Source organism: Rhamphochromis sp. 'chilingali', assembly GCF_963969265.1.
Source record: "Rhamphochromis sp. 'chilingali' genome assembly, chromosome: 4".
NCBI lineage: Eukaryota > Metazoa > Chordata > Actinopteri > Cichliformes > Cichlidae > Rhamphochromis > Rhamphochromis sp. 'chilingali'.
This window is the reverse complement of record NC_137948.1, coordinates 33,454,333-33,711,103: the sequence shown is the minus strand read 5'-3', so window position 1 is coordinate 33,711,103 and position 256,771 is coordinate 33,454,333. Positions and strand designations below refer to the sequence as shown.

Below are 256,771 nucleotides of genomic sequence, written 5' to 3'. Positions count from 1 at the left end.
CTGTTGCATTATTATAAAGGCATTGGTCTTATAGTTGCACCAAGCTGCCTCTCTAGGTTTGTGCTTTCATAGTTTTCATTTATGACTCATAGGGTGTATAAGTCAAGCTGATCCCAGGTCTGTTCCTATGGGTAATTTACCTACAGTAAAACTGCAGTGAAATATTCATCTCACTGATGCAACTGTACACTGTAAACAGGTGATGCAAGGTAAGCATCAATGAGAAATCTAATGCAAGGTGTTACTGAACTGCCTGTACGAAGTTTAAAAAGGGTAACGCTGTTAGGGAATATGAGCCTGCAAAGCCATGAAAAACACTCGTTTATACTAATTATCCTATATGTTTGTTAATGTTTACATATTCGACTAATATATGACATATATGCGAATCGTTTACCTTTATGTAATACCAACATAAAATTATTAGACAACCTCTGTACAAACTGTACAGTTGACACATTTTTTGCACATTATCCTTCGACTCCTAATGACAGAGAAGCTAACGTCATATCTGACTGTTATGTTGAAACACTAGTGTGAATAGAAGTGAATGTTCAGTATCGGAAAGACAGTTACTGATGCTCGCCAGTGTAAAATAAGGTTAACAGAACCGTCTCTGAAGAGGCTGGCCCTCAACATCTACAGTCTGACAGTCAGTGTACAATCCACTCAAGACCACTGCTACCTCTCCCAGTAGTGATTGACCAAAAGAGATCACACCAATAGGGAGGCTGGGAGGCCACAAAGGATCGATCGATCGATCTATCTATCTATGAGTGTGAAAAATTTCCCTCACCATGTGAAAAATGGTATTTTAAGAATGTTTGCACACAGTCCAAAACTAGTAGTTTTAGTTTATGTGAGTTCATTCATACCAAATATTGACAAGGTTGTTATAATTGTACAAATTCTATTTTTTTCTTACATACTGCTTGTTGCAGTTCTTTGCACATATATCTATAAATTACTGCACCAATATCACATTTTCATAGCACAATATAAACAACACTTTGCACAGTTCTGTATAAGACTGTTAAAAGTCTAGATTCTACTAATTAATCAGGATTATTTGTTAATAGATTTCAGCAAACGGTGGGTTAAATCAAACTGTGTTGTTGTTCAGCTCACAGGAGACCACATCACCTAAACAAATGAGAAGCTGAAAACAGAACTATGATAACAATAGAGCTGGTAAATACGTGACAGATAGAGTGAATTTGCATCATTTCTTTAAACGAAACAAAGTGTGCAAAACAGCACCTGGCATAAGATGTGACATGCAAAATAAAGAAGCAGTGTTTGTTTAGATGAGTCGAAGTAATTATCTGTCTAGAGTAGAAAGATTTGTTTTTTGGAATTGAAGCAAGTGCCCAGTGTATTTCACGCTGTTAAGACTTTGTAAGGTAATAATGTATCAGTGTTGTGTTTTAGTTATTTTTAGTATTTCGTTGAAATTTCAATTTGTAAAATATCTTCTGTTTTTGACAGAGCTCAACGCAGACACATGGGAAACTCCACGGCAGCGACTGAAATATTTTTGTGGTACTTCTTGCCCACAGTAGTGACTGTGCCACCACTAGGACTACCAACTAATGCTTGGGTCATTTACCTCCTGTTGCGCAAACCTGGTATTTGCTCTACCTCAGAGATCTTCACACTGAACCTGGCAGTAATCGATATGCTGTTCTGTATCACAGTCGTGGGTGAATGCATTAATCTTTGGTTTAATCAGTCAATGGAGGCCACTAGCTTCCTGGCGTGGGGTTTAAACCAGGGAGGGGGACCGCTTTTTCTTTGCTTTTTGAGTTTGGACAGCTACGTAGCAGTCTGCCATCCTCTGTTCTTTCTGCGGCTCAAGGATCCCAAACTGCGGCTGTCGTTATGCTTGATGGGGAGTGCCATCACTGCTGCTTGCTGCCTTCTGGTCAAAGTCTCTGCAGGGTATAAGTGGAATGTGATACTAGCAATCATAAGCTTTTCCACTGTGGTCGTAACAACCTGCAGCACCCTGATTCTAAAGTCTCTCCGCCAGTCAGGGCCCAGCAGAAAAGAGGTCCACCCAGTTAAAAAGCGAGCATTCAAAATAGTGCTGTCTGCGCTGGTCATAATCAACGTCCACTACCTCCCCCCCATTGGAGAATACCTGCTGAGGCAGCTTGGTCCCACTTCTTTCAAGCCCTATTCAGTTGTCACCTGTGTGGCCTACTGGATTCTCTCCATGAGCAGCTTTGTTCAGCCTCTGACTTTTCTCATCCGGACGAAGCAGCTGCCCAAAATCAGCTGAGACTAAAACTGATGCAAGAGTGCAGAGCGGCTGATAACGTGATGGAAAAGCTGAGCTGCAACCTGCACAGTGATCAGCAATATTTAAAAATTCATTTTTAACCATAATACTAAGTTGTTGGTATTTTCTGCAGTTTAATAAAAATCTACTGGTAGCTGCTTTATGCCTTTAAATGCTTGAATGCAAACCTGACATTTTTCTCTCTCATGTCTTTGACTCAGGAACAGGAAGTAAATTTGTCAATAACCACGATGAGCGTCACTGGATGTACAACAAGTACAACAAAGACATATTGCATTGTTTTATTTTAGAACTCAAATATCCAAATTTGGCTTACAGACAAAAATGTAGTCATATACTCTGCAGAACACTTTAGGGCTCCGTGTGAGACGAGATTTCTAAAATCCAAATAGAAAACAAACGTTTTTTATTGTCAATCAATCGATCAATTTAACATTTGAGGATAGAGAAAATGAACCTGATTGATCTACCTAAACCTTAACACTGTTCAAATAAGAGGAATGATACACTCTGAGGTGTAGGCTCTAGGCTCCCATCAATACTTACATTTTTAAACAATGCTTCAGCAAATGTGAGTCTATTAGACACATGTTGGAATGTTTAGTTATGCAAAATCAAGCTATTTAAGGATTAAAGTGAAAACTGTAAGTGAACATGTTAAACACATTTAACAACATTAGCGTGTATTATTGCGTGTATTGTATTGTCTACAATGTTCAGTTTATCTATAGCCTGCAGTACACCAGGAGAGTGGTTATTAAGCTTTTTAGGAATGTAAACAATCATTTATAAAACAGCCATCAATGCAAAAATATATCTTCATTTCACTTTAACATTACTTTTTGAAAACATGTGTTAATGACACTGTGTCTCCTTTGTTTAACAACTTGTATATATCAGCATCTATTAAATAGACAAAACACAAACAATAATAATACTTCTGAAAACCTGACCCTTTGTTAAGTTATCCAAATCTGAACTGCTTGAAATCAGGAAGAACATTTCATGTCATTCTGTAAATGATACTTTCTCTCATCTTCTGTCAAAATGTACAACAAATAAAAACAAAAATTCTGTCATTGTGTGAAATTGTGTTTTCTGGGTTTTGAATGACACAATCCAAAGATCTGACATAATAATTGACAATAATTCAAAATGATTCTCGAGCTGGTCCTACAAAATGGACGGAGCAAAAAGAATTTGTAAAAGAATTTCTGTTTTATGCATAAATAGCACTTTTTTCTATCCTGGTTAAACATTTCATACAAATGTAAGCATTATGTACAGAGTAAAAAACAAAGCTGTCATGGCTTCAACACGACGTCTGTCAAAGAGGTTAGAAAAACAGCTTTTCAAGTATTCAAGTACCAGAAGGAAAATCCACACTGATGTGTCAAAACGTGCTGAAAGGAAATGTTACCAAGCTGCATATTTTACCTTTCATAGTGATATGAAATTACATTTTCCTTTAAGAACATCAAGCACTGCTGATTAGAAAACATTCACTGCTGCCCTCTGTGTATTTCCACCAAATAACAAAAACAAAACAAAACAAAACAAAACAAAACAAAACAAAACAAAACAAAACAAAACAGTGTTTTCAACCTGTTCAGGTATCAGGCAACATATGTGACTGAGCGCTAGACAAACTAGATTATTTTCTGTTTTAATTGTAAAAACATAAAATACTGAGACTCATTTGGTCTAAGATGGAAAGATGAATAAAGCTGATAACCAGCTATAGAAACCAGGACAAGTAAATAAAATAAGAGACTGTTTCTATGACTTGTCACTGTGCCACTGAGCAAGGTGTTGAACACTCAACTCCTCTGTGGCTTCCCAGCAACAAAACGGAAAGAGATGTTATTTTACCAGAGAACTCTCAGGTGGGATGGAGCGCTGTACACATGCAAAGTAGGAAAAAAAGATTGTTAATAATAATAGTTTGTAATAAGAAAAGCTTTAAAAGGATCTTGTGGCACAGTCATATAATTGAAAGCAAGTTGCCAGAACCTTAAACTTCCATGTAGACTTTTGTCAAAGCAAAAGCAAATGTGCACTGCACAACAAGGATCGTGCACGTTTTTATCCTTTAATATTAAGAGGTTAGAAAAACCCCAGTAAAACACAGCTGAAACAAAGAGTTGTGCGTGTGAACACTAAAACACTTTTCAGTAGCATTTGGCCACTCAAGTCACTCCGAGTGAGTCTGAAGCCTCACGTGGTGGCGATCTTTCCGTGCACACGGAAACGGTAAAGACACGTATACTCGACGTGACCCCAGTTACTGAGAACTCTCAGCTCCACGACTCTGTAAACCATGTCGCTCGGATTCTGTGTGAGGCGGAGAAGAAAAGAAAAGATAGGAAAGAAAGTTAAACAACAAAATCTAAGTGTAAGGGAGAGCATGCAACAAACACTTATGATTACTACACTTTATACAGAAGCAGAAGTAGTCTGCTCGTGCTCTGTAAATATAATGAGCGGTAAATATTAAGATGGACTCATTTGAACTCACAGGAATCTTAAACGTCTGCGTTGGCTCTCCATACTCATCGTAAGTGAACGTCCCCAGCAGTGTTCCTTCTTCTGTGTCGTTTTCCATCCCCTGGAAAGAGACAAATGGCACCTGGGTCAGATTTCAATATTAAAATTGGCTTTATGTCACTCTCAAAGGTTTTCTTTGAGACTTAATTCCATACAGTACTCCTATATTAGGTCCTACGGTTGATAAATGGCAGATTTAGATCATCCACATTTAAAAAATGACAAGTGAAATAATAAACAAGTCAAATTCATGAACTACAAATATCAGAAAAGTTACAATTTGTAGCTATCACATTGTGCCGAGGCTTTTTAATAGGAAGTGGAAGAAAATGAATGTAATAACTGGCAGGTATGCGTGTCTGTCAAGCAGAAAACTCTGCTGTGGGAAATTCAGTAAAAAACTGCAGCTGCTCAAGGTTACACTTGAAGCTGGCTCCTGTGCTAAAAAGCGCAAATTTACAGCACAATGGTACAAAGGTAGTTTTGCCCTGCAGCTACTTTCGGCCTTTACAACAAGTGTATGGAGTGTATTAACCTTTAACTGTAAAGGCTTAAACTTAGAGATGTGTGTGCTCTTTTGGTGCCTTTGGTGGATTTTTCATGGAATTATCTAAGCTGCACGGTTACTTTTACAAACAGCTGTGGTCCAGTTAAGGTGAGTAAAACAGTCTTAACAGTGTTAATCTCTACATGATCAATGGAATTTTTGTCTTCAAACACCTGAATAAATTTCCAGACAAAGCAAAACTGATACATATGAAAACTCGTATATGCAAACTGATATTTCTCTACTGTTTCAATTCATATTTCAGAAGATTTAATATCCATTTAAAAATAGATAAATAGATAAATAAAAAATATTTTTATGTCATGGTTCAGGCTGTACAAGGTTAAGATCCAGCTTGCAAACCATGCTTGCTAGCTTTCATCCATATACATTTAGTTCTGACACCAATAATGGAACATGGCAGAGGCAAAAATGCTAAAGCTTTAAAATCCAGTGTGTGCTGTCACCGTGGACAAATGCAGAGCGTGTGTTGTTACTTGAGTTATTGCTGGAAATGTGATCACATGTGTACTGTGTGCAGTTCAATCTGATGTTTTGGTTAATTTGTGTAAGCATGTGTACTTGAGAACCAGCATGACTTAGCAGCAGCTTTAAATGTCTCAACCACAAATGCTGCCTCTGAGGTATAATTTCACATCTTTACGTCTGACAGATATTGTAGTACATCTGTATATCCTAAAAAGTACGTGATGCTCTGGCTGAGGACAAACAGACCTGGTGGGTTCGCTCTTTCCTTACCACGAGTACCCTCCCTGCTCCCTCCATGTATCTATGTTTGAGCTGAGTCATTAAGACCCACGAGCTCACAAACTCTCATTAATGATGAACTGACTGCTGGCTACTGGTTATTTTCCTGCTTCATGTTGACTTGCAGGCAGCTTTTTCTTTTCTTTTTTTTTAAGCAAGCGCAGGCAGTCATGTGTCCCCACACTGTTTCTACACTGGAAGCACTCACATGGACTTCAAAGTCTTTGGGTGCTGAGTCAATTTGGCCAGTGGGAGAGTTGTAGCGTGGTAGGTGGTCCAGTGTCACATGAGTTATCCGTATGGGGTGGGACAAAGAGATCACAAGTGTTCCCTGGACACCATGAAACGCCCAGCATTTCCCTGGAAGCAGCACTGGGTAACCCTGGGGAGGAAGACAGCGGGAGATGTAGTTAGTAAAAATGAAAGGGCTAACAGTCTAAAGTGAAAAGCCCTGAGGGTAAAATGACAATGAGGGAACAGATAAGCAAACTGATGGTCATTGTACCTGAATGACAGTGCGCGGGCTTTCAGATGGATACCAAAGAGGGAAACCAAACAGGGTCACACATGCTGAACGAATACGGTACGTCTCTGAACACCTGGTACTGATCACACTGGCACCTATACACACACACACACACACACACACACACACACACACACACACACACACACACACACACACACACACACACACAGGGCAATAAGAGTTCTGAAATGTTTTTTTTAATCTTCTATATGTTATAGAGTGTAAGAATAAATGACAACAATCTTTGCTGATGACTGATGACAAGATGCATGAATGTCATTTAGAATAATTACAGAAGACAAATCAACAGGCAAATAAATTAAACAACCAATAACTCAATATTTAAAAAGTGTTTTTTTGGGTGCAAAAACAGCAAACACACACATGCACACACTGAATTTTAGCAAAAACAATTTGATCTTTATCCAAACATTCCTGACCTTGAGTCTCCAGGGCAAAGTCAGCCACTTTATCAGCCATGGGACGTCCACAGTCTGCGCAGCTTCCACTGCTGCTGAGCCTGATTGCATCCTGCTCCTTATTCACATTCACAAACAGAGTATACTATTAAGTATTGACAGGTGTAACAACTCATATCTAGCAGCATAAGCGCACACACACACACAGTTACTACTAGTTACCTTGATGCGGTCAGTGAGCCACTTCTCCATGGCATGTTGGAGCTCAGGTGTGAGGTGATTGTGTATAGGTGTGTTGGTAGGATCAGGGCAGGGGGCTGGAGGAGGCATCACCTGGATGGATGACAACTCCTGGGCCAACTGCAAGAGAAAAGACTATGCATAAAACCCAGGCAAAGTTCCAGACTGCATTCATTAAGCTTCGGTTGCTTTAAATATAGATAAGTTGAACCTATCAGGACTTTTACCTTATTATTCTGATCCTCTAAAGCTTGGATTCTGAGGGTGAGGCTGGCAGCAGCAGTGCTGCTGTCTGACTGATAATCTGCCATCCGGCTGCTCAACCTTGTGACCTGCTGCTCCAGATGCTGCCGACTGTCGGAGTCTGTGGTCTCAAGCTTGGCCTTCATATCGCGCATTTCCAGCTGGAGCCTCTCCTTCATCTGTTAGAAAAAACAAGTGAAGGAAAACATGACATGCTCATAGGTGAAGTGAGCTCATAGATACCAGGCTGTCTCTTTCATAAATTTTAGATCTCATGTTTTAAAGCCAGGTTTTTAAGTCATATATGTTCATCCTAAAAGCTAACCATGGTTACCCGTTTATCAGAAAGCCTTTTTGTTGTTTCTAAACCTTAAATCAAATTAAAATTTCTTTAAAATAAATTCTCTTCAAATCAGAAATTATGCCTTTGGGGAATTATTCAGCAACTGTACTTCCTGAGTGCTTGTAGGTTAGTAAACAAACCTCTGCATTTGCTCTAGATGTCAACCACTAGATGTCACTCTAGCATACCTGAGTTTTGACCCTGTTACTATTAGCCTGTGTTCCTTTCTGACATCCGTGGGCAGAAGCTCTACCACCCACAGGGTTAACCAGAAAGAGATTCTCTCACCTGGGAGAGAAGCAGCTCCTGCTTCATCTGCAGCTCCACCTGTAACAGATGCAACACATCACTTTCACCTCAAAATAGATCAACATGCAAGGTCTCAAAGTAACACCAATGCATTTCTTTTAGTTTTCCTTTGTTTTATTCTGATATGGTTAGACAGCTTAATTTTTGTTTGTGCATGTGCGTGTGTGGAGGGAGGGTGCAGACTTTTTTACTCCTGACTGCAAGGAAATGGTTTGTTACCAGAAGACGTTGCATCTTTTCATCTACTACAGCAGACACAATGGTAGGATCCTGTTTGAAAATACAAAAACAACAAACTATTACTGCAACAAAAAAGAACCCAAATTTTCATACAAACATATTAAGAGTCTCATAACAGCAAGCTTAATCAGAACAGCTATTACATTAAATATATTTTTGACCTTTAAAAATGCTTCAGAATTGACTGAGAGGTCCCTGAACCGGTGAACTTCTTGAAGGACTTACAACTAAGTCTCAACGTTTTGATCATAAACATCATAAATCCCATCCCTTGTTGACTCTGTTTAGCTGGTTAGAGAACAGTGGGGCTCCAAAGTGTAGCGCTTTACACATTTGCAGGTGGCTGCATTTGGGTTTGTGTCAGGACGGGTAACTGGTGCAAAATATCCTGTGAATCAAACATGTGGTGCTGCCTGCTGTCGCAACCCCTTGTGAATAAGAGAACAACCAAAGGTAGCTTGGTAAGAGAGAAATGACATTGATGAGAGTGTCGTTGTTCTCAAACTGTAACTCTTTTAACTGAGAATGTGATGCACTTATAAAGATTTATAAAGAAAATACAGTAAAAAGCACCTTTCAGCAGCTCTCTTATTTCCAATTCATCACCACCACAGCAGGTAGCTTTGCTGGCTGATTTTTGATCCGTCATGATCCCCCAAGGGATTTGTGTCTCCTCTCAGGATCAAACTGCTGATCTTTCACTTTCAATTTGTAAACCACCCACAGTGGAGAAAACAGACTCTGTGAACCTTTAAAAATCCACAAATGTGTGCTGGGAAAATACTACACTAGCAAATCTCAAGCTTGGGCCGCCATGATACCAGGTTACACTGAAGAAAACAACAATGATTGCTAACAGTCAAATTCATCTTTAACTCATTGTCTGCTTTTTTTTGGATAAATGAATAAAATTTAAAATACAAGTGCACGGATATAGTGAGACAGGACTATCAATTGCATATAAACAAACAACTACACAATGATTTATATCATTATTACCATTACTTAAACAATATCAAGATTTCATTTAAAAATATGTATTGTATTGGGAGCAAATGGCTGCCTCTGCCATCTGTTGGAGTTCTCTCGGTATTATTGGATTTGAACTTTACACCTTGAGACGACTGCTGCTGTGGTTTGGCATTGTTAAATAACCCCTCGTGCAGGCCTTGAAGATTTGAGCTTGAGCACTATTATAAAAGTTTGTCATTTATAATTAATCAATCTACTTAGTCACTCAGACAGTTAGATTGATCCAGCACCCATCAATCTAACCAGCAAGAAAAACAGTCAGTTGCAGAGCCCTACCACCACAGGTTTGGAATAGATGTTGTTGGGTTGGGCAGGAGGAGGAGTAGCAGGCACAACAGGCTGTGTCTGTGATGGGCTCTTTGTGACATTCATGCGGGTGATGAAAGAGGTGAGCAAGGGAAGGAACAACCAAAGACCTGGAGAAAACAGAAGGGATAGTTCCTGAACAACAGCACTCAGAAGCACACAAAGCAAGATCACCCAACTCTAATATTCAACAGTGAAAGCCTCTTGTAGTGACTGACATTTACAGTGACTCATACAGTCACAATGAGGTGGAGAAGGGAGTAAAACCCCACCACATGATGCAGGGAGCAGACTAAGCAGTGCTGCTTTGCAAGTCTAAGAACCCTCTGCGGCAGAACCTACCACGCCTACTTTTGAGGGGAAACCCCAAGCTCATAGAAGATTACTGTACTGTCTTCAGGAAAGTAGATCAAGCAGAAAATACAGCGGCTTTCTGAAAACACAGAATATATTCGATTTCGTTTATGTTACTTACATAAAAGTAAGATGAGGAGGAGGAGGAGGAGAGCCACACCACAAGCCTTCTTCATGCGACTGCTGATTAGAGAATTAGCTGCGGGGAAGAGAAGGAACGTTGATTTGCAGGGATTTTGATAAGCTAGAGCCAAATCACATGCAGCAACTAAGAAAAAGTATGTAGGATCTGTATATAATGCACAGGCACATGTAGATCCATACTGAGCTTCAGCTACAAGAAGTAACAATGATCATATACAAACACCATACCTAACGCTGCCACGTCATGTGTTTTTGCACATACTGTCGCACCGAGCATCAGGGCTGAGTCTGCCAAAAGAACAAACACGAACAAAGAGATTATTACATGGCAGCGCAAAGACACGCAAACACAAGCAAACTTCAACACTCACCGCTAAGGCTGTTGAAGGCACTTTTGATTCTGCTTCTGTATCCGGTATTGGGATCCCCAGTGTTAATGCTGACTCTACCAGTGCTGCAGGGGGCGGTCATGGGCTTCCTGTAAGTACCCTCAGAGGACGAGTACCCTGAGCTGTCCACGCCACTCTGACTCAGCTCCTTATGGCTGGGTCTAAACTGTAATCCTGGCCTGCTAGAGCTGCAGTGCCCTGCAGGAGAGCTGTTTCCTGGAGATGCTGGGTGGCAATGAGGGGGTGTCTGCCTCGGGGTTGATGATGATGATGGGGTCAGGGCAGGCCGCGGGGTGGCTGTGGATGGGGTGAAAGATACGGTCCTCATGACAGGTTGGCTCTCAATGGTTAATGGAGATGGGACTAAGAGCCAGATGAGAGAAAGAAGCAGAAAATGAGATAAATAAATTAGGTTCCTTACACCAATACTCCATCTGTGTCCATTATTACAAAGAGTAACTAAATAATTGACAGTCAGTAAAATACCGATAAGGGGTTAGAAGTAATCCAAAGCTTTGTTATAGGCAACAGTTTGGAAACTTTCTCTTTAACCTACTCTGAAAACGTTCAGATTGTGATATTATGTCATTACCACTTATGCACCGTCGCAGCATACTGACCTGGAGTGACAGGTGTGTCAGGGGCAGCGGAGCTAGTATTGCTGTTGGCTCTGCTGGAGGTACGGGAGGCGGGCTTGCGGGTCCCGGCCTTCTTCTTGAAAACCCTGAAGAAGAAAAAGTTGGTAAGAGAGAAAGGCAGGGTTACATTACAGACTGACAATCAGAATGTAGAAAAAAAGCTTCAAGCACAAGGGCACAGAAACCAGTAACTTACTTAACAGGGTTTTCACGGTAGGATATAGATATGTTGGTCACGCTGCTTGAGTCAGATTCTTCATCTGAATTATAGTAGCCACCAGAAACCAGGCGAGAACTTCTGCGAGACATGACTGAAACACACAGACAGGGAAAGATAGTAAGTCTCAATTTACTCAATATACATAACAGAGTTACTGAAATTGGATAATCCCTGTAATCAGCAGACCTAGTCAGAGCAGTGGAATAGGATTTTAGTGTGGTGTTTTGAAGTCCACAGCAAACACTGCTGCATTGTGTTTAGATTGCTTTCAGCTACTCTTAATACATAATCCTTAGGCCTACATAAAACTGCAGTTTTCACCTACAGTAACCTCATTTGCCAGCTTAATTTAGATAGAGTGAATACACCATCGCTAACCAAGAAATTGCCCACAATATAATTAGTAATATAATTAGTGATTGTGCCTCTTCTATATAACTTAATATGCTTGGCTTAAAAGTTAGAAATCATCTGCAAGAAAAAGATGAGAAAAGATAAACTGTGACTGTCAATGTACAGATACTGTGGAAGACTTTCAGTGTTATATGTGAAGGTGTAGAGTAAAGCACAATCAAACAGTTTCAAGAATTAAAGACAGTTTTAAATATGAAAGACATATAGAACAGTGATGTAGTAGGGGGCTAGTAGCTTTCCGCTAGGAGTCAGGTCCAATTCTGAGCCACTGAATTGGACCTCCCACAGAAGTCTGTGGTGTTGTTGCCCTTTGGAGCATTTTTAATTCAACTTTCTGACAAACAACTTGCTGCGTGGTAACCATCAAATAATCTTTACTCCAATACGCCTCTGGGCACAGCTTACTAATGAAGCTTGCTGATAAACTCACCCTCTTATTCAAATACACCCAATTCTAGCTCCAGAACACACAGAGACTGAATAGTAAGGCTGGGCCATATCATACCGTTCACAGTAATACCGGTATAATGTTGGGCAATGATAAGAAAATGAAATATCGCCATAGAATATGGGTAAAACGCATATGCGCAGTGCCTTTGTTTTCATACGCACATGGCGGAAAAAGCGTGCCGGTGACAGAGAATGAGAAGAGCAAAAGCGGATCGTTGAATAAAACGGATGAATCAGAATTGGTTTGTAAAAATGCTGCAACTTCACTGGTGTGGAACTGGTTTAGCTTTCGTCCATCAGATACACAACAAAGTACTATTTTTGGTAGCGCATGCTAGCGGGCCGCCGTTATTACCGTGGTGTTTGGAAAATACAGCACACTTAAAATCAATCCTTTGATTTTTCTGAAAATCGACAGAGCCCCTTATAATCCCGTGTGCCTTATGTATGAATTCTGGTTGTGTTTACTGACCTTGAAACGATTTTATGTGGTACACGGCGCTCGAAAATCTGTCAGACGTTTTAGTACGACTTTGCTAAGCTACGAACCCGCACCGCTTGATGGATTGTTGGAGCATTACGGCTATCGTAGGCAGGAGCCTCGCGGAGTGATATGTACTGTGCTTCAACATAATATTACCATATTGTGTGTGTATAACCTCTTTTTAAGTTTTGTGGATATTATACATGGTTATGCTGAGGATATGCCGGCCAATTTCCACTGGAAATGCCTTTTGGTTAAACTGTCAGCAAGGCATTTGCATTTGCACTGTTAAATTTTTATATAACTTTAATGCACATAAAAAACAGCTGCTTGTTTAAGTGAAAATACATTGATGGGTTTTTTTTTCACTAATAAAGTTGTGGAGTTGTAAAGTGTTTTGTCTAGTGTCAATTATATCGTCAGTTAGGGCTGCTCAATTAATCGAATTTTAATCACGATTACGATCTGGGCTTTCAACGATCATTAAAAATGACTGAGCCGATTATTAGCCCCTCCCTCATTTATCCGCGACACCTTAAAGGCCGGTCCGTGAAAATATTGTCGGGCATAAACCGGTCCGTGGCGCAAAAAAGGTTGGAGACCGCTGATTAAGAGGACCCGAGGGAAGCTCGGAAAGCTAAGCAGAAGTTATTTGGAGAGTGACTGCCGTTGGTTGAAAAGAGAGTTTAAAAAAAAACTTCAGTGGTGTTGCACACTATTTTATATTATTTTTTTAAAGTCATTGTTAACCCTTTAAAGCCGGTCAGAGCAGCATGCTCCGTTTTGCGTAACTATTTTTAAATCCCTGTAGAACCTGAACCGTGTAAGCTAGCGCAATAATTTGTTTTGCATATGAAACCGGAGGAGTTGTACTTACATCTTATGACATCAGCTTGTCCTCGGTCACGGTTTCGTTCCACATATAGCTTTGCAAAAATTGCATAAAAAGCGCTTGCAGCAACAAAAACATAATATTCCAGAAACACGCTTTGCCGTTCCTATCAGCTGTTCGTAACACTTCCCACAGTGAAATGATGCACATGCTGTTTTCTTTGCAAATTTGCATCATAGGATTGTTTTTTGTTTTTCCTGCAGTATATAAAAATTGCTGTATCTCCAAAATAAAACTATGAAGACACTCAAAATAAATTTCCTGTTGTTGTAAACTATTTTTGCAACTTTATTGTATTTAAAGTTTTGAGGGATAAACCTCTTAAATTTCTCCAAGTAGAAATATATGTAAACAAAACAAAAGCGATTTTCAATTTTTTTTGTAGTTTATTGCACTTTTTTGCAATTAATGTAGTTACTATGGACTTAATGCATACATATTAGTAAAATATGGGCTATAACAGTTGTATAGCAACTTGAAATGCTCCCACAAATGGCACTACAGCATGTAAAAAAAATAATATAAGCTCTGGTGGACTTGGTTCTATAGTAGGTCTTAAAGGGTTAAATAAATATCGTCAAATAATCGTGATCTCAATTTCAGTGAAAATAATCGTGATTATCATTTTTGCCATAATCGAGCAGCCCTATCGTCAGTTATATCGTTACCGCAAATTTTCAAATGTATATCGTGATAAATATTTTTGGTCATATCGCCCTGCTCTACTGAATACTATAATGCCAATTCAAATTCAAAATGGGACTTCACAAACCAGTGAATGACTGCAGTGGCTATTTCCATCTGCTATGTCTGAGCAATGTTTTCTTTCTTTTTTTTGCCTCGGTCACATTTTTTCATTTTCACATCAACTTTTCTCTCGTTCATTTCATAAATATCTCTACGGGGAGTCAAGAACTGGTGACCCCAGTAAGTCAAACTGGCAGCTCAATGCATCTTTTAGGACTTGCATGTTTCAGTAATGATATTTCCTGTAATCACATTAAATAAATAAGACCATATGTTCACCTTTAAGAATGTGGCATTATTATTACAATAAAACAGTAAAGCAGCAGCACAGTGAAACGCACAGTAGCAGTAATAGTGATGCGGTAGTTGTGGTAGAAGTAATATTAGTAGTATGTCACTGACAGATGCTCTTTTGGTTAATCTTGGTTGCCTGTAATCCAGCTAATCGGTCCTGCTGCACAAACACTCAACAGCACCAAGATTTACAGAGTAAATATAAACCCCCCAAAACACCATGAAGGCATTTGTACATGCAAAGCTTAAAAAACAAGGACATACACTTTCATTACGCTACAGTGCAGACACATTTACAGTATAGAATACATGATAGACAGACACACATGCACACACAGATGCATACCTTAACAGACCCCGCATACTTAAAGTTCAGAAAATCTTCAGAGACTATCACAGGTAGCGAGAAGGATCTGAACAGCTCTATGTTGTTACAAAACATCTATGAGGTTAACTTTCAGCACGGCAGGCATCGTAAAGATTATGTAACAAGCATCTTAAGCTAAGTGATCCCATTGGTCCACGATGTGCTCTTACAGTGCGGATAATTAGCAGCAGCTTTACCGCCTGACAGCTCCTGCAGCAAGTTTATTGTTACACATTCAATTCATTACAGAAACACAAAACACGAGCAGTGCTCTGACGATGGGGTCAAAACATTCAACTCCACATTAACCCTCTTTCCTGCTGCACATCACTGATAAGACCAAAAGAAGAGCACCAGTACATACCTGCAGCTACAGTTCCAGACAATCAGACAAAACGAGGCGTTCGACAGTAACAGGACGCTGAAAGTTAGAAATGCTAGCTGCACGGGGCGTTTCTCAGCTCAGTGACAAGTAGAGGCCCCCAGGAAATCCACCAGCCTTTAGATTCTCTCTGCGATCCTTTCTTTTAGCTTCTGACTGTTCTCATGAAAGCAGCCTTCCTGTCTTGGAAGTTTTAACGCAATCAGAGCTGACATCCAATAAAAGCCTTGATGTCATTAGCCGGGGATGCGATCACTGCAGACTTGTGCAACTGAAATGAGCGGCAGAAGATGACAAAAAGGGAAGCTGCGTCTGTGCATCTAACAGACAGGAAGCTGATGCACGAGGACACATGCGCGCCGAAACCCTCACTTTAAAAAAATGGGCGATTGCCTTGTTGTTGTTGTTTAATATAATTACTTACAAATCATGACCTTGCTTTACAAACAAACTTTGTCCAGCAAACATGCTCAACAACACCACACAAACTCTTTACATACTTTTTCTCTAGTTTTGTCACCCTCTGCTCGTCTGTTGATTCAAGACTCGAGGGGGTGAAAGACTGAAAGAGAGAAAAGAGTAAATATCAGCAGCCACACCGTTTTGATGTAAACAGCCAATAACAGCAACACTGTACTTGACGACGCCCTGCAGCCCCTGTGGTGGTTGCTACAGCCAGCCTGTTCTGTTTACTGTGAATAAGGAAAACACACCATCATACTGAAACTGCTCTGTTGCAGAGACAGCTACGTTTCCAATACATCTTTCCTATGAAGATGCATATTAAATCTGTTTATTTTTTGTAACTTGCACCTTCTTCTCTCTATCAAACAACCAGGCTGTTTAAATTTAAATTAGATGGAGGGGCTCTTGTAGCATGTGACAGGTAAGAGCTCTTTTTAAATCCCATCATGTCTAACAATCTAATCTGCAGATCCCATCATAAGAACAAAACAGAAAAACAAGGGTCATGTTTATTTAGACTAAACAGTGCAAGCAGCCTGGACCTGCTGCTGAGGAAACACACATTTACATTTCTTTCTTCTTAATACGTCAAGAGGCTTAAGCTAAGAGCGTAGAGAGGGGGAGTATTTTGAACTTAATTCCCCTAAAGCCTCCCGTACACTTTAAGTGGCATCTCAGTGGAGCCTAGCTCAGCACAATTCTCCTCCTGAACATCACCGACCCCCACCCCACACAGAGGACACTGCTGCACCAAGATGTCCCTCCTCTTTTGCTCATTCCACTGAAACACTGCAGCCGTGTTTGACTGCGTCCCACATTCTTGTGTAGGTTTACTTTCCTTATTTGGGGCTTGTCGTCCAGTCCGCTTGATCTAAAACCCAATTACATCTTACAATAGTCTGTTCATGCTGTAAACTGAGAGAGCTGTTTTTGTCCTGGAATGCCCGCGTGACTGATTTGAGGCCTTTCATTTAATTTCTAAGCATCTCACTTCTAAAGAGCTGCTGAGAAAACATGTTCTGCCTTGGTCACCCTTGCACTGCTCACAGGATCTGTCATTGAGGTCTGATTCCTCCATGAGAATGTGCAGTATGGAAAGCCAATAATGTACAAATGTGAGGATGACAACATCCCCCCCCCCCCCCCGTCAGAGACAGAGAAGCCTGATTCAGGTCCTGTGGGAATCAGGTGCAGAAAGACACAAAAGCGGCTTTTCATCAAGAATAGGCAGCACAAACTGCACAGCTCCCACAGAAATAAATCTGCCTCAATCATGAAGAAGGACAACAGTGACAAGTGCATCACATTCAGCCATTTAGTCCAAATGAAAGATGAAAAAGTGAAATGACAGAGTCTCCCAAACAGTGTGGAAATCCACCAGTTATCCATTTGTACTGTACTGGAATCATTTATAAACAGCTGTATAAAGAATTTGTTTTGGATGATTCGACACCAACAAAAATAATTCAAAAATGTCAGAATGTCAGAGTAAGAAATTCCCATATAAATATACTGACTCATATAATTAGTATAGTCTCTTAGAGTGTAAAACAAGTCAAAAGAAGCAGAAGAAGAAGAAAATTTACTGGAACAAAGCTCACACATCGCCTCGCCACAACATCGCCCTGCTCGGCTATGATGCCTGCTGTGCTACATGTAGTGGAGACAGTGGCGGTGGCATGAAGGGTTTGATATCAGTAAAGTCTGAATTACTTATATTTTTATAGTGTTCCTCGGGTCAACAGTGTTGTGGAAAACATAACACAGGATTTGATGATAGTAAGCAGGGCTCAACAATATGAGCATTTTTGCTTTCACAGTTTTATCTAAAAGAGACATCTGAGCAGTAAATTGAATTAAGCTCTGGGCTGTAAAAATATACCAGGGTCACCAAACATCTGGTTCAATAGATGAAAATGTGGTTTCCTGGATACGGCAAAACTATTACATCTGTGATAGGCCAGTATGTTGATTAAGCTGTAATAATCACACAAGCAAAAAACAAACAAAAAAACACTTTTGGTATGTGCTTCAGTTTTGGGATCATGGCACTGCATTTTCACTGCAGTTGGCTATTCCAGTTCTTCCTGTAAGATTAAGGCCAAAAAAAGCTGCTACTTTCCATTAAAACAGGTTCAGATACTATTCAAAACTAAGAATTATTATCAGGTTAGACACCCATTTGCGACAGCAATGATAGCAGCAGACTTGACACGGTACTACTGCAGACACACAGCCCCTCCCTCACTAACAGTTGAACCAGCTGACGTTCACAACACTAAACAACTCTTAAAGAGGAATTGAAGAGGCCAGTAAATCTCCTGTTACATCAACACAGAAGTATTAAACAGTTATTGTAAATGTTAACACACCCAGTGCCATACTTTTGGCATGACCTAGGAGAAATAATTACCCCTTTATAAAATATCAGTAACCTTTCACTTCACTAAGCCAATGTTTTAACCACTACGCTATGGAGACACTAATGACCCTTTTTTAAAATATCAAGTATTGTCTTGGGTGCAGGTATTTAGTTTGTCATAACAAGCCTACTGTTTATAAGAGAGAACTCTAAGCTAGTTAGTGGTTCATAATCAATAATCAGTGTGTTGCTTGAACTTTTTTTAGCTTCTGAAGAGGGCCAGGTCCAAAAAATTTTGAGAACCAAGTACACACACACACACACACACACACACACACACACACACACACACACACACACACACACACACACACACCAAACTTGTTTGTGTGTAAATGAAGGCATAAATGTTCAGTAAAAGTGGAAGTACTGTCCATCTTTCACAACCACTCCTGTTAGCATGCTAAGGCTGTCTATCAGCAGCTGATAACAGATGATTACAGATAAAGCCTCAAATGTCTGTTCCAGAAACCCAAGTATGCCGGCAAAAATAGACTTCTATATTTCAGTAACAGTATGACTCACAGGCTGTATAAAAGCGAGGAAATGTCATACCAAACTGAACTGTGCAAGCCAAATGGTTCAGGACCATTACAGCCCAAGCACAAGCACATGTAAAAACACATGTGAGCCCGTAAAGCTGACGGCAGGAATCTCTATTGGACAAAATCAAAGAGTGGAGATTGAGATGTAGCAGCATTATTTGCTCAGGGCTGGGCAAAGAGGGGCACTGTTTCACTGTCAGGACAGCGACAAAGAAGGAACGCTGACACGGCCTGTAACAACAAAGATGTAGAGGGTGAAAGGAAGAGTAAGAGCTGATGCAGACTGAGACAAAGACACTGAGACACAGGAGAGAAAAGAAGAGACAGAACAGGCAGAACAACAAAGATGAAAGCTTGGCTGGTGATGGAGAAGGTGTGAAATCACTTTTATGATTTCACACTTTTATGAATGACTGAAACAATTCAGAAAAAAGAAGAAGAAGAAGAAGAAGAAGAAGAAGAAAGTGTAGAAATGAAGGGAAAATGGTACGGTAAGAAGGAGTGGGGGAAGAAAGGAATGCCGAGAATTAGTCTTCATCAAACCAAACCAGCCTGGCACATGGTTTGTGGCTAACATTAGTACCGTGCCAGTGAAATATGACTCACTCACAGAGAGCGGATGAGTCATCAGTGTGCACTGCCTTCTAACAAAAGGACCACAATCTCTTTGTAAAGTTTAAGGGGAGAAAATAATTAAGCACAGTTTTTTAGCTAAGTTGCTACCTAACCAGGTCTGTTTACAACAATGTGACCCAGTTAATTAATGTTTATTCTCTCAGTGTCTCTCTAAATAGTCTGATGCATGAAAGAAACTTTATTGTCAGGGCTGCGAAGCTGTTTTACCATCCCTGCCCGAGACTCTCAGGCAGGCCCATCTGCTTTCTTCCAGCCTCACACAAAACTCATATATTTCAAGTAATGTGTTGAAACAATCTTTATTTTAAAGATCTTCTGAATTAATCTCCTTCCATTTCCATACTAATAATTCCAAATCAAGCCCTTGATTGCATAAAAAAAAAATCCCAATTTTAATTTTAACTGTAAAAAAAGTCTAACTTCCCTTACACTGAACAACAGCTGGATTACATGAACTGCGCTGATCCAAATTTGTCGAAATTAGGCTGCAGCCGTTTACAGAGTTTTCCTGCTGCCCTGTTTTTACTCGTGTCCAGTGCTGGATGACTTTTTTGGTTAAGCCGAATTATTGTTATCTCAGGATGGTGAGATGACCCCTGTTGTTCATAGTATTCCCAGAGTATTTAAATTTATTTAATAAAATATTAATATCTGGTGTCCCTGTATTAATTATTGATACAATGTTGCCAAAATCTCCCCCCATTTAATAGTAGCATTTATCTGTAATATAGACCGCTGCAGGAATGATGTGTTTTTCTAGCCCACCCTGATTTTTAACACATAATTGCAATCCCTAAAGTAAAAGACCAATGTTAGGTTAGAAAATTACTACATGACAGTTGTATGACTTCACTACGACCCTGTGCTCAATGTCTCCATGGTCCTTTGTTAGTGAACGCCTTTACAAAAACACTTAAGGCTTCAATATTCATGATTGTGTATTTATTGAAATACATCCTATAGATCAAGATATTGTATGTTTTGATCACAAAAGTTAAAAGCCTCTAAAAAAATTAAAATGTTAACTTCAGGCTAAGGAAACCAGAAGTAGAAAATGCTAACTCATTTTGAAGCATTCTTCTTAAACTCCAGCAGGAGACAACAGCTCTGAGAGTAAAAAGAAATAAGACTGTGGAAAAGTCTATGGTAAACATATCTCAAAGATGCAACCACAGTAAACACTACACGCATATACTAATGATCTCAATCTGCAGTTTGGGGGCTTTTTGAATACAACACGATATTCATTTTGTAAACTACACTCTAGTTAAAAGCGATTGAGGATGATGAAGCAGGGTGTGCTTTAAAGATTGAGGGGTTGCTACCCTAGCAGAGTGAATGGTCCCTTGATTGCTCTGTCGGATCAAGCCCTCACTAGTCACGTCTAACTTAATAGTGTTTACATCTACTTTTTTACATACAGTCTATGATCCTTACATGAAATAAACAAAAACAAAAAGAAAATTCCGCAGGGATGATTTATGCACTTCATTAGATTTTGCAATACCTAAACATACCTTTACAAAAATGAATAAATGAATGAATGAATAAATAAATAAATAAATAAACTGTGGTTACATATTGAAAGACAATAGTATGATACCGTAACGACAGACAAGCCCAGTAGTTTTTTTTCTTTCTGGTGTTGTGATGTGGTTGATGTGAGACAAAAGATAAACACCTGTTTAGCCAGTACATGTAACAATGCTTCCCTACACAACACACTTAATATGGCAATAAGGTTAAAACATGTTATTTACAGCAAAACAGTTATCGCCAGTTTGGCCAATTTTGCACTTGCCTTTCTTAGACACACCCTCTGAGGGCCTTAAATATTCCCTGCATGCCCTCCGTTGATCGAAGTACAGAAAAATAATTGCTTTTTGTGAAATTTAACCTTTTGTGCACCTGCACCAAGCTCAGTATGGCTAAAGTAGCCCTCAATGCCCAAGCTCATGTTATGTATTGCTGTGGACAAATAAGACTAAATGCTACGCAAGTAATATATGGCAACTAATAATAATAATAATAATAATAATAATAATAATAATAATAATAATAATAATAACAAAATGGTAATAAGACATAAACACTCCCACATAAAGTTGTTAAGTAGTGGTCTTATGGGGACTAGCAGAGCAGCCTATGCAGAAAAGTATGGCAGGTTAGTTAATCACCCATTACAACAAACCAGTTCCGCCTACATATGACACGCTGACATTTAACTTCGCTGTTTAACTACATTCATCGCTAAATTAACACACATTTCCAGCAGACAGCTAACCCCACATGCTTTCAGAGTGAGCAGGAGCTGCAGGCAGCTAATGTTGACAATAAACTGTAGTCGCTAAACTCAACGGGCAGCCAACGGACAAAAGCATCCTGAAGCGCAGCTGAGATGCAGGGAGACACGAAAAGTCCAAAATTCAACCTTAAGAAACTGAAAAAACACGAATTACCACTTGGATTCCTTAACCCCGTGCCCGTAACTTACCTCGTTAAACTGTTTAGTCCGTCGCAGATAAATAATAATAGTACAAAAAAAAAAAAAAACACGCCAACGAACAGCAAAGACGGTTAACCAGAAATATTAATCCGCACGGAGACTGAACTTAAACAAACATGCCCGTTTTGTTCAACTCTGTTCAGTTAGTCCCAAAATAGCAGCCTGGTTCATGACGAATTCCACAAGTAAAGTCTAAACCTAGATGGCATGACTGGGCTCAACAGACGCTTGCTGTGACAGCTCGGAGGTTTCACCGCAACAAATGTTGACAGCAGCGGAGTCAAGCTAGAGCGAAGAAGAGAAGCACTTCCGGTAAGGGTTTGCAAAATAGCGGTCGCCCAACGAAACAACGAAAATAAATGTAAATTCATTTTTTTTCTGCATATCTAACTTCCGAAAGAGAATATAAGTTTGACAGTGGGCTAAACATTAAAATCCATTTAAAGTGTGCTTTGAATAATAGACACCACATCCGTCTAGTTCTCTCAGAGTTGAGAGACATATTATTCTATGCATCCAGATTATCATTTGTTCTAAAATTAATAATAATTAACCCAAACTCGTGTTTCTTCCTTTTGTTGTTTCAATTATTTTTTAAAAAGAAAAATGGCAAGATTAAAGAGATATTTTGACCGGAAATTTGTTCAGAGAGTGCCTTTTTAAAGCTGTTTATTTATTTATTTTATTTTCTGTACACGACCGCAGCTATGATGCGGCACACTTTGAAACCGTTTCCGGTTTCGTTCCAGCGGTAGCAAACAACAGATACACGAATGGCTCCATCTAGCGGCGACAAGTGTGCTCCTTCGGGATTATTTTTCCATAAGCTGCTATTCAGAAATGCTGCCACACGGTGGCGCCAGTTCTCCGCGAGTAATTTACGTGCTGAGCAAGCCTGCCGCAAGTTAATGTCTCTGTTGCACCATCATCTTGCAGTTTGCAGCGTTTAGAACAGCATTTAAATCTATACTGTATCATGCATTATGCGTTTGAATTGAATATCAGACTGAAGACTGAAAGCTGAGTTTAAAGGAAAAGGACACATTGAATCCAGATTTCCACTTAAATGAGAACGTCAGACAAACTACTCATAAGCACACATGACTCTCTGTGAAATCTTTAATCTCCAAAATATTCTTTCATGTTTTATTACAGGTTATTTAAAAGCACACTAAACTCTTTGATTGCCTATCACAGTCAATTTATTTGTTTTGGTTAGGTGTGAGGGCAATTCAAACATTTGATAACACTTATCTATTATCCTATGTGTAATCTTGTATCACTGCATCTATTTCCCCTGCCTTAGTTAGAATAATACATTCCGCTTTATACCAATTCAGGTTAGAATGGCTGCTGGTATAGTTAGAAATGCTTACTGGATATGTGACACTAATTGGTACTAGTGCTCTTGATTTAATGATGCAACTTCTATTTTGTTCATTTCTTTTAAAATGTACACACAGAAGACTAAAAGACAATATGAGAGAAAAACTGCAGCTCCAGGAACAGGTAATGCAACCAGATCAAGGTCAAACTACTCAAAAAAATAGGCCATTTTTTGGATTTTTCTTTTTCTTTTTTCCCCCTCTGAGTGCAGTCTTCATCACACGTGACAGGCAAAAAGTCCCAAAAAACACAACAAAATGCTTTTAAGCGAAACCCTCAGGGCTCTGGTACTCTTTGCAATACTGCAAGGAGCCCAAAAATAAATCTAATCTGACCTTATCACTGGGCAGACCAGGTCCAGGCAGGGGAGGGAAGGTGGGAGAGGGATAATTCTTTATTCCAACAGTCACCTAAGGAAAAGTGACCAAAAAAAACCAACCTCTGAAATGCTACTGGTATGTCCGGATTGTTCCATATTTGATAAATAATTTCAGAAGGTCTGAAGACTATCAGGAGCACAGGCCCGACCCCTGACCCTTGAGCTCTGGCAGTTATGGCGCATGTTTACGCGTCTTGCATGGGTGCGCACGCGCGCGTGTATTTATGCCAGTTGAACCCATTGTCTCAGAGTGTGTTCTCATTATGCAGCAGTTTCCTTTGGCCGGGGTGAGAGAGCAGGAGAGACAGAGACATTGGAATACACTCAATCATCAGTCGCTCAACAATGAAGAGTCCATAAAAGTTGACAAGCCCATCACTCCTGAGGCCAGCCCCACTGACTTTAAACAAAACCTTTTTTATGCGCACGTTCATGTCTGGCATTTCCCTCTTTCCCTCAATACCCTACCCTACCACACACACACACACACACACACACACACACACACACTGCTTATCTACCAAGCTGGTGCCCCAGACACAACCACAGTACGCAAACAAACAGCTGACGTCATTGGCACACACACACACACACGCACGCACACACACACGCACACACACACACACATTTCACTCACTCTATTTCTGATTGCATTCCAACTCAGTGACTTCAGCCAGAAGTGTGTGTGTGTGTGTGTGTGTGTGTGTGTGTAGGGTGGGTTTGTTTTTGAGAGCACGAGAGTGATAGAGGGATGCCTATGAGAGAAAAGGGGGACATGATGGAGGGAAGATCTGGGAGGGGGTGTCACATGGGCAGAGCCAAAAAGGGAAAGAGAGAGTGAAATCTTTAAACAGACTTGGGGCCAGGTCCGGCCCTAACCAATCTGGCGCCCTAGGCAAGATTTTAGGTGGCGCACCCCTAAATCGGGAGTGTAGTGTATGTACTCACAAGAAACTGAATAGCTTTGTCTTTGACCTTTTTATTTTTATTAAAGAAAGCAAATTCACTATCAGAATAGTTAACAAGATAAAAAAATATATGAATAAATAAATGAATACAAAAAATAAAAAATGAATATATGAAATACAATAAATTTTACATACATAAACACAATAAAACGTGTCAACAAGTTGGATAAAATAAATTAAAAATACAATATAAATAAGGCAACAGGAACACCGCTTGATGCTGCTGCATCATGGCTGGGTTGTGCTGCTGATGCTGCATCACTGGTGGGTTGTGCTGCTGAAGTGGAGGCAGCAGCGGTAGATGTGGTAGATGGCCCAGGGGTGGGATTTAGAAACTTCAACAGTGCATCTGAAGAGAGGAGTATGTGACACCACTGAGTATTAAAGTCTAATAATAAAAACATATGATTCCAGGAATAAAATGAAATGATATAATATAAATGAAAAACCAAAGAGATATATGTATGATGTTAACTGATATGCAAATTAGATTAGATTCAATGTATTGTCATCATTACAGTGAAATGCTGAATAGCAGAATGCAAAGTAACAGTATAATATCATATGAGAATGTTATGTTATGATTATCTTTGACCGAATCACAGCAGTGCTCATATTAAAAAACAGCATTCCCTCTCATGTGATATTGCTTAATTAACATTAATGATGTGCACTTTAACAACTAGGCTTACAACTATAATATATACAGGGGTGGAAAAGTGACTATTACCTGCAGGGTAAACGTTAGCTAACCAGAAGGCAATAACAATGTAAACAAAAAACACCTGCTTAAAAGATGAATACAAATGAGGAATGGTGGGAAAGGTGGGAGTACTGTAATTACCTAACGTTACATTATTATTTTACATAACAATTTAGCCCCCTCCACAATATTAACTGACGTTAAAACAGTTAACTAGCTATTTATTGATTAGCAATTAGCGAATCATGTAACATTAGCTTAATGCTAAAAATTTAGGTTACTATCACATTCAGACAAATAATTTCATGTAGGCTAACGTTACCCACCTCTGTCTTTTTCTCGTTTCTCCTCCTCTTCTTTTCTCTTTTTTCTTCCCTGGGCACCTGACAGTTTTGGCCGTTTTGACATCTTGTGTTGATCTTTTGATGTGGTGACGTCCAAAAGGAACCATGATACGGGAAGGGAGGGGGCGCACCGTGCGGGGGGGGGGGGGGGGGGGGGGGGCGTAATGTTGTAACAAATAATATTTCTATTAAATAAGCTTTACTTTGCATTTTAATTAACGTGGGATTATTTTTTGTATTTAGAAATAATAGTACCAACTTTTTTTTTTTCTTCAACATTTGTGGCACTGGCGTGGCGCCCCCTGATGGACGGCGCCCTTAGCATTTGCCTATACGGCCTATGCCACGGGCCGGCCCTGCTTGGGGCACACCTATAGATGGTGACACACACACACACACACACACACACACACACACACACACACACACACACACACACACATACACACAGTCTGAGTCATCACCACAACTTCTTATCTAGATCCGGGCATTAAATCCATTACAGGGCATTGGATGCACAGACTGTACTCTCATGATGCTGATTACATGTTGCGTGTGAAAACTGCTATTTTTACCAAAACATGAAATTTACTACACACGTTTGTGGACTTGTTATACCTTCAATCCAGGGCAAAATATCTATTTCTGCAATGCGTTTGATATCCATCTCTTCTGGCACTTATACAGTGATGTCCAGACCTCCCTCTCTCCTTGCACTTCCTCCTGGTCTTTCAGGGGCATTTACCAAAATAATCATGAACTCTCCAGCATGTCCTAGGTCTGTGCTGAGGCCTCTTCCCAGCTGGACTCACCTGAAACACCTCACTTGAGGCACCTATAGGAAGGATCTTAGCACCCTGAACAATCTCTGATGCCTATTTGCAGTTTGGCACAGTACAGCACACCTACAAATCAAGAGGATTTAGAAACCTGCCTATACGCAGTAAGGGAGTGGGGCATCATTTTGAAACTGAAGGCAAACTGAAGAGGAACTGCAGCTTGTACCCAGCAGTGTCTAAGCACAGCTGATTGAGGACACCTTTGCTGAAAATGTGCTTTGGACGTACGTTGCAGTGGAACAGTCATGTGAGTGTCTGCAGCTCACTGTCTGCCTGAACTGGCTCACTGGCTTTGCTCCATTTATTCTGGGTCACATTCAGTAAATATTTCATGGCACAGAGTCTGGTGAGACACTTAAATTTAGATGGTTAGATTTGGACCCCACCTGTGTGGCAGCGTTTGCAATGCTGGAGTAAGAATTTGCAGCACTGACTGCACACATATGATTAAGAGAATATAAACATCCCAACAGACTCGTTTTTGGCTGTTTTATTTCCTTTTTTGTAGCATATATATAAAAAAAGCCCAATTTAGAAAGATTATCCAGAATTCAGCCAAACACTGATGTTCTCTTTGAAGTTATGTTTACTTCATTATCAGAGGAATTAAAAGCAGCTGATTACTGCACTTGCATGGAATGCTATCAGAAATAAACACAATGATAAATTAACATGATTGCAATATTTTTTCCTGTCCTGTCCCATGACTTGCCGAAACTGCTTCATCTCCTGTGTCCGCGATGATGACCATGAAACATCGGTGGAGTTTCCCCTGATGGATCAAACAATGAAACATAAAAAGAAAATTCCGATGCATTGTTACTAGTGTTGCCATGTTAGCATCTGCTATTTTCTTCTTTTTTTTCCCTTGTATGGTCTTTCCTGAGAAAACCAAGGGGCATTTCCATCTCCCGATCTGTTTTTCTGTCAGCCTAATGACCAAGTATGACCTTTGGAATTTTTGGAATGTGCAAAAACAGGATGGATTTTCTTTTCATAGCGGCCTTACACATAGTGGGTGTTTTCATTTGAAGTTGTTCAAATTAAAAGTGTTGACAGCACATTATGTAATGGGGACACACAGTAATGCAAAACTGCAAAATAACATTGCAACTATTTTCATATGGAAGACTTTAACTAAGATGTTTTCTTAAAAATCAGTTTTTTGTTGTTGCTTTTTTTTTTAAACAGATGACTTTGGAAACTGTGCAAAAAGTAAAGAAAAAGGATGTTAGGTGGTGTGGGTCAGGTGCAGGGCTCAAATTCATGACATCACCAGCAGTGTGGCACACATTTTAATCTGCTGAGCCTCACAGAGTGACCGCATGTAGTCACACTTAAGCTACCCTGAGACCTGTGCAACAACCGCCACAGGCCACCGATTTAATCCGCTCCCAGCCAAGCAGGACACTGACCTCACTGCGGTGATGTCATCAAGGTGAGTCAGACAAGTCTGAGAGTAATGACGGCCAGGGAGGAGGAGGAGCAGTGTTAAGGTAAAGGACTTACTTTCCATCTGGGGACAGATGGATGATACAGGATTAACAAGTTCTCTTGTTTCTGGTTGACCTGAAATAATCTGTGCTTTTGTATCAAAATTGGATCAAATAAGGTCTTCAGAGTTGGTTTTACAGAGCATCTTTACTTTATTTGTATAGTTTTTCTTTAGCGGACTATTCGAAATCTAAAAATCAATTTTGGCCATTTCTGTAGCCAAAAATGAGAAGTCAAGGAGCTCTACTGAATAACAAGAAGAAGAAGCACACAATGGGTAGAACAAAGCCTAATATGAGTTAAAAAACCAAACTGAGGCCTAAAAAAGCAAACACAGAAAAAGCGGTAAATAAGGGGGAATGAATAAGTTGAGCTTATTATGGTACTTCTGTATTTTTTCTAACCAGCTCTTTCTCTCGCCTGTACTTTCTTTAAAGATATAACGCATTTTGGGGTCAACTTGAAAAACAGGCAGATGAGAAATGTAAAGTGAGCTCAAAGATTAATAAAATCCCTGTACAACACTATCATTTCCTAAATGTTGCCAAGACAAAAACAGTAGAATTTTAAACACAGTTTTAAATATAAAAGACATGTTATGAAAGTTTGGCCTTATTTGACCTTGAAGAAGAGGAAAAAGGTCAAAAACATGATATTAACATGATATTTAGAGTTTTCATATATACCTCTGTGCTATCAATGCAATCAGTGGCAGAAAGAAACAGATAGCGAATAGCTGCTTTAATAGATCAATCTAATGGCCTCTAAGGAGAGGTCAAAGGTCAAATGTGTTATTTTAAATCATCATACGGTTCTTTCTAAATGTTCCCAAGACACTGCACTTGTAAGAATCATAGTTTCTATTTGATCAATTGATCAAATTTCTGTGGATTGTTAACATGACCCCTACAAAGTTTGACCAGATTTGAACTTTTCAAGCTATCGCTATGCAAGCGCTATTAAAAACAAAGGTCCCTTAGAAGAGGTAAAAAACAACATAAAACCCTAGGACCATGGTACATGTAGACCAGCAGTTCCCAACCCCCGGGCCATGGACCGGTAGGTCCGTGAGTCATTTGGTACCAGGCCTCGAGAGTTGAGGCTCGGGTGTGTTTATGGTTTTCAGGGATTTTATCGTTAACTCGGTTTCCCTGGGTCTTTTCCCATGTTGTAGTTGTGTGTCTTATTTTGAAAGAAATATTTACACGTTACCAAAGCAACCAGAGAGCATTAAGGGGAGGAAGGAGGATGTTGCTAATAAAGTTACTCCGCGACACCTTAAAGGCTTGTCCGTGAAAATATTGTCTGACATTAAAGCGGTCCATGGTGCAAAAAGGTTTTGGGACCGCTGATGTAGACAGTGTTGGATTCAATAATTCTGGTAGGCTTTTAATGTGGTTAACATAGTGAAAAGCTCTATGCTAGCCCAAACTAGGACCTTCCTGTTCACCCAGCTAAGTGATTTTAGTTCCTAAAAAAAGCAGCAAATGAAGTAAATACAGAGTGAAAATACAATGTTTGAAATCAGGAGGTAAAACAAAAAGCAATGGTTCCATAAGGGAGTCTAACCCCAGTCTGCTGAGTGAAACTTCTATGACACACAACTTTATGAGGTCTTTATGAATGTGTCAGTGTTACCTTTACTTGCCTACTGGTGTTGGCCAGAGGGGCCGATGGCGCGATATGGCAGCCTGGCTTCTGTCAGTCTGCCCCAGGGCAGCTGTGGCTACAACGGTAGCTTGCCTCCACCAGTGTATGAATGTGAGAGTGAATGAATAGTGGAATTGTAAAGCGCTTTGAGGGTCTCGAAAAGCGCTATATAAATGCAACCCATTATTATTACTGCTTTAAAAAGGTCTAATGAGCAATGAGGAAAGACATTACTCACTGTTATGTGTGTGATTTCATGTGTCTAAGTAAGACAGACTTCAGCGAATGAGAAAAACGAGACACTGTCTGTTTGTGTGTTTTTGTGTTACAGGAGACCAGTAAGTCCTTTCCACATACTGTCACTTATTAACCAGAGCCTCCCTGCTATCTCACCAGTGGGGAATTTTCTTTATCACCGACACCACAGGTAGTGGACAGACCGTGACAGAAAAGCGGCACAAAGGGTTTCACGCAATAAGAGGAAAGAATCCTTAAAAGGAGATCAGTGTTGTTATTTGTTTGGACCTACCCCCATTAAGAAACACCATCTCCGCTTCCTCAGATTGTCCTCAGGATGAGTATACCGGAAGAAAAGTACAGGTCACCTCAGTGTTATTTCAAAGTCACTGACTGTGAAAATAATTTGCTTCATTTTTTTTTAAACTGAGGGAGAAGGTGTAAGCATTTCCTCTCAGTTTGACTTATTTTACAAGTCGCTACACGTATGTATCTGCAAGCTACGCCGTCAAGAATGGCTTAAACATTTAAGTAATTGCACCATCAATGTCACAGTAAATCATCATTTAGAGCTAATGAATTTTTTTCAATGTTTTGCTCACAAAAAAAGACGCTGAAAAATGGAAAATACAGAGAAAGGTGACAGGAAACGACAGTTACATGTAAAACTCATAAACCCGTATTTTATTCACAATATCAAGTTTGTAAACTGAGAAAATGTACCATGTTAAAGCCATTATTGGCTCACTGCCTCAGCCTATTTGGAATAGGTTTGCATTGCTTCTCTTGTTTCGTGGGGTATCATTAGTTTCTTTCACAGCTCTTCTTCTGCAAGATTGACTTTTAGATAAAAGAGGAAAAAGAAAACTGCACGCTGCATAAGCCTGTCACTCACCTCCTGTATACAGAAGGTAAAAGTCATCTTCAGACTCATACTTGCACAACTCCATGAATCACTGCAAATAAAGACGGGGTGTGAACAAGAAACACGGGGTGCATCACAATAAGCCTCTTCTAATCTATGAATAGCTGGAGTAAGATGTACCCTAATGACAGACACAACCGCATCAGTAAACATACACAGAGACGGCAATTTAGAAACATCAAGGGGAAGAGTGGGTTGTAAAATGTGTTGAGACAATACCCAGGGAAAATTTGACATATGTCTGATGATTGCATGAGAGAGTGTGTGACTAAAAGGAGACAATTTATTATTATTTTTTAACCATACTGACTCGAGGGAGTATAAATAGGATTCTACCTGGAATTTACCTACGAACACCACAAGCTTGCTGTTGGAAACTGGGCAGCTGCAGGTTTTTGGGGCTTTTGCCGAATGTGTGTTTGGGAAAGTGGAAAATATTGTCTATTCACGACACACATTCCTTTACAACGGTCAGCATTCAGGTCACCAAACTTTCCTCCACTTTTCCACTGTGTTTGAGTTACCTTTGCACACATGAAGTACTAGTCTATGGATGAATGCAGATGTGCAAGTGTATGCACGCATAGACCCCGGTGGGTGTGTTTCTGAGCGTCACGATGGTATACAAGTTATTAAACTGTGCATCTCCACCTGGGTGCTGCAGACATCACAAATCTTCACCTCTCACCTCCCCACCACAACAAAGGGAGTCTCCTTATGAGCTCATGTCTGGAGTTCTGCCACAGCCTGCCCGATAAAGGGATAGAACAGCAACACTGTTTGTATTTAGAGGGATCATTTGCAACAAAAACAAAAATAAATCGAATGACTCATCGTAAAGAATCATAAACATATGCATTCATTGTTTGCGATTCTTGTAACAATGTTTGCAGTTTTTCTAACTGCTCAACTGTATCAAAAAAATTCAGTTATTAACTGTTTATAAAGGATGAAAGTAACCACCATGATGTCATTACCCATTGCTTTGTGGACTGAGGTTTAGTATTTTGTCTATTAACATTTTAGTTTTTTGGAGGCAGAAATGACCATATATGAATGAAGGTGGAGTATTAAATTATCAGTAAATGCTAGCTAACTTGGTTAGCCAAACACATTAATAAACTGTGTGGATTTACATAGAGATAGCTAGTAATTAGTGCAAAATAATGTAAAAGCAAAATACGACAATTTCACTTCCCAAACTGCAGCAAAGATTTCATGCAATTCATGCTATATTTGTGTATAACTATTAATATTTACATTTGTCAGGAAATGTGTTCATTTCTACTGTAGAGTTTGTCATTATCAAAGGAGTCCAAAGGGACTCAAACCTCGTGTGGCCGTTTATGGAACTGCAGGTTCTATGACTTGGTTTTATCTTTTGGACATAAAAAGTGTGCACTTGCATTAAACCCAGTGACTGCAAAGAAGAATCGTTGGTAGATGAGCAGAGGGACAGCGTGTGTCTGTGTGTGGAAACATTAGGTAAGGATGTCTAACAGAGGACTAAAATCCCAAAAGCAGGATCCACCCAGACAGACTCATGCAAGCCTATCAATGGAGCCATTGATACATGAAAGGCCACGACTGATGGAGGGAGACTATGAGAGGACGCGAGTGTCTGAGTATGTGAGGGGGAAAGATTTACAAGAACAAATCCACCAGATGTGGAGTGCGAAGCAAAGGCCAGACATTCATGTTTGCCTGGGTCACGACCTCAGAGAGAGTTTGATTTTTTAAATGACCTCCAAACATTGTTCACATGTTTTGCTGCTACTTAAAATATTTGGCTGACTTTCATTATCTTGACACCACTTTTAACAGTTCCTTCATTTAGTCTCTTTAAATTACAACTTTAAATGGCATAAAAACCACACAGTCAAAGCCATGGAAACAGCCCTCAGTGTTTTGATTCATTATCACAAACCTTAGACTGTCAGCATTTTCTGAAGCATTCATGTTGCTCATTACAGGAATCACTCTGTGAGAAGCCCATTGCACATTGCACTAACTTGAATGTAGAACATGGCTTACATGTTTTCCTTATAAAAGAAAATGTCAGCTATTATCCTGTCTTCCCTCTCATACGTCTGATCTGAAGAAGTGCATCTCAGCATGACATGTTGAAGGATGTCTCACTTTAAATCTAGAGCACAGGACAGAGAAGGTTGGTTGGAGGAGCAATGAGGCAGAACACATTAGCGTAGCTGGTCTATCATCCACATTAGTGATCATAAACGTTATTTCTGCTCGTCTGACAAAGATCGCAAAGCACAGCTGTAGCAGCTGGAACAGAATGATGTAGCAGTGCCCCACCCCCGAATTTGCCTCTTTAAAATGACAGCTCACAAGAAGACGAGCCTTATTTTGTTAAATGTCTGTTGCCATGACTCCTTCACGCCCCCCGTCTTAAGTGGGAAAGACTGAGCTGCAGACAGTAAAAGCTGTATTGATCCCAATGCTGGTATTGGGATCAGATATGAGCATAATAGGATTGATACTTTAGTTTGTTTCTGTCATCTTAGTCTTAAGTGTGTGGAAACACAGCCCCTCTCATGCAGTCACACTTTAACATTAATTATTGATAAGGATAAAGTATCATAGTTTACTTTGGCAGATGTATTACCTATAGGCTATATTCATTCAAATAACATATTCAGACCATTGAATTGTGCTAAATAAGTTATTTTACTGTGAATGAAAGAAATCTACCTGAAGTATAAACATGAAGTATAAAAATGTCTAAATCGTTGTGTGTTGACTGTCAGCTCTTTTTATAGCACATTTAAAAAACATCAGTAGACCCAAAGTGCTTTAGAGAAAAGTTCAAAACTTTCAAAATACATGAAAATCTGAGAGGTTTTATAAGCTGATGACTCATCTCATAAGTGATTCCACTCTGCCCGGCCCTACATAAGCTGCCTTTGTAAGTTCAAAAGTATCAGTACTGGCCCTGTATTTACTTGGCATAGGATCGATACTGACATTTGCAGTATCGCACAGCAGTAGCAGAGAGACGAATAGGTGCAATTAGTAACTGAACTCTTTTTGTACTTCCTGTTTGTTCCTGTCCAGTGTGTCACCTCCACAAATCTATCTGCACTGCTTTGCAGTTTCCAATTGTCCTTGCTAACTGTTCCACAGTAAACTGCCTGCTCTGTGTGTGGGACCACCTGCCAGTGTTTTGATTTTCCCTTGTTGCTCTCTTCTTCAGTGTTACCTGAACTGTGGCTGACACTCTTTTATCTCACACCTCAAGGACAGCACATGCACACTCACACAGTAACCCTTACCCTAACGTTAAACCCTTTTGTTCGTAGAAAGCGCTGTCTAATATGTGGCACAAAATCTCTCATGTGTTTTCCGTTGGGTTGAGATCTTGTGACTGTTAAGATGATAGCATATTTACCCAGTGACCCCTTTTTGCCCTACGGATGGGGACATCCTCGATCAGACCGCTCCCATCCCGAAGGAACATTTCATCAGAAGAGAATGGTGGTCATTCAGATCGACTTGCAGTGACCCCTTCTCTAACTTTGAGCTCGCTGAGCTCACTCTAGAAGTAAGGTGTTTTTTTTAATAAAAATAAATTGAATTTGACACTTATGTGTATCTCAACCCCGAGGAATGATTAGAGGAAAACTTCAAATATTACTACTTTAAGCATAACAACTCAGTCGATGTTAAATCTTAACCCCTAGATCATCAGCTGTAGCTAATTCCAACCCCTAACCCCAGCAATGTCACATAACCAGGACCATCACTGTTTTGCTAATTTTCCTTAGAAAATAGGTGGAACAGAAAGGTAACAGTGTGAAGGCAGGAGATGCAGGCGATGGTGTTGTAGGAAATGGCCTTGATGTGAAAAATGCAAGATCAAAACAGACATCATAACATCAAACTCAACATTTCAGAAATATTTTCAGGGGCTTACCTGATTAAAACCCCCCCAATCTTTGTTATTTTAGGAATATAGTTCATGTGCACTCCTGCTACGTTTCATGCTCTTCCTTGAAATCGATAGTAATCAGATATTGCTCCCTCCAAACTTGGCGTTGTGTGACTAATGATAAAAGAATGGCCTGTATTTGTATAGCGCTTTTTACTTAGTCCCTATGGAGCCCAAAGTGCTTTACACTGCATTCAGTCATCCACACATTCACACACTGGTGATGGCAAGCTACATTGTAGCCACAGCTGCCCTGGGGCGCACTGACAGAGGCGAGGCTGCCGGACACTGGCGACACCGGGCCCTCTGACCACAAAAAGTAGGCAACAGGTGAAGTGTCTTGCCCAAGGACACAACATCCAAGACGGTCGGAGCCGGCAACCTTCTGATCACAAGACAAACTGCCAACTCTTGAGCCACGATCACCCACAGAGTTTCACTCCACATCAAACAGAGGAGTCAGCAAACTACAAAAAGCTTTTATTTGTGACATCAGAGGTAAGATAACACTTTAATGATCCCCACAATGAAACTAAGCTGTTGCAAAAGAAAACAAAAGAAAAGAGGCTACATCAAAGTTCTTTTGAATATTGCACTACAAGATGACAGCTGTGAGTTAACACCTTGCTGAACAAATAGTTTGTGTCAGGTTAGTTATTCTGAGCTGGATGAGCATGGGAATGGACTGAGAAGGCATGGATACGTGGATGGATGGTGTAATGTAAGTACAGGTCAGGGATTAGGGAAAAAGAGAGAAGGATTTTCAGACGAGCGAGTAATCTAGACGTGTCGATAGTCATCCTCTGGGGGGAAAAAATACCAGGCCACAGAGATTATCCTGATGGCGATTGCATAATCTCGTTGTGTGTGCATGTATGTGTGTTATGCTAAGCAGACGGCACAATTAGTCACTCTCCCAGTCATGCCTTCGGGCTGTGACTAAATACACGTAACATCAGGCATGCAGCTACAGAGATATGCACACGTTTACACACGGAAGCACACACCAAAGCACTGCTGAAAGAGGTGCGGTGTTACTTTCTCTGCCTTCACTTAACCCTCTCAGGCTCAAATTAAGTTTTTGTTGCTAATGCACAAAAGAATACCTGCAGTGGTACTTCTGAGTAAAAAAACCTCATAAAATCTGTATGTGGGGTAATCAAGTATTTAGCTTTTAACTGTTGCAAATCTGCAACGCCTTCCTTGAGAGGGTTAATGAGCAGCTTGTTTTTCCCACTTTTTCGCTCCCTCCATTTAATTGGATTCTTTTTTCCCTCCCTACATCCTTTATGGCCTGCTTCCTTTCCTCTCTTTTCTTTGCTCTTCTTTCCTTTCACCAACTTTTCCATCTTTGAGAAGCAGCTGTGCTTGCTGAGACATCTCTGCAAAGCTATGCAGAGGAGGCTGCTAAGAGTTGCAGAGAAGTCATTGTAGATAACTATGGAGGGACTGACAGTCTGGTAGAGTGGGACTGTGCCTTTTGGACTGGCATCACTATTTGGTGATGGTTAAGTTGGATTTTAATAACAAGACAGATGAGGGTGAGAGTAAAGAGAGTGTAGACCCTCCTGTTTCAAGTGTTATCAGCACACGGAGTGGCCATTATTAGTTTTTATCAGTACATATTACCAGTACATTGCTTCCTCCTTCTATCACTAGCAAGTAATCTCTTCATTGAATTCTGCCCACTGAGAGCTGCTGAGCAGAAGAAATGGGTGGTGTGTTCAAACATTTGGAAACCAAAGCTCAGCTGTGACATTTCAGCACCCATCCTTTGTGCTGAACTGTGATTAGAACTCAACCTTTGGCTCCATTTGCTAGCTTACCTTGACAATTACTACTAGAGTTTCACTCCCACTTATTCCCACAACCCTAGTGTCTCATGTATCATATATTCTTGGATAATAATAACCTACTGCGCTGGTTAGATGTTAGAACAGTGTTCTTAATGATTATATGTACAGGACATATAGAACAGAACAATCATATAAGAACTTGGCTGCTGACTACCAGGACAGAGACATGGTGATGATGATAGAATATGCAACTCGTATTGTTAAGAAATCCATTAAAAAACGTTGATAGCATTGTAATAAAACAAATTATCCATGCTTTGCTGAACTTAATTTGCTAAGTTGCTCCTTTTTTGTAAGTTGTCAAGTAGTTGAGAAGCTTCAAAAACTCTAACCCCAAAAAGAGATGTGCGCATGTTTCTGCTGACCTTTTCTCTGACTCTGATTTCCTGTGAAGAATTGTTCTCAAAGCATAAATTCAATATGAAAGCAGACTTAGAGGCAGGATGTCGATAAACAGACTGGAGTAGTTTGAGTTGATGACCACACTGGCAAACATCTACAAGGCACTGCACTGCTGTAAGGTTCGCTGATCAGATCACGAAGACCAGCACGTTATTGTAAAAGCTGCTCTTGTACTCGAATAGGTTGAGATGATGTTTGATTCACAGATGTAAAAAGATGGATTGCTAAACATTGTTCTGCTTCCACTACACACTATACACTGGATATACACACTATTTTTATGCATTTTAATGCATCATTTATCATCATCACTTTGATCTCTCTTTTCCTTTAGTAATTTCCACCTTCCTTTATTTCTTCTAATTGTAGGGTCTTGACCATAGTAGTAATATAGTAATATAACACACCTGTTGTTGTGATTTAGTGCTAAATAATATTTAACTGATTTTACTGACTTCTTTTTCATCTTTTTATCATCTCTCCATCACATCTACTGTCTTCTGTTTAACCATTCTCTTGTCCTATCCTGGTTTAATCAGCACTATTTTGTCACTCTGTACATTGTGATGTCACTCAGTTGTTTTGCTCATATTCTTATCACTGTCCTCCCAGTTTCCATGATTTTCACTTTATAATAAATGTATTATTATATTTTTCCTTTGAGATGTATGATATCATTCTTCTTTGTTTCATCTTCCCTCTTTCTTTCACACGTTGAAATATTTATGAGGTTTAGCAAGTGATGTCACTGCCTCCGATTCTCACCTTTTCTTCCATTGTCTCAGTGCTGTAATTCCCCCCCATCTATTATGAACAAATAGTCCTTTCCATACAGTGGGCCATTGCAATTGTGTGTGCGTGTGTGTGTTCTGGTAATCATGACATTATGGGGACAAAAGGCTTCTAGAGAAAGGGTGGTCCTCAAAAGTGATGATTAAAAAGTTCACCAGATGGAAACCTGTGTGTGTGTGTGTGTGTGTGTTTTCTGAAATATGCATAATAGGTGTACAGCATAAATGTCCTTGTTGTGTTGCTTGCGACTTTATAGAACAGCAATGATACTGATGGCGTAAGAGGCTGTTTTTTATTTCACCTTGTTCGTATTTTTTGCAGATCTCACCTTCATAGAGAATTATTCACATAAAAATGATCCAGTTTCTTGTGAAGCAGCGTGGGTTATCTGCTGGAAGCGTTTTAGATCTAAAAATACAGCTAAAGATGACCTTCAGTCTTGGGAGGGGATTCTAGTTTAATTCAAGCTTTACAAAACTTTAGTTTATTCTACTGGTCAGTCAGAATAAACAACTGCACATTAACTGATGATATTATTGCTATTAGTATAATACTATCACATTATTAAAAAAGGAGTCTTCTGTTAATGTGAGACAGTTTAATGAAACACTAAAAAGCCTGTAATATATATATGTTCCAGTATAAAAGGAGCTAAATTGTCTTACAATTAACGGATTATGAAGACAAAAAAGGCCCCACCTCTCTTTCTAACATACTCTTTCTAAGATGGAGCGCACACATATAAAGTACTGTATTACAGTACTTTATATGTGTGTGTTTTTATACCTTTGTGTGCCTATTAATGTGTAAACACATACTGTACAGCTGCTCCACTGATCCCGATCGGCTCATATGAAGATCAGGACTGCCATTATTATTGGATTTAGAAGATTAACACACACCTGCATGGCAGGACATTAGAAGGCTCTCATAATAGCGTGTGTGTGTGTTTATGCGCATTACGCACTTAACCATTATGAAAGGAAGCTAGATGAAAGAAAATTTGGCCATTTGAGCTGCTTTAACTTTCAACTTCCTGCTCATTGATCAATTCTCTCAGGGGGACAAAAGAGCCAGAAAATAGCCTTCTTACTGTAATCAACCTTCATTATTATTAAGGGACTTATCTGGATCTAAAGAGAAAGAGAGAAGAGAGGTTCTACCGATGTTCAGGCGGAAGTCGCCTCATGTAAACAGGAAAGAGTGAGGGCAGTGGATATGACAGGAACAGAGGAAGTGGAAGTCAATCCAACTTTAAACACACACTTACACAGAACTACATCCAGCCTGAAAATACAACCTGACTGAAATTTGAACTCTTCACATGCTATTTCTTATGATGCTATTCCACCACCATTATAGACAAATAGTATATAGTTGTATAGAGCACATTCTTAAGGAAGAGAGACAGGGATTGGACTGAAAATCAGTGGCAACAGGTCTGATTTAGTGGTTCCAGTTGTATATATGTATGAAAGTGGTCAGGAAGCACGCACAACCATGAGTGTGACTCTATGTGTTAAACACGGCAGAGGATATGTCATGGTTTGTGCTTGCATTTCAGCCAGTGGGGAGGTGGTGTTGGGGATTGTGACAAGACTGATGGAAATATGAATCCAGAAATGTTTCTATCAGATTCCACCAAAAGTGTGCGGTTTGCAATGGCTGCATTTTTCAGCACAACAATAATTACGACAAACTCACAAACACACTGGCAGAGCGGTAAAAACATACCTGGATAGATAAAGAACTAACAACAAAGCTTCAGGGTGTGTTGAAGAATAAAGCGTCATACTAATATTCCTTCCAAGCTTGTTTGAATTGTACAGGCTCTGTTTTTGCCCTGTGTTTGATTAAGTCGCAGCACCTATTTGCCATTTTCCTAGGAAAATATAAAGAAATGCGGAGTGTCTAAAGAACTTTGCACAATAAATTCTCTAGATTACTTTACAGTTTTTTACAGACGCTAGGACACATTTCTCAATACTTAGGTCACTTTTGCAAAACTCCTCACACAGTGAGCACAACAGAAGTCTATGTGGGCCAAACTGAGGATCAGTTATCATTGTTTTGGCACAAAATGCATTCAGTGACTACATCTCTCAAATTTCATGAATTATCTTCTCACTCAGACACAACAACTGCCAAAAATCTTTGTACGTACAGGACATTTTGCATGTGCTTACATACTGTTTTCAAAACTGTTAAACTTATGGCCAAAACAATAACATAATGCAAAACTTAAAAAGACAGCAAAATCCAACAGCAATATTTTATTGAAACATATTTTAAATCTAAAAATGCAGTTTAACCAGCCACAGCTGATTCTCATTGTAGATGAACATCTACACAGGTGTTACTCCTTCAATTTTTCAACTCCTTCAATTCTGGCATGCCAGAAGATTCTTTCCTAGGTGTATTGCCCTAGATGACATAAGATGTGATGTGGATGAGAACCTGTGGCCAAATGGAGGAGACCGAGTAGATTAGCATTACTATTGTATGTGTATCAGTGGATGGTGTGTATACAAATTCTTGTATTTTGGGATTACTTACAGTTTTTTCTGAATGCTTAAACCCTAACTGTGATTCCTGTAGCACTATCTCTAAAACTATTCAGACTTATAGCAAAACCACTCACTGAGTTTGCAAAACTAAAAGCACAAAAACTGCTTTGCACTCAGTTTGCAATTTTGTAACACACACTTTGCAAAACTGTAGGCACAATTCACTGCACAACACTCAATTACCAAATTTCCAACACACTCCTAGCAAAAGTATACACATGTATGGCTATCATTAACACTAATTTGCCAACTGTCTGGCACACTTTCACATGTCAAAACTTTCTTAGATAATTAGTTCACTTTGCAATCAGCCTAAGCACTATAATACAGGTAAGCTCTGTGTGTGGAGTACAATGGAGGGAGCAGAAAGAGTGAAAAGTAGAGGAGGCCGAGGAAGAGGACGTGGAGGTGAAGAAGTAGGATGAAGAGGACGACAAGGACAAGGAGGAGCAAGAGGAAGACGAGGAGGGGGGAGAGGAAGGGTAGGAAGAGTAAGAAATAGAATTGCTGATGACATCAGAGCTACAATAGTGGACCATGTAATCAACCGTGGAATGACCCTGAGGGTAGCTGGCCAACGGGTCCAGCCTAACTCGAGCCGCTACACTGTAGCAAGCACCATAAGGACATCTTGAAATGAGAATCGGTTAGTACAGTCACTTCGCACAAAGATTTGTAGCACTGCCATATGCCAATGAGAAACACACCAATACCATTGATGTAAAAATACTGAAATTGTTACTTTACAGAATTGCTAGATGACCAGATGCTGGGGCAGAGGAAGCATGTTCACTGCAGACCAAGTAACCCATATAGTCATTATGGCGGTTGCAAATAATCCTATACTTGGAAATAAACACTTGTGTTTGTTTTGATGTGTTTCAAGTACACCAGTACTTGAAGTTTGGATCCCTCTATGCTTATGGATCTATGACAGAAGTATGAGCTCAAACTGACATAGCCTACCTTGTGCACAGAGAAAGCAAAAGCCAGATGTGTTTTGTATTCATACCATCAGTGTGCAGTTGGCGCATTGTGTGCTTAGTAGATGATGGCTTGTGTGTACTGTTTGATACGGAAACACCATTTTTACGAAGGTGTGAAGAGTTAATCTAGCTGTGTTTGCTTTTGCAAGAGAACTACAATGTTTTGATGATTGGGTGACAGGTTTTCTTATTTGTGTGAAGAGTTTTGCAAAATTAGCCAATGGTTACAAAAAATGTGCTTACAGTTTTTTACAGTCGCTAACAAGCGTTTGTCCAAACAGTTGTCACATTTGCAAAACTCTAAACACAATTAGCACAGGATCGGTCTGTTGTGGCCATACCATTCACACATTTCATGTCGTGTTCACCCAATATGCAGTCAGTGAACACATTTCCACAATGCTTACATTTTCTTAACAGACAAGTTATACCTCCCAACAAAACTATGGACTGTTCTTGTAGTATCTACGAATGTTAACACACAACATCCCACAATAGCAAAAACAATATTCCAAACCGTAGATACAGTATAAAAACCTCTGCCCCTGCAATGATATCAGTACAAAAACAATATCAATATCAAAAATATATCTCAGCTGTAAACAAACAAACAATTGAATAATTGACACACAGCTGATTTATGTTGGGTAAATTGGGCCAACCACACCTTCTTCCATTCTGGCTTAGACTCAGTGGGGTTCATAAGGCAAGACCTTGAGGAGTGATGTTTTTGGAAACAAAAAAAAGACAAACACTGTAATGTCTGGTCGAGGAAGAGTAAGAGCAAGGGGCCCAGGGAGAAGAGCAGGCCCAAGGAGAGGGCAAGGTAGAGGTGTAAGAATGCGTGGTGGTGGCATTCCAAGGGCTGCAAGAACAGTAGTCAGTGATGAAATCCGTGCCACTATCATTGACCATGTAATCAACCATGGTCTTTCACTAAGAGAGGCTGGTGAAAGAGTGCAGCCCAATTTGAGGCGGTCAACGGTTGCCTCCATTATACGCATCTTTCAACAAACCAACAGGTAAGTATTGCATTTTACATGGATTGTTCCTATTCTCACTTGACATGTCAATATGGTCATACAGTAATGCATATGTTGAATTGTCTGTCTTTCTAAAGAATGCAACGTCTTCCACCCTCTGGGGGAAGAGGAAAGCTCCTCAGTAATGATCAGGAGCTTGCCATTGTAGAAATGGTTACTGCAAATAATGCAATAAAACTGCGTGAAATTCAAACTAGAATTGTGGCGGACCATGAGATATTTGACAATATCGATAGAATCAGCCTCACAACCATTTCGCGGACATTGTCCAAACACAGAGTGCGGATGAAGCAGCTCTACGCTGTTCCCTTTGAGAGGAACAGTGAGAGGGTCAAGGAGCTACGACGACAATATGTCCAGGTACAGTGTATATTCAATCCAATGTCCAGTTCTATAAGCTTTGCACTTTGCAAGTAGGTAACCTACACAATACTAGGTTACAGTACAGTATGGTATACAGTACTAACATGACTTACATAAACTTTGTTTCAGAGAGTTATGGAATTGGAGGCCAACCAGGCCCCTCATGAATTCATATACATCGATGAGGCAGGATTCAATCTGGCCAAAAGGCGTCGACGTGGACGGAATGTAATTGGAAAAAGGGCCACAGTTGATGTGCCAGGACAGAGAGGGGCAAACATTACCATGTGTGCAGCAATTGCAAATGCAGGATTACTCCTTCACAAATGTCAGGTTGGACCCTATAATACAGAGCGCTTGCTTGCCTTTCTCAATGATCTCCACCAGCGCCTGGTTCCAGAGCAGGGTCAGGAGGGTGAAAACATGAGGACCTTTGTAATTACCTGGGACAATGTGGCTTTCCATCACTCGCAAGCAATAACAACATGGTTTGAAGTCCACCCAAGACTGGTGAGTCTCTTCCTTCCACCCTATTCACCTTTCCTCAACCCCATAGAGGAGTTCTTTTCTGCATGGCGGTGGAAGGTTTATGACCATCAGCCACATGACCAGATGTCCCTCCTTGAAGCCATGGATGCTGGCTCCAGGGACATCACAGTTGACGATTGCCAAGGGTGGATCCGACATACCAGGCGGTTTTATCCCAGGTGCATCGACTTGGCTGACATCAGATGTGATGTTGATGAAAACATGTGGCCTAACCCTGAAGATCGCAGAGATTAGATGCAACTTTTTTGCCTTTTTTTTAGCCCCCCTCCCCCCCTTTTTATCTTGGCTTTTTGCTGTTGTTTTTTTGTTCAGAATGCTCTTGTGTGTTTCATGGATATTTTGTTCACTGTAAGCAATACTGTAAAACTTTCTCTGTCCTATCATACCGTGTTTCTACTGTACCTCCTGTGGTAAACAGTAAAGAAACAAAAACTTGTTTGCTTTTTACTGGAATGCTTTTGAATGTGAACATTACTGTACATGTGGACATACAGTTACCAACCAAGACATTTCTGGTGTCAATATGGTGGATTGCATGTTTCGCATGCAAATACCTGTAAAACTGAAACATAAAAGTCTATGCAGTTTTTGTAATGTCAATAATAGCCAGTATTTTGAAACCTGGTGTACTTTGATTGACTGCATGTACCTTGTGAAGTGAAAACAAGTGTTATTCTTTGACAGACTAATTTCATTTTGAGTCAGATTTATAGTGTTTTTGTACAGTTAGTGTGTGCAGAGAAAGATGTGTTCTAATTTTGAAATGAGGAGTTAGTATATATTTAACAAAGTGTATTTTTGGGAAGGATATTATCCATTTGGCCAATTGTGTTTTGTAGGTGTGGGTCTGTGTTAAGAGTTTAGAAAAAGTATCTGAAGTATGGGTAGGCGCTTGTTAGCGACTGTAAAAAACTGTAAGCAATCAGAAAAAACTGTAATGCAAAAAAATAAAAAATACATAAACAAATATTAACGAATTCTGCATGATGTCTGATTCATTCCAGTAACATATATTGAAATTATAAACAGAGATGTGTCCTTGTTTTACACAAGAAAACACTGTGTAATGCTACATGTTGTTAGTGTTTTTTAGGTCATTGTTTTGTGGGTGACAAAGTGTGTTTGTCGGTGGTCAACCTTTGCTAGTGTTCTGGAAGAATGAGTTTATTTGAGACCTGAATAAAGTGTTTTGGTAGTTGTAGTGCATTTTGAATGTGAAATGAACTGCTTTGCCAAGCTGAAGGTCAGTTAGGAGAATTGTGTGAAGAGTTTTGCAAAAGTGGCCTAAGTATTGAGACATGTGTCCTAGCGGCTGTAAAAAACTGTAATGCTCCTATTACCTTATCATATACTGCAGAAATAAGCTAGGTTGTGTGTGTGTGTGTGTGTGTGTGTGTGTGTGTGTGTGTGTGTGTGTGTGTGTGTTTTGTCTGGTTAGACTTTAGGTGAAGATGCATACCGGAGATACTTTCATCTCACAATCTCACAGTCATTTTCTCCTTTAGTTTCTCTATCTCTGTTTCTTCCTACCTCTGCATCTTTCATCATCCACATCACCTGCTTCCACTTCCAACTTTTGATTCTCTTCTGGGAACCATAAGACTTCTAACTATTGTAAGGCTGTATGAAAGCGAAAACCATGCTAACCTGTTGAATTATTGAGGATTACAATAGTCTTTTTTACCTTTGAAAACAGTTTTGCACATTTGGATTTTGGAAGTGTCCTGCACGGGACAAGGCATGTTAATCAAGCTATGACTGATACACGCCTATATATGGAAAAATAAATCAAGCTATGACTGATACACGCCTATATATGGAAAAATAAATCAAGCTATGACTGATACACGCCTATATATGGAAAAATAAATCAAGCTATGACTGATACACGCCTATATATGGAAAAATAAATCAAATTGGGGTTAAGTGAATGAATCCATGCAATGCACATGGAAAAAGAGACTGCACTTACCCTATACTGGGTTTTCAAAATCAGTCAAATACACTCCCAAGTCCATTCTCAATTCCTTTAGGTCATCTTTGAATTGCATTAAAATAAGCCAGGGAGCAGCTCTTCAGCTCTAAAACTACATTTACTTTCTTCTTTATGACAGTGTTTTTAAGATCTTACATTATGTCCTTTCCAAGTCTTGATAATTCAATATGCAAGACCTGCCTGAACCTGAGTTTATTTGATTTTGTGTCTTAAATCAAGTAGTGTGGTGCAGATGCCTGGGGCAGCAGGTTACTGCTTGTGTTTGCCTTCTTGGCTTAACACTGAAATCTATCATAGATCTTTACTTTGACCAAATCAAACAAATCTTTTTAAAAAATGCTCTAAATAAACAGAACAAAAAAGTGGCTTAGCACAGCCTTAACCTAAAAAAAGTTGCATAACAGCTTTTATAGCATTCACTTGTTTGACCAGATGAGAGTCAGCCTGTTAAGACAATGACCCTAACTATACAGGGTCGTACACACCCTTACACACACAGGCCCCATATGCAAGTGCGTGAATGGATGAGCTTGTACTGAGAGGTTAGCATTTCTCCTGTGCTGACGCATTTCCTCTGCTCCACATCTCAGTTCAGATTTTTTTTTAGCAACTCTGTAAAAGCCACAACTGTGTAAATTTACACAGAAAAACCACGAGAACTTCCCCAGATGGCAACTTTCAGGGAAGTGGCTTCCCTTCGAGGTGTGTGTCATATTTATTTGCATCTTGTGTGCGCACTTTTCATACACTGTGTGTTCATCTTTCGCACCATCTTGTGCTATTTCTCTGGCACTCATGACCCTTTCCTTAAAAACTGACAACTTGAGTCAGAGGTTTTTTTTTGTTGTTTTTTTGAGCTCGCGATGGCAAAATAACTCCTAGCTGGAAAGAACTGCGGTCGCGCCTCACTGAGAGTCGTTCATCATAAGAAAAAAAAAGAAAAAGAATCAAAAGGTTAACTGCTGGAAACATGGGAAATGCAGGTGCAGGAAAATCTTGAGATATTTCAGATGTCGGTGCAGTCTGCTTCTCATTTTTAACTATGTTTCAATGAATGAAGAATAAGGAGAGGAAAGAAAGTGACTCTGCTGCAGGAGCTTTTATCAGAACAGTTGGTTCTGCGTGGCTGCTGCACAGATTGCACCTGTGACATTTCAGTTATACAACAGTCTCTTTAACCACAACCTTAGCAACCTTAACTTAAACCCGACTCTTGCTATGTAAGGGATGATGTTTCACACCACAGCCATTTAATAATCAAATAGTACAGGTTTAAATTTCTTCATGCATCTTTGCACAAACGCTGTCTTTGTTAAGTGAGTTAGTGCAAATGTGATTTTGAAAGCTGGATACTAGTTAAGTATTTATTTTAATTTGAAAAGACGGGAGGCCACTGCAGCTAGAGCAGGTGAATTCTTTGCTAAATCTAATTTTGTTGTTCTCAAGTTCACATTTTGGCCTTCGGGGAGGAAATTCTCCACCTGAGGGGAGAAGGGGGGAAGAATGGCGCCCTCTTTCAAGACCATCATTTTGTCTTTACAACAAAAAAATCATGTCAAATTGTCACAGGGCTAATTTGTAGACGAGGTGTTGCAAGCACTGCTCGAATGAAAACTTCACATTCATTACTCTGGTGAAAGACAGTGAGCCTCATTCACTGCTGGCAGCTCCACTTCATCCTATAAGCACTTGTCAGCAACAAAGTGTCGTGGAAGTGCTTAAAGGGGCTGCTTGAAGTGTGACACCAAGACCTTATAGGAGACCTATGGAAAACACTCGGCTTCACTGAGAAAGGATCACAGGACTACGGACAACGACTGGATTGAGCGTGTCTGCAAAAGGGAGGAGAAGAAGAAGAAGGAGAAAAAAAATTGAACATGCAGTGTGAAAGGCTTCCAACCCCAAAGGGCAATCTCACCGAGCTTCAGAAGAGCTGGAAGAAGAAAGCAAGAATAGAAGATGTTTTACTTTCTTGGAAGGTAAAGGAAGAAGAGCCTCCTACAGCGATATAAGGGGAAATTCCCACCAATTGAACATCCACCGCTCAGATCAAAGTGTCTACGTATGTGTGTGTTTCTGTGTGTCTGTGTGCATGAAGCCACTTCTGCACCTGCGTCTGGAGCATCAGCACCTTAGAAGGTTATTAGAAAAAAAGCTTAAAGGTGTGGAATAATAAGGGTCGTATAAACTGTGGGAAACAGACACCATCATGTTGCACCTTTGACAAGCAGACCCAAAACAATGTGATGCAAAATTTTATTTATATAGCACCAATTATAAACAGCAGTTACCTCAAGGTGCTTTGTACTGTAAGGTAAAGACCCTAAAACAATACAGAGAAAACCCCAGAACCAGGCTCAGGGGCGGGGCCTCCATCTGCCATGATCAGAATTCAGCTCCACCCTGTTCTTGTAAAAACAAAGCTGCTCATCTGGCTGATTTATTTTCAAGATGTCTTTTAAACTAGATTATAGTATATGTGAGAATGATGGTCATTTGTCAAATAACATTCCCTAATTCCCCAACCTTAACCAAGATGCTTTTAATACAAAAACCTAGCACAGGGAGAAAAAAAACTTAAACTCAAAAGGGATTGAGTTTTTTTCCCTCCCCATTCTCCCTCCCTACACCTCCAACCTGTCAGATGCTATAAAAATAAAACTGAACTGAACGTAATTATCCGTGAGTGGTCAAACAATTTGAAATGTGAATTTCTTTTTATATTGTATCGCATTCTATCACAGCAGGTCCTATATAAGAAACCTGAAAGTTGTTGCTGGTAACATTTTCCAGCTTCTTCTTCTGTTCCATTTGTACAACTGCACCAACTGCAATAGCAGACACACATTACAGCTAAATCTTGGCATTTTTGACATTAGTGACTCAGTCAGTGTACCGGCAAATGTTGGGTGGGCTAAATGCTGACCACTCGTCAGTACTCACAAGATATCTTGGGTATATAAGGTGGGGCTGTGACTAGATTTGGGCAGGTGGACTCCACCTGACCAATGCCATCATACTGTGTAAAATAGAGCCCATAAGAACATTGCATTAGTGCACTACTGTTTATGTTCAGTGTGAGCACCACACTGTAGTCAGTGGAACTCTGCAGAAGTAGCATAAAAATCTCATAAAAGAGCTCAGAAAATGTGAAGTCAACAGATTGTAACAGATTAATTACAATTGAACTTTCTGTTGAAACCTTTTTCATAACAATTAACAGCCAACTTCAGTTCATTGTAACCAGACTAATGAGTGTTATCACCACTTTCCACTCCCCGATGAGCACCTTAACAGAACAGTTTGTTATAGTTTACCCTGCTGATCTTCACACACTCTGCTTCTGTTTTATTTTGCTCAGTATATTTAAATGCCACTGGTGGCGTGAGAGGCAACAAGGGTGCGGTGCTGCAGTGGTTAGCACTGTTCCCTGTTGGGGTGACCATGGCTCAGGGGGTTGGGAAGTGTATCCGGAAGGTTGCCAGTTCGATCCCCGGGCTCTCTGTCCTGGTCGTTGTGTCCTTGGGCAAGACACTTTACCCTACTGGTGTTGGCCAGAGGGGCCGATGGCGCGATATGGCAGCCTCGCTTCTGTCAGTCTGCCCCAGGGCAGCTGTGGCTACAACTGTAGCTTGCCTCCACCAGTGTGTGAATGTGAGAGTGAATGAATAGTGGCATTGTAAAGCGCTTTGGGTGCCTTGAAAAGCGCTATATAAATCCAATCCATTATTCTTATTATTATTCCCTCACAGCAAAAAGGTCGTGAATTTGACTCCATCATCGAAACGTTTTTTTAAATGTTCAGACGGCATTAAGATGACCACACAGCAGCCAGCAGATGCAGTCAGTGGCTAATGCCACAGAACAATGCGTTTAGAGATTCACTCACTCAAATCACGAGGTAGATGGTTTTACTCAGAAGTAGAAGAGAAAAATATCTGTTTTAACATTAGTCAGATGGCACTTCTCTGAGCAGCCTTATAGTTCGTCTAAGATCAGTGGTTGCTCAGCCATTGCAGATTCATCAATATAACAAAGATTCCCCTGTGAAGAGATATTTAACTACAGCACAACATGAGAACAGTTAATTTTTCTTAAAATGAGAATATTTCTTCCCTCTTAATTGAAGCAGAGGTCCTATGTGGTGAAACAACAGTTGTTACTTTTTCCTGAGCAATAAAACCACAACCCATCACCCATGTAGAGGTTATAAACATTTGATACTCAAATAATTGTACACACTCAAGTCATTGGAGAAAAGTCTTATGAGGAGCTGTTTCTAAGTATTCTGAATGATTATTTGCCCTTCACTGAGATGGCTTAGGGGGCACCCAGATTTGAACTGGGGACCTCTTGATCTGCAGTCAATTGCTCTACCACTGAGCTATACCCCCAACCATGATCAGCAAGTACATTAACTCTGCCGAACAACTCATATTTTCTCTTCAAGTCACTTTATCACTTTGTATATACCCCCCCCCCCCCACTATAGCCGCAATACAATATAGGATAAGCAGTAAAACCTTCTGCCACTGAACTAAACCTCATCATACTTAGTGACTGTCAGCAGGTAGCCCAGTGGTTCCATCAGCATGTGAGTGTGTGTGAATGCTAGATGAGATGCTCAGGTATAGAAGAAAACACTGCGATGAATGTGTGTGACCTGTTTAGAGTTAAAAAAAAGAACATGAGGAGAGCTCAGTTAGAGTACAAGAGTGTTGTGTAAGCACCATGTTTAATATAATACCTGACTGATATGAAGGAACTGCAGTCAGCAGATTTCAGATCATTATTTTGCAAAGGATGCAATTAAAAAGTCAACTTTTTAATCCTATGTTTTCATATACTGTTGGGATCAGAGTGGCAACATGCAATTAAGAGTAAAAGAAAGTTGCCACATTTGTAGTTTTGGAGCAGTAAAAATGTAGTCCAAGGTCACTGAGTTATACTTAATTGATTTATTCAGAAATTTACCTCAAACAAACAAACAAACAAAACGAGCTCCAATTTAAATCTGTTCATTACTATACTTTTATTTATTAATTTATTTACTTTTCATTTGTTGTTGTAATACTGTTTATAATAGTAGAGAAAAGAAGTTTTTTCTTGGTTTGCAAGCCGAGCCAAGAAAAAGAGTATGACCTTCTTAAACCATATGTATACTATTTACTGTTCTTTTTTTCTTTGCCCGAGAAAGATAACTGTGATAAAAACACAAAGCAAACACACGACGCTATTAAATATTGAAAGCACACTCTCGTACGTTTAACCTGCCTAATTCTATTTAACCGGCACGCCTTGGAGAAAACCGGCACAGCTGGTGAAGCAGGACCAGCACAGCACTTCATTAACCAGAAACATCAGCAGTGATGAGTAAACTGAGCACTGGCGTCTGATCATCTTGCTGAGAGTCGTTCACTCGGCAGGCAGCTGTGCTTGGGAACACAGCGAGTGTTTTTACTCATAAAAATCAGGGAGAGGACTGAAGCAGCACATTTGATCGGACCTTTCTAGCAATTCAGATGGCCTCAGATGATTACATGGCAAACACGAGGTTTTCACTGCTATTATGGGATTAGGAAGAGAGACTGAGGTGGAACATATGGATAAGCAGGAAACTGTTGGTGGAAACTATTGTTTTATAATAACGCTGCAAAGAGGAGGAGGAGAAGGAAAGAGGAACATAATGAAAAGTTGGTATGGAGGATGTAGGTTAAAAAAAACAACAATGACAACAATAAGGATAGCAGTGATGATGGTGGTGACATGGACCATTTCTGAAGGAAATCACACATTGCTGCCGTCAGGCACTGCAAATAAAAGCAAGTGGCACATATGTGTCAATAGATATGTCACAAGTTTATCACTTATCAGGTAACACAACAAGTCTAAAAATAAACACTAAGAAAAAACTCCCTTAAAAAACGCTGCATCTGTTGTTGCTAAGGTAATAAGGAAAAATATCTACTGCGTGGCTTCCTTTTGTTTTGTTTTGCATTAGCCAAGACGACCAATTATCACATGAAGAGTCTTTCCTTTCACCCCAACAGCTCTCATGCAGTCAGCAATCAAATCCTCCATTCATCCTTGAGTACTTGATCACCTCTAAATGTCACTGTTAAGTTTATTTATTTATCAAGAGACACACAAACACACACACACATAATGTATTATGTACTAGTGTTATGTAATTACGTGTTAGATTAAGTACACAACATGTGATAAATCACATTCACCAGCTTACTCATATACTAATGGTGGCAAGCAATCTAAGGTAGGAGTATAAATGGTAAATGGCCTGCATTTGTATAGCGCTTTACTAGTCCCTATAGACCCCAAAGCTCTTTACACAACCCATCATCCACCCATTAACACACACATTCACACACTGGTGACAGCAAGCTACATTGTAGCCACAGCCACCCTGGGGGGCACTGACAGAGGCAAGGCTGCCGGACACTGTCGCCACCGGGCCCTCTGACCACCACCAGGCAACGGGTGAAGTGTCTTGCCCAAGGACACAACGACCGAGACTGTCCAAGCCGGGGCTCGAACCAGCAACCTTCCGATTACAAGGCGAACTCCCAACTCTTGAGCCACAATCGCCCCATTAATGTACTGTTGTTACTGTTGCTGCTGTTTTTATATGGGACATTTGGCAGAGATTAAATGTCACGTATCACACAAGGCCATAGCCTGTCAGGGGGCACCCAGATTTGAACTGGGGACCTCTTGATCTGCAGTCAAATGCTCTACCATCAAGCTATACGTCCTCGCATGTGCCAGTCTGCAGGAAGGAACAATCTAGAGCAGAGGTGTCAAACTCAAATACACAGTGGGCCAAAATTCAAAACTGGAACAAGGTCGCGGGCTAAAGTTAATATTTATTGAAAAAAAAATCTTCCTCTAGATATAAGAATGAATCTCTTCTTATGGACTCAAACAAGTTTTGCTGAAAAACTGAATATGGAACAAGAAAAGCTTAATACTAAACAATATATATATTAGCTGTATAATACCAGTAGGCCAGCTCTAATAATAATTTGGTATGGCTTCGCGGGCCAAATGTAACTAGGCTGCGGGCCAAATTTGGCCCGCGGGCCAGAGTTTGACACCTATGATCTAGAGTAAATTTCCCCAACATTCAACTATTTAGGCTCATCTTTAAATGCCACTGAGCCAAATATGAGTTTTGTTGGTTTTGGTTTTGTCAGTGTTACCCGAACAGGGAAACACGTGTTGTTTCTTGGCTGTACAAAGACCAAAAGATTCACAAAGTCTCATTAACACAATATTCTCTCAGTAAAAGAGATGCTCAGATTAGCAACAATGTTATCTATGTGGGGTTGTTGTCTGAAAAGCAGTGTGTACGCTCTGTCAGCTCTTCCTGTACAAAGCGAAGGCGGTCCTCAGCATTTCATACTCATGGACCTGGCGACGGCTGTGCTCTACAGCTGCTTCACACTCGCTGCCTCATTGTGCCGTTTGCATATTTAGCTGCTCTGTTCCACTTCCCCTGCTGTTGATGTTGGGAAAACACACACAACAATACAGCTGTGAGGCAGCTGCCCGCCCTCTCTTTTCCTCTCCTCTCAGCATCCCCCTGCCTTTTCCTTCTTCCCTTGCTTTGACTCAGCGGTCGCTCATTCACTTTCGATCTCATTAAAGCTTGGTTTGAGAAAAAAAAATTGTAAATTGATTCACAGAGCTGTGACAATGTCAATGGGTACGCTTTTTTTTCCCCAGAGCACACTTAGTATTTGATTAACACCAATTCTAATACAAAGTAGGGACCCAAAATAAAATATTTTCCTTTTCTTCTTCATGAAAACCTTGAAAAAAATACCAGATGTGACTCATACTTACCGCACAAGAGAGGGTGAGGTAGATGTAACACTAGCTAGCTTAGTTCTCTGGGAAGTTTAGTGTTAGCAATGCTAACACTTCCGACTTACAATCACTCACTGCTAATTGCTCACACAATGATAATGACTTGCTATATTATTGGAAAGATAATGGAATTAAAAATGCTTCACAAGGAACAAATACCACTTTTATGTTTTATGGCTAGCTTCAAAAGCTAGCCATTCGCTGAAGTCCACTTTGTGACATTTCCAGTTTTCTTCCATTTTCATCCTATAACGCAGTCCTCTGGCTAATGAAACACCATCTGAATGCATCAGTTCATCATAACAATAATTATAACATTTTATTTACTAGAATGGAAATACATCAGAATATTTCACTGTGCAGGATGAGTTTATGGAGTTAAAAATAGAGCAGATATTAGAGCAGATGAAAATAAAGTATAAGTCTTCAGTGATCCTTAAATGCCTACTTCAGAGTTTATCTTTGCCCATTTTTCTTCATTGTGACCCCACTTGGCTTTAAACAAAGGAGAGATTTTTAACGATAACTCATGTATCCCAACAAAACTTCTCAACTTTTGATCCTATAGGATATAACAGGAAAATAACATTCAATAGCCCTAAATGAGACAGCCCACCAAGATAGCAGCAGGACAAGCTTCCAATGTTGTGTGTTAAATCTTTGACACGAGCTTGAACTTTGGTAGGAGCGCAGCATTTGGTTTCTTCATTCTACAACTGGCTGTGGTGAAAGAGGAAGTCAGCAAGAGGAGAGAGGGGATGAAATTTCCCCTTTTAATTAGATAAGGATATTAGACAGGAAGTTAATTAACGCTCTTACACAGACTCACATGTGCAGCAAGGTTTAAAAAAAGAAAGAGAGTGTGAGAGTGAAAGCAAAAGAATGGTACGATAACCTTCATGTGGTACAAGCCAGATATGCTGTTTGAATTAAACCAACTTCAGCTTCAGAAATTTGAGGCTTAAACCTTCTTTTGATTACTTGTTTGTTGCCGCTGGTCAAAGGAAATGAATTAGTCTTTTTTGTCCGTATTCAGTTTTTGAGGGGTTTTCTTTAGTCTGATCTTATTTTTGCAACCACGCGAATGTGGATCCTCCAGTAAACATATTTATTTCCAATTCATAATGAACACACAAAATGCTAAAATGTCAAAAAGCTGCAGTACCTTGAATGTCCACTTGAGACTTCTTTCGGAGATTTTGAGGTGACTGTCGTAATTTGGCACTATATTAAAAAAAACTGAATAAATAGAATTGAATTGAGTATATTTTCAGTGCAGCTCTGTTGCTTTTGTTTCACAGTCTTATCAAAATGACTTTGCAGGTGAGTTTGTGCCTCCCCTGGCTTTGACATGCCACAAACAACAGAGGCTGTATTCGCACATCTGTGTCCCCCAGTGTCACGGACAGCTGTGCAAGCTGTTCTGCTCTGTCTGGTTCTGCAGTAGTTCACCTGCTCAAACACATGTGCGTGTGTGTGGTTTCTATCCTTCCTGTCTGACATACCAGGAATTTTATGCTGAACCTTCAGAACTGACAGCAAGCAGCGCTGTAAACGTGATACGCTTTCAAGTTGATACATGCACACAAACTGTATATGCACCATGCTTTCATTATTACATTTGAGAGGTCACACTTCATCCTGTCATTGACAGCAGAGTGATCCCAAGGTCTGCCAATTTGCTAGTGTGTAAGTATACGTGCATGTGTGTGCATGCGGTCTAAGAATAGCTAAAGAGGGATGCCTGCTTCCTCTGTCTTCCCTCAGCAGTGAGGAAGAATCTAACGTGACTCCCGGCTTCCATAGTGGTCCATCAAGCCATGACCCCAAAATGAGCTTCCTGGAAAACATTCACTGTCTACAGCGAGAGTGCATTTATCTTCAAGTCACCAAGCTTCTCAGTTCAAAGCAAAAATAGTTTTTTCTCCCCAATAGAGCAGGATGACTTTCTAAAGGCCAGTAAAATAAAGCCCTTTGATGCTCTTTTTTAAAAAGAAAAAGAGAAACATGCCATAATAGTCCATCTTTAAAGCCTTGTAGGTAAAGTTCTGTACCAGAGGATAATGTAAATCTTACTAGTACTTTTAGATATTCAAAGTGCTGACGGCTTATCTCAGCAGGATGAAAAATAATTTGCCTGCAGTCCTTTTGAAAACATGTGAAACAAACGTGATAAGAATCAGCTTGTCGTGATGCTGCGGCAGTGTGTGAGGACAAACCAAGGTATTTTGCATATTTTGCACATTCTGACATTCTCGGTAGAGCAAGAAATCGGAATTTGTCGTTTTTTTAATGTGTCTGACAGACAGTCCATCTCTATCTTGGTAACAGGTGGAGTTCACCTTGTCTAAACAACTGAAGCAGCGCAGCCAGTGAAGTGCTTTCAAAATGCAATCAAAGGATTGTCTGGACTTTCTGCTTCTGTTTGGTTTGTGCTGTTTGCTAACCCCCACCCCCAGTCGTTCAATCTAAACTATAATCCAACCAGCAAATGCTTAGACTTTTTAGTGAAACTGTTTGTTTGAGCTCTGACTCTTAACTTTATAAAGCGGGCTGAATTTGCTGAACACATCTCTTTTCTCATTCTCATATTCTAAAAGTGCCGCAGTGGATTATCACTGAGATGAAAGGAAAAATTCCCCAGCTGAACCACACAGCTGCATTTTAATATATGGCGTAAAGACTTTGTCACCAAATATGACAGTTTGACATTATGAACACAGACTGAGACTGAGATTTATTCAGATGGAAATAATATTCGATCTATTATAGTACAGACTTTCCCTTTAAGAGCACCCACAGGCTCTTGGGTTTCCTTGCGACTAATAAGAAGGTGGCAAAAAGAGAAAACCGAACCCACGGAGAAAATTTTACGACTTTTACGTCAATTGCAACTTGGCAACATAAAGATACAGACTTCCGCAGGAAAACCTTCAAAATAAAATTTTCCCACGCCGTATATATTAATAAATGAAACGCTGTGTCTTAGAATTTAGTGGAAATTCGTGATTTGAGTGGATTTCCACGTAGAATATCGCTATATCATGATAAATACGAGGCTGAATGACTATCAAAACACGAATAGTTTCTTTTTTAAATTTCAAATAAGATGCTTTCCGGTACGAGTTCATTCCATCAGTCGAGCTTGATTATTAAACTTCAAGCTGTTTCGATTCGGAAAAGCGACTCGCCGCTCGAGTCGCAATCAGAGAGGAGAGAGGCACGACGGGAGAGAACAACCTGATCCAGCGGATGAACGAGCGTGCGAGCGCCCGGAGGAGGAACAGACACGCAGCCAAGCACGAGACATAAAAGAGCCGCTATTAACGAGAAACGCGCTCGGGTTTTGCAGTGAGATAAACGCGCTGGGATAAGAATATTCTGACTTTTATTTCACAGCAGAGTCCAGAGAATTACGCGCGACGCGCAAGTCCAAGGTGAACCAACTTTTACGCATGGACCTTTGGAGATGTGGGGCTCAAAATGTTACCATGAAGTTGCATCATTGTTACATTTAACTGCAGTTTTGGAGCGAGAACTTGCGATTTAATCAGTTTTACTGGATTTTTTTTTCTTATCCAGAAAGTGGACGAATCGAACACCTTGGCACACGCGCACGAATCTTTTTATTTGCATATTTGGAGGACGTTATTTGGACTGTCTTTTGCATTACATGCTGATATAACAGAAACTGTGTAGCTGCATTTTTTGTTGTTTCCCAACACCCGGCGTTACGCACTTAGCGCACTGTAAGGTACCCTTGACGTCTCCCGAGTTTTCTAAAAAAGCGGTATGGACAGAGTCAGACGTCTAGCCTGCGCGTGAGTCACCGTGAGCAAACATTTGGACAAGCGTCGCTTGTAGGCAGTGACACATTTTGGGATATTTAACAGTGCGTGCTTTGCACCAGAGGTCAGCACACAACACCGGGAGGACGCTCGGTGCAGCCGGGGGATTGGACACCGAAGTGCTAAATGCCCAGCCGGTCGCTTGCGGCTCCTCTGGCTGGGCGGAAACATGAGGTCCTGGGTCCTGGTGCTGCTGCTGGCTGCGCTTTTGGCGGCCCGTCTCCGGCTCGGCAGCGCTGAGGTAAGACTGTGGGACTTGCTGGTAAATATTTACGAGAGGACACAGGTTAAGAATCAATATAGTCGCACTGTTGATTTAAGGATGATGGAGGTAGTAAGACCGAGGTGATCTGTCTTGAAAAGCAACCACAACAAAATTAATTTTGATTTAAGATTGGTATTTTATATTTGTAGCAAAACTTTTGTCCGCTTTTTTTTTAATTTAAAGGCTTAAACATTATGTCTGCGTGGGAAAAATGGTTGGCTTTAGGGTCACCCGTGAGACATCCAGGACACACTGAGAAGCCTGCAAAAGGTCATGAGTTTGAAACCATTAGCACGTAGATGTTTTGGATGGGACTGGCAGGGATATCTTTCTTATTCTGATCGTTACTAACCTGAGAATACAGTTTTCCAAAGGTAGGATTTAATATCAGTGAAATAACAGTCAACACGGTTGTGAGTTCATGTTCAGACTCTGATATGTCACATAGTGAGCCAACGTGAATTCTTGACTTGTGAGTAAGTGTTTGACATATATTACTCCCTGAGGTGATTCTGCGAACGGTTGGTGGATGTTTCCTGTTACACATTATGGGCCAAGTAAAAGAGAAAATGTAAAGTTTGTGTGTTTATATGGGTGAACCTGTGCACGAGTCTGTTCAATAATCTCTGTGTGCCTCTGCAGCTTGTGCATTATCTGCTTCTCTCTCTGTCACGTTTTGAGAAGGTCATATTCCCGATGTATTGAGCGTAACAGTGCCACAGAGAGAGCGGGGAAGCCAGGTTGAGGGTGGGCCTTGGCTAGTGGCCCAGCATCAGGAGTTATACCAGTCTAAAGAGCTGGAGCCAAAATCCATCCATCAACATAGCTGTTGTTTTTGTTGTCATGACAAATACACCAAGGACCTCTGTCGCCACACCTTTAAAATCATCTTTCTATGGAATTGATTCTTTAAGGATTCCCATTTTTCCAGCTGCTATGTATATCTCTGCGAACAGAAATGCATAGTTGGCCAAATAAAGACTGTACATGTATAATTACAGTAAAAAAAAACCCCAAACATAATGTGTAAATACCTTATACATATGTAGTAGTTGTTTGGACTTGGTGTGGACCACTTTAGCACATAATCATGATCACAAGAATATTTAACCAGCTGGGACTTCCCCTTACGAGATGGTGCACAAGTGTTTCGCAGTGTCAAAAAATAATTCACATCTAAATCACAAAAAAATGTTGGCACCTTCTAAACACCCCCGTGAGTGTTATTTGAGTAAGGTCAAGCTACATTTTTAGCTCTGCTTAAACTCAACGATTAAGTTGATACAAGAAATATAGTGTCACAGTTAACATGCCAAAAGATCTAGCCCAGTGTTGCATGAATGTCACACTTAGTCGTGTTAACACTTCTATTCAGGATAGCCTCCTACATGGTTAGCTCTGTCCAAGGCAACTCAGTACATGCATATATGCAGTATATACATTGTTTGCGTTGTAACACCGTCGAGGTGAATGAAAGTGTGACTAGACCTTAGTTGACCTGAAATTTTGTGTGATCTCCTTTTTACCAATCTTAGGTTCTCTTCCTCAAAACCACATCATCCTGTAAGGGTTGGAACTAACAAATGGAGTCTTCCTTTATACACTTAGAACATTTACTCTGAATAAACGAAGGCTTCAGTGTTGCACAGTTCACCTTTGACAGTGTGCTACTGCTTCAGAGGTTCAGTAACTTCACTGTGTTGAACCCAAGTATGGTGTGAGTTAGATTTGTGGCCCCTAGATTGTAGGCCAGCACACTTGGGTTAATTAGCATTATGAATTTACTTGTTAAGTCAGTGTATCTCTCAGTGTTTGGCCCACTCGTTGCAAAATGAAGTCTTTGGCTGTCTTAGTTTGGTCACATCTATTGGTGGAAAACACTTCAATCACACGGAGGTAATCCAGCTACATCGTGACATTGCAGGTTGATGTTATCAGTTAAACCCCAAATCTTTATTTTAATTTATGTGGCAAGAACTGTTTTTTCTGCCTGCTGTTAAAGGGTAATGCAGTCAAACTGTCACTTCTTTTGCATCATCATGCATCAAACAGGTACAAGTGTGAATGCACACACAGAGTTGTAACATTTCATTTTTAAAAAATCCATTTAAATGGAACTGGAGTCAAATACACAAAAGCCCCCACGCATCAGGTCAGACCTTAATTCTTTCATCTTCTGCTGTTCAAATCACAGATGCTGATTGGTGGCTGCTGAACAGGTTGTTGTCTGACTATTGTCTCTGCGGGCGAGCGGGGATGATTTGCTGCTGCTGCCTGTCGGCTTGATCCATTTTACATAAGAACAACAACTAATCTGCCAGGGATTTCATGGACTTTGTGTCCCGTGTAGCGGTGTGTGTATTTCTGTGGTGTGTGTGCACATCTGGATACGTGACCGGGCGTAGCTGTGTATGTGTTAGCGGACATATGTGCTTGTGTTTTTTTGTATTTGTGTGTACTGCAGAGGGGTTATGCCTCTGAGTGAGTGCATGTGTGTCAAATAGAAAAAGTGCAGTGGCACATAAGAGTATTTGTTTGTAAGCCTGTGCAGTTCCTTTTTAGAGAAAAGTCAGTCTTATGTAATGCAGAATGAAAATGAAAAACAATGGAAATATTGTAGACTGTATATAAAAGATGGCAGTAGCCACTGCGATACCGCCGTTGTTTTGTGGGCTACCATTGGAGGGTCCAGCTCTAATATAGTTTAGTTTACTTTTGCAGTATTTTTTAATTTGGTGATGCTTTCTTAAGTTACAGTGTTTTGACCTCTCAGGGCCACCGTAATAATAATAATATATTGATCCCTGTGGGGAAATGCCTCTCTGCATTTCACACAGTGAAGCAATGGGCAGCCACCAATCTAGCACCCAGGGAGCAATGTGCAGGGACAGTACCTTACTCAGGGATAACTCAGGGTAGCCGTGCAGTGGATTTGAATCCCTGACCTTCTGATCATGAGGCCACTGCTCTACCTACTGAGCAATCCCATAAAGATAATAAAGAAGTTAATAAAATAGCAGTCAGGCTTTTACTTTGAAACAGGTTACTAGCCCCTTACATAGTGAAGACTTATCCTGAGTGGTTGAAGTCTATTATTATTTTTATTATTTTTTATCATTAATTCAACTCTATTTGGAGTGAAATGTTTGAAATTGCTTGGGCAAAACTGTCAGGCCAAAATCCAAACAAGACTGCTGAGACAAAGAGAAGCAGCAGCTCACAAGTGAGGAGCTGAGAGGAAAGACGATCTCTCAATTTTGTTTGACAAGTGACTAAATGGCTAATTAAGTTATTATTTCCACCTTTTGGTTACTGTGCAAATAATGTGTGTGTAGAACTCCCTTGAGTTTTCAGTGCGGTTTGATTAATTTATTACGCAACGTGCAAACACAAGATTCACTTAAAAGCCGCCAAATTATAGAAGTGGCACTTGCTGTAATGATCAGACTTGTGTAGCTGCAGCCACTTTGTTCACATCTCCTCCTCCTTCTTATTCTTCCCATCTCAGCTCATCTCTTCTCCCGCCCGTCCGCTCCCCCTTGTCCTCATGTTGGCTCCCCATCCATCATCCGTACCCTCATCTCTGCAGTCATGGTTGGATTGTGTGTGTGTGGGTGTGTGTGTGTGTGTGTTGGGTGGCGGTCATGATCTTTGTATTCAGCTTGTTTGTATATTTGTGCATAAGTGAGAGAGTTCCCACTGTTGTCTTCAAGTCTATCAGTTTATTTAGTAGTAAGTTGGCAGTCTGCCTCATCTTTGATAAAAGGAGGCATGTGTTGTGATACCACGGTGTGATTATGAGTCAGTAGTGACAGATATAGATTTGCTGTTATTTTGTGTTTATTTTTTTCCAGGGTCTGTGCTTCTGATTCCGTGTGTGTGTGTGTGTGTGTGTGTGTGTGTGTGTGTGTGTGTGTGTGTGTGTGTGTGAGAGAGAGAGCAGTCAGCTGGCCCCATAATTACATTCCATTACACTTCGCCTTTCTCCTCAAACATTCCATGCAAGCTCTTTGCCTTCCAGGCTTCCTCACAGGCCCCATGCAGTGTGTTATCACGAATGTGTGTATGACCTCCTCGCAGACCGTGACATCCTATATACGCTTATTTTAACCCATAAGCTCAGCCACACACACTCAGCAGAAAATAGATTTGTATAAGCCAGGATATTTAATTTATTGTGCTGAGCGATTTGAGCGATTTTCTGCTCAAACCACTGTTTTTAACTTGTCCTCTCATTCGTGTTCCTTATTTTTATAACCAGGGGGTTGTTGCATGTCCAAGTGAGAAACTATTCCCTGTCTCACTGCTCAGCTCTCTAATTTCTCTGTGAGTGTTTGTGCCTGCATGTGTTTGTGTGCATTTGCAATTAGCACTAGGGCTGTAATGAGAGCTTCTTGCATAGTGGAAACAGCCTGTGTGAGTGCAAGTTTGTGGCAGTGCTCGCTGGACAAATTTGGCAGACAGTTAAGTGGTTAAGCATCTGTACATAAACGGGAAAAGAGGGGGCGAGGTTGTGTGTGTAAGAGACTGTGAGTATGTGTATGTGTGTTTGCTTAACTAGGTCAGCCAGTGGCTCGTGAAAGTCATCCAGGTGTCCTGAGCCATCAACGCCCACAAAGCAGACAGAAGGAGACAAAAGAACAGAAAGCTAGTCGGGGAAATGAACGTATAGGAGGCTATGAAATGATGATAAAAGAAATCATTCTGGATCAGACAGCGGATAGACTTTAAACAGGTGATCATCCTAAGGAAAACATTGATTTTAATTTTAATTCAGTTGTATTTATATAATGCCAAATCACAACATTAGTCACCTCAGGGAGCTTTATATTGTAAAGACCCTACAATAATACAGACAAAGCCCCCTTTTATGAAGCACTTGGTGACAGTGGGAAGGAAAAACTCCTTTTTAACAGGAAGAAGCATGTTGCAGATCCCAGCTCAGAGAGGGGAAGGGGTGAGGAGAAGGAGATGTTACACTGACTAATTTATTTATTCTTAGAGTGTATACAGTCATATCTGTCAGCTCATCTGAGAGACAGTGTTGGTATATTCATGACAAACGGGGAGTCTGTTTGGCAACAAAGAAGCAAACAAATAAAAACCACAGTGATCACTGAGCCTACTGTCATCAGGTAGTTTGAGAGGGAGCTAGGCCACTACACTGCCTCTTAGCTTTGTTTTGAAGCTTTAGAAAATCTTGTCCACTGATGGTAGGCTTGGATTTGGCTAATTGCAGGTTCAGCAGTCCAGCACGGCCTTACCTGGGAGGGTAGGGTTTCAATTGCTTGTTAAGTCTGTACTGACTTATATTTAGCCTGCATGAAGCACATGTAAAACATGTAACGGCTAAGAAGGTGGAAGATGGAGATGGAAGGTTCTTTATTGTGATGGTAGATATGGACTGATTCTTGTGTGGTGCTCTTCTACTCTTTTATACAACGTCTCTCATAAACACACACAATCATATAAGGATTGCTTGTCTGTGTCCAAGTGCTTTCTATCAAACGTTCACACTCCGGTGAACAACTCAGGATTCAGTATCTTGCGTAAGGATACTTTAGCACGTTGACTGGAGGAGCCAGTCGAGCCACCAACCTTCTAATTAACAGATGAGCTGCTCTGCCTCTTCTAGATGTCTGCAGCATTAACATAGCTTTTCCAGACTTACAGCTTGCAAATCAAATATAATCAGAGTGAAGATCTGAATCTTTGCACTTGTGTGTGTGGAAAAACCTAACACGGGTGCTCCTAACAACATTAATGATGCTTCTGCTCAATTTAGGTGCAGAATTGTAACTGAAAACGGCTGCTTTGAAATATAGAAAGGAATAAAGCAGAGAGGGTGCACACTGATGATGCCCCTCGAGTGCACCTCATCAGAAAGATCGGTTTACTGTTAAAATCACAAGAAACATCTCAAGTTTGGCGACCTTTGCATTTGCGAATAAGCTTCACAAAACCATAGGAGACACGTTGAGCAATTGGACAGTAAATCTGTAAAGACACAAGTCTGGTTTTACATAAAACTCATCTGACTAGCTGTGTCAGGAGAGATCCTGATCGTGATGACTGCTGCAGTTGAAGTGTTCACGGGAGATAAAACGGATAATATAAACACGTTTACGGCCACACATTTTTTCATCATCATTAAAGAGACCGTATCTACTTCGCTGCTTTCATTTTCCCGTCTCTCTCTGAGAGTTATCCACATGATCGTAACACTGCCTGATTTGTTTTGGCATTTTTCTGGCATGTGACACTATGAAGTGTTATTCCAACTGCTTGGAGATAGCGCGAACTTAGAGCCAACCACAGCAAAATGTGCCAATGACTTTTGAGTCATCCGCCTTTGATCTCGATAAAGAAACCACAAGGGTCTGCCCTTAAAAACAGCGACGCTGAATCCATAATGAAATCGTGCAGTACTTTTCATTAAAACTTCATTCATTAATACATGACTTCTCTCTCTCTCTCTATTTTTTTTATTTTTTTCGAGTAATAATGAGATTTCTTGCATAACTTAAAGGACATTTTTCATTCCTTTTTGTGTTGTTTTACAACACAAACTTCATGGTTTAGGCTGGTGGACTGCAACTGAACTAAAAGAACAAAAATGGTCAGGATTGATTCAGAGAAAAGGGGAAAAAGTCCTTGTGGGTAAACGGCCAAGGAGGGAGCAACAAACACCAATCACAACCATCATTTCCTTTGATGGAGGAAGCGAAAGTGGAGCAAATTTCAACTGGAGATCAAGGACTGAGATATTGTACGCCAGCCCTCGTGTCTCTCTCAATCCGCCAGCGCACAATTCTGTCTAGTTGTGTAACTGTTGTGATACATTTGCAACTGTCTTCTGCTGTTTCATGCACGTCGATCCTCTTCCTCATTTCGCATTGTGAAAAATAATCACCCAAATTAATCGAAGATCCGAACTCTTTAAAACACAGCGAGCCCGTGTATTCATGGTGTATATGTGTGGTGCTGTTTTCCCATGAATGCATTCTTTCCTCTACAAAGAGGACACTCCCTGCCTCCTGTGTAAAATAATAACTGTGCCACAGTTCAGGGTCAGGCTCTTGGACTTGAAACCCAGACTAGACCTGCATTTCCTTCCCAAACAAGACATGCAGCTAATTGCAATTCAAGATTGACCTTAGCCCTCAAACAGCCAATATAGTTCTTGTGCTGGTGTTGGAGTCGTGCAGGTTTTGTGACAAGGCATTTGACACCAGCTTTGTTTCACTAGCAAAATATCCACGCTGCTAATTGAGAAGGAAAAAAAGGGCAGTTTAGGTTTGACTTGCAGAGCTATCTCCTGATAGGCAAACATGCAAAGTGAGAAAAAACTGCCTTAAAGCAGATATCATAGTTTGTTTACAGATCCTGGGGAGTACTTCTTTATATAACTTTATATGAACATATGAAGCACCATTTCCCTTACTTAAACATGCCTCAACCTTTAGCAAAGTATGTGACAAGAAGGACGATGTATTTGGTGTGGAAGTCCTGATTTGGGACACACATCAGTTAAGTTTCCCATGATGCACTGAGTGTTTCTTCTTGACTCACCTCTTTTCATTCTCCGTGAGTTTATACACTACTCTGCATTTAGTCATTAGTTTTTTATCATTCATTTCTGGCTCTCTTCCACATGGTTCTGCCAGAGGTTTCTTCCTGTTAAAAGAGATTTTTTCCTTCCCACTGTCACAAGGTGCCTGCTCACTCTGGGGTTATCTGTTGTTGGGGTTTCGTCTCTGTTTTGGGTATTGAATTGAACAGGATGCAATGTCACTTTGATTAGCGGCTTGGTAATCTTGCGTATCAAAGTCACTTTGAGAAAGATGCTGAAATTCAAAAACCTCCATGTATCCATGTGTGTTCTATTTGCCGTAGGGCTTACCTCACAATAGAAGTTGTTTCCAAGCAAATTATTATGATTTACTACAAATGCTTGTGTTTGTCTCAACAGGGCGATCCACTCCCTTCATCTCTGGTCGACCTGGTGAGGAACTCTCCCATCTCCTCTGTGGAAGACCTGAAGCTACTTCTGCAGGAGGAGACCGATGCAATAGGTACTAATGACCACAACGCACACATGCACACACGCACACACGCACATATACAGAAAGTAATAAGACTGACGTGGAGGAGGTAAGCATTTGGGTGTACCCACAGAACAGTTTGATGACAAGAGGAAAGATGGGAGGAGAGAGTAGCAGTGACCTTGTGTGTTTGACAAACTGAAAAGGAGAGAGAGAGAGAGAGAGAGAGAGAGAGAGAGAGAGAGAGAAAGAAAAGCCTTCAACACAAGGTCACTACATTGTTCTCCTGCTCTGGATTCCTCTCTTGGTTTTGAGTTATGGATGTTTGTATAACAGGCACAGACCTCCCCCCGCTATGCCTGCACCCTCAAACAGAGTCCAAACTAAGTTGTCCACAAATGCGCACCAGCGGGTGATTAAAAAATTAATTATAGTCTTACCCTTTAGAGGACTCAAGTCACAGATACAATATTAATAGACAGACTTTTGATCATAATGCATAAATAAAACAGTGACATAACGTCAACCACAGAGAGGCACCAGCAATGGGAAGGATGCTCAGAAACAGGACACGAGGAAGTGACTCAAAGTTTGTTTTTATGGCAGATCAAACTATTTTTTCCCTTTTTTGGCTGAAGCCAGTTATTTTTTGAGTTTTAGTTTTATCAAGATTCTGAGATGACAAAGTACGAATGACTCATTTTACTGCCTTTTTTTCTTCTTTTTTTAAGCAATGCCAATGTTCAAATTTAATTGTTCAGCATCTTAAATTCTATCATGACTCAGTGGATGTTTGCTTTGTTCCAAACTTGAATCACTGAATTTTTCTCTGGTACTACTGAATGGTTAACGTTTGGGCTTTTCCCTGCACAAATAGGTTACAAAAGTTGTTTGACATCTTCAAAATGAGTGACGTAAGCCTGAGCTGTACTTTGTATTTAGTGCAAATTATCCATTAAACTTTTATTGTGTATTGATAAATACAATACACAATAATAAACAATAATGCTGTGTTTAAAATCAATGAGGCAAAGAGTTGAACAGTTGAAGAGTTGACTGCTTTATGATGTGAAACTGGTGTAAACACCATCATGTGAAATGCTATTGTTACCATTCTTTTTGTTAGCTAAAATGCTAGCAAAGCTAGTACTGTTACTGTTAGCATTTAGGCACATGTTCATTAGCATTATGCTATGCTCAGAAATATATTTTTCTCAGTTTTGCATTTTCCATTTTCTCTGCAGAGGAGTTTCTTGTTATCGCTGTGTAAATATATGTACTCACTTTAATAAAAACATGAAAGTCTTGGCCCTCAGAAAGAGATTTAACATGAAATAAAATGCTATCAGAATTAGCAGAATGAGCTACACAGCCTGCTGATTAGCCGGCTAGCAAAAATTAAATGAGTCAGATATTAATATATGAATGAGGACGACAAGATTCAGCTCTCCAATCCAATTAGAAACAGACAAATATTCAGATAAAATGAGAAATTAGCCTCTGAGAACCTAACGATCTGCTCTCTGTCTGAACCAGGCAATTAATTTGTGCTGCCAAATAGCACTTCATACATTAATGTACTGCACGTAGACACACGGAGTAGCCACATGCAATCTATACCCAGGGATATAATTAGGGCTTAGAGGGTAGAGTGTGAAATGACGACATATGTGAGAGTGCAAACATACGCTCACAGTTCCATGCATGAGCTATATTTAACTGCTCATATCTCGCCTCAACAGTATTCTTGACAGCAGCGAGACAAATTGTAGCAGAAAATAGCCTAATTGTTTTAGTGGAGGAAAAAAATGGCTTCCTTTGTGTAGTGAACAATGAGTTTAGCTAAAAACTGCCCTAACGGACTTGCATGTTACAGGGTTTCTGTTGCCTGTGAAAGTGCTTGCTTAATTTTACCCAAGACTGCTATTAAGTTCACTGCTAACTTTCATCCTTTGATCCCCTCTCCTTTCTTCTTTTGCAGAAGAGGAAGAGGACGTGCATGATATTATCCCAAAAGGCACCCATGGTCGCTACATTAGAAGTCTTGGTAAGTTTCTGCATCTACCTTTTATCCCTCAAAATCATTTATTTATTTATTTATTTTTTTTTAACCTCGTATGCTAGTTCTACTATAACTCACAAATTCATCCATGCCTTTGCCTCTCTTCTCTCCTAACAGTGGAGGCGCAGCCAGCCCAGCAGGCGGCCTGTAAAGTGCGAACAGAGGTGATGGAAGTAACGAGGTCTATGCTAGATCGCCGCAATGCCAACTTCTTATTGTGGCCGCCATGTGTGGAGGTGCAGCGGTGTTCAGGTTGCTGCAACAGTCCACGGATGGAGTGTGTCCCTATAGTCACCTCCACCAGATACCTACAGGTATGCAGATCATGCAGCTCCCATTAATGACTTCAGGGAGTAACTGAGAGTCACAAGTGGTTAATATTGTCTAATATATGGTTTTGGATGCACATTTACAGAATTATATAACATATTAGCCAGTTTAAAGGAGTACAAAGGCTAAAAGCTAGCCTAAGGTCTGAGTTGTGATTTTTATTTGATTGCCTGAAGTGACTTAGACTGACATTGTTAATTTATTTGCAACCTGAGTCTATGCATGACGCTTAAAGAACAGGTAAATCAACATTTTTTTCTTTTTAAAAAGAGAAAACAAGTCTTGACTAGGATCCATCAAATAGCCTGGAAATGCTAACGTGTCTGAAAGTGTCAACAGCAATTAGAGCTCTTTGCTACTCATTCAAAAACTTCCTCATTAAAAATACAGAGATAATTTCACAGTTTAGTTCTGTATTTCTGATTTTTTTAAAATCACAATCAGTTGTGCTAATTTTGTGATCTTTTTCCACCTTTTTTATGCCAGGTGATAAAGATTCAGTACATTAACAAGAAGCCCCATTATGAAAAACCCATCATCCCAGTGGAAGATCACGTCAGCTGCAGGTGCCAGAGCCTGTCCTCCTTTTCCTCCTCATCTGTTCCCTCTAACCCCATTCCTCCTCCACCTCCCCCACAACAGCCGCCACTGTCCTCCCACGTTCCCCGGCTCGTTCAGCCCCCTTCACCCAAGACTCAGACCTCCAAGGCTGACCTCCATCGCCACGATGACCTAAAGTACAACCAGCAGCATTACGGTCCTGAAGAGCGTGAGCCGGCGGTGAGGCAGTGGCAGCATGGCAGTTACACCCAGCTTGTACACTGGACCCAGCCCAGGGTGCATCAGATACCCCAGCCTGGGTTGCCCAGGCCGGTCAGCAGCTGGCCATCTGAAGCGAGGGCGGAGCACAGTGTCATGGGAAGTACACAGCAAGTGGGGCACGGTAGTGGGTTTGAAGGGAGCAGGGAGGAAAGTGGTGTGCATACATCACACAGTGGGGGCCAAGTGCATCATCCCGATCACGCAAAGAGGCAGCAACAGTTATTAGAGCATCAGCAAAGGCATCAGCATCATCAGCATCATCATCATCATCATCATCATCAGTCACTTTATCCACAGCAGTACAACCACGGAGCAACGGAGGACCGAGAGCTGAGAACGCAGTATCGCCTCGACACTCCCCAGTCAGACAGTGCCTCACCCCCTGCCAGCCAAACCGAGCCACCCAAATTTGAAGAAACCTCCACCCTTCCATTAACAACCATTCAGAAAGACTTTGTGACCAGCCAAAAAAGTATAGAGGTCACAAATCACAAACAGGCTGAGACTGAAACAGCCAGTCAAAAAGAAGGGAACGAGAGGGAGGAAAGTGGCTCAGCTAACAGCGGGGACTCGGCCACCACAGAGCTGGCCAATCAGGGGAAGAAAAAAGACTCTAATGTGACCGGTGAGGACGGTCGCTTAACAGAGGCAGAAAGGAGGCAGAAACTTCTGGAGCTGGTACAGAGAGAACCGAGTGAGCAGACTCATCTACATCCGCTTCATCCTCACCAGAGACCAAAGCCAACTACATTTAAAACAGGTACTGTTCAAATATGTGTGTGTGTGTGTCTGTGTGTGTGTGTGTGTGTCTGTGTGTGTGTGTCTGTGTGTGTGTGTCTGTGTGTGTGTGTGTGTGTCTGTGTGTGTGTGTCTGTGTGTGTGTGTCTGTGTGTGTGTGTCTGTGTGTGTCTGTGTGTGTGTGTGTGTGTGTGTGTGTGTGTGTGTGTATAAACAGCATTTTTGAAAACTGAATTAAAAAACCAAATTGTTTTTTTTAATACATTTTTAAGTGGAAGGTGTGAAAAGCAAACTCACTGCTGGACAGATTTTTGGATACACACCACCACCCTGGATGTGTGGATTGTACTCAGTGTTAACAATCATTTTAGTTTTTACTGGAAAGACATATCTTGGTGGCCAGTGCTCTGTTTTTTCATATTTCGCACTTTTAAGGAACGTGGTCAGGATCCACATTAAAATCTAGCCGGCTCTTTCTTTACTCGTGTTCCACTGCTCCAGCAAGTTGCATGCAATTTGACAGTCAAGCAAACAAATGCCACCTGTCACACAACTCCACTGTAAGTTTTACCTCGTGCGCGTTCCCAGGCAGGAAGCAGCTCAGAGTACATGTATGACTGAACAACATGGCCACATGTGTCCTGCCATTCTTCCTCAATCCCCTGAGAGCTCTGCAGTCAGAAGGCTGAACTTCTGACTGTGGGAAAACCTGCAGGCAGCCACAGGCTTTGTTACACAGGCTTCAAAGTTATCTGGTGCCCTGCAGGGTACAATTGGAGCCACTGCACAATTTCTATACCATGTGTTAATTCTTTGCTTCACTTACTTGTGCAAGAAAAGGTTCTGTGTTCAAACTTGGCCAAACAACTGCAGAAAAAAGTTGACTCATTCTGTTTCTACTGCCTGTTTTATCTCTTCCAGCTTCCTCTACGGCGGCTCCCATTTCGCCTTCAGCCCGTAAAGCTCCGTTTCGTCCCGCTTCACCACGCCGCAGGAGGAAGAACCGCAAACGCATCAGCAAAGCAGCCATTAGAGCTATGATCATGTAAACCTGCGAGGTAAGATCAAGGAGACAGACAGGGTTAAGGGTTAAGAGAGAGGTGAATATAAAGCTTTGTAGAAGGGACAATATTGTTTAACGTGAGGGTGGTAATCTGTGCACTGGTACTTGGAAGTCTTAAATGGAAGCTGAATGGATGCTGGGATCGCTGATAAAATAATTGAGCCATTGTCTGTGAAGGTTCTCAGTCATCCAGGTCATCGTAGTCTAAGGAGCTTGGAAAGAAAAGCGTCTGGACTTCTTTAAATGGCTTGAAGACATTTCACCTCTCATCCGAGAAGCTTCTTCGGTTCTAGGGTCAAATGGTGGAGAGACCCAGATTTAACCCCTGTGGGAGTATCCCCCCTTAGCTCATGTGATTAGGTAGAGGATCATTAGGGGGTCCTATTCCCCCTCCTGGGGGAATACTCCCACAGGGGTTAAATCTGGGTCTCTCCACCATTTGACCCTAGAACTGAAGAAGCTTCTCGGATGAAACGTGAAACGTCTTCAAGACTAATTGAGCCATTATTTTAATTACTAGTGTTAATATTTTGTTCGATAAAACGCTAAATGTAAAAATTCTGAAATCCATCTGCCACTGCTGGGTTCTGTCAGTAATTAGTAATACAGGAATTTGTCCATATTTAGTCTTCAGAGTTTTGTGGCAGCCAGCATTTAAATTCAAGATTCAAGATTCAAGTATTACATTTCGCTGCGTGTTATACTTGTATAACTATGCATGTGACGAATAAAGAATCTTGAATCAGCAGCAGGCTTCAAAAGCTAATACGCAGAAACAACAAAACATAAATTTGGTAAAAGTAAGGGCAAACCTATTATGTAGGGATATGCAGCATACCCTGTAACCCAAGGGTTATTAGGTAAATATTATATCAGTGTAGACAAAAAGCTGACAGTGAACGTATGTGACTTATCCGACTTTTCTTTTGCCTTTCTAACAGGAAGATTTCAGCCAGAAACATTGCTCCAAAGGAATGTGGAAACACCAGAAGAATGGGTTTCTTAAACGTTGGACAGTCCGGACTGTGTGGACAGAGCTGAGGGTGCAAACAGTGCTGCTGTTTTCAATGGACGGCTTCACACGGAGTCACCTGCTCCAGAGATGCCGCGGCCCATCCAGCGTTAAGGATTTTATAAAAGTGCAATCATATGAACTCTGTGGACCAGAGGGTGTTTGACACACTGGATTTTATTTGGTTGAACCACAAGTCCAGCTGATCTGGACTGATGAGTGGAAGTGTGTGAGGTGCTGAAACAGAGTCGACTCTTTTTGCAGTTTGCAGCCATTGATTGGCGACTGTAACACCTTTCACTTCAACTTTGTGGTTCATCAGATGGAGAACCCGACTTGGACTTGGAAGTTAAGTGTTTGGGTCTCGATTTGAGACTGGAGACGTGGAGAACTGGATTTTTACACTGGGGTGATAACTGGAAACTGCAGAGTGCAGCTCAGGCCTCAATGCCAAACCTTACTCTTATCCTAAAATGTCTAAAGTTATCTAACACTGGAGTAGCCGTACACTGACCATACAACACTGACTTTAGAGAAGTGCTCTACCGTGTACTGTAGCTAAATATACTGGAAAATATCGATAACCTGCTCATTTTGTACTACTGCCAGATCAAAATGGAATGGAATAACAGCTAAATGCCTGCTTAGATAACCTGCTATGAATATCCACATTAAAGCAAGTCTTAAAGACCTGGCCTGTTAGAGATCGCTGTGAGCCAGTTATAGCCAACACTGTATTGTATAAATGCTTTTAGAAAATGATCTCCACGGGGAAAAAAAGAAAAACTTTATTTCTTAACTTATTTAAAAAAAGGGGGGATGTGAAATCCTCTGGTTCTCAAGTGTAATTATTGTTGTTTCAGATTATAATTATTGGTTGTACAACTGTTACTGTAATGAATGTTATTTTTAATATAAAATAAAAATATTGAATGAATATTTTGTTTTCACTTGACTGTTCATGCATGCATGAGTCTCTAAATGGAGGTGAACGCATGCCTAATACAAGTGCACGTTCACGTGCATGTTCAGCTGTGTGCATGCGCCAATAAATCAGACCGAACCGATAATCCTCACCCTATGACTGCACGTCCTGCAGCTCTGTCATGCAAAGCAAGGTAGGGGTCAGCAGAAATGTCTGGTTGCTATAGCAACTCATGGACGGCCATGTCAACAGAGGAGTATCGTATGGTGAAAGAGAGACGAGGGAGGGAGGGTGTCAGTGCAGGAATGGCCAGAAGATGAACGACAAGGGAGGGAGCGGGTGAGGGCTCAGCTGGGGGTGGAGTGGAGCAGAAATGGCATCCGAGAAAAAACAAGAAGAGAGAAGGAGCTGGAATGCAAACAGAAAAAAACAATCAACTCATTGAAATATACAGTTGTGAAACTATAGCAAGTAGAGACAGCAACATGGAAACTCGTTATAAAGATGATTTAAGAAAGAGAAGCAGTTTAAATGTCATTCTCTTGTGTAACGGGGGTTTCCCCCTGCAAAGCTAATTTGGTCAGCAGATTCTCTTCTTTAAGGACGATGACTCAGCATGTCCTTTACCAGGACCTGACATGTATAAACACTTCATAATAGCTCACATGTGGCAAATTTGCCTTGGAGATGGGCTGCAAATCTAAGCTTGAAGATTACTGTGCTTAGCTATATTTAGTATAGTAACAAACAAGATATTGCATGTTTTTTTTTTTTGTAAAATCATAGGAGAAAGGCTGAAGAGTCTTTCCACTTTCTCTAGAACATTCCCACATAAACCAGAGGGTGTACCTCGGTCATTGTAACCAGGAAAGTTCTTAATTGAATTCCAACACAAAGGCCCACTTCCAGACTGGCCCCTACATACCTCCCACTCAATCATGTAGTGTAACTCTGTGGTTTCACACTTGTAGCTCTGGAGGGTCTCTTAGGTAAGGAGCAGGGTGAAACAACACAAGACTTCACTTTCTCTGACAGAAACAGAAACTCAGTCAGTGTTTCCTACAGTATTATAAAACTAGAAGATGGATCTTCATTGATCTAAGCGAAAAAACATCTGTTCAGTTTCACTTTCATTCTCACATGTTCTCTTTTCACCTTCCTTACTGTTTCGTAGCAATCCTTATAAGAACAGCAAACATTGCTGTGTGTATTTAAATATATTTCAAATTCAAATTCAAATTTTATTTGTCACACACACACACAACCATACACAGTATGACATGGGGGTGAAATGCTTGTAGCTGTACACTGCCCGACCATTAAATGACAGAAGAAAGTTTTACAATATTTACAATTTACAGTTTACTACAGAATTTACAACTTAACTTAGGAATTTACAGTAAAGAATGTGCAAATAGCAGAAGAGATTATAAAGATAAGGATTATAAATTATAGGAATTATAGGATTATAGGAAATGTGTGGTGGTGCGTGTGGTGACGTGTGTGAGAGTCCAGTCTTATAGTGACGTGTGTGGGGAGTCCAGTCCTACACCTGGTTCAGGGCCCGAATAGCCTGGGGGAAGAAGCTCCTCCTCATTCTCTCTGTTTTGGCCTTAAGGGAGCGGAAGTGCTTCCCAGACCTCAACAGTGAGAAGAGTCCATTGTTGGGATGGGAGAGGTCCATCATAATCTTCCTAGCTTTGGACTTGCACCGCTTGGTGTAGATGGACAGCAGGTCAGGAAGCTCTGATTGAATGATGCGTTCTGCCGAGCGCACCACCCTTTGCAGATCTCGTCTGTCCTGCTTGGTGCTGTTCCCAAACCAGGTGCAGATGTTTGCCGCCAGGACGCTCTCGATGGTGCAGGAGTAGAAGTTCTTGAGCACCTTCAGTGGCAGATGGAAGTCTCTAAGTCTTCTGAGGAAGAAGAGACGCTGACGGGCTTTCTTAACCAGGGTGTTGATGTGGCAGGACCATGACAGGTCCTGAGTGATGTGGACACCCAGGTATCGGAAACTGTCCACTCTCTCCACTGGCGTGCCACTGATGATGAGGGGTTTGTAATTCCTCGCCTGCTTTGTAGTGAAGTCCGCGATCAGCTCCTTAGATGCTGCATTTAATGCAGCATCAAATGTTCCTCCTTACTCCTTTGTGTAATGAGGAACAGAAGCACCATGCCGATCAACTGAGATTTGCCAGAACACCCAACTTTGCTAGTCTGTTACTGGTGCCCTATTCTCTTCACAGAGAGAGAAGAAAGCGCTTGAAGGTGCTGTGGCGAATTTTATGATGGTGCCTGCAAAAGATCTGGAATGACCAGTTATGCAGTGCTATCCAAAGATACCCTGAGCGCTGTTAGTTATGTTGAATCCTGAGACGCTGTGCTGGTGTAGTGGCCTTGGGTTTTTTCTATTGTTTGTGTGTGTGTTTTTTTGTTTTTTTTTTACAATGGGTGGCCTCATGTGACCAGAGTGCTCAAGTAGTTTTAAAGTCCAGTTAAAGGCATTTATTTTCCCCCAGTCTGAATCGTCTGGGACATTATGTGTTGGTGTATCTTGCACCACCCAAATAGCATCCAAGAGCCCCCTGATCACTAGAGTAAAATCAGTCATGTGAGATGAGGAGAGAGCAATGGTCTGTGGTCACCACCTGTACCGCCTCTTGTTTTTGTTAATTGATTGATGGACTTATGCTTCTTAATTGGCCAGGTTCGCTTAAGATTTATAAGCAGTGGACAAAAACCAGGTGTTACACCTTCAAAGAACATCATTAGTAAACAGCCACCAAATCAATAAAGACTCGGGCTTTATAACTCACTCCCATTCAAGGCTAGTAGGTTACTTAATGTGGCAGATATGCCATGTAAATGTGGAGGAGTGAGGAGGTGTAGGGCCTTGTTTGGATGTGGGCCATAGACAGCAAAGGCTGCACTGGCATGTTTGTTCCTCGACTGAGACGAGTAAAATGAAGACAATGGTTTTTCTGAGAAACAGATAAGGAGTTATGGATGCTGATGTTCTCCCATCCACCCTTCATGCTCAAAAACAACCTGTGAGAACAAGCAAACAAAATAACAAAGCAGAAAAAAAATGCGGCTCAAGCACACATAAATAAGAAGGTGCACGGTGCCATTATTTATGTGCTAATACTCCTTCATTCTTACAAATTCAGACAAACATGTTGTGAACTATGGCTTGGCAACAAATAAAGTCTTATAATGCTCAGAAATCAGTCATGTTGGTTACAAAGTTTACTCTTTTCTTGCAGGATAATACTTGCGTTGGGTTGCACTTTGATATTAATTGACATAATGTGGACTCTAACTTTTATCGGCTGTCACTCTACTTTCCAAGGTAATTGCTCTGTTCTCGGAGTACAGTGGCAGAAAATCAATAGTGGGAGCAGCAAAAGCAGTCAGACAGTTAGAAAGGGCACCAAGATGCCATGCTCTCAAAGTTTGTAATTTCACTTGGTGAGTACTATGATATTGTTAGTGACAGGAATGAAAATAAGCCCTGTGCTCTAATAGGCAAGACTCGTCCTTTAGACTCATTGATTACCTCTCATTCTCCTGTCCTGAGGTGATCTTTAATGGACAACAGTTTCTCAGTGATTTTGCTGACAGCACTCTTTCAACACCCGCTGGATGGTGTCAAGAAAAGACATGGTCATCAGGATAAAATTCAGTTTTCTTTTTTTTTTTTCTTAGTTCCTCTAAAGTTCCCATTTTTTAATGACTTTCCCCAAACTACATACATTTACTTCACCTCTTCTTTCTTCTAAAACATGACATTTCCAGTTTTGTTGTAATGATTTAGTTCTGTTCTCTTCTCAAAGTCATGACCCCGTGGTTTGGTCCAGCAGCCAACAGGCATCTAGGTGCGATGTTGTGTGGTGGAGAGAACCAGTGAGGGTGAGCCAAAGTTCAGCCGGGTCACTGGGGCCAGATAGACTCTCTGCTGCCGGTGCGCTCCGATGTGTGTACGCACACGCAGGACCGGGCATGTGCGCGTGGCCGCCTGCCATGCCTGCGGTGTCCCTCTGACGACTGTGTGTGACTATGTTCATGTGTTGTGAAACAAATGGAGAGTGTGTCTCCTCGTACGTTGTCCCCATGCTAGCGGCTTAATGAGCTGGTAGCTGGCAGCCAATCACGGTCACCGGCAACCTCCGAGGTCGCACCAAGGCGTCGTGTGTAAACAGCGCAGCGGTCACTCCCACGTTTGACACACTCCTGACAAGATGCGCGCACGCACACACACACACACACTTTATCTAGAGGTCACGGTGGTTAGGGCACAGTTTTAGCAGAAAAACATGCACAGATGATTACATGCAGACAGTATACACATGAGTAGACACACCTTCCTGACGCACCACTATGTGTGTTTGCGTTGTGTGCGCCATTACTGTATCTGAGGCGAGAAGGGACACAGACAGCAGGTTTCATTGCATGTGACTCAGAGAGAGTCTGTCCCAGCTGACTGCACTTGCTAAAAAGATTTACACACATTTGTTTGTGTATAAATATCTACAGGAAGAGTGTTTAACCTCGAATGCCCACACTCTTTCATGTCATGCATTTTCATTTCTCTTTGCTATTTGGGCTGATTGGGACCTGATGAATGTAAAAACAAAGAATTAGTGATGTTTTTTTTGTTTGTTTTTTTACCTGATTTTGGTTTCTGAGAAAAATTAGATCCACATATGAGGACATTCGCTTTAAGTTTCGATAGAAGAGTGGCAGTATAACCTCCTTGTAAGCGGATATCAGGCCCTTGTAGAGGGCCTGATATCAGTTTCAGTATTTTGGTCTAGACAACACAAAATGTGATGTCCACATACGTGGACGCCAGGTAGGAGTGCATACATATCTGTAGCGCGAGGAGAGGAGAAATTAAAGACACACACACAAAAAATAAAAAATAAAAGAAATCAGAAAGAAATTCACCTGAAATCCACAGGCTGAATGAGGGGAATACACAAACCAGTACATCAGGGACTCTTCTTGCTTGCAGTAAGATTAACAGTAAATATCTGTGGGCTGTGGAAAAGGGTAGCTGTGTGTAATTTTATTCAGAATGTGGAATATAAACAAACAAGTTATGCAACTTTTACACGATGAAAGTAAATACACGATGGTGATTATCTGGGTCACTCTTCTCTGCAATCATCTCTGCCTGACCAAAACTCAGGACAGTAAGAACTACGCTCCCATGATCGCTGAAGTTTCACATGATATTTTCATTCCCATGAAGTCAAAAGTTGCTGTTTTGTCAAAGCTGCTTGCTTAAATATGCACAAGCCAAACCAAGTGTAGTAGATTTTAGCATCTAAACCTAAGTAGTGAAGAGAGTGAAACAGTAGGTGAAACAGTCTCTTGGGTGACATACTTGTGATACCAATTATGTCACGACAATTATCGCTCTGACACAGAGTTTATATTATGCTCTATACTTTATGCTAGCAGACAGCAGTCCAGGGATGTCTGTGTGCAGACAGCTCTGTTGCCAGAGGGGGCAGTGTACAAAACATGTGGTACACTGGTCTGTGGGGCACTCGTGCTTGTGTTGTTGTTGGTCCATCAGCCAGCCACAGAGAAGAGCAAAGTTAGAACATACAAATACATTTCCTGTAAACTCTGCTGTCACTTCATTTCCTTTCCAATCAGCATTTCACAGATGGACATGCCATCTGTGCTGTCAGGATCTTTGATGATGTAAATTGTAAATTGTGCTTGAGACCCCACTTTGTAACCTGACGTGCACCTCCTTGGAAATGTCACTACACATTGCGTGTAGTGATTGGCCTATTCAGTACCATCAGTGCCTCCTAAACTCATCCAGTTAAAATTTTCACAACAGTTTAAAAATAGAAAAAAAATGACCATTGCTCAATACAAGTACTAACACATGCCAGCAAATTCCTGGAGAGAAATTGCTGAAACCACCAGAATGGTTGTGAGGGAAAGAAGTGAAAACATTTGAGAACTTAGTTTGCCACAAAAAGAGAAATAGTGGAGACCCAGGAGGAAAAAAACTCCCAGCATTTTCTTTGATTCTATTATGGCTAGCATTGCATATAAAACACTTGCATAATGCACAAGGTTGACTCCTGGCGAGTGCATTGGCCACTTGCGTAGATTATATCTGGCTCTACAAAGATTTACTGCAGAAGTCTAAATCAGACATAAGCATGGGATTATACTATCTTGTGCACATGCACGTGGACAGCTGTGGACGGCAGATTTCCTAGTCCACTTGGAGGAGGCATGGGTAGCTTTCTGCTGTTGCACTGTGGCATCTTTGTGGTTTCCTTTATCATTATGTGTACTTTGAAGGTAATGTATGAAGGTACCATTACAAAGGTACATCTCCTGTTTGTCTCTGTGATGACAGCATCTGACTGAATAGCAGCGCCTGACCATTGAAATTCATACAGTTTGCCAAATGATCAAGCTTTATTTAAGCTGGCAGCAATAAAATTACGCTTTTAGTCATGTCGGCCTATTGAAAATAAACTCAAACAACTGAAATTAAAATCTAAAATGTCTTGCACAAAACAGGTAAAGGTGCATTTAAGGATTTAAAGCTTAAACAGTTATCCCTAAAGGACCAATAGCAAGAATTACAGGAATGGCAGCAGAAGTAATGTGAAGGAGTGCTTGATACACTGTTTCTCCTACATCCTGGCAGTGATTTGGGTTATTTCGCAGCAGACAGATGTCAGGATTTCAGGGAAGAAGAAGGAGGAGATGTCATCTGCTCACAATGATGTAACAATAGTTAATTGGGTGCTGTTTTGAATTTGCATTGTTTACTTGCAAAACACATCCTGTGAGTGATCATCATAAGAACTCTGATTTAGTTTGTTCGTCAGGCAGACTTTCAGTAAACGGCAGGTCAGAAATTTTTGCTCAGTCTGCCTCTCATTGTGACAGACTGTGTCAATATTATCTGTCTGTCCCAATGGGGAAGTGAATCTCCCTCAATCCATTTGTTTCACTCTCTGGAGGAAATTCAGATGACCACCCCACCCCAGAGTCTGCACACACACACACACACACACACACACACACACACACACACACACACACACACACACACACACACACACACACACACACACACACACACACACACAGTCTCCTTCTTCCCTCTGCCACAATAGTGTTGTCAAGTGGGGAGAGTGAGTTTGTATGGGCTGAGCTGGTAGTTTGGTCTCCTTGTTGTTTGCTGTGAGGGTGTTGTGGCTCCATGTGCGGCCTTGTCTAACACCACCAGCCACCCACCCACCCACACACACACTTTGTCCTCAGTCCACCCTCTGTCTGAGACCACACACATGCACATCAATGTGCGCATTATTTTGAAAATGCATTTTTAAGTTTAACAAGACAACAAAACACGTCCTGGCTTTGCTATGGACACAAACTGAGGAGCTGAATGTGACTGGAGGAAAGCCCCAACACATAATCTTCTCTAGTTTTAATCATTCCAGCTATTTGCATTGTGCCAGGCTTCCTGTTAAGGGGATTTTCGTGTCATTTGAAAGTGAAGTTTCCAGTCTGGCTTTCAGTTGTTAAACTGCAGCCACTAAACAACAATTAGCCCCACACTTTTAAATACTTATTAATTTAGTTCCAAGTCTTACCAGGTAAAATTGAGCTCCTGTGCTTTCAGTGGTGTAAGTTGTAAGACAGTCAGGTTGCACAGACATGCAGCCCAGAACAAGTGTATTAAGTGTGTCATTCTAACTCTTGACATAAACATTCCTGGTTGGGTTCTAAACAGAGCTGAGCAAGGCTGAAACATCCACACAGGACAGAACCAACAGTGTCATGATCCCAACAAAGATCATGACAAGCCTTAGACCTGATCACATAATTTGAACATACTTCTTAAAACTGCCTGCTTGGTAGAGCTGACAATGACCTGGGAGGACGCAGTTGAAGAGGCCCAGGAATACAAGAGCCTGAAGTATGCTGAACTAGTAGCTGATGCAGAGCAAAATGCATGGAAAGCCAGATTTTGTCCATTTCAGGTTGGCGGCAGAGGACTTGAGGGCAAGTCAACTATTAAGCTGATGAAGGACATGGGCGTTCAAGGAAAAGCTCATTGGTAAACCTCCTACTAAATTTGCGAACAGCCTATTAGTTGACTTTGGAGACAGCACCTGGACCCAAATAAGGGGGGGGGGCACACCTGGGACACCAGATGTTGCTAATGAGGACTCTGGAGGTATTGTGGGCCTATCATCGAAACACCTATGAAGCATGGTGCCCACCTAATGACCCAATTAACTCCCGGATAACGTAGGCTATAAGGCACAGGTGTCGAACTCCAGGCCTCGAGGGCCAGTGTCCTGCAGGTTTTAGTTGTGTCTTTGATCCAACACAGCTGATTTAAATGGCTAGATTACCTCCTCAACATCCCTTGAAGTTCTCCAGAAGCCTGGTAATCAACTAATCATTTGATTCAGGTGTGCTGAAACAGGGTGATGTCTGAAACCTGCAGGATCTTACCTAGATCTCACCTTGGGTCAACACACCTGAATCACATGATTAGTTCATTACCACACCTCTGGAGAACTTCAGGACATGTTGAGGAGCTAATTTAGCCATTTAAATCAGCTGTGTTGGTTCAAGGACAATTCTAAAACCTGCAGGGACACCGGCCCTCGTGGACTGAGATTGCCCACCCCTGGGCTAGGCTTATAAGAGAACTACAACATCTTTAGTAATAGCTTACTAATAATGTAGTAAGGTATCCTTGGAAAAACCCATCTTTTCCAAAACAGCAGCTGTAATTCAACTTGGTTTAGGGTCACAATTAAGACCAATTTACCACTATGATGAAAAGCTCAATTCTAACCAATACTTTGGAACAGACTATTAATTGAACAACGTCCTTTTGTAGCAGGAGGCACCCAAATGACCTCACTTTCTAAAAATGTACAAACTCAAAATATCAGGCCCTCCCAAAGACTGCACAAATATGTCCAAAGTCTTGTGCTCCAAATTTGTCATCATTCTAATTCTTTATACAATGGCTTGGTATTCGGTTTTCCCGCACATCCTCTTGCACAGTTTCCTGTTATTATCTTACAAAGAGCTGACGTCATACTTACAGGACTGTACATATCTGTGAGAGAGAAAATCAATAGAGTAAGAGTGTTTTCTCCAAAATTTGTCTGTCCATTTCAAACTAGCTGTTCTCTTATACATCATGTCTGCACAAATCAGTCATTTCAGGGTGGATGTATAAGGTGTCTTTTTTCCCCCTTGGTCCACTGAGAAATTAACTTTCCTGCACAGAGAACTCAGTTCACAGGGTCTGGACAGGGTATCGGCTGTGTCCTCATGCTTGGAGTGAAAATGGTTGTGGAGAGTTTATTTGCTCCGGGACATTAAGTCAGTTGTTCATTAACCCTCTTTTCAGTCCTTGGGAAAAAAAAAAAAACTGGAGTTGTACTGGTGCCAGCAGATCCCCATGATAGCTAGAAGTATTTTAAGAACCAGTTTATTTGTCCCTGGGCTCTTAGTTACAGTAACTAGGCATTATCTCATTTCCAGATATCCAGTGAGGTTTGCAGAAGTGAAACATGAAGTGCTTGCTCTTCCATTTCTTCTCCCTGTCCTGTTTTTCTCTGAGACGTGCTAAAATCCATTTCAATTTGCCTCCATTCCCTCTTTTTTATCGCACCCTTCTCAATATACTGCTGTGCACTTGCCCTTCTCATGAAATTGGAAGGGAAGTAACTTAAAATGAGGAATTGTTCTTTCTAACCAGAACTATATTTGTATCTGGTTTCTTGGGGAAAGGTGTTGTAATGTGGTACCCTCATTGCAAAACGCTGCTTGTATTCACATCCTCAAAACCCACACATACGTTTCCTTATGGCTTATTGTGCAGAAATCTAACCATTGAAAATTTTAAAATCCTGAATATCCGACAGTAACCTCAAAATTATTTTGCTCAATTGCTTCTAAAGAAAACCGGTCAATTTTTGTGACAGTGCATCTTCAAAAAGTCACATGAAGATTACTTAATAGTGAAAAAAAGGAACCAAATCAACTAACGTGAAAAACAACCTTTATGGGAAAATATTGTCACATTTTTTTTTTTGCCAGGTTTCTATATGTACAAGTATTTGTATGTAGTGTTTTAAAAAATAAAGTCTCCACCAAGTAAACATGTTTGAAACTAACATCTATTCTATTGTTTCCTATAAATGCATTAAAAATGATCTTTTACTGCATTGCATCATTTAAAATTTTAAATCCTCATTATGACCACACGATTATTGCACACGTTTGTGCTGATGCCAGCTGGAAAAGTTGCAGAGAGATGGTGGCATTCTTGGTGGTGAAAGTTTTTCACAGCAAAGCAATTCAAAAAATAACTGAATTGCTGTATATTTGTATGATATTATGTAATTATATGCTCTCTTATATGGTCTTTTGTAAAGGGTCATTCTGATCTTTTCAAACTAAGGATAGGATTAAGTAAAACCATGCTTGGCTAATAAAGAAAAATATCTACAAAAATAATAATTATTCTATTTTTGACAGCAGTTCGATTTTCAACTTTGTACAAAGAATTGGGGAAGGACAGTTCTTGCTTTCACATGACAACATTCACGTGCTCGTGTTTGTTTTGGTGCAGTTTTGGGCTGGGTTTCTGGGTTACAGGCAAGTGAAAGAGAAAGTTTTCACCATAAGACTCTTTGCAGTGCTGTGAAAAACTAAGTTCACTCCATAATTCGTAACTTGAGCATTAATATCCAAAACCTTCATGAGAAAGTTGATTTCTGACTGTGGAAAAAACATATTGCTTGATATCAGTCTTCAGCCCCATTAATCATTCAAAGGTAGCCAATTCATTTGGTAATTCTTTTTTTCACATCACCGTACCCTTTTTAGCTTTTCTGACATACTGCATACAGCACACATTGTTTGCTCCCTGGACATGGAAACATGTCCAGGGAGAAGAGGCTTTCTCCTAAAAACTCTTCCAAACAAACCATACTTGTTCAGTCTTTTTCTAATTCTACTGCTTTTATTGTAGATTATACCATTTCTTTTTTTTTAAATGCTTTATCATTTTTATTCTTTACCAGTGTAGGGGAAACTGTGAATCAATCTATCTATCTATCTATCTATCTATCTATCTATCTATCTATCTATCTATCTATCTATCTATCTATCTATCTATCTATCTATCTATCTATCTATCTATCTATCTATCTATCTATCTATCTATCTATCTATCTATCTATCTATCTATCTATCTATCTATCTATCTATCTATCTATCTATCTATCTATCTATATCTGTCTGTCTGTCTGTCTGTCTGTCTGTCTGTCTGTCACCTCTTTTTGCATTTTTTTCTCAGGATTGCTCAGTCTTATCTTGGGATGGATTTGCTGGAATGTCCACTCCTGGGAAGACTGTGACTATACACCTAAATTCTCCAGACTAGTAAAGTGCCAAAATCTAGTCACACTTGATAATGATGAATTAGTCAAGTTTATTTGTTTAGCACCATTTGGCTACTAATTTTCCTCTTAATTCTTTTGGAAGCAGTAAAGGTGCAGTGGGTTTTTCACTGGAAAAGACTGTAAGTCTTTCTACTGACTTAGAAAAGCCATGGTATTCCTTCAGAAGCGCTAGAAGAGATGGCTGGAGACAGAGACTTCTGGACATGTCTGCCTGACTGTCCCTACAACCTGGACCCAGATAGGTGGTAGAAAATGGATGCTTTAAAACAAAAAACTCAAGCTGTTCTGTTAGCTTGAAAGGGAATGACATTATCAAGTACATATGCGTGTGGTTATTGCATGTCCAAATACGAGTAACATATTATCAGTGATGATTACATTCCAAAGAAAAAGCAAACCCTCAGTGTTGCAGTTTTTTGTAACCACCAGCTTCATCATCACTCACTCTTTGGTGTTGTTATCAGCTCTAGCTAACTCTCAGCACTGTCACTCTGTAATGACCCTGATCTCTCTTCTGCACTCTCTGTCACTCTCTAATCCGTCGTTGTCCTCTCTGGCCCAGTGGTTATTATGTCGTAGCTCAGTTGCCCTGTCCTGCCCCTTTCCTTATAGGACGTGTGTGTGCGTGCATGTGATGTCCCATTTTCTGTGTGGGCGTCTGTTTGGGTTCTCTGGATGAATAAAGAGGGCTAACTGCTGATTCAGCATGTGGACTTGGTTAAAACATCAACTATGAAGTCACACATTAATAAGCAAATTCATTTAAATCCACAAGTTGAAAACCAAGAGAACGCGAACAAAACAAAGCAAACACCCACACACACCTCCACCTACTCACAGAGGTAAGTAAGGGTGGATGTGTGTAGAGCACATTTTCAGCTTTACGTTATTGTGTACTGTTGTTACTTTTTTCTTTAATGAACCTTGTACTGAACTTGCACGTGTACGTGTTTGTGTACCCCTGTGTGTACATGCACATGCCTGCATAAACATTGTGAGGCAAGTGCAGTGGAAATTCTGACAGTGGAGGTGTGCCGCAGCCTTGTAGGCTTTAGCTTATGTAAGGAGCCAGGTGTATCTGTTTATAACACACGGCACAAACACACAGGGCATAAAATACGTGATGAAAACCTTGTAAAATTTGACAAATGAGTGCTGCCCTGATTACATATGTACCAAATATCTATTAACAGACAAACCATACTTATTTAGCCTTATAGGTACTTTCGGCTGCCTCCTTATTTCCCAACGGGCTGCCACAATAGATGGATCCACATACCTGATTTGGCAGAGCTTTTGTGCCAGATGCCCAGCACTCCTATTTATCCAGGGGTGGGATCAGCAGTGTGAGTACACAAGCTCGTGACCCCTTGAGGCTGGGCTGCGTCTCCTCCCTGTCTCAAACTGAGGACCTTTAACTTTTAGTGTGAAACATGAGAAAGAAAAGACAAGAAAAAGACTTGGACTTCAAGTTTTGAACTGATCAAGGACAAGTACACACGCTGAATTTTTCATCCCAGTGGTTGCTCAGCTTTCTTTAATATCTGAAGATGGTGCTTTAAAAGCAAAGAAAAGAAACTGGTTGTCAAATGGCAAACGTGATGATGCATGAGGATATATTCTACTGGGAATAACCATTACGATGGATTGGTGAACTCAGTGGTGCACATTAAAATAGACAGTAGCAAAAACAAAGAAAGTAGAGAGGTTGAGTGTAATCATAATGAAACCTTTTAATTTCTTGTGTGTAACACTGCAAATTTCAACTTCTGAGTTTAAATATGCTATGGGCTATAAATAAAACAGACCAGTATTGATCATGCAGTATTGATCTGATACCAGTACCAGCTTTGGTATCAATACTCCCCATTACCTTCCACACCACCTTCCATCCCTCAACCTACCAATCAATCTACTCAGGTGCAGCAAGATGGACAAAAACCCCTTGAAACATGTGTAACTGTGAAAAAATACATCCCAATCTTCTAGTGGCAAAAGGATCAATTGTAAGAGGTCAGACATAAAGCCCAGAGAGAATTTCTTCTCTTTCTTTGTTTTTTCCAGACCATTTATCTTCCAAACGTCATCTCAATTTGACCAGGACCGCACGCTTCACTTCAGACATACTATCAGCTGTTCAGCACTTCACCGCTATACTTGTCAGTCCTTGTCCATTCTCTGCTGATAACTTAAAAACACAAGACCAGGCTTTTCACAAAACCACAAGTCAACACTTGACATCCTCTCTTTCTCTCACCCCCCCAGCAGTCCCACCGCTCCCCCTCTGTCTGTTTCTCTGGATGTTGACAATGACATTTTCTGTGCGCAAGTGACTAAGACACAAAGAATGTGAGTCTGTGTGCGACGGCGATGCACACAGAGTCTACGGACTGTCACAGGCTGTCAGGGCCAGAGAGAGAGAAAGATGAGTCTGACAAAATGAAACCAAGACAATATTTCAGTCTCCCGTTGTGGCCAAATAGGGGGCATGAACCTGGTGTGACAGTCAGAAAAAAAAAAAAGAGTCAGAGAGAAAACAAAGAAAGACATTTTTTTTTTTAAAGATTTAAGTGTGTGAACAGTAATAAGGAAATCTGAGCGAGTAATAATGTGTTATTATAAAGCAAAGAGTAAATATCAGATTTGTAGCTGCTATAATGAACGGCTTCATAATTCAGTGGATTATACATTCGCCTAACAAGCAAAAGATCCTCAGTTAGATCCTGGGAGGAGACACAATTCCCATTTGGGGTTGTGTCAGGAAGGGCTTCTGGTATAAAGATCTGCCAAATCAAATATGCAAAGCTATTTGCTGTGGCTACCCCCTCTGAACCAGGGAGCAGCCAAAAGCAGTATTATTTAGAACTACTGCAATGCAATGCATCATAGACATGTTTTAAAAGTGAATTGCATGGTCCCTTTAAAACTGTACTAATCCATCTCAGTGCTACAGTTCTAGATATAATCCAAAGGTTCAAATGAATTGTACCAAATTAAATCCCCTTCAAGGTTTTCTCCTTTTGCTCTGCTGCTATTTTCAGATTGTGTTCTCGCCTCGATCTGTCTGTGCCATCAGCAACCTGATTTTCATGTCTTTTATTGTCGCTGTGGTGTTTGTGGTGTGCATTTATAGCTATGGAGGCACCGAAAATATAGACTGAACAAAACCACATCAAACAACTGTAAGCAATTTAACATTTATCTTTATTTTGATACCACCGACTCTCGCTTTTTTACTGAAATGCTTAGAACCATATGGAGTCTATGAAATGCAAAAGTGCCGTAAACCTGGTTTCTTTTTGACAATAAAGGATATTTCTTTTCTATTCTTGGAGACAGACATGTGCTGTAAGGTTTAAATGAATGCATATCCTCTATTCTCAGTCACTATTCAAAAGTCTTGTTGAGTAAAACATGATGTTAATTATGTATATCCTGGTCCCTAAAAAAGGAACAGTAAAGCAGGGTGTGCTTTGGTGGAAGCCTGCTTTGTGACTGACAAGCTTCTGTATTAGTGTGATGTCAGCTCCACCCTCACTCGTGGCATCTAGTCTATATGGTGATGGCAAGGATTTATAACAGGAACTCACTAACTAATGAATGATGTCATTCTCTGTGGACATCTTTTCCAGCACGTTGTTAAACATTTGAATGTGTATGAACTTGCATTCTTAAACTGGAAAAATCCAATAATCATAATAATAATCTCTCTCAAGTTCTCACACTGGCAAACTCTAATACGTATGTGCATGCTTGTTTGGGCGCATTTATGTGTTTTGTATCGGAGCAATGTTTTCCAGCTTCCCAGACAGGAAGTGCTACCTTAGCAACACGAAGAAAATACAGGAAGTACAAACTGAGTGCCTCAAATTCCAGCATTTTCTTACGCCAGCATGATGGAGCAAGAGCCAGAAAGACAGAGAACAATGAGCAGCACACACAGCCTCACCAAAAAGACACAAATGTTCAAACTGGAGGGCTCGAGTCACACAGATGACTAAACACAGACAAAAGGTCAATTATGAAGCCGAAGACAGAAAAGGCAAGTATGGCAGATATGGGCGAATACACACATGCTGTATCTGCAGAAACAGTCTCAGCAGGAATGTCACTGCTGTCCTGCAGTAATAATAAATCCAGCGTGCTAATACAATACGTCAACAGAAATGATCCCAGTCCCAGCTCACGTGTATTTTCAGAAAAAGTACAGTTTCATCCTTTAATGGAAACTTTGCCTACATCTCCAATGATCTGAAATGATTATATAAATCATGGTCCTTCATTTGTCCCTGGCTCATAACTTGCTGTGTTTTGTATAAAAAGACATAACCACTAGCGTGTAATCTCTGGGTTGGCATTTTTAATTTCCAGTTAATAGAGACAACTGTAACACATTTGACCAACGACAAATCCTACATCACTGGTTAATGCTGCTAAGTTCAAAGCAAGAAGTTCTTGTGTTAGAACCTAGGCTAAGGTTTTCTGCATGTTTTCATTCAGCATTCCCAGATTTTCTTCAGCAGCACTGATTACGCTTAATATCTAACAACATGTGACATGTGACCTGGTTTTCCTTCAATCAATCCATCCCTTTCAGCTCATCCGTGGGGACAACAAGACGTTTACAACCTACCTAAGCGATATAACCTCTGAGTCCTCAATAGTCCTCAGGGTCTGTCTCGGGGCCTCCTCCTAGTAGGACATGCCAAAACACTTCACCTGGGACACGTCCAGGAGGCATCCTAATACCTGAACCACCTCAACTATCTCCTATCAGTGTGGAGGAGCTCTACTGAAATGGCTGAATCCTCATCCTATTCCTAAGGGAGAGCCCAGCCAGTCCTTGAATGAAACTCATGTCCTCTACTTGTATCTGTAACCTCGAACTTTTGGTCACTATACAGACCCTGTTAAGCTGCATGGGTCCCCTCCCCTGTGGGCCCACCAACCACATGAGGAGCTGTCGGGGTTTGGTGCTTTGAGCTCCTGGCAATAAGATTCTCGGCTAGCTTGTGGTACACAGAAAGTCATGTGCTGTGATAATAATGCCTGTTCTGGTCAGAGCCTTAGCTCCTGGTCAAATAAAAATAAGAATCAGTTATAAGACTATAAGGCTACTAATATAATGAAACTACTGTAGCTACAAACCGGTTATGCATTTCACTTTACATGCACACATGTGGTTTACTTATATAGTGCATCGAACTTACCTGTTGACAAAAGTGTAGTAATTTTAATCCCAGGAGAATGAGATCAGCATGAATGGTCACCTTCATAGTATTTATTAGGACTGGCACATTTGTGTTAAGAAAAGAAGGAAACAAACTTTTAATGAATGTATTCACTGAGTATCAACTGCATTTACTCCTGGCATCAGCTATCTCCTCAAACTCAATATCCCATGACCACTTGTGATTGGATTTTGCTGCCCCGTCAAAACACAATATGTTATACAGACTCGTTTCAAGTCATTAATCCGACTCCATCTCTGCTCTCAGAGAAGGATCCTGCATATTATAGCGTGAGCTATGAAAATGAAGTTTTTTTCAGTATTAAACATGACTGTAATCATCTTGTTTTTACATCAGTGGACAGCGTGCAATCAACAAAAAAAGCTCATTCACTTTCAGCTGGACTCATCCGTGCTCACACACCGTGGTGACGAGCATTTCTGAGCTCATCCATGTGTGTTGTGGCTGATCAGTTTGTCTTTGATGCATTTACACCTGTATATTTTTAGCCACATGTCTGCGCGTGCATTGAGGAAACATTTTTTTGCCAGCAGGTCTTAACAGCAACCGAGTTCTTCTAACATTTAAATCTAATGACATGTTGTTTACCACAAAACCTGCTGTGTTCCTCTGCAGTTCCTCGGTGCTGTGCTCTGACCTCCCTCTGCTTTAATCAAACAGCTTCCCTCCTTCTCCTCTGTGTGCCCTCGCATCACCTCACTCACCCTTTTTTCTTGTCTCCCATCTCTCACTCCACCGCCCTTTCTCTCCTCCCCTCTCTGCACGCTCATCCCCGTTGTTTGTCAGCCCGGCTTGCGGCTGACGTTATTATGTTGGCATAGTTTATGCCAGGCCAAACACCAGCTGGGTTTACTCCTTTGCAGCTGCCCTCCTCCCCTCTCATCTTTCCTCTCTCTCTTTCAGAGCAGTCCCATTTGTTTCTCCACATCCCTTCTCGCTGCTCCACCTCAGTGTTTGTACCTCTCCCACCCTCCTCTTGCATCCAACCCCCCCTCACTTTCACCTTCGCTGTCTCTTCAGCGGCCCTTCTCTTCCATTATCTTACGCTCCATTTCTCGCCGCTTGACTTCATCTCCACCAGTTTTTCTCCTCGTTCCTCCCAGTCTGCCGACTTCCTCCCTGTCCTCATCTTCCATGACTGTTATAACACCTTTTTTCTCCTCCTGCTTCCTCTCCCCCCTTTCTGTTCTTCTTTTCCCCGTCCATGTGTCACTCACTCACAGCACATACATATAGAACGTATGAAATAGTGTGTTTGTGTGGATTTTTGACATCTGCTGCATTATATCCACACACTGGTCAATGCATATTTACAACATATGGCCATTTTTAATAGAGATATTAGTGTATCACACCAGCTACTAATATAAAAGGTGTTACATTAGTGTTGTTTATAGTGTCAGCCGTGCTGGCAGATTTCTGCAAAACTGTTTATACTGTCTTTTTAGGCCCAGAGGTGTTCGATGGAGCCTGGTCTACAAACCAGAAAAGCAAAGAGATATCATTGATCCAGGTGCCCAGAATTAAGACTGAAAGACAAACAGTTAGACTTAATCTGATTTAGAGCCTCATGCACAAGGTTTGTCACAGTAATTTGGAACGTTTTTGATAACAACAGAATGGATTAAGTTGTCCACCAATGGACAACAGGGCTTGGTTTCTGTTTGGCACTTGCATTCAGCCTACAAATCGTAAGTAAAGTTAGGACCCTTTGCAGACTGATCAAGTTCTTCTGCAACAAACAGAGAAAATGGGGTAAAAACACCCAAAAGCCATTGTTTATCTTCTCACGGCTTCCTCTCCACCCTCCTCAGCATCTCCTCCTCTCACAGAGCACTTTAAAAATCTTTTGAAAAGTCATTTTTTTCTCCATTTGGCTTGCCTGCTGTACCTGCATCCCTTTGCTCCTTGCCCTCCCTCACTCTCTTTCTGCTCTGACAGTGTGATCCATGGAGGCATTATCTTTCCATTATCTGTCCATCCCATAATCATTTCCCCCACCTCACCCGACGTCTCTGGGGAATATTAATCAGCTCACGGACAAGTCTAATCTCTGCACTGGGCCTATAACGGGAGCTGCAGTCCATCAGACACAAACCACACACACACACACACACCGGCTTCTAATTAGTCGATCACTTCCTCTCTCCCTCGGTATACTGTGTTCCCATGAATCACATAATAAAAAGTTTAGCTCGTACAGAAATGCTGTTTCATAGAAACTGTGGTACACGAGAGTGTGCAGTTTGTCGGGTACCTCCCACCTTTAACATAAAATGTTCCTCCCAAAGAGCCATGCATCACATTATCACGGTGTGTGTGCTGGAAGTCAGGCAGATGTGCACTCATGGGTAAAATATAAAACAAACAAAAAGTGTGACCTTTGAGAAAAATGAGACCCCATTATCTTCTAAACGGCTCTCATCTCGGGCTTTTAAGAGTATCAAGTGTTTACTAAGAAGGACGTGACTATTAACTACTCAGAGTCAGCTTATAAAAACACTGCTTAGGTTAGAGTTCACATGAGGACGCTAAGTTTCACTCAAGTAGACCGCTGGCAGCTAGGCACATTAGATTATTCAGATTTTACGGCTAAAACAAAAACACCATGGTAACAAATATTACAGTTTCAGGCTCATGTCTTGGTTCAGTCTGCTTTGACAAAAAGGTTTTATTTGTTTGGCATGAACTTTTAAAAAGTGTGATGTGTTGTCGGTTTCTTAAAGTCCAGTGTTTTGCTAAAGGTCAGAAATTTGGACGTATTTAAAATGTTTTTATTTTTGTTCACCTAAATAACAAGAATTACTGTAAAGAAACTATATATTAGACTATATTTAAACAATTAACTATATCTAACTCTTTTATTAGGAAATTGAAAATCACCTACACTGCTTCAATAATGTTGAGGTCCGGGCTCTGGGGAGGCCGGTCCATGTGTTTTTCTACCCAGGTATGCTTTTACTGCATTGAGAGGTTTTTTTTAAAATCATTGGCTTTCTGAAAAATGAAAGTGTTGTCAATCAGATGCTTTCTAGATGGTGGATCCAAATCTGATGGTACTTTTTAAATTTGCATACTTCAGCCTTTTCTCCCTTTTTCTTTGCCTTAAGAATGGCTTCTTGACAGCCACCTTTACACTGAGACCATTTCTGATGTGGCTTTGGTGAACCTTAAATGAACCATGGAGGGCCAGATGCATCTCTTGGATCTTTTCTGGATTTATTTGTTATTTTTAAAAGAGCTTCAGATGCTGTTCATCTGCTGTTGATAGTTTTTCACGCTTGCCACATCTTCTTTCGTCCTCCATTCATCCAGTTTCCTCAAATATATTAAAGACACTGCATATCATGCTGAGATATGCCAAGTTTGTGCCTGACAACTCATCACCTAATTGGTACAAGCACACTGTTATGCCTGTCAAACTGTAACATTTTTCAGAGATTAAAAAGAAATCAGAACAAATAATGTGTTTTTGTATCAGGCTGCTAGTAACAGCAGATCTGCTCGTCAGTCACTACAGTTTAAAATAAATTATTTGCTAAGTTATCTGTTGGTTGGTTCATCCAGTGTTAAGTCAGTCAGGTTAGTGTTGCTCTGAAAATATTCAGACAGAAGGACTGAACGCTATAAATGAGTGAAAAAGCAGCCGATGTCCAACAAAAACTTCGAAGGACCTTCAGAAAGCCTCCAGAATTATTGCACAGGACCACAGAAAGTTATTTCTGTATCTGAGGGTGTGGTGCATATATTACAGAATGCATTTTTATGATGTTTTACAGATTGTAAAGACCACTGTGATTTGGGGTTGTAGTTATAAATGTGTTTTTGAAGCAATCCCACATCAGTTCAAGAGATGTTTGATCTCTATATTGTTCCAGGAACATCAAAATGTTTTTTATTGCTGTTTATTGCACTTCTTTTTTATTGCAGTTTTTATTGGCCAGGAATTGAACTCCATTAAGCATCTGTTGGATGAAGCAGTAAAACTTTGAATAGCATTAGCCATGCTATAAAATTTTCTCATTATTGGTCCACTCATATGAAAAGAATTAGAAGTTAGGGAGGACAGATTTGGAAAGTGGGAAAGGGATAACCTTCCAAGGGGAAGCTTGGTTTGTTTAGCTGGTTCTGGACAGTTTCAAAGTAAAGGAGGAGATGTCAGGGACCGACAGAGCGTGTGCTAATCAGATCAACCTGACTGTGGTTGAGGTGTGGCTGTGTCATTGTTGTTTCTGCCAGATCGTTTCATGGTACTGTGAATGCTGAATGAGGCAGAACAGTTTAGATCCATGTGCACGTGGTCCACGCAGCTACTAACTAACACAACTGAATCAAGATACACATTTTGGGCTTTTGTGATATTCTTTTCCCTATTTCTTTAATCAGACTTATTCTGTTTTGTAGATACTGATATGCACACAATAAATTCATCGTGATATAATGCCAATTTCATCCCATAAATCCTGTAGCAAATTATTGGATCTGATTTTAATCCAAATGGCAGAAAGAGAAAAGGGCAAAAGATGAAAGAATAGTATTTTTCCCCCCAACAGACCTCTTTTCTTCCAAAATGATCTTGATTATGAATGGCTGCCCTGAGGAGAATGAGAAGAGGAGGAGGGAAAGGCAGGGATGAAAGGAGGAGAAGCGAGGAAGATCAGAGGCTGAGGAATGTTTGCCATGGGGGTGCATGAGTGCTGAACACATGAAACTGTGCATGTCCACATGCATGTGCTCGCACATATACACATTTAAAACAGACACAGAAGGAGTTTAGGGTTTTTGTGTCTCTGTGGAAATATTTAAATGCACCGATACAGAGACATGGACTCAGTCCCAGAGACAAACAATCCACATGACGACACAGAACACGTTAAGATATCATATCCAGAGGCATCTTAAAACCCCCAAATACTTTCCTTCAAACAGGCTCAGAGAGTTGGAGGATGGGTTAGGGCGGGGAGTGGCGTGAGGTGGGATGTTGTGGAAAGATAAGGGATGAGGGGTTACGTGAAGAAGTATTTGTGTGTGTGTATAACCAATAAATCCCAAGAGGGACTGCAGCAGACACAGCTGTTTCACACCCATCCAGATGTCATTGGAGAGACAGAGCAGGAGACATGCACAGACCCATTACTGTACACATCAAAGGCAGTACACTAACACGCATGCATACACAAGCACGCACTGGCGTACATGCTGCAGATGGTGTAGGACTCATTGAGAGCATCGTAAAAAGCTTTGAACTGAGTAAACGAGCTCTTCTTCCTCACTTTTGTGGTTTTGTGGGTTTTTTTGGAGAAAGCAGCCAGGAGTACAAATGTGCCCGTGTAATCATGGAATCTGAAAATCTTTCCATCCATGTTTTCTTCCCTTCTTTATAAAGGTTATTGTATTTTGTAATATACAATTACCTTTTAAAAAAAACAAAACAAGGCAAGGCGCCCCATGCTACCCAAGCCTACCTCTGAACAGGAGTGAGAGATACATAACTTTAGCCATACCATCGAGGTTCCTCGACACCACGTGTTGAGCTACACTTACTAAGAAGCACCTTATAGCTTGGTGCAATGACAACAATAGATGGCAGCTACTATCAAAGCTGTAGATCCAGAGACTACACAGTGGCAACAATAATGAGCAATTTGGATATAATGAAGATGAGCCGCTCCAAGAACGCCTCGGGCAGCTGAAGACAGACAACGATGAGGAAGAGGAAGAGGAAAAGAAACTTTCATGCCCCTGCTTGAATAAGCAAGTGCCATCGACATGAAAAAGGACGTGGCTAACATCAAGAAATCCTACCAGTGGCTAGAAAAGGCGGGCTTAAAGAACAGCAGGAGTCAACCACACCTGACAGGACTATCCAAAATATATTAGCAAGCTGGGATGGGATACATTAAGTGGCTGAGATAGTATACAGGAACATCTGTGCCTCATTTGGAGTAAGTTATGGGTATTGATCTCCCAGTTACATTTGTAGAGTAATTATAGGCTAATTATAACCAATAATATTCAGTCAGTGCATTTATTAATTTCACCTCCTTTATTAGACTGTGGGACAGTCAGACACGAACACACTGAGTTATCATGAAATGTCCACACTTTAAAGTTTCAGAGCCAGTCAGAGTAATTTGTAACTGTAACATGCAGCCCACTGAGCAGCAAAATAAGTATAATTACCTCAACACAGCTTTCCTTTTTCCGCTCTATTAAACCATAATATTAACAACTCTGTACAGCATTAGTCTTGTTTTATTCGCACCCAAAGGCTCCATTTTGTTATATCTTGTTATATTTTTTAATAATCTTTATAGCTCTCTATCACCTTTTCTTTTGATAATGTTTCTGATTGTGGGGCGGTGCTCAACTGACCCACTTTATTGTGGAAAACAAGTCAAATAGTCACTTTAATGTGAGGATCCACAGAGCCTGAAGCAGAAAGCAGGGGTTTACTGGAAGGCCTACGTTAAACCTGCTTCATAGTTTATCCCTCAGGTGTTGTTGTTGCAGTTGTTTATTTGTATGGAGCACGATCACGGATGAGATTTAGAGTTCAGGAGAACGTGTTTCCCTTAAAGTTTGAGCATGTACGCTCTATGGATAAGTTATTAGACAACATTTCAGTTACGCGCTAACAAAGAACTCTAGTAGTAATCTAAGTGCTCATAGCATGCTATATCTTGTCTCTACTATGTTTTTCAGTATATTTAAATAAATTAAAAATAAGTCTAATGTTCTTGCCACAAAAGCCATTCTGCTTGGGGCTGAACGGCACAAGGTATGTTTACCTCCTCTTTTACAGAAGCTGTTGTGCTTTATGATTGCATTGGCACAGATAGCTGGTGTAATAGCTCTGTTTCCACTATCATCTTCTATAACAGCAGTCAGATTGCCATTTATTTTAAGGCGCTGTTATCTTTCATCCAATAGAAAACACAATGATACGTACACATGCAAAAGTGAATCAAAATGTCATCACAGTTATTATTTTTCAAGTGTTGGAAAGAGCGCTTTTATGAGGATTGCCTATCTCCATGTGTCAACACAGTTTCATAAGATGACTGCACAGTCTGAAACGCAGGTTTAAAAGCCCAGAGTGGAATTTGTCAAGATTAAGCAGGAACAAAGCCAATATGGTAAATGGCCTGTATTTGTATAGCTCTTTAGGACCCCAAAGCGCTTTACACATTCAGTCATCCACCCATTCACACACTGGTGATGGCAAGCTACAGTTGTAGCCACAGCTGCCCTGGGGCGCACTGACAGAGGCGAGGCTGCCGGACACTGGCGCCACTGGGCCCTCTGACCACCACCAGTAGGCAACGGGTGAAGTGTCTTGCCCAAGGACACAATGACCGAGACGGTCCAAGCCGGGGCTCGAACCGGCAACCTTCCGATTAAATCCCAACTCTTGAGCCACGATCGCCACGATGCAAGGAAAGAAGTGAGCATTTAAGTCTGTTTATTATGATAAGATTTTATAATATGTGCTCACATCCAGAGCTGGAAGAAAAAGGCAGTGAGTTGTATGTTGCTTTACTTGACAGCTGGAAACTTTTGACTTCAGGCTAACTCATCAGACGTCCAAGTGACTTCATGTAACCCATTGTGTTTGAAAAGAAAACCAGTTGTGAGAACTGAAACAGGATATGTATTTAGTGCACTAGAAAAGGGTTTTAATAAACTGTACTTTGAAAGGATTTGACCGTATTAGTCTCATTAGACCAGCCACCCATTTTCTTCTGCTTATCCACTTCAGTTTTGTGGGGCTGCTGGAGTGTATGCCAGCTGCCACAGGGTGAGACGCAGAGTGTACCCTCTGCACATGGCACCAGTTGCAGGGCTGACACAGAGACACAGACAACCTCTGATATTCACATTCACATCCATTGCCACTTTAGAATCGCCAGGTAACCTAACTTGCATGTTTTTGACCTGTAGGAGGAATATAGGACATTGTTGAATCGTACAACAGGGACAAACTCCACATAGCTGGCTGGTAACAATGCTAAAAACTTCACTATTGTATCTCATATCATAAAGCCAATGAATTACAAATCCAGTTAGGCAGCTCTTCCCATTTGTGAACCTATGCCATGAGAAGAAGTGTTATCAGTCTGCCATCCTCGCCACATTGACTTTACCTATACACAGGACCCAGACAGCAGTGCTTGGCCTATATGTGGCCCACATCTGCAGATGTCTTGACTGACATAATTGATTTAGGGTGAGCCTGGCTGCCTCAACTCAATCTCAGCGTCATGCCCTTTCTCTGTCCCTGTGGGAGTCCCGGCCTACTCTTGGCTGATAACTGGTTGACATTGGAGGGTTGTCAGCTGATGCTCACCTGGACCTTTAGGCTATAAAAGCTGACCCAAATGAACACCTCACTCTGTCTTCCACTCCACCTGAGATCAACCTTCTTTACTGTTTGTGGGTTTTTTGTAATAGTTGGGGGGGAGGAGGTTTGATAAAATATATTTTATTTCAATAAATCTCAAGTGTGGAGTCACTCGTCACATCCCCAACATCTTATAGCCCATAATGTCATGTTTTGTGAGAGCTTGACTGTTTGGCCTGTGGTAGGGTGCATCATTATAACCAAACTTTGCATCAGCAAAATGAGAACAGTGTTCAAAATCTGAGTACACCTCTAAATCTGGTCCTTTACCTGACATGCAGCTTTGTATCGTAAATTAATCTTTCTTGTCTTTGAGTGATTTTTAAAAGGAATCACTGAACAGCATCAAACTAAAGTTTCAACATTATCTTCTTGGCCGATGCACAGTCCACGGCTGCCTTTCTTTAGCCCAGTGAAACCTTGTTTTCTTCCATTTAGAAGTTAATACTGGTTAACTTTTAGCTTTCCTCTATGGCTCATAAATCCCGCTCCATCCAGCCTATTTCTTACAGCTCTATAACAAATACAGACTCTTTTAATTTTTGCTCTGCATCTCCTATTTTCAAGGCATCTTGCGTTTAGTTTTCTGTCCTGACACTTGACTTTGTCTTCCACTTACCCGTATGTTTTTCTTTCACAACCGTTCGGATTTTTTATGCTCGTTCCAGATTTTGCACACAGTTGACTGATAACAACCACCATGTTTTGTCATTTTCTGTGTTGGATTTCTTTCTCACTGCAGCTTTACAATCCCCTCCATTGTTTCACCTGACAGTTCTGCCGTTGGGGCCGTGCTTCCTTTCAATCAGCCAGGTGAAACAGCTCATTAAGGACTGCAAAAACTCTTTTTTTTTAAACTGGAAACTATTAAGATATATTCAATTTGTGCTGGTATTTGTTTTAGAAACGCAAATCACAAGCCTTTTCTAAATGTTAACATAGATACAATAATCTATGTCAAATATGTGATTTTTTGTATTTGCTATAAAGCAAAAGAGGTGGTAATTCCTGGGGTTGTATATGCAGGACCTTTATACCAGTGTCTACCATTCAGTGTGTTGAAAGCTGTGGTGGTAGTGGTTTATGAGTGAAAGAGGATCCTCCTCCCATCAAGTTGTTGATAGGGGATAAATGCACTTTGGCTCACTTCTATCCTTCATGCACTCTCTAAGGGCATCACTAAAGAATTAGTGCATGTGTTCCCTCTTCAGGATGTTTTGAAAGTGAAAGTTGATCTCTTTCTGTCTTCGCTCTTGTGTGTATGGGTACATTTTCAGACTGATACCCACAAACACATCGGCATCCTAACCTGCATCTGTTGCTGTTTAAAGTGTAAATGTGCAATTGGTGCAGGCACAGCTGCATGCTGCATGTAGGCAAAGACAAAACACAAAACACACATGAAAGTAGGAGCGGAGACTCCTTTCCTTGAACTGCAACTGACAGTTTTAAAGAGGTTGTAGTGCTTTACACTTTCCAGATAAGGAGAAGAAAATTGACTGTTTTTTGATGACAACCACAGAGCAATATTTATAGCAATAAGGGCCTGTGTTTAGTTCCTTGGGAATACCTTATCAAAGCTTGTAGAAGTATGCATTGACATCTGACTGTTGAATATGTTTTCCATGCAGTTGCTGGTTTCTGTTCACAAATATACACCATAACAAGGAAGACATTTTTCCCACTTACCTCTGTCTGACAGATGCCATTGGACTGATTTGTTTAGAGATCTCCAAGATTTCTAAAGTCACAAAGGGGGTATATAGTATTTTATTAAACACCTTAGATCCAAATCCCAGAAACAGCCTGTAAACCCAGTGTAAAATAATTTCTTCTACAAAATTCAAATAAGAGCAATCAATGAACGCTGAAACATACCATGGGGGTGACCAACCCTTTCTTTCATCAGTAATCCTTGCTGCAGCAACATGATCATAATGAAATAGGACTCAGTCTAAACACAGCCATACAAACAGTGTAAAGTTACACCATGAGCCACTCATGCAGCCTGACTGAGAAGACGTTGGGTTTAAATTAAAGGTCAAGTAGAAGATCAGCAAAGTAAGGCTGTGACTGCAGGAATTTACAGAATCAAATGTACTCGACAAGTGCTGAAGACTGGCTGCAGTACGTTAGCAGCACAAAAGACGCATTTAGGGAAGCATTAAAAAAAACTAAACTAAAAAAACACAATTACATTTAACCTGCTGTATTTTGGGAAATAAAAATAAATTGCTTGTTTGTATATCGTCCATCCCCATATTGACCCCCTCCCCTGTATGAGTTAAAAATGCTTTTACATTACTTTTTTAATCTTTTATCTTATATATGAAGACAGGGGAAAGAGAAAAAAAAATGCAACACCTTAGTTCAAGCTTTGACTTGTGACAGCTTTCTCACTTCAGTGTTCAGTAGTGTTAAACTGCAGAGATGCTAAACCAACTATGCTTTATTCACTAAATCAGTGTTTGTGAGCATCAGAATGTGTTAAACGCAAAACCACAACCTGCTAAAAGTAAATGAAGTTATGAAAACTCATTTAGTCATTAGTTCCCTGGGTGGTTATATAGTAAAGCCCTACATTACTGCAGTAGTATTCAGCTCATTTTCTCTGATGACTATGTATGCGGATGATTTTCATTAGCAGAATGTTGATTTTAACCTGACTCCAGGGAAACACAATCAACATGTGGTTTGTTTGAGGGTCACTCTCCTGCTGAACTTTCTCCTCACTCATGAACAAGTCCCTACAAGACTAGAGAGAGAGCTGAGCCTGAAAGCAGAGCTGTTGATTAACAGGTCGATCTACCCTCACGTTTGGACACAAACTACCGGTAGTGACTGAAAGAATGAGATTACAGATAAAAGTGGCAGTTTGTTTTTTTTTTAGCTTTCTCCAAAGGGCAGCTGGATTCGCCCTGAGAAATCGGATGAGGAGCTCGGTCATTCATTAAAAGGACCCAGTTATAGTTAATCAGGCATCTCCTGGCTGCCTCCTAGGTGAGGTGTTCCTACTAGGATACGGGTGCAGGGCAGACCCAATCAAGCCAAGAGATTACATCTCTTAGCTGTCATGGGAATGCCTTGGTATCCCTTCAGAAGAGTTGGAGTAGGTGTCTTGGAAGAAGGAGATCCAGGTATATTTTGTGAGACTGTTACCCCTGTAACCCAGACCAAGACAACCGCCGGGCATGTGGCAGGTGATGGATATATGGGTGGGCTATGCTGATGATGATCTAATTAGTGTTGGCTAAATGTATTGCTTCTATTTAGACATTTTTACACATAGAATATGGGAACATGACTTCTTGCACTGCACTTCATTTTCTGATTTTTAAAAGAATATTGATTCATTTGGGCGCCTTTTATTTGACTTTCATTATCTGAAAATCTCTTTAAAAATAGCAAACATAACTAACCACATAAAACATTTAGCATGATACAAAGCAGTGTACACATTAAAGAGCTAGAAGCCGAAGACTCAGCTGTGCCACAACAAGGCAACCACAGAAACTGGCTCAAAGACACCTCTGTCAGGGGCCACAGATACTTAACCACCCCCGACAACACTGAAGGTGTGAGTTTGTCAGTTGTATATCCACACAAGGCCCATCAAGGGCAGCAGCTCTTTGTATGGGTAAACCCTAATTACAGTTTGGACCATCATGAAAAGGCTTCCGCTCTGACATCAAATACAAAGTCACTGGAGTACAAAGGCTTTCATTTTTCCCTTTGTTTCAGATGCCAGCACAGCGAGAGCAGTGTGAGGCCGAGGAGGAAACGGCGGAGAGATAACGGGATTTAGAAAGCGCTGGCAGAAAAAAAGAATTGGATGAAGACAATAGCGGAGACAAAAATGGCGTAGCGAGACAAGGAGACAGACAAGAATGAACAAAAAATGGAAACTTGATAAGAATGATGGATGTAGGGTGGACGGGTGGTGGAGTGTGCACACGTATCTGAGGAGCGTAGCGTAAATGTGAGCAAGTTTGGTGGACCAGACAAAGAAGACCAAAAATAATAAAACACAGAAACTTATTTCACATAGTTTATGAGTGAGTTGTGTCATTTTCCACCAAAGTGACGTATCAGAAGTGTGTGCATGTGTGTGTCAGGGGGGACTTTTCCTAATTGTTTTCCTTTCTCTGTCACTTACTGTTAACAATGGTCTATTCTGTATTGCACTGGACAGGAGGCCAGCTCACCCACACCCATGTCTGAACACGTTCCATGTGCGGGTGGGCACGCATGTGTGTGTGGGGGGGATATTTTTAAGACGGTTATTTTGATGAGTGGGGATGGTATGTTATGGTGATAACAGTTTATTCTTATACGTGTATGTGTGCGACAAAGAAATCTGCCACGTCTGTTCCTGTTTGTCAGTAGATTGGACAGACAGTTCCTGTGGAGGTGAGGATGCGTGTGAGTTTATTTAGAGAAATGTCAGTGTGTTTACGGTACATTTCCGCTTCTGCCTTTGTACTTGGACTCCAAATTTGCCGCTGTTTTGACTCTAGCAGTGGACATTTAGAGGATGAGAGAATTATGACGGATGTCTGTCTCATTGTTGAGCTTTGCTTGATATTTTTCTTGTCCTTTTAAAGAAAAATTGAAAGCCAAATGTGCATATGTGGTAAATACATTAAATGATTGCAGTTATTACATACGTCTGGCCTGTGACTCACTGGGAACCTATCAAGGGTATACCTGCCTCTTGCCCTAAGACAGCTGGGATAGGCTCCAATGTTGCCCACTCCAATATTTGAATAAAAAAATGCACAATATATACTTTCCTAAAACGTGACAGCCATTGACTTGCATAGAAATAAATGGTTTTGGTAAAATAGGCTAATTTTGCAGTTATTAATCAATTAACCATAACTATTATATCAAGTTATCTAGAAAGTTATTCGGCCAAACATTCATCAGGTAACCATCAGCAGTACTCAGAGGTCTACTCTGCATGTTTGGCCCCTGGAGTTGATGGATATTTTTGTCGGCACATTGACCAGATCTTTGCCTTTCTGTATTTTATGTTTTCTACCATTAGGTTGGATTTGACAGAAATGCTGTCTTTCATTTATTTATTTTTCTTGTTGTATTACATGTTAAATCAGGGATTTAATATCCTGTAAGCAGCCTTTGTATGTTTATTTTCTTCAGAAAAGCAAATTTGGTTGTAGGAAGTAATTTGGAAATATGGTCAAAATACAACAACAATCACAGCCTGCTTATCTTTGATAAGACTGAAAATTCCCTTCATACCATGAATGAACTGAGTCACTGGATTCAGATTAATTTGTGACATTTTCTTGAGAACATCAAGAAGATAGCTTTCATCCATCTATTAATCTATCCATCCTAATTTATTCACTGCTTATCCAACCACGTGTTTGTGGTGGTGTTAAAGCCTATCATGAGCCGAGAGATGGCGTGGATGGTGGAAGATCTGATGTGAAATATCTATCCGATAATGATAAAGAAACTTTCCAAAGATCCACACCAGACTTCAGTTAGCATCATTTATAAGATTCAATTCTATTCAATGCAATTCAACTGTAATATAAAGGCCTCATAATAATAGAGAGAAAACCTCAACAATCAGACGACCCCCTTTGAGCAAGCACTTGACGAAGGAAAAAAGTGGGAAGGAAAAACTCCCTTTTAAGAGGAAGAAACCTCCCGGAGATCCAGGTTTAGGGAGCAATCTGCTGTGACCAGTTGTGGATGATGGAAGGGAAACAAAGTGAAAGACTTCCTGTGGAAGATTATATATAATAGCCATTGATTACATGGCGTATAAACACATAGACAAGTGTTGAAGAAGAAAGATTCCCTGCCATCTAGGCCTATTGCAGTGTCACTAAGGGAGGATTCAGGGTCACCTGATCCAGCCCCAACTATGTGCTTTATAAAAAAAAAGGTTTAAAGCCCAACCTTAAAGGCAGAGAGGCTGTCAGTCTACTAAATTCAAACTAAGAATTTGTTCCACACAAAAGGGGGCTGAAAGCGTGGCTCTGCCTCCGACTCCAGAGATGGGCCGAGGTCCACCTCTCATAGTGTTTTCATGCAAATCTGCCCATAACTAACAAACTAATCACAAATAAGGACAGATCTTAATAATAACCCTAAAACAAAGGCTGCCAACAATCAAATGTTATTACATGGTTGTTATTTGAAAGTAACAACTTTATCTAGTGCGTTTAGGTCCTCCTGACCTCTGCCTGTACAGATGGAGGAAAAGAGCAATAGAAAGAAGAGATGATGAGATGTGTTTGTTTTGAACGCACTTTTTCATGAATTTTAGATTCGATTTTGCCACGTTTGGGTTTTTTTTTTTTAATAATTTCATTCCCCATCAGTTGATGTTTGATTAATCACATCTTCACTGTCGCACTCACTCAAACACACACACACGAAATAAACAATTTGCCCAGCTTACTGTAATCCAGACAAACAGATTTATTACTTAAATCTCTGGCACAGCCTCTTTTGTCTGTTGCTGTCATGTGCATCATAAGTCTCTGTTGCCCCCTCAGTCTCAACCCCCCCGCCTGTCAACCCATCACTTTTTTCTGTCTTGTTTTATTTCTCACCTTCCACCAACCTGTCTCAGCCTCGTCCTAACTTCCCTCCACCCACTTTCATATCTCAAAGAGACACAGATTTAAAGTTCATGCAGAAAACAGAAACACACCCTCTGACACTGACACAAGTACACACACACACACACACACACACACGCACCATCCTCACACCAACATCTCAGGCCAAGTTCTTGACAACAGACTCCGAGCAGTCTCTGCCTCCTCCACAGCTTCATAATTGACCTTCTGTGTGTGTCTAGCCATCTGTGTGACTCCAGTCGCCCCGTTTGAACATTTTCGCCTTGAGTACTGCTCACTGGGCTGTCTCTGCTTATTTTCTTTGCCCCTTCTTTCTCCTTCACTGTCTGCCTATCCCCTCAAACTCTGCAGCTCTAAGTGGAAATGGCAGTATTGATCAATTTCTCCATAAAAACTCCTCCTCCTTTGCCTCCTCCTCTCTTGTCTGATGGAAAATGTACTGCAGTGTGGTACAGTTTTATCCAGTCATGCTCCTGTTCTGACTGCAATGTGGTAACCACGGGGCATATTTTTCACCTCGGCTTTGTGTCTACAGCTCATTAGGAAAGCACAAATATTTAAATGGAGAAGACAAGTTTACAGGCAGTAATGAAGCATGCAGGAGTCAGTGCACTGTCATGATGTGTTCCAGCTCCCAGAGAAAGCAGTGTGGAGAGCGGTAAATGGTAATTGTGTTTTCTTTGCTTAGAATCTAATCTGCAGGATGCTGCTAATGGTAGTGATCAGGGTGCTCCTGATGCTGACCGCCGTGATCACGATGATGATGATGATGATAATTACTTTGATGAAGAGGATACTGGCTCTGCAGCACTGTCATCTGACCTCTGAAATGAGCGGAACAAGAGCGCCCCTCTGTGGCAAAGATTGGAAATTTTTAAACTGATAAAAGAAATTCACATACGGGTGTCCTCATGCTTTTTTTTTTTTTTTTTTTTTTACTTTTTTTTTTTTACTTTTTCTTATTAGGAACAGTAAACCATATAAAATCTTGCATTTCTTTCATTTTTTGAAAGAGAGTACTTCTTTAAAAGTCACTTTGAAATTACCTTTAAAGATCAACTTTAATTAAATCGAACTGGTGTTAAACTAAAAGGTTTTATTTTCATTTTTAAACAGTCTGATCATGTACAGTTACGATGGTCTGCCCTCAGTTCTGACTTTTACACCTGCAGCATCAGTTTAATCCGCTTCACATTTTTTAGGCAGTAAAACAGCGCCCTCTAGTGTCATGGACGCATTCCCACAAATTTGAGCCATGCTAATGATTTACGGTTAAGGTTTCATCATGATTATTTGGGTTGAATGGAAGACTGTAAGTAGGAGGAAAAACTGTAAGTATTGATTTTACAAGAGTGTGAATTGCTGTGCAATTCAATGTACTGCTGCTTTTTATTCCTGATCCCTTTACTGCAAACAAAAACATTAAATAGCATCTGAATCACGTGGCTGAGTGGATATTGATTACGTTTAGGTCTTAAAGCAGCAAAGCAGAGGCACACTGGGCCAATTATCAGCTTTCTGAAAAAGCTGTATGATTTACACTAAAGACTCTTAGGGTTTAAGTTTAGTGTTAGATCACTAAACATGACCTCGCATATGTGTGTGTGAGAGAGAGGCAATGTGCTCATAGTCTGGATATCAAACTGTAGAAACAAGGAGAAATTAGATATAAACTTTAACATTCATTCATCTCCTTACCTGTCTCTGTCTGGCTCGTTGTTACCAGTCATAGTCACTCATTACTTTTTCTTACCACCAGAAGAAGACAGCAGAACCCTTTGAATGAGCAATTAATAGGACCAATTACATTTAGTGCTGCCTGCTGACTGTGCAGTAACTTCTAATTTGCATTCAGCAAAAGCCAAAAAGTTGGGTTCTCGGTGCCTGGACTTTCTCGTTGATGGAAGTCTACATGGAAGTACACACGAGGATCCACATCAGTTCATGGTGCGGTGATTTAGGGTGTGCAGAGCTTGTCTAAGAGCTTTAACAGCTTTCCCCTATTGTCCAGATTTCCAAGTACTGAAATGAAAGAAGGAAACAAACCTCCTTCATTTTTTGCATAACTAAGAGCACAATTTTTGTGATCCTTATTTGCCCATGTCTTTTTTTCACAATAGATAAAGACCTCATTGTACTCAGACCTAAAGGTATATTCAACTTATGTATAAGACTAGTATTGGAACACACATGTAAGTTTAACTTGATCCTAGACCCACACTATGAGTAAATGCCTGCAGCTGGCCTTGCTAAAAGTTACTACATTGTGTAACGTGAGATCACTTTGCGTGCCAATCAGCGTTACTATGCAAGAATACACCCACACGATGCAAGGCTGCACACTCTGCATACACAAAATGACTTTTATACAACTCTACATTTTTAAGTAATAACAAGAATTGTGACTCTTTGAAAGCATGTGCACACTGTCAGCTCACGGGTATCTGTTAGGTAGGCTTTGGTTTCGATTTGTTACCTTGTGAAAAAAATTTGCGAAACTATGCAGGAGCCATTACAAACCCTCTTCAACATAAATGAATGCCGTTGTCATGGACACTCATGCCTCAGTTGCAGTCCTGACTTCTCCACCCCACCCCTTGTCATTTCTCAGACTTCACATCTTCTCTTCCTCCTACATTGGAGGACAGTCACCCCCTTCCCCCCAGATCATCACGGTATGTACCACCGGCAGATAGAGGAGGTGGCTGATATCCAGAAATCCTAGCAGTGGCTGGACAAAGCTGGACTGAAAGACAGCACAGAGGCACTAATCATGGCAGCACAAGAACAAGCTCTGAGCACAAGATCCATAGAGGCTGGGGTCTATCACACCAGGCAAGACCCCAGGTGCAGGCTGTGTAAAGATGCCCCAGAGACAATCCAGCACATAACAGCAGGGTGCAAGATGCTAGCAGGCAAGGCATACATGGAACGCCATAACCAAGTGGCCGGCATAGTGTACAGGAACATCTGTGCCGAGTATAACCTGGAAGTCCCGAGGTCAAAATGGGAGACGCCCCCAAGGGTGGTGGAGAATGACCGAGCTAAGATCCTGTGGGACGTCCAGATACAGACGGACAAAATGGTGGTGGCTAACCAACTGGACATAGTGGTGGTAGACAAACAGAAGAAGACGGCCGTAGTGATCGATGTAGCGGTTCCGAATGACAGCAATATCAGGAAGAAGGAACACGAGAAGCTGGAGAAATACCAAGGGCTCAGAGAAGAGCTCGAGAGGATGTGGAGGGTGAAGGTGACGGTGGTCCCCGTGGTAATCGGAGCACTAGGTGCGGTGACTCCCAAGCTAGGCGAGTGGCTCCAGCAGATCCCGGGAACAACATCGGAGATCTCTGTCCAGAAGAGCGCAGTCCTGGGAACAGCTAAGATACTGCGCAGGACCCTCAAGCTCCCAGGCCTCTGGTAGAGGACCCGAGCTTGAAGGATAAACCGCCCGCAGGGGCGTGCTGGGTGTTTTTATATATATATATATATATATATATATATATATATATATATATATATATACAGTGGGGCAAAAAAGTATTTAGTCAGCCACCGATTGTGCAAGTTCCCCCACTTAAAATGATGACAGAGGTCAGTAATTTGCACCAGAGGTACACTTCAACTGTGAGAGACAGATTGTGAAGAAAAAAATCCATGAATTCACATGGTAGGATTTGTAACGAATTTATTCGTAAATTAGGGTGGAAAATAAGTATTTGGTCACCTCAAACATGGAAAATCTCTGGCTCTCACAGACCTGTAACGTCTTCTGTAAGAAGCTTTTCTGTCCCCACTCGTTACCTGTATGAATGGCACCTGTTTGAACTCATCATCTGTATAAAAGACACCTGTCCACAGCCTCAAACAGTCAGACTCCAAACTCCGCCATGGCCAAGACCAAAGAGCTTTCGAAGGACACCAGGAAAAGTATTGTAGACCTGCACCAGACTGGGAAGAGTGAATCTACAATAGGCAAGCAGCTTGGTGTGAAAAAATCAACTGTGGGAGCAATCATCAGAAAATGGAAGACATACAAGACCACTGATAATCTCCCTCGATCTGGGGCTCCACGCAAGATCTCATCCCGTGGGGTCAAAATGATCATGAGAACGGTGAGCAAAGATCCCAGAACCACACGGGGGGACCTGGTGAATGACCTGCAGAGAGCTGGGACCAAAGTAACAAAGGTCACCATCAGTAACACACTACAACGGCAGGGAATCAAATCCCGCAGTGCCAGACGTGTTCCGCTGCTGAAGCCAGTGCATGTCCAGGCCCGTCTGAAGTTTGCCAGAGAGCACATGGATGATACAGCAGAGGATTGGGAGAATGTCATGTGGTCAGATGAAACCAAAGTAGAACTTTTTGGTATAAACTCAACTCGTCGTGTTTGGAGGAAGAAGAATACTGAGTTGCATCCCAAGAACACCATACCTACTGTGAAGCATGGGGGTGGAAACATCATGCTATTGGGCTGTTTTTCTGCCAAGGGGACAGGACGACTGATCCGTGTTAAGGACAGAATGAATGGGGCCATGTATCGTGAGATTTTGAGCCAAAACCTCCTTCCATCAGTGAGAACTTTGAAGATGAAACGAGGCTGGGTCTTCCAACATGACAATGATCCAAAACACACCGCCCGGGCAACAAAGGAGTGGCTCCGTAAGAAGCATTTGAAAGTCCTGGAGTGGCCTAGCCAGTCTCCAGACCTCAACCCCATAGAAAATCTGTGGCGGGAGTTGAAAGTCCGTGTTGCTCGGCGACAGCCCCAAAACATCACTGCTCTCGAGAAGATCTGCATGGAGGAATGGGCCAAAATACCAGCTACTGTGTGTGCAAACCTGGTAAAGACCTATAGTAAACGTTTGACCTCTGTTATTGCCAACAAAGGTTATGTTACAAAGTATTGAGTTGTATTTTTGTTATTGACCAAATACTTATTTTCCACCCTAATTTACGAATAAATTCTTTACAAATCCTACCATGTGGATTCATGGATTTTTTTTTCACATTCTGTCTCTCACAGTTGAAGTGTACCTCTGGTGCAAATTACTGACCTCTGTCATCATTTTAAGTGGGGGAACTTGCACAATCGGTGGCTGACTAAATACTTTTTTGCCCCACTGTATATATATATATATATATATGAGGACTTTTAATTAAAACTCACAATATATCTTTTTAATCATATATGGAAACATGGAGGTCAGAAGGTTTGATCATCTTAAATAGCTGAGAAACATGAATAGCAAAATGAAATATGCTTGGTATTTGTGAACAATTTGAATAATTTTGCATGAATGCAAAGCTCAAAATATAGCTAATTTTAGCAGCTATATAACATTCTGTCATCATTTAAATAAATGTCTTTTTCATTAAAATGTTCTTCCAAAAGCAATTGAGTTGGTAGAATGATACAATTTTGGAAAAAGCGATCTCAAACAGAACAGCTGCAGGAGGAGTGCTAACTCATTACAATTTGATTTAACTAACCCTTGTGCTGGGCACCAAAAGTAAATGGAAAACAGGTTTTTTCCCCCACTACAAGAAGATTATATTACTGGTGTTGCCAAATACGAGAATACCAGACAAGAGAGAAAGTAAAAGGAAGGTCACAAAGGTAAAGAAGAAGGAAACGGTGGTGTTGGAGCTCATGAAACTTTGTGGGAAAATTAACACCTTTCACCAACCACACGTTGTTAAATTTAGACAAAGACCCGTATATTGGCCTGTTTTCTCTGGGCACTCAGGAAGGTGAACAGCCACCCCCTAATTTTATTCTCTGACATGAATCCCAATGTCTGCACCCTGACAGTTACGTCATGTGGCTGTTTTCAAAGAGCCCACTCTCTTAGTTGCATGTTCATAATCTGGCTTATGGCCAAGTGGAGTATCGTTACATTTGCTATGCACAGTGGGAGAAATTTGTTAGTTTGTAAGTACCCAAGAGGGACACAGATTAATATCAATCAATCAATTACAGAAACTCCTGATCTCAAGTCTGTGCACACCTGTCCACAGAATCAGACCTTTCCGTCACGATAGAGAAGACCAAAGAGAAGAAAAGTGAGGAAAGAGAGGAAAGTGCCGGGGTCAAATGAAACCAAAATCGAGCTTTTTGGTATCAACTTGACCTACCGTGTATGGAAGAAGAGAAATGCTGAGGATGACCCAAAGAAAACCATCTCCACAGTCAAGAATGTAGGTGGAAAGATTATACTTTGAGATGTTGTCGTGCTAAGGATACAGGACAACTTCACCGCATTGAGAGGGCAATGAACCGGTCATGTCCCGTAAAATCTTGGACCAGAACCTTCTTTCATCGACCAGAATACTGAAGATGGATGGATCGGGATGGATCTTCTAGCATGACAGTGACCCAAAACATACCACAAAGACAACAATGGAGAGGCTAAAGAAGAAGCACTAAGCATTAAGTTGATGGAAGGGCCTAGCCGGGCTCCAGACCTCAGTCCTGTAGAAAATCTGTGGAGGGTGCTGAAGGTTTGAGTTACCAAGCAGCATTCAAAAAACCTAAAGGATTTGGTGAATTTCTATTAAAAGGAGTTGGCCAACATCCCTCCACAGATGTATGCAAACCTGATGATGAACATTAATATACGTGTTAAGCTGTGCTTGCCAACAGATGTTTCTCCACCAATTGTTAAGTCGTGTTTTGCTTGGGAGTCAAATAAATACCATGGAAATCAATTTAAAACTTTTATGCAAAGTGTTCTTTTTCCAAATTTTTCTTTTTTAATATTCTGTTAAAATTAAACTACAATAAAAAAAAAAAATAGTTTTTTGAACAAACTTACAAATTTAGCTGGAGATCAAATATTTATTATCCCCATTCTTTGAACTTTCCCCATGTTCTGTCTTATGCCTTGTTTTTGTCTTGTTATTGTAGCCCACTGTCATTTCTGCTTTCTGCACTGCCAAAATCTCATCATTTGTAGTGTTGATGTAAGTATGCTTTTCCAATGACCTTTTCTGTAACATTTCCTCCTTTCACATCAAAATTTCAGCCAAAAAGTCATCTGGTAAGAAGTTTCTGATGTTTCTCTGTGGGGTTTTTAATTCTTAATATTTGCTTCAATTGATAAATATGTTTTAGGCAGCAGGATTTACAAAGGGGTATATATGAAATAAAGAAATGAAATATTTTGCAGGAATTGTAATGCCTCTGAGTTACTGTACCTACATTATGTTCTATGTTATCATTGATCAACTCCTTTGGTCACTTAAAATATCCTGATAGAACTGTGATATTGAATCTGTTGCAATTTCTCCGGCACAATCTCTCTTGAAACAGACTTTTTTAGCATCAATGAGAGTTTTTACCTTGATAAATAAAGGACAGCCCGTATGAAAGTCCCGGTGTCACAGATTAACTGCAGCATCTATGCTGTGATATAAAAGTGGTTTTTGCATCAAAATGACTTGATGTCATTCGTGGGAGATATGTTTCACATAAGGCTCATTTAGAATCTTTTAAATACCGATGATCATTTTTTGGCAAATACAGGAAATCGCTTTTTGCACGCCAGCGCTCAAAGTAGATTAAATGAACATTCTACCACTACTACTAAACAAACTAATGGCACATAATAATTAGCAAGTTATATCCAGTGCTCATTAGAAAAGGTTAGTAAGCTAACTTATTCACCAATATTTGAACTTTTTTACTACATAATAAAGCAGTGAAGATAGTAAACATCACGCTGTACAATACTGTAAGTAAAGTCTGTCTCAAGGCTTCACTGGAAAATGAGATGAATGGTTGGCAAATATGTTGAGTCTAAAAGCCAGACTTTACACTTTCATCGTTTCATGAAGGTGTTTCTCTTTTTCTGGTTGGATCACCACAGTTATTATTCTTAATTCCTAATTTAAAAAAAGCCTGGGTTAGCAAAATACAAAGATAATCCTGCTATGTCTGACGAGAGCCAAGAAAGCATGTCCTTGCTGAACTTGCCTTGTAGTTCCTCCTCAGGTCTAATATCCATGCTCGAATTCATTTTTCCCTTTTAGCTTAGCATTTAAACATATTCTTTATTTCTCCTGCTTCTATTCAAACTGTTATGAATGAAATATTACAGAACATTTTACATTCTGAGTTTTATTTAAAATTAGACTTTTGGGTCATTTTTATAGGCAAAAACTCAATTGAATTCACTTCTATTCAATCAGATCCCTTACCTTTCAGCGATGGTAGATAATAATAAGCTGATTTAATTTTGGTGACGGTCACACCACATTTGAAAATTAATTACTTAATTTTTTTTAAATCATCTTCACCCTTGACAGTGTACCAGGTCTTGGGGTTCATGAATACTTAGGATGGCTAAGCATTTGTCCTTGACCTTCATTGTTAACACACAAGGTCAAAGTTAACCTTGAAAGAAAATGTCAAGAAACCATATCAAGTAATATATCAAATGAAAGGTCATGGAGAGAGCTGGTTTCCATACTAACAATGCTGACATCAGCATAAAACAAAGTTTTACAATAGCCGGGGGGACTTGTGCTCTCTGAGTGCTCTTATAATGTAAGCGAAGGTTTTCAGCCTTTTATTCCCTGCCTTTCTGCCTTAGCCCCCTTGGATTTGTTTGACTCCTGTCCCTGAACAGGCTGTGACTGTACAGTACAACCAGGTACAGATTCAGCTACCCTATACATCCACTGAAGATGTGACTCAATTAACCTCCTACACTGAGGAAGTCTATATTTAGTACAAGAGAACATTCGGCAGCTTGAGCCATGGCAGTCCCGCTGGTGTCGTCCAAACTGAGGTCTCAGGTTGTTCCATTAATCAGTAATTTTAGCTGCTCACCTGTGGCCAGACCACTGAACATCCCAGGTCTTCTGTCTTCCAGGATAGCTGCCTTCTCCCCATTTTTCCTCCAGCTCTCCATTTGAGGAAATCTCATTGCTCACTGTCAAACCACATCGCGTCGGGTGAAGACATTTTATGTGTCACAATGTTAATCTCTTGTTTCAATTTGACAAGGCTTCAATAAATAAATATTAAACCTTGAGCATCAGTGCAGCTCATCACCTTTCAGCCGATGTCCACATGTCCACCCTATCTGCTGAGAAACCTTGTTGTGTTTCTGTACACCTCACCACATGAACCCCACATTGCATTTACTGTTTATGGCTAATTTGCAGGCTGGCAGGCCCAAAAGACATTAATTATGAGCTTAATTAGATGTACCACAGACTAGCATGGCATTATAAAACAGAGCTGATAATTAAATTCTAGGCTAAGGTTGGATGGAGATCATATTACTTAGCTGCTGTCACCCACTTTCTGGCAAAACTACATTATGATATGCTGTGACAGGGTACGCCCTTTCTGTCGTACAAACAAAAGGCTCACGTTGACATAAAGAGATCTTGAATGTAAATGTTTTTCAACTGGTAGTGGAGCTCCCCAGCCAGCGCTTTTAGTCTGAAAAGACTCAACTGTGAAAGTTTCACTCAAACAAGAAAGTCTTTTCTACTTCAGAGAAAATAACAACTCTGATCGGCTCGATTGTCTGTCCTTGGACAAGCTCTTTCTCCACACCCACCCACTCTGTGTCAAGTTGCCCCGGATGAGAGCAGCAGCCGAAGCTGAAGACCACAGTGGCATCAGAGGGCTTGTCACTTTAACACTTAAAACACTAAAAACATGGCACTGACTGAAAGTAGTCACCAAGGATGCAGTGCAAAGGGTTTTTGCTCCAGACGCTATTATGCTCCCTTTTGAATTGCGTTACTCAGTAGTAACAAGTTTATTGCAGTCCAGCTTTGTCAAGGTCAAATTGTTCTTCTAAGTCACTGAAAAGGAGGTAAACATTCTATCACTTTAGAAATGAAAAAACAGATTTTTGTAGCAGAGGAGCCAATGGCGAGATATGGCAGCCTCGCTTCTGTCATTCTGCCCCAGGGCAGCTGTGGCTACAACTGTAGCTGCCTCCACCAGTGTGTGAATGTGAGAGTGAATGAATAGTGGCATTGTAAAGTGCTTTGAGGGCCCCGAAAAGCGCTATATAAATGCAATCCATTATCATTGCAATCCATTATAATCCAAAAAGAGCCTGATGCACACAGCACAAAACAAACAAACAGATAAACTTCAATATCAACGACATGTTCTGTACTTTGATTTCAACTCAAAAAAACCCCAAAAACATTCAAGAGATTTTTTTTTTCAAGAGGGTTTGCTCGTGTCTCTCTCAGTTTGTTTTGCATGGTCAGTTTTAAATGCTTTCAGCACAGTAACATTAATAGAAGCACACACATCTTCTTTTTTTTGCACACAACTCATCAACATAAGAGAGTGAATTAGAGCCCTATGCATTTATATCAGAGCTTTGCAGGTCAGTGTACTGTGCCTCAGTGGAACATATCCTCACAAAAACACCCATTAACACTTGAACAGTCACCATTTACACTTCCATGTGTCCAGAGATCACAACTGTATTTTTGGATAGAGAGTTAACAGCATTTTAGAAGTAAAAAAAAATAACAAGACCTAGTTTTTTATAGTAGTATATAAAAAAATAATCCATTCATCCACCCATTTTCTAATACTTATGCTGGTCCTGGGTGTGAGAGCAGCAGTCCTAAGCATCTCTGCTTAGGAGTATCCATCCATTAGCCCAACCTCAGATTTAGGGGGTGCAGTGTGATTTTCAACCTGGCTGTGGAACAGTGGACAAAGTCAAGTGGTTAAAATGTGATGAATAAAATAGTAATAAAAGAGTATAAAACTGAAAAGGCAGTTTTAAAAAAGAGTAGATATATAAATAAAATAAATCAAAAGTGAAAATGGCCAAAAAAGGAGTGGTAGAGCACATTTACTGCGCACTTGCCCAAACTATGAGGCAACTAAGATCTGATTAAAAGCATTGAGAATTGGTATGTCTGAGTTTTTCAGTCAGGAGGGCACCCTGAGGAAAGTTCTTGAGACCATGACATCAGTGACCTGGAAGCAAAATACATGGTTAAAAGATCGGCCATATATTGTGAAACTGATCAATGAAGGCCTTAAAAATAAGCAATAACATTTTAAAATCAATTTTAAATTCCACAGGCAGCCAGTATAGCTATAACACTGTCATGGTCTGGTTGGGCACCTACAGGTCTCAGACAGCGGCTCCTCCTCCTTTAGGCGGAGTCCGGTTGCCCTTCCCTGGCTGACCACCTGTGAGCAATCGTGCCAGCGGTATATCAGACCTGCGCTCTCAACCACTCATCGCCTGAGTATCTGCTATTCCCATGTTAGTTCAGTGGAGCATCCTAAACCTTGTCTTAACGCCGTGTGATGACTCACCTGTCTTTCTTGTCCTCAGAGATAGCACCCGGAGTGGAGATCTTGTTCCCCTCGCTCCCGTCCTCCTGGACCTGGGCCGCCTGCTGCTTACACCACGTGGCCTGCCGGCCCACCGCTCACCTGCCTGCCTCCCCACGCCTCGACTGCTTCCGGATTTTCCGCTCCACCTGTCCCCTCCATCTGAAACCAAGTAAGGCAATTCAATTCAACTGCGGAGGATTGTTGGTTGTCTGCTGGATCCCTCTGATCGTGATCTCCTCTTGTTCCAGTGCCCCCGGTCCCTACCTAGTCCTGTTTCTACCTCCCCGCTGTTCAGCCGTCTCCTAGAGGTGTCTAGGTCGCCCTCATTATCCCCGACGAATCCTACTAGTGTGGTGGCGTCGCTTTGTGTTTCACCTTTGTTTACCTGTGGGCGGAAATAAATCATTTGTTTTCTGTCACCTCGCTTCCGGGTTGGTTTCTGCGCCTGTGTCCATCCCTGTTCCCTCGTGCCGCTGGGCCGTGACAAACACGAATGATATACTGTCTTTAGTGTTGGGGTCTTACTCAAAAAGAGCAGCGCATTATGCATTATTCATTACTTTGTTTAGAAGTAATGTAGTATGTTATTTAATTACGTGCCAGAGAAAGTAATTCATTACACTTCATAAAGTGACAAAGTTAAAAACCAGCCCAAAGAAAGTTCAAAGCGACCACCACAGTGATTCTCTGTAGAAATGCAAACAGGTACTAACCCTCATAATCACCTTTTTTAAACTTCTCTTGAAGTTTGGGGTCCAGCTAAGGTCAGCAAACACTCAGTTTTCTTATCACTTTGAGTTCCTGACCAGCTTAGTTTAGCATAATGTCACAAATGCTTCCAAAGAGCTGAAGTTAGCAGTATTACATGTTAAGCCTTTTATACACAAAACTGCCCATATGGAAAAGAAATAGTAAAAACATACATGATTTACTCATGAAAGTGGCCACTTTCTCATTACTTTCATATATTTTGTTAGTAAGTATCCAAAACACACAAGTTTCATTATATAATTTTTCAAGGTATCTTATGTGTTTTCACTCTTGTATGCTTTTCATACAAGTTTCATACAAGACAGATACGAACTTTATAAGATTTATATATATCTTTTCCATATGGGTGCCTTGATTTTGCGATGATTTTCGATTGGTAAAAGGGGCCCTTCACAGCATCACTGATTTGTTTGTTAAAAGTAAACAAACTATCCACAAAAACCCAAAGATTTTTAACTGCAGTTTGGATGTATGTGGTTAAAGGGCCAAGTGCCTCAATGGGGAGATTTTTAAGTGCAGGCAGCCAAATAAAATCACTTCCATTTTGCTATTATTTAGTTCAAAGAAATTTATGTAATCCAGAATTTCAGATCATTCAGTCAAAGAGTTTCTGAGTCATTGTCAGAAGTCTGGCTTTGTTACAGGTAGATAGCTCTGTGTCATTCACATATCAGTGATAGTGAACAAAAAACTGGGTTATCATACATAATGGAAATAAAAGAGGACCTAATTGAATCCTTTAGGGATGCCACAGTTAATGTAAGCTGAGGATGACAAACAGTTTCTTATATGGACAGCTTCTATATTTCAGACATGAAGAACAGGTGCAAAACTAGACCCAGCAGTCCAACTTTATGCTCTATAGCAGCGGTCCCCAACCTTTTTTGCGCCATGGACCGGTTTATGCCCGACAATATTTTCACGGACCGGCCTTTAAGGTGTAGCGGATAAATACAACAAAATAAAACTAGTACCGAAAAAAAGAAGATTTATTCATAACACACGTGAAAAGACCCAGGAAAACAGAGTTAATGATAAAAATGATAACAAAATAACGCTGAAAACTGATAGAAACCCTGAATTTCACACCTGACCCTCAACTCTCGCGGCCTGGTATCAAACGACTCACGGACCGGTACCGGTCCGAGGCCCGGGGGTTGGGGACCGCTGCTCTATAGAACAAAACCAGGAACTGTTCAGAAATCTTGGAGTGGTAAGGTAATTTGGGGTGTATCATTAATAAGGACATTAGACTCAAGGTTATGTTTCTTTAGGAGCGGCTGTGTGACCGTATTTATAACACATGAAGAAATGACTCTATTTGCTAAACAGTGATTATAGACAGAAGACCTGGGGAACACAAAGTTGTTTAGCTGCAACCAAAGGGGCTCTCAGACAGTCTTGTTCCAGCTCTTCTGGCCACACTGAGCAGCAGCCTGATATGAGAATTAGAATCTAGTCCATTGTTATTAGAAGGAAGCAGTGCCCACTCGGCGTTTGGGATCATTTTCTCCACAAGGAGTTTAAGTGTATTGTGGTGCTGTTCATGGGTGATGGAAAAGTGAAGTGGGAGACTGATAGACAGATTGCTAGAACATTTGCAGCAATGTTGTAAAGCTCCGTTAAAAAGCCATGTTGTTACCCTTACTGTACCAAAGCAGAAATGAGCTTCCTCCAAAGAGTGTCTAGGCTCAGCCTTAGAGGTAGGATGAGGAACTTGGTCATCTGAGCGAGCCTCACAGGAGACTTGCTGTTTCTCCACACTGAAAGATGGTTATGTCCCACATCCAGCTTGAGAGTCTTGCCTCTCCACAAGAAGGCAACTGAGGAGATCTGGTAAGGAGGATTTATTGCCCTGAAAAATCTTTTCTAAGTATTAAAAAAGAAGAGAAAGTCAAATTTACTATCATAGAATTGAACTGCACGCATGTTTCCCTATAAATTGATTATTTTCCTAATGATGCTAATGAGTTTCTTGCAGAAAAACAAACAAAGAAACTAAATAACAATGTATACTACTGAATAGTTAAAAGGGTGTTTATGCTTAAATATGGGAAAGTGTCAGTGGCCTCCAGTGTGATAAGCAACTTTTGAATAATTTCAACAATATCTGGATTTCCTGAGGCGAGTATGAATGAAATGCAGACACATGAGCGAAATATGAATGCTGGGTGTGAATGAAATAAAGCCGTTGTGCCTTTTGAAGCAAACATAAACAAAAGTGAAAACCTGAAATCCTCCTTCATTACCACATAAAGGTGCAGCTAAAACTTCAAAATAAAGAGTTTTGATTTTAAAGTTTCAAATGCAGTGAATAGCCAAGTCTTTGCAAAGATTCAGAACATGGATACATGTTATGAAACATGCATGTAGACCAGGGGTAGGCAACGCCAGGCCTCGAGTGTGCGCACCGCGGATGACGTCAGTGCGCACACTGTGTCTGAGGAGGATGTGCGGAAGTGCTTCAGGAAGGTGAACGCACGCAAAGCTACTGGTCCGGATGGGATTCCCGGCCGCGTCCTCAGGTCATGCGCGGCTCAGCTGGCTGGAGTGTTCACGCACATCTTCAACCTTTCCCTCTCTCTGTCTGTAGTCCCAGCCTGCTTCAAAATGGCCACCATCGTCCCTGTACCCAAATCCTCCACCATCTCCTCATTGAACGACTGGCGACCTGTAGCCCTGACCCCCATCGTAAGCAAATGCTTCGAGAAGCTGGTCAGGGACTTCATCTGCTCTGCACTACCCGACTCACTGGACCCTCTACAGTTTGCATACCGCCACAACACGTCCACTGATGATGCCATAGCCCTGACACTACACACTGCCCTGTCACACCTGGAGAAGAGAGACACATATGTGAGGATGCTGTTTGTAGATTACAGCTCAGCATTCAATACCATCGTTCCCTCGAAGCTGGACAGGAAACTGCAGGATCTAGGACTGAGCAGCTCCCTCTGCAGCTGGATCCTTAGCTTCCTGTCTGACAGACGCCAGGTGGTCAGACTGGGCAGCATCACCTCATCCCCCATCACACTGAACACTGGTGCTCCACAGGGGTGTGTACTGAGCCCTCTCCTGTACTCACTCTACACCTACGACTGCACAGCCACTAACAGCTCCAACATCATTGTGAAGTTTGCGGACGACACTACAGTGGTGGGTCTTATCACCAACGGTGATGAGACGGCTTACAGGGAGGAGGTCAGCGCCCTGACCCACTGGTGTCAAGACAACCATCTCACCCTCAACGTCGCAAAGACAAAGGAGTTGATAGTGGACTTCCGGAGGTGCAGAGAAGTACACACCCCCATCACCATCAACGGCGCTGCTGTGGAGAGAGTGAGCAGCTTCCGGTTCCTTGGAGTACACCTGGCTGAGGATCTTACATGGTCAGTACACACAAACAAAACAGTGAAGAAGGCGCAGCAGCGCCTCTTCTTTCTCAGGAGACTGAAAAGATTCGGCATGAGCCCCCGCATCCTCAGGACCTTCTATCACTGTGCCATTGAGAGCATCCTCACTGGATGCATCACCACCTGGCAACAGCACCGCCTACAACTGCAAAGCTCTCCAGCGAGTAGTGCGGTGCTCTGAACGGATAATTGGAGGTGAGCTTCCCTCCCTCCAAGACATCTACAGGAAGCGCTGCCTGAGGAAAGCGGGGAGGATCATCAAGGACTCCAGTCACCCCAGCCATAAACTGTTCAGACTGCTTCCATCAGGAAGGAGGTTCTGCAGCATCCGGTCCCGAACCAGCAGACTGAGAGACAGCTTTTTCCATCAGGCCATCAGACTGCTGAACACGTCATAGACACCTCAGCTTCACTACTGGAACTTCAACATTATGCACTCCACACTGTATATAAATGCCACTTGTTTTGCACATATTCAACTCTGTATATTTTATATATTTTATTATTATTATTATTATTTTATTTTATTTTTTTACTATTTAATTTGTAAAAATGTGTACACACACACACACACACACACACGTAGGAAAATATTTAGTATACACATCCAGAAATGCATACACTATTATATATTGTACATATATTTATTAGTTTCAGGTTGGCCATTCTTATATTTTGCTCGTTTGTGTTGTTGTGTTTGCACATCTCTGTTGCTTGTGGGGCTCGCACACAAGAATTTCACTCGCATGTGCTGTGCCAGTGTGCCTGCACATGTGATGTGACAATAAAAGTGATTTGATTTGATTTGATTTGATTTGAGTGCCGGTGTCCTGGTCCTGCATTACCAGCCCCTTGGAAAACTTCAAGACATGTTGAGGAGGTAATTTAGCCATTTGAATCAGCTGTGTTTGATCAAGGACACATCTAAAACCTGCAGGACACCGGCACTCAAGGCCTGGAGTTGCCCACTCCTGATGTAGACAAAATAGTCAGAAAGACAGCATGTCTTGGGTTTGAATGCAGATGACTGTGTGCGTAATCTTCATGAAGATTTAATCATATAGATTTAATAAGAACACAATAAGGAACACAATGTTTTTATAAAAGATGTTATTTAAACTCTAGTTAAAGATGAGGAGAAGCTTTTGGGTTTCACAAGATTAAAAGTTTGAGTAACAGTATTGATCTGTAACCCTGGGGGCAGATATGTTTGGGATTTGTATTAAACTCAATATAAATTTAAAGTTATTTCAACAGCTTTCAAACTTTTTCCCACAGCTTTCTCCTAAAGGTTGATAACCTTTACTACTGAGGGGGAAAAAAATCCCTGTGGAACTTTATAATGAATCCATTGCTATTTGGTACTTTGCATTACAATAACACAAAGTTTTTGTTGCAATTTTGAAATTAGCTCAAAACAAGCTCAGGTCCTCTGCCAGAGGCCTGTGAGTTTGAGGGTTCTTCTTAGCTGTTCCTGGAGTCCTCTCTACCTGGAATCTTCAGGTTTTGGGGTTATAGCTCCTAATTCTCCTATTACCAGTGTAAACAAATTTGAAATTTATCTTCTACGTGTGCTCCAGTTGTTCCTTCAGCCCCTGGTCTTTCTCTCCGTGCTCCTCCTTCCCTATGTTGCTGTCCACTGAGATCGACACATCTATCACGCCTGCAGTCTTCTGCGCTTGTCAACTACCACTATGTCTGGTTGGTTGAACAACAAATGTCTGGAACTTGAAGTCCCAGAGGATCATAGCTCCGTTATTTCCAACCACCTTTCATGCTTGAAAATAATGACTTATTGTTATCGATGTACAGGAGGCAGCTGATAGTCTCACCACTCCTGAATTCATATATGCTCTTAGTAATAAGCTGCCTTAGGTGGTTAAGCCCCATACAGAATAGTAGTGTGGACACCTTGGTATATTCTGCACTTGGTGATTTGCGTAATTTATTTGGCGTTGTCCTCCATTGTTGTCTTCCACAGAACCATTGAGTTTCTCATGAATGTTATTAATGTGCTGGTGGTCTTCTACAGTGCCAAGCACTCAAGTGTTGTAGGCAGTGTCGGGAAGGTTACTTTTAAAATGTGTTCCACTACAGATTACAGAATACATGCTCCAAAATGTATTTTGTAACGTATTCCATTACGTTACTCAATGAGAGTAACGTATTCTGAATACTTTGGATTACTTAATATATTATCATGCTTTTTTACAACTACACGAATGTGCTATTGCTGTGTGATTTATTACTGTTACTGGAGGTTATTTGCTTTACCAACACCAACTAGATTTTAAAATCTTAATATAATTGAGTAACAGTAGGTGGACATTAGGTAAGGCTGCACTTTTTGCAGCAGTCTCGTATATAAAACAGGTCCGCGGCTCCGAACCGTAGTAAAGGGACCTCTGGCTAATACCTTGGGTTCTTGTTGGGCTCGTAGCCAAAAACTAGCTTTACTTTGTTGTCTGGGTCAACTTTGCTAGTGAGAGACAGAGAGAGGAGTTGAAAGGCTGCTCCAACAGAACTTATTGTTTCGGAGGTAAAGACAAACACAGTGTACAGTCAAGTCTTAATAGCTTACTTACAACTGGGCTACACTGCCCGTGAGGCTACATTCTTTAGGGCTATGCTTGTCACACTCTGCCTATTGCCATCATATTAAATAATTATTTGAACAATAATTTTTAAAAATATTTTGTCACGTCATTATGTGGGCCACAAGTGGAGGTGACATGGGCCGCTAGATTGACACCCCTGCATTAGAGCCTCTCAGTGTGTGTTTTGTTCCAGCGTGGAATTACAAAAAATAGAGAGGGAACAGCCTAACATATGAAACAGGAAGACTGCTGTGTAATCCCTTCATTTCAACAAAGTAACTGTATTCTGAATACCACCTTTTTAAACGGTAACTGTAACAGAATAAAGTTACTCATATTTTGTATTTTAAATACCAGTGTTACTGCCCAACACTGGTTGTAGGCTTTCTTGTAGTGCAGGCGGTTTCTCTGGTCGTAAGAGTCCTGGTGTGCTGCTTTATCAGCCAGGAGCTTGAGTTTGGCCTTTGGTGTTTCCAAAACATTTATTGGCAGTGGTCATGTACTGAACCCACTTAGCTTTGCTACTATGATGGCTGACCAAGCGTCCATGGAGTGCTGTTGCGTCTTTAGCCATTAAGCATGGCTCACGTTGGGTCCTGTTGCTGTCCAGCTCTTGATTCTGTCGACATACTGATGGATGAACAACAACAACACCCTACTTTCGAGCATTAAAAATAAAGCTTGAGGAAATGCCCTGCCCTAATTCCCATCACTGCTGGGACTTCATTCTGCTGTGATGGGGGACCAGAGTCTAATTGTCAAATAACAGAACTGAATTCTGTATATTAACAACTCCTGTTCAATTCCTTCTAATCTCTTCTTACTGAACTACTAACTAGACTGTAAAACTCTGTCAGAGAGCACATCTAACGGTTGAAAAGCCTCTAAGCAAGCAGAAAAAAATTTAAGCACGCAAAATGTAAATATGGTATTAAGTTATTTTATTAAGTGAAATGACTGGAACATTTATTGAAACAGACTTAGAATGAATGTAAATGGCAAACTACACAGAGTTCAAATCAGCAACTATACACTTGGTTAAATTCATTTTCTTATATGACACAACTAAATATTTTATATTTATTTTTCTTCTCTTCAACTTCTCTCAAGCCTCTGTATTGTAAACAGAAAGGTCAGAGGTCGTGGTCACATGCAGTTCCCATGGAAACTGATTAACAGGTCTCTTGACTTTGTCCTGTTGACGTCTGCCCTCCTTGATCATCAGCTGGACATCCTCATCGTCCAGGATACGAATAAGGTCACCATCAGGGTCGCGGTAGTTCAGGGCAATATCATCCACCTTGAAAACATTCCTGCAAGAGACGAAAAAAACACTTCAATAATCAGTGTGTTTTTTTAGAGTATAAATAATATTAAGCATATTCTACAGAAATAGAAAAACTATTTGTGGGTGTTGTTAGTTCTTGTTGGCAGAAATTCTGAGAGATCAGCGAGTGAGATTGTCTCAAAGCCAGTTAATTGCCTGGCTCATAACCTGTTATACATTCAACTGGCAAATCTCATAAGGGCCATCCTATTCAAGCTGCAGCTGCACCCTGTATTGCCATCACTCATCTGCAAGCTACTTTGCAACCCACTACCACCCTAGCTCCTCCCAGTTATACTCCATATTCCAAGTATATGGATGGAAGTGTGAAAAAATTCCAGAACAGAGCCATATCACCAAATATAAATGACTGCATTTGGACTAACAACCACATTTTGTTATGATTCAGTGTTATCAGTGTTTGTGTTTTATGTGTGTGACTCCTCCCACCAGAGGATGGCTGTGGGTTTTTCCTTTTCTCTCTTAGGGGGTGGACACCTGGGAGTGGCTGCTGAGTTGTTGGGTGGAGTTTGTTCCTGTCCTAGGATTGGATAATTGGATGATCACCCCCCTGTAATTAACCACCAGATAACAGCCCCCTGGCCCCCTCCCTCCTAGCTTCCACCATCCTCCACCACCAGCCTGTGTTTTCCAGTTGTTGATACTTAGAGTGCCTTTGCAAACTGATTCGCAAGTTTAACCTCATTTGTGTGTCTGGCGTTAGAGCCTTGATCTTGTAAATCGTTGTAAATAGATTTGTATATATTGTATATTGTGTATATATTGTTCCCTGCAGCAGCCTGGTAGGTGTGAGAAGCCATTTTTGCTGACTCAGTTTTCTCCTGGTTTTCTTTTAGAATGTTAGGTAAGTGAACTGTCTTTTGGTTGGATTTCTTTTGTATAGGGAAGCATAGGGACCTTTTTAGGGAGTTTTGTTTATTATTTTGGCATTGCTCACTGCTGAAGCAAATAAATGGCTGCTTAGCACTTTAAAAGGTACTATTGTTTTTGCGCTTTCTTGGGTGGTGCATGAGTGGGGGCCAATTTCTTGCTGTGTTCAATGTACGCCTAGATTTAGAATGTAACAGAATAAAACAGTCTTGAGATACCTTAGGAGGCCCATTTTCTGAGCTTTCTTGTTCTACAGCGCTGGCATCTGTCTTTTCTTTTCCTACTTCCTGTCTTCTCGTATGTAACCAACACCCTTTCCTCCCTATCCTTATTCTCCCCCTCCCTTTTATCAGTGCTAAGCCATATTAAAACTCAAGACCAGGGTCTCATCCATCCTACTCCAGGGCACAATAGGCCTGAACACAGAAAAACAATAATGAGCAGATAAGCGGCGGAAATGAACTGATTATGAATGGGGAGGGCTAATAATCATAGCGTTCACATATCTAAATTACCAGATAATGAGAAATAGAGGGAGAGGGAGAATGAAAGAGAAAAAGACAGATAGCGTAATGAGCACATGCATCCGGTGATGTTGCTGAGGGAAAGATTGCAAGAGGGGGGACTTGGAGGTCCCACAGGAACTAATTTGATGAGTGGTGAGGATTGGCAACAGGCATTTTGCAGGTTTGCAGTGCACAATGACTAAATATGTTCCTCCTCAGGGCAGGTCGGTGAATTAATGGATTCATACCCATCGCTGTTTGTTGTGGAATTTCATTTTAACTCACAAAAAATGAAATGCTGAAAGCGTGCTCACAAAGGTCAGCAATCAGCATAGTTCATCAGTACATGCTGGAAGAAACATCAGATATGGAAATCTGCTCAATTTTGCGTGGACAAAAGCTTAGATTTGTAATGTAAATTTAACATCTAATTGCTCATGTAGAAATAACCAAAACAAGTGGTGGTTTTTTTTTAATTCAGAAAAGAATTTGGAAGAATATTTGATATCAGAATATTTATGTGAATGCATGTACAGTATGGTTCATGTTTCTGTGCAAAGAGAGTTTACTGAAACTATTTATGAATAAAAGCAGTCCAGAATTTTAATGGAATAAAAGTTGGATCTGGGATCACGTTCATACAATCTTTAGTAAACATCATGAAAACATTTAATAAATTGCAACATATAAACTATGACTATGTGAGAGAGAACCAGAAGTAAATTGCTGTTAGATCCTAATCAATCATTTTCTAATGTCTGTCATAGTTAATGAAGTCCGTGCTGTTGTGCCACATGTGTAAAGGAGTGCAATCCTCCTGCTGTGGATGGTTTCTGTTGCAATTTCTTGCCGCTGGTATGCAATAAACTCAGAAGAAAAACAGAATCAGATTATAGTCATTGATGCTGAATCCCTTTAATTTCATCTTTCACAATTTTCACTGGAGTAATAGTAAAGCTGAATTAAATTTCCCAGTTCAATTCAATTTTATATGTGTGTGTGTGTGTGTGCGTGTGTGTGTGTCTCTGTGTGTGTGTATTACATTGTAAAGTAAAGCCCCTAAAAATCTGTTTTGACTTTTCTCTAACAATCAGATCTTGTTAGAGATCCTTGGCCAGCACTTGGTGATAATGGAGAAGAAGAACTCCCTTTTAACAGGAAGAGACGTCCACCAGAACCAAACTTAGCTTCTGTAATATTCCAGACCAACATTGAATATAAATATATAGACGTATTTAGGAGTTATAAGATGCGCACATGATGCACCAATAGACCAGTAAGACCCCAGTGCAAATGTAAACAGCTGAAAACAGCATGAACGTCTCCTTTAACAGTATTCACAAGCTTTAACCAAGTAAATCATTATCACATTTTAGAAGGTGTGGTAATTTGCTTACATGTGTGAAGTCGCTCACAGTAATTTCTCCCTCAGCGCCGATGCTAATCTTTCCCATATAGGTGTAAATGCAGTAAGGGTGTGGCTTTTTTATAACCTAAAACCCAGCGCTACTACAAGACTGAGAGCAGATTACTGAGGAACTGAGGATAGTTTTACCTCATGCGAGACAGCAGGTCCTTGTATGATGGCTGGATGCTGAGGTCCTCTTGTACACACACATCTCTGTTAAAGAAGGAACACACAATTCTCTGATTAAAGCATTTAGAAAACTGAAGGCCTAAAAATCAATATACACAATGCTAATAGGAGAGATTCACTTTTACATTATGTCGCCTGCAACAATAAATTCAACAAATTCACAGTAACAAATTCAATCCAAGGTTTTTTGTTGGATTTTGTTACATCTGAAATCTGACTGAAGGGGATTCAAATCCCTCCACAAAGCTGAAGTGAGAAATGCAGTATTCATTTTCTTTTAACTTCAAGAACAAATGTGCAGGATTTAAGGGATGTAATTGTACAAATAGAAGATAGTGCTATATATTAGTGTACGATCACCTGTAATGACTAACTGTAATGTTTTCATTACCTGATGGCTGAGGCTAACATTTGATGTTAGTTATCTGAAGCCATTAAAGCCTCAAAGTATAAAATTAGGGGACCTATTAATGTTTTTAATTTTTGTTTTTTTCAGGATTATACTCAAGCAGCTTTGCATGATTCACAGTTTGAAATAATCCTTATTTATCTTATCCTGGGCCTCGGTGTATCCCTCAGTTCCTCCACTGTCTGAAACAAGCTGCTTATCTACCTTTAAGCCAATATTCTTGTGATTCATTTGAACCGTAATTTGCATATATCTGTGGTGATCATATGAAGGATCTCTTCTCACTGGCATGATACTGTTTCAAGAGTAACATATAAATAAACAATGCGTTTAAAACCTGAAATCGAATCGCACACGATATCATCTTAGCTCACTAAAGTCAGACAGACCTGGTGTCGACTCCAGAAGGGGTGAGCAGGAAGCAGCGGAGACAGCTGTATGTGTGGCCTCCACTTTCACCTTCAGAGTCACTCTCAGGGAGGGGTTTAATAATCTTCACAAAGGTTTCTGGGAAGATACCGGTCTGATTGTTTACTGTACCCTGAAGGAGAAAAAAAAGAAGAAGAGGAAGAAGCGCATAAAGAAGAGGAAGCAAATGATCAAAAGATGAGCGAACAAATGAATTATGTCTCAGAGGATGGAGTGATAGGGGACTGATGATTAGACAAGGTGATGATTTAAAGGAGAGAAAGAGAAGAAAGCAGCATGGAAGTGCATCTGGAGAGACGTTTTCCCGACTAATTAGCGTGTTCATAATATGCTGCTGATGTTGGAAGCACTAAACACAATCATACAGCCTTTTTACTACACCCCTGGTGTCTCACTGTGTTACTCTGCAGAAACACATACAGAAGCTGTTTCAAAAAGCATCCAGCACTTTCACACATTTATTGTAGAACAAGGAAGCAGTATTATGTGAAAAAAAAGCCTTTCATTGTAACGCGCCGAAATCACAACTTTGGATCAAGTACAATGATGATAACACCCAGTCTGTCCTGAAAAGTTGTATATTCAAACCTCTTTAGTCAGCTGACTTGTATGTTATCTAATGGGTGTGAATTTAATAAAAATGGAGCATTTGTAGTATCTTGTGTTGCAACTTTAAAGCAATTGATAAAAGTTAAGTTAAAAAAAATTAGGATCTGAAGACAGCACATCCAGATAATCATTTTGTTTCTATCACAACTTCACGTGCTTCTGAGGTCCATGGAAAAGGGCAAAAGTCTAGAGAGCTTGAAAGAGGTTGTAGTTGTACAACTTTGCTGCTTGATCATTGTGGTTCATCCTGCAGCCTGCACCTGGATTACCAAATCATTACTTTGGAGGAGGCTGTAAAACGTTATGTCCTGGCTTCATTTCAGGAAATTACATAATAATCAATGAACATTTATGGGCAGAACATTTTTTCTAATGCACCCCAAATACTGACTGTACCTTTAATTTGATCTTTATAGTATGGGTGTGGATGGAGCTTCAGCCTCTTCAGCCTTTTTATGAGGATTAAAAGAGGCTAGAAAGGAAAACGGCATGTGCTTTATTTCTACATTCAGTAAAAACAGAACACCATTCAAGAAATACATATATCCTTATATACTCACTTGATGATCTTATTGCAAGTTAATGTGCTTAAATAGTTGAGCTTAGTCTTCCTTAAATTGTAGTAACAGTACTCTAAGTACTATGAAGTACTACAAGCGGTACTTTTACTTTATTGTGACCTTTTGAAGTCTTTATTGAAAAAAATGACAGAACTGGTTGGTTAGTTGGTTGGTTAGTTGGCTGGTTGGTTAGTTGGTTAGCAGGAATAAGGTTAAAAAAACATGGACAAAAAGTGTTATGTTGTGGCCGGGTTGGGTCCACTAGGGGGCAACAGTGGTTGTTGGTGTTTTCCGGTCTGTGGGGGCCGATGTCCCGGCCCCCCGAATAAAGTACAGCCGTGAGCTAAACATGTCTCCATGATTCCTGAGTCTCAGGCTATTACATATGGCGACGAGGATGAAAGCCAGGGTTTGCTGTGAAGTCGCAGCGTCGTAAGTGACTGCGGAACGGAGGTTGGCGAGAGGTACAGCGCTAGCATCTGTTGGAAGCGGAGCATAACCCTCGGTGTGGAATAATGGCTACCACTTTGGGCTCGGTGGCATCGTTCGACGGAGAGCGGCAATCCTGGGAGGAATATTGTGAGATATTGGAGTACTTCTTCGTGGCGAATGACACTAAGGGAGAAGGCAAAAATAACAGTAATGCTGATGGTCTGAGTCGTCTACCTCTTCCAGAGTTGCTCCCTAAAGAAGTGGCGGCGGAGGACCAAGTGTTAATGGTAGATCAGGACCAGGAGGAAGTGATGACATCTGAGCAGCTGCAGAGATGGACAACCAAAGACCCAGTACTCGCCAGAGTACGTGAGTATGTATTGAGGGGATGGCCCAATACGCAGCATCATGATTTTCAACCCTACAGGCAGAGGCAACAGGAGCTGAGTGTGCAGGATGGGTGCGTGCTGTGGGGGTCAAGGGTGGTGATACCAGAGAGAGGTCGACTCCCCCTGTTGGAACAGCTACATCAGTCACACCCAGGTATGAGCCGCATGAAAGGCCTGGCCAGAAGTTACATGTGGTGGCCGCATATGGAGAATGACATTGAAGACAAGGTGAGGTCTTGCCGTAACTGCCAGGAGCTTAGACACAGACCACAAGAGGCACCCTTACACCCCTGGGAGTGGCCAGAAAAGCCCTGGAGGTACAAGTCACTCCTGTGGTGACGCCCTCTCTGGGGAGTAGTGATTCACCCGAATCACCGGCCATGGAGTTGCGGCGGTCGCAACGAACCAAGAGACAGCCGGAGTACTTGAGAGACTTTGTGCCGTGATTACAGTGAATTGTTATTGGTTAACACATGGCTGTTGGACTAAGGGTTTTTGGTTATGGGTGTGTTCTGTGATGTTTTAAACTACGGTGTAGTTTCAGTTTAAGGGGGGAGGAATGTTATGTTGTGGCCGGGTTGGGTCCACTAGGGGGCAACAGTGGTTGTTGGTGTTTTCCGGTCTGTGGGGGCCGATGTCCCGGCCCCCCGAATAAAGTACAGCCGTGAGCTAAACATGTCTCCATGATTCCTGAGTCTCAGGCTATTACAAAAAGTCACTGATATGCAATCATGTGAAAAGAAAGTTCACACAGATGTTGTTTGGCACTTTGCTGCAGTCAGATGTGTGTTTACTCAATGTGAAGAAGGAAAAACATCATGTCTTTAGGCAGGAACTTATGGGACCCATCAGTCTGAGAAGAATTACTGTATGAGGCCATTTACAAATTATTTGAAGTTTATAAATCCACAGGGAGAAAGATCTTTCACAAATTAAAAATATTCAGGACAGCTGCCAATCTTCCCAAGGGTGGACAACCCCCAAAGATTTGCTCTTTTTTTTTTTAGCTAAAAATATTCTTCAATTTTGAGGGATTCTTGGCTCTTCAATACATTGAAAGTGGTAAGATTAATCAAAAAAATCTGATTACCACTAATTGGATTACAAACCCATCTAAGCTGATATTGTCCCTAGAATAGATCATGTTGAAACAAACCTGGATCCTGCTTTGTGTCATTTTCTACAGACTCTGTAGACGTACTCTCTGTTGTAAGTCACTCGATAGAAGTCACTGGTCACTGCAGTCATGGGCTGAGTATGTTCTACTACCAGCGTACATCCAGTTCTCCTTAAAGTCAAAGCTGACGACCAGTCCAAGCCTGCAGGCTTCTTTCTCTGCATCAACACTTCACAGCTGCTCGCTTCTATCACTCTCCTTTCAGTTGGCCGCTGAGCAGCACTGTCGCAGCAGCTAGTGATGAAGTCTGTTTCTCATTGGCAGCTTTGCAGCCGCTGGATTTGTCGGTTTCCAAAACTGTGGTTTCACTCTGGTGTGTTTGAAATGTTTACCTTGACGCACCAGTATGCCAGTTGGATTTGTCACGTTTTCCACCCACATCCACTCTGTCCACTGACTAACTCTACGCACTCAGTCAACTTTTCACAAGTTGTAAGTGTTGCATTAACCTCACCCCCCATCAAAAAAAACAAAAAACAAAAGACATACTACTAGTGTGGATAACAGCGTTGCCAAAAAAGAACAAAGCCTCAGCATTTTGCAGTGTTGCATAAGGACAAATAGATTATGTTTTCTGTTACTTTTTTTTCTATCTCTTTAGAAAGCCGGGGGCAGGTTAAGTTCATCCTCCTCCTCCTCTGTGGTGATTCTCTTCCCTCTCCCATCAGGGCAGCTTCCACCTCCTTTCTCTCTCCCACTCACCCAGCGTCGTTCTCACATCTCGACACCTCACACAGTTTTATCAAGCATGTTTCTTTACCTTTTTTTTAAGTACTCACAAAGTGAGTGATGAAGAAGAATTACTATGACATCTATTTGCCAGCAGCCATATTCCAGCATTGCATTTTTAAAAAAAAAAATGCAGAGTATTAGATAAAAATATCCACTTGTGCACGACTCATACATACAAACAGTGAAAACTAGAGCAGAGCTTCTCCAATCACACCAGGGAAGGCACTCTGTGGTCACCGTAGTAGGCTGATTCTGAGTAGGATGTTGTCAATCTTTTTTTTAAATGATTGTTTTCATTATAGTTTAACTGACTGGACTACTCGACTCTGATTTGCCACAGAGTTGGCTCTTTATCCTCTGCAGTTAAAAAAAGGCCTAGTGAAAACATTTTAAAAATATGTAAAAGACAAATAAATCAAACCAAATCAAAAGATTATTGTAAAGCAGCAGGTCCGTTGCTCATAGTTGTTATTCTAGATCTCAGATTGGGCTGAACTCTTTGTGGATACTAGTGGATACATATTACAAACCTGGCACATCATTTCTTTATCATTTCAGATTTCGACATACTCAGACCAAATAATAAAGGAATAAATAAATCGACAAATAGGCAGATGTGCATGTCTTTCAATCATGACAGTCTGCAAACATGGACACTGTCATGGCTTGCCATGTTCGCGGTTTTTCTTTGTTTTCTGTTTTTTGTTTACATTTACACATCTCCTGTCACACATGTCTAGAGACCAGTGGCAATCCTCAAAACTGTGTACACGCTGGAAGCAATTTGAAGCGACGGGGCAACAAGAGACAAGAGAAAGTGAGTGACATTTGATCATTTAAGTGACTGCAGGTGGAAAAAGTGCCGGTGAGGAGAAGTTGGTGGGACCCACGATAAACTCTTCGCAACTTCCAGGTGAATAACTGAAGCAACTACCAATGACAATGAAGAATACTGTTAATTGACATATGAAAGGCTGATGTCCTGCAGGTTTTAGATATCACCCTGAAACCACACATGAATCAAATGATTAGTTCATTTTCAGGCTTCTGGAGAACTTCAAGACATGTTGAGGAGGAGGTCATTTAATCATTTAAATCAGCTGTGTTGGATCAGGGACACATCTAAAACTTGCAGGACACCGGCCCTTGAGACCTGGAGTTCCCCCACCCCTGTGTTAAAGGGTCACCTATGAAACAAAAACCCAGAAAAGCTGCAAGCAAACAGCTGTTAGCTTCAAAGCGATGTGTTACCAGCAAATCACTTCCACAGTGTACTAGGGTCTAACAGTATCTGTACGACAGAAGAACGTGTGAATCCCATGACAGTTTCACGATTGCTTCCTAGAGCAGGGGTGGGCAACTCCAGGCCTCGATGGGCCGGTGGCCTGCAAGCTTTTGATATCACCCTGGGTCACATAATTAGTTCATTACCAGGCCTCTGGAGAACTTCAGGACATGTTGAGGAGGTCATTTAGCCATTTGAATCAGCTGTGTTGGATCAAGGAAACATCTAAAACCTGCAGGACACCGGCCCTCAAGGCCTGGAGTTGCCCAACCCTGTCCTAGAGCTTACTGGCTGTTGTTAGGTGAAATCCACTGCAAGGAGTCTTCTGCACCAAAAACATCCACACGACTGCTTTGGTCACAAGCGGATGGCAGGGATTGCCTATCATTTACAAGGAAAACACAGAGCTGTCTGCAAACACTGTTTACTATTCGAGTGTGTTTCCTTGTGTCACTCATACTGCAGGATTTATCTTACTTTATCTATGGACTTCAATGTTGTACTTTTATTACCAATAAAGTTGTGCTTTTTGTTAAAAGAGACAAATGAACAAAGCAAAACAAAAGGAAAACGAGCAACCACATTTGGGTCCTTAGCCTTTAAAGTAAAAGTTGTGCCTTCCTCCTTAAACCAATAAGTTTCAAAGGACACTTTTACTTTTACACTGAAGGTGAATGTTGAGGTTTCAGCGACACTCCTCACAGCTGCAGCTTCCATAAAAACTACAGGTGACCGCAGCGATCAGTTACTGAAGTGTTTGTAAGGAGGTACAGTGGTTTGAAAACGTGTTTGCCCCCTTCCTGTTTTTTTGTATGTTTGTTACACTTAAATGTTTCAGATCATCAAACAAGTTTAAATATTAGACAAAGATAACACAAGTCAAACTAAATCCAGTTCATAAATGAAAGTGCTTGTAATTATATAACGGGGAAAAAATCCAAACCTACGTGACCCTTCGTTAAAAAGTGATTAAACCTAATAACTGGGCCATCCATAGCAATGAAGTATTTGCAATAACTGGCAATGAATCTTTTACAGTGCTGTGGAGGAATTTTGGCCCACTCATGTTTGCAGAATTGTTGTAATTCAGCCAAAGTTGAGGGTTTTCGAGCATGAACCACCTTTTTAAGGTCATGCCACATCATCTCAATCTGGTCAGGACTTTGACTAAGCCACTCCAAAGTCATTGTCCTGCTGCAGAATCCTCCAGTACACTTCAGCTTGAGGTCACAAACAGATGACTGTTTGTAAACAGCAGAATTCATGGTTCAGTTATTACAAGTCTTCCAGGTCCTGAGGGAGCAAAACAGCCCCAGACCATCACAGCACCATATTTTACTGTTGGTATGATGCTCCTTTTTGTTGTTTAAGGGTCTTTTGTGACCTCTTGGATGACATCATTGCATAACCTGTTTACCAATTACATTAGGGCAATTACATTACCAGTTACATTCCTTTTTGCCCTCAAAACAAATCAAGCTGACTTTCAGTCAGCTTGATTTGAGTGAATTCAGCTTTGAGAGCAGAGCTGCCTGTAAGAGCATGATTCTACTGCAACGCTCGCCAAGCAGACACTCGCATCTACAATGGCTTCTTTGTGCATCTAGCTGCTGAGTTCTACGCGCGGGTTATTGATTTTGAGGAATTTGACTGCACAAGTGCCAAAATATAATTCCATATAAATATACATGTTCGTATATTTACTGGAATATATCTGTGCACACAGTCCGGGCAAACATTAGAACAGTCTGCGGGACTGAGATGTGTGTAAAACTAAAATATCTCAGTCTTTTGTCCATCAGTTTTGTCCATCTTTTGGAAGAGGTGCTGGACAACTGGAAAGTGGATGTGTGTGCATTTACAGTTTTTCTCAGTCGCTTTGGTGCGTTTCTCAGATCAGAATTGAAATTCTCATAACTATTAGTTCAACCTCCACAACACTCAGTCATTTGTGCACATCATAGTAGCAATTTCTCCTCTCTCTGAACAAACTGCAAATGATTTTGGACATGAACCAGTTGCTTCCATACATTTCCCTGCTGCTTTCTGACATTTCCATTTGCTTATGTCATGTCAGTCAAAAGTAATCATACCTATGGATGCTGAACAGTCATTCCCAATAAAACTAATAGTCATACATCCATTGCTTAAGTCATCACACACAAAATTGTTGAACTAGTTATCACATGCCAAATATTGGCCATCTGTCAAGCAAATCCTATACCTTTCTGTATCATTTTTCCTGGAAATGTCTCCGAAATTGAACAATTGATCTCAGGTGAATTACAGCTGTCACTCATGAGGAGGCTCTACCAAATTGGTGATTTTATGTTTACATGTATTCTACAGTGAACAAGTGACTGTAGCATATTTTTCTTTTGCACAATTCTGTAGGATTACAAACACTTCTACACAATGGAAATGTGAGACGTACGTATTCAGTGTCTCAGTTACTCCCAAGACTCCCATAACATCTACAGTGACTTTACTGCACATTTCAGATGGCTGTACAGGTAGGCCATAGTGCTGTCGTCAGCATTTTCAGGTGTCACCAATTGTTTTTGCAATGGGAAACACTGAAATTATAAACTGTCATAGTGGAAACATGACAATGCCATTTGACTATCTTGTTCATAAAGATGGTGTCAAGACTTTTCATTTTGATGGCACTGACAGTTTCATTGACATGGATACTTGCTTTTGAGGTATGGATAATCAATTCTGTGCATGTGACGTGCTTTAGCAGGCTATCCACTAGGTTTTGCAGTTTGCACTAATTGTTTTGGGAAATGCACTAACTGCTGTGCAAATGTTAATGGTGTTCTGAGAAACGCACCAAAGCGACTGAGAAAAACTGTATTTAGGCTGCAGTCTCTCTCTGCTCTCCTTACTTTCTTATCCCGCCTATTTTTTATCTACTAAGTTAAAAGCAGACAACCATCACTTAACCATTACTTTCTTTCTCTTCTTCACTCTTCTTCATAATTGTATTGCTCATTTTCCCTCTCTTGATGTTTCCCTAATTCCATCTCTCTTCATTGCTCCACTCTGATCTTTAGCTCTTCTATTTTTATTCCTCACTTTTCCCAATATACTCCCAATGAAGACACCACCTCTTTCAACGTAAAAAAAAAAAACTCCTCTTCTTTTCTTCCATCTCATCTCCACCTCCACCTCTTCTTTATTTTCCCACCCCTCCCTCTCACTCTCCATCCAGCTTTCTCAGGCTTCCACTCTCCCACTCTTTCGCTGCCTCTCTCCTTCTCCACCTTTCTCTCTTTCTCTCGTCCCTCTCATATTCTCGCCCTCTTTCTCTCTCCGTTCTTACCTCCAGCCAGTCGACATTGACTCGTCGCAGCAGGAAGATCACCTCTCCCTTCTTCAGGTTCAACTCCGCCTTGCTGTTGCCGCGAAAGTCAAACATCGCCTGAGAAACACACACACGCACACATACACACCACAAAAGAGAGAGTACACACGCACGCACACACACACAAAGTCAGTGAGAGAAAAGAGGAGCGATTTAAAAGAGCATACGGATTCAACACAAAGAAGGAACAATGACGGGTAAGACACTTTTTGCATGTGTATAATTAAGAGAGGAGAGAGCGAGAGAAAGAAGGGACGCTAGAACAAAAATTAGCCTGAAGATGATAATATTTTTGAGCAGAAAAGATATGTGATAGAAAGAAAGTGAAGTTGTGAGTCTAAGAAGAGTTTTAAGGTATGTTTGTGTAAGAGAGAAATAAAGCACAGGAATGAGGAAAGGAGGGCTGCCGAAGTAGCAGTGTTCTTGCTGATACTGGTAAATATGTGTAAGCCTGTCAAACTCTACATGTGTGTGTGTGCGAGCTAACGCTGCAGCTGAGGATCAGTTCCAGTAACAACTATTATATATTTATGGAATTTTGAGAATCAGAAATAAAAGTGTGACAAACGCTTGCATCCAAGGTTAACCATTTTTATAGATGCCTCTATTTTTTCTAATCTAGAAAACATTTATGTACTATAGCTGCATGTGGCACCGTTTACATAACATATGATATACAGTGTCTGTAGTCACTTCTACAAGCGTGAGTGTGTGTAGGATGAAGTCAAAAGCTGGTATGAGGACATTGGAAAACTCAAAAGTTATACAGCCTGAGGAGGCGCCACACTGCAATGTAAAGGTGTGTGTGTGTGTGTGTGTGTGTGTGTGTGTGTGTGTGTGTGTGTGTGTGTGTGTGTGTGTGTGTGTGTGTGTGTGTGTGTGTATGAAGGGGTGGCTAGATACTCGACTGTCCTAGTCTGCATCAGTGCGTGTGGAATAAAAGCCTCCCAAAGTTGAATTTGCATTTTAAGTAGAACTCAGTAGAGTCATTACCGGGGCTCTACACCTATTCCCATCCTTTTGCTAAGAGACTCCTCAAACACACAGATGACAAACGGCCTATTACACACACAACGACAAACATGCACACACTCAAACTACAATAATCTTTTACTAATACTTGTTCTGTATTAATCTTGTTGGTGTACCGCGCACTCCCATTAGCATTCACGCCCCACACGAGCGTGAATGCTAATGGGGAAGGGGACGAGGGAGGGAGCTGGTGTGGTGGTGGGGTTAGAGTGAGAGACAATGGGAGGAAAGCCATTACATGAGGGAGTGAAAAATAACAAATACAATTTGGAGAATCAGAGAGGTTGGGAGCGAATGAAAAAAGAATGCAGAGCGGTTACATCAGTGGGAGGGAGGTGAAGATGAGGAGGAGGAAGAGGTGGAAAAAGAGGAGGAGATAAGAAAAGTTAAAGTTAAGCAGAGGCACGGTGCTGGGGGAGGCAGTGAGTGAGTGATGGAGTGAGACAGCGAGTGAGTAGGGAATCTCTGTTTTTTCATACTTCATGATTTGACAGGACGTGAGAACTAGGCTGCTGAGGGATGTAAGATTGAGCACATGTGTGGACAACAGAGGTAACGCTCTTGTAAATTCACAGTGATGTGTCACATGTGCTGCCTCCTGCACACCATCCGTGCAGTTCTCTGACATAAGTGAATGGAGGATTTCCAGTTATGTGTTCAACCTGATCCTCCTGACACACTGAGAGAGGTTCATGTCTGTCATGTTTGGTTTTTAAATTTGGTGCTTTGCAAGTAACATCACCAATTCCAGCTAATCTGTGATCTTTTTCTAGGCATTTTGGCTGTTTCTCCACACGTAAACTATGATTTAGGTCATTGAAAATGGAGATGTTATGAATCCCTTTCATGTAGTGGAAACAGAAACTTTTGTCTTGCAACATCAAAGGTGCCTTTATGTTCTTTTTGACACCAGTTCATTATGTTTCGAAGCATATGATTGGCCAAGATTTCTGTTCAGTTAGATTTATATTTGTTGGCCTGCTCTTAATATTGTTTGTTTGTTTTTGGATTTTTGCATTTTCATGAGGCCATTTTTTCCAAACGAAAGCTGAAAATCCCCGTTTTAAAAAATACCTGAGTGAATGGAGCTTTAATCAAGAATCACAATAAATGCTAACGCTGTGTTGTCTACTGGATGTGTAAAAGCAGCTGTTTACTAACATGCTAGCTTTGACATGTTCGCATGGCGTGCGCGACACTCCTGCCAGAGACACAAATCCCCTTTGGGGCCATCCTGGTCAAAAAGCTGTGTTGAACCCTTGTGACAAGGGAGCAGCTGAAATTAGCTTCTTCTTTATGGTCTGTATGGAGTATGCATGTTGTTGCACTCCCCCAAGTGGCCAAAAATATTACTGCAGGTTCAAGACGTTTTGAACTGGTTCCTGTGGTAAGTACATAGTATACTTGAATATCCCAGTATTCCTTTTTAAACAGCAAGAAACCAATCAACTTGAGTTAACCACATACAGAGATGGTAATATGAATCTAAAAACCAGTGCGAGCACCAGAAGCTATGAGCTATCCACAAGTAGACTACACTGAAGTGTTAACAGACACAATCACTCAGCCTTTTGGTCGCACCTGATATAGCCTGCATTAGAAACTTGGTGTGTAAATCCTGAATTTTACTTTCTGTGTCTGTGTCCAAATCTGAGTGTGAGTGTGAGTGAGTGCACATGTGTGCTGCATGTGTGTCCACAGAAAATGAGACGCAGACTGGTGGCAAATTAATGAAGCTGGGGAGAGAGGGAGCTGGCTGGATTAACAATCCAGATGAGATTACCCTGACCCTGAGGACACGTGCGCTTTGAATTTGGGGCTGCTATTTTTAATGCATTATTCCAGACGCTGTTTTTATTACAGCGTTGACCCGCCGCTGCCTGTAATTTATAGATGATGGGACAATGTGTTGGAGATGATAAGCTGGTATCTGTAGCACAAACACAAAATATGATGTGACAAACCAATTCCCCATCTTTCTGCACCTCTTTTCTCTCTCTCCAATGCAGCGCCAGCTTTATTCCGCCTCTTTCTCCTTTTACTTCTACTTGTCATTTTCCAATTATCTCTGTTTCAGCCTGTTTCATCCAGAGACTCCTTTCTGTTTTTAAACTATGTCCCTCTGCGTCTCCATTAATAATTTAGCCTTCTAATCAAGTAGTTAGCTTGATGAGTGTAAACTACAAGTTCTCATTGTTGGTAAGATTGGGCTGCGCATAGACATATGACTAAGTGTTAGATGCAATAAATCTTATGATGGTGATGTTGGTCATTGTTAACATTTATGGGAGCTGGGTGGGAAGAATTTGTCCTCAATGTTATCCTGAGAGGCACACAGGAGGAAATCAAAAGGGGTTCAGTTCAAGCCCCCAGCAATCATTAGCAGAGCTGAGCTTTGAGGTGATTTTAGCAATGTGATGACACTATGATCATGTGATGCCAAATCACCCAAAAAGAGTGTCTGCCATACAACACCATAACAAAATGACCACTGGACTCTTTATCTGGCCAGTACAGTGAATTTTAGAAAGACTGTAAGCCTTAAGGAAGTAAGCTTTCATACATTTATAAACATGTAGTTTTTTCTTCTATTAGCCCATTGTCTTATTCCAGCATTCATTTAAGATTAAATTCCTCACAAAAAGAAAAGGAATCAGCTCCTCCCCCCAGCAGTGACATCAATAGAGGCAAAACTGAAAGCATCCGTCCCTTAAAATCTGTCTTTCCTAATGTATCACAAGACACATTAGTGGTGAAAAAAAGACTTCCTGATGTCCTTCTCTGTGTCATTTCTTGTTGTTCAACAGCCATGCAAAGCAAACTATAAGACCGTAGAGTCTCGTCTTTGTCTACACACACGCTACTTTCATTATCGTACGTTGGTGTTGGTACACTGCACAGCGAAAAGCTGGTCTCTAATAGTAGTCACACAGCCCTTGGGTTCAGAAAGCCACAGGGGCAATCATCCAGTACAATTAGTCTTTCACTGACCCCGCCTTAATGAGCTTGTTAAACCCTCAGCTCGTTAGCGTGGCAATAGGGAGGATGATGCTTAATGGAAGTGTCTTTTTTAAATGGATGCCCCATTTCCTAGAAGGCCTGGGGTGAAGGATTATAGTAGAAAACATGTCTTTTTATACATATAAGAATGGACACAGGTTGCAGAGGTTGAGTGTGTATATAGTACTGTGAAAAAGTTGACACCCCTCATTTCTTTATATTTTGCTTCCAATGAGACAGACTCTGTTTTTGGTGTTGAGCGATAGTTCTCGAGGGTCTCTAACGGTCTTTCAAAGTGTCTCTTTGGACATTGGCTGCTTTTTCATTCATGTTTCAGTCCAGTCCTTGTACCTAACTATTCTCAGAGGAAAGTTCTCTTTTTTATTAATTTGTTAAGTATAACAAAACACTGCAACTCAACAGAAGAACCAGTGTTCACAGCAAACTTAGCAAAGAACCAGTTAGAAATTGATTCTTTAGGCACTTTGTTATTAGCAACAAGTCACAAATATTTTTTCCCCCATTTCTGAAGTTGATTCTATGGAAAATGCCAAAGACAGCACAGTCTGACTGGCATAAAATAATGTTTTTGAACTAATAAGGTGGAAGCTATTATTAAACTTGGCATTTCTAAAGGAAGGAATGAGACAACACTCGTATGGAGTGATAAATCCATATTTGAAATGTTCTGGAGAACTATTCTTGAAGCCTATTTGGACAAATTATAAAAACATTTGCTGAGGAGAGTTCAGGCTGCATTAAAGAATAATGGAGGTCACACCAAAAATTGACCTTTAAGCTTGTTAGTAATGCACAAACACTTTTTTCCCTGTTTCTCAAATAATCAACACATTCATAAGTTAAAGACAATGTGCACTTGCAAGCAAGACCTTGAATCTCAAAGCGTAGATCGTTTTTCGACTTTCAACAGATTTCCACTGATGCAAAACTAGATTGATGCGAGTGATGGTGACAATGAGCGAGGTAATGGTTTCTGAACTGCTAGAACTTTGATTTTCATGCTGTGACTCACCGTTAACATGTGGCTCACAATCAAGTAACTGTTCAACGTATTGTTTACAGTATCTAAGATGGCCTACATCTAACAGGAAGAAACACAACACATACTGTATCTGTACATAAACATTTGTGCACAGGCACACTGATAAAACCTGCTCTATGACACGATGGCGCTTTGATATTTTCTAGTGTCTGGAATCAAGTCTCATAAATTCTTGGTTACTTTAACACATTTATGTTACATGGTCACATTTTTGCCAGTGAAGATAAGCACTAACACTTCCTAATCAGTTTTTCATCTAAAATTGTAATTTCTGCCTTAACTGTCTTATCCCTCGATAAGTACCTCTTTGATTATTCATTTTTTAGTTTTATTGATATTTTTTCCACCCTTTGTGATTCTTTAATATATCTTTTTGCCTTTTTTATATCATTTATCTATCTTTATTTCTTTCCCTAACTCAATTTTCAGATCAGCCAAATCATGCCACCAGCGTCTGCCTCGTTAAAGTCCTCCTAACCACGAGCAGCCTGTCCCGTTGACCTTGTCTGAAGCTCATAGTACTACAGCTGACAATTACTCATAGCAGTGTTTGGGGGCTAAGCCTGAGCTAATACTAAGTGGAGTGGAAAGAAGTGCTGCAGCGTAAACGCTAACACTTGTACTGGCTCTGCTGTGACAAATGCTGCGCTCTGCTCTTATCCATCAGGCTCAGGCTGGCCATTGATCATTGTTTGGACAGCCACTTTGGTGAGCTGGGAAACACATAGCAGGACACACACCAACACACACTAACGCACAGAGGAAGGATAAGCTTTTCAGCTAGAAAAGGAGAGAAAGCTAAAATAAATGTTGAGTAGGCTGGCAGCTTCATGAGTAGAGTACACCAGTGTTTTACTTTTGTGTGGGAGAGAGGGGAGAGAGAGAGAAGAGGAGAGAGTAAAATGGAGCTGCTTCTTTTAGTTTGGAAATAAAAGACCACTGGAGTGTGCAGAGAGAAATGCAATGTGTGTGCCTGCATCCTTTTTTCTGTGTCGAGCAAGGTTAGTAAAGTTAAATGCTTTTGAAAGGCGATATAGCACACAGAGTTCAAGGACATGTACTCATATTACAGACTCCATACTGTGCAGACATAGCCGCTTACACAACCAAGCAAAGGTGTCTCTCTCTACAAAGTATTACAAATGATTGCTTCATCAAATTAGCTGACAGTGGATCGATTCAGCTATTAGTCAGTGCTGCTATTATGTCAGCTGTGAATATTTCAATCTATCCCTAAACAACTTTAACGTGCTTCAACAGCTTCAGAGAAATTAATGGAACAATGGTGCGATATAGCCAAAGGGAGACACTTCAGGTGGACACAGGTAAAAATAAATAAATAAAGCCACACATGATCTGTTTTCTTAACTGCTTATCCAGTCCTATAGGTGTGGTACACTCTGGACAGGTGACCAGTGATTTTCACAAAATACTGACGCAAGATGGAAAAAGGAAACGGTCATTCTATGGCGATGATTTTAGAAAAAAATCTGCTCTGTAAATTAGACAGTAAGTGAAATGTGAACAAACACAGAAATGAAGCCATAATGTTTTGATTATCTTTCATTTCGCTGTAAATGCTGCTGCTGAGTATGAGATGAAACAGATTTGAAGAAAAAAGCCTTTAACAATATTTGCTGAAAAAAAAAAATTTTTTTAAACATTATTTTTTGACTTTTTAACTAACTTGCAACATCACCATTTGATTTCCTACATTATTACATTATACTGACATTTATTTTGTACTGAAAGTTGGAGGTACTTCAATAAAAATATACTTCAATATCGCAGTATAATCTCCTTAAAATGCACTACTTGGCATACATGTCCAAAACACAAAGTTAAAAAAAAACAGATATATACATGTGTTTTACATGTGTAATGTGTATTCTGGACAACAACTCTTCCATCCATCCATTCTCTTCTGCTTGTACATATCGAGGTCACAGTGGAGGGGCTGGAGCCTATCCCAGGGTACACCCTGGAGAGCTCACCAGTCTATCGCAGGGCTACAAACTGATGTAACTGATGTGTTATAGTCTTATTACTATCTTTTCATGAAGCTCCACTTCAGTGTGTGGCCACCATTTTCTGAAAATGGTTATTTCCATTGTTTTTCTTGGACGCTACTAAAGTAAATCAACCTTATTAACAGTTCAACAGTTCTGAAACAAACGGCTTTAAAGCTCATTTCCCTTTCAGGCAACTTTTTTTCCCGATTGTTTGCCCCACAGAAGTAAAAAAGCAGGAGATTGATGCTTCTGTGCAAACTGGGGTTGTCACTATTTTCAAACCCGATACCAAAATCGAGGAAAATAGGTGAGTCTCTCAAGATCCTTTCAATAGTGTGGAGCAAAAAGGGAAAAATTATGAGGCTGATAAAAAATGTAAACAATACTGATGAGATACTGCGATAATGCAAACGTATTCAGCCATACCCCCTTTTATTTCCTGTTTTCCTGCTCCTAGTGACTTGACTCCATATTTTTGTTCCTGGTCAGTTGTTAAGATGCTGCTGTTTCTGTATAGCTTCTGATAGACTTTTCCCAGCTTCAATTTGTGACTGTAAGAAAACTATAGCATGTTTTAAACACAAATAATTGTATTATCCTGTTATACTAACACTGAGGTTATAGACAGGAAGGACTGATACCATTTGCTTTCTAGCTCTAATCTAAACATTGTCACTTATTAATCAGTCACTAGCCACTAACATGGCTAACATTAACGTGTGCAGTCAGGTTCACATTTATAATAACTCTTTAAAACTTTAATGTTGTTGAAACCAGTGTTTTAATGACTTTGTGAAATTCCTCATAAAAACTAGGTTGACATAATTTTAGATACTTCTCCAAGTTTGATCTGCAGCTGTTCACGTGTTCAGCTGGTAGTGAGGGGAGGGGCTGTGTACCTGCCTGTCTGCAGCATGCTGTGTGAAGTTGTATATTAGCTGTAGGACGCAAAGATGGAATTTTATCAATACTGTTGCAAATCACTACCTAATCCATTAATCAATTTTAGTACTGGTTAGTATTTGAGTATACATTTTTTGACAAAATCTACTGCCTGTGGTAGGCTTCAAACTGCACTAATAAAGGAGTACTTGTGCATTTTTACTAATAGTAGAATTTTGTTATTTAGAGGTATTATAACTATTGGTTCTGGTCTCCTTTAACATGCTGGTAAATTAAGTAACTTTTAGGATTAGATGACAAACAAAAATTACCTCATGAGAATAACATTTCTGCTGTGCAAATTTGCACAAACCAACAATACACATACAAGAGATGAGATATTTTTACACACTGTAATGCAACCAGATGACAGAAGGGCTGTCCTCCATCAGTCTGACTGTACTATCAACATTTCTATTCCCACGCAAACAATATTAAGGCTCAACTGATTAACTGATTTTTTAAAATAGCCATTTAGACTCGCTGCTAAGCATTGGCATATCTGGGTCCCGCTACATTTTTGTGAGGATCATTCTGAATTGTAAGTCTTGAAAGTGAGGCCTCTCGTCACTTTTTGAAGGTTTTAATGGTTTGGAGGGATAAATATTATTTAAAAAAAACACAGTAGGAGTAAGATTAGATTTGGGATCTGGTGATCTTGGTTAAAGGGAATGAGTCAAACCAATATGAGCTCTCTTAGCGTAGAAGCCTGCATGTGCGTTCAAAATTCAGTCCAAGATTGTGCTGACCGTATAAAGAATAAAAGCTCTTTTTTTACCCTCATGGAGAGTTTAATTGGCAGGTCATAACTGCTTCATCCTCTGACCTGACCTCATGCCCAAATCTGCACACCAGCACCTGAACCACAAGCGCTCCACAACCTCCAAATCACACAGCTCCTAGAAAAACGACTTTAGAATATAAATGGGTTTCTCTTTCCATCATCAGCATCAGGGAGGAAGGTGTGAATAGAATGGAAATGAGAGGATGTGAAAAAGAGGAGGGGGGAGAGAGGGACGAGAGATGGTTGCAACCTTGGAAAGAGACAGACAAAGGGAGGGGCGAGGAAAAGGACAAAAGTTAAGGGATGCTTAAGGGGAGAGGTGTGGAAGGGAGGAGAAGAGAGTGTGGGAACGGGAGGTTAATACGAAAAGAGAAACGGATACAGAAATTAAAAAAGGAAGTGAAGCGAAGCAGGAATTATTGATGAGGTCAACAGCGTCAAGGGAGAATGGAAGGACAAAAGGCGCAGCACAACATTTGACAAAAGACACCGTAATTATTGATTTGTCACATCAGATGGCACACTTATGTATGGGATCTGTTTTTTAGGGTTTATTTATGCACTTAGTTTGTGACTTTCACCAAATACTGGTTTCTGTGGCCACGGCTGTGTAAAGTCGTGTGTGTTTGTGTGTGTGTGTGTGCCATGAAAAGCAGTCATGCCGATGGTGCTTATAGGATCACATTGTGCTTCTTGGGGTGATGCGGTGCATTCTGCGTGGTTGTTTGACTACAAAGGTCGTTACTCCGTGGGTTGCAACAGCACAAAAAATAGTAATTACACCAACCTCAGCCCTGGGGGAGGAGAAGAGGTCCATCTTTTGTGACTTCACTTGTTTCCTAGAAGACACAGATGGATAGAGACAAGCCATATAAGGGAACACTGTCTGCATACAAGTAATTCCTCCAAGTGACCTCAAAGTTTAACGCTCTGATGAATCCGCAAGAGATATTTCAGCAGTCATATTTCAGAGATATTTCCTGTAACATCGAGAAACTGGGAAGCTGTTTCCCTTTTCGAAAGCTCAGTCTGCTCTCTCTGGTCAGCTCCACAAGGCCTGAATGATAAAGCACAGTAAGCTTTAGAGTAAGCTTAAATGTAATTGACAAGACAGAGAAAAGCCTGCTGCAGTTATGATAACTGTTTTTCTATCTAACGTGATTAATTTGAACCCATAACCATTTTAAAGAAAATGAGAAATAATTAAATTTGACTCTTCGTCTTACTGGAGCGACTACATGTTTAAAACACTCACTCTGGGAAACAATGTGTCAATAAATGCTGGAAAACACTTGTGTCATTTTCAGGGCCATAAACCCTTTCACATTATTTAAGCACACAGATGTTTTGATTCCACATAAAAGGTTAATATGTGGTCAACAAACACTATTATTAATAATAATAATAATGTATTAATATTAGACATTATTAAACAAATATACATTTTAACTCACGCAGCCCTTAAACTTTTCATTCAGCACTTTCAATATTTCAATTTGTCCAACACTTGTTGGACAAATTGGTTTCCTTGATTACATTTGCCATGCTATCATGCTAAACTAAGAATGCTAAGGATATTAAAATTGTCACTATGAGCGTGGTGGGTATGGTCACATTTAGGTCAAAGCACTGTTATGCTGCACTGCAGTTACAATGCACAAGCACAAAGAAAGTCTTTTGTATTAAACATGTCTGAAAATAAAATACCTGAAACACCTAGCATTTTTTTATTTTGGATATAGTGGCAGAGATTCATTGAAATATTCAAACAAACAGAAATGCCTTATAAAAATTCTAATGAGTCTAATAGTCAATATTTGGTTTGACCGCTTTTATTCGTCAACAGATCCTGAACTCTGTCTCTTTCTTGTCATTTCAGGAATAGTTCTCCAGGCTTCTGTACGGGTATGCTTTTATTGCACTGATAGTATGTTTGGGATCATTACAATGTATAAAAATGAGGGAGTTGTCAGTAATATGCTTTCCAGGTCGTACTGCATGCTGGATCAAATTCTGATGGTATTTTTCTGCGTTCAGTATTGCATCAATTTTGACAAGATTTCCATCACCACCGAGTGACATGCAGCCCAAACCATGACTGAGCCTCCACCGTGTTTCACAGATGGCTGTAAATAACTACTGTGCCTCTCTCCTGACCTCTTATGTACACATTAATGATGATTTAAACCAATAAAGTGACATTGGATCCATCACTCCATAAAGCCTGTTATTTTCAGTGCAGTTTTTGAGGCCTGCCACTTCTTCTTTCTACTTCCTCAATATTGTTAAGGACACACTGCACACTAAAGCTCATAATTCTTTGAGAGTGCAAAAGTACAATTTCTATGTCGGACAAACTGTATTACCCGTGACATTTCTTATAGATTAAACTAAAGAAATGGGAACGAATTTTGGGCTCCTAATAGCAAAGCGCTGAAGTTTTCTGTTATTTGTAGACACAACACTGATTCATCCTTTGAGTTAGGCTTCTTTTTTACACTTGAATGACTCATAGGCTACTGTTTTGTCAAGTGGCTAAAGAACCAAAAGCAAAAATCAAACATTATTTTAAAAATGGTCATGTACAAGGACTTGACTGGAAGTAAAAAGCAAGAAGTCCAAAAAAAAACCCAACAACTTTGAAACCCTACTGGTTAAAAACCCTTTACAAAATTACAAGAAAATGTCAATCTTTGGAAGCAAAATCAAAATAAACGAGAAAGCTTGCTTGAGACTGTTGCACAGTACCAGCCTTTCAGAAAGGTACTGTATTTACTGCAGAATACTGAAGCAAGATAGGTACTGGCAGTGAAAGACCATGTAAAAATCAAATATGTAGCAATTCTTCAGGAAGGAAGTAACAGTTTCTTCAAATGTTCCAACAGACAAATCAACCAAAAGGCCATACAAACCGAGACAGGCAATCTAAGAGCAGAAGAAGCAATGAAAGTCTGCTTTTGCATAAGGTTCCTGTTGAGAGACTCTGCTTTTACCACATCTTCTGTTGATGTAATCCAGCCACAGGGAAAGGGACCAATCAAAAGTCTAAAAGGCCATTATAAATGAGGAAGTAGAACATGAAAAGGATAAAAAGCCTTTATAGATAGAGATATCCTCCTAGGTCTGGCGTCCACATATGTGGACATCATATTTTGGGTTGTCTAGACCAAAATACTAAATTTTGCTCTACAAGGGCCTGATATGCACTCACGAGGACATTATACTGCCACTGTTCTATCACAATTTAACGCAACTGTCCTCTTATGTGGATCTCTTTTATCTCCGAAACAAAAATCAAGTAAAACAAAAAAATCGGGTCATTCTTTGTTTTTAAATTCATCAGGTCCCAATCAGTCTAAATAGCAAAGAAAAACTGAAAATGCATGCCATGAAAGAGTTCAGGTCTCAGGAGGTTAATGCCAAATGAAGGTGCCCTTGCCTCAGCTGAGACGTCATCAGGTCAGGACACCCTTCTTTGATTTGACATCAAATATTTACGGGTTTTTTTTTTGAGCGACAGCACCTGTCCTCTGATTAACAATATCAATACACTGCTGTTTCTTACACTCAAACTCATCCATAACAAACTGACCCCTACTTTTTAAGGACTCCTTGAGTCTTTGAATAATAAAAAACAATACTGTATTTTACAAATCTTCAGTAAATCAATACAGATTTATTGAGCAGATCAAGTTTTTACTACGTCTACATGATCAGTCTTATCAGCCTGTCTCTCAGCCACTGATGCTGTCATTTCTCACATGTGTACAGTAGTTTTAAGAATCATATACTATAAATATATCTACACTATAAAAGCAAACACGTTGTGTGCGATAAAAGACTTACGTTGCGTTGGGGGAAATAGTTCAGGCAGGGAGCTGAAGTTCTTCTTGCAATAAATGACTGAAGTTAGAAGGACACGAGTGAATCACTCATCAGCTGTTTGGCTACCAGCTGACTCCTAGGTATCCAATTATATTCATGCAAAGTTGCATGGTGGCCATCACAAGTGAACTCTCTAAGCTTATTGCTCAACTGATTTACTTCATACCTGCAGTTTTTTGCAGAAGCGCTTGCTATCATCCTGACCTTAGCCATGTTATTTATGACAATATAATTTGCAGTTATGAGAAGAAATCCATTTTAAAAGCAGACTGCTTGCAGCTGGGAGCCAAGCCTTTTAATTCCACATCTAAATGGACAGCCATTATCATAAAGTATTAAGTTAATTCATCCTCTGGAAGGCTTTTTGCTTCATATTTCCTGATAAGAACATAGTAAAGCCATAAATACAAAGGATTTTGAATGCTCTCTTAGTCATGACCTGAAAAAAAAGGTCCATTATGCATTAAGATGATGCAGACCTTCCCTATATGACCAACCCAAGACTAAGCCTCATGTGGAAGCTTGAAGAGTTTCCATGTGATTTATGATAACCAAGACAACTGGGTGTTGAATGCAGCAGCATTTCAGTTTTTCTCCATATGCTCAGTGAGATCTAAGCTGTTATTCAACCCTCAGTGAATTCATTTTGAATTTGTGTGTGGGCTAAACGCCTATTAATGTATTGTTATGGAGGAAGTAAAAGCTTATATAAGCAAAACACATGTTGTGGGTATATGTGGTCAACTGACCCTGAATTCATAGATGCACAAAATGTTTATACCTTTAAATTAAAAGTGGAGCGCTTAAGCCAAGTTTCAGGTGAAGAGCAGCATCACATGTTTTTAGCACTGATTCACTGCCGGCATTGGTATCTCCTTGTGTACATCACCAAAAGCCAAACTGCAAGACTTAAATTGAAGTACAAAGTTTCATCTCTCTCTGCTTTCATTTCTGTGCAATTAAATTTGCAGTCTAAATGACCTTCAGTATTGACTGAGTACTCAAAGTTAACAGCAGCTATCGAATTAAAAAAGTTTTGTGATGAACATTCTTGAAAATGTTTTCCCTTTCATCCTCCACGAGGAGTTACATAAGTCAAGTCTAAGGACCATGAGACATTCAAAGATTGCAGGAGTTACTCATAAAGTAGAACACAAGTTTATGAGATTAGCTGTATCATAAAATGAACCTAGGTTTGCCTGAACCTGTGCATCTCATCTGGGGGGAATTGACACTGAAGTGCTAATAGCTTCAAGCAAGAAAAACCAGTTTAAATATTTATAGAAATCTGCACTCCTGGGTTTACGCTTTTGGGGGAAATGTATTCTCTTCTCTCTCCATCTTCAGAGAGGTAAATGATGTTGCTGGAGCTTCATCTTGCCTGCTCATATAATTCATACAAGACCTGCATCCAGTCTGCTGTAATTATTTTAATTTCAAAGCACAGTTATTTGAGAAGAGGAAACATGTTCCTTAAGAGAGCAAATTGCACTAGATTGATCTTAATTATATTCATCTAAAAAGATTTTTTTCAAAGCTAAATGAGGCATTTTTCTTTTCGAAGAGTCAAAATGCTTCCGAAATTTCACAGATTAAAGCCACATTTTAACCTTCCAGTTTTTTCAGAGGTATTTATGCCTTGAAAGCAAGCCATTCAAAGCCAGCAATTACCCTCCTTTGTCATTATTTGCAGATGCATCAACTTTAAACGTGATACACTCTGGCTACACCTTTTGCACAGTTAAATACTTTGTACTTAGAGAAATGTTCAAAAGTCTCAGGCTGCCCCACATTTCTTTATATTTTGACAGGAGAACGCTTGAGTGAGACTGCAAGGCCTTAACGTTCTTCGAAATTATTATTTTTTTGGTCAATCAAGTCCATGTACCGGACCATTTATCTGAAAGTCAAATCAAGCAATGACCCATCTTGATCACCCAGTTGATCAGTTGCTGTTCCCCAAAGCCTCATCAGAAATGGTCTCAGTGGACGAGAGGCCGTCAAGAATTCATTTCTAAGAAAGGGAAATGGGAAGGAAAGTCCAAAGTATTCCAAATTACACAAGAAGTGGATTGAAAATCGATGGAGTCATGAATCCAGATTTGAAAATTGTTGTTCAAATTGCTGTCAATATGAATGTAAAAGGTCCAGACAGGGGTATAACAGTGAGTGTCAAACAGCCATCTCTAAAACAGGATGAAGGCTCTCTCATGGTTTGGGGCTGCATTTCACGAAGTAGTGTTGGGGATCCCATCAAAACTAATAGATTTATGAATGCAGAAAAGCTTGATCCACCATGCAATACCATCGGGAAAGCATTTGATTGGCAGCAGCTTCATTTCTTAGCGTTATCCCAAACACAATGCCTGTGCAGTAAAAGCATACCTGGAAAACTCACACTGGAACACCATCAGTCATATGCTGGCCTCCCCAGAGCCAGGACCTCAACATTACTGAAGCAGTGTGGGAACAGAAACACGAAAAAAAAAAAAAGCACACAGAAACACAAAAGAAAGAAAAAGAAAAAGGCAGCCAAAATCCAAAGGAGAGCTTTGAATGTTCTTTAAGAAGCCCGGAGAACTATTCCTGAAGATTGCTTAAAGAAATGACAAGAAAAGCTACCTAAGAGAGCTCAGGCTGTGTTGAAGAATAAAGTTGGTCGAACAAAGTACTGACTTTGTGTGTTTAAGTCGCTGAACTTCTTTCCCATTTACCTAGCAAAATACTAGTAAAAACGTTTGTAACTGGTGTCTCCTTTGATATAAAACTAATTTCTTTATAGTGACGTCTGACTTGGTGTTAAAGGAGTCAATCTGTGTTTTGGCTTGTTACCATGGGGAATTGTGGGACTTACACTTTGCGGGTATTCGGGCGGAGACGCCTCAGGGCTCGCGGCTGATGCTCAGAATCCTGTTCCGTCTGGTAGAAAAACATCCTGAGAGCCTCGTCTAGCAACACCCATGTTGGCAAACCCAGCAACCTCTTGATATAAGAGAGAGAAAGAGAGACATGGAATGAGGGAAGAGTGAAGTAAAAAAAAAATGGATGAACTATAAGGACATGCAAGAAAGATGGAGATGAGGACTGGTGTAAAAGGAGGGAAATCAGGGTGGATGAATTGAGACGTCAACAGAGACAAAAGGGGTGTAAAGAGAGTGGGAGTTTGATGGAAGAGGAGAAGGAGATGCAGGGTGCTGTGAGAGAAGGAGTGGAGATGAAGCGAGAAGTGTAAGGCGAGTGAAGGCGAGAGAGTGTGGCAAAGAGGGAGCGACGTAGGTTGCGGGGAAAAAGAGAGTAGAGCAGAAAAGAGAAGTGAGTGAGTAGGAGAAAGAGAACCTGATCGTGTTTTTAGCGATGGTGCAACACTGAAACATGTCAAAAGTCCCACAACTACAGTCAGTCAGACGTGATGTGGGCACAGGGCAGAGCAAAGAGAAGAGAGCAGCAACGCCTACATGTTGAGCTCGATCTGCAAACTACAGCTGAAATATCCGAGTCAGTGCTTATCCACCTACAGCATCGTTCAGCCCACTGCGTTGTAGGCTACCGCACTGCACGCTGCAGAAGATGGCAAACATGCCAACAATTCTTTCCTCTGTTGGAAATTTTTAAAAAGACACCGCATCGTGCATAAAAATGAAATGTGATTACCTTCATGTACGTGTTGAGTTCAGGGATTCTGCTCTCTGCAATCTCCTTTTTGTTTCCGAGGAAGATTTTTCCTAAAGAAAACGCATTAAAAAAGTGATTGCACACGTGAGATTACACTCTAGAACAGGAGCCATAAAAATGCATTCACATAGAGGACATGCATACGTATGTTTACAATACAGCTGTTTTTGTAAACAAAGCAAGCATGTAAACATGCTCCGATACTGTTGATGCTCTAGTACACTTAAACACCAAGAGCCTGTAAATGTCAATTATTAATTTTAGCTTGATGATTGTGTTCAGTTTTTAACATCAAAAACCAGGGAAATGCGTGCAGGTACTATATAAAACCCAGGTAAGTATAATCTAGGTAATTTATATTTACTAGCATAAAAAAGGATTAGGATTCAAAATAAGTCATTTTTATAAACATATACGGTTTATAAATGCTGATTGTGTGACAATGTTTGTGCAAAGTTTCATTCAGATAGGCCAACCGACTGACAAGGTGATAAGGTACACATATGAAGATTATGTGGTAACATTATCTCCTTACTTGCTCGAACTCACAAAGACTGAAAGTGTTTAGATGCACGTGTGTCGCAAGTATAAGTTTTAAGTTCAGGGTTTTTTTATGTTACACAACTTGGTTTAGCATGTTAGCATGCTAGCAATGGTACATTTTTGCAATCACAAAAACACCTTCAAGTTAAGTTAAGCTAATGTATTTGGGAGAAAATGTCCTTAAGTTTCATGGCAATTCATGCAGCCAGAGGAGGTTTGGAAATCTGTAGTTATTGTGTCAGCAGAGCGTCGGTGACTTTTACACACCATAGGCCAGATTTACAAAACAGAGCAAAGTAGTACCAAATAGCGCTCAGCAATGTGGTTAGTTCTTCTCACTCTTCTCACTGTTGAGGTCTGGGAAGCGCTTCCGCTCCCTTAAGGCCAAAACAGAGAGAATGAAGAGGAGCTTCTTCCCCCAGGCTATTCGGGGCCTGAACCAGGTGTAGGACTGGACTCTCCCAAACACGTCACTATAAGACTGGACTCTCACACACGTCACCACACGCACCACCACACATTTCCTATAATCCTATAATTCCTATAATTTATAATCCTTATCTTTATAATCTCTTCTGCTATTTGCACATTCTTTACTGTAAATTCCTAAGTTAATTTGTAAATTTTTGTAGTAAATTGTAAATATTGTAAAACTTTTCTTCTGTCATTTAATGGTCGGGCATTGTACAGCTACAAGCATTTCACCCCCATGTCATACTGTGTATGGTTGTGTGTGTGTGACAAATAAAATTTGAATTTGAATTTGATTTGAATTTCTACAAAAGATGCACTGTTTCTTAAACACAAGAACAGTCAGTTCATTTCATTATCAGGCATGCTTTTATTGGCTTTAAATACCATTGCAATTAGCAGCAAACTGCACGTTGCGGATGTTAGTGAATCCTTTTGTGTATATGATTTAAATATTCTCCTAATTACATTCCGCATTTTAAGAAAGGAACTCCCAGAAATACAAATGTAACAGGGTCAGTTGCACTCTGTTCCCACCTATTACATATAATCTTGTCACTCTGTAAAAAGCACTTTTTTGATGCTAAACAGTTTTAAAGTAGCGTGTTAGCAAATTGCTAGTAAAACTCGCTCTGTAACTTTAGGTGACCTGCCGCTTCATTGCCGAGTTGCCGTGATTCCCAAACTCATTCATTTAGCAATAACACTACGTACAGCTGGGCAAATGTTCATGCAGGCAGACTGCATCACTAGGCGCTTGATTTTATACTTCTTTTATCTGTGGGACTGAAAATACCTTAATTCAACGATTAAGGGTGTAGCCCAACTCATATGTCAATGTGTTAGACAGCTAACACATTTATCCTGTCCTAAACAAGGCAAATACTCCTTACTTTAAAAGATTGTGAAAATAGCATATTACTCTTCCTAATATCACATTACGTCCAGTCAAAAAAATTACGAGGCACAGCACAGACTCCTAACAGTCTAAATCGGGCCCCACCAATTCATCCAAGGCCATCTAACCCTGCTGTTAAATCAAATTTAGCACAGTCTTAATGACCCTCAGCCCTCTCTCTTCACTCAATTTCCCTTGTCTCATTCACTGTGGAGCACGATAACTCACTCAATCACTTGCAGGCACAAGTTCATTCATTTACTCACTCACTGCAGTCACCCATCCACTCACCTAAATGCTCCTTTGACCTTGAATTTATAGCTGTCACGTATGACTCAGAAATCAACATTTAAGATAGAAAAGCATAACATAGCACCAAGCTCACAAGAAAGAAACAAAGAAACGCACACATGATACTGAAAGATTATTTACGTCTCCTTAATGAGAATAGCTTTATTTGAAAAGACAGACCTCGATCCTTTTCTGCTGTCTTTTTTTTTTTTCTGCCCTCAAAATCATCACCCATCCTCGCCTGTCTCCCTTCACTCTCTCCCCTGTCTTTCTTATTCCCTTCCCATCCTGATGAGATCTGGCACTGCAATTAAACCCATCAGATCTAATATTATCCAACAGACTCCTCAGTGGCAGACGTTAAATCAGAGTTTGTAGAAAAGTAGAACTTTCCCGATATAGCAGCTGGCATTGCGAGATATGGCGGTACATGTTACAACAAATTGTAAAATCGTAAAATCTTTACTATAGAGTCTTTTTTAGTAAAAGCGTTCTTGCTTTTTAATAAGAAATCAAACATATGACTTAAGCAGCTGTAATTTGGTAGGTTGATCATAGTGATTTATAATGATTCATAATGACCTTGACATTAGCTGAGGGAACAGAAAAGCATTCTGAACGATGCCCGAAAAGAAAGAACAAGAAAGAAACCCTTTAAGCAGGACACACAGGAGAATTAAGAAATCAGAGAGTAAGAGCCTGGTTTTAATGGATTGCAAAGGATTTGGCTCTAGTTATAAGACAGCACCTCTAAAATACACAAGATCAGTAAAAGTTTCCACTGGTTCCTAATGTGTAGCTAATGAAGGCTTTTTTCCCCCTAATATTTAAAAGCCAGTAAAGTTAAACTTTAAAAATATTTTTAAATAATAATTTAAATAATAATAATTTTACAAACCAGCTAAAATACTGCAGTAGACACAGCTTATACCCCTTTTAAAGATGGCTTGTGTTGGAGGAAAAAATATATTTTTTTCCTCACATCTTGAGGGGTCAAGCTCAGTAAACTTTTACGTGATTTATTTAGATTTGACCGTAGGCTCTACATAGACAGTTTTTTTATGTTCCAGTAAATACTGTAAGTGTAGTTATGGCTCCTTCAGCCCTCTTTTTTTGTCCTGTTAAATAATTGTCTGGGGCATTTGAGTGGTGAATCTGGCCTATAAAGGATATGATGCAGTTTCAGTGATACTTCAGTAGTTTATGGGGACATTTTAGAAACATTAATGGCATGCCCATCAACATGAAATATGCTTTCAGTTTTGTAGTAATCAGCAAAGCTAGCAAAATAACACAAAAATAGCTAAAATGATAATGATGGAAAACACTGCACCCGCTGAACATGAGCATTTTAGCATTGCAACTGAGTATGTTCGCATGCTAGCATGGCAACATTAGCGCTTTGTACATAGCTAAACACAGAATCAAAGAAGAGCTGAAGTGACAGTAGGGGTGTCCAAATTCATGGGCTGCATCCTCCTGAGGACCCGTCCTTCGCGGTCCACGTGGGCCGGGTCCTCAGAAGGTCGGGTAGGCTGGAAGTAAACAGCTGTGAAATTGGACAGTCTAGCCTTCAGATTTGCGTCACCACTGTCTTGGTGGAGTTTAATAAACTCAGCCGTCTGCTCCTTGCTATCTAAAATATAACAGGACACAGACGTAAATTCTCGACCATCTCACACTTCTGTTTAATCAGTTTTCTGTTTGATGTTTATTCAGCTCAATGAAAACCAAGGAGGAACCCACCCGAGGGAAGTTTTATTTTATCAAATAACTTTAATCTCTGCCAGACTGATTTATTCACAAAAAAAACAAAACACTGAAAAACAGCCAAATAATAACATTTTTAGGTTATCTAAGTAAATGGCCTGTATTTATATAGCGCTTTACTAGTCCCTGAGGACCCCAAAGCGCTTTACATATCCAGTCATCCACACATTCACACACTGGTGATGGCAAGCCACATTGTAGCCACAGCCACCCTGGGGCGCACTGACAGAGGCGAGGCTGCCGGACACTGGCGCCACCAGGCCCTCTGACCACCACCAGTAGGCAACGGGTGAAGTGTCTTGTCCAAGGACACAACGACCGAGACTGTCCAAGCCGGGGCTCGAACCGGCAACCTTCCGATTACAAGGCGAACTCCTAACTCTTGAGCCACGATCGCCCCAAGTGACTTATATATCACGTTTAACCTGAGTAGCAAACGACCGCAGTGATCTGACAATGATTTGCCGGGAGTTTCCCGGCTAGCTATCGAGCTGGTGGGTAACAGACGTCTCCGAAAACGTCGGAGCACTTTTGCAAATATGTGATATCTTGATAAACTGAGCAGATATTTGAAGTTTACACATGTTTTTATGTTAAAAGTGTATTTTGGGACCCAGAAAGAGTAATAAGAGTAATATTAAAACTTAGTAGCGGCCGCCATTGTTGAAAACCGGAATTGGCTGGGCTGCGCTAAGAATTCTGGGATATGGTGGGCCACGAAGGATACACCTGACCCATCCTTCAAATTTGCGGAAAAGGAGGATGCATTTGTCGGCTGAATTCAGAGGAGTCTACGAATTTGGACAGCCTTCGTCACGTCGCTGTGACGTAATCAGCCTACAAATGCGGCCTCAGGAGGATGCAGCCCATGAATTTGGACACCCCCACTATGTCTCAACCTGAGGCAAATGGTCACCAAAGTGTATTTGATCAACTTTTTCCCCTGACTTTAATTTACTGTAGTGTCCCACTTCAATACCAACAACATCCCACCACCATGTACGGTATTAAGTTTGGGTTGTTGTTTTTTTAAGTGCCAATAACCAGCTGTCCAGTACCCATCTCAACTTGTGTTTCCCTACATGCAGACTTTTTAGTTTTTGTGCAAGTCCTCAATGGCTCACTTTTATAAGCTAGTTTAAATGCATTTTTACTTTAGTTTTGTATTTTAAATTGAATCAAATGAAAACTGCAACTATAATGTGACTAGTAGTTCTAATGATGAGACAGAGCCATTTTGCCAAGTAAATATAATGTTTAATAATGACAATGACAAGTTAATAACCAAGCTAAAGCCTGTGAATCCACAGAAATAAATCTGTAATCTATTTGTAATCTACACACAAAACAATCACCTCTGTCTGTCCTCATCCTTCTTAAATCAATGCTCCGAGCCACCCATTCAAAGCCCTCAGGCTTTTATTGGTGCACATGTTGGTTTCCAGCCACTGATAATCAATACAGACACTGACGCCGCCTCCCAGACAGACAGACTTATGGGGAAACAATGAGCTGAATAAAGCCAAAGCCACAGAGCAGATGAGGACAGACACAGCCACACAGCAGCACAAACAGTGACTGAGGCCTGAATATACTTTGGCTTTCACATTACAATATTTTATCTCAAGTCTCTGTGCTTTTGATTATTTTATCCTACATCCATCATCAAGGTGAATAGCAGTGCAGAGTGTGATTGCTTTGGCATGTTTGGCTGTCTCTTAGCAGGACTACAGAAAAACTACCGAGCCAGCTTTTCAATGAAATTTGTTAGGTGGGATTGGAAAGAAGAACCTATTAATTCTAATTTTGGTCTCTTAAAGATCTCGGAGACAATTTGAAATTACATCTGCTGGGCTGCAGTGCCCATGTCAGCTAGTCTTTTGATTGTTCGGTATGCTTTCATCTGATCAAATTCTCCGTGAAGCGCAACATTTATAACCTTTCTGGACTAATCCATTAATATTGGCAATTTTGGAAGACTACTTGTTCAAAATGGGTGTTTTAACATTAGCAAAGAATCACCAGATCTCCTGTAACGGGCCTTGATGCATGCTCAATCATCTAAGTAAGTAAATCCCAAAAGTGGGAGAAACGTTTCGTCGCTCATCCAAGTGACTTCTTCAGTCACGAAGGATGAGTGACGAAACGTGACGAAACGTCTCTCAATGAACATTGGGCTGTGAGATCAAGGAACTGATCTCACAGCCCAATGTTCATTCAGTGGGCTAGTTCCAGTCATTGGTTGGGGAAACCTGCAGTCAGCTGATACGGAGGAAGTCACTTGGATGAGTGATGAAACACTCCTCCCACTGAAAACCCTACATCCAGATAAACAGATCAACCTTTTGGGACTACTGTAACGAGGTTAGCTAGGTCTAACTAAATGTTTTTGTTGACTAAATGTTAACTTGGAGCTGGCAGCAGTGTAACTGACACTATGCTAAAGAATCTGTGTTGCTGCATTTTGGACCAAAGAGTCAAATGTAAACTTGGCAGCTAACAGATATCATCCAAAAATGGCAGGCTTACTTGGTGTTAGAATGATCAAACAGTGCTTGTGATAAAGGCTTGAGGCCCTGGATTCCAGCCACAGCTACAGCCTGCTCCAGCGCCTGCCAGCAGCAGCAGCTACATGAGTTGGAGGCAATGGGTGTGCTCTCATGTAAAGAAAAAATTACACCACAGTGGGAACTCTGAAGCCTGTTAGCTTACTGCTCAATAATTCTTGTGTTCGGACCACTAGATGATGTATTTACGGAATTATATGAATATGGGCAGGTGAACGCTAGAGTAGGAATTTAATTAACCAATCTTTTACATTATTTTTTAACAAATGACTATCAGACTGTTGGGTTTTAGTAGAGATCTGAGTGCCCTGCTAGTATAACCCTGTCTTTTCATCAATGCTGTCAAAATTGATCAAATTAAAACCTTCATTAACTACTGTATATTAAAAACTAGGTGGGTTAGAAACGGGATTCACATACCTCCGTCTTCTCTGCCTGTCAGTGAGCTCTAAAAAGCACCTCAGTAGTTGACTCATTATCACACTTACCAACTTTTCCTAATTTAAATTTTTTGTTTCATTGTGGCCAGTACAGGCATTTCATCCAGAGCTTAATCTTCTTCAACAGCAGCTCATTTGCAGTGGAAAGTGACTTTTCTTCCAGATTGTTAACTCATTCACTGCCATTGACGTCTATAGACGTCAATTGAAAAACTTACGTTGACTGCCATTGACGTCTATAGACGTCAATTACGTTTCCAATGGGAGGGGCTAGAATACAACCTCGGGCAGCTTGTCAGTGAACATCAGACTGCTTGAAATGTATTTTTCACAAAAAGCTCGTTTTCTCCCTTTTTGTGGTCAAAACAGGCATTTTTGGTGGAACCCACCTCTCTTCTACAGCTGATTACTAAAGAATGGAAAATGGTAGAAACAAGCTTTTTTTTTGGATGGAAGAAGAGAGTCTGTTCTTCATTTTGGTAGGTTCAGCGTTTATATGATCATAACACACAGTTTTCTGTGGCTCTTCAAAAATGAGTAAAAATGCTCAAAAACCCTGGCAGTGAATGAGTTAACTGTCTAGATGCACTCTGTTGGTTGAACTTCTTTCTTATTTCTACTTATATGATTCAGCCTCCCTTCAAAAGTAAAGTTCTGTTCACAGACACTTAAGTACCCAGCAAGAAGCGACTCAATATAAAACTCTAGGCATAAGGTATGGATGTTTCAAAATACTTTTACAGTTGTAGTCTTTATAAGGTCTCTTTTAAGATAGTAGTTTTCATTTTGACAGCATTTAAGAAGTGAAGTAACAGTGATAATACTCCAGTTAAGTGAAGCCATGATAGGAGTTTTCAAGAACTTCAGTGATAACATAAGAAATGCACCATCTTAGCCATCATAGCAAAGAGCCCATTAACCTTGAGTACAAACTAGCATGTATAGTTTAAGCACAAGCTAGCAGAATGTTTGGCTGTACTTTTAATTTCAGTAATGGTAGGGATGCAATGCTTGTTTAAAATGGCTGTTTTAAAGTCACCAAATCATGATGAAATCAGTCAAGTCAGTATATTCCATCAGTAAGAAAAACCTCAGTATCAACCTGCAGCTAACTAGCATGCTAAAGTGAGTCGATGTCCTGCTCTGCTGAGTTTAGATTTGTTCCCGACACAGATAATCCAGGGACAAAAGTGGTCACGATGGAGCAATTGTATCCCCCAGCTGGTGCTTCAGCATACAAGTCACTGATTACTACAAAAAGGGTGCTTGGGTTTCTCTGCTCCGTCGGCTGCTACATACCTGAAGCCCCTGGAAATGGATGAATGAATAAATCACCCTCTTCTTACTGCCTCTCAAAATCTTCCCCTTCAATTTTGCTCTTCTTTCCCTTCTCTATTCAAGTTAGTCTCTGTATTTTGCCCGTGGCATTCATCTGCCCTTCTTTCCATATGCTCTTTCCTGACTAATCTGAATGTCAATCGTTGTGGATTAAAGGAATTACTGTCCTCTGATGTATGGTTTGGTTTAAACTGACCTTGTAGGGGCACCATGATACCTGCTGGCTTGTAATGCTGGATTTTTGACATTTAGCCACATAACATGACAGTAAATGCTTCAAGTGTGTCTAAAGATTCGAGCGCGAATAAAAGAAAAAGCACAATAAAGTTCACTGGGTTTGGTAGAATATAAACTTCATTCTAAACCCATTTTACTTCAGCTGAGCAAAAGTAGATCTCAATCTTCTTTCTGCGGATGTCTCGGTGGAGAAAGAGGATTGTAAATGCAGCATTTGGAGCACTCATGCTTCACATTATTATGCAGCAATGGGTGCCTAAAGTGTGCTATAACTAAGCTCTTGTGGCTTAAATAGAATCGGATTTGAATAGAAGTGAGCTCCCACCAAACTTAATCAAATCTTTAAGGGACGCAACAGTTTTAATTCTTTATAATATCAATATTAATTCACTAAAGGCATCCAATTATGTCTCAATCTCCCCCTGAATACATGAGAAAAACAAATTCAAAACAACAAAATGTAAGCACAGCAACAAACACAGCAGCCGTATGCATTTAGTAAAGAGTATTCAGAGGGGTTTCAGTTCTTCCAGAGACAGAGAGGAAATTCAGTCAGGTGTCTCTGTGAACCTGCTCTCCTATGCATGGAGGAGAATAAGCATGCAAGCATGTAAGGTTATGGAGCGACAATACAGGAAGGATCCAGTAGGAGTTCCCTTTGTGTAACTTTGACACAGCTAAACTGTGAAACTAACCATTACAGTAGATACCATTTTCCCACACTCATTACAATATTTCACACTAGACCAAACTATTGTTTGACTTTTAGGGAACATATTCAAATTCAGTCTGTTTGCCTTGAGTTAGTGAACCCACCAGCTCTTATGTGGGCCATTTCTGCCATGGTGGAAATCACAGCACATACCATGCAATTCAGAAAAGCAATTTAGCAAGACTGAAAATCAGAAGCTGTGACTGTTGACATAGTCCGAGTACGAGGCATGCCTGAAAAGATTTAGATAAGCTTCAGAGGGCATAACAACCAATCTGCCAGCAGCCGGACACTAACAAGCGCATATTTGAGCGACATGAAATCTTGCACCGTGCATGCCACTGACGATCAACAGTGCACACCCACACACACACCTGGAAGAGGAGGCAAGATGCAGGTGTTTGGGCCCAGTTTGGCCAGGTTTTCTGAAGAGTACCTGGCCTCGAGGATCTGGTGGAGGTTGAAAAATTCCCGGTACCTCCTGTAGATTAGGTACTTACTCTCTCCTTTAGTCTTCACCTCAATCACGAACCTCTGAGAGAGAAACGGAGGCATGAATGAAAGAGAAAAAGAAACGGCTGAGCCTGGTATTCTGAGCCAGTCTCAGTGAAAAACATCTCAGCCCTTTAGTTTTTTTAATGCTTACAAAGTAGTCGATGAAGCCTTTAATCTCCTCGATATCAGCAATGGTGGCGCTGATTGGGATGTTGAGAGGGAGCTGATCAAAGTCACTAAAGCAACAAGACCAGATCATTTAAGACAAAAATGACACAAAGAAAAACTTACACACACACACACACACACACACACACACACACACACACACACACACACAAGCAAACAAAGAAAAACATAATCTACAATTAAAAAGGTTTTGTTTTTAACATGATGACAGCTGTATGAGTAAAACAACCATAAAACATGCTGATCTTGATTTAGTTTGGTCTTTTTAGATCAAATTAGATATGTTACAATTATTCACCAGCGATCAGAAATGAACTTCGCAGCCAGTCTGTGCGCAAAACATCGGCTCACCGACTCTAACCTGTCACCTGTAGACAGACTCACCTTTGGTCGCGTAACTGCTGCGGCAGAGACATGATGATGAACGCAGAAGAAACTTTAAAGCTGCTAGTGAACAAAGCACTTTTCACACACACCACAGGCTGACTGACTTTCAAACTGACAAGCGCAATAGTGCGGAGAAAAGCAACAGGAAGCGAAAGTTCCTTAAAAAAAAAGATCAGCAGACGGGTGCGCGCGTTTGGCCACACAGATGTGTGGGGAAGTCTCACTGCACACATACAGATAACACGCACAGGCGTCATCAGCTGACAATCCATGTGGTAAAAGCGTAAATTTCACTGGAAACAAAAACGCATAAGGATAAAAACTCAAACACTCAAGCAGAAAATAACCGTATGCGGACTTAGATGCGACTTAGTGAGCGTTTAGATATCTGTGGTGTACAGCCTTTCGTACTGGATTTTTCGGTCCTTCAGAGCCATCGTAAATGTGCTCCATCTGTTTGTGCCTGTGTTTACACACTTTACAAGTAAGTACTCCATGAACCCAGCATGTGTGACACACTTCACGCTTCTTTGCACTGGCAAGGCATCGCGCACGTTGCGAGAGCTGATCTCGGTTTCTTTTTTACTTTCTTTCTTTTTCAATATAAGTTGTAAATTGGAAGCAGAATTATTAATCAGCAGGTTTCGAATTTCTATAGTTTCTGAATGTGCGCCAGGGGCGATTCTAGGATCCAATCCCTGGGGGGGGGGGGGGGGTATAAACAGTATATAGTGCAATATACTGTTTGCAAATGTTTTTTGCTTCGTGGCTCAAACCTCAAGAAAACGGTTTTTCTTTCAAAACCGCCAAGGATAAGGTGGAGGTTAAGGACAACGACTAAAATGACAAAGGACATCAGATCCTTGGCTGGCAGCTGGCAATGCGTCGGCGCTCCCAAATTATGTTTTTGATGCTATGTAATGTGTGTGTGTGTGCGTGTGTGTGTGTGCACTGTAACATCCTGGAGGCAGTTGAAGCTTTCTTGATGTTGTGACGTTACAATGCTCAGAAAATCATACTAAAATGCAATATGCTTGCTACTAGCTGAACGAATTTTGTGTCCTTGAGCACCCCTCAAAAGACTCTCACCAGTAACATGCACTGAATAATATACATTATACATATGTTATGTATATATATTTTCAGCTATAAATAAATTTCATTTTGTGTGTGTGTGTTTGAGTTTTAAGGTGCCGCTCCCCTTCTGTAAACCAGTTTCGGTGGCAGATTTTAAAATAGAACTGTGTGGTTTACATGAAGCACTGGGACTCCCCAAGCATTTCTCAGGATTTTGTCCCTTTCATGGTTTATTTTTGAAACACTTCCTCAGAGTATATGTACAACCAGCCACATCCACCACCAGGAAGTTAAAATTACAATAAATAACTTGAACTGATTAGCAAGATTCCTGTGACCAAGTAAGAGGCCTCTTCAGTAGTGATAGCCTTGTTGGACACACTGCACCGCATCTGTGCAAACTAAATAGGTCCGATTTCCGCTGCCATCCTGTATGTCTATAGTTAACTGCAAATGTTGACCACTGAATACAATTTTCAGTTGTGTTTAACCATGAAACATCGAGTAAACTTATTTTTGACCTAATATAATGGATAAAGGATTTGTTTACAAATATTCCTGTAGTTCAACACTCTTTAAATCAGTGTTGAAATAGAAATAAACAGCACACATCTCTATATAACCTAAGCTGAATAAGACATCTGAAAACGTGTGAATGTACTCTGATACTCAGTGAACATGCCATAAGTTTACCTGCCCTGTCAGGTCTGCTCCACCAGACCTTTGCATCTGCTATATCTCAGTTTAAGCCCAGAGTCACAGTTAAGTACAAGTGATCAATAATCATTGAACTGCCAGCATGTTTAACTGTAACCACACGTATTATTTTCTCTGTTATTTAAAATAAAAAAAACAGGAAGTTTTGAGGCAAAGGCCAAACATGGGTTAACATTTAATACCCGAGGTACACAGAAGGCAGATTACAGGGTACACAGATGGTCTCCGAGCAGGACCCCTCTCACTTTTGTCATTTAGCTCAGAATAATATAATACCTGCAGTACAGAGGCACAAGGAGGAAATTACAACTGCCAATGGTGTCAGTGTGTATTAGATGGCATTTTTATGCTTGATGGTTCTGTAGAACAATCTGTAAACCCAGCACTGCCATATTATAACTCCATAAAGCTGTCATAATGTGGTAATTAGCTATTTTCAAATGGAACAGACTCAATAAAGCTGAATATCCATTCTCATTTTACCTCGGAGAGAAATATCTGGCTCTTTAGCTACTAAAAGAACTACATCATAATGGCGTCTCACAGATATGCAGAAGATATCTTTAGATGTGCGATGATCTCACTTCCAACTTGTCATCATTATTATTATTATACAAATGCAAGTAAAGGACTTTTTTAAGATAATGTGTTGAAAGAAGGCACAATCTTTTCTTAAACCTAGCCAGTGAATCCAAAGTTTAAAAAAGCAAGTGAAAATAAAACTACGTAATGACTGAAAACGTGAAATAAAAACCTGAGAAATCTCCATCCATCCAACCATTTATTCATTTTCTTCTGCCGCTTCAGTTCAGGGTGCCGGAAAGGAGAGCTGGCTGCTGTCAGAGGACGAGAGGTGGGATAAACCCCGAGCAGGTCGTCAGTCTATCAACGAGCTAACACAGAGAGACGGGCAACCATTCATGCTCACATGCACACTTCATTTATACTCCAACAGGTTAACCAGGGATGTTGGACTGTAGGAGAAAGCTGAAGTAGCATGTCTCTGTGTTTCATCAATTACTGTTGTAACCATTGCATTATGGCGTCAAAACAAAAGGAGAAAAACCAAAACAACGACCTGAAAAATGCCAAATTCCTCCAACTTTTCTCAGAGCAGCACCTTTCTAATAACAGTGTCATTTATCCGGCCTTTCATACTGTGTAAAACCCTGATACAGGGAACTTTGATTTTTGAGAGACACGGTTTAAATTTAACTGACATAAATTAGACAGAAAAAAAAGAAAAATTGAAAAATCTTTAAGTGACGTGCATGACTGGTCATTTTTGCTGACCGCATTTTGCGATCAGATAATAAATTAGGATGTCAAACAGAGATCTTTACATGTACAGTAAAGTGTTTTAACTGAGAACAAATGCCTACCAGAATGAGCTATTTACAGTAATAACGACTGCATGTGTACACTGTGCATGTGTACACGGTGCATGTGTACAAAGCCTCTTACAAAGGCTCTTATTGGCTTTTGACTGAGAAGCATAATGGTGAGATCAGAACAGTCATTGTTCTTGAAGGCGTGTTCAGGACAAGCTTTCTCCACCACCTATTTAGTCAGTTTTTCTCTCACATCTTATCTCATGCACACACACTTTGACACTAGCCTGCCTTCATTCAGCGCTCACCTGTCGGGTGTCTCTCGTTACTGACATTCATAAGTTAATAAAGGCAGCAGCTAGTGACGCTGACATTCCAATGAAGGGACATAATTGTGCAATAAAATGTTTTGAACAGTTCAAACATTAAATATGGGGTTATTAAAGCTTCAAACACTAGATGTCAGTGCAGTTGTTAATGTGTGGGAGTTGGATAGAAACAAAAAACGAACTGATTTACCGTCCAGTATAAAATGGTTTTCTAAGTGCTCAAGATGCCACGAAAGTTATTGACTAACTGATGACTTTCACATACTCGTTACTTTTTTTTACAGTTATATCCAAGCTCAGCACTTGTTTATAGCTGGACAGCTGCACACAAAGAAACAACATCTGCTTTAAGCCAGCACAGTGAATCACAAGAATTGTAACTACACCTAAATCAGCAGATTAGTGGCAAATCTACATGCTCAGATTGACAAGAGATTGGAGCAGTTGCAGTCATGTGATTCAGTTACACTCAGTGTGCAAACAGCAAAATACTCAACTACAAGAAAGAACAATCGGGAGAGTGAGAGAAAATGGAAAAAAATGATGATTTGTTCAAGAAATTGAGTGTAATACAGTGACCTTGCGTGCATGAGAGAAAAAGATGGTGCACAGATGGATGTGTGTGTGCATGTGTGTGTGTGTGTGTGTGTGTGTGAGTGCATCACATATTGACTCCATATCTATTTTCACGCAGCCCGAGATGGATCCTTTGAAACGCTGCTCGTATAACACACCACCGCCAGCCATGAATTGCAGAAGCATTTTTCAAGGGTGTATTTATCTTCAAGGTCAGGCCAGCTGCTGGAGTCTGTTCTGCGCATTTGAGTGTACGTGTGTCCGGGTGAATTTGCTGTTGGGAATGCGTATACATGTCAGTGGAGGAGTTTCCCTATGTGTTTGTGCGCTTGTAAAAGAGGGTACTGTAACAGTGTTTGTATATAGTTTATTGCATGCTGGCCTTGGACTATATCTTTGAAACACAAGCACGCTGTAAAAAAGTGTTGATGAAATCTAATAAGCCATTAAGTTGACAGGTACCAGTGCACACGTATACACACAGAGAAACAGAAGAAGGGGGACTGACAGAAAGTCTCAGCACCCAGATTGTGTTTGACATGTCGGCAGCTTGTTGCCGTGGTAACATCATTAGGAAAGCAGAAAGAGGAAGAGGTGAAGCTGGGCAGTAACCTAAATGCTGAGTCTTTGTTTTGTGTGATGAAAACTCTGAGCCGAAATCTAAAATCTACCTCTGGAATGCCACACAGCACGATGGTGGCACGCTATAAACCTCAGATGATTTGTTGGGAAAATACCAGTGCACCAGCAATTTCTCAAATACTCAGACAACAACCACACCAAGTTTCAAATCACTCAAATCACCTTTCTTCCCCATTCTGATGCTAGGTGTACATTCTAAATATTGGATATCCACACCACCATCAGCAACACTGAAACCACCTTCCTAATAATCTGCAGATTTCCACCACGTTGTCAGAACAGACCTGTCGGTGCATGAACACAAGATCTCTGGTGGCACCAGTATGTAGACCAGTGCAGCCTCAGTGGAGCAGGCTTGTGTATGCTTATGTATGTTGCTCATGTTGTATGTGGGGACTTCAGTCAAGACGACATCATAGGCTCATGTTTGTTTTGTGTTTCTGAGGCAGCTCTGAGCAGGTTCTGCGACATTGCAGGGATCATTGTCTGCTCGGGGAGGCTGCTGCTGTTGGTGAGTGCTGGTGCCACAGGGAGTGCAAATGGTCTGCAGAAGCTGGAAAAGAAGGCGACTGGACTTCTCTAAGTTTCATGAAGATGTTTTACCGCTCATCCAAGAGGCTTCTTCAGATTTAAAACCTAAAGGTGGAGAGTCCCAGGTATTTAAACCCTAGAGGGGGTTGTCCCTAACCGCCTAGTTCCTTAAATTAACATGACCTGGATGACTGAGAACTGACACAGACACAGGCTCTGCAGTGATGTTAGGTGGGTGGTGTGAACGCAATGTCTGCATGAATGCCAGGATCAAAGTTTTCTCAGTGGTGCACTGCATGATAACAGGATGATCAATGTCTTTCACTTCAGATCGAATTTAATGGCCACTTGTTAACACTTGTTTTGAATAACGTAAAATGACGCATATTTGTAATTACTGTACTCAGCTAATGTCAGATTAGTAAGACACACAGTTTTCAGCAACAGTAAGTATTAAAAAAAGGAGATGTGAGGATTAGGTTTAGCTCTTTTTTAGAGTTCCAGTGTTGTAATTATAGACACAAAGCTAGTCACCCACCGTCCCTAAACATAGCACGTAATAAGCAATGAGCATGACTAACTGGAATCTTTCAGATAATGGAAAAATTTGGTTTCTCATTATTTAACAGGTTGGCTGAGTAACAGGCTAACCTCCCAAGAACTTGGTGCATTCCTTTAAAAACTCACCATCTCCCACACACTCCCACACACGCCGGCCCTAATATTAGAACTAAATATACCACAAACACCGGTGCCTGTGGTGCACATTTGGAAAACTGCGGGCCTTCCTTCTCCCACTCTACTGTGCATTTTGGCCTGAGCTGAACTGACAAGGTTTCGAGCATCGCTGCAGTCAAGCGCAAACAAGTGGACACGAAGATCTGCAAACCTCACAGGTCAAAAATGAGTCAGTTTCCATGTCAAGTTTTATATATTTGAGACGGAGTCTGAGAAATCTGCTTGAGCTTGAAGCAGTTTACATCACATTAAAAGCAGTTTCATATAATCAATGTTATCGACCTGATGGACACTCAGCCGGTGAAGCAGATAAGCTGTGATACCGTTATCTATACCCCAAGAGTTGCTATTCACTGGCTGGGCCCACATCCTCATTTTAGGTTTGACAGCGTTTTAGTAAGTAAAGGGGAATGCTTGGACATGAAATGAGCTGCGGTTTGGGGAGGGCCTCGAAGGCGACTGGCGACGACTCCCGGGCCTGGCAGATCCCCATGAACTAAATAGAAGTGAAGACGTTAAAGAACAGAAAAGGGGAGGGAGGGTGGAGAACTGGGGGAACCTATAAAGATGAGAACCGGAAGGAGCGTGTTTGGAGGCGTGGTCCTGCTCCTGAAATTCCAATACTTAATCTCACGGAGGAACACTAACATTAACTAAACATTAGAGTTTTGCTCCTCTCAAGAAAATGTATTACAGTGCAGTACTAACCAACTCCTGGCAAAATTGATTGTTCAGTAAGTTCATTGGTTAGTATTCATATTCTTGTGAAAGCAGTGTAGCAGTTCACTAAAACTACTGGTGCTGCTTAATGAGAGTGATGTAGAGCAGAGAAGAAACAGATTCAATGGTGCTCTGTTCTGCTGAGAGGAACTGCAGAGTCAGGTATTTGTTATCTGTTACTTTTTGCGATTCTTACATGGATGAAATTATCTGATCCATTAATACGGAGTTACTCGGCACAGCAGCTTTAATTTTGTTGGGGTTTCATTTGTGAATCCAGGGAGTAAATGAACAAATATCACCCCCAAACGCATCTATTCTTCTAGCAGTTGTGTTAAAAGACATGCTTCCACACTCTGCAAGTGAGTAAGATGCTATTTCTTCTTGAGCGAACGAGGCCTTTGAGTCCCGACTGTACAAGTGAAACGTCCGATATTCTCCAGCTCCACCCCTGATCAGTAAGCACACCGGGTTCCCCTGTGTTTATTTTTAGGGCCAATATCTGCTAATCTTTGGTTAAGTAGACAAGGGATGCCCCACTGATATCAATACCACTCATACACACTTATTCACATAGACAGCTGTGGCTTGTAGCTACCCCTGCCACGATGTCATATACCACCTGTTGCTGAATAGCAAGTTGGTGATTAAAAACAAATTTAATTCCTCTTACTCCCTGTGTCTGTCTGCCACTGTCTTTCTCACATTCTCTCTATTTTCAGTCTGATGTGTGTCTACATCATTTATCTATTTCTGAATCTACTGTCTTGTATAGCAGTCACCCTGTTTTTTTTCATTGCCTATTTTCACTTCAGTGTTAAGCTGTCTTGGCCAATTAAACAGTTTATAATCACGAGTGTCTCTTCAGCCTACACTGTATTTATGTAACTCTCTCTGGCAGTAATCACACTCCATTATAACCCCAATTTGTGCCTTCAAACTCTTGGTCTTCATTTCTTGCACTTTCATTTCATTTGGGGATCATCTAAAATCCCAAACACAATAAAGAAGTCATCAGTTAGCGTACATATAACACATAATTACACATAAATAAATAAAATAAATAGCATTTTATTTATATAGCACCTTTCTAGACAGAGTCACAAAGTGTTGTACATAAGATAAAAAGCCACAAAAAGGTAAAACAGACAATATAAAACAGGCAAAAATTAACCAGAAGCAGTTTAAAAAGGTGAGTTTTTAGTTGTTTTTGAAACAACTACTGAGTCTACAGTCTTACGGTTTGGGGGAAAGAGTTCCACAGTCTCGGGGCCACAGTGGCAAAAGCTCTATCACCAGTTCTCATCTTAGTCTGTTTTATAATAAGTAAGCCCTGATCAGATGACCTCAGGGACCTGCTAGGGACATAGGGCTGTAGCATATCAGAGATGTAGGCTGGTGCCTGTCCATGCAAAGCTCTATTAGTCAACAGGAAGCCAGTGTAGCCCAGATAGCAACGGTGTCACATGTGAATACTTAGAGGATTTTGTCAAAAGCCTAGCTGCAGCGTTTTGCACAACCTGCAGACGATCCAGAGAACCTTATGCTTAGACAGTGAGTTACAATAGTCCAAGCATGAGGAAATAAATGCATGTATAGCAATCTCCAGTTCAGAGAGAGACATGGACATCACAAATGAAAAATATGGTGCATATTTGGGATCATTGGCCTGTTGAAACATCCAATTGTGTCCACGTTTCAACCGTCTAACTGCCGATGTGAGGTGAAGTTGAAACATTTGGAGACAACATTTCTCCTTCTTCATTACTCCATCCACTTTATGCAATGTACCAGTACTGGCTGCAAAACAGTCCTAGAACATGACGCTACTACCAGCATGCTTGACAGCTAGTACAATGTTATTAGCTTTGAAAGCTTCAGCTTTACTCCTCCAAACATATCTTTTGTCATCATGACAGAATAGTTCAGTCTCTCTTTCAACCTTTCTCTAGAAAGCATTTGACTTGTCCGTGTGGTCAGCCTCAAATTTCAGTTGAGCGTGAAACTGTCAATTTTGGAGCCGGGGCTTTTTTCTTGGTGGGCAACCTTTCAGTCTATGCTGATGTGAAACTTACTTTAATGTCAACAGTAATGCTGGTGTGGCAGCAGTTTCTAGTGCATGACAGGCCTGAGCCTTAGTGGTTAAAGGGTTGTTCCTGAATCTGAATCAACTTGTACTTAAAGTACAATTGTTTGAACTGATGATCCAGGAATCTGGAGTTGTAAAGAAACGGTTCCAAGAGACTTCGCCAACATGTGAAAATCTACAGTCCTCCTTCTTGGATCTTAGATCCTTGGACTTTCCCATTGTTCTGTGTACTGGTCAATCCAATGAGTGCTCTCAAAGAAATCATTTTTATGCTGACAAAGAGAAAGTACCAGTTGTATTCAATCATCATCACTAATGAGACGTTACTAAGCCTTTGTCTTGCCCAGTTTCAAGACATTGTAGAATCTTTTGACCCTGTGTATTACAGAAAACCCAAAATAAATTCAAACTTGTGCACCTAGTTCATGTTTTTTTAAGTCATTACAGAGTCAACATTCATGCCCATACTGTATGTAAATTTCTGACCACAACTGTAAATAAAACTGAATTGAACTGATTGGGAAAGTGGGTCCATAAAGAGACTACCTACTGAGGAAAGTCAGCAAAATTCAAATTAGGTATGGATGTGAAATAAAAAGCCGTATCAGCAATAAATAAATAAATAAATAAAAAGCATATTTTTGCAGACCCCTGTAGGCCATTCAAAGAGAGCAGTAGAAGTAGTTGGACTCATGTACAGCGGTCACTCGCTATAACGTGGCTCAACTTTCGCAGCTTGTCTGTTTCACTGATTTTTTTTGTGCAATTTTGCATGGTTTTTTGTTTGTTTGTTTGGGGTTTTGTTGTCTTTTACAGCGCATTGTGTTCTGCATCCTGACTGGCTGGAGACCATTGTCAATCGATCTCGTGCCGTGTCTCCTGTACAGTACAGAATTCGTTCAGCTTTTCAAATTTACATGAATCTTCAATTGCTAGCAGTGTGACTCCGAAGTGCTGTACTGTATGTTTGTAGGTTCCCCCCAACAAAAGAAATGAAAGAAACGTGTGGAAATGTCCATGCCTGTCTGAGAAAAGTGTGTAAAGTGTGTAGTGAGGGGTTTTACAGCCTTAAAACATCTATACTAATTGTAAAAAATTAAGTTGGCTACTTTGTGGATTTCACCTATCGTGAGTTATTTTTAGAATGTAACTCCCACGATAAACAAGGGACCACTGTAGTCCAAAAAGTAGGTTAATTCTATTTTAATCATCTTTGTTATTAGCTACAGACTTTTCTTTACTAAGTTGTAAACACTGTGAAGCCACATTTCTATCAAGGATGTTTTGGTTGACACTGTCAAAAACCTTTGACAAGTCTAATAATAAACCAAGACTGTAGAGATCTCATGAACAAGCTGCAAATTCCTCTTTGTGTATCTCAGTGTCTTTCTCTATCCTCCCTTCCTGACCGTTCTCCACCCCCACCAACTACAAATCCTTCCAGCATGTTGTCCTCACCACCTCACTCCTCCCTTTCCCATTCTTCTACAATGCTGGAAAGTGCTGACGAGAGGGTAACTCAATAGAGAGGCGAAATCTAAGAGTGTCTCAGGACAGAACAGAGGGTCAGCGCAGGACATGAAGGAACAGAGAGTCACATTTTATTTTCCCTTTTTATGTTTGGTAGTCTTTTAAATTTAAAATGTTTACATTTTTTGTTGCTATTTTTGTTCTTTAATTAGTAACGGGTTTTTTAACAATACTATTAGTCACAGTGTCAGCTGCAGTTGAATATGTCATAACATTACTACATTTTGTGCCTGAATTTTACACTGGAAACCATGGCAGACATTACTATTACTAACAGCCAACAGTAAAATCTAACCATGGAGGTGTTCGATTATTAAAACCTGTAATTAGCAAGTCATTATTAAGGCTTAAAATGTGCTGTAATTTCCAGCTTTCTCTTCCACACAAAATTTGCAGAGAATGAATATTTGATGTTGAAAGCCTAATACCTTGGCAGTGTGGTATAATCAACCATGAACTCCCAGGGATGAAATCTCATTTAATGCTCATAATGAAAATCTCTGCAGTAAAAAACAAAAAAGCCCTTCGTATCTTTAACTGGCTGCCGTTTTATTACAACTAAAGTATCTTACTGACTTTTCTTTTCTTTCAGAGATGCACTACTACAAATAAATTTCTCTGTTGGCCTTGACTAACTGGGTGCAAGGTGGCCTACTAAATCACTCAGCAAAAGATAAGCGAACCAAAGGGAGAAAAGGGGAGAACAAAAAAGGCACAAAGTTAACAACCTATACAGACAGAGACTGATAAGCACAGGTGTATGGTGTAGGAAGATATGGACAGAGAAATTAGATATAAAAAATAGGACGATGTTAAGATGAAAGGACAGATAGGGAGAGAAAAAGTTGAGGGGAAAGTTTCTCTTGGATAAAAGATGGAAAGAAGAAAGAAGAACAGACTTCTTCAGCATAACTTTGCCTTGGATGAGTTAGAAATCCTAGCAAATCAAAAAAAATTAAATGCATTTCTTTGGCACAATTCATACAGTGGAATTCATTTGAATGCATTCATAAAATGCAAGAATAAGTTATGAATCCAATATAAAGCAATTTAGGAAGGTGTTGGGACACCTCGTGCTGCCAGCACAGCCATAGTGTTCCTTGGTGTTGATCATTATTTTAAGTAGCTTTTACTTATAAAAACTGAATTTTAGTGTCTGCTCTTAATCACTCTGAATTACATTAGGCAGTGAGTACTGCAAAGCTCTGTATAACAAAGGTATCTTGTACACTGAACTTATACTGTGCTATTTACAAATCTTGAGCCACCAATCTATCCTTTATATTTTCCTTCCAAAGAGCCAGACTCAGAGTTGCATCTACAGACAACAGAGAACTTAGCAAAAGACAGTTAAAGAAAGTGTATCTTAAGGCAGCAGTCCCCAACCTTTTTTGCGCCACAGACTGTTTTATGTCTGACAATATTTTCACAGACAAAGGATAAATACAACAAAATAAAACCTGACCGGTACCAAAAAAAGAAGATTTATTCATAACACACAGGAAAAGACCCAGGGAAACTAAATTAACGATAAAAACCAATAAAAACCCTGAAAACTATAAATGTCATGCCCGAGCCTCAACTCTCGTGGCCCGGTACCAAACGACTCACGGACCGGTCCAGGGGTTGGGGACTGCTGTCTTAAGGCTCTCTGTTATTGGTAGCATGTTCCAAAAGTACATAATTTGCTCTCAAATTATGCTCTCTTCTGTTTTTTTCTGAATATACCAAATAGCCAAGAATTGAACAAGTGATGGACAAAGAAGACGTGGCAGTCTTAAAAATAATCTACAGCAGATAAACACCATCTGAAAGCCATGTCCTTAAGAAAAAGGTAAAAATCCAATCCAAAAATCTGGCTTTTAGGAAAAGATCCATCTGCGGTTCACTGAAATGTAATCAAAAATTGTCTCAATCAAAGAGTCAAGAAGTCATTCTCAAGAAAGGGAACGGGGAGAAAGGGCTGAGGTATGCCAAACTGAAAATCAGTGCCAGCAGGTCTGATGGACCACTGCATCTGAATTTGACCTTTCTGGTTCAAATCTTTATTAATATGCATATGAAGATGTGAGGTAAGAAGTGAGGTACAACAGAGACCATGTGCAGCTATCTGTAAAACACGGTGGAGGCTCTGTCATGGTTTTGGGTTGAGCGTTGGACATCTTGTCAAAACTGTGTGTAATGATGAACACAGAAAAGTATCAGAGTTGGATCCCCCATGAAATACTGTCTGATTGGTTGTAGCATCATTTATTTGCCTTACATACTGTATTCCCATGTATGTTTCCTTAATTTTCAACAAACAGCTACACCTACTCCCCATTTTCCTAACAAAATATAAAGAAACTGGACTTCACACAGTGCTACATGTGCAACTCCTTGATGGCATTTTCTAAAAGTAGTTGTAACTACAGCCTCTCATAACATGGCCAAGCCAGTGCTATTAGTTATACTGAGTGTGAGAGACAGGACCAAATGTATTGACAGACGCACAGATCAAGACAGAAGATGTGGGTACGGTCCAAACAAGACAGATAAAGTGGTATTATTACCAGTCCCGTGTGTGATATGGTAGTGCTGCACAGAAAACAGAAAACGATCACACTCTCAGGCCAACAGTGCTTGCGTCATATCTTGACACCCCCCCTCCTCCTCCCCTCTGAAAATAGAGTATAATGAGAGGTGGGCATGTTGTGTGTATGGGGTAAGTGTGTATGTGTTCGGAAGCAGCTATAAAAGTCATATTGTGTCGTCCCCCCCTTCATCTTGCTCATCTTACCTCCATCTCCTGCCCTTCTGTCTTCTCTCTGCTCCAATTCCTCTCCATCACCTTTTGTTTTGCCTTATTTCTCAGCTGCAATCATCCACCCCTTTATTCAGGTAAGACAGAAAATAAATAAACACACACACAAACATTTACAGGTGCAAGAGACCACACATAGGACACTGGAAGCTGAAGATTTAACTGCAATTTTTTTCGGGGATTATCTGTGACAAGCAGAGAGACTTCAGCTAAGTGAAATAGTTGTAAATTACCAAGATATGAATGACACATGGGGATAAACTGTTTGTAGCTGCAGGATGTGCATCGGGGGTGTGTTTGTGTAAGCCTGAGGGCGAACGCTCCGCTAGAAACTCGACTAAGAAAATCAATCAGGAGCACCATTGATTCAGGATTTGCGAGGCCTATGAAACACAACTTGATAAAGTGAAAAGGTCCAGTCAATAAAGTCATACAGTATTAGAAGAATAACAAGCTATGTAAATATATCTTTTTGAAATCAATCCACAAATTGTTAAATATGGGGATGTTTGGTGGTTTCAGTTTGGTTTTCGCTCCTCTGCAGTAGCTTGTTTTAAATAAAAGGTAATGTTAGCAGCAGGTGTTGGTCTCGTGGGTGTTTCCTTGCTCAGGTTTCACCAAGAACAGGTGTCAGTGGCACAGCAGCTGTGTGCTTAAGTAACTTTAAGTACAGTAGCTAATGTCTGCTGTAGATGATTTTAGGTGTTGTTGGTATTCTGAAAAGAGGACTTAAATAAGACACGCTTCACTGAACAATACACTTTTCTGTGCCATGACTCAGAACTTTAACTGGCAGATATTTATATGTGCTTTAGGGTATTATGCTGATCTGCTTTTCAAATCATTAACGCCACCAGAAAAAAATTAAAATAAAAATGTTAAGTTTCTGGTTAGAACTGTATCTACTTTTCTAAAGAAACACGACTTATTTATAGCACACACGCAGGCAAGAGTGGCTTTCAATCCTCAGTGAAGGTCTGTTATGTTATGATACTAAAATATAACCCCACATATCCATCACAGCATGCACATCCTTCACTGCAAGTTAAATAAAGTCACCGAGTGTCATTCATAATATGTGAGCAGAAACGTTGTCACTCTGCACACTGAAATAAGTGGGCGCACACAATTACCCACCCCATAAGGAAACCCAGTTACCTCGGGCTCTGTATGTGTACTTTTTTGTATCACCGTTCAGCCTATCAGAATGTTATTCAATATATTATACATATATATTATATATTATCCTTCATGTTATTTTGAGCATTTTTGTTCTTGCTCTTTTAGAGACATACACATAATATCTGAAATGAAATTATTATGATTATCACAACTACAACTATTATTATTGATGAAAAATGTGTGTTTAAACTTTAAAAGATAGCCAGGCCTTCTTCGTTTGTCTCTTTGTGTCGGATTTGAGTGTGAAACAGTTCATACATGTGGTTTAAACACAGAATTATGCGACTGAGGCCCAGTTTGTCTGCATTACAAGTGACATCACGTTTGAGGGCACAGTCATGGAAAAAGAAAGCGCGCATGCTCGTGAACACTTGTTGCAAAGTTCATGAACAGTGGGACAAAACCTGTGAATTTTACGATGGGCTGAAAGAACGTCAGTTATGTCATCTGAATGTTTAGTTTTGTGTTTTACAAAATACAAAACACAAAATCTGACAAGATCCACAACAACTAACTGGAACCGTATGACTGCTGATATAGGTAATAAAAACAACTGTGGCACGTTCCCAAAAGCAAAAAATGTTATCCCTGAGATGGCTTCATTGCATCAACGCTTTCTATTTGCATCATCTTATTGACAGGAAAAAAAATCTGCACATCTCAAGACATTTCACAAACCACAAACAGATGCTCACTAATTGGTTTTTGTTGCCAAAAACAGACACATAACAGGTGTGGTGACAGTTGAGAAGCTGATTGGACGGAAAGCAAGAGGATGACAATGAATTTTTACTTTTATCATTCTGTCCTTTGGACAGGAAGGCCTGGGATTTTCCAGGGGTCAGGATAGTGCAATCTGCACAGGGACTACTGACATGACCCCGGTGGGGCTTTGCAAGTCTCTCAGCACACGTATCCTGACTGTGAGACATATACTCTTACATACTCAGGAGCTCACATCTCTTAAAGACACAAAACCCACTCATCAAACATCTATCTTGACAACTCAGCACTTGATCTCAGAGCTCTGAAATGACAGGACTCTGGGATCAGCTCAGGTGTGACACCTACAGGTTAAAGTCATGTACTGCAATTAAGAGGACACTGATCACAAAATAGAACCGAGCAAGCGGATGAGACATGAAACACAACAGGTTACACATTTGTACTGAGCACACGCAGCTCTACAGCACGCTTTGTGTTATTCAGCTATAAAGTGGTGTGTATTTCACAATGACTGGACAGGTTTCTTAGGTTTAATAAAGTTATTTTACAAACTAATGGAATTTTCTTTATATGTCAAAGCAAGGAATCAAAATCATTTCACATTGTGGGCCACATATTGGATCTTAAACTCCCCTTTTAGTCAGTATAAAGAATTTTAACTACATATAAATAAGTGCAATTTCATGATAAGCTGCTCGGCTTAAAATGTAAGAACTAAATGTTTTAAAATTATCAACTGTCATGTAATTATAAGACAGAGATTGGAGTCACTGGCAGGCCACTTCTGGTCCCTGGGCCTTGTGTTTAACACTGCTGGATTAAAGTGTGGAAAACATCTGCATCAACTGAGGGTAACTAGTTGCACTGTGACTCTGTGACACATGACACAGAGAACAGAAGACATTTCAATTAATAACATACAATTTAATGCCTAATTCTGAATTAAAAAAGGCTCTTTTCACACCATAAATTCCATCAGAGTTTATCCTGCAATGACTACTTTAACTGTAAAATATACCATGTACTTTAACTGATGTCAAAGTACTGTTTGACAAACTCAGCTTCGCTGTTTCACACGTTCTATTTGTCAAAATTGTAGTCAAAGAAAAAAATTGCAGGAAAGTCTCTCCTCAGAAGTGCTTAAATCCCTCCGACAGAGTGATACTTTTAAGATAACGGAGAATCCAGAGCAATTCTGGGTGCTTATTTCAGTGTACAAAGCTTGTCTCTCTCCATGGGCGTTTGCCAGACTGTATTTATGTCTCTGTCTTAAATTCTAACGTATGTCCTTCAATTAACCTCTCGTTGTGCCAAGTTCCACAGAGGCCATCTCTCGAATGCCTTAAAGATATTCCTACCAGGCCAGTCAGGGTTGAAATTCTCCTTGGGTTTGTTGGCATGGATAATCTTCTCTTAATTTACTGTTCTGTAAAATGCAACATCTGTCTAACTAAAAATACATTTCCAAACACATGTGCACATAACGAGTTAGATTTTACTTTCAGCTTTCGTATCACATCAGCTCAGCTGCAGAGCTGCTGCTCACTCACCTCTTTGAAATGCAATACCAAACTTTGTGCCTTTCATGTCCTCTCCGTCTCTCTCTCCAGGAAACAAAATGGTTATGACAGATCTGCTAAAACCTGAGGAGATCAAGAAAGCTCTTGATGCCTTCGCAGGTCAGTAACTGTTGTAGAGGCTCTGTGTTATTCTCAGCAGCGCTGCAAAGTGCCAAAAGTTGGCCTTAAATTTTTTGCTGACCCATAAAAAATCTGTTTTTAAAAAAAATCTGTGCACATGGAGTTGATGTAATAAAATCTTTTATCTTTGCCTTGTCTTTTGTAGCAGAAACATTTGACCCTAAAAAGTTCTTTGAAATGGTGGGAATGAAGGCCATGTCGGCTGAAAACGTCAAGAAGGTCTTTCAGGTTCTGGATGTGGATGGTAGCGGATTTATAGAAGAAGAAGAGCTAATGTAAGAAACTCAAACAGATGCAAAAACACGCTAAAAGCAGACATGATGAAAGATACAGCTCTGCAATATAACACTGATGTCACATGTTCCTTAAAGCTGCCCTACAGTGACCCACTTTCTGCATCAACCTGCACTTTTCTCAGGTTTGTACTGAAGGGCTTTTCCAAAGATGGCAGAGATCTGACTGACGCTGAGACTAAAGCATTTCTCACAGCTGCAGACAAAGATGGAGATGGCAAGATCGGCATTGATGGTAAGAGAAAGGTGTCAAAATGTTTTCAGTTTATTCTTCAAAAAGATACAAAGAGGTGATGAGAGTAGGATGAGGACGGGGTGGGAGGAGAGCTAGCAAGTAGGCTTTCTGCACTTCCACAAATGCTGTATGTTGTGTGGGATTTTTCAGATTTTACCAAAATGTTTCTAATGCTTGATTCTTATTGTTCACATCTAGTGAAAAACTGAATATGACCGAAGCAAATTTGCAAGTTTGCAAGAAAAGACACACTGAGAAAAAAAAATGTAATGTCACCTGTGCAAGCTAACACCAACTTTTAAATATCTAATTTGTTTACTGGAATAAACATGTCATAAACTAAATCTGCCAATTGATCTTTTTTTAACATAATCATAAAAACACAATATCTGAAATGTTAGCTATGGTAACACCATTCAGCGACTTCAAGGGATGACAGGTGGAATGAATGCTTGTGCTTGGTGTATAAGGAATCCCATAAAATACACCAAAGTGTGGCTGGGCCAGATAGTGAACCTCCTGATGTGTACATTAGCGTGTGAATGTTAAATAGAAAGCAATTGGGCATAAAAAAGTGCAAGAATGAATGGGTGAGTGAGAAATGTTAGATAACTTGCTTTGCAGAAAACCGGAGCAACAGTGTGGCCTGTTGATGTATTAAAGGTGAAAGATTTGTTTTATGATATAGAAGCTTTGGTCCAGAGGAAAAACACAGTTCAAGGTTCCAGACACCATGAAATACTTGGATCAGTTTCTTGTTGGTGTTTAACTGAATATGGTGACAATGTTTCACTCATTTGTGCGCATTTACATTTTTGTTTTGCTCTCTTTTTTTTCAGAGTTTGAAGCCTTAGTGCATGAGTAGGGGAAAGCTGAACTCCCCTCTTGTTCTTCCTGCTCCTCTTTGTCCCTGCATCCACATTTTGTAACTGCGACCTTCAAACTCTTCCTCCCTTTCCTCGCTCTGGACCCCTCACACGGAGTCAGACCAGGCCTGCTCTCTGCAAAACACTACCAAAAACAGGCCAACAGGGAGTCCACCTGAGGAGGAACATACAGGCATAACAGGCACCAGTTTCACTTTTCATTTTTCTTTTTATATATATAGATAGATATATATATATTTAACCACACATGCTGTATGGATTTCAGAAGCATTCTTAATGATTTCGCGAGGATAGTCTGTGGTCAAAAAAGGTGGTACTAGTGTTGTAGATGGTGTAGATGTTCTCAAGACTCCTTAAATCTTAATTTCCTTCCTGCATTGTGTCTTGACTGGTTTTATTTCTAGATGTTCACATGTCAGTGCACTTTCCTCCCACTCCTCCTCTTTATCCACCTTCATTCACCTCCCTCACCTCAACCACCTCCTCCTTCTCCACCTCCTCCACCCCCTGCCTCTGATCAGATCATGTAGTAAATAAAATCATATAAGGAGAGCTGTGAAGAGAGAAAAGATCTCAGTATGAAATGATAATAAAAAAGAAAACTTGACGTGAGGTGTCTCTTTACTTATTGTTACTCGCAGTGAACACACAACATTGAACTCACACAAATACAACACACTGAACATCGCAAAACAGGTCAATCACTGGGATGGTGGAGAGCTTAAGCTTAACATTTTGGGAAACATGCCTTCTTTCTCAGGTTGCTTGCTCACACACACATATAAATATTTTGCCAACAGCCAGGTTTCATAGTAAAGAGACTGAAGACGTGGTGCTGACACATGAATAAAATGCTGTAGAAAACAGCGCAGCATCAGTGTTTTCTTCAAATTTCTGGCAACAAGCATACTTCCAAAAATGTTTAAATATTCTCTGAATATTTTTACCAACAGACTCAAACAAATATTAACATACAAACTCAAATTGCTGTACAAAGGTTTGTTAAAATAACCATTTTAGTTTAGTTCAGTCAGGGAGGATGGCTGATTTGGACATTGTAGCAATTTATATTTGGCGTCACATCACTATGGAGCAACAGGATCCTGGTACAGAACAGAGTGAACATTAATAACAAGAGATACAGTCAGAAAGAAGGCCATGGGGTGGAGGCGGGTTGCAAAGTGGCTCGCAAGCCTGCAGCAAAACTCTTCTGGTCCTTTGTAGGTTTTAACCTAAAATAAGTACAGTTCGTCATGTGTAACAAAACATGACATATTACACCTTTCTATTATTTATGTAACAAAAACTAAACCAAAATACTGAAGCAGTGTCAGAAAACAAAGCACATCACATGATTCCATAGAACCACCTTTAGCAGCGTGAAGTAATTGTGTGACATTATCAGCCAACATTGTTGTGGAGGAACTTTGATCCACTCTTCTTTGTAACACTGCCTGAGTTTATTGAGATTTGTGAGCTTTAATTTATGCATAGTTCTCTGAAGGTCCGATCGCAGAATTTCGGGTTGAGGTCTGTGCTTTGACTGAGGAGTTCAAGGTTGACTGTAAGGTTTCCAGGTCCTGTGGCTGCAAAACAAGCCCAAAGCATCACTCCGTCACCACTGTGCCGTTGGTAGGAGGGTTTTGTGTCGATATGCTGTTTGGTTTTCTCCAAACCTACTGCTGTGCATTATGGTCAACCACCTCCACTCGTTGTTCCCAAAGTCTTGAGTCTTGTGCAGATGTAACTTTGCATATCTAAGCTCTGCTGCAATATTTTATTTTTAGAGAGAAGAGGCTTTCTTCTGGCAACCATTCTATATAAGCCATATCTGTCCAGTCTTTTTCTAATTGTACTGTCAAGAACTTTACAATTTAGCATGCTAACTGAGGCTTGTAGATGTAGCTCTGTGCTTTTTGGTAATTGTGTGAGCTCTGCAAAGTCTGACTTTGGGGTGAATTTCCTGGGGCATCCCCTCCTAAGAGGTTTGTAGCATTGTGTTCTGCTATATAGTGGTGGTAACACCAGCTGATGATTAGTTAATCAAGTCAATCTGACCAGCAGCGACTAGCTGCTACATACTCTCTTAATTAAAGTACCTGTGTGCTTAGTTTTTCACATTTTTCTGTAGCTTTGCTTAATTTTTGTTAAAGAAATTATGACACAGAGTAATATGTCATGTTTTGTAGTTCAACTGGGCTGCATTTAGCTAGTTTTAAAACTTAGAAAGGTCCAGATTAGTTTTACTCTGTCCTGATATATAAAACCTTACAATTTACCATAACTGTGGATTGATAAGTTCATAGTAGGAAGTTTTTACAACTAAAAATTAGTCACTCAAAGGTTAATCAGTGTTCCTTATATAAAATTATGAAAGGGATGTCGATGAGCTAATGTGAGCTGAGACTGCTCAGCGCAGCTTGTCTTTGTGGCCTGTCTGAATTAATGCTATGATCAACTCAATGGTTTTAATATTTGATTAATCGATGTGTATTACAGTATCTTCTTTGATATGGGAGATACGTTATCTTAAAACGGTACAAACCTTCTGGCCATTTCACTCAGAGCATTCACATTTCAGACATGTCACGTCATTCACTAACAAAAATGTATGTCCTGCCTCCACAACCTGATCTCACAGCATCAGTAACAAACCCTGCATGCACGAGTGCCGATGGATTAATGGATCTGAGGAGCAGATCTGTCATTGGTCGTCGTGGGACGAAGCTTTACCGTGGCGAATGGGTTTGTGCCTCTGAAATGAGAGGATGATGGAAAATGATATACAACACCACATGCACTCAACTGCTTTCTGCCAATACCAATAAACCACTCAGACAGAGGTGCACACACTCTAGGTTTAGACACTAACATCACACCACAGCCTGAGGGTGGTACATTTTGACAGTGTGCAATGAGCACTCTGTGGAGGTCTTTGTTTCAAGTAAACTTTGATCGGGGTTTATTGTTTGCAGTGGGAATTGGGATTCAAAAAGATGTTTCTTGCAGATTCTCAAGTGTAATCTAGTTTTCTGGGAAGACAATTCATAGGATTCATATATATTGGATCATGGTATATTGGCAAAGCAGTGCTGCACTGGCGTTTTTTTTTCCAGAACAATACATAACAATAATCCATAAATGCATACATAATCCATGTCTAATTACCTGGGAAACAGTGGGTTTTCAGGGGGTCCATGTGGTGATAATGCCTACAAAAAATACAAATAAATAAATGAATACAAATCCACACTTAGCACTGAAGTGTTGCGTATTTTTCTGTGTTAAAGAGACAATTTTCATTAAAGTCAAACATGTAGCACCTGGACGTCAGATGCTGATCCACCCTTTCTGTCAGGTAGGGGAGAAATGGGCCGAAAATCTCCTGAACTCCTCCTTGCACTCTGAATTGGTGGAGGGGGAGGCGGTGGGGGAGGAAGTGGATGTTCATTGTAGCTCCTTGTTTGACTCGGCTTCGTCTCCAATGCCTCTTCTCCCTTCTTCTCAGGGAGTGGAGAGATAGGCCTGAAGTCCACGGAGGCTCTACGATTGGGTGTGGCCGGGGGTGGGACGTCTCCGTAACTCTTGCTCTCTGACTGGTCGGCGTAGGTGTCACTGTCATTCAGATTGTTCATACTGTGACTTCTTAGAGAACTGCCACTGTTGGGGCAAAAGGAGCAGAATCTTTTAAGTGATTCATAGTGGGAAAAATATCTGGAATATTTTACTAAAGGATAACAAAATAACAACATGTCAAAGGAGCTTGCAAAGAAAAGCGTCTGGACTTCTTTAAGTTGCTTGAAGACGTTTCACCTCTCATCTGAGAAGCTTCTTCAGTTCTAAGGTCAAATGGTGGAGAGGAAGAAAGAGGAGTGAAAGAAGCCATCTATGTCCACTGTGAGCGACCATCTTTGAACAGAGGCGGGGGTTTACGACACCAACTCTCTGCCATCTATAATCCAGTTTTGAGATCCCTTCCCAGACGCCTTAACGCCCACTCACATCCTGGGCCATCTGATCTCAGGAATTCGCATGATAAGGTGGGGCCAGGTTTCACAATGAACACACCCGAAACTCTGGCTGATTGGGACCCACACCCAGTTTCACACCTTGGCTCAGGCGATTAGAGGATCATTAGGGGGTCCTTTTGTCCCTCTGGGGGGGGGGGATACTCACACTAGGTTTATATCTGGGACTCTCCACCATTTGACCTTAGAACTGAAGAAGCTTCTCGGATGAGAGGTGAAACGTCTTCAAGCAACTTAAAGAAGTCCAGACGCTTTTCTTTGCAAGCTCCTTTGACTACGATGACCTGGATGACTGAGAACCTTCACAGACAAAAATAATAACATCTTCTCCCAGAGCAGCAACCTAAATATTCACATATCATACAGATTAGATCCTGTGGTTTGCCCCAATATCTTTTTTTCTTGGTGTCCAGTGTCATGCCAGAGAAAGAACATTTTGGCATACAGATTTGAGATTAGTATCTGTCTCCTACCTTGTTGCTAAATTATTGGAGAAATCCTCAATAGGGGCCACGTACGCAGCAGGGAACCAGCCCTGACTGGAGGAGAAAAGACAGAAAATTAAACATCATGTGTCTTCCTGTCTTTACATAAATCAAAAAACTAATTCCAGCAACAGACTCTGTAATTCTCAGTCTTGTGTTTTTTTCAGCGCTCGTGTAGTCTGTCAACCAAACACAAGAGCAATCCTTTAAATCACAGGTTCTCAACCTTTTCCCACATAATAATCTTTTCCCTCATAATCCTAACACTGATGGTTAGATGGTTCGGGCTTAGCATCGCACGATGATGCGAACTAACCCAAAGCTGATAATCTGGGGAACCCTGAGGGAGATTTCATGAGAGACGGATGTGATGTGCCACAATCACAGAGTTTCTGTTTGTTTTACTGGTTTCTGGTCTTTTGAGTTACTATTATTTAGTTTTACAGTAATAATTGTATTTTTTTTTAAATAGTATGATGAGCAAAACAAATTTGTGACTTGATCTAGGAGCTCAAAGTGGTAAAAGGTTGACATCTTTACCCTTTTATTGGAAAAACTCTGTGAGAGACTTTTTTTTTATAAGGCCATCAATTTTAAGATTGGGTGCAGATGATAACTGAACACTGTAAAGACGGAGCATTTCAAAAACGGCACATGCACGTAAATGTTTATTTCCCACCGCAGGCTGCTGTCAGTGCGCCCATACAGCCACCCGTTGCGTGGCTCCTGGACCAGGACGATGACAGTCTCGCCCCTGTTGAAAGGCAGGAGCTTTGGGTTGGATGAGGAGGGATGAGAAACCAGCGCTCTCATGACTCTCCCTCCTCCCAGGCCTAAAGATTCCCCCACTGAACTGGAGCGAGAGCGGCTGGGGAGGGGAGACGGTGCTGGAGGGAGAGGAAAGATGAAGGAGAAACAGAGAGGAGAAAAAGATTAAAAGAATATTAATAGGAATATTTTAGGCATGCATGAATGAATGCATATAAACAAGCAAAAATTAATACTTCTAATCTTCTCTGGCATCAAAGGTTATCAAATAATCACATATTAATATACAGCTCTTATAATTAGAACAGCACACCTCCCACCTCTAGAAGGGACTCTGCCCAGTGCGTGCTGCTCCCGCCTGGCCCAGGACATATCCTCATCTCTGGCTACCGTCTGCAGCAGGGAGCTCACTGAACCTCGCAGCTAAGCAGACACAGAATACAGATCCCACTGATCGGATTTTTTTATTTGAAGTCTGGCATAGCAAGGTTTGCTTTCAGCAGGAATATTACGATTATAAATAAACAATCTGGTGCTGGTGCTCGATTTAGTGTCAAGATTTCTAAAGAACCACAGAGACCAATGCTGGAAAAACTAAACACCATGTTGTACAAATAAACCAAGCAAATATGTGCTTACACTCGCTGTGAAGCACTTCAGCTGTAGATGATGGACTAAGCAACCTTTACAGCACAAATAGTACATTATTAGCAGAGAACAGACACATGAGAATACAAATACAGCTGCTGAACTAGACTGGGGATGCTAGTAAACATAACAGATGCCACTTATTAAGTGAATTTAACATAAATTATTTTAAATAGACTTTGGTTTATTTATTGAACTATAAGAAAAATAAGACGGTGAGACTTGACTTGGTTTCTGTTCCTATGTTTCCACAAATTCAAACGCAGCAGACTGTGCAGTGTTTCGCTAAGAAACCACAGCCACTGTACCTTGTTTTATAGTGCGTGGCATACTCATGTGTAATGTTCCTACTGGCTAAAAAAAAATGAGTAAACCTGATAAAGTGCTGGTACCTGTGCCTCTTGGTCTGAATGGGTGGGTGTTCGAGATCTGGAGACTCTGGTGTCATTCACTTTCTCTTTCCATCCGTCTGCCTTCTGCTGGAGAGATGCACCAGTCTGAAAACAGATTAGAGGTGAGCGCCTCATTCCATCTCAGTTTGATCATTCAGCAACATGACTAGGCAAGGCAAGTTTATTTGTGTAGCACAATTCAACAACAAGGTGATTCAAAGTGCTTTACAGAGACATTAGAAACAAAAACAAATAAAAAGCATGATTTAAAATTGATTAAAAACTAACTAACTAACTAACTAACTAACTAACAAACAAACAAAACAGTATATAAGATCAAAAATCAAAACAGATAAAATCAGAACAGTAGATAAAATCAGTAGTTAAAATGTAAGTTTTGAAGTTTAAGCTTAAAAGTGTGGATTTGGTGCTTTATTCAAATACAGCTGAGAACAGGTGAGTCTTCAACCTGGATTTAAATAAACTGAGTGTTTCAGCTGATCTGAGGCTTTCTGGGAGTTTGTTCCAGATATAAGGAGCATAAAAGCTGAATGCAGCTTCTCCGTGTCTGGTTCTGACTCTGGGAACTGATAAAAGACCGGATCCAGATGACCTGAGGGATCTGGAAGGTTCATACTGGGTCAGGAGGTCACTGATGTATTTTGGTCCTAAACCATTCAGAGCTTTATAGACCAGCATCAGAACTTTAAAGTCTATTCTCTGATGGACAGGCAGCCAGTGTAAAGACCTCAGAGCTGGACTGATGTGGTCCACTTTTTTGGTCTTAGTGAGGACTCGAGCAGCAGAGTTCTGAATGAGCTGTAGTTGTCTGACTGATTTTTTTAGGTAGACCTGTAAAGATGCTGTTACAGTAATCAAGCCTGCTAAAGATGAATGCATGGACTAGTTTTTCCAGGTCCTGTTGAGACATCAGATCTTTTATCCTTGAAATATTCTTGAGGTGATAGTAAGCTGATTTTGTTATTGTCTTAATGTGTTTTTCTAGGTTTAGGTCTAAGACATATTGCTTCAGTAAATAAGACACATGACACTGAGAAGTGAGTTTCATCAGATGAACAAGATATTGGCAAGGTCCCACATGACTGGGATAAAAAGGCTGGGCAGTTCAGTGTCTTGGTGGAAAAAGCACTCCAAGCTCATGGCTGATGGCTGCAGTCGGCCTTCCCTTCACAACATGATGGATTGCAGCTGATGTAGCTGATACACAGAATACTAAGCTCCATCTACTACCATGAAGTGGGAAATGCAGCTTATCGGTCAGGACAGTAATTATATATTCAAAATGTTACAAAAACTAGTTATTGTTCAGTGTACCGGCTATATTGAAGGCTGCAAAAGTTTTCTTTCAAAGGAAACTTGTATTACATAATAATACATTCATCAGCTTTTTTTCTGATGAATGTAAAAGAAAATATAAATTAAGCAAAATTTTGTATTTCTGTATTATATCTAACATGTTTTTTGTTCCTTGTTTTGCAGAGCAGATTGTAGTGAGTATTTCTTTAAAAAGTATGTAATGTGCCTTTCAGCAGGTTACAAGGTTACTGGTGACTAAACTGACCCATCATCATGTCACCTAAAAATAAAAGATTTAAGGCCTTTACATACTGAACACGTAAAATTTTTGAAAATATTTCATATGTTAAACATTTTTTTTGGGACCCACCTATTAATGGAGCTTTTCACACCGACACCGTAATCTCCCAGATTTACAACATTTATTTTTCCTGCTTAAACTCGATTTTTCTGATTTCATTGCATTTGAATCAACAGATCTGACCAGTTACACCATTACATTTAGCAACAAGTGCACTTGTAGCTCAAAGAGCGCACTAGTACTGAATAAATTATGGCAAAAGTAAGATAATACCATTTTACCTTAATCTCACACAGATGCTGCTCAGGGTTAATCAACTCTACTGTGTAGGTTGGCCAGTGTGTATGAATACCTTGTTAATTAGGAACAGCAGTGACTGAGTGAGGCCACAGTGTTTCTCTGCCAAGAAGCGATACCTCCTCTCCTCCTCCTTTAAGATCTCCTGATGGCTCTGCCGCAGGTACAGCATGTATTCACTGTTCTCCTAAAACCGCACGCACAGGGAACAATGAACATGAGGGCATGCACCTACAATGATACACTCACAAGGTGTATTACTGGACTGTGTGTGTGTATTTGTGTGTGCATTAATATGAATGTGCATAATGTCAACACATAATATTTTTCTATGTATGTTTGTGTAACTACCAGAGAGTCTCTGTAGGTTCCCCGTCTGAGCTGCTTCTCCAAAGCCTCCGCTTGGTTTCTTACTTCCAGCTCGTACACTCTGCGACTGCCCTGCGGCACAAAGAAAGTTTATTTGCAAACTATACAAAAATTGTAAGAGGCTTAGCAGGTCATGTTTATCCTAGTGCTGGTCAACCGCTCTCCATCTTTGTCCTCTCACCTGCTTGTGCTGCTGGCGATGCAGCACCCCTCTGTTTCTTATTCTAATTAAGTCCAAAGATGAAATTGCTGACAAAAGAACCAGAAGCTCCGTTTTCACTCAAAGAATTACGTGGAGTGATTTTTAAAGATAAGATAAGAGAACCTTATTAGTCCCACACATAGGAAATTTGTTAAAAGTAAATCTTGAGAAGAATATGGCCTGTTCCTGTCACAGATTACAGGGTTTGTTTAAAACTTTATTCATCTGTGTTTTTAACCCGTTCCAACTTTAAGACAGTTTTAGGGTAACTACTAATTATTGATGATTTCAAGCTGATCTGACTTGAAACAAAGCTTGGAAGCTTAAAATGTACTTTGTTAATTAAAAAAGAAAAAATAAATGAATGCAATAGTATTTTGAAACTATTACAGTCGCACTGTAGGATTGTTAAAGTTTGGTTTATTTACCATAAACCAAAAAACCTAAAATAGTCCAGAAAGTTTTCTTAATTTCACAGGCAGAAAAACGTAAGCTTTCCCAATGCATTACACTCACATCAATATACTCCTCGTCCAACTTGATATTCTTCTCCATTGCTTGCAACACTTCTATCTGGAACCATCGAAACTGCAGCAGAAAGAAAGAATTCAACTGGAACAGTGATGAACCATCTGTCCTCTTGTTTAAACACAGGCTTTAATTATCAGGTTCATTGTGCTGTTTGACTAAATCTAAATGCAAATGTGCTCCTTCCTCAGGCCAGCTTTGTAATCAGAGGCCATGCTTTGATTATTCATACCACAATTAGGCACAGGGGTTTTAGTGTCAAAAGAAAAATAACATACAGGGACAAACTAGTGTCCTCGAGGCTTTATGTAGCTAACTTCGATGAAGCAGTTTGTAAGAAGTGAAATCTGCTTTTACTAGCATCCTATAAATGCTGAACTCACAAATTCAAAGATCTGGGGACAAACTGGGGAAGTTACATTGAAGCAAAATACTAATTGTAGCTGTTTTTACTCATCATTTGACAAATAATGTATAGCGGTTATTATTCTGTCAAATATAGCTTAATACCCACCAAGCATTATTTTCAGTTTGGTAAAAACTTTCAAGCAAACAAAATTAAATTCACAGAAGTAGAACTGCTGTATGTAGTATTTTAAAGACTGCAGGGATCAGCATTTACTGAGGAAATGTACCAACCACTCCCTCCATCTCTGCAGTGAGCCTCCTCTGTGTTTCTGAAATCTGGATCAGGACATCCCCTGTTCAAAGAAAAAAAAAACAATTCTGTACGGAAAAATATTTGAAGAAAGCGAAATCTTATTGGGAATGTCAGTAATTTGATCTAAAACTTTAACACAGTGTAAAACCACTTGAGCCATGAACGAGTCCGGTTGCTACGATGGTGGAAAGTTAGCCAACCCTATATACTGTGGGCGCCTCCGGCCTTGTCTATTGTCAAGGATTGCGGTTGAGCTAATAAACTGAGTGGAGCTGAAAGACTGCCCTCATCTATAATTCAGTGGCTGCCACTCAATAGGGCTCCTGGTCACGCTGTGGTTCCCTGACCTTCACAGTTAGCCAACCTACCGAAACCACATGTATGCTAGCCAACACTGTCTTAATAGTAGCATAAAGCTAATTACCGCTGAAGAATGATAACACACATCTCTAATGACAAAGGGAAAGCTTCCATAAAATATAGTGCACACACACTAGCTAAAAGAATCAGTAAATACACACACACACGTATATGTAGCCTATATGTATGAAAAGAAGGAGAGTACAATTGAAATTTACTTTGTGTGGTTTAAAATCTAGACTGTGTTTGTGCAAGTGCAGTGTCTCAGTAGAGCACTCTTGATAACGATGCTTCTCTAATGAAAGCAATAAATCAAGGGTGAAACCTGTTTAATAATGAGTCACAAATACACACACTCGTACCAAGGGAGCGAGATGAAAGTGTGTGAAGTGCCTGGTCGCCCATCTTAGCCACAGCGCTGAAATAGGCCTCACTGCAAACGCCTAAGGCTGCAACATACAGACATCGAGAGACAAATGTAGCTTTTCACATTTAGACAAATCAAACTGACAAATCTATAAACTCTACAGTAACATCACAACCACTTAAACTGCTTCTTATTGTGTCGAACAGTTCTGCTTTTATTCATTACTTTTAAAAGACTGGCAGTGTTATTTGATATGTGATTCTGGTCTAAGAATAGCCTCGTGCCACTTGGTATAGTTTTACGGCACAGCCCCACTGCCCTGTGGCTGGTAGCCTGAATTGTTTTATCAGGCACAGAGATGCATGAATGATGCATGCTGCTTGCACTATGCAATGTGACACACGTGATTAAGATTGGAAAATGTACAATGGAAAAGTCGGACAACTCGGACATGCAAATAAAAGGTGATGCACACAAAAAAAATCTCTCATCTCTGGAGAAAAAAAGGTTTTAAATTCTGCTTAATGTCAGCAATCAAATAGATTATTTTTATCAAATCATATTTTCATATTCACATGTACAAATCTCTTTATATCTTTTCCTAACCAAATAACTTCTACAAATGAGTAGGTCCTTGATAGACATTTACAATCCTGTGACATTTTTTGGATTTTAATTGCAGCTTGTGGCCTCCTTCTTAGGGTCTCCATGGGCAGACTTTACTTCAATCATCTCTGTACAATCCTGATCCAACATCTACACTAGTGCTAACAACAAAATCCACATTCTCCACAGTGTAACTGCTCCTTTCAGTCATTCACAACCTCGCTCACCTTGAAAGGCCTTGATGTAGCTGTTTCCAAGAGCAACGAGCTTCTGAAGGCCTGGGTTGAAGTGCTCCATCAAGTTCTGCAGTAACACACGAAATACAAACTGAGCACCACACCAGGTGAACTCAGCAGTGACTTGAAGCGTAACGCTAAAATGTATTTTTATACTCACCTCCAAGTGCGCCCCGGCCTAGTTTAAATATACAAAATCCTTCTTTAAATAATGAATACTATACCGGTCCCCAGGTTTCAACACAATGAACAAAAACAAAAGAAACATGATGTAAACTCACCGAATAGACAGATAAAGTTGATTTGTGCAGCTGATCACTACTGACTCCAGACATATTGATCGATTTCAGGTTTAACGATAAAATGAGAAAAAGCTGGTCAGAAAAAAACTAAACTTCTGTAAAAAGTCTGTATTCCCAGAAGTTTACTGTCCCGTGTATATCAGCGTCTTAGGGCTGAGAAAGTCACCTTCAGCTATCCTCCCACTGCTTCTGCTGTTTTCCCAAAGACCAATAACACCTATCTGACAGTTCCTTCTCCTTTTTTTCAGTCATTCGTTAATGAGCTCTTTTACCCTTATGTCATCAGCAGTTTTTCTGGAAAAAGCAAGTGAGCAAGGGTAAGAGAAGAGGTAAGGGAGTAGCTGACATCGATACGGCTGAGCAAGGTAAATTATTGATTGGAGCCCTGAAAGGAAAGGAGAAGGAGGACAGCCAGCTGCCTAACCATCCGTGACGTATCCTCACACCTGAGGGAAAATCCTGCCACAGTTTGTTTGACTGACGAGAAACAAATTTCCGTGTTAAAAAGGTACAAATTACTTAAATATAGTTAGCTCACAAAATGAAGTAAAAGTTTTAATGCAAACATTTTTCGTGCTATGGGGACATTTATGTGTGGAAGTAGAAGAGTAGAAGAGAGTGAGCAGCAACGAACTGTTCCAGCTTCTGAAATCAGGCAGAAGGTTTCGCACCATCCGAACAAGAACAGAGAGGCTCAAGAGGAGTTTTTATCCTCAGGACATTCGTGTGTTGAATCACCCCCATCATCCTTAAGTGACTGAGACAGGACTCATTAGCTCATTCTCATCATCCTGAATCCTTCTGGCCTCGCTATAGCACAAGACACTTTAACACCCTCCTCTCGCAATGTACACAAGCTGTAAATTTCCAGATTGTTTTATCTTATTTCATTTCTATTTATATAATGTACATAACTCACCCACTTGCCGCATATAATGTCCTCCTTGTATATACTTATTCACTGTATATAAAGTTCTGTCTGTCTCTCTTTTTTTTCTTTGCACAGTCGAGGAGCGTATCAGGTCACATTTCACTGCCTGTATAACCATGCACGTGACAAATAAAGAATCTTGAATCTTGAGAGAGAAAAAAGTATTCCACTTTAGACTTTGTTTTAAGTTTCTTCTCTTCTTTCCAATTATTCTGTCCTGGTTTCTGTTTGCTGTTTACGTCTGCTATGTTTTCCGGTCGCTCCCCTCTACTCTTCACAGCCCCACGTGACTTTTTACTTCATGAAATGACTGTAACATTCTTCTGTTGTGTATTTTGTCTGCATTTGGATGCAATCTGATAAGCGGAACTTTTCCAGGAAAAGTGTTAGTTCCCTTTCAAAAAACTAAACTAAATCATCACTGAATCTTCAGCCAGTGCATGTGAGTTCTTTATATAAAGCTGAAACAGTTTCAAGTGGAATTATTAGCAATCATTTTATTAACACAAACCAAGTTAAGAAACAGAAAAACAGAAAAAACATTAAATGTAGACGAAAACTTGAATTAAAGCTCAGATTCACTCAGAGTCACTGTTTGGTGTACTTAATGCTATAGCTGCACTAAACCAAATACACGGAAGTCTTTTCATTAGGTGTTTTGTACCAAAAGTGTTGAAAACACACATACAAAAAGAGCCAGTACCAGGCAGGCCCACAGAGCAGAAGGACACATAATATTGCAGGGAACTGACTAGCTAGCCCCCGAAAAATGTTATCCTATTTATGACAATACTACTGCATTACATTGTGTTAATGATTTATCATCATGTGTCTGACAGTTACTAATCAAAGTGAGTTTTAAAATTATATAGCTCCTATAAATGATATTTTATAACTCTGAACTCCTGCATCATGTTGCAGAAGTATGAAATAAACAGATATAATGTGACAGGTAAGTGAGACTGCTCTAACCAGAGGGAGCGGCCACGTCTTTCAGAGAGGCCATGTCCTCATAGAAGACGTCTTCACCGTTGTCATTTCTTTTCTGCTCTTTTTGACAGCGACTTACAGTTCCTAGGACAGTTTTCAAACGTCGATCTAAAGCCGTAAGGTGGGGCTCTGCCAGAAGTGGGGCCACCTTGTGAAGGGGATCACGAGAAAGTGACGCTCTCATAACATCGCTTAATCGATACTGAGGCAAAGTCAGGAGACGCAGGCGTAGCCAAGTGGAGCGACGGATTCTGGAGAGACAGCAAAGTTTTTAAAAAAGAAGATAAATGGAAAAAGGAAGTTACTTTGGGATGTTTCAAAATTGCCAAATGACAGGGTAAGAGAATAGGATGAAGAAAGAGAAAGAGGAACAGCATCTGATGGTTAAGGTACAATGTGATTGTTCTCTCACACTTTCTGAACTAAGCCAAGGAACTTTGTTCTGTCTCCCTCCATTCAACCCCAACCATCCACGACAGCTGGCTGCCCATCCCTGAGCCTGGTTCTGCTGGAGGTTTCTTCCTGTTAAAGGGGAGTTTTTCCTCCCTACTGTTGCCAATGCTTGCTCATAAAGGGTCGTCTTGATTGTAAATCTATTACTGTAGAGTCTTTATCCTTGCAATATAAAGCACCATGAGGTGAATGCTGGCGTGATTTGGTGCTATATAGATAAAACTGAACTGAATATTTACCTGATGTATAAGTAATTCACTACATGTATGTGATGGTCTGGTTTATACCTGCAGCACTGTTTTAAGGGAGTTAAGATCGAAGGCTCATCTTTGGAGTGACGCCCAAATCTGCAAAAGAGGACAGATCCAGAGTCAGCTATGTCAAAGTTACAGTCTGACCAGCACCTCTGCCCAGTATATGAGCAACACATACAGAACAGAAATACTCACGCCCTCCCATTGTCAAGGTGTAGCAGAAAAGTATTATTGACAAATTTCTCAAATGTTTCATAGTGGTGCCTGTCCATGTTACCTAAAGAGAGAAAGTAAAAGAAAGGATTTGCTTAGTAATCGGTAACCAAACCTGAAACATTTTACATGTTGCATACATATAAATATTCTGGCATAAACATCTTTATGCTTACGGCTACTGTGTGTACTTTTGTGCGTCTGCCATCTACAGATTGAGTCACATTTTATTCAGAAAAGTACTTTCAACTATTTTAGGGAATGTCATCCAAAAGAAGAGAAGACAGTGTGGAGCTGAAATAATCACTTTATAGAAGTTTGTTAAATTCTTTCTTTTTTTCAGAACAAGAATGACGAGACATGAAAGTGGATTTATAAATTTATTTGAAGGTTCACATAAAATCACAGGAGCATCAGTCCTCATGACATACTGTATACTACAATCTTTGCATCATTTCATTTAACAATCACAGCAGATAAGGCAGCTGAGTACAGTCAGAGTCTACTCACTAGTCTCACCCTTCTCAAACTACACAGAAGAGGATCTAGATTGGTATGAAGGGGGACTTTTGTGATAATGTTAACATCAGCCAGTCCTGAGCTTCCACTCTCCAACCCTTCGTCCAGATAGAGTGGGCAGTGGTAGATTGGTACCTGAGGGGTAGTTAAGGAAACGACGGCTGCACAGTGAACATTCCTGTTATCCATTAAATATGAACTTTTGCAGGGGGCTGTATCATGGGAACTGTTTGTGCTCCTGACTTGAGCTTTAACACAAAGAAGTGGTACTGAGCAAGACTGAGGAGAGACAGTGTCCTGTAGGACTTGCAGTTGTGTATCCCATGATGCCCCTTTAAGTTCCAGGCCACACAAATACACAGAATCCAGAGGAAGTGAGATGGGGTATGTGCTGTAAGACAGAACCTGTGTGGACAAGAACATCAGAGCTTATTATCCTTACTAACATGTTTAGTGGTAAGGAAATAAGTGTTTACTATAATTTTTAATTTGAATGCTTTACCTGGAACTGTAGAATTATATCAGTGATATATTTACGATATACTTGAGCAGCCTCTCTCATCATTGCCACCAGCAGGCCTCTGGCGTTTTTAAAAGCAGATAGTCGATAAGCACCAGGTGGATCTGAAGCATCATGGTGCCACAGATATGCACTGAGCAACTCTGCCCTCCTCTCCAAGCCAGACAAGTCAGTGAGCTTGAGGAGGGACGCGAAGGTCAGCGAATACTGAACAGGCTGCTGCAGCTGTGAGAGGAGCAAGGATACCGAGTCAATGAGATCATCCCACTCAGCTTGGAGGAAGTCACGCACAGGACCACGAGGAAGAGCTCCTGCACTTTCATTCTTGCTTGTGAGGTAGCGCTTCAGACCCTCCAGTCTGACTCTGGCATCACTGAACGCTGGCAGCGTAGCAAGCTGCTTTTCTTTGGTGCTAAAACGCCTTACTGATCGAAGGGGAGTTTGCGAGGTCCGCAGTAACATGGTCATGTTGTAGCTGGTGATCTTGATTATCTCAGTCGTTATGTCAGCATTAAAGCCCAGCACCACGGGCTCGCTGATGTTTGCTGATTCCCAAAGACCCTGCTCCACGACCTGCAGCTGTCCAGACAAATCTGAGGGCATAAAACATCCCAAATCTATTTTACAGAGAGCAGCCAACAGAAAAGCATTCTCACACACACACACACGCACACAAACACACAAAAACACACACACACACCAGCTCTAAGTCTGGAATTCAGTCTCATTTTGGTGCAGTATTGATGCACCAGTGTTCTGAGAGCTTTAAAGAAAAAATTGAACCATTTCTCGTCAACAGTGAATGTTAGTTAAATTGGTAGAAAAATGTCCAGTTACCAGAGTGACCAGAACTTCTGACAAGTTTCGAAAGGATGTGCGGTCCGCTGTTCAAGTGACGTGAAGCTGTAGTGAAGCAGGTCTTGGCAATGTCCTCCAACACCTCCAAATCTGCAGAGTCTGTCACATGGCCACCATACACTAGACTGACTACGAATGGAAAGCAAAAGTTAATTAATCGAACAGTAACTGAATTAGGGTGTTTTATATTTTCATATTGCTTCACCTGCTAAATATTGCAAAACCTTAGTCTTGTCATGGCACAGATGGGCAACATGAATATATGCATCCACTAAAGCATGAAGGTCCTCCTGACTCCTTCAAAAAAACAAGAAGAAAATGTATACATTTATTTAGATTATAAATCTTTAAACATCATACAACAACCTCTACCTCTTCATCATAAACAATTTATACAATGCATATTTACTTCCTTACCAGTGATAGATTCTTCCCTGGTACTTGTAGGTCTGTCGCTGCACCAAGACAGAGTGAAAGATAGCGCAGCGGAGGAGTGACTTGTTGTCAGCCATGATACCCAACTGTGGCTGACTGATGGATGCCACCTGTCGCAAAGAACAGCTCAGCTCCTCCTTCAGATCCCAGGAAGAGTCACAGACCAGATGCAGAGCACACATTCGCACTGACGCTGTTTAAAAATAAAGACAGTCATTTCAATCATTATGATTATTACAACAAGAGCAAAACTGGAGTAGCTGTTTTTCTGAAAGCACATTTATAACACACATTTCCAGCACACCAGCCAATATTACTCACACGAGCATAGGAGAAACAAAATGTGTAAGTGCCCCACTGCTGACCTACATAAAGCACTCTGTCACTAAAAACAAACCATGACATGGTCTGTGCAAAAGCTTCACTTTAGGAATCTTTCACATATACCTGTGAAAAATAGCTCTCCTTACACTGTAAAAGGCTGGAAGTGTACTAAAGTACAGAGTTACATGTTAATCTTCAAGCTGAATGGACCAACAGTGATGCTACTTTTAACAGTTGTTCGCTGTCATGACAAAAGTATGCTTCAGTACAACAAGATCTTCATTTCATAAATTAGGGTCACATTTAGAGTAAAATAGAACAGATGGAAATAAATATTTGAAAAAGCAGCAACATAATAGATCTACCTGGTATGAGGTGTGATGTGTTTTCTTGAGTTATAAACCACAATCGGAAGCTGGGGTGAATCAGACAAGGCTTCTCTGTTTAATAGGATGAGGCACATAAGTAGGCGGAAGAATCCACAAACATAAAGACTGGACAAGTTCTATAAATACATTTAAACTGATTTTGATTTACCCCCTACCTTTGACTGAGGAGATTAAATGACTGAGTTTAGCCACTACGTCATCATCCAGTTGTTCGAACAGATGACTGTTGTTAAACACCAACCAGTGGCCGTCATTAGCAGCTTTGTCCAGCATTGAAAGGAAGAGATTTCTGTCACAGAGAGCCCAAAAGGAAAGGACTTTCACCTGAATCTAAAGCATAGGAAGAAATGCATCAAGCACTGTATTACAGGAGTAACTCTATAATGGCAGAAAAAACTGTGCTGTCACCTCTTTTTTTCCTGGTACACATTTGGCCAACTGGTTTATTAAACAAAGAGGCTCAATGCTTATCTGCATATCTCTATTTGGATTGGGCAATGTAAGAATGATGGGCTCCTTATGTTTGACCAAATATAGTGAGCATGCCTCTGGGTTCCCAACGAGAGGGGCTTCAGTCTCTGTTTTCTTTTGAGGCAGGCAGAGTTGACAGGCATTTATGGCATCTGCTAGTCCCTCCAGACAGTCGGGGATCATGGTCTTCCAGAGGAGAGCCCGCTGCAGCAAAGAGAGATGGCAGTGAGAACGACAGGGAACGGGCCCTAACACTGTAGAGGAAGGAAAGTGAAGGTACTCCTGCCATTGCTTCGGGGAAGCACAGAGTGAGGCAATTAGGCCTCTGAATGAAGGAATCTTTTCCAAGCGAAGTAGCTCTGAGTGGATAAGTGGGGAAATCCAGCTGGGAAGATCAGCGATGGAGGATGGTGAATCAGTCCCAGGATGCTGTGTGTCTCCAAGGCCTATGAGGAAGGCCAACCTCTCACCCTCAGAGCACAGCTGGTTGTGCTGGAGCAGGGCTAAAGACACAAGCAGCTTCAGAACAGCAGCATGGGTCTTGAAAAGACAAGGCCTGTATTGTACCAGCACTTTGACTACCATCGTGTTTATCAACTCTTGTATTATGCTCCCTGGAACTTTCCCTATTATCCTGTCCTCCCCAGTGAAAGCTTCTTGCATCACAGTCATGAAGCCATGTAGGGAGAAATAATAGGCAGGGGAAAGACTGGACACAGCCTGCAGGGTCTGGTAGAGAGCGGCACCCAGCCTCACGAAGTGGCGAGGCACTGCCAGCAGGGACTCATGGTGCTCCAGCTGCTCCCTCAGCTGCTTCATCTCATCCTGCAGCTTCTTCGTCACTTCTTGACAAACTTTTACACGGGGAAGAAAATCCGGGTCTTGCAGCAGGACAGTGTTAGACTGCAGGATGTAACCCATTAGAGCGTCCTAAGATGAGAATCAGAAATAACTATTAAAATTTAACATAAAACTTTTAGGTAAGACTTAAAGCTGACACTGCAGTTTGACTGAAAAAAAATACAACCAACCCTAAAAAATTCAGGACACAACTGGTACAAAGTACAATACCATTGATAAAATGGACAATAAAAGTCAGGTCAAAATATTCTGCATGAATGTGTTCAGCTTATAACATGAACATGACATGATATAAAATGCCCAATTTTCAGAAGAACTACAGCATAAGCAAGCTCCTTATATGACCATGATGGATTGGGTTTTAAACTACTTTACATTCAGTGCTGTTTTGTTTAACACAAGGTAAGTCACTTGACATCAGTATGATGCAAAAGGCTGGTCTAGTCACCTCCTCTGTGGCCAGTTTCTCCCGCAGCTCCTGTTTGTAATTCTGGAATTGCAAGTGTTGAATCAGCAGCTCTTTACACTCAGCCTGCAGCAGCTGTGTCAGCATCAGCTCTGGGATGTCTTCTGAGCTCAGAGAAAGGTCAACCACACGTACCTGAGCCAAGATAGATGGATGGATCCCTACAGCACAAGAACAAGACAACTACTAACTAAACGTTTTCCAGAGAATTTCCAGAAGAGGATCTAGTTTACCTAGTCTCTACATTAACATTTGGTGTTAACCAAGACAAATGTCATTTATTTTACTTGCTCTACAAATAAAATCAGGAATGAAATCTGGTGTAAAGTTAAATTGTCGCCACTAATCAAACTAACCACTGTTAAGTAGTCTAATCGGCAGACATGTGCTGAGGAAGAGGCAAAACTCAGGATGGACCATCTGAATAGGTTGATTTAATCCTGGAAAGTAACATCCAGCAGGACGTGACAACTTGGCCAGGAACTGAAGATTGGGGATTGCACGCTCCACATGAGTAACCAGTACTCTCAAACCTACAAAACAAAAGATTAAAAATGATTATTATGGTGAAAAAAAACAGACTGTCAACCTTTACTTGTATTTTTCTTATGTCACCTCTCTCAGCAGCCTGGTCCAGCTTGTGCACCAGTTCCACGTCATCTCCACAAATTACCATCCCAAAATCTATTTCTTCCTCAAGTTTTGTGTTCTTTCCTGTTGAGTAGATATTTATCATACACTGGTCCAATACAATTCAGTCTTACATGGAGTTGTGTGATTTAAAAATCATAAAAACGGTCTTTGTATAGAAATAAAAAGGGTAACAAGCATGCAGTGGATAAAAAAAATCAGCCACAGCAATCAAACCACTAACAGGTGAAGTGAGTAACTTTGCTTATCTTGTGTCACCTATGAAGGGTGCATATTAGGCAGAAAGTAAACAGTCAATTCTTAAAACTGATGTGTCAGAAGTATAAAAACATGCATGTGTTACATTGTAACAAACAAACTGTGATGGCTAGATAAAAGTCTCCAGAAAAGCAAGTCTTGTGGGATGTTCACTCTACACACAACTTCCTGTTTGCTATTTCATATTAATGTATCCATGTTGATCCTTGTAGACAAGCATCTACACTAAACATGATTGTTGGAACTAAACAATAGAACATGAGCAGAAGGGCTGGTCTGATGAATACCATTTACCATCTGGGGATGAGATGGCAGCATATTGAAATAAAAGAAGGTAGCAGGCCAGTAGAGTCTCTGCCTTCTCTGTGCAGTGCTGGAAGAGCTGATATTGCATTCATGCAGATACTACTTTTGCACATTCTACCTACATAAACACTGTTTACACCATGTACACCCTTTCATGGCGACAGTCTTTCCTATTGCCTCTTTCAGCGTACACATACAAAATGCTACACTTCAACAACTTCAACTTTGATGAATGTCCCAAAAGTGTTCAAGGTCTTGACTCATCCAATCTGATCAAACATCTGTGGGATTTGTTAGAACAGCAAGTACAATTCATGGAGGTCATATCTCACACGTTACACAATCTAATGGTCTTCTGCAAAGAAGCTAACGGATAATAGCACAGCACAACTTCAGAGGTTTTGTGGTGTTCATGCCTACATGAATCAGTCCTGTTTTAACTGACAAAGGGGAACCTACAAAATAATAGTTGGTTTTAATGGTTTCATGTTGTGGTTGGTCCAAGTAAATGCTACATGTGTAATTAATCATTTTGAAAATGTAGGCACATACCTGGGATGAGACTATTTGGAAAATTCATCTCCAGATGTTGCTGGCTGTCTACTAGTAGAGGCCAATGCTGGATGTAGGTACTTCTGTATCCACACAGCAACAGCTTAACCATCAGCCTGGCAGAGAGAGTGTCTTCAGTTTGCCACTCATTCATCCCTAATGCCTGACCCAAAGGCAACTGCAATCTCTCAGTTACAGGGATGGGAAAACCAGGAGATAAGGAACCAGGTACAGTGTCTAACTGTGTAAACAGAGAGGTTCTGGGGTCGTTGGGGTTTATGTCGATGCTTCCTGTCTGGCACAGAGTCTGCCACTTGCGCAGCAGTTCTGTGCGTGTATCAGGTCCAAAAGGGCCTAAATACGAGACGGTTGCAGCCAAGAGGAGGGCGTCTCCTGGCACGTTTTGATTACGTACCTCTGTATCCTGGGCAGAAAACAGAGAAAAAATAATTTTCAATAAAGAAACATTCAAAAGTAAGTATGTTATGTGATATGTTAAAAGTGATGCACAATGTTTGCGAATTACCTGAGCAACAGCCCTCCAAACTTTGCCATATGTCTCACTCTGCCCAGCACATGCAGAAGCTTCTTGCTCTGCACTTTCAGCTTTGTGTAGCAGCATCAGTTGTTCCATTAGGTCATTTTGAACACACTGCAGATGAAGCTCAGTGGCCTCCAGTGAGCTGTATACCTCCTGCTTGCGCTGCTCGGCTCGATTCAACCGACTTCTCGTCTCTGCAGCCTGAACCTCCAACTGCTGCTTTAGGAACACTCGCTGCTGAACACAGCAGTACTCATACACAGCCTGGACCCATCGACAGAGGGATTCGCAGGCCTTACTGACCTCTCGCACAGCCTCAGGCACAAACTGGGGACTGTGAACTATCTGCCCAAGCTGTTGCAGCTGTTCATTTGTCAGGTTGTAGCGGTCAAAATATTCCAGTTCCTGCACAAGGAGACGTTAGTAAGACAGTAAGTTTAAAGCCTCAAAGCTACATTGACAAAGAAACTGGAACATAACTACACAAACTGATAAATGATGGCACAACTTCAGATTTATCTTTACCCTACTTATGACATGCTATTTAATTCACTGACCACTGCAATCAATGAAATCTGTAACAAATTTGCTGCAAGACATTTTTTTCCCACCTGGAAAAAGTCTGCTTGGGAAAGAAGTTGTTTAGCACTTTCCCAACCCGGTGGATGACTAAACAGCAAACAAATAGCATCCATGACTTGCACAACTCCCACAGGTGGGTCTCTGTAGTGGCGCACCTCCTCCACATCCGATGGATCCAAACACTTAAGAATCTGAAGGCCTGACAAGAATGCAGGTTTTATCTGGGGGGAAAAATTACATGTGAACCTAAAGCTCATTTTTGTGTAACAGTACTATTAAATGTTCCCAGTTTTTTCTGTCAAACTACCTCGAATGAATAAAAAGGTATTTTATAATGGGCGAAGAAATGCTTTCAGTTATTTCAAGGATTTAGAGCTACTTATTGTAACAAAAAGAAAACAAGTTGACCTGTTTTTGAGCCTGATTAATCTGCTCTTCCAGGTAACACAGTTGCTGGTCCTCTGCAGCGCACTTCTCACAGGCTTCCTCAAACAGTTTCTTATGATCTTCTACTGCTTGAAGGAGCTCTTTCTCACGCTACAGGACAGAGAGGATGGAAGCGTGGCGTGTATGTAGTTAAACAAATCATTTTTTGCTGCAGACGTGCTATAAACCGAATGCTGCTTATTTAAACTGAAATATTAGCTGAGGCTACTTTAGCATAACGTGTTCTTTAAAACTACATTTTTCCCTGATGTGTAGTATGTTCTACATAAGCATTTGAAGTGTGATGAACACACATATCTTTTAAATAACTTTTCAATGTGAATAACCTTGTGTAGTAGACAGGCAGACCAACAACTAAAACAGTACATGCTAAAGTTCTCCACTTTACCTGGTCTGTTTCAGAAACCATCTTCTGCACACTTATTAAGTGCTCTTTACGCTGCATGGATATGTTGTTCACTGCATCCAAACGAGACACAGCAGCAGCGATTCTAAAAAAAAAAAAAATATATATATATATATATATATATAAATATTATTGTGGACAAACATGGTCATTTCTGTTTAAAACATAATAGGATGTTAGCCTGCTGGTTTTGGTTACTGTGATTAATGTAGCTGTGTGACATTTTGTAGAGGATGTAGTCTGTGGTACAGTTGTGCTATAAAGTTGTGCTTTTTGTACCAACTATAATTTGGCTTTAACAGGAAAAAAGGTGCTCACAGAAATATTTTCACAAATGTGTTGTTATATGTGCAGCAGGATATCAAACAATGGAGATAAAGGAAGGAAAAGAGGGAAACCTCCTGGTCTCAGAGGTACCTGTTGGCTTTGTCCTGGCACTGCTTGTGCAGGAGGCTGCAGAGGTAACCAAAGTGGGCAATGAATTCCATATAAGTCTGAGGACTGAAAGGCTGATTTCTTAGAAGGACAGAAGCATACTGGAATGCAGACCGATGGATCCCTGCCATAGCCACAGACAGGCTGGCCTCTGAGCTTCCTCGAACCACTTAATAAAAAGAAAAGGACAAAGGTAATGTCTCGCTACAGTCGAGAGAAAAACAAAAAACAAGGGGTTTAGATTAATCCTGATGTTGTGTCTCACAAGGGCTTGTTTTGAGGCACTGAACAGCAACTTCCACCAAAGACTGGTTAGACCACGGCTGGTACACCTCAACACAACAGCTGTGCCTGAGGGCCTTGGCCATTTGTCCCTGTACAACAAATAATGTGCAAATTAAATTAGGAATAAACCCTGCGCCAATTTGTAAAGTTGTTAGCTCTTTTGGCCACACTGCAGACTTTCAAAAGTAGTTTAGTATTTGAGTTGTTTTTTTGGTATGAAATAAATGCATAGGTTTCAATAAAAATACTTACAACCCAGCTTTGTGCTTCATTTTTGGAAGGTATGTCAGTGCTTTCTGACATGCTGTATGGCATTAGCAGGAATATGTGGATATTTCTGTGGACTTGACTCAAACGCCTTTGTTAAAAAAGAAAAACAGTACATCTGGTTTAAATGTTTTCACACATTGGCTTTAAAACTGACTGCAAAATATTTTTTCCAATATATCCCTTCTTAAAAATGTTTTTTCCAAATCTACAGTATAACTGAATGTTACATAAACATATACCATCACTTTACATACTGTATTTAAGTACGTTTAAATTGACACTGACTATACCAAACGTATTTAGGTCTGTTTTGGGAGAGTTATGTGGTGATAATCTATCTCTCAACATGATGAGCATTAGATCAGCTACTTTTTCCTCTTACTTCTCAAACATCCAGTTGTCCATAAGATATCTTCGTGAGTATTTTGCTGCAGTCATTCTGGAAACAAGGTCCCTCAGCTCTTCGTCGGTGAAGAGTGCCGGACAGGCACCGTGAGCCATCAGTACCAGTAATTCTTCTCTGACAGACTGGCTGATTTCCTCATGGACCAGTATGATGACACTGATTCCATCCGACCTAGTCTTATTCCCAGCTTCTTTCAGGATTTCATGAAGATTATTTTGATTACCAGCATGTATCTCCAATAACTCATAGCCTGTAAGGTGGGCAGCTAAACAGACAGTGGTTTTGCGGCCTGTGCCCCTATCTGAGCCAATCAGCACTCCATGACCTCGAGGTAGCAGCAAAGCCCTGATAATGTGTAACAACTGACTCACCCTCTGTCTGTGTAAAATGTATTTGGTTGTGATGCTGCAGTCAGGTCCTTCACCTTCTTCTTTTCCGTCCGTAAGTACACACAGCTTTTGCACTAGCGTATCAAGGTCTTGCTCCTGATAAGAAGGGCTAAATTTAAAATATTGTTTTATCGACTTCAGGGCCTCAGAGAGATCAGGACCAAATGCAAGTTGTGCCATCGTGTCTTCCAAATACTGAAGAATCTGTGGTTGCTGAAAGATGTTTTCAGGCTTAGTTAATGCGCTGTGCAATTGGCTTTGCTGGTTTAGATCTTTAGGCAGATCTACAGGGTCTGTATTTTCACCTGCTGGCTGACTGTCCCCATCGATTTCATTAGCCAGTTTCATTCCATAGTGTGTTGCTGCTGTCTTGGCTATGAGTGACACAACAGTTTTCCTATCATCCTCTGAGCACAACCTGTCACTGAAAGTACGCATGCACTCGTGCATCCACACCTGTACTATGTTGAGAACCGATGCTGGAGGAAAGCCTGGTTGTGAAACCTCCTTGTTCTCCTTGTTTGAGATTACAGACCTCCATAGGTACATCCCCTGAAACACCTTCTGAAGATCACGATGGGAAAATATGAAATGAGGCCTCTGCACAGAGGGCTGAAATCTGTCACTTACTGCATGATACAGCTCATTAGTAGCAGTGACGATGGAAGATGACATATCCTCACCAATGTGCCTATTAAGTGGCATTTCACTGAGCCAGATTTTTAGCCAGGGAGAATAGATAGACATTAAAATGTCTGGGGATACGCCATCAAGCACAAAGATAGAAAACAGGCGTGAGAGCCGTGGGGATATAACACCGCTGTGGGAATGATCCAATCCGGATATACAGCATGCAGCCAGGTAGCTGATAGTTCCCGACTGTAACAACTCGGAGCTGTAGGTGTCAAATGTTAGAATCTCTCCTTTTGAAATACTCTGTCTTAGTGTCTCTAGAGCCATTGCAGACGTTCCAAAGACGTCTATGAACAAAAATGACAGGCATAATGACAACATAAAGATTCACACTGTACTAAATCTGGTTCAAACTGAATCACATAAATTCTGTTATAAATTTTGTTACTCACCACAGGGGGCTTCATGTAAATCATCAACAAACAAAAACAAGCGTGGCTGGTTTGCCATGAAGCCAGTAGTCTCTTTACAGTTCTTCTGGCATCTGATGCTTTTCAGTATAGTGTGCAAGTCTCTGGAGCTCAGAAGTGGACTGGCTGGTAGGTTAATGTGTGGCTTGTCAAAAGTCAGCACAGTTTGGCACAGTGTGGTTTTTCCAGAGCCAGGCTCTCCAGAAACCAAAACTGGCTGCTTTGCCTCCAACATGAGGTTCAGGAGATATGTGTATTTCCTGTACTATGAAAAACATTTGAGACACCTGTTAATATTCAGAAGCAGCGACAAATACTGTATGTATTCTAAGTATAGTAGGTGCAATGTTAAGTACAAACCATTGGAATGACAGAGCCTGTCGACAGCGTATTCGTGGGGCACATCTTAGTGTCGATACTAAAGAAGTGTTCATACACACTGACTTCATCAGGGACCACAATTTTGTATCTGCAAGTTAGGAGCACTTGGCGGGCTAATAAATCAAACTGTGGCCAGTGGCTAAATAAAAACAGAAATATATGAAGAACACTGGTTACAGAGAGAAATATCGACAGGCGGTAGTAGAACTCAGTATGTGTAAATATATAATGTGTGACCAAGTAAAAAAGTTTAATAAAAAAAAATCTTACCGAGAATGAAGGCGACCACCAAATCCCCAGATATAAGCCAAGAGAAAAATGTTTCTGCTGAGCTGCTCCTGCTTACTTTGGGCACCTGTGGCTGCTGGAGGCATATCTGGTAGAGGGGAAGGACATGACGTTTTTGTAAGGGTAACATAATTATGCCATGCTTACGGAGTTTTACATTTGTTACAAGTTATTTTACCTGTTGTGTCGATATGTGCCACTGACTCAGGTTTTTCTACTTCCTTTCCAAAATGTTGTAGGAGGGCATGCAGGATCCTGACAAATGACATGACTTCTTGCAGTCCGTGTGTGGGGGCTTTGCAAGATTTTCTTTCAGTGTGGATTGCAGAGGTTAAACTCCTTTGCCCAAGCAAATGAAGGGTGCTAGAGAAAAGATCTTCAGCCAAGTGATTCCACATTTTCACAATTCTGTGATCTAGTTTGTATTTAAAGGAGAGAGCATCTATTTCACTCTTCCACACAGACTTCCACAGATTATCTCCCGTGACATAAACAAGGCTGCAGCGGGTCACTGCAGAGGGGCTTGCATTGCATAGGTCAGTGACTTCCATAAGCAGCTTTAGTTTTGACTGAGACAACAATGTCTCACCTGACGACAGACCCAGAAAGGCATCCTGAGAACTGCACAGTGTGGTTAGGTAATCTAACCAGCCGGGCTGCCCCACAGGCTCCCCATCCATTACCAGCCACTTCACTACTACTGTCTCACCAGTTTTCTTCTCATTGTTACAGAGTTTAAAGCTTGCATGCTCACGCCTTCCTGCATCTCGCAGCACCTTTGCCAGAGCTCCATCTATCCATCCTCTCTTTTCACACAAGCAGCCAAATATCTCATCATGGGACATAGCGTTAGGAAATAAGACTAAAGTTTCAACAAAGCTCCAGTTTGAAAGAGATATCTTTTGATCTGCCTGGGGAGAGCCTGCATCAATCGTATTGTCCTTGTCAAAAACCAACTCCACTGTCTTAGTAGCCAGGCTATTCAGTGCTCCAGTCAGAGCAGTGTAACAGGTGCTCTTTCCGCTCCCGGGGGGCCCTATAAGCAAAACTGCCTGAGACAATTTCATGGTCTGGTAGAGTGTAAGAGCATTGCAAATGATGTCTGTGTCACAACAGAAGTGTTTTTGTTGTATTTCTTCTCTAAGTGCATCTTCAAGTTGGTTCTTTTCAGCTTCTTCAATAAATTGTTGGACAAGCGGAAACTGGCATGCTATAGGAAAAACGTCTTTGAAAAGCATGTAGAACTGTGAGGTGGCCTTCTTCTCGGGCAGCAGTACAGAAAGAATGGCTCTGACAATCGCTTCCTCTTCCATTAAACTTTGTACAACCATCAAATAACAACGGTGTGACTTTGGAGGCTTTTCAGTTTTCCTTCCGTCCTCCTCAAAAGGTTTGATAGGCTCATTTTGTGACGACATAAGATCAGTGTCGAGTGAATCTTTGGACTTTGAATTTTCTCGATCCCTTACAACCTGCTGCAAATGTCTTTCAGAAGCTGAGATGATCTTTTGCAGGATAACAAGAAAGCAGCTGTCATTGTCAGAGAAAAGATCAGGTAGACAATGGGACTCTTGAGCCAGGCTAATGAGGGACACCAGACGTTGACTTAACGACATGGCGTCTGAAAAACCAATGGAAGTTAGCATTACTTCTGCAATTATTCTGTAATCTGGACGTGTTAATGCGACAGATCTTGTAGCAAATCGCAGACTTTCAGGAACTCTAGATATATTTTCTTTTGATGAGATGGCAACACATCCATAGCTGAGACTGGCAGAAATGTGTTTTCCTGCAAGTGTCATGTGACATTCTGACTCAGCAGCATTTGTGAATCCCGCGACTCCATCTGAAATTTTCATCTCTGTCTCACAATTTAGCCTCTCCTTTTTATCTCTTCTTAACATGTTGAAGGACTGGTGTATGTCAACTAGATGCTGTCCTAGTATCGACAGATCACTGTGTGTTAGCAAGTCCACAGAGTTCAACACAAGCCATGCCCCTGCCTGAAGCGCCCCAACCAACATCCGCTGAATAACACGAGGCATCATGCTTGGATAACACTGTTTTAGGACAACCTGTCGCCCCAGCGCTTTTCCTAACTGGATCACAGTATTTTTCTTTCCAGACATGGAAGGGCCACCCACAGAACAACATCTGTAGGTTGTCAGAGCAATAAGAATCCCTAGTATTGCCCGGTCTGTGCAAGGTGTATGCACCATCTCCCACTCTCCTGGGCCAGAGTATTCAAAGCTGTACTGGACTTGATGGCCCAAAATATCCACAAAACATGCTGGATCATTATAATCCTCTGAGTTAATATAATATTTCATACAACTCAGCCATTCAAAAGATGACTCCCGCGCACACGGAACATCCATGAGTCGATGTAGTTGCTCTGCATGATTCATTGTAAGCTGCAGTAAAGCTCGCAGACACATCATTGTGTACTTGGAAACTTGAGTTCCAGTTTTAGATCCTGTGACTCCGTCTCTTATATAATGGCTAAGGTCTTTCAGCTTTGCGGCGATATGTGCCTTTATGGTGCTGAACTTCACTGAGCTCGATTCTTGGAAAGCTTGTAGAGCAACACTGCACCACATTGCCTTCTCCACCACCAGAAGGCACTCAAGAGGATATTCAGAAAGCAGGCCCAGCACAGCTACCGCACTGGGGAGCTGGTTGTCTCTAGCATTTGTGTCACTTGCTAAATTTTGACTGGATGGTTCGAGCTGTTTTCTCACAACAGCACACTGTGTCAGAAGCTGTACCATGGTCAACTTTAATTTTTTGTCAAAGTTACAAAACCACTTCAAAGCGTCTGCATTTGGTTCTAAAGGAGACTGAAAGGCAACGTGTTCTTGGAAGCTGCCAAAAATACCCAGCACCTTCATCTGCCTTTGGCACTCAGATATAGAATCACCATCTCTTTGTATTTCACAGTCAACTTCAAGCAAATGAACCCCTTTAAAGCTTTTTTGAACAAAGGGTTGAAATTCAAAAGGTGTTGGGTCCAAAGAGAGTATCTGCATCACTTCCCCTTCACTCAAAAACCAGAATCTGGGACACTCTTCACAGAGGTCATCAAGAAGATCTGACATTTGTTTTGAAATGACTTCCATTGCAGACAAACCATTAAGAAGAACCTGGCAAAGGCTATCACCACGAAATCTGTCATTTGTTTCAGTGGAAACTAAGTTCAACACACGGGGTTCGTTTGATATAGAGGCCATCATTTCCTCGAATGTCTCATCAACTGGTTGAAAATGCTTCAGCTATAAAAAAAGATTTAAAAAAAGATTAAAAAAAAACATCATTAATCAAACACACTGACTTCACATTCATGACAGTTTAAGGCACAAGAACCTACCAGGTCCATTCTTTGAGTACGGAAAAATGTCCCACCAAGCACGTTGGTTAAGAAGGCCCACATTTGCTGATATCTTTCAAGTAAAGCAAGCAGCTTCTCTACAAATATTTGAAGGGAAAATAATTCTTACAAGTCTGTTTGAACTTTTTATGGACATTAAGATAAATTCTCTCTTAGTCTTTCAATTTTTAAAGATAAAATTAGTTGCCGCTTTACCAAGTTCTTGTAGTGTTTGAATCCAGTCCTCCAGCGGCAGCCTGAACTCAACACTGTATGGGGACTTTAACATTGTGGACAGCATCATCAAACTGGTCTCAATCTCAGCAAAGTGTACTCCCAGATCTGTGTGAGGAAACACAAAGCAAATGTAAGCAACATGTAAGCTGAATATACCAAATACACATTTCCTCCAAGCAGAGCAGCTAGAAGGTAATTCAAAAATAATGCTTGCAGTGACTTGAGCCTCACCTATAGTAAATCTAGGATCACTGGGGTGTTTCCTGTCAGTTAGCACATTGAGAAGGGCGCCTTCTGTGGTCTTCCCAGTGTGTTTGCACCGTGTTTCCACGCAAAGGGGAGCAAATACATCCAACTGAAAGAGTTTGCCTTCCCATCTGTGACAAAGCTTTTGGAAAGTTTGCTTCATGTCACACTCCCTTTGTGCACATCTGCAAATCTGACAAAATAAAAACACAGCGTCTTATGTCAGATTCGTATTGCGTGTTTTCAAAAGCAACTATTTCAGCAGACTGTTTGCCTGTTATTTCCCTTTAGCAGAACTGCCAAAGCTGCTCTAGTTAAAACCTCTCTCGTGTTCTACCTTGTCAATCAGATTCTGATGACTTTCAAGTTGTTGAGACATGAGATCAGCAACAGTCACATTCTTCTCTGATTTATATTTTAGGCCCAGGTCTGCACAAGAGAACATATATTTCAGTTCTATTACATTTACTGTGATTTTAGAAGTATGGAAGTGCTATAGCATAGGCACACTCTCTGACCTTCTAAAATGGCTCTCCAGTGTTTTCCTTTCAGTGTGGGGCTCTGTAGCTTGGCCAGGACTAAAAGCTGATGGCTTATGTTTTCCAGAGATCCTAAAATCTCCTGCAGCACTGCATCACTGGCAGGTATGGTGGTTGTTAAAGATTGAGCCTGCTCCTTCCACTCTGTAATTTTATCCTGGGCTTCAGAGACCACAACCTGACAGAAAAATGCATGTGTTATTTGTCTGTTGGCAATATTTATACCTCAGGGTTTGCTAGAATAACAAAACATTATTTATACATCTATACAGTTTAAATATCAGTAGATATAATTTATATAAGTACAATGCTTTATTTAATGACCTATTATAAAAATAGAAAAACGTGTCTTTTAGAAATGTGGCACCACACTGGAATTTTTTAATTAATTAAGAAATTAATCAAGCATAAAATTCAACCACTAATTCTTCTGTTCAGGAATGCTAGCAAATAAGCGTAATTTGGCGTCTTGATCAAAAATAATAATTTGATTTACTATTTTTTACAGTTTTTTTGTAAAACAGCAGATTAAAAAATTCACATATAACATTAATTCTATTTTAGCAGTAAAAGTATCATTTTGATTAATGGGCTTGCACATACTGGTGGATTAACCAGTACAGAAGCATCAAAAATTATTTTAACCATTATGTACATTTAGCATAGCCTTACATGACTGTATCATGGGGTAACCTGTGATTGACATACCCCGTTGCAATTTTTTTGTACAAAGAAATAAATATGTCATCTCATTAACATGAGAGGCGGTTCTTGACTCTGAATATGTTTAACAGAGAAAAGGGTTGATTTCATGTTACCTCACTAAAAACCATTGGCTTCCATTCTTCCAGCCATGTAGTATAGACTGCTATCAGTTCCCACAAGTCTTTGCGGGCTATGACCTTCTGAACATCTGTGGTCAATACGGTGAGATCTATTGTATGTTCTAATAGGAAGCAGAATAGAGAGAATAAACATGCTATTTGTAAGCACCTGTTTGTTTAATCTTCACCAAACCAAACCTTTCAATCCTTCAAATATTCAAAATACAGCATCATCTCACCTCCCATCTGTTGACTGCTCCTACTAAGCAGGTCCAGCTTTGCACTGAGAGTGTTTACATGCATGCACATGTAGTTCAGTTTGGACATCATCTCTTTGGCATTTTGGCAAGGATCAAGGAAGGGTCCAGATGTAGAGTCAGAGACGATATTTTTAAGGTCACAGAACAGAAATGAGAACATCATGTCCACTGCTTTAGCCATTGAAGGATGATGGCGGCAAACAAGGTCGTCTGCTTCCTTCAACAGGGGAATAAAGCAATTCCACAAGTTCAGCATCTAAATATAAAACACAAACAGAAGCACGAGGCGTTACCTGAGCACACTCACATCCCATGTAAAGCCATGATACGCTTAATATTGTGGTTATTTATAGCGTATTTGCCATTTCTTTGCATTTGCTTTCAGACCTTTTCTTCCACAGTCAGCTCCGCCTCTGTCATATTCCTATAGTTCATGCAAATCGTGTTTTGAAGAGACTGAATGTACTCCAAATATTTCTGTTTGTCAGGCAAGACCTTCACAAATTCCCTCACCTGTCAAAGGAAAAAATTTGATTTATAATTTTGCTTAGATTGCTTAGAATTTAACTACATACACAGACAGACAGACAGACAGACAGACAGACAGACAGACAGACAGACAGACAGACAGACAGACAGACAGACAGACAGACAGATAGATAGATAGATAGATAGATAGATAGATAGATAGTCTTCACTACTCGATCGATCGATCGATCGATCGATCGATCTAGGGTTCTTCACTACTGTGTCTTCAAACAACAGCATGTACATCTTAATGCAGTAAGCATCACCTGGATAAAGGAATCTAAATTCAGAACACATTTACCCTTACAAAGCAGTCTTTGATGTAAATAATTTAGCTGAAGTCAAGAGACAAGACAAGAGGTGCCTCCAGAGGATGTGAATGTTCTGACCACCCTCCTTCTTTGGGTACACCACAAAAAAGTAGCCTAAAGTCTTTACCAAGGACTTTTTTTTCTCCTCACTTAAAAGACTATCTATCTGTTTTTCCTATATTTTATCACATTCTACACTTTTTTGCAAATAAGTAATTTTAAAAAGTTTCTGTACCCTAAGAGCATATTTTGAGAAGTCACGCAAGTCTTGAGGTGCTGTCTTGAGTTCAGCAGTAGCTCCCTCCAAATATGATATGAGGCTCTCTGACTCCTTCCTTATCTGCTCAACTAGTTGCTCTTGCACTTCCTCTTCGATGAACCTCAGCCGTTGCCCTGGAGAAACACAGGGAGAGATGAGGAGGGCATTTATTATGAAGAACAAAGTGTAAGTAATGAATTTATCTACCAAGGGCCAGGACATTAAAGCACTTCACGATTTTAAAAAGTCACTGAACAATTAGTTCCTCCTTCTTGAAGCTATGCTGAATTGACCAAAGAAAGGTCCTTGTATATGAAAGTATTTGAATCTTCAAGCTATACTCAAGATACAATTTCCATTTCATTCGATAAAGACATACCTAGAGCTTCCTTTGTGTGGGTGCAGTGGATGACGAACAGCTGATTGGAGGAAGAAAATGACGAGTCAGCTGCACTGATTCTTTCAGCCCAGTTGCGCACCTTCCTAATGTTCTCCTCGTACACTGACGCAAGCCGACCCCTCATGGATTCCAATGAGGCTCGACTCCACTGACAAGTAAACAAATGGATCTGTACCATCCATGCGTAGCTCTCATACAGCTGTTGGATCTCTAGTTCGGCTTCCTGTCCAGAGAAAAACAAAACACCTGTATAAATCTGATTGTTTGATTAATGCATTTAATACGGCTATTACTGGACTTGAAAGTGACAGTCTTGCCTGCATGATCTCAGACTGCTCCTTCTCAACTTCTTTTGTGATGTCATTGATGCTGATGTGCCACTCTAGCTGGCTTTTGGAGAGAGGAGAGTAGCAGCCATGCACCATGTTGCCTTGCACCACTGGAAAAGCAACTTTAGGCAGTGTCTGCCAGCAAGCTGACATGTCTCTCAGAATCTGACTAGTGTTCCCATCAGTGTTTTTGTCCACTGGGAATGAAAAAAAGAAAAAAAAAATCTGTGACACATTTAGACCAGGCCCAGGCACACTTTCACATCAGTACTGAGGGTTTACATCAGAAGGAGCTCATATAAAGGAAACAGGAGCCGTAACACTCCAATACAAAAGGTCATACCTGTATTTACAGAAGGGTTAATACAGCTGAAGTCATGGTCTAAATCCTGAGCAGAGATTAGCACATCTTTGCTGACCTCTAGGAAAAACCCGCAGTCATCACATTTCTACAAGTAATGAAAGCTGATGTGAGACAAACTCATGGCTGCTGTTTGACTAAACATAAAGAAAACACTGATGTGATTATACTATGCATAATTGTTTGATGTGAAGTAAATACAAGCAGACAGTCTCAAAGGCCAAATTTAAATCAGGCTTATTCACAGAACATAGAGTGAGAGAAACAATTATTTGACCCCCTGCTGACATTGAAGTTTGCTTATTCACAAAGAAATGAACAGTATGTAATTTTTATGGTAGTTTTATTTTAATGGAGAGAGACAGAATATCAACCTCAAAAAAATCCAGAAAAAAACAAATTCTATAAATGTTAAAATAATCTGTATGTTATTGAGCTAAATAACTATTTTCTGCCTTAAAACGCAGCCCTCATGGCACAAAGATTACAACCAATCAATCAAAGCACACCACTTACATTCCTGTCATGGTCCTGCAGTCCTCCTGTGCTGGCTCATTCATTTCGTCTTGCTCGTCTCTGCAATTTCTATCTCTCCTTTCTCTGTGTGTGAGTGCATGTGTGTGTCTGTGTGAATGACTAACCACACCTTGTGTTTCAGTGGCAAGATTCTCCCCTGCTGCCTGCCCTCCAGGTCAGCGCAACTGAGTTGATTAATTCCCATGTTGGTAATCGTCTGATCAGTATTGATCAGCAGCCTTCATTTGTCGCCTGATCATTAGACTGGAAACAGAGAAGTTGGCTCACCTGCTCGTTCTTCTCCGCGTAATTTCAGAGTGAGTTACTGCGAGAGACAGAATTCCTGTGGAGAAATATTCTGCGGAGCTTAGGAATCAGTAACTGGAAATCCTTCTGTTGTCACATTCTGTTGTTGTCTCACTTTAATTCCACCGAGTCTGCATCTTGAATCTAATCAGTCCATTAGTTATGACAAATCCAACTGCATAGAACGGATTGGGCTATGCAATGTAAGATCTTGATTGAGAACCTCTTTTCTGCAGTCAAAACACTGAAGATGGGTCATTTCAACATAACAATGACTCGAAAACATACCACCAAGGCAACACTGAAGTGGCTAGCAAAAAGTACATTAAGATGATGGAGGGGCCTTGCCAGTCTCCAGACCCAATTTTGTAGAAAATCTGTTGGAGGAGCTGAATATTTGAGTTACCAAGCAGGTTTAAAAACCTAGAGGATTTAAAGAGTTTCTAAAATGAGGATAGGGCCAAAAGCCCTCCTGGTGACCAAGTAGAAGAAACGTGTTATCGTTGTTCTTCTTCACCAAGTACTAAGTTGCGTTTTAAGTGAGGATCGAATGTTTATTTTATTCAGTGACATGCAAATCAATTTATAACTTTTCTGTAATGTTTTTTGTCTCGATTTTGTATTAATATTCTGTCTCTCTCCATTAAAATGAAACAACCATAAAAATTAGAAACTGTTCATTTCTTTGGAAGTGACCAAACTTACAAATTCAGCAGAGCATCCAATAATTATTTCCCCTCTGTACATGATGATTGTCCTGCAGAAATGAAACTGCTCCTGTGTTTGCATCTGCTGAAACGTGTAAATTACCTGAATAATAGAGTCGCCTACAGTGAGAAGTGCTTGGCTCACTGCTTCTTTGAACAGATGTATTGGGGGCTCCACTGTCAGCTGATTATCAGCACTGAAACGCAGCTCGGTGTGGAAGAGAGAGCGCTTTGGCAGTTCCTTGCTCTAACGAATGACAATATACATAAAGTTAATTTCATTAAATATAACTTCATTGTCATTTTACTTCATCTAACACATCATCTATTACTTCATGCAGCAGTGGTGCTCCACAGTTATTGTAGGTTTATATCAGTAATTCTTCTGGTTATTGTTTGAGAACAGTAAACAATAAAAATACTGGGTGAAAGAGAAAAATAAAGACTTGTACAGCTAAAATCAAAATTTTTTCCAACCACAAACAGTTAATAAGAGTTCATTTTCAACCTTTAAAAGATCGAGAAATGAAATAGCATCTTCTAGTATGACTGTCACGAGACTCTGCACAATCATCTGATGCACAAGAGCTGCAAAATTTCCCAATTTCTTCAAGGTGCTTTCAGACTGGGCCAACTCTTTCTTCAGCTTGCGCTGATGAGCCATGAGCAAATGTATGGGTTGTTGGAAGCTCTTTGGATCGTTAGCAAGTTTTAAGTGTAGCTGCAGCTCCTGGTGTTTCTTATAGCTGTCTTCTTTCACCTGAGGATATTAAATTGTCTTTAGAGATCATTTGATTAAAAAAAAGGCTTTGTTGTCTCTTATGATGAAACCATAAAAGTTGACTGTGGTGTAGTACCATATTTAGGGTGAGAGTGTGATACTGTGATAACTTCTCCAATATCTGCAGACACTCCTGATTCTTGCTTATCAGTATGTTCTTGAATTCCGTCAATGTGTGGCATTCACAGACATCCAGAGGCATCCAGTGTGTCTCTTTTAGTTCTTCAATTACTCTGTCAAAGATATTTTATTGTTGAAAATCTGAACCTGTCTCAAAGTTGAAAACTTTAGACTGTTGTTGGCTTTAACTCACCCTTTTAATAGATGCAGGGCATTCCTGAACTGAGGTACAGCTATGAGCAGCATGTCCTCCAGATTCTTTCTCCGGCGCTGAAAAATTCTCTTGCGCGTGTTTTGATGCCACCTGGGGAAAAAAACATACAATTCAAAGGAAACAATAAATGTAAAGAAAAAAGGAAATAGTTTATACACTGAGTTATGCAAAAGGTATAACATTAACATTTATTACCAGAAAAAAGCTTTCTGCAGTCTAAAGTCCCTGAAAAATGCAATTTTCTGCAAATCTGTCCACAGCACATACTGTCTATACCACTCTGCCAGACTGACAGTTCCACCAATACCCGTCTGGGTAACATGCAGGACAGTTTTAGAGGTGAAGACATAGTGCTCAGGACCAGCTTCACTGGGATGGACAACTCGCAGGTCATAGGGTCTAAAAACAAAGAGGACATGCGTCAGTGGATTTATGGTTTGACAAGGGAAGATTTACCAAACCATGAAACTCAACTCAAGTGTTAAATAATCTTTCTCATCTTTACCTGTAAGCATCCCCATCTACTGTTTTGAGGTAATAAATCTCATATTCTCCCAGGTCTCTTTTCTGAACCAAAATTTGAACAACTTCTGCGCCAGTGAGGGGAGATATACTTGGTTTGGTAGCCCTCCCATGTTTCAAGGTTGCTATCTTTTTATACTTGCAAGTTTTGGCTGTTTTTGATTCACCTTTTTCCTGAATACTGAAAAAATGAAACACAAGAAATTCATTTAGGAGTTTCTCTCATTTACAGGGAGTGTGACAACAATTTTATTTGTTGATGCTATAAATTATAACTATCTTTAACATAAATGCTATCTGGAATGACACTTACACCCAACAAATACTGCATTGAAAAGTATCACAAAAGCCAAAGTCTAATTATCTGTAAGCATTATTATGTACCTCTCTGTTGTCGACTGAGTAATTCTAACAGGGATTTCTGTCCCTAGTGTTGAAGCCATTAATTGAGGTCCTTCTTTCCATTTTTTGTTGCCTATGGCTATCCCAGGTCCTACTTTAGCAATAATATGAGGCAAGTCTGCCAATGACAAATGTCCATCAGAGTGGACATTTTTGAGGAGAGAGGAACAACTGAACAGGGGCTTGGCTGCAGAAGCTGATAAGACACGAAACGGCTCCGGGCACAGAGGTGGTAAAGTCACTTTAGGAGAGTGAGTCTTTTTCTTCGCCTTGTGACCAGGCCTAGCAACATCTTTACCACGGCTCTGAGACGATCCATCACAGGATCTTTCCTGTGAGGCGGCATCAAACATGCTGATCTCCAGGGAATACCATCAGCAGCTCTTGTGTGACTTACTCTGGAATTTCTGAGGAGAGGGACAAATAGGTAAATTTAGCCTGAATCACAAACTATACTGGCACAATATATAAACCCTGCATTTTTAACTAAGCTTTAAAACTGTAGACAGATGTACTGCATATGAAATTGTATGCCGATTGTAAGCAGCAAACACAATTTAAGGTAGTGAATAGCTTTAAAGTACTACTACTTATACTTCTTTCTAGTTAAACCAGTTCCACGTTCACACAGATGTTCATTCAAAGCTTTTCATTGAATAAATAAAAAAGAATGCTGCACACAATAGCAGGGGAATGATTGAGACGACACTACAATACGTTTAAAAAGTCGGACTTTCTAATAAAATTGAGGAAGTCTCTCAAATTTAAATCGAGTAAAATTACTGTCTAGTGCAAGTACATCCAACACAAACAAACACAAACAAAGACACGCTTGTCTACAGTATATATTTCGCTGCCTTAGTCAGATCGTGCAGTTGAAAATGACATTTTATCCTTTTAAATAAGCATAAGGAGACGAGCCTCAAATAAGCTAGCAAGTTGCTAAACTTGTTATAAAAAGTTAACACATACTTTAGTAGTCCTTACCCAAGTTTAACGGACTTACAGTGAAGCTCAGCGTTTACACAACTAGAAAGCAGCGGGCGTTAGCTCCGAAGCTCAAAAAACGACTTTTAATAAACCAAATATTAAACTAAGAACTAACAAATACTTCTGCGAGTCTTACCTGTGAAGTTGTTACTACGAAGGCTCGTTGCCACGGTAACGTCCAGACGCTTACGCCGGTCTGCAGAGTTAGTGGGTCTGATTGAGAAAGTCAAGCACGCCGAGTTTAAATTGTTCGTGGTGACCTTTAACCTCGCTGCTTTTCGGAATAATAACGTAGCAGCACGAAACAAAGTCAGACATTTTTTGGATGTTTTTAGGTGGCAGAGCGCTTATTAAGTGTCTTATAAAAGTTATATTTAATGTAATATAATCAATGTTATAAACAGCATCTTTTCATACTCAGAAAATAGGCCTAAACCCCAATCTCTAATAGATATTTTTATTATAATTGGGAAAATAAAATCACAGGTGGAATATAGCGTATTTGAAATATTACTGATGACTTCACTTTTCCACCACATGGCAAGAAGTTTTTTTTTTTCCTCTCCTATTAGATGTCAAATTGCCTGCTCAGGGAACCTTTAGGGAACATTCCCTGAAGGCTCCCTTGTTTGCTGGGTCATCTGTAACAGAAATTCATCCTTTAAAAATCCAATCTGGACAATGCAACAGACAAAAACGTACTCATCAAGAAGTCCAGTATGACCATGTCTATGAAGTCCACCAGTCGTGTGCCCTTGTCGTATGGCGGTGTCTTTTTCACCATGGAGCAGTACTCGGGTTCTGTCTCCCACCTGAAAACCACGTTCTTTGTAAGATAAAATAGAGCAGGAACATCCAGCTTTTTATTAGCATTCAAATGAGCCACAGCTCATTATTCAAATGGATTGAATGATCACCTCCAGCAGAAAACTAAATCATGTTAACTACAACCCATGATGTACAGCGTAATTAATCAAAGTTTTATGAGTTTCTGTTAAAGAAATGAACATTAAGTTCACAGCCTACTTATACAGAAGGGTCAAGTGTAGGAAATATGAGGACAGCTATCTGGGAACTGCAGGTAGTTTCTAAATGTAGGATTTCTATTCTGTTTTTACAGGATACATAAGACTAAACAGCAGTTAGATATTTGTGAGGAACATATACTTTAGGTAAGTAAACCTACAGGTTAGCAGTTCTGTTTCAGGAGACAGTATGACAAGAACAGCAGACTACATGGGGTGGGAGCTTAGAAGATGCTGGGATACTAAATCCTGCATCACTTGGTAAACATTGCAGTAATGGGGTATGATTGTAGCTCAGCTGCAGGGGGAGAGGTGGAGCAGAGGTTTCAGGGGGCAGTGCCAGGAGAGGCTGGCTGGCACAGCTGTTTCACAGCCTCTGATTTTGCCTCTCTTATTTATGCAGTAGTGGTGGGACCGGAGGGTGGGAAGATGAGTATGAAGAGCAGCTGGCAAAGAAGCAGTCCAGAGATCAGTGTGCAGTTGTGCGTGTTGGCCAGGAGGTGCTAAAAGCACGCTATGATATGTATTGTGAATTTTACAAACCGAATACAAATAGTTACTCATGGGCTTCTCGTATTTTTCAACGACTTTGATTGACGAATAAACCAAATGAATGCAAATAGTCAGCAATCAGCCAACAAACCATCACCAGCTTCACGCACACAGCAACATCTCGCCTGTCAAATTAACACTAGAGAGTGTCTATATGTGTCCACTCATCTGAGTGTTAAATGAACACTTTTGACAGTGTTATATTTTTAAAAGTAACCTAGTCAGTTCTGAAGATTTACAATGGCTAACACCGAGCAGTGCTAAATTTTCTAACACTGGAATATTTCTAACATTTTGAGTTATTTTCCAGTGTTAGAAAATCAGCACTGCTCAGTGTTAGTATAGTACTAGTGTTAATTTAACAATGGAGATTTTGCTGTGCACGGATCAGGCAGGAATGAAATCACCAAGGAAACAGGATTTGGTTCACGAGCTAATATCCAGCCTGCCACGGGGAACTGCAGTAGTTATGAAGCACAAGTGTCGACACTTTAATGCTGACTCTTTGCATATCTTTGATTTATTTGCCAGTTATGACAGTTAGAGTTATGACATGCTTATGTTTGCTATTTGCTAAACCATAGAAACAAAACAAATTAGGTGGCAAAGTGTATCAAATTTATGCCACTGCTAAAACTTTTGTAAACACTATATTAATAACTTTGTACTGATATAGTGCAGGGTGTAAGCTTTCCTTTATCACTGAGCACATTTGTTTTCTGTATGGCTGGACAGCCCAGGGCGTCCACTAACTTTGCCAGCTTGCTTCGGCTGTAGGAACGTCTCCACGGAGATCTCCAGGTCTTGCGCCTTGCCAGGGAGAGATCTGGTAGCATGACAGCCAAGGAGCCCTCCAGGTCCCTGGGGCGGCCACACACAGCGTGCTCTGTTGAGCAGTAGTAGGAGCACTGGCCGTAGAAGCACTCATTTCCCACTAGGGGGAGCCAGAGGTGCACAGAGAAGGAGAAAAGCAAGCAAGTGAACAGGAAAAAATGACAGAAAAATGTTTTTGGTGATGTGAAAATATGAAAAATAAAATGAATTTATAATAGGTTGACATATGAGGGCGTTTAAAGCCTGCTGAATTAATAAAGGGTGTACTGGAGTGTTACCAGGGGAGGCAAAAAAGGTTCGTGCCAGCTTGCGGTCAGTAGTGACGTCTTTGATCTCCTTGACCACATCCACCAGCCTCCCAGCCACAGGGGGGATTCTCCTGTAACCCAAAATCCTGCAGAGAGTGTGAAACAAAGTGTGAGATGAGGACAGGATTAAGTGCAGAGATAAAAGACCCCCAAAAAAAGGCTGAGAAGAGAAGAGATAAGAAACTATAATAGTGTTACATAACTTGCATTTTTTTTATGTGGCTATTTTGTCCACCGTTTCCCTTGTGGTGCTCTCTGTAATAGTGTGTTGCTGTGCCCTTTTGGATAAGAGAAATTTGACTTGATACCTATCCAGATGAAAAGCTGCAATTTCTGCATTGTGCCGCTCAAAGTCAGAGAAATAGTACAGGTTGTAGTTGGTTTCTTCATCTCTCTCCTGCCTGTCAGTAAAGATAAAAATGCACATCAGAAAGAGTCTATTTATTGACTCACTAGATTTGAACAAGTGCACACAGACAGTAGGAGTTTGAGACACATTTTTTCTACTATTCACTCAAACAATACAGCTGTCTGACGACTTAGACATCCATGTTTCCCATCTCCACTTATTGTTCTTGTTTCAAGAGGCCATAAAGGAGTCTTATACACACTGAGAGCTATGATGACTGTGTAGGGGTTTGCCATTAGCAGCTTACTTCATGGGCTTGAACATGGCTTGTCCATAGCTGGGAAATGACATCACCAGCTTCAACTGAGTACCCCCAGATTTCTGCACTGGAATACAATACAGAGGGTGTTACCATAGCAACAAAGTGCATACACACTCACAAACACACAAATAATACGCCACGCTGTGACAATACACTGGCCATTGTTCAGGAAAAAGCACATACACACATGCACGCGCACAGACACACACACACACACACACACACACACACACACACACACACACACACACACACACACACACACACAGCAGAGACTTTATTTCCTAGAAAGACTTTGGAAAAAGAGCAAATGTGTGTCATCATGCAAATAGCACATTTCTATCAATCTGAGGATAAACACCTAAATGTCCACACAATGTGTTTCTCACACATATTGGCACTTCACAAAGACAATGTATACCTACCACAAACAGCATTATAAGGTCATGTGTCTATGCAGTGCTGTAAAAACCTAAGCACACTATTACTGCTTCCACAGTCAAGAGGGTAAGTAGCAGCCAGGCACTGATAATTAAATGCACAGCATTAATGCGACCGCCTCTGTTAAAGCAGAAGTTTTCAGGTGTGTGTTAACACAATCGTCTCAGGAATGGACGTCCCAGAAAATTCAACCCAGGTCAGGTGAGACCCTGTAATGCTCAGAAAACTGCAAAAAACCCAAGAGCTACATCTCAGACTCTACAAGCCTCAGTTAGCAGGTTGAATGTTACAGTTCGGAGCACCAGATCATTGTGTTGATCGCGAACTAACAATATATAACAATTATTTTAGGGTCAAATGTGTGTTCTGACAACTAAAACTGGGTCACGCAACAGGATCTTGATCCCAAGCACAGCAGCAAATCTAGAACAGAGTGACTGAAAAAGAGGTGCTGCGATGACCCAGTCAATGTGCAGGCCTTCACCTGACTGACTAAATTCAGTTATTCAAGTTATTGCTGCTAAAGGTGGTTCTACAAGCTACTGAATCATTCTTAGTTTTTCACAAGACTGCATTTTATAGAAACAGACAGGCAACTTGTCCAGGAAGTCGCCTGACTCTCACCATGTGACAACTGGGAGAGGCTCCATCACCCACAACCCTAAACTGGATAAATGGAAGAAAATGGCTGGATGGATGGATGGATGGATAAAATCGTCTTCTCATTTTTCCACAGTTAATGTAGTAACATTTTAACAGGAACATCTGTCCTTTACTCACATTTTTTCTGGAAGGCTACTCTGGAAAAACTTTATAAAGCAATCCTAAGAACTTTGAAAAATCTAAATTTAAGTGATCCTGAACTGAATTTACAAACGTACTTTTCACAGTTATGCTTGCAACTGTGCTACGATACAAACAACTGTAGTTTTAGTGAATCTCTGTGAATCTCTACAATTATTTACACACATGGAGCGTGCGGCCTTGTGCTTTTCAACAACGGTTTCTTTTAACAAGGTTGTATGAAGTTTCATTCACATGCCATGCCAAACAAGGTAACAAAAAACCCATCTCAGCCTGTGTTTATGGCCTTGCTTGTTCAGCCAAGGCTATATTGTCTTTCAAAGCTGAAATAACATTTTGTTCCTACTACAAATTAATTGCTGAATCCAATCAGTGAAACACATCTTACGTCAACACTCAGAGTTTTTCTACCTGCGCTATATCTGTTTGGTATGACCTCTAGCTTTGGGTGGGTAATGTTAGGAAATGTTAGAGAGATATTGCTGCTGAATGTACTGGAGCAGCTCTGATAATAAGGTTTTCTTGGAGATGGTCAAGACTGCACTTCACTATCTTTGAGCACCGTTGAATATGTTAACATGTTAGTATTACAATATATTTTGCCATGTACTGCACGTGTGATTCAGTTCACTGCAATTGGTGAGTTTCTTCTTGTTAAGTGTCCTTCAGTTTATTTTGGTGAAAGGAGTCGTCAAGGCCTGACTGGTGAATAAGGTTACACAGGGATCTATTTACAGCAAGAGCATTTTTCAAGAAAAATGTTAATATTTGACACCATCACTGACACCACCGTTACCTATCATAACAGGAAGCTATAGAATATATTTTGATATGACATTTTATCCCAACTTCATGGCACCAATGGACAGATGGTGCTGTGAAAAAGTATTTTCTCTTTCTTAGTCTTTTGCACATTGTCACACTTTTCAGATCATCAAAAAAATGTTTAATATTATGCAGAGACAAACCAAATAAATAGAAAATGCATTTTTCAAATGATGGTTTAATTTATTGAGGGACAAAAGCTATCCAAACCCTTTGCTTGCCCTGTGGGAAAAACTAATTGCCCCTAAACCCAAAAACTGACTGTGCCACCACTGGCAGAAAGAACAGCAATTAAGTGTTTCTGATCATTGACAATGAGTCTTTCACATCACTGTGGAGGAATTCTGACTCTTCTTTGCAGAATTGTTGTAATTCAGCCAAACTGGATGGTTTTCAAGCATGCATAGCCCCTAAGGTCAAATCATCTCCACCAGATTTGAGTCTGGACTTTGACTGGGCCACTCCAAAACCTTCATTTTGTTTTTTAACCATTCAGAAGTAGACAAGCTGGTGTGTTTCAGATCAGGGCATGAACTGACAGTCGGGCATTCACTATCAGGATTTTCTGGCAGAGAGCAGAATTCATGTTTCCATCAATTACAGCAAATAGTCTTTGTTTTGAGGGAGCAAAGCAGCCACAAACCATCACTCTACCACTGCTGACTGTTGGTATGATGTTCTTTTCATGAATTGCTGTGTTACTTTTACAGGAGATGCTACGAGGCCCAAACCTTCTAAAAGGTTAATCTTTTGTCTCTTCAGCCTATTTTCCCAAAGTCCAGAGGATCATCTGCGTTTTATATTTACTCGGGTTATCTTTGGCTAACACTCAAATGCGCAAAAACCTAGGAAATCAGGAAGGGGCAAACACTTTCACGGCACTGCACATAATGACTGATAGTATATACTGTTACACTTTTTGACAAGTAAGTCGTGTTTGTGGACCATCCAGACAGTCCCCTCCCACCCAAACTTTATTATCAGTGTAGAAGTTCAAACATAAAGAAATGTGTATTTTTAAGTTTGCTACATGGTCAGTAGTTCAAGTATTCCTGCTCATCCTCTGCTGAGCCCCCAAGGTCCCTCACAGTGGCTTTCATTTCACTGAAACTTCACAGTGAATCTAAAATTGAAAGACAGGCCCTAAACCTCAGGTGTCACACACTCACAACAAGCCTGCTCTTTATTCTGCTCTTACCCTCCCTGTAGCCCACAAACCTTTACAGGTTGAGCGTAATTTTAATGTTGGTTGTCCTGGAGCTACTTCATTTCAAGTCATTTCATGAGCAGGCTGCAGTCTTTAACACACCAATTTATTTATCTCAACTAAAAACTGACTCAGATGCTTCAGTTTACTACTCTGAAAACAGCCAGCCCATGGTTGTCTGACACCTCAGCTGTGGCACATCATCATTAGCATGTGGCATCAGGCTCTGCTGTAACCATACATTGATACTGTTGAATAACAGCAAAAGGAAAGCATTATAAAGAGGCGTTTACTAGATCGCCCAAAAGAAAAACATAAAACTCGGAATCTGAATATCACACCTGTGCTGACGATGCGATGGGTGGCGAGCTGCTGCATCAGGGGCTCCATGTTGGGGTCATGATGGGGGTAGAGCTGCCAGCGGGAGATGCCCAGGTGAAAGCGCAGCCACGGAGGGTGGCTGCTACTGCTGCTGTTCCAGTGAACATCCTCATAGCCGTCCTGGCTCGCACTCACCCTGAATAATGATTGCATTTGGTGAATGAAATGCACCTACAAAGCACTCTTCTACTTTAACCAAGCATTTTAAAATTAGACACACATTCATCCAGTCATGACCATTCATGACTAGAGAACTGCAATCCATACCACTGTTCACAAAGAGGCTGAGAGAGCGACCTCCCACACTACATTACAAGTGGAGGGACAAGTGGAGCACGGAGCATTCAGTCAGTGTTATTTACCAAACTGATGAGCACTTTTTAAGGTTTTAGTTTTAATCTAGCTGAGAGCCTCGGCTGTGTCACTGCTCTCCTCTGCTCGCTGTTTCACTGTCTGTGTGTGTGGGAGTGTCTGCTCACTGTTAGACAGATGCACAGGAAAAGACAACCGAAGGGGAGAGGAATTACTTGAAGATTAACTGCTGTTAGACACGTTGGTTGCTTTACTATAGTTGCAATGAACGCTTAAAGATGTCAACAGAACACGCAGAAGCGAGGCCAAATGTAAAAGGAGCCAGCTGGGAACGCTTTGATCAGCAGCAACCGCAGCATATTCAGTGTATTTCACAAAGCCAGCACAGCATCTTCACATTTCTTGTTGTGCCTGTGAAAACTGTAGCCCATATGTTTAGTTTTGCTTAGGCTACATCAATATGGGCCACAGTAGCTGAATACATGGAGCAACACTGTCAGCAGCAACAAGATACTGTGTGTGCTCCCTGCAGTCTCACCCATCTGGTGAAAATCTTGACCGACCATGTTTTCAGAGAAATATACAAAGAGGTGCAATAAAACCAGAATTACTGTGGAATACTGTGAAATTAGAAATACTGTGATTAGGTTGGAGCTTTTTATTGCTTCATCTAATGTCTTGTAGTTACTGTGGAAACAGTTTGTACAGTTTACAGTGTTGCACTTACAGTTGGGCTCATAATTTTTAGGACATAGATACATTTTTTGTACTTCTGCTTCCATACACCCCAGTGGATTTTCAATTAAACAGTTAGTATTTGACTGAACTGCACACTCTCTGCTTTAATTCTTTTTTTCTATCTTTTGTTTTTTTTAAAACTGTGCATGAACTCTTTAGGAATTACGGACAGATTTTTATACAAAGGCCATTTTTATGCATATGATTGACTGAAAAGCAATATATGGCCAGATGAGGCCTGTTCTCTTATTATTTCATGACAAATGGAGTAGAATTAACATCTGATTCAATTCATAGCTTTTTGGAGTTCAAATATGAGGCCCAAGGAGGAGTATATCATTATGCTGAAACAATAGATACATCTATTAAAGAATTAAGGGGTCAGTCAACAATCTGGCACATTCTTAAAAAGAAAAGAATCCCTTGGTTAGTTCATTGTGACCAAAAGACCTGCACGATGACAGAATTATTCCCATGCAACTCAAGGAAGGAAACACAGCTGAAATTCTGCCCTTCAATCATGTATTAGTTTGACTTAAACTCCGCTGGGATGGTGTGCAGACCAAGAACTACAAAAACTGCATCTTTATCCAGCAAATTATGAATTTAACTGTATGAGACGTTTCAGTAACAAAGCAAAACTGAGCTGAATATGAACTGAAAGGTGCTAAAGCAAAATATCCAAAGCAAAGATTGGTGAAGGAAAGTGGTTTTAGAAAGCTAAAGTACTGTTTGACTGTGGTGTTGAGGAGTGATGCTGTCAAAGGAAGCATGAGTCACAAGCATACGGTCTTTGCATATTAAGTGCATCATACTGACCACCTCTGGGAGCTCCTCTCACTCGCCTTGACTTTTGGTTTCACCCTCAGCAGCCAGTCCTCTTCAGGGACAGGAGGGCTGGGCATGTTGTAAAGTGGGTGACCAAACAATGCCTCCAGCTTTAGCAAGTCTGACTCAATTGAGGCATTTTTGCCTCCTTTGTCAGAAAGTGGTCGTACATGACTCTTAACCATCTTCTTTCCATCTTTATGGGAAGAATCTGTTTGTATATTATCAGTTGGTAGCTCAGCTGGACCTCTGATCACCACAGAGGTGTAGTTGGTGTGTGCCAGGTCTCTTGGAATGTGTGTCCTGGGTGGCAGTGGGGTGTCACAAGGCTGGTGGTAAATGGAAAATGAAACAAGAGCCAGGAGGAGGTGAATGAAAATGGTGACGAAGGCCAAGGACAGACAGATTGTCCTGGAGCGCCGGCGTATACGCCACATCATCCTACTGAAAAGAGAGTGATAAAGAATGAGGAGAGGTGAATGCATGAGGGGGAGAAAAGAAAATGGAAGAAGATTTTTAATGAAACGTTAGCAAAGTGTAAAATTTAAAGCAAAAACATACCAAAAAAGCAAAATACCAGTATTAAGTAGAACATAGCCTTGATAAAGGCTCATATTCCTTCACCTGCTCTTCTTCTAATTTGACCTTGTAATGCATTCATGAATCACAGGAGTCTCCATCTGGCATATGAAGAGAAAATGTGAGTAAAGAGTGACGTACACAAACCTTTTAATGTTGCCTGACACCTCTCAGCTGTTGTTAGTGTGTTTCCCAGAGGAATAATAAAGAGATTCAGTATCCAGTCAGCCTTGTCTTCTTTATCTACACGCGACCGGGAGTGGTGCCAGGTTAAAGTGATCTGGATATAAATCAGTGTGTTTACTCATCTCTTTCAACCCAAGTGATTGGGGGAGAGGGGGTTGGGGGGTAAAGCATTTGCCCTGTATAATGTCATTCTTCTCTGACAAGAGTAAAAGCAAAAAATGTAGCGTATGGCAAAAAAAAAAAACCCTAATAAATACACCTAAATCTACTAAATCTTTACACAGTTTAAATAAGTTTTCAGTTTTAAAGCCTGATTTTGTCTGTTCTTACAATAAGCACGGCTATATTGCTACTGCTGCAGAAAGACTTCTGTCCTTCATTCCAGGACTTTCCAAGACAAGTTTTGCTCTTCTGTCTGTTTGGAGGAAACTTCTAGCTTTCAGCTGAAAGCTTCGGGCCGGTCTCAGATCCAATGACAATGTAGAGATGAAAACTCTTTGAAGAACACCTTATTCACACTTTCAGATAACAAGATGAACTTTATTCCATGGGGAACATTCAGTTCACACACAGTTATTCATGAGAAAGACACATCTTTCTAAACCATACAAACGCACAAAATGCTAGAGCAGAGCAGAGTCAAGTGACAGAATATATTAGCTTGCAGAACCCTTTACTAAAGAGTATTAGATTAGCTGTTATTTGTGCATCTTATTGAAATTTTGTAACCTATTCAGGGGGCTAGGCTCAAGGTGTTTTCAGAATCAGACTGATTCAAAATGTTACTTAAATTACTTAAATGTTCATTATTTTGGGAAGCTTGCAAAAGAAAAAGGCCAGAAAGCGAGAATTAAACTCTCCATTCATCCATTATCTTAACTGCTTATCCAATTTAATGTGACACAACACAGACAAACCTTTCACACTACTGCACCACTGTGCTGTCTTTGCAAATCATGTAAACACAATATTTTCTGTGAAAAGTACTATGAGAAAATATTAATGTTGATACAGAGAAAAAACATGTTTTCATTCTGAGCTTGATAGCAGTGACATGATTTTTTTAAATCCCTGGGACAAGAGCGTGTTTACCACTACGTTGCATCACCTCTTCTTTTCACCACACTCTGTAGGAATGTGCTTTGGCACTGGCCTGTTGAAATAAGTTTTTTCTGTCGTCTGAACTGCACTATATGTTGTTCCAACACCTGCATTTTGATAGGAAAATGGGAAATAAGTGCAGCAATGCACTGAAACATGCAAACATACTCATATACAATATTTAAGGTTAAAAAATAGTTTATATAATTCTAATGAGTTTGAAAGTCAATATTTGGTATGACCATCTTTATTCTTCAACATAGCCTGAACTCCCTGAGGTAAGCTTTCTTCTGATTTCCTTAAAAAATCTTCAGGAATAGTTCTCCAGGCTTCTAGAAAGACATTCTTCTTTGGATGTTGGCTGCCTTTTGTGCTGATCTGTCAAGATGGTCCCACACTGCTTCAAAAACGCTGAGATGTTGAGATTCTGTTGAGACCTGTGCATGATTGATAATGTTCTATTGTGTCTTTTTCTATCCATGTTCACTTGTATTGCTTTGACAATGTGCTTGGGATCATTGTCATGCTAAAAAATGAGTGTGTAGCCAATCAGATGCTTTCTAGATGGTATTGCATGGTAGATTCAAATCTGATGGTACTTTTCTGCGTGCACAATTCCATCAGTTTAGACAAGATATCCAATGGCACTGGCTGAAATGCAGATGAAACCATGGCAGAGCCTCCAACGTGTTTTATGTGGCTTCCTTCATATATCTTCTTGTTGAAATAATCGTAGTGTATGTATGCATGTCTGTTTCTTAACTGTTCATTTATCCTGAAATGAAGGACAGAAGTCTTTCTGCAGCAGGCTGGATCTTCTTGGTATTTCTTTGCATGGTAGAGTTAATTTTTGGAAGTGTTCTTAAATTCATGCAGTGATTCCCACTGTTTTTTTTTAATGCAATATCACTAATATTCAGTACTGTTTCCTGTAGATGTCTTTATAATGAAATCTGATTACACAGAGGGATGCCTGCAGGCTTTAAGTTATTAGAAATCATTGAATTCACATTTTACACAGTGTCCTAAATTTTGTGGAAATGTGCCAGATACATATCAGTTTATCAGTCTGTTGGAAGCATCACCGCAGCAGACTTCTTAATCAGGCAGCGGGCGAGACAGATGTTTCATATTCTGCATGTGCGTTTCTGCTGAGACTTTGATTCAAGTACCTCAGGACTCTTTCAAAGTCCCACAGGATACGCTGTTTCTGTGAAGCATGACTTTTTAAAGTCTGTGTGTGTATGCGTGTGATCGTGTAGAGAGATCCACGTGAACGATATGGGAGCACTCCCCAAAATCCAGGTGTCGCACCCACCTATATGGTATGTGCTGACATCGTGACTCATCTATATAAGCTTAATAGAATAATTAAAATAGATTTACTTTGAGGATTTTCCTCTATTCTCAGAGGTGATTGTTTTCTTTTAATTATTTATCATCATTTATAAAACATCGACGTTTTGGATAACAACATGAACTAAATGCAAATGAAGAAACAGAAGTACACATTATAAAACCCACAGTGGGGCTGAAAGCTGTTGGAGACTGGAGGAATTCAAAAATATTTTTGCATGTGTCTCTGAAAAATGAATACCCAAAGGTAAAGGATTATTTTAAGTTTCATTTTCATTACTGGATGGATGAGAAAAAAGGACACAATGTCCAAACAGTGAAAAGGTAGGGGTGAACGTTTATCACCCTTTATTACAGAGCTCTTGTGCAATCAAGGAAAAGGGAGCTTTTGTTAGTAAATGCAACAACTGTGCTGAAATGAGGAATTTGACGTAGGCGTTATTATTATGCTATTAGCTAATCAGTGGTAAAGAGGTAGCCCATAGCTGAGGCTAACTGGAAAGTCTCACAGAGTTTACAGGCATTTGTGTGTAAGTCAAAGAACCAGGTCATCTAGGCGTAAACTACATTTTTTTTAACCCTCCTGTTATGTTGCGGGACAGATTGACCCAGAACAGAACAGATGTCACATGTCATCTGCATCACTACAGAAAACGAAAAAAAAATCAAAATTATACAAGAAAACTGTAAAATAATCAATGCCAGTGCTTCTGACACTTTTGGATGAGTAAACATGCCCCAGGTCAAATTGACCCAGGAACGTTGTTCAACAACATAACAGGAGGGTTTAGTTGAATTCACCCCTGGACAGCCAAAGTGAGGCTAGCACTAGGCTTAAACTCAGAGAGTTTAGATGCTAGCTGTATGTTAGCTTACAGTGGATTGTGTGTGCAGTGGTGCTCTTCTGCAAATTTTATTCATCCATTGTGAGTAGAATAAACCAGCGATTAGAATAGAATGTGTTTAGGTTTGCTTAGATAATAGAGAGTGGCTGGAGATCAGAAGAACAGGACGGATTTCTAAGAGTGTGTTTTGTTAGGATGACGTTGTCAACCCCTGTTTAAAGGACAATTGTGGACATTTATTCTCAAAGCATTTCGTGTGGCCTTAAAGTTCTCAAGAATGAAATTCAGTTGCTGAACCCATCCTCTGAAGTGCCAAATGAGTTGGTTTAGCTATAAACTCTGGTGTGTAACTGTATAGGGTGAGGAATCTATTGACAGTGGGTGTCTGCCTGTCATAAAATGAGGACTAAGAGCTGCCTTAGCCACAGATACGAGTCTGGGGAGGACAGAACAATAGAATTAGTGGAAAACTACTGAAGAGGGATGACACAGGGCAGCCCATCTCACTAGTATCATATCGATACCAATAGCATCATTGGTATCGATACTTGAATGTCGGGCCACTTCTGCTGTTTTTGTTTGCCTGTGTTTATCTTTTGCTCAGCCACTGACTCATTTCAGTCCACCTGGAGTTCTAGTTATTTCTGTTATTTTCCTAAAGTCTCTCCTTTTTTACCCCTTCTCTCTCCAGTTAAAGCTCAAGTCATGAATAAATGTTGGCTCGACTTGACATTTATGACTCATTTCCACTCACATCCACTGAAGCAGAAGCTTAAGTTCAGCTTAAATTGTGTGGTGTGGATTCTATGCACCAAATTTTATAGCAGTCCATTCAATATTGAAATTTTTTTTTTAATATCCTTTTTATGTGGAACTATGCGTGTGTTTAATGAAGTCACTTTAAAGTGTCTTAGTTGATGATGACCGTCACAGTATTCAAGAGCTACTTTAATGGGGCTTTGCATACCATCCAGGTCTCCGACACTTAAGAGCTGAAAAGCCGTCTTTCAAAATATGTTTCCTGAATGGTTGTTATTTTTTATCGTGGAGGAGGACACTCTAAACCAGGGGTGAGCAACTCCAGGCCTCGGGGGCCGGTGTCCTGCAGGTTTTAGATGTGTCCTTGATCCAACACAGCTGATTTAAATGGCTAAATTACCTCCTCAACATTTCTTGAAGTTCTCCAGAGGCCTGGTAATTAATTTGATTCAGGTGTGTTGACCCAGGATGAAATCTAAAACCTGCAGGACACCGGCCCTCTAGGCCTGGAGTTGCCCACCCCTGCTCTAAACCATTAGGTAGGTCTTGAGTTGGATTGCAATGAGGTGACTTTAAAGGCTGCTAACAAAAAAGGTAAAGTGAGTACAACATGTCTGTTTTGATGCTTTGTGTCCTCTTAATTACACTAAACTAATTAAGGTAAACACTTTTTACCGGGCAACAGGATTATGTGGTGGTTAAGACTGTCACCTCAAAAAAAGAAGTTCCTAGGTTTGAATCTGCTGGCTGCCAAGGACTTCCCTATATGGAGCTTGCATGTTCCCCCTGTACCTGTTTGTCCAAAGATATCAGTGCTCTAAATTGGCTGTAGGTGTGAGTGTCTGTGTGTGAGAGAGGCTTTTTTGCCTCTCTGTTAGCCCTGAAATAGACTGGCCACCTGGCTGTGGTGTATCCCCGTCTTTTGTCCTATGACAGCTAGGATAAGCTTCAAACCCACCATGGCTCAGAATTAGATTACAGCAAGAAAATGGATGGATGGAACTTTTAAAAATGTATGCATGAATGTATGTATGTTATGCAACTCTTCCTATCATGGTAAAAAGTGGAACTTGTCTAGTACGTCAAAACAAGAACCCTCCAGCTTAAACGTTGCTTTGAGGAAAAGGAACTAGAGGCAAGAAGACAATGACCGGGGTAGGTCACGTGTATCAAATATTCTTTGTGTACAATGGCACTTCAGTGGGGCACTCTAAAAGTAGCAGATACCATGCAGAGGTACACATGGTGACAACCTTGAAAGAAGGCTTGCGCTCATTGAAATCAGATATGGGTTACTGATGACTGGATCGTATACAGAGTTCTCTTTTCTTATCACTCCAGTGTAACAAACCTTTTCAACCACTATTTCAAAGGTATGTTCCCGTCCATGTGAACACAAACTATAAACTCTCTGTGAGCCAGTATAACGTAATAATAAAAAATAAAAAAAAGAAACCCAACAATGATTTATATATCAATTTTTAAAAATCCACCATGTTACTGAGGATGATAATTCAGTAACTAGATCTATGGCCACTTTGAATTAAATTTGGAGAGTGCTTGAACTCTTTTGCCCCCTGCTTATTTAATTGAAGCGGCATCTTTGTTTAGCTTTGCAGCTAGTGAATATGGTGTGTATTTCATGTGGTTTTCAAAGTTTCTAGCACCGTCCTCAGTGCAGATCATATTTCAACAACACGCCCCCTCTCCAAGCCACTAACAAGATGTAATTTGTATTCGGCCTCTTAGTTTAACAGGTGTAACAAAAGATTTTCAAGATAATGAAAGAAATAAATCATAAGCTCAGACTCAAGCAGCAATCCAACTGCTACTTGGTTGTCTTTCCTTCCAACCTTTTATTTGCTTCTCTTCTGTGACTTACTTTTCTCTGTTTCTCTTATAATCAAGTCCTTTTAGGTTTTATCCTCACGTACACTGAAACATTTCTTCTTTTTTTAAAAAATCCCCTCTATGTTTTTACTCTCATTTGATTTCACCGGCCTCTCTATTTTCCAAAAACTCATGACTCCCTTTTATGTCAGTCTGGAGAAGAGCTAATGAAAGCACAGCCACATCTAGTGCTGGTCAGAGCTGGGACTGACTCACGCACACATTTGCAAAAAGACCCACATGCGCACGCTCATATTAATATTGGATTGTGTTTCCTATTTCTCATAAAAAAGAAAGCCGCTAGCAATGTTCAGATGAAAGATTTATCCCTCCTGCTCTCTTCTGTCATCCTCTGTCACCACCACCCATCCCCCACCTCTAAATGCTGTCTCCTGACACTCTCCTCTCACTCTTCTGCCCTCCAACTCTCTGCACCTTTGTGAATCTGTGGAATTTTCTAACCTCTAAAAGGCCACATTCTCTCTTTTCCCTTATCCTCATTTTTCAGTACTAGCTACTGAATTTTGAGAGTTGTCACTCACTATATTTTCAAGCACCAAAGGGTTTCTTTTGTGTTTTACCTCCTGTGTCATTCACTAACACACACTCAGGGACGCTGCAACCTTCCGCTCACCATCACAGGTGGTAAGGAGGTTGCTAAGAGACAGCACTGAGCTTTTCCAACACAGAGAGATGCTTCAAACGAGGACACGGTGTGATGACAAAAAGAAAAAAAAACGGATTGAAGTTCGGCATCAACAGTTAGAGGACTAATGTTTGGTGTAGTTTCGTGGATAATAAAACCCTATTTCACATGCGGTTTGCCCGCTGACTGTTGCCATGATAATAAAAGGCTCACCACTGCTATGCTTTCAGGGACATCTAAGAAAAACAAAGGACACTGCTGTAATGCTCTTTAATCTTTCCCTAGATGATGGTTAAAGAGCTTTCTTCACAAATTTACTGAATTATTCTTCCTTCTTTGTTTTTACTTCGAGGAGGGCTGGAAAAGATCAACTTTAATATATGATCTCTGTAGCTCCCTTTATGTATTTCACGCAACTAATATGACTAGAAGAAGAGAACATAAAGATTCAATAAGTAATATTTTCTAGTTTAATTACATAAATAAGATAACTATGCATTTTCCTTCAGGTCTTTAGTATTAGTCAATCTGTAAGCAGCCTATAGACGTCTTCAGTCTTGAACTCTTTCAGGATGTTGCAAAAAGAAGATACAGATCTCTACCTGTGTCTCTTTTCCATTATCACCTGCTCAGCTTGACTCAACTCTGCTCGGTTTTGGTCATTTTCCATTAAAATTAAGTAAAAGCTCAATGTGGGTGGGGTCATTATAGCAAGGTGGCCTGAAGATGAAAACAAAACACAAAAATAGAGGATATTAAGGTGACAGTATACATGCTGCTTGGTCTGTGGCTTTTTCTCAGACTCAGGGTAAAAGAAGAAAGCCAGAGAAGGCAGCAGCGATTTCCTCCATAGCCGGGTCTCAAAAAATGGCAGGTTTGATTTTTGTAAAGGACTCATTCTTATGCCATGTCCAGGGACATCGTTCCCAGGGCAAACGTTGGCATGCAATCTGCTGACATTTTCATCACATTTTCAACTTGACTCTGCTTACTTGGAACCCCAGCTAAGAACAATGCCAACTTCCTGTCACCAGATGATGGCTCCAAGACTACACGTTAGTATTAAAATCAATACATAGCGGTAAGGTCTTGCTACCAGGTGTTGCAATTTAGCACTGGAACGGTCTCTAAATTATGGGGCTCCTGAGCCTGAGTAATCCGTGTAGATTAATACTCCTGAAGGAATTCACAAAAGTAAAACCATTTTTAAACAAAATCACAAAAAAAGTGTGACCACCATGGACAAGACCAAAGAGTTGTCAAAGGACATCAAGGACAAGATTGTAGACCTTTATAAAACTCAGATGGAGCACGAGACTATGTAAACAGCTTCGCCGGGCAACAGAAACCAGCAAGAAGCTTGTTGAGATGGTGACAACTGTTGGTGTGACTATTCAGAAATAGAAGAAATATAAAATGGCCCAAAATCCATGCAACATCTTGACTCATGGGGTGAGGATGATCATGAGAAGGTGCCAAAACAACCCAAAACTGCACGAAAAGAGCTTATTAATGATCTGGAGACAGTTGGGACCTCAGTCACCAAGGAAACCATTGGTGACACACTATGCTGTAATGGCCTGAAATCTTGCAGCATCCAGAAGGTCTCCATCCTCCACAAGGCACATGTGCAGGCCCGTCTTAGGGTTGCCAGTAAACATGATTCAGAGAAGGCTTTGGTGAAAGTGCTGTGATTGGTGGAAAACGATATCGAACTCTTTGGCATCAGCTCAGCTTGCTGAGAAGGGCTGAGTATGAACCAAAGAACACGATCCCTACAGTCAAGCACGGAGGTGGAAACATTATGTTTTTGGCTCTTCAATGCCAACACACTGAGGAGCCAAAGGACGGGGGCATGTATGGTAAAATCTTATTTATCTTACATTCTCCAACTGTAAAAATTGTTAACCGAAGTAAATCTGTATCACTGACTGCATCTTCCTGACAAATTATCCTCTTTTGATGAACCTTAAATGAGTAGTCATGAGTCACCTGAGCTATAGAGCTAAAGTCAGAGAGGGATGAACCTTTCCAAAGCTCCTGGCTCATCAATATGCGTGACCTGAGACTTCAAAATGTTATTGAAAGTATTCATCCATTCATTTTTTTTCCATTTATCCAATTTAGGGTAATAGCCTATCCCAGCTGTCCTGCGTATTTATTTATTTATTGCATTTTAATATTCTTGAAACTATTAGGCTGTTATTTTTTTTAATTAAAATAGGCTACTTTTAATTTCATTCATTTTCACAAACACAGATGGGACTCACTCCGCCCTGCAGAGCTTTATTGCCAGTCTGTTTCATAAATGCTCCGCTTTGTTGGTAATAAAAAAGTAATAAGTAAACAAAGGTTGTGATTTTAGTCCTATAACTTTATGAATGCAACAGAACTTGGTATTAGTGTAATGAAAACGCAAAGTTAAAATACCAAATGATCGCAAATGCAGAGTAGTCAGTGACACAGGGATAGGATAAAGAATGAGTACATCAGAGGGACACCTCAGGCTGAAGGGTTTGGAAACAATGTTAGAGAAGCAAGAGTGAGATGGTTTGGACATGTGCACAGGAGGAATAGTGGATATATTGCCAGGAAAAACAGGAAGACGTCAGAGAGGGTTGGTGTGACAGAATGTTAGGGATAGGGTGAGAAGGAGGCAGATGATCTGGTGCGGCAAACCCTAAAGGGAGCAGCGGCAGAAGAAGAGTAGTCACATGTGGTGAAAAAATGTCAATTATTTACGTGTTAGAAATGTTGGTAGGCTCATCTTTATTATAAGGAACAAATATGTCGGGGCTGTGCAAATGTTTTGGGTCATAAATTGCTCACAAATGGCTATTTTAAGAGTAAAGACATCAAAGAGTGCCAAATATAGAACAAGAGAGTCTGTTCAGTTATTCATCAACTCGCACTTGCGAACTGCTAAATTTGTCATTGTGGATAAGTATACAATATTTAAAAAGAGACTGTTTTAATCAGCAGGAAACACAGCACCACGCACATTGGTTGTGTTGTATTTTAGAGATGTGTACAAGCTATTTAACACTGTCCCCAGGTGACAATGTGCCTGTAAATTCAATGACAGCTCCAAAGAGCCTCTTGCTGGATAATAACCCTTTTCTCGCAGCGCTGACACCAAGCAAACCAGCAGCGTGACTCCGTGGTTCACTGTATAAATATTTAACAATGCAAGGAGACACAAGGAGAAGGAGGAGATTTATAAAGACTGTCTGAGGTGAATAATGAATGAGGTGCATCACAGGGTGGAATAAATGTTTACTGTCACAGGACCCACGGGATTAATCTGAGCGTTGTTACAATAATTGCACAGCAAACGGGCTCCTTCGCATAAAAACGGACCGGGCGAATCTGGGTGAACCTGTCATTGTATTACGCTGGCTTCAGCCCAAGCAAATCCACGTGTATCCCTGTCAAATCCATGTCAGCCATTAAGCTGAGGTGTTTACAATGGTTGTCGGGCTGATGGAGAATCGCAGAAGAAGGGGTCTTACTGTAGTGATTCTAAAATTGGAACAGTCTATATAAACTGCATAGAACAGAGGCTTTTTTCACCAGAAGGGAAACATTTTAGTGTTACATCTCTGCAAAAACTGGATTTCAAAGAGAATTTGAGGAATTTTTCACATCGGTTATTACTTGTATTATAGACTGCTACACAACAAATCAGTTTACAGAGAACAGCAGGGCTGTGGCCTGCTATATTGTATTACTGAGTGTAGCTGTTGACCAGGGGTTAAGAAGGAGGCCAGCTGCAAGCCTGACATCCTCCTGTGGAGAGCAGGGTCAAGCACGAGTGTGTGGGATTGATGTGTGCAGTCTGAGACATCACAACGTATTCCGCTCAGTGGAGGGATCTGCAGGCTTCAGAGGTCGGTGTGTTTAGAAGAGGAGGTGGGCGACTACGGAGGCAGGCTGTAGGCTGTGCACCTAATCAGAAGTTAGAAATGCTGCTGGAATTATTGACTGAATAGTCTACTGCATATATTTTTTGTTACGTTTTTATTGAGTGGGGAAGATGCACGTTTAGTTTAGTTGGACTCGCACTGGACGGGCAGTGGGGATAGAGGTGTTTCTGATTAGGTGGCAAGAGTAAAGGTCAAAAGAGCAGAACTGTGAGTGGCCAGAGACATCAGAGCACGGAGCACAAAGAATCCTGAACAGAGAAGATGACAACTGTGCTACCTCTGCCCTCACCGAGCCAAGCAACAGCCAAACTCACAAGCACACAGAGCTGCTGCACCAACTCAGTACGCAACAGCTCAGGGCATCTAATCATTATTGTGGCAAAGATATAGCCAAGTGTACTTGTCATTTCTATGGGCTCACTGTAGCACAGCTATTATTACCATTGTAATTACAGTTATGGCTCCCGCCACATTCATTATCTATCCATTCATCAATCCATTTTCTGGAGCCAGGTCACAATTCTGAGATTGATGTCAGAAATCTGACTTTTCTGTTTCTTTTTTTGTCCCTTTTTTCAGTGTCCATAATCCTTTTCCATAGAATCGGCTTCTCTAGCTGTAGTGGAATAGAAGTAAAAGGCAGCTAATTTCCACTAATGCTGTCTACCCTAAAGAGTGGTCCCCCATGCATAGATTTTAGAGGCCAGTTGATGAATCTTCTCTATGGTCTTCCTCTGTTCCTCCTTCAAGGCATCTCCACATTCAACATGTTTTAGCTAATATACCCACCATCCCTTCTCTGTACATGTCTATATACGCCATAGCTGATCACCTCTGGATAAATGGGTTGTGTCAAGAACGGTGTTCAGCATAAAATCACTGTAAAATCTAATGTGCAGATCATCAAGAATACATACTGCAACTGATCCAGTATGATTAGACAGGGAGCGATGAGATTAGCGATATTTTAAACTGTTAGAGCTGTGCCAGCTGACTTCTTGGCTCATACTTTGAGGAATGCTTAATGATTTCTGGCATTTCAACAAAAAATTTCAAATAAAAATCAGATTTGATGAAAGATATTCACCTCGTAAAGGAGAAAACTCAGTCTGAGGCATGCGGACAAAAACACCAAAGCCTCCAGGAGACATTAGAGGCATACCCAAAATAACTGTGGGTTTTATTACCGTTTATGTGTGCTAGTTTTAGAGCTAATATATAAACGGGCCTGTACTTCTGTTTTGAAGGAGACAGCTTTTTGTTGAGTTTTTTGCTGAACTAGTAGGGAACAGCCAGAAAAATAGACATATTTGTCACCATTACCTTCATAAGATGAAAATATGGTGACACTGCAGACAACAGTGTGGACATAAAAGCGAAGGTAAGAGGACAGCTTGGCAAGCATTGTAGTATTTGTGAGTGCAGACTGACCCAGTGTGGGGTCATGGTGCTTTGGGTGCACAAAAACTGTGGCCATAAGCTGCAAGATACTGCTAATCTGTCAATAAAGGCGGTTTCTCTCCCTCCAATGCTGAGCCAAAAAAAAGCCCTCTGCACACTTTGAAAGCAAACAGACACTTGATTGAGTCACAACAGAGTTCTTCCCATTTGGCAGACAAGCTTCACATCTTTGAGTTTTTAAAACCACTGGTCAAAAAACTGAATGGAACACTTTTAAATCAGAGTAAGGAATCAAGCCAGTTAAACCTCTGGGATATTGATCTGCTCAGTTAAGTAGCAGGGAGGGTTGTTCATCAACATCAAGGCAGTTTCATCTGCTTTGGTGTTAATGAAATGAACAGCAGGTGACAATGAGACAAACCCCAAAACAGGAATGGTTTTACAGCTGCAGGGCAATGACATTTTTCCCTCCTCATCCCTCCTGGCTGTTTTTTCATTAGTTTTGCATTTGGCTGGAGTCAGTGTCACTACTGATGGTACAGATAGTTCATCTACTCCAGGATGCCACATGTATTTGTATCATTGCCAGATGGTTTATGTCTCCCAGCACAGTCTCGGGAGCACAGAGAAAATCCACAATTTTATTGTACATGTGCACTGACAATAAATTTTATTCTATTCCATTCCCACAGACAAGCAGTTCATTTAGGAGAACTGGACAGGACCGCAAAAGGTCCTTAGCCAATAAAAAGGACTTGTATCTGCTCCTTTGTGCAAGGAGGAACAGGAACAGGATGAGCACTGCCAGAGCTACAAAATGACCTCCAGCAGGATACTGGAGTGAATTTCTCTGACCAAACAATCAGAAACAGACTTCATGAGGGTGGCAGATGTCCTCCATTGAGCCCTGCGCCCACTGCCCGGAACTGTGGAGCCCAAATGGCATTTCTCATAAAATACCAGAACTGGCAGGTCTAACATTGGCACCCTGTGCTTTCACAGATGAGAGCAAGTTCACCCTGAGCACAGGGTCTGGAGAAGCCATGGAGAACGTTATAGTGTCTGCAACATAGTTCAGCATAACCAGCTTGATGTGGGTCAGTGATGGTCTGGGCAGGCATATCTATGGAGAGGGACACAGACCTCTACAGGCTAGGTAACGGTACCCTGACTGCCATTAGGTATCAGGATGAAATCCTTGAACACACTGTGAGAACCTACGTTGGTGCAGTAGGTCCGAGGTTCCTCCTGCTGCATTACAATACCTGACTTCATGTGGTGAGAGTATGCAGGCAGTTCCTGGAGGATGAAGGAACTGATACCACTGACTCGCCCCCAGGCTAACCTGACGTGAATCCGATAGACCATCTCTGGTACTTTATGCTTTGGTCCATCCAACACTACCAGGCTACACCTCAGACTGTCCAGGAGCTCAGAGATGTCCTGGTCTATATCTGACAGGAAATCCTCCAGAACACCATCCATCATCTTAATAGGAACATGCCCTCATGTTGTCGGGCATGCATGCAAGCATGTGTGAGCAATACAAACTACTGATATCATTTTTGAGTCACTGCAATGAGATTTTAACAAAAGGACTCTGCATAATTTTTTCACTTTGATTTTCTTTTAATTCAGCCCCCTGTAGGTTGACCATTTTCATTTTGTGCCATGCTTTCAAACTGAACACATTACCCAGGTCATATCAGTATAAATATCCAACGTCTTTTTTTTTCCCATTGAGATCTGATGTGTTTTCAAAGTGTACATTTTTTCTGAGCAGTGTATTATTTGTACACATTTACCACAAAACTGAGCAAATTGGCTCACTTTTGTGAGGCCACAGTTAGTAATCACCTGCAGCTGGTGCTTTCCAGCTCACAGAAATTTGTCTCAAATATGTAAGTAGCTGCGTTTTACATCTAAAAATAGCTTTAAGATAATTCTTTGGAGGCCAAGTAAACACCTAAGAGTGTTTGTTGTGGTTCTTGAGTCCAGTGAGGGACTGCAGTGGGCTTAGTCAGGCTTGTGCCAAGTGTAACACTAACACCCATATAAATGTCAGGACCTGTGGTCTCCTAGGAAATCATTGAAACAAGGTTATTAATGTTGCAAATATCACCTTTAATCTTGTGGCCGATGGGTTTAGAGCACCGGACCTTTCACTTCAGGGCTGAGTTTAACACTAGCATGAGAGCAGCGTTTATATTCAACATGCTATTACGTGTTGAATATAAACACGTCGTTTTCGGGCCAGAGCAAATATTCTTTAAACCTTATCTCTCTGTGCTCACAAGCTTGAATTTTTAAGCCATTTTCAGCTTTCATGTAGCGCCTGAGAAATGTTTCATGTAAGTGCTCTGTGTGTGTGTGTGTGTGTGTGTGTGTGTGGTATTGACAGTTTAACTTTGTGTCATCTCACTTTTGTCTGACCAAACACATCCTTTGCCTTTAGTGGAAAATAATATTTAAACTGTAAACCAGACTAATGCTTCAACAAAAACTGAGTCGGGCGTCATCATCCCTCATGACAAGTCCCCATCGCTCCAACATTGATGTTTTCCTTTTTCCATATGAACATAAAGCCTTGGCATCTTGTTTTTTTTAAAGCTTTTTTCCTCCTTTTTGTATTTCTCTATTCTTAGAAAGCCAAGCAGAAGCAGCTGGCACCATTTTATTCCTCTGTGTGAAGCATATATTTTCTTTATTCATTCATATTCACTTGTACTGATACATGAGAGAAATGACATTTCCTGTGCTGGATGCAATCACTCATGTCAGTATAATTGCTTGACTACATTTCAAGGACAAACGGTTCCAATTTGCTCTCAATCTGTCACAAAAACCTCCTTTTCATGAATTGCATTTAATCAGAAACGTGAGCCCGAAGTTTGCAGCATGCTGTGTGGTAACTGTAACGAAGCTCGCAGAAACAGCAAAGAACAAAACAGAGGCAGATGTCGGGCTCTGTTTTACACATTTCAGTTTATTATACAATCAGGTCACTTCACGCGTAATGATCCAACAAAGGATCATTAAAACTGGCATCAACATGAAAACAATCACACTGCTGTTATCACCCAGTGGGGTGATGATATTATTAGGGATAATAACAAACACCTTAACGAGGAGAAAAGGTGAGGTCGGGTGCCGTGTTCGGCTCAGAAGACTCAGAACCTTTTTAATCGTAAGAAGATGAACTGGTCCTTAAAAAGAAGTGTTTTCAAGTTGCATCAAAATATGTACACATAAAAAAATCTTACAAATTTTATTTAAACACTAGTGCAGTTGGATAGAGAAAGACACGTGTAAAGTTACAGGCGGCGTGGACGGCTTAGTGTTGCGCAGTCTTGTCAAACTGCTGAGCACGGCGATGACGTGGTGCTACTTAAAAAGAAGGAAAAAACAAAAACGTGTGTGTCCAGCACACACAAACATAAAACACTCACACATACACACACTCCCTGCAGAGGAATGAGGGTAAAGGACTTTGGAGACCCTGGCTGGCTGTAATTGTTGGAGAAGTTGAACTTGCTTGCACATGCATGCTCACAAATGTTCTCGCCTCTTTCCTTTTTTTTTTTTATTTAATGTACTGAATGGAGAGATGGATGGTTAACAACAGAGAGGAACAGACCGGTGACAGACAAGGCGAGACGCTATTTTTAGGCCCACCAGCCAAAGTCGCAATCAAAACCCCCTTTCTTCTATTCTCGCTGCATTTTTAAAATCAACGAGCACTTCGCGGTTCCTGCCTCAGTGGCTGGTAGCGACCTGACCTAACCTGCCGAAACAAGTATAACCAGCATCTGGATGGTAGCTGGTGGTTCATTTCCAGCCCGGCGAGAACGTCAGAGAAGGTGCTACGAGCACTTCCACACGCAGACGGCCAGGCTTCCTCCGAAGAACATGTAAAGAAGATTCTTCACCTCGTGTGTGACCTCAAAGCCGAAGCCTTCGCCAATGACCACGTGCCACGAGCTGCCAAATTTCTTATCCATGGACTCCTTGATCATCTTTGCAGCACTCTATGGAAGACGGCAAGAAAAAAGAAAAAAAAAAGAAAAACAGAAGCCCTGGCCATCAGCACAACACACGAGAGAAATTTGAAAAGGCATCCTCAATATTTTACTCAAGACTGAGAGCAAAATATACACACCTCATTGTTGGTGGCATACTTCTCACAGGCTGTAACACACAGCTCCATGGTCTCAACCCTCATTTCCTCTGGCATGTCTGTGTGCTGAGGACAAACACAGAGCTATGACATGAATATAAACAAGTCAGCTAGAAACAACACTGCATTGCCTTCATCCTTTCTGACCGTCCCCCAATGTGGTCAGACAACTTGCCATGCGAGCTACTTCTTCCCTAGCGCTGTCTGTCACTGTGATGCTTGGTTTAGTCAGCGTGCTCTGACTGATCAAATGTGTGAAGACACAATAGCTACAGACTTGATTTTGCAGTTGGTGCTTAGGAGCTGTTTGCTAATCTTAGAGAATACGACACCTTGTGTGAGCCACACCTGAGCCTGCTGTGTTGCCTAGCGTGCACGTATTTAACGACCAAATATTGTGAAGTTTGGTGTGCGCTCTTTTGTTTTCTCACAGAAAGAGAAAAAGAAGGTTCCCAGTAATAACTAAACTAACTCCTACATGAGTGTTACAGTTTCTGTGTCATTGAGACGCAAATGTCACCATCAGATAATGGACTTCTTCATGGCACTGCACCGGCTACACAGGCGTCCTTAAGTGACAGTGCAGCACAACTTTTTAAGAGATGTTTCTAAATTGCCAACTAAAATTTTAGAAGTTTAGTTTACACAGGTGTGCCACCTTTACACTCATCCCTGCATGCTGCATGTATGGCAGTGGGCTGCTGTCAGCCTGCAGCAAACTTTGCCAGTGGGAAGTGTCTGATAACTGCACTACTGTATAGCCCTGTGTAAACAATCATTCTGTACATACGATAATTTTTAACCCTACAACTGTTTACAACTTGCATAGTTCCCATTTCTGTATAGCTGTATATCTCAGATTCCTGTAAAGTTATTTATTTCATATTCTGTATAGTTTTTCATATTTATATCCTGTTCATATCCTGTACATAGCTTGTACTCACTACAGCCTGTACATACTTATAGTTATAGAATATTCACAACATACTTCATACCGTGTACATTATAACATAATAGACCCATTTCTGTAATATACTTACATATCTATATTATTGCTAATATATATTGTAATATATCTATATCACTAAGCACTTCTGGATGGATGCAAACTGCATTTCGTTGCCCTGTACCTGTGCATGTGCAATGACAATAAAGTTGAATTCTATTCTATTCTATTCTAATTCTATAAACTAAACAGGCAGCTTTGTGCGTGGGCGTGAGATGACTTTTTCACACTAATGGCTGCTGAATAGGTGGTTTGATAGGGTTTCTAAATCAGTTTATCAAGTTCTTAGCGATTACATAACAGGTATCTTCATCTAAATTATTATTTTTTGAGTGCAGGCATATTGATTCTTGGTCCCAAAGATGAGTGGAACTATGAGTGCATACCACCACTTTCCTACTTATTTTCAGCCTCTTTCTTTCAGAGTCGTTAAGGCAGACCTCGATGTGAAAATACTGACTGCAAAACTGCTCATTAATGAGGATTTGCTTCACAGGTGAATTGTGATTGGTGGAAATACAGTCACAGGCTAATCAGCTTTTTTTTTTAAACTGGTGGTGCATTAGTCATGTTTAACCCTACAACTTTTAACTACGAATTAGTCCTTACGGTACTTACTGTGATCTGTCGCAACACTAATTTTCATCTGAGCCATCTTAGTCTGCAGTAGTTGTTTTAAACTTAACATTAAATAAAGTTGACTGTGTCCTTCACTCATTTACAGTCTGCTTATGCATCACAACTACATCTACTAAACCAGAGCAGCCTCACACCTGCATAATCTTTTTATTTCGCAGTATCACAAAAGTCTCATCCACACTCAGGACCTCCTTGTCCTGGTCCTAGGTGAACAATGTCACTTCATTCCTACCCTGATGAGAGGGAAGCTGTGCAGTCTCTTGTAGTCGGCCTCTTCTTTCTTTCCCTCGCCAGTCCCGGCCATTCCGACTCCTGCAAATAAAGCATGTGTGTGCATGTTAAAAATGCTGTCCCCGGAGCGTGTCACCAAGTGTCACTTCATCAGGAGTGGTGGCTATCCTGCACAGCAAGCTCACATCTGTGGCTAACATGACCTGTGTTGGGGACGAAGTTAGCTAACATCGTTTAGCCCTATACTGGCTAACGACAAGAAGTCTCACATCGTAGTTCACACCAGAATAATAAGCGGTTCCACACTTAAACAGTGTCCACAGGTATCGCGTCACGGCAGGCTTGTTAACGGGACAGCGCCTTATCAGGTTAGCAGCCCTAACAGGCTAATTAGCTTAGCATGTTTTCATAGCAAACATTTGATGCACTGGTTGTTTTCTAGCTAAAACTCGCCTTATTTAGATCCACCGTCGCGCCGTTATGGGTTGCCGTCCGTTATCGAGACTTGATAAATGCGCAGTGACCCGGAGATGTGTCACTTACGAAGCGTTTGCCCCACGAAAACTTCTGCTGTTTGACTTCCAGTTCGGTTGTTAAGGAGACATTTTAAACAAGCGATATCCGTGGAGTTGGGCCCCGCCTAGCTCTGCCGAGCTGAGTTCTTATTGGTTGAGAGTCCGTCGATCAAATGGAAAGCAATCCGCCCGTTTCCGAGAACGGTAACGTAACCAAATTAAGTTTTTATTCTTCTGTACTTTTTTTAATAAATTTGAAAAAATGAAGATTAAATGCAAGGAAAATTAAAAGGAAACAAAAAAGGAAAAAAATGTAACGACAGAAATACTATGTAACTGTGTAATTACTTCTGATTCATTTATTACATATAGAAAAAAAGGAGAACTCTTAATACTGACACTGGTTAAGGTGGACCTATTATTAACAGCTTTTTGATACAAGATGGTTATAATAACATATACCTTAAGAATAATTTTATAAAGGTGTCTAATTCTGTCATTTAGTGGAAAATACACAGAAGGTCTCTTGATTTGGACCAGTATAAATGATTTTTACTGTGATACAGAGCTTGAGCTAACACACTTATCATCACTATCTACCTGCATGCATAACTGCTTTTAAATTAGGCCACTCTCCTGTCAATCAGGCAGAGCATGGGTAAAACCTTTTTTATCCATCCTAATCAGCTCTCTGACAGTCTCTGACCCACATTCAGCTGGAAACATGTGCGAGGAATCCCCCAGGTGGATTGATTTGACCCAGAATCGTCAGTCTGCTCTACATACGTGCACCCACAAGCACACAAAACCAAACCCAAGCTCAGAAAACTCCACAGTGCTTTGAAAGATAAATAATTCCACGGTCTGTCAGTGAGAGGTGCGTTTGCTGGTTGTCCATTTAGCCTCAAACACTCTATGGTATAATCCAACCTGAAATACCAACCCGAGCATCTTAAAAAATAAATAAATAATCGACTCTGTTGTGGATTAGAGTGGATTATCAATCAATCCCAGAGAGAGAAAACAATCAGATCACTTGATAATCTTCCTCTCCTTCCACTCTCACGGTCTCCTCTGTTCTTGTCTCTATGATTAATTCCTGGAGAAAAATGCATGCTGTTAACCAATTGCTGGGACGTTTCAACCCTCACATCACCTCCTCTTTATCCGCTTCTCTGAAAAGGGAGTGCCCTGGCTCAGAGAAACACCGAGCCATTAACTAATTGCACAGCAGTGCATTATGTTATGACATGATTTGGCAGGATTTCTGATCAGCCTAATTGACCCATTTGGGTTACAGCATCGGTTTGACCACCTGATATGTGTAGTTTGACAGCACATTCTGACTCTGTTTACATTCTTTGTTTGAAGCCTTTAACCAACGCACACAGTCTTCAAAGCCACAGAATGAATTTGGTCACTATGATTCTCAAAGATCTCAAGTTTTTCTTTTTTAAAGTTAAGGATCAGTCTTTACTTAACCACATCTCCTATCTCTATATCACATGTTGTTTCATTCATTTATTATTATTCAGGTTAAAAATAAGTTTTCATGCTTATCAGAAAAAAGGTGCATATAAACTATGTGATCTGTACCCCACATGGCTGAAAATTGGGTGGGCAAATGGAGATAAAGCAGAGGCAACATAAATTGCAGTTCCCTCAATGGCCACTTGAGGCTGGCAGGACCATTCAGCCCCCCACAGACTCACCCATGTTAAACTGCTTAGCTTTAATACACACGTATAAGAAATTACAATACAATTTCCACTTTATAGCAAGTCTGTGAGAAGGTTTGTTTTTTTTAGCTCACCTGTTTAAGTTGTCTCAAAATTTTACTAAAGTTTGCATTATTGGGGGCGTGGCCACTATTGCTATTACTGACAGATATGTGCTTACCCAGGTGTAACATGTTAACATTTTTAGGATGTTTTCTGACACATAGTGTAGCTCTGTGGTACAATTCTTCCACAAATTTTGCGCTTAAGGTTGATCTGAAATTACACCATTCTATTTCCTTTTCTAGATAACATTAATTTATAGCTAACTGTTCCTAAAGAGTGCACATTTATATCCAAATGAGGATGCACATTGCTACCCAAGCATGTTAGCATCGATTGATAACTTAGCACTCAACCATCCCATCTAAATATGATACAGTTATGTAAAAAAAAAAAAAGTTTTCACACGATTCAATTCAGCCATGTAGAAAAATAAACTCACCCTTACTTACCCTTGGAAACCAGCAGCTGCTAATCAAAAGCAGCTGATTAAGAGCTCATCAGAAAGCAGAACTTTTGGCTGTCTGTGGAACATTCCAGTGTTTGATGGCTTTATGTTAAATGGTTAATGACCTGCGCTTTACTTAGCCAAAGCACTTTACACTACATTCAGTCATCCACCCATTCACGCTATATTGTAGTCACAGCTGCCCTGGGGTGCACTATTTGTGCAATGACAGAGGCGAGGCTGCCGGATACTGGTGCCACCAGGCACTTTGACCAGAAGTGTCCTGCCCAAGACAACAAAGACTGTTGGAGCCGGGGCTCGAACCGGCAACCTTCTGATTACAAGACGAACTGCAAACTCTTGAGCTACGATGTCCCACAATCTTCCCAGGAGTTTAAAATTCCCCCCAATATCAGGCAACTCAATGTAGTAGAAACTGGAAGAAACCCAAGAGCTACATCTCAGACTCTCCAGATCTCAGATAGCATGTGAAAGTTCATGACAGCATGTTTGGCTTCTGGGAAGCGTTGCCAGGAAAAAGCCTCTTCTCTCTGAAAAGAACATGACAGCCTGACTTATGTTCGCAAATTTGCATATGAAAACAACAATAGCAAGGCTGGCCTTTACTTTTTTATATGTATTTGGATTAGTTACATTCAAAATCATCAAGAACTTATTAAAATAAATGCTGAGTGGTATAAAACACTTGTACTAATATAGTATTTTTCTACACAACTTGAGCACTCAAAGTACTTTCTTACTCCAAGCCTCATTCACCCACACTTTTCTTTTTTCCCCTCCCCCAACTATGCCTAAGTGATCCTAACCTAACATCCACACTCCAATGGATGCTCTGGTGGCAACCTGGGGTTCAGTATCTTCCCCAAGGATATAGTACTTGACATGCCAGGGATCGAACCATGAATCTTCTGCTCCATCTCCTTAGCTACAGCTACCCTCCTCAGCTGTTTCACACTTCAATCACATGTGAAACAGCTTCAAAAATACACTGAGTGGCAGAAAGCAAGCACTGCATACCCAGGTGAGAAAATCACAAAAAAGGTGCCAGAGGGCTGGTAGGTACGCTGAAATGAGAATGTCAAAGTAAAGGAAAGAAGGAGATGTTTTTGACAAACGGTGTGTTGAAACTATGTCAAGAGAAAAGCTGGTGATATAAAGACCTTGAGGAAATTATTTATCACAAGGGGAAAACACACTGTAAATATTTTATGTTAAGTATGAGATGAGGCCAAGAAAAAGAAAGTAAAAGTAGTTTGGATAGTGGAGCCTAGGTTTTTAAAGCAAAGCAAGTAAAGGTGAATAACTACTTAATTGTACAATTATGAGAGGATCTGTAAGAGCTGCATGACTGCAGGGCTCATGACAATGAAGCCATGAGTTGCAGTGACAATAAAATCCATCTGTAATCTTTTTTTTTTCTGTAGTCACGAGAAAGACTGGCGCTCGCCTCCCTGCCAAGTCTGTCCTGAATGAAATGAGAAAAAAAATGTGCAGAAAGATTCTGAGAGGCTGTAAGATTAAATGTAAAAACTCGTGTTAGACTTGTCGCTGGTTGGTAGTGTGTCACATAAGGTTTTTCATAATAAAATGCCGCCCTTACACAGAGGTAATAAGGTATCTATAATTCAACAGCTGGGGAAGCAGACTGTTGGGGAGAGGAAAGGAATGCTCCATGTGACTCTGCTAACAAGCTGTGACAGAGGCGACATCAACAGAAAGATGGAGCCAAGAATCAGAAATTAACAATGAAAAACAATATTTGCTGCTTAGATGATTCATCTGAGTGATTGACTAATTATCCATCTGAGTGATTGGCTGATGACTCTCGAAATATGTCCTTAAATCTCCATGTCGAGGAGCCAGCATCAGCACAAATGTGGCAAAAAGTGTGTTCAGACAGAAAGAGAAGCAATTTTTCCCTGTCTTGTTCTCACAGATTTGGCTGGTTGTGCTTGTTTGCCTCAAATGGCCATTGTTGTATACAAGCATGGTTTGATGTTGAAAACCAAACATCCCACAATAATCCATCCACAGGAAACTATTGTGCATCTGATATGGGGGCTTTTGCCCCCATCCTCTCTTTTTCATTCTCTTCTCTTGTTTCCCCTCATGGTATATGGCACTTTTCTATTCTAACTGAGCACTTTTTTTATATACAACTCACCTCATTCATTTTTTTTTTAACGTAAGTAGTTTCTATTTAACATTGACACAAATCCATACTCTGGTGTAACTTGGGGTTAGACAAGGGTCGAACCACCAACCTTCTGGTTAGCAGGCAGCCTGCTTTAAACTCCTGAGCCACAGCCACCCAACTGTCGGGATGGACGGCTGCCTCTTTCTGATCCGAGAGTTTTTCTTGTCAAAAGGGAGTTTTTTCCTTCCCACAGTCACAAAGTTTAGTTATTAGGGTTTTCTTCAGAAGACTGTGGGGTCTTTACCTTACAGTATAAATGACCTTGAGGTGACTGTTATTGGAAATTGGTGCTATGTAAATAGCACCAATGTAAATGTAAATCTGAATTGAAAATGAATTGCTCGCTCCAAAAAATCAACTCAGCTTTATAGCAGAAGCAGGTTTATTCAGCCTGGTGCAAAAAATTGTGTTGTTTTTTTCATTTCCTCCTTCGCAGCAGCTGTACAGGGAGTAGCCTTTTATATAACATGCTAATTTAAACTCTAATTAGGAATTATTGACATGTGGCATGTGGGTGTTGTTGAGCCTTGTTCACATTCTTGTTCATATTCAGCTGTGGGCATACATGGTACCAAACATGGACGTAGCCTCTGTGTCTGAAAAATTAGGCCAATGCAGAAGTGCCATGAGATGGCAATAACTGCAGTTGCAAAAAGATTAGTTGTTATTAGAAACTTTAATAAAAACCACTTCTTTAACCATTTTCCCTGCTTTTTTTTTTCTTTATTCCCTTGGAACTTTTTAGAGCAAAGCAACAAGTGGGGCTCGTCCGGGATTTGAACCCGGGACCTCTCGCACCCGAAGCGAGAATCATACCCCTAGACCAACGAGCCACTGATGAGTCACCAATGGCATAAAAGATTGGTGTACCTACATCGCTTGTTGAACCTACAGAGACCTGTTTAGCTTCTAAGTAGCCTACCTATTAGCTTAATTTAATCATCTTTAATGATCCATTGTTAGCGTCTCTGTTAAAATCATGGAAAAAAAGGATGTACCTTAGTAACGAAGCTAACCAATGGTTAGTGGTTAGTTGGTCTATCCTTTTGTCCTCTAATTTCTGGCTTTGAAAAAAAAAAAACAATATGCACAGCCAGAATAAACTCAAGGGTTGAAAACATTACTTGATGTGTTGATTTTTTACAGTCTATCCTTGAAGCCACAAAGGTCAGCTTCCTATTACCAAAGGTATCTAGCCACCATTCGTTTCTGCATGAAAATCTTACTGTGACCCACACAGTTGTTGATTTTTCAGTCTAGAGTGGCAGAAGCCAGTTTATCTCTAAAGCTTTCTTTCCTGCCTCCCATAGATTATTAATATCTTCTTGGGAAACAGATCATAGATATCTTTTATTTCTTCTTCTTTGGCATCAAACACAGTGAGAACCTCGAGGGGATTCTTCTAACCAAACTCTCCCCTTTCAAAAAAAAATAAATGAATTTAGACAGATAAAAGGAAACTTACTTAAATTACAGCTAAATTTGGTGTTTTAGAGATAAAAGTATAGAGAGTGTAGACATAAATTGCTGGTCATCAGACTGTAAAGGTTGGGTTTTGAGGAAGTCACAGGAAACCAGCTGAAGTGAGATTGAGAACTTTAATGAAGTGTTGTGCAGTTGGAGGTTAGACTTGAGCTCACAGCTAAGATGAACCGATCGCCAAGAAATGTGGTGTGTGGGCAGATGAGCAGTCACGAATCATCATGATCTTCGTTAAATTTATGAGTAATCTATTATGTCTACATCAGCGGTCAGGATTTCTGTGGAGTGTCTTTGCTGAGTACTGCCTCCATGTAAAAGACACACACGTGCCATCTGACAGCAAATACGCTGTTAATCCAGTCTGGCACACAACAAAAAGAGCTTAAAGCCTTTTCTTAGTGTGTGATTATGTATAAAGGCTTGCATGCTGAGTGCAATTGTTTAGTTGAAGTGTAATCCGGATGGCTTGGCAAGTCTGAAGGAATCAGCCACTCAAACCCAGCACACACATCCCACACTTTCTTCTTTTCTTTCTTTTTGCTTTTGTTTTTTTGACGTCATGTTAAAAAGCTACGACTCCAAAACTGTTGTCATAACCACTTTATTAGTTTTTATCCACCTATTTCACAATACCAAAGAAGATCCATGAAGATGCAGATAAGGACAAGCGCAACACTGTCACAGCCATCAACGACCAAACAAAACCGAGAGAGAGAAACAGAAGAAAGAGACGACGAAGAAGAAAACTCTAAAAAAAAACTCTGACCATTCTGTGGGCACGAGAGCCCTGGCAGGCACTTTACAACAGGGTGTCAAATTGTTTGCGGGAATGATGGATTGAGGTAATAAGTGAACAGAAGCACTGAGTGTATCTTAACCACAGTTCATTTCGCTGCACAGTGTTGACTGGATACATTTTTTAGCGTAGCTGGACGAAGCGAGAATTAAACCCTCGGCCCTCACAGTGCATCTGGTTTGCTCTTCCCTCCTCTATTTCCTGTGATGTCCGCCTCGCATATCCGCCTCAACTCCATGCAGGCCATTAAGCGCATCCATCTCAAGCTGACTATGAAAGATTCAAATCAAATGCCAGACATCAGAGGAATACAGCCATGTGACTTTACAGATTCGCCGCAAAAAAAAACCCCAAAACAAAACACAGAGCATCACAGTTTAGTTAACTGTCTGTGAAGGTTCTCAGTCATCCAGGTCATCGTAGTCTAAGGAGCTTAGAAACAAAACGCCTGGACTTCTTTAAGGTTCTTTAAGGTTCTGAGCTCATCGTCTGGGAAGGCCCACTCACATCCTGGGCCATCAGACCTCAAATCACATGATGGGGTGGGGCTAGGTTTCACAATGAGCTCACCTGAAACCTTGGCTAATTGTGACCTACACCCATTTTCACACCTTGGCTCATGTGATTAGGTAGAGGATCATTAGGGGGTCCATTGTCCCTCTTGGGGGACACTCCCACAGAGCTTAAATCTGGGACACTCCACCGTTTGACCCTAAAACTGAAGAAGCTTCTCAGATGAGAAGTGAAATGTCTTCAAGCAAGTTAAATTAATTATTTAAGTAAAAAAAGTCCCGTACGATCAACTTTGGAAAAAATGTGCTCAAAACCAAGCAACTTAAAACAAGGGAAATATATATATATATATCCTTCATTAAATGTAAAAAACGGGACTCAAATGCTTCCATGGTGCATAACTATCAATAAAAAATGCCAACAATCTAATGTAATCTAAAGGCTTAATGATTTTACTATCTATTTGTTTGGCTTGTAGTTCTTCAGGTTACTTAAAAGGTGGCAGTAGTTTGACTTTACTGTCGCTCAGTGGAAGCACAGTCTTCCCTTCAGGTTGTGTTTTCTGCACAGAGCCAGCTGTTAAGTACAAAATGGCCATCATGGAATCAGTCCACCTCATGCCCTCCCCCTCAGTCTGTGAGGATTTAATAAAAACATGTGTAGAGTGGGGCAGTGTGGAATACGTACACTGTAATTTTCACCAAAAAAACAAAACAAAACATTTACATTTCATCTGATTTACATTCAGTGATACCACAGTTATATCGTAATACCAGTTCTCTTAGTGGTGCTTAGTTAGACATGACGTTTTATTTCAGGGGTCGGCTGAGAGCGCTGTTTTATCTAAGCTGCAAACAATAAGAAAAGAAAAACGCTGCAACTTCACTTTGCTGGGCTGTGAGATGCACGAGAGGCTACAGCAGGCATGGGGCGGGGAGGAGCAGACTGATACAGAGCAACATTAGCAGAAGTACATTACACATTATACATTTATAAGTCCACTGGTTTACCGAATCGTGGTATGCAATATAGAAAAACCGAAAAGCACACAGACTTTACTCGACAGGATCATATACAGTTAAAAACGGACCAAACTCGGTTTCCCCATTGAGTAATAAAAATAGATATGACCACTAGAGCATGTCAGAAATCAGCTGTAGCATCATAACACAACCAGCTGGACACGGGATGAAGAAGAGATGGAATTTTGTGTC

General features: G+C 40.6%; 9 protein-coding genes across 12 annotated transcripts in view; 2 read left to right on the top strand and 7 right to left on the bottom strand.

Annotated features, from left to right (window-relative positions):
* Positions 1 to 2,584: 2,584 nt before the first annotated feature.
* On the bottom strand, positions 2,585 to 22,441 carry sun2 (Sad1 and UNC84 domain containing 2). 3 transcript variants are annotated; one of them, XM_080879341.1, is made up of 17 exons: positions 22,166 to 22,441; positions 16,104 to 16,165; positions 11,550 to 11,664; positions 11,336 to 11,439; positions 10,698 to 11,078; positions 10,555 to 10,614; positions 10,304 to 10,381; positions 9,799 to 9,938; positions 8,470 to 8,520; positions 8,230 to 8,268; positions 7,583 to 7,777; positions 7,338 to 7,475; positions 7,137 to 7,233; positions 6,673 to 6,788; positions 6,376 to 6,549; positions 4,824 to 4,913; positions 2,585 to 4,639 (listed from the first exon to the last, which is right to left on the bottom strand). In XM_080879341.1, exons 3-17 carry the CDS (start codon positions 11,660 to 11,662, stop codon positions 4,523 to 4,525), a joined length of 1,893 nt encoding a protein of 630 aa, XP_080735467.1. In that variant the 5' UTR covers positions 11,663 to 11,664; positions 16,104 to 16,165; positions 22,166 to 22,441; the 3' UTR covers positions 2,585 to 4,522. The 3 variants fall into 3 exon arrangements, with proteins under 3 accessions (XP_080735467.1, XP_080735466.1, XP_080735465.1); XM_080879340.1 differs by lacking the exon at positions 16,104 to 16,165; XM_080879339.1 differs by lacking the exons at positions 16,104 to 16,165; positions 22,166 to 22,441 and adding an exon at positions 15,586 to 15,969.
* Positions 22,442 to 56,687: 34,246 nt separating this feature from the next.
* pdgfba (platelet-derived growth factor beta polypeptide a) lies at positions 56,688 to 72,549 on the top strand. Its single transcript, XM_080880551.1, has 7 exons — positions 56,688 to 57,584; positions 65,581 to 65,683; positions 67,635 to 67,700; positions 67,833 to 68,029; positions 68,532 to 69,627; positions 70,527 to 70,663; positions 71,610 to 72,549. The coding sequence occupies exons 1-6, from the start codon at positions 57,513 to 57,515 to the stop codon at positions 70,652 to 70,654; spliced, it is 1,662 nt and encodes a 553-aa protein (XP_080736677.1). The 5' UTR covers positions 56,688 to 57,512; the 3' UTR covers positions 70,655 to 70,663; positions 71,610 to 72,549.
* Positions 72,550 to 123,456: 50,907 nt separating this feature from the next.
* ncf4 (neutrophil cytosolic factor 4) lies at positions 123,457 to 163,086 on the bottom strand. Its single transcript, XM_080881119.1, has 10 exons — positions 162,958 to 163,086; positions 162,536 to 162,620; positions 162,264 to 162,423; positions 152,602 to 152,672; positions 151,805 to 151,932; positions 145,853 to 145,904; positions 136,191 to 136,289; positions 127,639 to 127,790; positions 126,799 to 126,864; positions 123,457 to 123,832 (listed from the first exon to the last, which is right to left on the bottom strand). The coding sequence occupies exons 1-10, from the start codon at positions 162,987 to 162,989 to the stop codon at positions 123,625 to 123,627; spliced, it is 1,053 nt and encodes a 350-aa protein (XP_080737245.1). The 5' UTR covers positions 162,990 to 163,086; the 3' UTR covers positions 123,457 to 123,624.
* A 16,478-nt stretch (positions 163,087 to 179,564) lies between these two features.
* LOC308395775 (parvalbumin-7-like) lies at positions 179,565 to 181,044 on the top strand (the record flags this gene model as incomplete). The annotated part of the gene is made up of 4 exons (XM_080880762.1): positions 179,565 to 179,630; positions 179,797 to 179,926; positions 180,070 to 180,179; positions 181,019 to 181,044. The coding sequence occupies exons 1-4, from the start codon at positions 179,570 to 179,572 to the stop codon at positions 181,042 to 181,044; spliced, it is 327 nt and encodes a 108-aa protein (XP_080736888.1). The 5' UTR covers positions 179,565 to 179,569.
* A 1,644-nt stretch (positions 181,045 to 182,688) lies between these two features.
* On the bottom strand, positions 182,689 to 193,636 carry baiap2l2b (BAR/IMD domain containing adaptor protein 2 like 2b). 2 transcript variants are annotated; one of them, XM_080880984.1, is made up of 15 exons: positions 192,913 to 193,636; positions 192,792 to 192,809; positions 192,623 to 192,698; positions 191,785 to 191,871; positions 191,041 to 191,102; positions 190,390 to 190,461; positions 189,654 to 189,743; positions 189,358 to 189,489; positions 187,388 to 187,492; positions 186,668 to 186,770; positions 186,259 to 186,466; positions 185,568 to 185,633; positions 184,390 to 184,726; positions 184,235 to 184,278; positions 182,689 to 183,821 (listed from the first exon to the last, which is right to left on the bottom strand). In XM_080880984.1, exons 1-15 carry the CDS (start codon positions 192,964 to 192,966, stop codon positions 183,746 to 183,748), a joined length of 1,530 nt encoding a protein of 509 aa, XP_080737110.1. In that variant the 5' UTR covers positions 192,967 to 193,636; the 3' UTR covers positions 182,689 to 183,745. The 2 variants fall into 2 exon arrangements, with proteins under 2 accessions (XP_080737110.1, XP_080737111.1); XM_080880985.1 differs by lacking the exon at positions 192,792 to 192,809.
* A 1,195-nt stretch (positions 193,637 to 194,831) lies between these two features.
* Positions 194,832 to 229,502, bottom strand: LOC308394986 (extracellular serine/threonine protein kinase FAM20C-like; the record flags this gene model as incomplete). Its single annotated transcript, XM_080879636.1, has 11 exons — positions 194,832 to 195,105; positions 195,595 to 195,654; positions 195,757 to 195,833; positions 220,745 to 220,777; positions 220,861 to 220,948; positions 222,467 to 222,647; positions 222,826 to 222,941; positions 223,164 to 223,256; positions 223,512 to 223,590; positions 227,145 to 227,320; positions 229,054 to 229,502. 11 exons carry the CDS (start codon positions 229,500 to 229,502, stop codon positions 194,832 to 194,834), a joined length of 1,626 nt encoding a protein of 541 aa, XP_080735762.1.
* Positions 196,227 to 220,298, bottom strand: dnhd1 (dynein heavy chain domain 1). Its single transcript, XM_080879637.1, has 44 exons — positions 220,273 to 220,298; positions 219,129 to 219,553; positions 218,728 to 218,925; positions 218,418 to 218,621; positions 218,202 to 218,312; positions 217,965 to 218,121; positions 217,616 to 217,867; positions 217,211 to 217,354; positions 215,561 to 215,666; positions 215,206 to 215,414; positions 214,868 to 215,111; positions 214,465 to 214,622; positions 213,778 to 213,903; positions 213,370 to 213,646; positions 213,125 to 213,252; positions 212,286 to 212,484; positions 212,105 to 212,196; positions 211,753 to 211,960; positions 211,501 to 211,626; positions 211,285 to 211,382; positions 208,096 to 211,189; positions 207,900 to 208,005; positions 207,609 to 207,768; positions 207,231 to 207,513; positions 205,733 to 207,125; positions 205,333 to 205,438; positions 205,061 to 205,169; positions 204,778 to 204,964; positions 204,343 to 204,445; positions 203,916 to 204,044; positions 203,537 to 203,728; positions 202,911 to 203,330; positions 202,385 to 202,808; positions 201,233 to 201,331; positions 200,974 to 201,150; positions 200,600 to 200,778; positions 199,228 to 200,220; positions 198,975 to 199,149; positions 198,796 to 198,870; positions 198,089 to 198,299; positions 197,877 to 197,968; positions 197,651 to 197,800; positions 196,796 to 197,406; positions 196,227 to 196,698 (listed from the first exon to the last, which is right to left on the bottom strand). The coding sequence occupies exons 2-44, from the start codon at positions 219,497 to 219,499 to the stop codon at positions 196,270 to 196,272; spliced, it is 13,305 nt and encodes a 4,434-aa protein (XP_080735763.1). The 5' UTR covers positions 219,500 to 219,553; positions 220,273 to 220,298; the 3' UTR covers positions 196,227 to 196,269.
* A 15,215-nt stretch (positions 229,503 to 244,717) lies between the features above and the next one.
* LOC308395795 (dynein axonemal light chain 4) lies at positions 244,718 to 248,425 on the bottom strand. The gene is made up of 4 exons (XM_080880776.1): positions 248,258 to 248,425; positions 247,806 to 247,885; positions 245,911 to 245,994; positions 244,718 to 245,779 (listed from the first exon to the last, which is right to left on the bottom strand). The coding sequence occupies exons 2-4, from the start codon at positions 247,875 to 247,877 to the stop codon at positions 245,615 to 245,617; spliced, it is 321 nt and encodes a 106-aa protein (XP_080736902.1). The 5' UTR covers positions 247,878 to 247,885; positions 248,258 to 248,425; the 3' UTR covers positions 244,718 to 245,614.
* Positions 248,426 to 254,843: 6,418 nt separating this feature from the next.
* nptxrb (neuronal pentraxin receptor b) overlaps positions 254,844 to 256,771 on the bottom strand; it is a 9,682-nt gene continuing 7,754 nt past the window's right edge. Inside the window, exon 6 of the mRNA XM_080880405.1 lies at positions 254,844 to 256,771. This exon is cut by the window's right edge and continues 706 nt beyond it. The gene's annotated coding sequence lies outside the window, so the exon portion shown is untranslated.

Coding starts and splice junctions, on each gene's coding strand:
- sun2 (XM_080879341.1), bottom strand. CDS start 11,662: ATGTCTCGCAGAAGTTCTCGCCTGGTTTCTGGTGGCTACTATAATTCA. Junction 11,079..11,335: donor TGACACACCTGTCACTCCAG/GTCAGTATGCTG, acceptor TCTGGCTCTTAG/TCCCATCTCCATTAACCATT. Junction 10,615..10,697: donor TGCCTTCAACAGCCTTAGCG/GTGAGTGTTGAA, acceptor TTCTTTTGGCAG/ACTCAGCCCTGATGCTCGGT.
- pdgfba (XM_080880551.1), top strand. CDS start 57,513: ATGAGGTCCTGGGTCCTGGTGCTGCTGCTGGCTGCGCTTTTGGCGGCC. Junction 57,585..65,580: donor TCCGGCTCGGCAGCGCTGAG/GTAAGACTGTGG, acceptor TTGTCTCAACAG/GGCGATCCACTCCCTTCATC. Junction 65,684..67,634: donor GGAGGAGACCGATGCAATAG/GTACTAATGACC, acceptor CTTCTTTTGCAG/AAGAGGAAGAGGACGTGCAT.
- dnhd1 (XM_080879637.1), bottom strand. CDS start 219,499: ATGTTTGATGCCGCCTCACAGGAAAGATCCTGTGATGGATCGTCTCAG. Junction 213,253..213,369: donor GAGCAGTCAACAGATGGGAG/GTGAGATGATGC, acceptor GCTTCCTATTAG/AACATACAATAGATCTCACC. Junction 200,779..200,973: donor GATTAGACTACTTAACAGTG/GTTAGTTTGATT, acceptor CTTGTGCTGTAG/GGATCCATCCATCTATCTTG.
- LOC308395795 (XM_080880776.1), bottom strand. CDS start 247,877: ATGGCCGGGACTGGCGAGGGAAAGAAAGAAGAGGCCGACTACAAGAGA. Junction 245,995..247,805: donor ACAGCTTCCCTCTCATCAGG/GTAGGAATGAAG, acceptor GTTTGTCCTCAG/CACACAGACATGCCAGAGGA. Junction 245,780..245,910: donor AGTATGCCACCAACAATGAG/GTGTGTATATTT, acceptor CGTCTTCCATAG/AGTGCTGCAAAGATGATCAA.
- baiap2l2b (XM_080880984.1), bottom strand. CDS start 192,966: ATGTCTGGAGTCAGTAGTGATCAGCTGCACAAATCAACTTTATCTGTC. Junction 190,462..191,040: donor CTGCAGAGATGGAGGGAGTG/GTTGGTACATTT, acceptor TTTCTGCTGCAG/TTTCGATGGTTCCAGATAGA. Junction 184,279..184,389: donor GATCAGCATCTGACGTCCAG/GTGCTACATGTT, acceptor TATTTTTTGTAG/GCATTATCACCACATGGACC.
- ncf4 (XM_080881119.1), bottom strand. CDS start 162,989: ATGTCTCTGCCGCAGCAGTTACGCGACCAAAG. Junction 162,424..162,535: donor AAGGCTTCATCGACTACTTT/GTAAGCATTAAA, acceptor TTTCTCTCTCAG/AGGTTCGTGATTGAGGTGAA. Junction 126,865..127,638: donor CCTTCTGGAGTCGACACCAG/GTCTGTCTGACT, acceptor CTTCTTTAACAG/AGATGTGTGTGTACAAGAGG.